This window comes from Struthio camelus, chromosome 17, assembly GCF_040807025.1.
Source record: "Struthio camelus isolate bStrCam1 chromosome 17, bStrCam1.hap1, whole genome shotgun sequence".
Classification (NCBI taxonomy): domain Eukaryota; kingdom Metazoa; phylum Chordata; class Aves; order Struthioniformes; family Struthionidae; genus Struthio; species Struthio camelus.
In genome coordinates this window covers 15036293-15324650 of record NC_090958.1, presented here as the reverse complement: position 1 = coordinate 15324650, position 288358 = coordinate 15036293, and the positions used below count along the sequence as shown (strand labels likewise).

Sequence of the window (288358 nt, the reverse complement as noted above, 5' to 3'; positions counted from 1 at the left end):
TTTCAGACCCCATACTCACCCACCTACCATACTTTTTTATAAACCTGAAGTTTAGGATATAAGAAATAAATAATTACAGAAATTAAAGTGCTACCAATAATCATTAACAACAGGAAAAGGCTGAGCCAAAGTGCATTCTGGCTTCAGCAAGCTTTACTCTTCCTATCCATCATAAGGAACTCCCTCTGAAAGGACAATATTGGAGAGCAGTCAAGAGATGAACTTTTTGGAATAGCTTTTATAAAGAAGAAATAAGAAGCACTACAAAACACAAAAGTCTCTGAATTGTCCAAAGAGGTATGTTTGCAGGTGGTTGAAACCACCACTGGTATTAACTGTAGTTCGCTCCTTCTCCCCTCAAAATAAATAAATCCCATGGGAGCTCAGACAAATATTTCAGATGGCAGGGAGCAGTGGTGACACCATTTTATATTGCCACTGGCAGCAGTGTAGCACAGCATCTCCATTTCCTGTTTTCTTCTGTAGGTTTTATCATTTTATTAAGGAAAATAATGATAATTAAGCTTCAAAGGTGATACAGGATATTCAGCCTACATCATTCTCTACTTCATTCTTTTCACCCTTGCTCCACTTCAAACAGTTGACAAGTTAAGCTGACTATCCTGAATTAACAGGAATTATATCTAAAATGAGGCCTTGTTTTCTCTATTTCTGAATTAACTTTTCTTCACTCCTCTCCTGCCAAAAGCTCCACTGTTCTCATCTGCAACACGAAAACGTAAAGGCTGCTTGTTTGCAACACACAAGCAGAGCCTGGATGGTGAGAGATGGAGCTGTTATTTTAAAATACCCAAACATGTGAGGGTTCAAATAAAATTAAAACGAGATCCAGCCACTCCTAGTTTTTTTTTTTTTCACTATACCTAATGAGATTTAGCAAAAACATAGCTGAAAGGAAAGCTGGGTAGAAACAGAGTGCAAGTAGCCCACACCAGCTTTACTAGTTTGCCACAATTTCTAATTGTGTGAGATAATATTTGATAAATGCAAAACATGTTTTGTGCACAAAAATAATGTGCTTTATATTTCATATTGCACTTTAGAACATCATTGCCTTCAGCACTGTCTTGCATGTTAGACACAGATCTGTTAATTAAATTGGATTATGACAATCTTCAGGTGAAGGACAGCGGTATAAAACTCCAACGTACTCTTTGGGGCAGGGGGATTCTGTCTTTGTGTTTGTTTGGATGCCTGGATACTATCATGCTAGAAATACAAAATGATTATAACATTTGCTTCATGCCCAGTTTAAAGCTCTTGTTTTGTATAGTCTATTACTAACTCAGGTTGGGGAAACCTGAGGTTGTTTCTGGGTGATCTGAATCAATTATTTTCTCGCTAGCTGAGCAATCTGAAAGAGCCAATGAGTACAGGCTATTCAACCTTTGGTTGTACACAGCAGGATGTCACATCTCAGAAGCCCAAGTCCACTGAGAGGGATTATAACAAAAACCACAATGATGCTTGCTTTTGTTAAACACTGTGCCTTTTGTTACGATTCCAAAATGCTTTACATTATTGATCCAGCATTCCTGACAGTAATCTATCAATAGGAAATTAAGTTGCATCTTTTCAGCTGAAAAGAAGGGTGACTAATTACCTGACATCTTCAGATATCTCTTATACTGAATTAATTCTTGCACTTAGATACCATGTTTTATTAATGTTGGGATCCAATCTACTATAAAGGTGGTATGTATTAAGAGAGAAAACATTTACCATTGATTGCAATATCAGCTCTGTGGTGCATCTTAGGTAACAGCAAAAGTAACCTAGTAAACAGTGCAGAGTTCCAACCAGTAAGCAGCGCTATGCCCTGTTGTAGCATTTACCTTATTATCTCAGTTCTCTTATTCAGAGAACAGATGGCAATGAAAACTGATTTCAAGTAGTTGTGTATAATCCCTGCTAAGTGGTTGTCAGAATGTACTGCAGTTGCTATGTACTGTAGATATACCAAATGGTAATTTTCTAAAGACTTTTAAAAGTGCCATTGTAAAACACTTTCACCTCTGCAGCAGTTTGAAATGAAGAACACTCCAGTGTGATCAGATAGGCCACTGCAAAATAAGAATGGAAGAGAGCCACTCACTGAGCACCGAGGTTTCACTATTTTCAGGACAGAAGTGGGATGTGGAAAGGATTGCTTATGTATTACAAAACAGCACCCTGTAAGATAGGGGTCACTGGGTGAGATACGCTTATCTTTGTTTCCAGCTGGCTTGAAAACTGTTCTCACCTACTTGGATCGTGGATCTATTTCACAGGCAAGTGTTAATATGTAATGCAACCATATCACTACCCCTAAACCCGCAGGATGCACAGTGGGTAAGAGTGTAACTTTAAAGCTACACAACAGGAAAGTAACAACAATCATTCTCATTCTTAGCACAATATCAGTGTGCTATTTAGACTTCTCTGAAGCACATACTCTGCTCTGGAAATGGGAATTACATTATCAAATGCAACTATGTTCAGGGGTCATGACTTCTGTCTGTGCTATCTTCTCTGCTGGAGAATGCATGTATATGTCACTGACCTCTAGAGACTGGAAGAAGAACCACCCAGAGGTGTGTGTTCTTACACCACCAGTAGAAATTCACATGACACTCCAGTGCCTTGACTCTGGAGCAAGATGGGGCGGCAAGGAGGAGGCACGGATAGCTCCACTTTTGTGGGTGATACTACAAGGGTTACATTATGAATGCACCTACCTGAGAGATATTCCACATTTAACTGACCTGCCTCTCACCCAGGCTTTAACAACATGTAGTGACACTACGAAAACACACCAACTGAGAAAGAATCAGCAGCTTGCTAGGTAAAATATTAGTAAATCATTTTATCGCTGAAAGAAACTTTTGCATTAATGAAGCAGCTTTGTATTACAGGCCTAATCTGGAAAACCTGGTTAATCCCTTGGCATCCTAATTCATGAATTTATAGTATGAATTCTCAAATGAGAAGTACAAGCACAGTACAAGTACCCTTGCTTGCAAGTTTTAATTCCTTCCTAAATGTATCAAAATCATGCATATGAATTCTGTCACAAATGAAAATACCATGTATGCAATATTTCTTAGGCAAATGGAACTGAAAGTAAATCTCTTACACATATTTTACGTATTTTCCCATTGAAGATCATAGTAAATATTAAATATGTCATGTTACCTGCAATTTAGTTAATATGATTCAAATTACTTAGCACTTTACATGTAGATTTTTTTGAAAAGGAATTTGGAAACATAGATAATCCTCACAATATGTCCACTAACGTTATTTAATTCTTGTAATGTTCTTACAAGGCAGTTTAAATCAACGCTTTTCTCTTTCAATAGAAATATCCTAGGAATGGCAAGCAAACCTGAGAATCATTGCAAAAAGTCATACAGTAAGGCCCACCACAGAGAGCCTACATTGTCTATAGCTCAAGAAATTCCCCAGTCATTCAATGTGTATAGCTCTAACTCCAGTAATCTTACCTATGAACATTTTTTGCTATTCTTGAATCTAGAATCCAGCTGTAGGATTCAACCCACCTTCAGCTGCAGCCATGGTGAACTCAAAATCAATGTAAAGCTTTTCAAAAGAACAATATTGACCTCCTAAATTCCCCCAGAAAAATGTACTTAGGCATACCCAAAAGGGTCTTCCTTTATTTTGAAAGTTAATCATTCTAAGGTTATACTATTTCACTGTTTTCTATGGTTTTTTTGCTTCTGCCATAAGGCAATGTTGTCATGTACCAATAAGACTATCACAGCTTGCAAATGCAATTTTTTTTCTTGTTAGACTGCTGATATAGATAATACTTCAAAAGTTTTCTCAGCCAGCACCAACAGAGAGCTGGCTCATTTAAACTATCTTTGAATTCGATCCAGTTTGGCTGCAAGGCTTGATTTCTCATAGCATTACACAGTGCAGTTAAAGATCAATTTTTGCCATGCAGTTCTATTTCCTTCCAGTTCTGTCTTGCATCTGTACATCAACATATCATTTGGATTACTATTAAATTCAGCCACAGCTGTATCACATACCAGTTGCATCTTCATACTTGCTGGGATCCTGTTGCATTTTCTGGTGTAAACTACGTAATGTTCTACTGCCAGCAATGGCATCCACAAGCTTTATACCAGACTTGTCTACGAGAAGACTGACCTAACCAGCCCATTTATAGTGTAAGACCTAATAAAGACTATACAGTGGAGTTCCCAGGAATAACTAAAAAGCTGGGAGTGCACAGAGCAAGGATGTAGGAGCTAATGCAGTACAGAACAAATTGAATGGAAATGCTTAGACTGGACACACACTGACAGTAATATTCCAAGGGAATTTGATTCCTCCTTGTCAAGTAAAGTTGCTGTCCAGTTTTTGATGTCACCAAACATTGGCAGTAGTTCTAATAGGATCACCATTGTGTTTTTCAGTCCTCCTTTATCACTTCCAATGACAAATGCCAGAAGTGTATAAACACTTGCTATGGCATACTTTCTTCTATTCATAGATGAAAGGAGTATACCAAATCTGGAAGTGAGGGTGCTTACCGGTTTTCTTTAAAACAGCAGTGAATATATTGCCAAAATTACCAAGGCAGATCTCCCAAGAGTCATTTGCAAATACTATACTTTGTTGCATGTGTTTACATGATCACTTTGTGGCTCCAAGTGAGATAAGTAATGAAAGGCAAGCTAGGTGCTCTGCTGATAACAGCTTTCATAACTTCTCTGATTCATTTTCAAGGAGACAAAGGTCTGGCTCACATTCTTCATAGTGCTTTGGAGAAGAGCCAGACAGAACTCCAAATTGTCCTGATAGTCCCATTGTTTTACCACTGTTTAGTTGACCAAATATGCTTTCTGTATTCCTCTGCTTCCTAAAACAGACGACCCTATGTCAAGTTATCTCATTTATGACAAAATCCAAGTAAAATTTGCACATCAATTAGCTTTTTGAGACAGTAAGTTTTGCAGTCCATGCTTTGTACAATGTATTGGATTTACCAGACATGAATCTCTTACAATGTCAATAGCAAAACCACAACAATTGCCCTGCTACATCACTTATTTTATTTCATTCCCCATCTGCTCTGCAGCATCTCGAATATCCCTCCCTAGCACTCCCCAAGTTCCTACATTTCAGTCTGCCTTTTCCTCAGAATTACTGCATCATTTATATACATAGTGACTTTGTGCTCTGGGCAGGCAAACGAATTACCGGCATATAAAGTCACTCTCTTTACTGCTAAACTCCTGCCTACAGTTCTTCCGGGTTTTCAAAAAGGTCCCTCCAGCTGGAGATGTACAGCTCTGCCTGCTGACTTTCTGGCCAGAATCATTACTTAGTAGCCTTATTTGGGCACATGCAAAAGTATCAAGAAGACAAGACATTTTGTCTTGGGGATGAAGCGGTTCTGGAAAAGGGCCTGTCAGCACTAACTCCACAGTGTCATCATTTCATAACCTCTCTGACTCTACCTAACAAGATATTACTACAGATGTCAATTCTGCATAACTTCTCAGGGCTACAAAACTGAATTTGAGCAACAGGCAGGTATCAAATTCACATTTCTCAATTCAGGTTAGCAGATTTATCTGCAAGGCTAACCCTCCACTCCCTAGGAAAAGGAAATGTGTATTGCGCTACAATGACTTGGTAGTCATCAAGAAAAGTTGAAGCAAGTTGAAGCAAATGTTCCACTGAAGTTAAACGGTCCTTTGGTATTCTATTCTGCCTCACCTACTGGGATTTGTGATCAGCTAAAAAATCCTACAGTAACAGTCTCTCTCCCTCCATTCACAAGTTATTTTAACATCATCTCAAGCTTCCTTCAAAATCATAACATATTTTGCATATTGTTTTCCCACAGGATCAGGAGACACAACTTAGCAAGTTGGTGCAATACACGAAACGTGGACTATAAGGACTAGGCAGTTTATGCTGCTGAATGTTATGATTTTAATTGAACTTTCTAGGAGGTAGATTACTCCACTTTTTAAAATTGGTTTCCTAAGACACTTTTGGTTTAAAAATAGTTTGGATATTATACTCACTTTAGTTGTCAGACTTTTAAATACATCATTTAGTTTCATTGTAATAATATCCTAATTGGTGCAAGCTCTTCTAATTGAATAACTTATCTTCCATATACTTTTGATACACTCTCTTGAAGTTAATGAGAGAACTTCCTGCACCCTACACTCCTCTTGGGGGATGATGGCAAGGCCAGTTGCTTTATTTATGTGACATTAATCAGAGGTAATTGGAAAGACTGTAGTAAAATAGTCTCTCCCAAATATCCAGTACCCCAGATCTGAGCACTAACCCTGCATGCAGAAAAATGCTGGATCAGGAAGCGGAGCTGTATCCCAAGTCCTTTCAGTAACTACTATGCTATTCTGGGATTTATCTCTTAGCTTAAAAAGTAGCTCAAACATGAAAAATCCATATACTGCCCACTTTAAATTGTGATGCCTCTAAGTTCCTATAAGGGAGGTAAATATCTTCAGAATGGTTAGTGGCTTTTAATGTCTTCTTATTCTAAGTATAGACAAGATTTCCTTTGCTGTAAAACAAGGGGCACAACAACTGATACAGTCCGTCTAACTGGGTATTTGAAAAATGTCTCTAATGCCATTAAGAACAGTACTCAGTCCTTCAGCAAACAAATATATGCATGGAAGGAAGGTAATAACATTTAAGGAAAGGGATTTTTTTATCATAATTTGTATTGCTGTACCGTGGCAATAAAAAGTCAAAGATCTACAGATTGAAATAAGTTAAATGCTGTGAAGCACACAAAAGATCCTTTCTGGAGAAAAAAGAGGGCTTAGAAAATACCTGAAGCTTCTGAAGAGCTTCATCTCTATGCAGGAAAGCAAAGGGAATTTATCAATGGTATCATAATAAGATGATATAGATGTTATATAAGAAGGGCCACTTCTGAATACCTGAGTCTGAAGATCTTGTCCTGGGAATGGAGCAAATAGCTTTCTAGGACAGACTTCAGTACCTTCTTTACCTACTTTAATACCTTCAGTGAGACCTGCTAACCCAGTATCTCCCAAGGAAGGCCCACAAACCTGCAGAGTCAGGCACTAAGCAGACTGAGGTGTCAAGATAGAACTGCAGCACTGGTCACTGAGACCCTCATCTTCCCCATTGTGTCCTTTATCCCTGCCCTCCCTTCCCCTCTACTTTCTTCTTCCTCTCCTTCCTTCACAACTTTGCCTATCAAGAAAGACTGGAACTCCTGACAGACACAATTGCTGTCCTGAATTTCTCTTGAGTAGGGCTATGATGGATGCAGCTATCAGTGTCTCTAAAATCCTGCCGTCTGCCATTGCCACCCTCTTTTCCAGGAGCTGCATTACCACACTCAGCTTAGGTGGCGGTTCCTCCTCCATCCCACACAGGCACTCCCTTTTTTTTTTAATAAGAAATATGTTTTCCTTTTTTTTTAAAGTCCCTGTGCCGGGTGACAGCTCTGGTAAGGAAAAAACTGACTAGCTTTAGAAGATTTTAAGAGAAAAATGCATGAGAATAATTTTCTTTCCAAAACTCTAATATACTAACAACAATCTGGCACAAAAATGTTTTAATATAAATTCAAACCATCAGCATATCAGTCATGTAATGCAATACAAAGGCTGTAAGGCAGATGAATGTGTAAAACAATCACTTAATTACAAAGTTGTAGCTGTAACAGTATTTTGCTACATTATAAAATGACACAACATGTAAATGGGAAAAGCAGCTCAATATATAGATAACTTATTCCATGCTGCTTTCCTTTGCAGCAAACCATACTATCTTCTTTTTGTTCAGGGAGCATGGCACTAATTCCAAATGCAACACATTTGCCTTTCTCAGAGTGCAAATGGGCTGTCTGACTGTGACAAGGTTTTTCCCCTCCTTTTCTCCTCGCCCCTCCCAGTCTCCATACATAATCCTATAACACAGTTTACATAACTTTCTTCAAACCAGCCTTCTCATTCCTTCTGTGGGTGTGAATCTATGCAGGGACTAATGTATCTACCATGGACTAGAAACCAAACTAACATGCTACTTATGCACATACTTTATCAGCATCTCTTCTGGGAGATTTCTTGCTTCTGAGCTATTGTGCAAATAGCCTTTGCTTCACAGCAATAGAGATCTCCTTTGTCAACACTAGCATTTTGTGTCTGGATTTGTTATGGATCCTGAAAATAATAATCATTCTTTCATGACATAGCTTTTCTCATCAACTCTCCTTTTACAAAGTATATTACTGGCATTTCCCCTTCCTCAGGTGGATGACATTATCACAGTCACCCATTAGCCCAGGTGGGGACAGAATACCTATTTTCTTAATGATGGTCTTGCACTCCAGTAAGCAGAGCACGCTGTTTTGAGCTCAGCCACCTCACTGCAAGCGGCAACTTCTGAACAGCAGTCATCTGTTAGATATTGTTAATCTATTAATTGTTATTAATTGATCATGCTCTTATCCACATCAGATAGTAACTTATGCCATAAAAAGTCCTGATTCACACGGTACAGTGGAAGCCAGACTAAAGTAATCAGAAAATGGCTCCTATATCTACGCCTTTTGATGACAATAAATAGGTCTCCTTGCCTCGTTGGTGTTTACCCTTTCAAATGCTGGAGTGCTTCCTCTGGGAAACAATGCTAACATGCCGCAGCCAATATCTACTTGCACCTTTTCCTTCATTTTCCAGCATGTACTGTGAAAACAGTGGTCCTGTTCACCACTCATGGTGTAATTTTCTTTCCTCCCATTTGCTTTTCTGTAACTTCAGCCTATTGTAAATCACACTAAAAGGACCTGCTTTCTAATGGGTTTTTTTATTGGCTAATATATTTTACTTCTCACTTCTTACCTTGGTGGAGATTTCTTCTTCTAGTAATTTACTACATGTGACATAGTCCTCTAGGCATTAGTCAAAAGGAACTAACATAGTTAAAGAGCAAAGTTACTCTTCACTCCTTGGGCTTAGGGTAAAAAAAAAAAAAAATCATCTGTGTGTTCCTGTTATGAAAATCTATCAGTGTCTCCTATTTTGCAAAGAGAAGACTTGCTCCTCTGCTTACTTGCCACAGAAACAGTTGACATGATGTATTACCTTATACAAGCCACTTAGGCATGCTGTGCCCATCTATCTATTTAAAATATGTAATAACTCTTATCTAATACAGAAGTGTTTAGTGAGACTTAATGTGCTGCTAGTATGTTTACTGCAAAGATTTCTAAGAACCAAATGGGCATAATATCGCTTTATATATGAAAAATGATTGAAGCCTCTGATGAAGTATCAATTTGTAAGTAAAAAGGGTTCCAGCTATGAAACCACATTTGGTATCACACTCTGAAGGACGTGCTACAATACTTGTATTTCTTGAGAATACTTCTGTAATTTTAGTACGTTTCTTTATTACAATAGTTTACCAGTAATAAGGATTTAAGCACTCCAAGCCTCTAAGAGAGTTGACTAATTTTCACAAGTTCTATCTATTGAGCAGCATTTGCCCACTGCTGAAAGTTTTCAGGCCAGTGGTTATTTTGCACTCTGCTGACTTCCAGAATTTCTTGTAGAACCGATGGTATTTCTGGTATCTTTGACACTGGCTACCTATTTCATTTAAGTATGAGTGAATTAGCTGGGCCAGTACAAACCTCCTGCAGACACTTCTACTTGGCTTAGCTTAAATTGATTCTTACTCAACTTAATCCTGAAATAAGTGCATCCGTACTTGTATGGGCATTGAATCAATTAAAAAAAAAAACACTTAGTTTAATCCACACAACTCTCATGTAGTTTTTTGTCACCTCATTGTTTGGACAGGATTGTAGATCCTCAAAGTTCACTAACATAGCACAAATAATACTCAGATGTGTCCCCAAAGGTCATCCGGAAAGTCTTCATCCTTTTACTTAATACAGTGAACCCACCTTTTCTGTATAGTACCCCAGGCAGAGACTGGGACCTTTAGGCACCATGAGCAAAAAAAATCACAATAAATTCCTAGTGATTTGACCAATGTAGGATCAAATCCCACTGCAGAACAAAGTAGCCTGTTTCCTAGTGCTCAGCCATGAGAGGAAAGAGGAGTAGTGGACTACACACATGCAGTATTGGATACTCTGATTTTTATTAGAGCAAACATTGGCATAACCTGAGACTAAACTAACAGATTATCATGTTCCCTGAGTAATTCACACCTTTTAAAACTGGAGTAAGAGTTTTTTCTTAAAGTGGGGAGAAAGATGGTCATCTTTGAAGGAAGGAATTTTGGGGCATGGTCCATGAATCAAGAAATAGCTCCATGACCCAAGTCTATGGAGGTGGTAAGGGGCATTCCCCTTGGGGCTCTTTCTTCTGCTTTCTTTCACATTCATACAATGGCAGTTGAATCATTTCTTGTCCTGCTGCTGAAAGTGTCAGCATGTTGGTGCATTTCTTTTACATTGGTATCAAACAGTCTTGGCTGCTTTCATAGACTAGACCTATACTTTACTAGCACAATCTATGACTATCTGTACAGAGGCAATTAGAACCACCACTCAAAATAAGCCTTAAGTGTTCCATAGCATTTGTCCTTTATTTTAAAAGGTCTTCCAGAAGTAAAATAGTGGTCAATATCGTTAGAGCAGGACAAAAGTAATTCCATTTGCTGCACAACTCCATCAAATCAATTTATTTTAGGCATTTCTGTGATGTGCCCCTCATGGAGTACATTCATACCCCAAGAAGGTTAAGACCGCACTTGCAATTCTAAATAAGCAAGATTTTAAATGGTAGGTCATGACAAGCTGACCATAGCCAGGAAAACTGAGGTAAGTCTTAACGTTGGTCATAACTCACTCTGTGATTAGGAGGTCTGGGGGTGGGAAAACATCACTATGTGAGTCAAGGGAAGTGTCAGCTGTGTTAACATCTTTGCTTTTTTGAGTGCCGTGCTTTTCATATGTTTGCCTATGATGAATAAATACAACACATGTTTTGAAACTGTCCCTCTCTCCCAAATACATGAAGCAAGATTTTAGGTAACTATCCAGACATGCTCTGAAACATCTGGAGTCTAAAGACTTCCAAATAGTCCCATAAGTAGCTGGCCCTTGCTACCGTAAAGTGAGGGTTGTGAAGAGAGAAAAAAAGACCCCAACAAAGCAAAAACGTCAACCAGCAAAAGAAGGTTTGTGACTAGAGGAGAGAGAGAGGCTTCTTAACTTTATGTTTGGCTGGTACTGCCTATTACGCATCTCAACACACTGTTGGCAATGTGAGTGGCAGCGTGCCCGTACGGCGCGTGGATCAGCAGGTGGCACACATACAGCTGGACATATCTGGCAAGCAGCATGTTTGAGTTTGTCTTTGCCAGCTAACCAGATTTTTTCAGCCAGTCTCGGAGTTATTCCACAAAAAGAAAGAATGACATATCTCGCTTCTTTCCCTCTGGCTTTTCGCCTTAATACTTCACCATGGAAGTATGGGAAATATATACCTAATGCCTGCCACAGCTGCCAAGAAGCCTTGGGGGTCTAGGAGAGAAGCGATAAGCCAGGAAACAGTAACCCAGCCTGTAGAATGAACATAGAATAGTTGATGAACACTGCTTCGTTTAGTGCAGCTTTTTAAAGGTTACATGGCAGACATTAAGAAAATATGATGGTAAACAAATCAGAAATGCTCCTTTGACCTGTAACACATCATGGACAACAAGCCTTTAACACACAAAAATATGCAATATTGGGAGCAGGATAGTCATGTAAGCTGTGTGATCCAAACAGCACACTATACCTCATGGTACTGACATTGTGTCTTGTTCCTGAGAGAAAAGAAAAGTGCCAATGGGGCTGGGATTTTAAACTCATTTAGTTATTCCAGTACAAAAGGTCAGGTCCTCCAGCTTCACTCTTATCAATTCTGAATTGCTCTAAAAGAAACCAGGTCAAAATCACCGCAGTTTCAGAGGCTAGACAAAGCCGAATCATTTAAATCTCCCTTCTTTGAAAGCATGAGCATAAACAGTACTGAAACATGCAAAGTTTCAGGGGGAGTGAGCAAATACCTACATATAGGGGAGGGAGAGTAAACTCAAGGAACCAGTTTGAGATCTGCTCTGTTAACACTTTTAATTTTACCAAGCCCTTTCCCTAATAAGACATGAAGATAGAATTTGATGACCTCCTGAGTAAATGAATTCCATAAATTGACCAGAATGTCAATGAATTCATGCTTTAAGCTTGCTGTACATAAACAGCTTTTTACAACAACAATCCATTTTCTTATAAGAGGAGACAAGCTTATAAAAAGGGAAGGGAGAAAATTTTATTTCAATTTAATACTTCCACCATGTAAAGGAAAATGTGATGTATCTTATTTAAATGTTGCCTTATATTTATCTCTTGTCTCAAAGGAGGTATCAAAGAACAGCCAGGTTTTGCTCCATGAGCAGTGAGAACGAGGTATGTCTGTAAATAAAGGAAAAAAATATCATCAACTAGAAAAAAATATATATCTATAGAGTAGGGGAATCTCCCTAAGGAGTCACTATAAAGGTGGAAGAGATAGGACATTAAACTACTGCCTTGCTTTAAGGAATGCAATTTCAATGTCCAGAATCCCAAATCCTGATCTGGGGCTCAGTTTTTAAACCCACTAGCTGACTCTTGTTTCCCTTGTTTTGCGGAAACAAGGTGAGATATATAGACTTCATGACCGTACCACAGACAACTGGTTTTACTGATGATCAGCTAGATTTACAAACCACTGCAGAACCTAATTATTCCTGTCTCTAATTCCGCTTTTGAACCAACAAATATGCCTGAATAGAAAACTCTCTTTTTTCACACTGCTCAGGGTTCAGGCAGTCTGTACTCTTGCGACACTTTCAAAGTGACAGACAACATGTGCAAAAGGTAAGGAACTGCCCTGACTACAGTATCTCACTTCAGTTGACAGTTCTACACTTTTGTGTCTCTAAGAGGAAACCGTTTAAAATCAAATGAATTATTACCAACATCCTTCATGACACACTTTGAATTGTGTATGCTTCAGTGGCACATTAGCAGAATAATGTGCTGCTTAGAAATCAGAAATCAGAATAAGCACTATGACCAAACACTGATATGCAGCAGAAATTAATGCCAATATTTATCTTTTGGTATTTCACTGGCAAGAGAAATATCACTCAAAGGCTTAGCAAATCTTATGAGTTTAGGGTAGTAATGAAAAAACGTGGAAATATCAGAGGATTACTTCAGATGTTTCCTCAAAGCTTTTTGAAATAGCTGAACTTCTGAATCTATAAAATCAGGTTGGACATCTTATGAGACACATCACAAGGAATACAATGGAAATGGGAAACTGTGGCTAAGACAAAAATACTGCCTCCTCCAGGATATGCTGACATTTTCATTAGCTCTTCTGACCTTGATCTCCAAAGTCAAGAATGGCAAATAGAAATAAAGGGAGAAAAACAAGCTAACCAAAAAAAGAGACTTTTATTACGTCCATGCAGGAATGTTATCAAAATGAAAGAAACCTGAGGGAACAAGAGCCTTGAGCTATGATATTCTTTTCAATATAGCTGATGAAAAGAGACTATGAAAGGTCAAATAATTCTAATTCTTCTCCCTGAAGTTAGTCATTCTTCCTGTTGTCAATGTCACCCAGCAGTCTACTTAGCCAGGGCAAAACTGGATCAATTCATGGCTACAGCAAGAATGAATGAATTAAAAGAAGGAAAAATGGATGCACTTGTGCATTTCCATTCCCATTTTCCATTTCCCTGAACTGCCAGCAGTCTGAAAGCCAAGCCTCATGCCCAGGTCAGATTTCACTGCTTCCATCGACAAAGCAAATGCTATGGAAATTCTGCATGCTGGAGGGAGTTCAGTTTGATGCTTCCTATGTCCAGTTCTTCACCGAGCAGTGGGTGATTGCTCTGAAATATACATTCCTGTTGCAAAACTGCTACATGCAGGCTGACATCCCTCCCTTCCTTTTTCCCCACCCTCCTGCATTTCCTAGAGCACTTGCCCAGATGGAGAATATGGTATAGGGCACATGACTAAGAAACACAGCATGGAATCCCTGCCCAATGAGAAACCAGTGGGACTCCTCACTTTACTTCAGTAAGGTGAGAATTTCACAGAATCACACAGAATCACAGAACGGTTGAGGTTGGAAGGGACCTCTGGAGATCACCTAGTCCAACCCCCCTGCTCAAACAGGGTCCTCTAGAGCATGTTGCCCAGGATCACATCCAGATGGGTTTTGAAAATCTCCAGGGAAGGAGACTCCACTACCTCTCTGGGCAACCTGCTCCAATGCTCTGTCACCCTCACAGTGAAGAAGTTTTTTCTCAGGTTTAGGTGGAACTTCCTGTGGTTCAGTTTCTGCCCATTGCCTCTTGTCCTGTTGCTGGGCACCACGGAGAAGAGACCGGCCTCATCCTCTTGACACTCCCCCTTCATTTCACCCAATGCATCAATCCTGCATATACAGGAGTTAATAAACATTTTAGGTGTAACTTGTAGGATTTTGTGATGACCTGGAACAGCTGTGTACAAAGGGTTAAAAATAAATGTTTAGCTAGGGAAGGGAGAGATGTATTTAAGTATTTTTAATGAGCTGTATGTCTCCTGAAGATAAAATTAGACTTAGAGCTTAACATTTCAATGTCATGGGCATGCTGCTGAATTTCCTTTTTATGGAACATAAAATCGCGGCTAGGCAATTGGAGTAAAAAAAACACAATCTTGCTTCCTTTCCATATTCATGATAATATTTGTCATAATAATTTAGTTTTGTTTCAGTAACAGGAATGTTGGTGTTTTTCCATTTCCCCAATGCATTTCCATTTTCACACTTCCCCATCTAACATCAAATATATTGAAAATGGTGCCAAAATATTCAGCAACATTGAAAGAGCAGAGAAGACAGATACAAAATTATAGTCACAGATTTCATCTCATTCCTTTTTCTAAGTTAATCAATATTTCATTTTCTAATTCTTATCTAGAGAACGAGCAATACCCTAATGAACACTCAGTCCCAAATATAAACATCTAACAAGCTGAATTTGAAAATCTGGTTTAGCGAATAGATAAAACTTGAAAATTAAACTATGGTTAGTACAAGCAGCAATCATCCCCACCAGAACAAAAGAAAAAAAAAAGAATTAGATTTTGTCACATGCTCCTACCATGAAATTGTCTGCAGACTGAAAGATTTAACAAGTAATTTCAGGCCACCTTGCCATTAAAAACATAGGGAGATGGCAACTCACGGTTACTGACTCCAGGTACAGATGTGGCAAAAACCACACTGATAATCATTAGTTTTTCCCTTCCCTGCTCCAAAACTCACATTCTCATCTCTGCTGCTATATAGCAAAGACCATAGTGACACTTGCTGGTGCAGCAAGGAGCCTGAATCGAAACACAAAAGGAAGCAGATCCAACTGCAGTTGGTTTTTTATTCACATTTTCCCTTGGCGATAAACACTCTGAGGATTCTGTTTCCTGGTTGGCAGATCAAGAGATGTACAACATGTAGAGGTAATTATTCTTCTCCTGATCTAACAGTGTAAGCATTCAAATAGCAGCCTTGGCTATAGCAGGAGTAGTGTGCCACTTTGCTAAACTTACTTGAGTCAGTCTTCCCTTTTTTCCTTTTATATAGACTTCTGAAGAAGAAAAGTATTCCAAGATTTACTCTCTTCCTTTGCCATTTACCTCTGTACCTGTCTCTTTAAATGCCAATGAGCTGAAATAACCTCTTCAGGTTATTACAGTGAAGAAGGCCTGGAAAAGTCTCTCTTATCCTATGACTGGCAAGTATGAGACATTTAAAATGAGTACTGGTCATGGCTCTGCCAGTTTGACAGAAGAGCAGTGCACTGCACTGGTTCTGCAGGAAGAGTCAAGTATATTCATCAGCATGCTATTGAGCCAGAACCTCAGGATGTGCTCCCAGCTGCGGGAGCCTGAGCAAATGCCTTGTATGCCTTGTTTCAGCAAGTTTTATTCTGCAAAGGACACTGGGAGACACAGCTCTGATTTTGTTTGAGTAGGTGGGAAATTTGTGGTGCATACCCATGTTCAAGGCTGCACTGCTTAGTGATAATGGGTGGACTTGAAGTCTCTTATAACCTCATCCCTCCAAACCACATCTAAAATGAGTTACCATGAAACCTGTGTTAAAGGGATGTTATAGCAAATGCTCATTTAGCTGATAAGAGTTTTGGGACCCTGAGGTGTTTATTTGATACTCACAATGGTGAGTATCTCTTGGTGATTTCACTTAAAGTCTGTAACAACAATAAAAAAGGCAAATAAACAGCACACGGGCCTTTTTGCCATTTGTTGATTATGATGACAGACAATTCTTCTTTTTCACAGACTTGGCTGGTTAGTTCATTTAATTTTCGTCCTGAATCAGGCAACATGGTCACTTTCACTTGGGATTGAATCCATTGTTTGACTAGAGGCAACTGGAAGCATATGACATTCCAAGTTGTTAGTATTTAGGCCTAAAAATCTTTAAAAAGGGAGTAGGTACAGCAAATACATGATAGGCAATCTTGAGTTTGCTCCTTGTTCTCATGGTAAAACAACATTAGAAAAATTCCCAGGTTTAGTCCTCAGCTGCTCTATAGGTTTCAAAGGAGAAAGTCTCCTATTCTCCTTTTTACATATGTGCCTTCCACTTTTTTTTACCTGTTCTAAGGAGCCAGGAGTACTATTCCTAACCCTACGATTTTGCATACATGACTGAGAGATGGAGAAAAGGCCTGCACCTCCTCCTCTACAGTGCATTGCAGCACTGGCTGTAGTGTATTATGTGATTCAACTGAATGAACAGATTCAGTTTGCTCCTTGTCCTTCTCTGCCATTCTTCTCCTGCTGTCCAAAAATTACATCCTCCTATCAAATGTCTCTGTTTCAGCCTTTATCTTGTCCATCTATCTAGATTGAAAGTATCTCAAGGTTTTACCCTGAAAAAGTTATGTCCTCTAAATATTGCCCAATTCTAATTGTTAACGCCAGTATTATGGATTGGTCCTAGTTTTTGGCTGGGTACACAGCTAATGTTTTGGTCTTTAATCACTCAATGCTTACCTTAGCACAAACAATTGAGATGTAGTGAACACAGCGTGGAACAATCTCTCCGGTAACTTTACTTTGTCCTCCTATAGCTAACCCACTGTTCAATATCCATCCCTGAAGTAATTAAAAAGCTGCTGCTCATTTATATGAGCTCATCCCTATCCTTTGAAAAGCTTCTATGGGCATTAAATAGGTTCCTTTTGGAGAAAGGATGGGCAGTTTCTTTGGCAGAAAAAGTTGTTTTTTCTGCTTAATGAAGTCAGCATGTGCATGACAAAAGATGGCAAGTTCCAGTCACTGATGAATGATTTGCACTAATTGATATGGCTGTCAGGTATGATCTCTTCGCCAGCCCTACAGTCACTGAACTCAGAGTTCACTGAGCTCCAAAGGAGTCTAGTACGCTAAACAACTCTCAGCTAGAACAAATGGACGAATGGGATGGATCCAGGCCATTGCAGCTGCAGCATGAACGCTCCCAAACAAAGCCAAGAGCCCCTCTGATCAGGAATGTTCCCATTGGAACCAGGAAAAGATTTAAAGCACAAGAAGATACCATATCAAAAGATCAGACACTGAAAAGAAATTACTAATTTGGAAGCAAGCTACAACCAGAAGTGCTGAAAAAGAAATAGAGAATTCCTGAATGGTATTCTTTTTAAAGATATTCAGAGGAAAAGGGCAAAAAAAGTGAAATGGCTAGAACATCTATCAATGAACTAAAAAAAGGGAAGATAAAGACAGTGGATGGCAAGAGTCAAAAATATCTTCATAGCTACTAGAACTAGGAGAGCAAAAATATTCCTCTTGGGCAGTAAGAGTCATTATCTACTTTTTAAAAGCCACTTGGACTGAGGGTGAATATGCTATTAAAAACAAACAAACAAACAAACAAACAAACAAACAAACAAACAAACTTTGTGACTTTATTAAAATATTTCAGTTGGGAAAACTCATGAATGCCCAAAAGTAAGACCAGGTGTTGGCCCTAAGGTGCTTCTGCGAGAGAAGCATAGCATGGGAGACTCAGCTAGCAGCATGCAAAGAAATAGTGAGAGAAAATGACACTGTGTGCAAAAAAAAGGCTTGGATATTGTCATTTTTTTTCAGGAAGAACACAGAAAAAGAAAGCCTGAGCTCCTTCAGGGTTTTTAGGAGGTTTATCAGGAACGCAACCCAAGCCCCAGTAGAGTTTCTCAATTTGTTGCCAATTTATTCAGAACAAGAACAGTAAATATGACGTAGGAAAATCATCAGCGTAGCAACCTTCCCTTCAACCACTGCAGTGTTTTGATCTCACTACTTAGAACAAAAGCTTAAGGAGAAGCATCATTTGTTGTGGTACATAGCCATCTTGGCTATTTTTTAAACAACCAAACCTGGTTAGGCACAAGAGGCTGATTATGTTTAGTCTTAACACACAGGTACTTTGGCCTGCAGTACTCAAGTCAGACAATCTCATACTGCATATTTTTGCCTTCTACAAGTTTCAAGAATCAGTCGTGTGCTAGAACTTGTATGTCCATCTAGCCCAGACATTCCCCTAGATATTGATCAAAACCCAGTTATATTTAACGACACACACCACCAACGCCAGTGGTTTGATGCTTAGTTGAACAGATTAAGCATCCTGAACACAACACTGACAGTTAGAAAGTCAGATCTAGCCGTGTCTTGTCTAGCCAGCTTATATGTACATCCTTCCATTCAATGAGGGCTAAAATTGTTTGGAGTTACTTGCTGATTATAGATTACCCAGTTTCAGAAAGCTTAATTTAAGATACATTGGGGCCACTGGAAAAAGTTGTCAAGTATTTATGGCTCACAGCACTGTGTTCAAGCTACAAAGTCAGGGATCTAATGGAGTTAGCTACATTGCTGCTGTTTCAGAGTGGTGTTGTACCTGGCAAGATCAAGAAATGGGCAGAAGGAACTCCAGTTTGTCAGGATGAGATCTTATGGACATACCTTGGAACTCTATTTATGGGTGGTTAGAGCTCCTAACCTCTCTTCCGAGGAGTTGCCTCTGGCTAGACACCACGCATGGGGAAACATGCCCAAAAATCACTTCTGCAAATGTGGCCACCCCGTACCTCAGTTTCTTCTCTGCAAGGTAAGAATTCATAGAAATACTAAAATGCTCTGTGAATAAGAGAGAAGGCAAAGTATTCCTTAATCATGCTGAGGCTTTCAACATGTCTCACCCTGCCATGGGGCTTATCTACCAGCTACTCTCTCTGAGAGCATGTTTCAAGATCTTCATGGCCAAGGCACATGCATAATCAAGTTGGCTGTATGGAGGCATGCTGCTCTGTTGTGCCAAGTGTCTCACAGCTGGTGTAGCCACTGGCACCAAGTAGTTAGCAGGCTAAGTCTCCATCCCATTTGTCATAATGCTTCCCCTCAATTTCATGGCCTTGTCTATTTAAACAATTTCATGGCCCTGTCTATCTACTGAATTCAGCAGCCTCATAAAAACGACATGACAATTCACACATACTCTGCTTAACAGAAAGCAAAGGCTCCTTCTTAGAGAGACCAAAAGCCCTTTCACATATGCACTTCCAGGTAAGAAAAAGTCAACATGGATCTTGCACCACATTTCATTTCCTATGATCCTGTGAGCTAGAACTCTCTTACTCTCTTAACTCTCTTGACTGGCAGCCCAGCTTGGTCCATGGGTAGTTTACTACTTCTTATTGCTATGTAGGCTGCTGCTGCAAACTCCAGCTTGTGTTTGTACTTTTTGTATTCCTCTCTTTAGGTATCCCACTATCTCTGGATAGATGCTAGTGCAGCACATACTGCAATGGCAGATTACACTAAAACAGACCATTTGATCTACAGTCTATTTTTCCCCCTCTTTTTCCTTTGAAATGAAAATCAATGAATATATTGCTGTCTCTCATTTTCTTCTCCTCTATGCAGTAGGATAATGCACTATCCTGGGTGTTTCAGGTTACTTACTGGCCCAGAGTGATAGCAGTCCCCTTGACCCTCACCTTCCAGTGACCCGTTGAACCATGGCTTATCCTTGAGCTTCCTTTCATGGAGAATATAAAAAAGAGTCTTTCTTTAATGTTTTATTTCCAGAATCAAATTAAGGCCTGAAGTACTTTCATCGTAGATCTCAGACGCATGTAATTGCACTGGAAGCACAGATCGTATTTTTTAACGGATTGTATGGTCTTGCAGTCTTCACGGATGCAAAGATCATCTTAATTATGTACTCACTGCACTCCTGTCATCCGCCTAGGGCTACTGTGAATCTGAAACCCTAAGAAGCATATACTGCTTTTTATACTAATGTAATTTCAGGACAAGGGCCTGCTAGCAGGTGTTACAAAACAGCTGTTTGAAGGTTCTACATGGATGCAGTAGCATCCAAACTCCCGTCCATTCATCCAAATAACTTTGGTACCTACCCTAACATGAAAGGGCAAAGGGAGGTATCCAGTGCTATAATCACTACCTACCTCTTCAGGTAAGAGAGATATCCCTTGACCTGCACCTGTTGTTAATGCTGTCCGTCTCTGAAGGAAGGGGCCCCTACACCCAAAGTAACTATGTGTGCAAGAGGGGCATAGCCATGAGGGAGCTTGTGTCATCATATGCCAAGGTTCCTGGACCTCATTTGCTTTTGTTAAGGGCAAGTGACCTATAGACACGCTTCTCAGTCCATAGCTTTCTCATAAGCGGCACCAGTACCAGCATCTGCCTCTGTCAGCCTTAAAACATGGCCATCACAGTTCACTCCTGCAGTCGCTGTAGGATCTGCTTGCTCCCCTACATTATGCTGTGGGGCTCTTGAGCTGTGACATTCTGATAGAGCAGTAGGGTTTGTAACAGGAGATGAAAAGTTTCTCTCTGAAACACAGAACCTGATCCTTCACCTTTTGAAATAAATGCTTAAAAACAAAGAAAAAGAGAAAGCAGCCTGATAACTTCTCAGAAGGAGACTGTCTCTCCCTTGATCCCCCTCTCTCTGCCAGAAATGAGATCTGTCACCATTGCCCTTGTCCAGGAGAATGCGATATTCAAGAAGGCTTCTCATGCCGTAAAAGGAAGAAATTTATGACAGCAAAAAACTAAGGGAAAAGCAGAATGCCTGTGTCAAGCAGCAGGCAGGTTAAGACTGAACCTCTTTCTCTCTATGTCTACAGTTATGTCTTTAGTCCCATCCATGGTCCCATCAGTAATACTGAAGGCAAAGGCCTTAGGACAGATCTGGTCCCTAGTACTTGCCGATTGGTAGTTCTCTGAAATACAGACTTCCAGTAAAACTACAAAAGTGATTTTTCCTTGCAAAACACTTATGAGAAAGACAAAGACTGATCTTGGTTTTACATATTAGGTAACTGAGAACAGTTGCATTCTCCATATAATGACAAATTGAGGTCACAGAGAGCAGGAACAGAGGTGAATTTGATGTCAATAGGTTAAATTATCTGCTCAAGGTCACATCGCAAGTCTGTGTCAGCCTTGGGATTAGAAGCCAGGAGCTTTTAAATTCTCTTTCTCATTCTCAAACTGCTAGGCTAGGGAATAAAGTTCCCTGTAGGGAGGAATATTTAAAAAAAAAAAAAAAAGGAGAAGCTTTGTTCACTCAGTACAGGCCCTAGAGTAAGGCTTTGACACATGTAGTATCACAAATGCTCCTCTATCCCTCATGTATCTTCCTCGACCTCCTCTGACTGACAGAAGCACTGACAACTTCTCAAGACCCGTCTGATCAAAACTGATGATTATAGCTTCTGGGGGTTGAGAGAAGGGGAATTAAGTGTAGCTCTACAACTCTAGATGTGAGAAATAACTCCAGCCCTTACACCTATGACGTGCTAGTGAGATGTCCCTGACAGCAGCTGGTGTTAGATCCACTGACAGCTTTACAAAGCCAGAAATAAAAAAAAAAAAAAGGTTCTTCTTTCCAATTATTAGATGAAATGTAGAAAATAGGCCACCAAATAATAAACTGCTCCAAACTCCCACATAACAGTAAGTGGGAGGAGGAAGGCTGTGACGCACTTCAGTCTAGGCCTTTATTATTACATTTAGCTGTCAACATTTCAGAGTAAACACTTCTAAGATTTTCCCCAGCCTTTGACTGCAGCATAATTTGCTATTACAATGCTCTCCTTCATGAAAGGAACATGCTAGCATATGATTTCCTCCCTTGTTTTCAAAAAGCTCTCCACAAGTTTCATGGACACAAGGAAAGAACACAATGTCATCTTCCACCCTCAGGATAATCTCTTATCCTGCCTTCTCTATGCCTTCCCACTACCCCTCGGGCTCATGTAAGGTATACTACTTTTAATCCACTTGACAAGCATTGGGGATTCAAAAGGCATAGCTTTAAGGCAGACGCTTTGCAATGAGATGGACACCCCAAATACAGTCGAAGCGAGAGAACAGACAACAGCGGGTCCCAGCTGAACCTAGCTTTACTCTGTACAACCTAGTAGCAACACAAATACCACAAATAAAGCAATGACTATCACTGAGTAATTTCTGAGTAATTTTTGAGGTACATAGAAATGTCACTTGCTGTAACAAACAATGAACACATGTAATGGAAAAAATACTTTAAAGCACCAATTTTTGAGTACTCAGCTATGTTTATAGCCAGACTCGGGATTTAAGACACCAAGATTTCTCACTACTATCAATCTGAAACTCCACCTTAACATGAATCTTTCAGAACAGGGACAGTTTTTTAGCTCTGTTTGAGCAGTGTTTACCCAACCACAGTGCAGGTATGGCCTTTTACTGGGCCTTCCAGATAGCAATGCAATATAATAAGTATTAATCATTTATTCTGTTTTCTCAAGCATCATATTCCCCAATGCTCAAGAGTGCTGTAGGTGCAAATGATAGATGTATGAAAGCATTAAAACATAAATGCAAATAAGATTTGAGATTAAATCAGCTAGGATAGATGGCAAAAGAAACCTACATGTTTCAGAACTAAGCTGCTCACTGACTGTGAATAGGAAGAGGTTTTATTCAGGCTAAAATACTAGATTATGTCCTACACACCTTTCTCTGCCTGATATTCAAACCACAACACCTCTCATTTCAGCATCTGATTATTATGGTGACTTTCTTGGTCATATTTACCCAGAACTAAAGAGAGATACTGCACTAGATCCTTTGCTGCTGAAATGAACTACATTCATTGATACCAGTATTCAGTGATGCATGTAGTTTGTCTATTTTCAAACAACAAGTTTAGTTCTGTCCTGTTGTAAATGAGTCGAGCGATTTCACTTACCTCGTATCAGCAGAGTTTAGCTTGCTGTTGGAAATCAGATTAGACGGATTCATGATTTATTTGGTATGTTAGTGCTCATGCTCCTACACAACAGCCATAATTTTTCCCTTCAAACACTTCCTCAGAAATGATTTGGCCCATGGGTATTCATTAAGTAAGCCAATGATAAAGTTAATACTATTATCAGCTTTTAACCAAGCAAACTCAGCCCAAATAAAATAGGGATTTACAATAGTATGATCACATTGGCTCCCACTTATTCTCGCATAAAAAGGCAGTAAAATACACAGACTGTGCTTGGAGTATGCCTACTCTCCTGGCCTCAGTTCTTTGGATTTCTTTTGATGACAAATTAGGAACAGCTGATTGACAAAAGTATTGTTCTTTTTATAGCAAAACTTAATTTTCTCCTTATTGTAACATTTGAGAGAAGAACACCTCAAATTTGCAAAAACAAGACTTCTTTGGTATCAAGCCAGAAAAGATTACATGATATTGTCATGGGAAATTAATTAAAGTATGAACTAGTAGGAGGAGATACTTTTAAAACATAAAATTCCAGTACAATAACCTCCTGAAAGGCAATTTTAGTCATATTTTTAACAAGCATACCTCATCATGTTTAATAATAGGAAATCACATCTCCAGAACAAAATATTGAGAAAAATTGTTTACAGTATATACTTCCAGATCTGAAAAACTTACTTTAATAGATTTTTAAGATGTCATTAAGCTTCTGCTAGCCTTTTAAAGACATAGCTTTAAAGTATTTTTTCTATTATTTGTGTTCATTATTTGTTACAACAGGTGACATTTCTATGTACCTAAAAATCACTACAGCATGTGCAATTTCAAACTCTGAGTCTCCATACAAGACAGTTTCCTTGAATGTAATTGCGATACAAGCAAACACAAAAGATTGGTTCTCAAATAAGGAAAAAAAACCCTGCATTTTGAAGTTAATTCAGAATTCAACTTAAAATTTCCTTTCATCTCTCTCTTATAATAAATAACTCCTTATGACCAAGTAGATGACAAGAATTAAATCAAATCTTCTCAGCTTCTTTTAAAAATCTATCTTCATTCTAAATACATTAGACTACTGGAGCCTTGGCCTGGCTTAACCAGAAAGAGAAAAAGCCTCATCTGCTGAGCAATCAGAGCTTTTAACTTCCTCTCTTTGGGAATTAGATAAAGCTGGATATATTTCTTTTGAGTTTCTTAAGATATCCCTTTGTAGCAGCTAAGAAAAAACAGAACTGTATACAGTGACATTCACTCCTATGCAAGGGCTACATATTTATGTCTCACAATAACTTTCAAGTTACAGTGAAAGAATGTCTCTATGCAGATATATAGACAGACATGAATTCTACCCACAGCCCAAGCTGACTGGACAAATCAGGCAAGGAATGTCCCTCCAATCCAATGTGACTTGAGGCACTAAACCCAAGCCCTTCTTGTTTAGTTATACATCCCTGAGTTGGTTACATTACGGGCAGACCTTTGGTGGGGAGGTATGGGCATGAAAAGGCATGCACTACCCTGTTACTGCATGGCACTTAGTGTCTCGTGGCCTCTTCGCTTCTTCAGCAAGACCGAAGGGCTGAGAAGAAGCCATGACATTGCCTACAAAAACACAGAAAAGAGAAAGGGGATAATCTGGGAGAGGAAGGTACAGACAGTAGTGTCAGCTGTGAAGGTTTTACACTGGAGGGATTGTCATTCTGCCTAAGCTCCTACACCCAGCCTCTCCCAGCCAGGAATGGCACTGCGCAAATGCCATTCTACAGCTTCCAGGCCAGAGCCGACATTACGGTCTGCGCCTCTTGATCATCAAAGAGATGATTTGGCTACAATAATCTCTTCTGAATCCACTTAGAAAATGTCACATACTTCAGGGAAGTGCTGGACTGTTTTGCTACTATGAAAAGCATTTTTAAAAATGCTCCATACAGTCTAAATAGGTGTTTAGAATAGATGTTTAAATGTTTATCCAAGTATTGGAACATAAGTATATTTATACTGGCAGTAGCTCCATACATTCATTCAAAAAAAAATCATTCTTTATTTACTACAGGCCAATAAGAAGAAGTGGATATATGGCCTAACTGAATAATTTTCGGAAAACAATTTTTTGACCTGCTGAACTGCATAACAGTTATCAATGATTAAAAAAATCCTAACTTGAAGGATACATGTCAAAAAATGAATTAACATTCAGAAAGCTACGTACATGCTGGAGGCATTCTTGTCTAACTAATTCTTGAGCATATTAGGTACCGTAGAACAAGAAATAAGACATAAATGTTCTGTGGAGGACAGCAAAATACTACGGAACAACATGCTGAATACACAGTATTGCCCAAGACTAGTAGGAGTAATGAAATACGCTCCCCAAAATAATTGCTCTAAGTTATTCAGCTAGCCTGAAGATGTGTCAAGTTTGGGATTTTTTTTTAAAAGAAAAGCCTATTTTCCTAAGAATATTTGTATCAGTGATTCAATCTTGTGAAGTAAAAAATATGTACAATTATAAGAAACCCACATGCCTTCTAAAAACTTAAATCAAAACTTATAGCTGCCCACCAAAAAGAGAACATTAAATATTCTGGCTTTTTTACTCACGGGAAAATTTTGGCACAGGAAAGTGAAATGAACTAAATTTCATATGATATGCAAGAAAGCCCCTCTGTTCAAAGACGTTTTTCTACAGTTTGCTTCTGCTCCAGTGAGCACTCAAAGTGAAATGATGATGGCAGGGAGAAGAGGAAATATTTATTTGATTTAAAGGATTTTTTTTCAGATGCCATCAAAAACATTAGTTTTCAGTTGATTAGTTCAGATTTCATCTGTAAATGTTGGGCAGAGATCTTAGGTCCCAAACTCAGACACCTTCAAGGAATCTGGCTTTACCTAGGACTGTGAAAACTTCATTTGACTCATTTCAAACACAAACTAGAAAACCTTTAACAATATCTTGAGTTAGCCATTCACAGATTGGGATTAATCTTTTTTTAAAATTTTGGTCTTTGTGGAGGTTGCCTGAATGTTTGGTTCATTTACAGAAAGCTACAAGCACGCTTGAGACAAGGATCCAATTCTGCCCTTGGACCCCTTGACCTCAAAAGAGGGTGGCAGCAGTGGGAGTAGTGACCACATTTGAATCCAAGGCCAGCTTTAGCTTTTTGGGTTGATACACAAAATATAGCTTTTCATCTACAGATTATAAACTTCAGCCTATTTTCATCATGAAGAATACTACTCCCTGCTGGATTCCACTTGCCCTCTACTCTTTTTCTGCTGGTCAAACTTCAATGAAGTCAAGGGAACCACTCCTACCCTTACCCTACTGTGTGCTTAGAATCAGCACCTAAATACTGTCTTCTAAGTCAAAGCATTATTAGGAAAGAGAAATAAACACAGCAAACATACGGTGAGATGCCACCATGCATGCCTACTCACCAACTGTCTCACCATCCAGTTGCATAGCTGCCTCTGGCATTCAGGCTTTCTCTTCAAAGACGCTGATAAACTTTCTGCTGTTGAAGGGAGCACAACCACCCTAGCATTCTGTTTTGCCACTTACATACAAAAATAGACACCCAGTGAGCAGCCTGCTCTCCCTTGCTCCTTTTCATTTCGATGCTTTATCACACTCCCATCACTGCCATCCCCTTTACAGCCTTTGATTCATTAAAATCAGTTTGACCTCCAACATGTATATAGCTGCTTTTAAGGTCTTTGGCCTTCTATCTTTTCTCACTGTCCCGAACGATTAGTTATGAGATGCTCTCATGCCGGGCTTTTTTTCTTTTCTTTCCACATCTAGCGCTTATGGAGATTTTATTAATTGCACCAATGCTTTTGGAATTGATTTTTCCATTCTTTTGAAGTTACATGAAGTGAAGTAACAAATCATTTTCCAAAGGCTCTTACAACAGAAGTCTCAGGTGACCAGAAAAAAGGAGCACTGAGTAATTATTACTCCACCACCTAATTCAACAGCAGGTACTGCAGCCATATTTACACCTGGACTAGCATTCAGGATTAGAAATAAGCAAGGGAGGAAGTATGCATTTAGCACAATATGGGGACGTAAGTACGAAAATGGCTTTTCCAAAATAAAGGACAGCAACTTCATTTCTGAATGTTGCTTTACAATGGAACAGGATGTTCTTTTTATACCCAGAGGAGAACCTCTGCCTTTACAAAGAAAAAGCTGATGACAATATATAGTGAGACACTGCAGAAGAACTTATACCCTTCAATGCAGGAACCAGCCTCAGTACAGTTGTGTAGTAATCAACAGGGTACTGCATTATGATGCATATGGTGAACAAATCTCTATCCTGAGTGAGGATAAAATGCCACTAGCTAGAGCTAGTAAGTCATGACTAGGAATGCAGCCCTCGCCTGGCTAAGAAATCTTCTGCAGTCCAGTCTTAATTAATGTGTGTTCAGTAATCATTTATTAGGGAGTTTGGATATTATACCAATTTTTACCATGCTTTCTACCAAATCCCTATGAAACTGGTCCCTTGAGTAATGTCTTATTATTCCTCAGACTCTGACTGCTTGGTTAAAATTTCTCTTTTGTCTGAAGAAAAGAGAACACCAAAAAAAAAAAAAAACCCTTTGGACACAAATTTCTGAGCAAGCAATGGTTATTGGCAGTTTATGGATCTGAGGGTTATCAAACACATTTTGAAAAAAAATCTGATATTAACCTTTAAAATGATGTAACTTTTCAGAAGACAGTCAGGCTGAAGAAAATAGCCCAGTATTTGCACTATGTAGTTAAACACCATTTAAATCTGAAGATTGACATTTTTAATATTTAGAAATGCCAGTGAGTTCTGGATTTTCTAGGTTGCTGTATTTTAATAACAGATATTAGGAGTACACTCCCATGACAAATTAATTTCTTCTCAGCTCCCATCCTCATGTTTGATAGCTAATGGTTGAGCTGGTCAATACTTTTAATCCAGCTTTTACTTCTGTAGCTGAGGACATTTTCTGAGATGGAATTCACTGCCCCACTGTAAGAGAGCAAATCAGTAAAAAATAGAGTGGAGCTGGGATGGATGAAGGAAGAGGCAGAGATCCACTGACTGTGAGATTCCTGCTAGCTAGTTAAATCACTGCACAGTCCTACAAGACTTCTTCATTCAGCAGGATAAAACTTCCACAGAAGAGCTCTGCAGTCTCTCCCTCACTACTATGTCTGAAAACTGCAACACTAGTGCTTAGCGCTGGGTCACTTCTGAACTGATTTTCAGGTCCAGAAGCTGTCACTGTGTCAAACTGTTACGTGGGAATAAGCTGTTTGTCCTTTCTGCTGGAGATGCTGTACCTTCTTGGAAAAGGAATCTCTGTAAAAGATGGGAAGATGCAGAGAGGGAACTGTATACTTAATAAAAGTTTTGAATGTGTCATTTGTGCTTACCAAAGAAAACTGCACAGAAAAAAATTGACTGCTTAATGGATTGTTCAAATGCTCATTAGCATCAAGCAGATTTATTTGAACAGCTAATTATCCCCATATTGTGCTTTCATCACTGGAATTGTTTATGTTAAACTGTCAAGCAGCCATTTTCAAATTCTATTCCTCGATGTATTGAACTTCCTTTAATGGTTAGAAAAACAAAAAAAGGATTTAAGGTTTTTTCTGCCTCAGCTTCATTTTAACCCCATTTGAAGTTTTTCACAAGACTTTGAGGCTTACAGGAATGGGTCACTTTCATTTCAGACATTATGAAGAGCTGAATATATAGGTCCTCCCATGAGAAATACAGTGCTATTCAAGTGTCTCTGTTCTCATTTAATTCAGTCATTATATTAGTTGGAAGGTACATGCATTTGTGCACAAAAGAGAGAAGATGTTACTTATAAGTGGCAACTTCTCTACTTCCAGAAGCTGATTTTGAAGCTGACAGTCATTCAGCATTCACTTTGGCTGTTACCATCAGTGTGATTAGCAAATGAGTCTATTTGCAGTTAGAAGTGATTAGAGCCCTATATAAAATAGATAGCAAATTGCTATGCCCAATCAAAACAAGCCAACCCATGCCTCTAGGCTACTCTTAATGCAGTTGTCTGTTGCTAGAGGAAGCAGTTTGACAATATATGTGTTCTCTCAATTTTCTCTGGCTGTCCGTCACCTTTATATCCTACCTACTGCTCATCTACAGTAGAAGTCAACTTTGCTAGCCAGTATAAATATGCATTTTCTTCAATGATGAGTGACTAATACAACAGATAATGTTCAATTTTTAAAGGTTAACTACATAAGTTCTTCAAAACTGGAACGAAATGCTTCTCTTTAGCTCTAATCCTATTCCCATCCTTTTACCTCCCTCTTCCTCTCTACAAACAGTAGAAATTCTTTAAAGGCGTCTCCCAAGAAGGAAGATTGGCAAATATTCCTACAGAGAACCACTACATAAGCTTTAATATTGCCTTGCAAGGTAAAAAACCCAAATAAAGTAGAAATTACCGAATTTGCCACTTTTTTAACTTCATCTATGTGCACTGCTATGGAATTTGTTAACACGGAGAGCAATGGCAAAATCTTCAGTCTTGGGTTTAGATTCACTTCAGTTTTGGACACCTGTCCTGGGGAATCTTAGCAGCTGTGTAACTGTCCAGCATCCAAGTAGTTACATTTACTCCAGTGCTTGCTATGGAAATAGATAGTTTACCTTGATGATAAAGGCAGAAATTTTATTTTAGAGCAGAAATCAGACCCCACTGAAGAAACATGCAAAGCTGCACTAGCATTTTATAAATGAGCACAAGGAGATGGTCATTTTATCATTCTGTATCCTGAGTAAGAAATCTTTACAGTTATGAGAGATGACAGTAGTTGCTGGCCCTACTACAATCAGTATTGGCACCAGCCACCAGACGGTGGTGTAACCACACACAAAGGCTGCCCTGTTGCATGCAGACCTTCCTTCAGTTGTGTTCAAAGGTCAATTAGAGAAAGTTGCTATCCAAAAGGGAAATAAATCAGGTTGTTTAACTCCATGGAGGAGACTAACCTGCTTTATTAACTGCTGTTTTTGAGACTGCACAGGAAACGCCTAAAAATGAAGTGAGGATGCAGTCAGTGTTTTGCATAATAATTCAAGTTAACAACATCAGCACACACCCAAAGCTTTACTGCTAATGGATGCACCAAGCAGACCTGACTGCTCTACATCAACAGCAAAATAAAGAACTACCTATCAACAGTAGGCTATCATTAGCAGTAATGTTATTCCGAAGTGTGGCATATCAGTCAGGCAAATGTAACTGCATCTGACATCTACCACAGTCCTGTTTTATTGGCTGAGATGATATGTTTCAAATTGGGGAACATTTGCTTAAGGCAGGTGATAAATCATCATCTTCAACCATACTTATTTCCCGATATCCTATGAGATGAGACAGTGGAAAGAAGTTATATAACACTACAGTTAGGTTAGTTTTCAGCATTTCTGAAGGTTGGTGGGTTTTTTTTTTTTTCTATGGTTGCTCATTTTGTGATTAAAAAAACCAAAGTTTCCAGAGAGAAGCTGAAATAAAAACTTATGCTATGGATATTCTTCTTCCTTTACCATAAATAAGAAGTTGGCTGAAGTGGCTCATTTATTAGAAGATAACAGTTCTTGTCAGGTGCACTGTTGCACTTCTGCCAGCATCTCCATCAGCTGACACATTAGCGCAATGAATGTAATAGAATTACAGTTGATTGCCAGGGTGTGGGAGGGAAAGCAAGAAACAAGGTAAAGTATGACTTTAGCAGATCCACCAAAAACTAGAAGAATCACCAACATGTGACAAGCAGAAAAGCATACTGTGAGAACCTTGGACATGGAGGAATTTGGCATTCAAAGGTAAGATCCGCTGATTGAAATGTAAAATTTCACACATCAAAAGAGGGATTAATATTCAAGCAATGGGACCAGACAGGATATCAGCACAGCATGTGTAGAAAATATAATGTAGTACTAGTGTGCATATCTTCTACATTTAAAAAGAAAATTGAGTGCTATCAAGAAGAATAAGCGTGTTTAAAATGAGCTGCACAGTAGAGTAGTAATATGAACACCTTCATGCATGACAAAACATAACAATTTGCCAGCACTCTGAAGGGCATCACTATGTATTTAGCTTGTACACTTGCTGATATAAAAATATTTATTTCTCAATGGATAGCAATTATGGTATTCTAACGATTTGCAATGAGACAGAAGCAAACCGGATCTTAAGTGCAGTCAGAAGTTGCTCATATGGTTTGCACGTTTAGTTTAAAAAGATGGTTAATACAATTTCTTCACAGTCCTAAAACAATAAAAGCATTCAGACTCTTTGCTCAACTAGTACACAGAAACCACTTTTACAGCTTTTGGAATTCACTTCTGTTTCTGGACAATTATCATGAATCATACAAAGTGGGCAGTATATTTCTTACTAAGCAGAAAGGGATCTTCCAGTAAGTTTCCTATGCAGACATGGATCTCATCTTCCCTTAAATTCACAGGAATCTGAAGTCAGGAATTTCATGTGGGCTCCTAGGCCATTGCTCCACTTAAGAAGTGTCTCGTCACTGATCAGTACAAAGCAGACTTTTATTGGTAGTATATTCAGCTTCCAAAAATGAATGCATCACAGCTGACCATAAGCATTTCTCCAAAAGCAAACTGCCATATCAGCAGGTCATCAAAAGTAGCAAGACCATTTACAATAGCACCATCTGGTGTCTCTCCTTAACTTTATAGTTATGGTAAATGTAGGAGATTAAAGAAGTTAGCACACAGAAATTAGCACAGTATGAAACAGTCACGTTCTGTCATTTCTGCTACTCTGTCCCAACTCTTCACAATGAATGAATGATGCCATTTACTTCTTCCCCTGTGATCTCACAGCTGTCCACATCTCAGGAACTTAGGTTTGCTTTCTTTTCAGAAGTAGGCTGATTTATATCCCTTTTCCTGCATTCAAACTTGGGCAGCACAAGAAAACCGAGGAAACTGCCTGTGCAAATCAGTCTTAATATACTAAGAGTGTTTTTGATCAGCCTGTACTGAGTACATCTGGAAAAGATGCTTGTCACCTGCTGTTATACCTGGCTCTTTCCCAGAGGTACACCTGCAGTCCTTGCACTCTCGGAATATAAAGATTCGTTTTTTTCAAAGGATGCACATCTGATATGCAGCAGGATTTAGTGGACCGGACATTAGACCAGGCTAAAGAAATCTTTCTTCTGCTCCCAGGCAGACCAATGACCTTGGAAAAGTGAGTTCAGTATTTTAGTTGTCTCCACTTGCTCTAATACTCTGCTTTACTAAGCATGTGTAGTACCCCACCTAACAGGGGACCAGCCTTTATAAATATGGACAACAATTTTACTCCTATCTAAATGAATGTCTCCTGTGACTGAACTCTTAGGGAACACTATTCCTGAAATTAATCTTGAATGCTGTAATTAGAATAATAGCAGTTACAGAATTCTCTAATGGCTACTTTGAAGAAACAATTTTTGTCTTTATTATGATAGCCCTCCAGATGAGATACTACAGATGACAAACTATTATTAAACAAATTATTATTCAGTCTGCGACTCACCCAGCCAATAGCTTGTTCATGTACTGATGAAGGCTAATATGCCAGCAGTTTAAAAGTGTTGCAATGCAATGGCCAACTTTTTTATACTTTTGAACAATACAGTATGGCAATAGTTTTTTGTTGTTGTTGTTCAGTATGTCAACGGTAATTCTGATTAGATCTTCCTAATATCTTATAACATATGATTAGCATTCAGAATTTTAGACCTTTGATTTCATTTTACCTCAGGAATTAGCATAAGAGGTCACATCTAAGGCAATGTCCATTACTTCACTGAGCAAAGAATTGAGTCAACTCAATTTGTGTCTCTTCATAGCTACACTTGTCAGTCAAGAAGAAATATGATTTTAGGATAAACAATGACAAGCCTATGCTAAAGTCTGAAAAAAATCATAAGGAAAATTAAACCATGACTATCCAGACAGAAAATATTTCAGTGCTCAAGAGTATGGGAAAGAACAAATAAAACAGTGGAAGAAAAGGTGGCCAAGAGAAACATCTGAAAAGTTGCTCTAGCAAACAAAGGGGTAAGACTGTAGTTAGGTCACTGCGTAGGTGTAGTGTGTAGTTAGGTCGCTAAGCTAAGCTAAATAGAGTGTAGCTTCCCTTTCTAGGAGAAGTGAGTTACAGGGAAATGATACTGCTCTTGAGGAATACATATTTTGATCTAACTTGCCTGTCACTTGATATATTTGAACACTGAAGACAAGAGATTCTCGCTCATAGTTTTCTCCCAGTTTGCTGCACTGAGTTCTGATGGTCACTGTGTCAGATCTCAGTAGATCTGCTGTATTATATTAGGCTAAAACTGTACATTGGGCTATTATTTTGCAGCAATCAGTGATAGAGCCATACCTTAATTCTCCACTGGCTAGTCAGGAAGCTCAGACGATCTGGAGTTTCTGAACATTACTTATTTTCTTGTAAAACACAAAATCCAAGTGAACATCAATCCTCTGCACACCCTGGCCCAAGTTGCCGTGAATCAAAATCTTCCCTCCCATAACGGGCAGTGAGACACGTGTCTTCCTCACACCATCTCTGGAACTCTAACTTACGAACTTGGGTGCCTTGCTCTGGATTTGCATGGTTTCCTCACAAGAACATCTCTGGGCCTGGAGAGGGAGAGGCTAGTACTGCCCTTGCAAGGCCTTCAAGTTGTTATAGGTACTGTGCTGCCCAATAAAAAAAATCTTCTGCATGAGGCATGGAACAAAGCCCTCATCATTTATGTTTAACAAATGCTCCACAGCATTTTGCTAGGGAAGATGTGAAAACCTTACCCTTTGTCCAATTTCGTTAACTTTTCTGTCTGACACTACAGTTTCACAAAGCGAAGACATTCTTCCCTCCTTGTCCTTGTTTAGTATTGATTGTCCCACCGAAAGCAGCGTAATTTGGGCTAGAGTAATTTCTATTTCTATAATCCTGGGGTTGTATCTACTTGTAAAATGTCTGGCAAGAAAAGGACTGCAGGAATTTAAGATTATTATCAGAAGTCTACCCGTAACAGCTCTTCTCAATTCTTCTCTTTAGGGATAACCATTTGAATAAGGGAGTAGTCACTGAAATTTTGAATTAGTTATGTGTATTATAACTTCACTGGATAATTCATTTTCCTCTACTGTGGAAAACACAAAGATGCTTTCTGAAAAGACAGTGCACCAACCTTTCTAATCAGATTCTTATACCCTGGTGAGTCTGCAGACAATTTTGCAATAGAATTGAGGCATGGGCTATGGAGCTAAAATGGAATAGGCAATTAAAAATGTTATCTCTACAGAAGCTTATAATAACAATATTAAAATATTCCATGTTACTGAAGAATCCACTTGGAAAAAAGATGCATCCTGTCAGAGTCACTGCTACTCAAGAAAGGCTTCCAGTGAGGGTGAGTGATCTATAGAAGGAAGGTCTTTTATCCAGGAAAATCGATGCTTCTATCATAGCATAATTCAGTAGATTCTACTGCAACTTAAAAATTTCACGCAATAATGACAAAATCACCCATGTTTGTTTTATTTGATTGCAAACTGGCTATATAATCAGAATTGTCATACTGGGGATTCTCTAAATAAGTTACGTACTGAGCAAAGCCTAAGAGCTGCATTTTGATGTCTCTCAATGCTCATTTGTTTCACTTGAGCCATGTGCTGTGTTGGCACTTCTCCATCCAAGTGCTAGTTTGTATCAAGAGACTGTACTGGATTCTCAGAGAACATGGAGAGAGCAGCTGCATATTTAATGGTAGAAGAAGGGTATTATACTGGCACTGTCATGGAGCTATCCCATTTCAGCAGTGTAAGACTCTAGTTTAGTATGCACTTCTGCCAGAGCTAAACTGAAAAGAACTTTGCTGATCCCCTGTACAGTACAATGGCAGCAATTTGTGGGGGATTTTTACGCACAGAGATCTTCAAAGTGCTCCAGTTCTCTGTAGTCTGATACAAAACACAATTCTCCACAGATATGCCTTTCTCTTGAAATAACCCCTTTCGTCTCTTTCTAGTTGAAGGTATTTGTGATATCAAATTAACAATGCTTCACTGAAACGGTCCACTGAACACCTGCACCTCTGCTATATTCACTGATCCTTCCACCAGCATCAGCGAATGTTTGGGAAGAAGCTCACAATAATCTTTTATCTTCACCTATGTCCTAGTTACTTTAAAAGATGCAGTGAAAGAGAGAGAAAAATCCGTATGAAAAATGCTAAGTATCTTGAACAAAATTAAGAGAGTGTGCCTAACAATGTATACACACACATCAATGCCGGGTTATCCCCAGTTCTTACTTTGGAGCACTATTTCCCATTGAAAAGGAGGTCTGCTTAGAAATTCACAGCACATTTTGGTCCTTTACCGTTAGGAAGCATCACGCTTATTGAATGTTGTCCCTTCCCAAGCTTATGTCCTTACACTGGTGGCAGGCCCAGGGTGCTTATTTTTCTAAGAGAAAATTTGGCCGCATGTCTTTCCGCAACAGGGTAACAGTTTCTGGGTACCCATTAGGACTACTTCAATATGTCCAACTAGGATTTAGTTACTGAAGGAGTTTTGCTTCAGCTGACTGCTAGAGTGGCTAATTAGAAAGACCCAAACCACACTTACTTAAAATCAAAATATATTTGACTATTAATTCAAAGAAACAAAGACTGCAGGCCCTAGCATTAAACAATACAAAAAATAATGGTATTCTTTTATATGGATGTTCCCTGTCTAAACTTCTCCACTCTATAATTTAAATAAATCCAGATTAGTCTCCCTCTCAGGAGGAGCAGACTATATTGCTTGCAGCACATTCTTTCTCTCTGTGAGTCTTCCCAGCCTGTCAGCTCTTTAATTGACATATTCTGGGAAACCTCTCTTAGCTCACCCAAAGCTCCCTCCCTTTTCTAGTTCTTTGAGGTTTTAGGCTCCTTTGATCCCACACTTAGCCTTGGGAAGAGTACCCATTCTAGCCTGGATGGAGCCAGCTCATTAGCTTTTCTTCAAGTGATGACCCAGCCATTATTATCTTAACTACTTTGAAGCCATGTATCTGAAGCCATTCTTATCGGTGTCATTGCTTTACATTTCCTGTTTTATCCTTTAACAACCTCTTCATAGCTTGCTTTGATTTAACTCTCTCCATGCAGGCAGAAAGCAATACAGAATTGAATAGGGAAACATTTATAACAGGGATGAACGAGCTCAACACACTAAACGCATTTCTGATTAGAAAAACATACTTGCTTTTTTCTAACACTGGTTTCATCTCCCCTTTGAAATGATGAAATCAGGTAGGTAACTGGGAGAGCTTACTGACTTGCATTAAATCTGACTAGGTGTGAGATTAGACAGATGCACGCATGTGAGCTAGAAAGGCAGAGCAAGGCCCTGTGTTCTCTTTCCTCTGCATACTTATGAGTACATTTATGGCCAAATTCTGTGGTCTTTCTCAAAACAAAGAAAGAGTCTCATAAAGACATCAGCATGTACTCTCAATTAATAAATTTCTTTTCCTTGAGTGTTTTCCTTGAATTCTAGTGAGTCTTTTCCTTGGATTCCGTTGAGGAGATTGTATTCAGTCCTTTCTCAGGCAACCTTCTCCAACCAGAGACTTGGGGAACAGTCTTGTACTCAAAAGGAACAAGCATAATGTTTGAAAAGATCTGAGCATCACCTAGCTTCGCTCCATTCCACTTAACGAAAACTCTAAAATTTCCAGTGAACCCATGGAAGATAATTTAAGACAATTCTGAAAATCCCATCCAAAATATCTAAGCAAATACAGCATTTTAAAATGTTATCTGTGGGTGTGAAGAAGGTATCAGTGTATCTATAAGAAGACCTGATATTTCATCACTGTTGTTCTAGATAATTTAATTACAATTTAATTAAATATAAGAGGACCTGATATTTCGTCACTGTTGTTCTAGATAATTTAATTACAAAAACAGCAATTATTTTCACAGATTCTGTCTATTTAAAATTAAAATTAAATATGAGCCAGATGGTTTGTAAATATTTCAAAGTGTAGTATACAATGATTTAAAAAACAACACACAAGTCATGAGTAGGCAACGCTCTATATCTAATGAAGTTTAAGACAGGATACTGTAATAGTTTTGCAATTAGGTGTTCTCTGTGGCAGCAGGTTCAACCAACAGTGCATTATAATGAAGAAGAACTTAGACAACTGACAGTGCAGCGGCAGTGGCAGCGCTAGGCTCCGAAATGTGCCAAGTTAGTGTGGGGTACAGTGCTTCATCTACAGACCTTTAAAGAAAGAGTAGCAAGCAGAAGACTTTCAATTATTTGGGAGGACACTACATGACTTTCTTAATCAATTAGAGCTTGCGAAAGCTCAGAGAAGACAATGAAAATATATATATTGATTATGGTGAGCAAAGAACACAAAGTGTTATAAAATAGGTAGAGCAATAGATCCTAAGTTAATAGGCCCGGAGAAGAGTATTCTTTCTGGACACTTCTACTGGTCTTGGAGCAGCTACTTCAACTCTCAGAATGATACTTTGCTTTATTTGTAAACAATTTTGCTATGTGGATTCCAGATTCACTGTTAGCATGCATATCATTACGCTCAATGGTAATGAATCAAGAGAAACAACTGAGGGGATGCTCTGAACAAGGCATTCTTCCGCAAACCACTGGGGGTTTTGAGACTGTAGCAGACACTTGCTGTGAAGTTTAACTCAACATATTGCTGAGACAATTTGATTAGGAAACATTCCTGGAGTGAACAAGAACAAAAGTATTCTAACTGGATTCAAATAGCTCCTTCTCCCTTCTTTCCTCTTCACTGAGTAATAGCTGTAGAGGAGCTATCTGAGTACCTCAGACTGATACAGGAAAGCAATGAAATGTCTGAAGAAGCTATATGTGCTATAAATTTTATGAACATAGACTGTGCTGACTGAAAATCTTTTTTTCTTTTCTGTTGGTGAAACAAATACTTTGATTTTTGGATGGTGACGATGGCTACACCTCTACTTTAGAATGGCAGCCTTTCCTACCAGCCTGGACTGTGCAAACACCCCATCAACATCCGAACTCCATGGCAGTACGAGACCTGGGCAAACACCACCTCTAGCTCCCACAGTTTGTGGGATGAAAACTTGAGCATGTGGGCCAGAAACAAGCCACTAGGTCCTTAACGGATCTCCTGATTTGGGGGATTGGACATGTGGTGCTGCTCACTGCAGAGCACATCTAGCCAACTGTCTAGAAAAAGTCTATTGATCACAGATGATAGGCCTCAAAATGGAAGAATCAGAATGAAACATCAAATCTAGCCATATGTTTCATAAGCATGCTTTGTATCTTAGCCTAAGATCTAAGAGTGTGAAAAACGGGGTTTTTCACTCCAGAAAAGATAAAGACAGAGCATCTAATACCAAAAGGGGAAACAGAGGTTTAGGCAGACCTATAAAAATGACATATGTAAACTGAAATCCCAAGTGCCATAACCCAAAAAGCCACAGTAACCTGGAAAAAGCAACCCCAACAAACATAAGATCAGAGTAACAGCTTAAATGTAGTTAACTAATAATACTTTCTAAATAGATTGCCCAAGAAAATCTGAAAATTAGTGATGAGCAAAGATGACTGAATATCTTTTTCATATACATATTTATTGTCTGAATAATAATAGCAATCTCAGTGCAGAATAGGTTTATCCCTTTTGTACTTTTCCCCTACACCTCAGGAGAATTTCAGCTGTGGGAGAATCAATGATTGACTCTTTGTGAATATTTACACTCATAAAAGACAAGTGATTTCTTAGCAAAGGGGCTAAATATAGAAAGAAAAATAATGGAAAAATCAAAATTTGCATTTAAACCTATATAGACAGATATTTCCCATTGTATTATGCATTGAGCTGTATGTCAAATATCTACATGATTACTGTCCTAAGGTGAAGCAGGATTCAGAATAGGCAACAATAATTTCAGATTCATTTGCAGTAAGTCCAAAGTAAACATTTAAAATATATGAACAGCATCAAAATAAGTTTTAAAATGTTCTTATAGAAAGTGTTTTTAAAAAGTTGCCTACATTACTATCTGTCAAGAGGCATCAGTTTCAAAGGGGCCAATAATTCACTTGTAAAACTTCTGGCTTAATATCTTTTTCTGAAGTTGTCTAAATGTAGAGGATTTGTGAGTTGTATACTTGGCAGTAAAAATTCAGCCAAAAAGTCAGTCAAAGACCCTTTGTTCACCCCTGGTTCCTCTCACTTTTCCCATTTCTCATTCCAGGGATTAGTACAGGAGTGGAAACCCTAATTTGCCACATATTACTACGATGGAGCTGGTGAATGGTTGCAACACACGAGCTAATAAGTGTACATAATACAAAGGAATGGCTACCTGTGTCAGCATGGGATGGGTTGAATCTTCAAAGTACAGCATTCTCTTTCTGGCTCCTACTTTTAGCTCTAGACAACCATGGCTTAATTCCTGCAGAAAAATAAACAGGGACAGAATTCCATCACTACTTGTGAAGGGGATTTCCCATCTAGAAAATAAGATGACAATTTTTAGTAATCTTTGCAATGCTTTTTGCGGTCATGTGCACTGCTGCTAGGAACAGGCAGAAAAGTTGCTCCCATTAGAAGCAATTATTAAATATTTTTTAAGTCAAGGTAATTTTGTTAATACCTTCAACAGCAGCAGGATCAGATCACTTCCTGGGAAATTTTATATACCATTTAATGTCTCTGCTATTATTGCACGTCAGGGCCCACTGACGTTTTATGGCTGCCACTGTGAGAAATAAATTATTCACTAATTATTATATGGGTGGGTGTGAATATGTTGTACCATAATGTTAAAACATTTAGCACATTACATGTAGTAAGGAGTGGAGCCTAGCATGAATTAATTAAACATGCTTCTTTTTGATGGATGTGTCCTTCCCTGTACATCAGGCTTGGACAGAGGGCAGAGTGAATGGCAAATTAGTGTCATCATCATGGTGGCTAATCATGAAGAAAATGGCTTTCTGATTTCACTAATTTACTTTTCACTCTGTCCCCAAATGACAGTATTAGTTTATCACACCATCTTACTTTTGACATGTTTTCTTCCCTCTATGGATTAAACACATTAGATAGGCAACAACTGTCTGAAACCTTTACAGTGGTTGAGTTCAGGATTCAAGATGCTCACTGGGGCTAGGTGATGAAGACAGAGTACCAATTTTCCACAGGGAATAACTCAAGCGGAATGTCTGTCTTACAGAGGTAGCTTCAAAAAAAGTAACATACCTTACTGTTTAAGGAAAGGGAAATCACCAGGATTTTAACGAGAGAACCGTGAAATATCTGCATCTTATTTAAGTAGAATGCCCTTAATTCACGTTGGGCCTCCATGTCTCTCTAGAGCAAGTTAACTACTGGCAAGCCTTCCCTTTTCTTCCTCAAAATAATTTTTTTTAATCTTGCTTGTCTTCCCTCCACACCTAACTGACATGTCTTCTCAGCAGGGCTTCCATCTAATGTAATACCTATGTGCTGAGGCTGTATCAGAAACCCATCAGGAATTAGCAAATCACAGAGCTAGACTTTCTTGTGGTATCTAGGTAAAATGCCTCAACTCACTGATTTCATTGGGCACTCAACTAACTTCTGCAGTGCTTTCTCCCTTTTGGGGACAAGTGTGAATTTTATTTAGAAGGACTAATTTCAATTGCCAGGGAAAATCTAAAGCAAAAATTTTATCAATGAAATGTAAATACATTCCAGGGGGCAGTCAGCTGGTATAAAATAGCATTGTTCCACAGATTTCCATGGTCCATGACTGGAAAGGAAGAGGGCTAGAATATGCAGGCACATGTGGTATGTCAGTTATTTCATTTAATATAGTAAAAGAATATATCCAATTATTGTGATGATGGTAGTACTGTAAGGCCCTACAAAAAAGGAATAGAACATTAGCCAGGCCACCATTTTTGAAGTGCAAACACATTTAAATAGTAGCTTCTGTTGAATTTGTACAGTTTTCTCTCCTCCTTGGTATAGCTGTTGTTCTCCCACATTCGATTAACTCCCTCCAACTGGATACCATATCATGCCATACTTAATGCATGATCTGTACCGAATGTTAGTTCTACCGCCAGCAAATAAATACTTACTTTATTTCTGGGAAAATATTGTTACAGTACTAGAAGCATACAAAGTCCCTAAGAAATGCACTTCATAAATTCGAATAAACAATTTAAACATAAGGACATACATACACCATATCCAAAACCCTAGTTTTAAATGACTAAAGGCTTTAGTGAGATGCCTATAGGAATGAAGTAATATTTGCAACTTATTTAAAACTATCTTCTCCAATGTTTCCTTCAATGTGTTAATGGCTCAGGCAATTTAATTTACATCAAAAAGTACAAAGTGGAAAGCAGCTCCCTTTGAACAAATGCAGTACTTTTTATGGATATATTATGGTATATTGCAAGTGCTTCAAATAAAGATGTATAAGGAACATACTAGTAAGAGCTGATTACGTTTTTTTACTAAATCCCAAACAATTGTGTTTAACTTGAAGGTTTTCATGTTCAAAGAGTTCTACTTTCATCTTTTAAAGCTCTAAAGAAGGCCGCAGTAGAAAAGGCTCAAGTAATGTACCTTTCCTTTTCTTTAACTTAAAGGACAGTGAGAATCATTGCAGACAGAACTTCTTCCTCTAAGTATTCCTTTCATCCTTCCCATCTCTATAGATAGAATGTGCATATTTCATCACGTTTTCTTCTTAAGCTCTTTCGCACCTACCAGAAGTCTGTTCTCCTTCAACATCTGGTCTAACTGAGAAATACTCACTATATCTAATTAATTTCCATAACAAAGAAACAAAATACTGATTTATGAAGTATTGATATCCAGGCATTTCACATTCAAGATTTTATTTCCAGTAATTTGCACATGAACTCATTCTGTAGAAAAGACACAGTTAATTACATCTGTCACCTACATAGGAAGTTTATTGACTATTTTAAATGAGGAAAAAGAGAACACTTGAGAGACTACTTATAATGTACCTCACAGGCTGCTGTACATCACTGCTCAACACTGATCGGCCAAGACAGCGCATCGGAAGTGATACTGATCCTTCCCATCAGTGAATTCTGATGTAAAGGTAAAGAACTTTTGGCTGAGGTTTTCAGCAACACATGAGGTATACCAATTGCTATTAAATTAATAAGAGCAGGAAGTCTCACTGCCTTGGACAGATCTGGATATCTCAGTGTTTGCACCTACAGGATGTAGATAAAATAGTGTCATGAATTGTTTCTTTTACTCTTTTACTGTTGCTATCACAGCAATTTTTACATCTTACTTATGACAAAACTCAGTCCTCAGAGTCCAATTCACTGCGAACACTGTGTTACACCTGGAACAGAACTACAAGATATTGCTGTTTGATTTAACTGAGAGTCCCCACTAATTGACACACAGGTGAACATTTTAAAAATGGCTTATTTACCTCTTCGCTAGCCTTTTTCTGTATAGAATAACATTAAGTTACAGTAAATACAAAATCAGACACTCAGCGATTCTCTAAAGAGTAACTAGTAGCTGCATTGTTGCCATGAACACCTGGCATATCATTTGTTAGTTTAAAAAGTTTGAAAAGTAGTAATAGAAGAGGATGTTGGAACAGAGGACAATTTTTTCAACTTGATCTGTTGCTTATAATTCCATTAAAGAAATTCTGAAACAATTTGGGCTCATACTTCTTGTTCATTCTTTTCTTGTATTAACATTTCCAAGTAGAACACTCAAGATAAACTAACTGAGAAAAGCTTAACATCTCATATCAGTGTCTGAAGATTTTAGAAGCTGGCCCTAGAAAATCTTACTGGTCTATTAATAAATATCAAGGACATTTTTTCACAGCTCTGTTAAATGCTAAATGCTCCCATTAGCTGCAAGTGCACTATTTTGCAGTCAGAAGCATGATAACCTTTTAGTTGTATGGAAACAATAATAAATCCATCCTCTTCTAATATGGTTTATCAGCTAGTGATGGTGCTTTAATAAATAACAATGAGCTCTTTATTCAACAGTACATAAAACATAACCAGAATTTTGTTTAATGACTCATAACAGTAATTTCTTATTTTGTCTTTTTTTTTAATAATTCCATGACCTACTGTCCCTGGTATCCATAAGACACTTAGGTGTAATCCTTAAAAAGTCAAATTTATCCTCATGTTTTTGAAGTACAAAGGATCAGAAGGCTCTTTTTTGATGGGTAAGATCTTTTTTTCAAGTTAGCATACAATTTTTTAAGCGTTTCCCTTCTTGTCTACACACGACGCTCCATATGAGGATAAGCCAAAGTCATTCTACTCTGCACATAAAAATTTACCAGTACTCACCATCTAGGGACAGCTCTAAAACAGGTGATCAGGAGGGAAGGGAATTTAAGTTTTTTCTTTCAGTGATTTGCCTGAGCTGTTAGATAGTGAGCTCTCAGAACGCCATGAACTAAATACATCCCGTGCTTAGAATAAGTGATGACAGTGGTATCTCTGACATTGGCCACGTCTTCGGCAATTACTAACTTTTTAAAAGTAATTTCTGCACCACAAAACTAGATGTCTTTTCTAGAGTGACTAGATGCATCAAGTGATACCAATACTAAAATATCCAAAAAGCATTTCTCTGCTCAAAGTCACCTTCAGAAAGGCTTCCTTCCAGAGGTAATACAAAGGTCAGCAACATTTTCTGGTCTGTGTCAAATTATTTGGAGTATCATTTACCAAGAGACTAATCCCAGGCCCATTTGGGACAATGCATAGACTTCTTTTGACTGTGATGTGCTTTGGGCAAATAATGCTGACCCATAAAGAGTGTCCACACCAGAAAAATCACACTCAGAAACTGATAATACAGGTATCAGGCTTGAAGAGTCAGAACTGAAGAACTGTATTTCCTTGTTTCACCTTGACGAGATTCCTCCACCTCTGAAAGAGCTGATGTGTTAATAAGAGCAGAGAGAAATACTTACTACTTCTGCTCAGCACACTCCTATACCAGCCTGAAGTGGAGGGCTCAACCTACCAGCTCTGCATACCAAGTACTGAACCTTGGAAAAAAGGGAACGGCAATGGCCCTAGACAAGCAAAGGGGAGTTTCTGTGTATTTGTTCTCCGCTAATCAATAACTGTATCTGTTGAAAAGCAGAGGAAGGATGATCATACTGTTTTGATCCACTTTCTTTGGGGATGAGAAAAGGAATCTAATCTGATCCTACTGCTGCTATTGCTAGTGGAAGATACAAGGCAAGAAAATTAGTGAAATGGGCATGTACACTGGTATTTTAGAAATCACTGTTCTTGTGTTATCTGATTGCTGAATTCTTCTGGCCTCTCTGCAGCTGTAATTCTGTATAAAGGCAGCTAAGCTGCAGTGTCATGAGCAAAGGTTTAACAAATAATAGCTCAGAATCTATTTATTTCCATCTGCTAACTTATACATCTTGCTATTCATATTTGCATAATGCAAAATATATTATAATTCAGATGCACAGCAACTTAGACATGCATTCACTCTCCTGAAGGGACAAATTTTCATGGTTTAGTTAAGGACCGGATCTACGGTTTTTGAAAGCCAATGAAAAGTCTTCCATCCATTAAGTAAACTCTGTCCCAGACCTTTCAAGGTTTTTTAGTCCTTATGAAACAAAATTCCACAATTCATTATTTGAAGACTTTTCTTCAGCATCCACTGCTTTTCTACAAGGCCTGAGCAAACAGTTTGTTGACCGGTATTGAAGAGGATAGCGTACAAGAAGCCATTTGTAGTCCAAAACTAATAAATAATCAAAACCTCACAAACCCCAAGAATGACACTACCTATTTTTAGAACTCCATCTCCTCCTGGCACATTACCTATAATATAGAATGCTCCTGAAACAACAGCCCACTCAAATCTCTTTTGCTTTTTCCCCACTAATCCATGACATAAGATGAGGTATAGAAATATGGACAGCCACTGTCACTAAGCTGCTCATCAGTCTAGCACCTGAGCATTAACAGTCAAATAGCTTATATATAGAAGCTCTGTTGCCTGGATAGATTTTTCCTATTTACTATTTAATCATCAAGGAAAGAGTAAATACAAACAAAGAAGGAAAAAATGTTATTTTATTAATGATTTTTTTAAAATTAAATCCAAGAAATTTGTTGTAAGAATTCAAAGTGTATTGCCGACCACTGCCTGCTGGGAGTTGATACCTTGTATTACAGTCATACATTTGTCCCCCAAAAAAGTGATACAAAACTGCCTCAGAGATAGAACAATTAAAAAAAAAAATCACCAAACTGCCCAAGTTCATACATTTTCAGCAGCTCTCCAACACTGTCAGTCTGGTACATGCACCATCTTCCACAGATGCTTTGTTCAATGATTTGGCGTAGCTGCAAATATCCATTCTCCCCCTTCAGTAACACAAAGTAGTTGAACACAGGAATGTATACAGGCCCTGCAGACTGACACATTTCAGCTGTGGCCTGAAGTAACTTGGCTCCAAGGAGGCAAACCAAGCTTGTGGTTGCAACCTTGCACTAAGAAACAGTATCAGGTTTCTCCCCAGTTCTATCCCACATACTGTGTGATCTTGTAGAAGGTACTTTACTGCCCTGTTTCTCCTCTCACTTTATACATTTTCTTAATTAGGCTGTCAACTCAACTAGCCCACTGCCAGCTAAAGTGGGACCTCAATCTTGATCAGGACCATTAATCATACCGCAACAAAATAAGAGATGTTGGTAATATTTAATGCTTTTTCTCTCACACCTACTCACACAGAATATATCCTAACCTATTAGTAATCTCATTTTATTAGATCCCAAACGAGTAGCATCTTTAAGAGTGTAAATGTATCACAGTGCTTAGATTTTAAATAATTTCTTCATGCAATAACGAAAATCTTTTTGTTCTTCTTCCCACTATCCAAAGACTTTAATGATTCAATTCATTTTTAATGAAGTCTGACACTTAACCAAAAAGATATTCAATACTGCAACTGAAGTTTCATTTTTATTTCATCTCATAGTAACAGAATATTATCACCAGGACTTTCAGACTGTTTGACATATTCTGTGTACAAGAGCTCTTTGGAGATAATGCAATGCATTTGTGCTTATTGACTTTTAGCTGACTATTGTGTTTTTCTGAATACACCTTTACACACTTTATCAGGATGCAGGATCCTGTCAGTATTTACTAATGTCATACATTTTTCTGTTACCAGCTGCATTTGGAAACTTTCTGAGTTTCTCTAATATAAATTCATAGCAATGACAGTACGACGACGCTAAAGCCATTAGAGCTAAACCTGTGGATGCAATTATACACAGTGAGTCAGGCAGTGGGGTGCCAAGTGCTTCAAAGTGATGCATCATAGGAGATAAAACTGCAAACTTAGATGCTAACAAAACAAAAAATCTAGAATGTGGGAGCGATCTGCAGCTGGAAAGGAAGATTTGGAAAAGAAATCTGAAAGAAAAATTTGTGGCTGTGCAGCAACAGAAAAAAAGGAAATTCTAAGGAAGAAAAAGGATCACAGGTTAATAATGTGCATTCTTTGAGGTGCAACTGGCTATTAGAAAGATACAAACTACTTAAGAATTCATTTATGTGTACCAAGGGCTAACTGGGAAGTATGAAGTCCAGACAGTTTGCCATATGTTCAGATTAAACTTTTCATCCAATGTCCTGACTCTTCCCACTTCCCTTCCCTTCTCTGCCAAAAAAAGGATGCCAACAGCCCCAGGGCTGTTTTCTTGGCCAGTCCCCAAAGAAGTGTAAGTAATGCCTACATCATACTCTTCTTTCTGCTTTTGGGTGATGGTCTGAACAGGAACTCCATTGGTCTGGAGTTTCCACCACTCCAGCTTATGGTCCAAACATTTGGCAAATCTGCTTACAACTTATGCATGCCCTTTTTGAGTTCTTCACCTTCTAACTTGCTAAGACCACTCTTTTACCCCAGAGATTATAGCAAGGGTTCAAACGTCCACAACATTTCTTTGTGGTTGAACAATGGTCCTTGAAACATTATCTGGTCGTAGCACGAGGATCGTAGCACGGAAAGGTTTGGGACCCAGTATTCCAAACAACATATGGAACCTCAGATTTGGACCATTTTAGCCTCTTTGCCTTTTTCCAGTTAACACATGAAATAATTTTTTGTAACTCCTCTGGTGGTCATAAGCCTTGCAAAATTCCATTCCTGGGAAACAAGGCAGAAGCTGTTTCACAAACAATCTATAACAAACCAGTTTGTATATTTGCAAAGCTTTGGTAAAAATATTTTGCTAGCATTACCAGCCCACTATTGACTTGTCACTGTGTTACTCCAATAACCCTACCTCTTTTGTATCCCTGTATACCAGCATAAAGTGGTGTAATATCACTATTCTGACTTTTGTAGCACACTACGCATGTTCTGTATGGGTGTAAAAGATTACACACATTAATAGAGAAGCTGGTCCTAGTTTGAATGCCCTCAGCCAGAAAATGTTATTTGTCCAACTTAGCAATGAATTTTAATATAATAAAACTGTATTTTGCTCATCATTTTACTAATGGTTGGTGTCTGAAACATGACAAAAACCAAATGCATATGGACAAATACAAACAAGCTTCCAGTTGCTTAAAACAACGATCTCAGCTGGCATGAGAAAATGCATGGAGCTTTATAAAACAACCTTCTTTCATCTGTAGCTGTACTACAGGGCCCTCTGCCGTGCAGTTCATGGTAATAACGGAATAATGTAGCAGGTCACTAAAATTATCCTCCTATTAGTTCTAGCAGTATAAGCTGCATAATTGACATGTTCGGTTTTCACTATTGTTTAAAAACCTTTTTAGGTGCAAGTGGCAGTGGGCACTATTTTCCACTCACTCCGGTTTCCTAACAAGGTCAGACAGATCGCCTAACCTCGTCAGGTGGCAAAGCCATCTGGCTTGATCTTGGTCTGATCTGATGTCTGTTTCATAAACTAAACTCCGCAGTCCCTTGAAAGAGAGACAATAGCCTTTTCAATGGTCTGAGCCCTTTCACCCTTTGTTTCTCTGTTTAAATAAAATATGCCTCTTTGGTCTTTTGGTGAGAATGCTTGACCTTGTAAACGTGACCATTCACAGTGCTCTGTAGTGTTGGAATGTGCTTTCATAATACTTGAAGACTTCTTTATATTATCTAAGGCAAATGTTTGTTTATGAAAGTTGAAGTAAAACATTCACATGATCAAAAGAGAAGTGAACAAGCACGTGGAACGCACAGTAAAAAGATCCTTCCTCAGAGGAAACTTCTCTTCTTTCAGTTACCTTTCTGAATCCAACCAGGATTGATAAAAGTACTCCTCCCACTTAATTCGGAAATTAGAAAAAGAACTGGAACTAAGAAAAAAATTGACAATTAACATCCTAATCTACTCCCTTAATGGTTATATTAGTTCATTATAATAGCCTAAGAAAGGATTCTTTTGACCTTTTCCTGGGCCTTAGGGGTATGGTTTCACAGTACAGCTGAGGAAATCTAACTATTTGCTGTCACTGAAAGGGACAGACCTGTTTCTTCTTCTCTGCTTCTGCCTCATCTGCATACTCACAGCCATGTCACCCTTGCACTGGCTCTGGTGCTTTTCTGCAGTATTCACTGAACTGGTTCAGCTTGTCAGCCAAGCAGGGAAGTATTTGCCTTGTCTTTACCACATTTTTTCTGCTGCTTATGTGAGCTGAATCATTATAGCAGGGGACCTCTGAACACCAGAGTAAGAGAAGCAGGAGGGACACGTAGCAAGGAAGAAAAGAGGCAGAGGAAAGCAGTGGAGGACAGGACAGAAATACGGTGGGAGACGAAGCCACGGGGTGTCAGACTTGCTGTTCTGCAGAACTTGAGGAGAGCACAGAGTGACTGCTGCAGCTGAAGGAGAAGCCAACCCTTCTGCTCACTTCCCTGGAACCAGCTCCCACCATTCACCAAGCCTGAGCTTCCAATCTGTGGTCACAGTAGCTGTAAGGCACATTCTGAGCAGGTGGCTGGGCCAGTTGCTGCACCTCCAGCAATCTTAATGGAGACGGCTGCCGCCTCCGTCTCTGTCCAGAGCCAGCCATGTTCAGCACCTACTGCGTGCTTCAGGATTTCACAGGCTTAGTACTGTACGCATTAATAACATTTGATGGAGACATACCAAAGGCACACTTTGACCAAGAATGTTTTGCCTTAGATAAAACAGTAATTTGATGGGTCTTAAATTCCAGAAAACTGTCAGGAACTTCCTCCCATGAACAAATGCCACTTGTTGCAGACTTAGAGTCTCTCCTTTATTCAAACAGCTTGTATGCAACCGTGGAACTTGTTTCCCTACTGAAACTTCACCATCTATTAGTATTTCCAGTGCGAATCCACGGTTTTTCTTTTCCACTTTAAAATATTGCTCTGGACATTCAATCAATGCACAGAAATTCTTCCCTCTTTTTATAGTCCTCCACCCTTTTTTCCACAGTTAGAGCCAATTAAAAGCCTGACCTAGAAGAAAGTACTTAACTACCATTGAGTCTGAATAGCTTCTCACTTCGCATTGCCATTAAGCTTCTTAGTAAGGCACGGTAGGTAAAATTAACCCCAGTCGGAATATCTTAAAAGGTATAGACACTTTTCAATATCATAAAATAAAGCAAATAAAATTTACTTTCTCTCACATGGGTATTTTATGGGATTGGCATTATTAACATTAAGCAGCTATCTAAATGGTCAAACCACATACCAATCACTTAAGTAGCGGATTTTTTCTTTTGTTTTCTGTTAACATCAAATACATTCAGTTTATTCACTGAAACACAGTTCTGATATTCCTAGCACTTCAGATTCAATCTGCATTAAATAAAACTCTTACATCATAACACAACTAAATTGTGGACTTCAAATAATGGCTGTGCAGTGTTTAGAAATGACTGTCCAATGCTGACAATTGCAAAGGCTGAGGAATGCAACTGGAAGAAGACTAAAGGCAATCATGAGTTCTTCCTACTGTTTCTTCACCTGAAATTTATAAGCCCCCACTGCAATAGTATCTGCAAGCTTCACAACAGAGTATCCACATTATCTTATCAGATAAGGAAAACCTATTACTTCCTACAACGTAGACAACTGTCACTCAGACAAACTAAAGTCCAGGTCAGGGAGAAGGATGAAGACTGCTGCCTTCCTAGGAGAAAGAGAAGAACATTCACACACGACAGAGAGAACCAAGTCTTGCACAAAAAAAATGGACATTTTACCTATTTACAGGTTACAAGTGTGCAATTGTTTTTGCTTCCTCTAGATGAAAGTGATTCTGTTTTGGACAAGAAAACACAGGTGATATTTGAAATCAGAGCACTGGCTGAGCGTTTGAAAGTACAACATATGCCTTCACAGCAGAAAACTGCAGAGAAGTTTCATCCAAGTCTTATGCTGCTGATTGCAAGCTTTTGGGCCTAAAGACCTTTTTAACATAGCTCTGCACCACACCTAGCACAAACAGGATATGTCAACCTCTAGGTGCCAATGCAGTATAATGATTTAATAACAAAAGATAATTATGTTTCTATTGCATTGACAATAATATCAAAGTATTCTAGCATGCTATCATGTGTAGTTTTGAATTAAGCCCCAGAATAAAATCAGGTAAGAGTAGCAAAAGCTCTCACAGGTTTAACCCTCTTAGAAGCAGCTGCAGCAAAGGGTTTGGATTAATGGAGTTGCTGACTACTGATTCAATTAAATGTTGTATTTGCAAATGAAATTAGCAATTAAAAGCCAGGGAATTATCTTTTCTTGGTTATTTTTAATTAAATGTTTGTTCAGTTATTATGAACCTACACGTCAGAATACCTCATTGACTCAGAGGTTCCTCCGATTTAGTGTCTTGCATTTGCTTCAAGTAAGGCACGAGGAACTGCTGTATATGCTCACAAGACAATTTGCCAACAAATATGAGTTCCTTACTTATTTTGGTTAAAAGTTAGCTAATATTCCGATGGGTGAGGTTTTATAAAATTTCTGAAATGTGGAGACTTGTGTAAATACTGCTATTGTAACTTTGAATGTTCTCTATATAAGTCTCCCATCTTTTTTTAATGCTATGTATTTCTTCCTCCAAAGATGCCTGTGGTACGGAGTTCCACAGACATTGCTTCTGTTCATAAGGGCAATTTTAAAACTGCTGCCTTGCAATTATATTCAGTATCTCTTTGGCCTTGCAACATGGAGAGATTAATGAAATCCCTGATTTACCTTTACATTATCTTTCATTATTTTTGCCTTTTGATCAGCTCTACTGCAAACAATATTTTAGCTGTACTTACTCTGTAGCTACTTTTGGTGACAACGTAGGCAAAATGTAAAGCTATCTCACTGAGCACCTTTAATTTAGCTCAGTACATGTTGCTTGTACACAGCTGTGGGAACGTAGGCAATTCCTACCTTGTGAAGAGTGGGGGAAAAAAACATTCCTGACATATGAACCATTATGTCAGTCTTAAGTCTAACAGAACTTTGAGAAAATAGAGAAATCAAGGAAGCTTTAAAAAGCTCACCAATGAGTCTTTATAATGCTTTTTGTATCAGCAGAGAAAAATGACTTCACACACAATCTGACTATTTCTGACACTAAATGTGTGAGCCAGTGGAATGACACTTCTAAGCCCAAAGTGCCAAATTTTTTTGTTACTATGGAAAAAAGTCCTGCTATTCTGATACTGCGATTTATCTAAGATATTCAAAGGTTAAACAGCTATGTCTGCTTGGCACACAGGCCTTATTAAATTATCAGTTGGAAGTCTTAGAACTTGCTGAATGATGCAGCCTAGAACATCAAAGATCAGCCACAGAGCTAGATGTTGGATCTATTTCTCTTTGGGCACCTTTAGGTGTCTTTTCTACTAACTCCTGTCAGCAAAGACAGTCAAAAAAGCAGTGAGAGCTGACAGAAGAGTTATGTGGGTGGCTTCTGCCTTGATCTGCTCAGTCTACATAAAACACATCACTTCAGGAAATGGAGTTGCTCTTTGTTACCACAAAGTCTGATGTATTTGCTACTAAGGAGGGAAGTGTAGGCAGGTTTACACACTCCCTTGTAAGTTCCTATTGATCTCAGGGGATGTTATGAAGCGTACATCCTATCTCTGTGGATGCCAGAGACTGCCCAACTGTAATCTTCAGACCACAAATATTTAATGGATACATAATAAATAGTTTGTGGCTCATCTGCAGAATCATGCTACCTTTCATTTTTAGTTAAAAGTCTCCTGATGGTGACAGCGATGATGGTTTCCGAAAGAAACGTTCAGGGCTGACTGTAGTCCATTGATCCAATGACCTGCTTCTCTAAAGCTTCTTGGGTTAAGTACTTCTCTTACTTTAACCTCCTACTCTCAATACCAATGATTTCTATGGGATTGGTGACACTTGTAAAGAACAAACTAGATTTGTTCTGTTTCTGCTCCGATGTTCTTTGAGACAAATTTACTGAGAGCTCAGCACGGACAATCATGACTGAAAAAAAAAACCCTGTTCCTTTCCTTCACATTAAAAGAAGTCCTTCTAAAGTAACTTGGCAATTTCAGTGTCACATAAATTATGAGACAGAATCAGAAAATAGTTTATATTGAAAGCGATCTCTGCAGGTTATCTAGTACCTCACCCTGAAACATGAGCGTCATACCAGGTGTTTTCAATGTTTCTGCATAGAACTGGAATGCCCTAGTGTAAGAACTTTGTAGCCTGTTCCATGGGTCCTACATGATTCACTGTCAATGTATAACAGAGCCTGAATAGAACAATGTATAACGAAGTGAGTTTTGAAAGCTTTTAGTTTTCTGGAGATAGTCCTAATAAATGGCTTAGTTCAATAAATGGTTATTTTTATGATATGATTTATGCACTTAAAGGAAGTTTTCTGTTTTAAAATAAAATCTACCCCAACACAGGCAGGAATCAGAATTCTTCTTATTAAAAAGACAGCTGTATCTAAAATGTCATTACAAATCTATTTGGTGTCACCTTGCTTCTTTTGATTGGGAAAAGGGGGAGATAGAGGTACTACATTAAAGTTCCTACTTCTGGCTAGATTATTATTAATTCTTAACAAGTAATATTTAATTGCAGCTTTACCAATTTACCACAGTTATTGGTCACAGTAATCAAAACAGTTCCTAAAGCAATTTGAAGTACTACACTCCTGTAAATCTGTATTTGTTTTGCTACGTTTTCTTTATAAATAATATGCATTAGGTTAGAACATTATCCTCATTAGCCTAAAGGACTGCTGAAAAGCAGTAGTTATATGAAAGATTGAATTTCAGCATTTCAGGTCCTATTATGCTAGGTAATTACATGAGAACCTCTGCTAATCGTACTGCATCAAAGACTGACAATGGCTAGGAAGAAATGGCATGTTCCATTCATTAAGCAAGGATAATATGCTTGTTATGACCAAATAATCCATCATGATCACAGAATGAGCCGAATACTGTTTATCCATGTGCCGCATTAATGAAACTTGGTGTTTTCATATTACTTTTGAGTACCAGATGCATTGGGAAAAAAAAACAAGCCTACCTTGTGCCCTGGTTTTTCCCTCTAGCATGATGCAGGCAGCCCTGACTGATGCACCAGGGGGCACTGCTCACACTGCAAAGGCACTCACCCGCATTCAGCTCTGCCAGTGCCCAGCTGGAAAACTCCCCTTTCATCCAAAACCTTAGAACAAAACTCACTCATTACTTTGAGCTTAAACTAGCCTTAATAGGCAAATAAGTTCTTTTAAAGAAATGATGAAAGATGTTTATCTTAACCCCTGCTCAGAGGCTGTCACTTCTGTTATCACTGTCAGAGAATACAGTATTAATATAACTATTCACATGTACAGTCACAACAGACCTGGTACATCTAATACAGCTTTAAAGTCTAATAATTGTTACCACGTGTTTAAAGTAACGGTTGAAATAAGGCTAAGTGTCAAGGGGTTCACCTGGATTAGCAATTTATCCTGGACACAGCCTTTGAGGTAGCTATCCTTTTTCAAAAATGCAACCTGCAACAGATGTGCTCGAGTGTTTCAAAGACTAAACTCCAAGTAAAACAAAACATGCTGCAGTAAAGTGGAAAAAACATCCTTCATATGAGTTATATCTGACAATGTTTATATCCTAAGTTAGTACATCTGTATTAAGAAAATCAATTCACATTGCAGAAAATACACTAAATAGGGAGCTGTTTCTGATATATCTATTTGAAGCTTCTCAAGATATCTTGATTTGTTGTATTTTATGTATATAAATGTAATGGAAGCAATAAGAGGGATCAGAAACACTTGTGGATGAGTTGTTCCAAATGCCACTCATATATGTGACTGCTACAAGATATACACATGAAAAACACTATATAAGACATAGGCATTACTGGTTACGGACTCCTATTGCAATAGAATTCAGAAATCATAATTAGTCCAGAACCCCACTGTTTTAGCGAGTGCTCAGCTTTATAAAAAAGAACAGTTCTTCCCAAGAGTTTGCAGTCTCAGGTTATAGTAAGCTATACTGCTTGGAAAAAACAAAGAAATAAGGAAAGAAACAGGTGTTACAGCTGAAAAAAATGCTGTCAGAGATTTCAGCAAGTGTTTGCAACATGAAAACAAATAATAAGTCATAGCTCTGTTCAAGTTCTGCTTACTTTTGCTTTTCACAAATGATCAAGTTATATTTGCATGATATGTTCCTGAAAGCTAATAGTTCCAAATGCTACCGGTAATTTGAGTATTTATTGGAAGTATGGAGATCATGAAAAATTGACCCTTCTGAGTTACCACAAGTTTGTCATCCAAAAATAAAGTCGCACAGAACCATTATTTACATATAAAACCAGTGGTATTTGCTTCCAGTATCGATACAGGATTTGTGGATGCTAAAAATATGGACAGGTTCAAAACAATTAGAAAAATTCAGAGGAATGAAATCCATCAAGTGTCGTGAAAGACAATGACACAATCGCTGGCTCAGGAAATCCTAGAGACTCAAATCTTTAGAGGTGAAGCTAGGTGAACCTTTGGTGTCACTCTGTACAGCTATTCTTACAATAAAGATTCTTAGGACTTTGAGAAAAAGATACAACTGCTCAAAAACTTTGATTATTGAACACTTTGGAAAAGCTTTTACATAAACACTGAGTAATTTTATTATACAAGTGCAGAAAATTAAACTCTGCCTCTAGCTAATAGCACAACTTTTCTAAAGCTTATGTCTTAGGTAAGGCTGTCTGCATGTAGTGCAAAGGAACAACTCTAAGAGATTACATCTCTTTTTCAAGGAGAAATGCTGATGCTGAAGTATAATACAATCACCTTAAATGGCAATATGCCCAACTGCAAATCAAAGCATGGAAGAAAGAAGAGGGATGATAACATATCCAGGTACAAGGATGGGATAAAACTGAATCCTGAACATTCTTCCACTCTATTCCTTAACATGGCCTCAGATCACTGGTAGAGTTTGGGGCTCACGCCCCTCCCTTGACCTGTTGGAACCTTGCACACGTGGAGCAACACAGAATGCACTTTCAGTATGGACACTTGCAGTGAACAGGCCCTGATCAAATTCCAAGGATTTAAAAAGAAAGGCTAAATTTAAATTAAATCAAAAGAGTTAGGAAAAGAACAATTACGAATAAATTACAGACAATATGTGAGCAGAAAGAGAGGCATACACTAAATAAGAAAACTATTTCACTTAGTCCTATTAATTTTAAAGAATGCTAGAATATATCCATCACCTTTTTCCTCTACATCCCCATGCACTTTACAGAGCTATTTGGTGTCGTTATCCCATTATACATATATGGACATTGAGGAATAGAGTAGGTGACTTGTTTAAGGTCACACTGAAAGGCAGAGTCATTTGTATGATATAGTGACAAGGACAGTAATACATGGCAAGTAAAAACAGAGAACAAGTTAAATGGGCCTTCGAGTAGTAGACATAGTCGCTGTTAAATGATGATATCCAAAAATAGTCCCATGTATCAAGGACGATATACATTTCTGGGGTATATTGCATAGTAGTAGTCAAAGACTACCTTTCATTATAGACTGATTAAAATCAAGATTACAGGCTGCAATGTCTATTATACTTGCTTATGTCATGAGCGTTAAATTGCTGGCAGCACCACAACCCCAATATCAGAATCCCAGAATCACAGAATAGTTGAGGTTGGAAGGGACCTCTGGAGATCACCTAGTCCAACCCCCCTGCTCAAACAGGGTCCTCTAGAGCACGTTGCCCAGGATCACATCCAGGCGGGTTTTGAATATGTCCAGCGAAGGAGACTCCACCACCTCTCTGGGCAGCCTGCGCCAGTGCTCTGTCACCCTCCCAGGAAAGAAGTTTTTCCTCATGTTCAGATGGAACTGTCTGTGTTTCAGTTTCTGCCCGTTGCCCCTTGTCCTCTCACTTGGCACCACGGAGAAGAGGCTGGCCCCATCCTCTCGACGGGGGCCCCCCTTCAGACACTCGTACACATTGATCAGATCGCCTCTCAGTCTCCTCTTCTGCAGGCTAAACAGGCCCAGCTCCCTCAGCCTTCCTTCAGAGGAGAGATGCTCCAGTCCCCGCATCATCTTTGTCGCCCTCTGCTGGACTCTCTCCAGGAGTGCCATGTCTCTCTTGCACTGGGGAGCCCAGAACTGGACACAGTACTCCAGGGGAGGCCTCCCCAGGGCTGAGGAGAGGCGCAGGATCACCTCCCTCCACCTGCTGGCAACACTCTGCCTAATGCAACCCAGGATACCACTGGCCTTCTTGGCCACAAGGGCACATTGCTGCCTCATGCTTCACTGCTTGTCCACCAGCACTCCCCGGTCCTTCTCTGCAGAGCTGCTTTCCAGCAGGTCAACCCCCAGCCTGTCCTGCTGCATGGGGTTCTTCCTCCCCAGGTGCAGGACCCTGCACTTGCCTTTGTTGAACTTCGTGAGGTTCCTCTCCGCCCAGCTCTCCAGCCTGTCCAGGTCCCTCTGAATGGCAGCACAGCCTTCTGGTGTGTCAGCCGCTCCCCCCAGTTCTGTATCCTCAGCAAACTTGCTGAGAGTGCACTCTATCCCTTCCTCCAGGTCACTGATGAATACATTGAACAAGACTGGACCCAGGACCTACCCCTGGGGGACACCGCTAGCTACAGGCCTCCAACTTGACTCTGCGCCACTAACCACAACCCTCGGAGCTCGGCCATCCAGCCAGTTCTCCATCCACCTACTGTCCACTCATCCAGCCCACACTTTCTGAGTTTCCCTATGAGGATGAGATGGGAGAGAGTGTCAAAAGCCTTGCTGAAGTCCAGGTAGACAACCTTGTCTGCCCTCTAAAGTCCTATCAGATTATTCCTTCTGACATACTTTTGCTTCCACTCCAATCTTTGGTCTGGTTGGTACGTTTTTTATTTTCTTTTGTTACAGAAAGTCTACGTTGCACAAAACTTGTCCATTTTTTCCCTTAAAATAAACACATTTTCACATTAAGAAAAATGTGTAAAATCTTGCACTTCAAGCATTTTCCATTTTATGGTGAATGATATACATCTCCATGCTCAATATAAGACAACACTATAGCTTTTTTCTTATCCAATAAAAGAATAGGAAATTGGATAGCTGTAAATGCCTATTGTAACATTCAATCACCTGTTTTAGATGCAGCTCCTCGAAGTATAAGACCATGTTTTCACCTAAGAAATGCTGGTGAGGTGTGTTTGCCATATAGAAATTCTCACCTCTCTAGAAGGTGCACCTTCTGCAGTAGGCACACCTGTAAAATACAAATTGTTCAAAAGAGAGCGGCCCAGTCTACATACAGGCTGGAGAGTTCCCCTACCAGTTGCTATCTGCACACAGCAGTATGTGCTTTGATTGATGGGGTTTTTTTGCTGCTTTAATTTTTCAGCTTTCGGTCAGTAAATTGGCACATGACCTCAAGATTGTTTTTCCCAAAATCTGAAGCGGAGGTTGTGACAGACCTTGAGGTAGGTTGCACTTCCAGCCCAAAGTATATTGCAGGCTCCTTTCAAAAATGTTAGGAGGCTGAGTGACCCTAAGAAGCCGAACTTAGCCCCCTGTCACCCTCTAGTTGTTTCTGATAACATTCCACATTTCCTTACATTTACTGCAAGAAATACACTGCATGTAAGACTGAAAATTTCAGTTGTGCTTGTTCTAAGTCACACATATAAGAGCCCGTAAAGACATCAAAATTTGAGATATAAACTCTTGAAAACCCCTCATATAAACCAAGTTATGTAACTGTATTAAAAGTTTCTGTTGATAAAATATTTATTACAAGTGAAAAAGAACAAAATTATGACAAAATCTATGTAAAATTAAGTTAAATACTATTCACCATTCCTTGCATTCGGAACAAACACCTTGATACAACCTTACTACGATGTGCTGAAGTCTAAGCTAAGGTTAATGGTAAAATTCACCGAAAAAAAAAAGTAACCATTTCTCCTCACACACATTAGTAACCCTTTGACAAGGCAAAGCCTAGACTCTTGAGATTAAACTTCAGCGATAACAGAACTGATCTCTTAGGACTAAACTAACAACCATTCATGTAATATAGCGTCTGCAAACTAACCTACTTGACTTCAATAGGATAATTTGAGGAGTAACGTAATAATCAACATGAATAAAATGCTAACTTTAAACAGATAAAATCACTCTGGATCAATAAAATATCATAAAAATCAAATTTTAGGATTAGATATAACTTAACATATATAGAACACCTTTGCTTACATATTTACAGGCAGAATTTGAACAGTATGAAAGTTTGGCCATGGCATTTTCCATATTTTTGCATCTTAATATCACATTTTCCTTTTTCAGGTTTCCTTTCCAGATTCCTTTTCGCTTGCCTTTGGATACACCCTTCCTCTATTTTTGTGTTTGCTATTAAATATACTATTGTTTTAAATTCTTCATAGCATCTCCTATTTTCATTATAAATGCATTAATGAATATATTAAGCTAGTTTCTTTGAATTTGAGTATGACTCGTGTATCTAACCCTGTTAGGTTCCTTTGAAAATGCCAGTCTAAACAACTCACCTTAGGCATAGCTTCTATTGAAAATTCTGGTACCTAAAAAATTGCATCCAGCTGCATCCACTGCAAGAAATCAAATTGCAAAGGCATAAAGATAGCTGATAGCAAAATCTATTCTGTTCAGATTATTATATCATGTTTATCACTGTGTTATCCAACTTCTGTTTCTTATCCATGAAAGTTTCTGCCAATGGATTCAACACATAATATCCCAAACCTTCTTCTGAGCATCTTATTTTATGCAAATAACATGCAATTTGGATTTGACAATAGGACATACCCTTCTTGTCAGTATTTCCAAACAATCTCTTGTTCCCGCTAATCTACATTAAATTGAAATTTTCTTCACTATTCAAAGAAAAGATGATAAATGTTCATAGTTTATGAATAACAATACAATGTTTTTTGGTCCCTTGGTAAGCAATACCATTTCTCCAATTGTACCTGCTTTAACTTACAAATCAGATGAATCTATACACACATTATCTACAAATCCAAGTGCAGACGGGGCATAAATGTTTGTTAGCTCCTGCACTCTACTGTTGGCTGCAGGATTTTTAAATGTAAGCTCATCTAACAAGTATCTGTAGTGTCTAGCAGAATTCATAATCACAGTAGAAGAGACAAATGCTGTTACACATTTTTGAATGAGTTTTTCACTGAGAAAAACAGTCTTATGAAGGAAAATTATCTTAGAATTGCATCCATATGGTATACTCTTTTTGCTTTTTCCAAATTTAAATTAGCTGCTATTGACAATAAAATCACGTAAACCATGACAATACAAAACATACTACAGACAAAATTATCTTCAGTTCCTCATCAGGACTCTATATTTTAAGGTAGTCTTTTCTGACCTGGCTTATTAGACTGGGAATAATGCCCCACATAAACAATAGGTTCTTTAGTATCAGTCAAAATAAGTTTTACTCATTTTACTTAGGAAGATACCTAATGAAAAGCACTGACTCCTGTTTCAGTGCCTGGCTGCAGATGGTTAGAATCTCACCGATTTAGTCAATTAGCCAGCAAAAAGGGCCGGGCTGTGAGTATTTGCCTGAAGGGTCAGGGCCTCACTTCTCAGGATAAAAGCAGCAGGCTGCAAGCGAAGTCACTACTTTCAGGCAATGTTTTGTTAGGGAGCAGTGGGCTTTACTCTGTGTTCAAGTGATTTTTTTTTTGTGCTCAGTACTGCTCACTGAGTAAAATACACCTTGCCTACTTTATGCCACAGCTCCAGCAAAAATTATTAGAAGTATGTTAAGTGTTGGGTTATGCATGTTTGCTCTTTTTGGCCAGAAGGAGGAGAATGAGATACCAGCCAAAGTTATCCAGGGCTCCCAAATGAGAGCATCAAATTAAATGAGTAGGAATAAAAAGATGGCCTGAGAATTATGTTTGGAAGAAGGAACTGCAGATTCCTACAGAAAGAAGGAAAAGAGATGAAAGGAGGAGGAAGCAATGACTGGGCTGGAAATGGGCAAAATCCAGGTGGGTCAATCCTACCAGCTTAGAGGCTGTAACGCCTTAAGCAACATGATTAAAACGTACTACGTGTTCCTCACCCCCTCTCCTGCGTGAGGCCTGTACGTGCAATGGAGTGTCCTGTTTTGTTGAGGCTCTCTTCTTTTTGTTTGTTATTTTAACTATACGTTGCTTTATACCAACCCTTGGGGAAAAGCAAGGCTGAAGAGCTGAGGTAGCGATGGTCGCGCTCGTTTCTGCGTGAGCTTTCTCTACGCCGCAAGGCCAGGCCCTTCACGCAAACGCCCCCTCCTCACCTCTGCGCCTCGCCCCAACCTGGCCAAACCGCACCGACTCTCCCCTCCCCCGCCATTAGGGCCCGGCAGCCGCCTTTCTCCTCCACCACCTCGGTGCCTTGACGGGGTTGGGGGGAGCCTCACCTCGTCGGCCTTATTCTTCCGGGGGGGGGAAGGGGGGGGGGCGCTCCGCACGAGGCGAATGAGTGAGACGAGGACCTGCTCTCCGCTTCGCCCCCGCGGCGGGCTCCTCACAGCCGGTGCCTGAGGGGCGGCTCCCCCTCAGGGCCACCCCCCCCCTCCCTCGCTGAGGGCGGCCGCTAGGTGGGGGCTGCTCCCCACTCCCCCCCCCCCCCCGCCGCGCTGCGAGCTCCAACGGCCGCCAGCGCGAGACCAACGGCCGCCGCGGGGCGGGGGGGGGGGGGAAGGACGCCGGGCGAGGGGCAGGGCCGGCCGCGGGTGCCTGTGCGGGTGTCCGTGTGGGTTTTCCCCCTGATTGGAGCACGTCCTAGTTCATCCCACAGGTTACCGCCTCCGCCGGGTGATGGGGTTTTGCTTCACTCCCCCCCCTCCCCAACCACCTCAGAGAAAAGTCTCTGCGCGCCTTTGCCGGCGGCCCCGAGATAAAGGCACGGGAAGCGCGGCCGCGCGAGCGGCGGCCGCGGGCAGACCCAGCCCCTGCGGCTCCCCCCGGCTCTGGGACCTTCCCCGCCCTCCGCTCGCCCGCTGGAAAAGTTTTAGCCCGGGGAGCGCGGTGGCGCTGGCGGCGCTCCTGTCAGCCCCGCGCCGCCGCCGGCCCGCCATGGGCGCTGCCCCCCCGGCCCGCTCCCGCTCCCGCCGGCGTTAGGGCAGGGCAGGCGGGGGGCGAGGTGAGGCGAAGGGGGCCCGGACCCGCGCGGGGCCGAGCCGGCATGGAGAGGAGCCCGCCTCGGCGCTGAGCGGGCTGCCGCCCCGCGCGGAGGTGCGCGCGTGAGGCTCGGCCATGGCGCGGGCGGCGTCGACGGAGCCTCCCGGAGCGGCGCCCGGGACGTGCGGCCGTGGGCTCGGCATGGCGGGGGCTGGCCGCGGCGGCGGGCCCCGCTGCCCGGCTGTCAGCCTGCTCCTCGGAGCCCTGCTCTGCAGAGGTAAGCGGCAGGCACTTGTCGCCGGCGGCGCCGCGCGGGGGGGAGCCTCCCCGGGCCCTGCTGGGGCCGAAAGTAAGAGGCACCAGTTGATCCACGGACTGCCCCGGCTGCTTTGCAGCCACCCAGGCACTGACTGAAGCTCCTTCCTAAGCGAGCTTCATGTTTTCCACCGTAGCAGCATGTGAACGAAATTACTTCTTCTTCCTCCTTTCCCCTTTGTCCCTTTTTCTTTAAGTCCTCTTTCTGTTACTGCCGTTTTAAAATCCCGAAATCCCCCCCCCCCCCCAATTTTTCCTCTCATGTGCGTTAAGAAACCTTGCAAGTTTGCTTTTGAGTGATACGAGAAAACAGGGAAAGTTTCCTTTCCTTTTGCCTGAAGATGTATTTGCAAATAATATTGTTAGTTATTGCATTGTAATACTGGGATCTTCTCTATGGGAGAGAGTGTCCCGGTTTGGAACAGAGTTTGTGGAGGGGTGAGAAAATTATAAGATGCACTAGTAATACAGCAGCAGCGTTAAGGTTGTGGAATAACCTGCTTTAGCTGATGTTGGAGTTGTGCAATAATAGCTTTAGAGAACGGGCAGAAAGCCTGTTACCCGCACTGGGCACGCTGCTTGTGATCTTGCTGCGGTGAGGAAAAGGTTTGTGTCAGCAGAGAGGTCGCTTGAGTGGTCCGATGGTCTTTCCATCGCTGAGCTTCTGGGATCACGGAGCACCTCTGGCAAAGGCAAATCTTCTCTGAAGTGATGCAGGAATGGGAATTGTGGCGTGTGCATGATCCAAACAGGGTTTATTTGCACAGAATTGTAGGTGACTGTCATGTCTCCACACTTCCCAGTTCTTGCTCAGACCATGGTAATTGTGGATGTAATTTTATAAAAACAGCCACCCCCTTCCTCTTCTGGGGGAGGGAAACTTCTAAGCCCTTTGTAATTCTGTTGTTGTCATCCCTAACAACAGAAAATCGTTTTGCTTTTTATCCTGTTGCTGTTATTGGTGCTGCTTGACTGAAATAAGAAGATTACTAATAAAAGACTCTTCACTGTTTAGTTTGTTTCAGTCCAGTCCTGCCAACCTCTTTTGCAGGGTAGTTGATTGTAGAGGCAGCCATGAGATACACAGAAGTACCTCAAGAGTGAAGCAAAGGCCAAATCAGTGGCAATTCGTAAAGGGACTTTTCCCAGATTGGTAGGGAAAACAAAGTGCCTGGCAGAAAAGTGCATGGCTTGCTCAATGCCAGTCATTTTAATATAGTACATTAAAATTAATGGACATCCCAGTGACTCAACATGCTGTAAAAGTGCTGATGTGAGGAATCTAAAATATGGGATTCTGTTTTGATTGCTGCAGTCTGGAGGTGAGAATTATATTAGCCTCCTGCTCACCTTCAGAGACTGCAGGAGATTCAGACTTGTAAAGCGGATCTTGTCTGTCTTCTAGAGCAGGGCATCTCTCCCACCACACTGCTTTGACAGCCACAAATCTTCTAAAATAAGCATTTGTGTTAGAATTAATAGAGTGAGGCACCAGGATGTGGACTTTTTCTATGTGAAAACTCTTTTATAAGAGAGAGACCTGTAGGTTACACTTCTTAAAGGTGGGAGAAAGTGCTACAGCGAGAGGTTATAAACAACCAGACCTCGTTAAGCCATTTCTCTCTGCTGGAACCTGGGTTAGTGTTGACTAAACCATGCTGTAAAAAAAAAAAGTCAGTAGCGGTACCAGAGCTAGCCACCACCAGCAGCAGCTGCCGCGAGGTTCTGGGCCATGTTCTTTGAAAATAAAAGAGGAAAAAATATTAGTTTCCCGCAGAGAAGTAAAGCAAAGCTTCTGAGCAAGGAATTTGCCTCTCAGCATTGCTGTGCACAGTATGATTTAGAAAAGAGCCAGTTAATTAAACTTATTTAATAAGGTGTTTGTGTGGTTTCCTTGTGAGGCCTTAACAAGTGTTTCATTGGCTCTCCCCTTGTGTATTTGCACTCTTTTTGTTGGCATGTTAGGATAGTGATTGTTCTTGAGAGCTAAAGTTCAGCTAAATGAAAGCTACTTTCTAGTTCACAAGCAAAAGGTTTGTAAATGTGCTGAGAAACTTACTGCTATAGACAAGTTGTCATTTATTATTTAAAGAGCTATATTTACTTCTCTGAACTCATTAACATCTCTTATCAGGCCTGAATTTTTAAGAAAACTCTCCCGAAATGTTGCCTTAGGCTTCAGTGGGGCATTATACTGCAGTTGTTTTCTGGCTAATAACGTTAATTCATTCAATCTTAAGGAAGAAGCTTGGTATTTAATTTAAGCCATGCCTCTAGTCAGACCAAGTTGTTTGTTATTTGTTTATTTTTTTAAAAAGAATGCATAAGTGCTTCCGCATCTAGGTACGTGCACGTGCTTTACATACTAATTATTGGATGGCTGTGTTCTAGGTGGAGTGTGTGTGGGTAAAATCGTATTTACGTAAGTAAATCCCAAGTGTATATATATATATTCCTTTCAGGAAATGACCTCTCTCAGCAAAGTGCTAATGCATGTGCTTAAACCTCTTTATAGGCAACAGGAGGTATTCATGAGCTTGAAGTTAGGTACCTGCCCAATTGTTTTCCTGAATCAGAGCATCAAGTGTGCAGATTTATTGTACTATATAACATGTAGATAACTGGGAATTCTAAGTTTCAGATTTGCTGTGAGCTAGAACAAGAATTGTAGAAGCTGGAAATATAGAACGTAGTGAGTAAGTCCTAAAAATGAGTTCAAGGATGCACAACCAGTTATCTACATATTATATAGTAAAATAAATCTGCGCACTTGATGCTCTGATGCTCTTGAACATGAACAGCAGTCAAGTGTGCATGGAATTACCTGAATTTTGGGCACTCATAATAGTGTTTGTGCAAAATGCATATGTAGTTGTGCATCCAGAGGCTGGCATAGCAGCTGCTTTGGTTCTGTGCCCATTTATACCACAATTGTGTGATATAAGTCCTCGTTTTAGTTAGTGGTATGAGAACTGACGGAGGATCTTTATTTTAATATCATTTCATTCCAGTTTTAGACTTGTCAAGCAGTAGAATTTTTATAACTTATTTTGGAGGTTCAATAGCATGGTATACCTCAACATTATGAAAAATATCCTGCTTTTCCTATTTCTTAATTTCATCCCATTAGTGTTAGCTAAGAACACAGCAGGGACTTGCTTTTTGTTAAATTATAACAGCATAGAGTTTTATGAGTGGATAATGTCTTCTGCATATAACTTTCAAAATGGAATAGTCTATTAATATACTATTAATATTCTAATTTATCTTGTTTTCATATTTTGTAGTAGATCTTACAGTTTGTTGGACACCATACTTACCTAGTGAAGTACATAGCAGTTGCTGTGTTGTAAATAGCTGTTAAAAATACTTCTAATTGCACATCTGTGTGATAGAAAAGTGATTACAAGTATGGCATGTTTTGTAATATATAATACGTGGCTGGCTCTTGAATTGTGTAACTAAGTATTCATATGAAATAAGGTAATAAATAGCACACCATTAAGCTTTCTTAAATTGCTTAATATTAGTAAGTATTGGCAAAATATATTTGTTGAGATTAAACGATAGGGATTTTCTTGAGATTTGGGATTTAGTTTTGTTTTTTTTTTTTTCCTTGTATCAACTGAAGAAGCAGTAGGTCAGCACCACTGAAAATTGAACTTGTAATGAATAGCTAGAAACTCTCTGAGTAATGGTAAATTTCCTGGAATTGTTGGCATCCAAACTTTCTAATGGTAAGAGTTTTCAAGGAAGTGCCCCATTGCAGGGAAAGGAGCAGTTCATGTTTGAGCTGTTCTTAACTGCAGTTAGGGTCATGTTGCACTTCAAGGCAGTTAGTCTAGAGATGACAAATGGATTAAGGAAAGTTTGAAATCTTCGGTGTATGATCATGCAACTGAAGAAGAGTCATATGTGTTGCACTGTGGTGTAGTTTTCAAGTCTGTGGTAAACCCTTTGAGGGTATTTGCTCATATGCTGCATGCCAATTAGTGCTGCCACACTAAGTCTTTGGCAGTGGTTCACATCTAACAGGCAACACAGATGTGTCATAGCTATTGAGTGAAGCAAAAAACATGATAAAAGATGTGAAAGCAAAATGGCCACAAGTTGAGAGAACGTGGAAGAAGGGTGTAAAGACAGTAATTGAAAATTATCTGCTATGGATACTAGGAAGCTAAACTGAGGATGGAAGACAGAGAAGAGAAACAAATATGGTGGGTGACTTATGAAAATACGATTCATTCCTCAGTTTGAAGGAGACATACTCGGTAGATTTGGCGCCAAAAAGGAATGCGGATTTACTGAAAGGGAAGCTGCATAGCAGGAATCAGATCTTGGCCTCTAGTGCCAGGGATCCCGCTGACTTGCTGTCTTGAGTTGTGGTCAGTCATTTTGCTCTTGCTCCTGGTCCGTCTTATCCACTGACATTGTGGTTTCATTGGTGGAAGACTTGATTCTTGCTTTGTCCAGTGGGACCTTTTTATTTTTTTCAATCATCAAAACACTACTGTGATACAAATGCAGGTAATGTTCTAGGATGCCATAAGGTGTTAACTTAAGGCGTTTCACTGAAATGATACCTCCTTCCTAGTGATATGCAGTAACTTATTGGCCAGCCAACTTGCCTTGTCTGGTTCAAACTCTGTTGTCCTGTCTTGCTCTTGCAGGCCTGTCTCCTTTATATTTTATTCAGTCTTTCTACAGACTCAGTACCCTAGAAAAAACAGTTTCGCAGTGTTCAGCTCTTCAAACAGTTGTACTGTTTTGTGTTCTGTGGACTGGCTCAGGCTCTAGTGACAGATGTGACCCTTTTGAAACAGGGACGGACAAATGGTGCATTGAAAGTTCATAGCTTCTGCAGTCTCGTCACTTAAAGGTATCTGGTAAAAGCCTGCGGATGCTCTAGCTTTGGAAATAATTTTACTCCAGTAGCGCCTGTGTCCGTTTTAGTTAGTAAATGGAAATACTCTCTCTTTATCTATTTGTGCACATATTTTTGGGTCAATGCACAGCCTCAGGGCATCATTTTTCTTTTCTACTGTATCAAGTGGAATGACCCAGAGAGTCTACTCTTCTATTTTCTTTGCTATTCTAAAGCATATTAATCTGTTGAGCTTGAATTCCATAAACAAAGTGTCATCCCCATCACTAAAATTACAGGCGTCTTTGCACTACTGGTCAATTAGCTGAACTTTTCTTTAGGGAAGTACGTTTTGAGTAAGTGGTTCTTTGCCACTACACTTCAGAAATGTGCTAATGTCTCGCTATTGCATCACTGACATCTTGGGTCAGTAACTTTGTGCTTGGAGACAGTGTTTTCTGGCATTTCTTCTTTTGCTTGAATAACACAGATCACGCTAATCGCAGCTCCGCTGTCATTATCAAAAGTACTGTGCAGTTTCAGCAGCCTGACAAATGTAAACAGCTAGACAAGCCTCCTTAAGTGGACGCTGCTTTTATTATATACTGCAGTAAGAATTTAATCTGGTTTTAGCATCCGCTAGTGTTACAAGTGTCATGTGTAAGGTCAAGCACCCTTTTTGTTAATTGTTCCTTCTAGTATAACGTTTTCCACTTTTACAACAGTTATAAAAGATCCAATTTTGTACAAGAATAGTGTGAAATTTGTAGTATTTTTGTAGTATTTTTGTCATAAGTTCAGAAACTAAGAGAGAGTGGAGCCCTATCCATTAGTTTCTGTTGTGACCAGAATTTGTGCGTTCAGGTTTTTTTTGTCGTACGTGTTGCTCTTCAGGGATCCCCAGACTTGCAGCAGTGGGAGACTGAGAATTAAGCGAGTTGGCCTTTTCAATAATTTGAGGCAAACACTTAAATCAGAGAACAGCGGTTAGGAATCTGACACTTATATGAAAACCTTGACGTTAAATAAATAAGAAGGTAAAGGGGTATGAGAGTTTGCTCAGTTATGAAAACAGACTTTTACAAAAATGTTTATACATTTGGATGGAACAAATCCTTAATGGTCTCTTGAGCACATATAAAAGCCATTTTTACTGTGCATTAAGAGGAAGTCTTAAGTAAATAAAAGGTATGCAGAAATCCCATGATATTGGTGTAACAGAGGGGTTGGTCAGCTTAGTTTTTGCTCTTTGTTAACTGTTACATGGAATCATAGAGTTCAGAGGCTGAGAAATAGCTACCAGTACCTCTAATGTTATATTACTTACACAATCGCTCTATTTTTCTGCTTGATAAAATTTTCCAACTGATTAGTGTTTCTTTTGGAAATATTTCTTAAATTGATATAATTTACAAAATAGAATGGGAAAAAAGGCTAAACAATTTACTTTGTTTTTTATTTGTGCTTTCATCTAAATGAATTTTACGTTATTTTTCATTCAGGTAACTATATTTCACTTCAAATTATCATTTTGACTTCCACTAAATGTATCCAAATGTGGATTGGTAATAGCATGTATACTGTGTAGAACATATTGTTAGTATTTTCTAGTATGTTGTTTCAATTTTACAAAATGAATCATCTCTGTATTATTACTATGGAAAGGTTTGTCATTCCAAAGAACCTTTGAAAAGAATTTTGATTTTACATAACAATTTAATTTCATCCTCTGACTTAGAATGAAGGTAAACTTAAACTTTAGCGTTTCTATCCTGCTGAAATTCCATTTTATAGCCAGTTATATTGCCTGAGGGTGCAATTCCTCGCCAGTTTAAGCCAATGTAAATCAGTGCTGTCAGGTTTCTGGTTCCTGCCCTCTCCTAAGCTGAGCAACTTGATTTACCCATCCTCCTTTTGTACCAGCAATGGTATGTCTCTGATTCCTCTATAAGCTGCTTCAGGGAGATAAAACACGTTTTTAAAAAAATATTGGCTTGTAGGAGGGTAAGTTTATGTCAGCTTGGGATCAACTGACTGCTTGTACAAGCAAAAGAGGATGGGCCCAAGTAGGGGAGGGACAGCTTAAACAATTATGGCACTGCAGTCTAACACTTAGGGCGGTGTGGCTTTAATTTGTTTATGTGGAACATAGTAAGAAGAGATTGTTTTGGGAGTTGCTTGCGTTATATATACAGTGCAGGATATTAAACACTGAGAGGTTAGAGAACATGAGAGGCACTTGGAGGCACTATACAGCTTTGATTTCTGTACTAGGTGTTCTCTTTTTTTCTTGTTGATCCTTTTTTTTTTTTTTTTTTTAACAAATAAGTGATGCTTGCGTTAAAATATCTCCGTACTCCCATGCAGATAGAATATAATTTTTAATGCTTAAGTTAGAGTTGTTTTCCTGAAATAAAACTAAAAATATTAAAACTTTCATGCACTGTTATTACAAACAGGACTAGTAGCACTGCTTGTTATAAGTGTCATTAAAAGACTTTGGTTTTAGTTTCTTAAGTTTTCCAAGCATTAACTGTTTCAGCTAAAATACTCTGTGCCAAGCATCTGCTTCTGATTGAATATTTTTCTTTTTTCAAAACTTCAGTCAAGAGTTCAATGGTTTACAAGAACAAAGCTAGCTGGGGACGGGGGGAGGAGAGAGAAAAAGTGCCAGTACTTACTTACTGGGCTGTTACAGCATGTTTATTTTGTGCACTCATCTTCAGTGTTTCCTCAGATGGTGTTGTATTTGTGCTGGTGGAGAGGGTAATTATGCCTTATCAGTCTTCAATCTTTTAAACCTAATTCATTTTTGCAAGACCTGAATTTTTTTTTTCTTTTTAATTTCATATCTCTGTAGAAAGAGCCAGAATGTTTGTTTGCACTCTGTAGAATCAAATGACTTATCACTCTGCTGGCATGAAATAAGGAGAAGCAAATACAATAAATAACTACTGTGGAGAAGGCAATACAGTATTGACTTCCCAGTACCTGTTAATTTTCACTGATCAAAACATCAAGGAAAACAGACTGAATAGGGTTGCCTGTTAGTGAGGCTGAACTGTTGCTTGTAAACTCTGGGAGTGTTCCTGTTTTGCACTGGATTTATTTAAAAACTCCCCCAAAAGCAAATTGTATTACACTTTAGTCAGACTTCCTAGTGAGTTTAGGTTGTCACTCCTCAAATGTTTCTGCATTTTCAATGATTAGATCAATTTAGGATTTCCTCTGTATCTGCTCTGCTCTTCTAGTTGGTACTCTATTTAGTACTTGATGTTGCTTTTCACAGCTCCTGATGTGCAACAGCAGACTTGTTAGATGGAGAAGGTGCTTTTCTTTTTCTGCAGCTGTAATACAAGATTCGAACTTGAGTCATACAGCAGCTATGAGCGTCTCCATGGACAGCATGACTAGAAAGGGCTCCAAATTTTGTGGAGGTAGCATCTGTGGCATAAAATGCTTGCTTAATGAATTTCCATGTGAGATACTTTGTACAAGTTGTGGAATTAATAGTCAAAGAGAGCTGTAAATGCCCAATGTAAGTATAAAGCCTGTGCCTCTTGTAAAAGCTGATATGATGCTACCTGAGTTGCTCTTTATTCTTGACTGGTCCCTCGTGAATCTGTCTTGGTATGTCTTTGAGTCTCACTGCTTCAGGTGACAAAGCATACTGTTTAAAAAAAAAGTTTCAATTAGCAAAGTGACTCTAATAGCTACGTGTTCTCCATCTTAGCTTTTAAAGGTGTTCGCAAAGGGCTGTCTTTTATGCGAAGACACTTTTGAACTGATGCTGCTTTTAACGCCTTTTTGCTTCTCCAGTTCATCCCACTGACAACTTCAGAAGGAAATGTATTAATAGATTTCAGAAATAGGGAACTCTCTTCCCACAATGATGCCCTCTTGTCATTCCATCTCAGAGGGAAAGGGATTTTTTACAAGGAAGAACAAGATACAATGAGCAGGATCCCTTGGTTCCTTTATTAATTTCCCCTCCAATTGAGGTGCAAACGTGAATGCTTTGGTAACCTCTCTCTGATTTAATTTGGTCTTCTGTAAAATGGGTGCGACTATAGCACTTGCTTATGTTTTGTTATCGTAATGTGGGTAGGAAAAATATTTTCTTCTTTGGGGTGAAATTGCACATTCTTTTTACAGTAACATCTGCAGCTGATTAATGTGAGTTACTACTGTTTCAGTTTTACCCAGGGAAAAAAAAAACACCTTGATCTGAGATCAGTGTCACATAATGGCACTCAGCAGTTCACTGGAGCTGCTCGTTAGCTTATGGAATCAGTCCAAAAACGATGACTAAATATATCATGCTTTGGAACATGAGTGAGATGGTAGAAGGAATTTTTCTAGTTTTGTATGGCAGTGTGGAACCAGTCTCTTCTCCTTGGAGCATCACAGGAAGTCTGTGGTTGAAAGGAGAGTGCTGCTCTCGAAAGACAAATGAAAACACCTACAGTGCAGTGTCCATCTGGAAGGTCTTATTTATTACGTTTAAGCAGTTACTCGGAGAACTGTAGATTCAGGGCACTGCTTTGGTACTTTCCTGGGTCAAATTTGGATGTCACTATATTTCAGACTTGAAGCTTCACAGGTCCTCAAAGCTTTAGGCTTCCATTGAAATTTTCTCTTGGTTTTGAAAACTCCTTTAAAATCAAATTAGCTGTAGTAACGAAACTGTGGCACTGTAGTTGGAAGTATCAGATGACATTTAAACATGATCATGTAGCGCTAAAATGTCAGAACTGATTTGAAGTAAAATATCATGTCTTTAGGCAATATCGCTCAGGAGGGTCACAATATGCAAGTATCCTCTTTGAAGAATAACTTTGCATTGATTTTTCTTTTAGTTCTGTTTGGGAAGGGGAAAAAATTGCTTTTGTAAGTAGTAGTGATCTATAAAGTTGGGGTTAACTCTACAGTTCTGATGGCATAGAAAATTTTGGATCCTGACCTAGACCCTGAAATGTCTCTCTTAACTTTGTTTGTTGGCTGAATCAAACTAACCGTGCTCCATATGCACTTAAACTTTGGGAATGTTCTGACCTTTTTTTGTACCGTGTGGCTCTTGTACCTGCTCTCTTCATTTGTCATTTAATAAGAGTGTGTCAGATTGAATCCCTGGGGTCACCAGTGCTTATTAGTTTTTCTTGGCTTTTGTAATTCATTATTGTGTGACTGTGGACTCTTCTGGGGAAAAAAATTAGATTTTAGTGTTAGACCTTGTGCGTAAATTAACTGCCAAGATGCTAGCGTAAACTAGTCAAGTTCTAGCTCTTTTATAATGAATGATATGTTTCATGGGTGAAATCCTGACTCTACTTAATAAGAGTTTTGCCATTCATCACAGTTTCAGCCCACATATGTATTGGTCTGTATATCTACCAATTCATGGCTGCTTGCTGAAGTGTCCTCACTCTACCTCGTTTTGCTACGCAGTTTGTCTCCCTATTAAAGGGAACATATTGAATGAAGAGAACGTTCTTAGTGCTATTCACAGGCAGAGTTTTGTATGAATTCTTCTTTTACGGCATTTACGTAGCCACTTACTGGAAAAGGGGACCTAGTTAAGGTGCCAGATATAATTTGGCACTGCTAATTATACTGTCAGAGTTGAAGTGATGTTTGGAAGTCAGTGTCCCCCTCCCATTAGTCTGCATTTATAAGTGGTAGGTGCAATTTGAAAAAAAAAACTATTTCAGTATACTTAAGAGAAAATGTTTAAAACACTGCATTTAAGTTTGTATGTTCAAATAACTTAAAATAGATTTAATCTAGATTATATGACTGTTGCAAGCAAAGGAGTTGAAATATGTTTATGTTTGCTTATTACCTTGGGGTGGAAACAAACAAACAAAAAAAAAAGTAACCAGTGGTTTGAGTTATACCACCCTGTGTTTTGCAATAGCCCTGCACAGGGTTTTAGGTGGCACAGAAGGAAGCTCAGATACTTTGGTGGAAGTTTTGTCAGCACAGCCGTTGCTCATTTTATTTATGGTTTCATTGAATAATATTTAGTTCATGTAGTGCCTTCTGTTTTCATCTAACCTTTGCTGCTCCTGGATGTTAGCCTTATTTTCTACCTTTTATAGCTGAGGAACATGAAAAAGGAGTGAAAGAAAGGACAATATTTTTCACTAGTAGTCTGTAGAATTTGGATGCTTTAGCTCTTCGATAGTTGTGGTTAGGGGTTGAAATTTGCTTAACTTTGGAGGGTCAACTGTGTTGCTCCCATTGCAGTCATTGGTGATTTGATCAACAGTCCGTGGTGTTCAGGAGTATGATTAATCTGACCAAATGCAGATGTGTGCTTCAGAGTGAGGTGACTTACTCTCTGGATTTCATTTAAGAGTGTTGGCTGCGTCGTTGCTCCCACCGTCGTGAGCGAAAACTCACAGAATGGCTGAGGTTGGAAGGGACCTCTGGAGATCATCTGGTCCGACCCCCCTACTCATGCAGGGTCCTCTAGAGCACATTGCCCAGGATCGCGTCCAGGCGGGTTTTGAATATCTCCAGTGGAGGAGACTCCACAACCTCTCTGGGCAACCTGTTCCAGTGCTCAATCACCTACACGTGAACATTTACGTTATAGCATGATAAATGAAGGCAAGATTAATTCAACCTATGTAAACTATTTTCAAAGAGCAGATGTGCCTGTAACCTCTGTTAAGTGGTCAGCACTTTCTGGAAAATCATCCAATTAGGCCAGATTCATACTCAAGCTTAAGTGTCTAAATTAAGATCCTATTTACGCTGTTCCTTTAGTCATTAGAGAGAGAGAAACGCTTCCAGAGGGTGATTCAGACCCCAAAAGTGCCTTTATTCCTCCATCAGTTTTATAGAAGAATTTGGACAAATAAGATCCAAACTTAGATGCCTCAGTTATGTAAGATGAATCTGGGCCTATATGACGACATTTGGGCACACAACAAAAACTCCCCAAAATTGGAGAAGTAATGAAAAATATGAATGTTTGATCTTGTGTGACCTGTCAGTCAGCACAGAATATAATTCATTCTACTTAGCCTGAATGTCTTAAACAAGTGAAAATATGAGAAATTGCATGCTCTTGGTGATGTTCCGACTTGTCATGTGGACAAAACAATGATACGCATTTCACATGTCATTATTTTATATTGCTGATTTTATTATTTGATAAGAATTCTTTAATGTTTTTTACAAAATGTAGGTAAAATGAAGGCTCCCTTTCATGTCTTTTCCAATGATTACTTTAAATCCTTGTAACCCTACTGGAAATTAAAAGTCTTCTTTCAGCAGCGTTCCTCTTTTAGGAGAGGACTCTGAAGGAACATTGAACTGTTTTAGATTTACAGGAGACAGGAGATAAATGTGAGGGGGATGTGAATCCACGAGTACCGTGACATGAGGCAGTGTTTATATTTAATGTTTTCAAAGGGGTGCGCCTGTTGTCAGCAAAGCATCAGAAAGCATCTCCTAGTTTAGTCTCCTTGATCAATTGATTAAGGAACAAACAGTTTACCCTTTGGCTGATTTCTGAAGAGGATCAGAAATTAAAGATGGCTGAAAAGAAGAGATATGTAAACTTGTATTGCTAACCCACTCATATCATAAAGTTCAGAAGGTGATTTAAATTCACGTGCTGTCAGATTTGCCTCATGCTACTGAGAGGTTGGTAGAGTTGAAGCAAAACCAGTTATCCAGTAGACAAATGAGATGAAAAGGGGGGAAATCCAGACATACAGAGATTATTAAAACAGCTCAAATGGAACAGATATTTTAATGGTATACATAAATCTTTGGTTCGGAGTGGCATACATATTTTTAAAGCTCCTCTTAATTTCATTTACTTTTGCCTTAAATATGTTACTAGACATGCACAGGACAGGATAGAAAAATGAGACAAAAACCTTTAGAAATGTTTCTTTGCATTACACTTTAGGGGACATGTCTGGGAAGCTCACTTCTCTATTGTCTGTTTTCTGACTGCTTTAGAGAACCAAATCCACAAAAGCGTACAATCAGATGCACGATCCAACTTTCCGCCTACTTGGAAAGAGAGCTGTGGATTCCCAGCCTGTGATCTGTGTTAATTTCTGATCTTTGAAGAAATATCCTTGAGTTTATATTGAGATTTAGATTCTGTACTAATGTGGCATAAATGTAAATAGCGCTCTACATAGATTGGAAGAGAATGGTTTAAGGTTTGACTATGAATTTGTCTTGCCACATTTCAGATTTTACTTCCTCTTAACTGAAAATGAAATCAAACAGTGTGAACTTTAAGGAAACTGTTTTGAAGAAACAGAAAATGTAGACACATGGAATACTCCGAATATGAAGATCCAGTGAAGAAAGATTTCTTCACTGGAAAAACTAACTCTAGTGGGTTTACTAAGCAACACTTCAAAGCAGTTTAAGGAGATTAAAGGTCTGTGGTCTAATTCATTGCATATGTGATGTTTCCTAATAGCACACAGTGTTATATCAAAAAAGAAGTCAGGGAAGTGCAGTAAAATGGGGGTTTTTTTTGTCTCAATAGTTTATAAAAATGATTATAGTCACAAGTTTTCATCTGACTTGTTGTAGGTATCTGTATATCAGAAAATCACATCCAGGTTACAATTGTTCAGCACTTCTCATTATAATACCACCCCACCCCCACCGCTCCCCCCTCCCCCCCCCAAAAAAAAAGTGACTTTATCAAGCTGTAACAGCTCTAGCTGAAGTTTTCCATGCTGCATATTTTCTGACTGATTTGGGAAAGTTCATTGAAGTGGTTCAGTTGTTTCCAAGAACAAAGCCAGCTAGAAATCCAGAGTTCTAGCCAGCTAGAAGTGTTTCAGTAAGCAACGCTAGTTGGGTTAAATCCTGTGATTTTTTTTCACTGTTAGAGGAAAAGATAGGTGATATTTTCCCTGATCTCTTTCTGAAGTGGTGACAATATATGAGTGCCAGTGTTCGTTTTTAATAAGTAAGATTCATGACTGGAGATAACAGGAACATGTTTCCAGGAGTTTTATTCCAGCATTAAAAAAAGCAGGGCTAAAAATACTTTTAAATTTGTTTTTATGCCATATAGGTTTTGGGCTAATTCCATAAAAAAATCCATTCAAAGTTGCCAGAGTTCTAAGTCTGAAAGTTGCGTTTAGTCTGTTCTAAATGTGAACTTGAGAGAGTGGCAGTTAAATTAGCTGAAAACCTTGTCTTTGTGGTGGGTGCTGCATCTCAGATGCAGGAAGCTTTGTACAGATTTTGCTGGGTATGTTGCTCTTAACTTTCATAAGTTGCTGTGGGCCCAGGTTCCAGGGCAAAAGCTGTGGAGCCACAGAGGCTGTCCCACTTGTTCTGAAAATGCCTCCTTCTATTCCATTTCATGCAGAAAAGGAGGACGCAATCTCATGGGATGACAAGGATTAAGGAACAGGTGGTTATCTGCAGGACTGCTGTCTCATTTTGTTCACAGGATGGATAGGTTCCTGGGAATAAATCTTGTTTTTTATACTGAAGGAGGTTATTGTCTGTGGATTTGCACTTCATTTGTAACAGAGGTTGGAAGGTGCATAGATGTTACGGATTCCAGTACGAGTTTAACGTCTGAATCTGTACAGAGAGGAACTTGGCATTTTTGAGTATAAACAGCCTCTGTGGCTGTCACTGTTTCTCATACTCAATGTTGGTGACAGCATCCTAGAACACATTTTTAATAGCACCTCAAAGATCACATGATTGTCCTCATGAGCCAAGTGCAAAGTACAGAAGGAAGACAGAGGATGTCTGGTTTCGAGCATCTGATGTTATCTCGCAAACTTCCCTTGGCAACTGGTACTCTATTTTCTGAATCTTTATTTACCGTAGCCAGACAAACTGGATAAGTTTACAGGTTAACCTGCATGTCATGGAAGATATAGAGACTGTAGAAAGAGAAAGGTGATTAAAGCAGTTTAGTAAGATCTGGAAAACTAGATTCTGTTCTTGCTCCTGACACACATTTAATGTTATGCTTGAAAAGTGCATATTTTTGTTAAGCGTTCAGTTTTTGCATAGCTGTCTCTAAAGATAGCAAGAGATTCGCTGTGAACTTGCGCAAATACTGTATTCTTTAGAAGATCAAGCCAAAGGTTTCCTAAATTAGGCATCTGTATTAACAGATGCTTCTGAGAGTACAGTTGCTATTTTTGCTGTACTGCAGGTTATCCTCTTACAGTAAAAAATTCTGCTCTAGAAAAGCATTGTGAAAGTGAAAGTATTAATGTTTTGAAGTGCTCTGTATAGTACTGTGGCAAGCAGCATAAAAAGCTTATCAGAATATTAATAATTCAGTGCAACACATATATTGTGTCTTGAATTAGTACATGGGGTCATACATAACAATAAAGAAGTGGTGAGCAGCTGTCTATTCCATTAGCATTAAGGCAGAAGTTCTTTGGAAGAAATAATATGTCATTTAAAGGCTACTTCTTAATGCATATGTATGTGGGGATGAATTAAGTTTAAGTGTGGATTTCCTTATTACTTTTTTAGTGCTTGACTTGGCAAACTTCACATTCTTTTTTGTGAGGGAACCTTCTGGCTCGCTGTAGGCTGTTCCTGCTGCTTTTAATATCCTTTGAGATTGATTCATGGAGTGCCAACATCTTGAGCTGTGGAAGGAGAGTGAGAAGCGTGAAGAAAGTCCCTGGATACATGGGAATGGATTTGAACTCAGATTCTTTCAGTGCTGCTTTGTGCCGAAAAAAAACATCTTGTGGTTCAAAGACCCTTTCTTTACCTGACTGGGGGAAATCCAGTAATTCAGTCACTTCCATTTTGTTTAGAAACTGACAGTGTCAGTTAGCAAAGAATGTAAAAGAGAGAGCATTTGGATATGGTTTATTAGAAGGATATCTTAGGGAACGTAAAGAGGTTTGTCAGGTAACTTTTGGACTTACCTGTATGTAATAACGACTTTGAGAAGATTTCTGTGGGCAGGTGAACTTAAGAATGCTTTTGTATTATTGTCATTCAGGAGGTGAACATCCTGGTGTTGGATAGGCCAGGGTATGTTTACTTTTCGTCACAGGAGAGTGAACTTGTGAGGAAAGAGAAGAAAATGCAAGTTCAGTGGAACTATTTTAGACTACTTGGTGCATCTGCAGGGGAAGGAGGTGGACCCGCCACACAAACGGATCAGAGGAGTGCATATTTTGGAAATCTACCAATTGCAGAGGTAATGGAAAGAAGGGCCTATGACTGCGCTTGGCTTCATTTCATTAGCTCTTTGAACAGAGTGCAGGAAAAAAGAAAATCAACCATTTGTTTCCCTATAAACTAGTTAAAGGTGGCCCTGTTTCTGGCTTGCTGCATGTGCTTCTCTGAGGTGTTTCAGAAGTATCTGATTTAGGAACACTTTCATAAGATGATTTTAGTAGCTTTCAGCTGAGATAAAGCAGCAGAAACTGTATACAAATAAATGATAGACTTTTATGTGTCACTTAACTGACCTGTGGGAAGGGATAATAATGGCTCCTTAGGGGTGTATGCTGAGAAGTTAGGATCTAATTCCATTCATCCCATGGCAGCAGAGTTATCAAGCCTCAAGTTGTAGCTTTGCTCTTGCCGAGATCAGTGAACTTGGTATTGGACTTGATCTGGAAGCATTCTTGTCTCTCCATTGATTGTAGGGAGAGCTAAAGGAGACAGACTTCAGACACTAAGGGATTCCACAGTATTTTACTGCTATCAGGGAATGTGGGCTCAACACATTGCAAAAGAGTCTCAACACCTTTATGGTCAAGAATGATGCTGACCCATGGGATTGATGAGGAAGTGGTCAAAACTATAAGACCTACTCCTAATTTCTAATCCGATGTATTTTCTTTTTTTAGCTCTGCATTTAAACTTTTATTCTTCTCTTCAGGCTCCTACAATAAAAAGCAGTCAGAGTTCTTTTAAGAGCTGGCTTGGTAAATGCTCTGGCAAATTAAGCTATTAAGAGTGGAGCAGAGAGAATCTATTTACAGATTTTAAATGTGGTGGTTAATGTTTTGAAAATGGCCTCATCTGCTGTTTATGTTATTATAAAAAGAAATTCCTGGGGTATCTTTCCAAAGAAGAAGGGGGGAAGGGAAGACGGAGATACCAATGGTCTATGAAAAACAAAGCAAAACTAACCCCAAATCCAGCAAAGAGATTGGATGCACCATTTTAGATTATAAAACCCTGACTGAGATCCAGAATTTTAATACAGGCAGTGAACCCAGCTCTGCTTTACTCAAGTCTGGAGGATGCTCTGCAAAGCACATGGGACCCTGTCTGCTGCGTGCATTCAACAGCTCTGTATATCACCGGAAGAGTATCGGGCAGCTTAATTTGCTGCTATTCCTACTCAGACAGGCTGCCCACATCCAAATTTTAAGCAGATCTGCAAACGTGCTGTGCTTTCTGTTGGTCCCTAGACCTGTCCTCAAGAACTGTGTAGACACAGTCAGTGAGCCTGCTTTTGGATATGGAGGTAAGTCCCCTGATTCCTGCCATAGGTTGGTTTCTGGCCAGGTGGTCCTTGTCAGGACAAGATTTATTTGCTCTTATTTTATACTTTGCTTGTTTTTTTTTTTTAATGTGACCATTCCGTTGGCTAAATTCCCATAGTAAATTTTTTTTATATACCTAATTCATTCTCAAAGAAACAAGCCAATCCATTTAGGATACCACGTTAAAAACTGTAGCTCCTGGTGTTCTTGTGGTGTGTGACATCAGTAGAATGCTACAAGTAAAGTACATTCTTAATTACAGCTTTGTATTGAATCAGGGATCTATTATACATAGAATAATTGAAAACCTGCTGAGATCATGTCTGGTAACGTCTAATTGTATCCCATGATTTTTTTCCTAAACTATAAATAAAAACCAGTATTTCATTTAGCATACTTTTAATTAATTGACAAGACAAATGTAATTAGAGCTGAGGCAATGGACCAGCTATCTTAAAATAATCTCTTGGAAATTAATCACCTTTTGGGAAACAATTAACAGTTTCCAGCGTAGCAGCTGTTCTGCTGCATTTCTGGAGAAACCTTGAGCAGGCATTGTTGGAGAAAGGACTTAGGAGAAAGAGATTTGAATGTTCAGAGGTATTCAGAGTGCTCTTTTAACCCAAGGAAACTTGATATCCTTGCAGCTTCAGGCATCAGAGACCTAAGAATAGTACAGGAATAGAACTGAGAACTGACTTTTGTCTTGAGTATTGAGAAGGACAGGGCATGACTGTATTGTGCCAAGAGTAGAAGAGGTTGCTGGTGGCCATAAGGGGCTAAGCTGTTCTTTCCTAGCTTTCATCGACTCCAGTGGTATTATCTGCTGCTTTCTGATAGCAGAAGACTTTCACCTCAGCATTAGCGAATACAGGTTGTGACTTGGACTTCTTGAACTTTCTGCCCTTGTTTTGCTGAAGTCCTACCTACCTACGTGGGTATGGCAGAATCTTTATGGAAGCAGTCTTTGACATCCACCATCCAAAGAGCACTACTGCAGGGAGCATGGGAACACATTATTTCCTCTTCCTTTCTGAAAGTGTTAGCCCATTGCTGTTCTTAATATCAAGACCAAGTAGCTGGCTGAATTAGGGAGGACCTGGTAGTGAGAACGGTGATCAAACAGTGGGCTAACACATTGGTCATCGAATCTTTTGTTCAACAAAATCTTGCATGTGATCATGGGCAGAACTGTGGATTTTAAGGAAGATACCTGAGAAGGAATTCAGTGCTGGGCCTCTGAGGAGCTTAGGAAATGCTACTGAAGTGTTCTCAGTGACAATTTCATAGGCTGACATCTAACAGAAGGTTTTAGTCCATCCCTCTTTCTTACTCTTTGTAAAAGCTCGGAAAGTTGTTTTTGGAAATGATTATGATATTTTTCTGTCGGTATTTTTCCATAAAGTCAGTCTTTCATTTCAGTCAACCTGCAACGCAGCTTTAATTCCATGGTGAAGAATAATTTCATTCTGATTGCTGTTTGCGGAAGGATTTATTTATTTCGGGATGTGCAGTTATCGTATTTGCTGTATGTTGCCTGAATTAGAGGATCTGACTTTTTTCCTATTGATATCTTCAGAATTAGTGTGCATGTATTTGGATCTGTCTGTACATAAATTTGCATATAGTTGGTTTATAAATGGAGAGCATATGCAAAGATAAAAATGCTGTATGAGAGCAGGTTTGAGATCTCACTGTACTTGGACACAAGTAGAAAAATGCTGGGTACATCAACTGAAAACTGGCTGGCAGCCATAGCATACAGAATGGAAGGAATGTTTGCCTAAAAGACTAGATTGTGTCAGGCGTGACTAAGCAGGAATTTTAGCTGAAGTGTGTTAGCAAATTGAATGCTTAGAGGAAAATAGGAACGTTCATGGTCTTTTCTTTGTTCACTTGAGACTGGACTTGATATTTAATACACAAATCAATGTTAAAAAAGTTCTGCTGAGTATGTTTCTGGATTTTTAGGAATGCTGGTACAGGTGACTGCTGAATATTTTGCTATGGCTATGGTGAAATTCCTTTTGGAATACGCATGCTTTTTAATGGTCTTATTAATGGAGTTTTTGGAATGTCTGTATATGGCAGGTCCTCTGTTCCCTTTTGAATCTGTAGGGATATGGGGATCACCACATTTGGCAGGTTCATGGAGTAAGTTACCCAACTGGTCAGAGAGCCTAGAGTTTAGAGTGTTACAGTGGTTTCCCCCTCTTAGTGTGGGCCCTTTCATGTGTTTTAGACAGACCAAGATGGTATTTTTTCTTTTCTCTTCCTTCAAATTCTTCTTGTTTCTTGGGAAACGTGGATTTTTTTTATTTGTCTTAACCTCAAAAATGTTTTCTCCCAGGTATAAGTCTTTAGCAGTTAAACTGCGCTCATGTTGAACAGGTGAGAACCCCTATTGCAGAAATGTTTCTGAAAAGCTATTTCTTAATTAGTAAAGATAATAGGATACCTTTCTGAAATATGACCTTATCCACTTGATCTCTTATTCACGTTTTCTTTTATTGACTTTTTAAATTTTATTGTTCTTTTAATGTTCTTTGTTCATTACTTTTCTCATACTTATTGGGTATGTATACAAATTGGCAAACAAATCACAATATTAATGTTTCTATAATCTGGCTAGGCTTAACATGTAAAACACTACTGCTCCGGCAAGCTTCCGAGAACCTCTGGAATGTAGAAAACACTGAGGGCTGCAGGAGGGCTCACAGACAAACTAAGCAGCAATTCTTCTACTGCTTTATTTTACCTATTTCTGGGAATATGGGAAAAGAGAATTTAGTAGTGAAGCAGGCATGAAATAGTGTGGTTAAGCTATTAGAGCTAGAGACCTTTACCTGTCATGGCTAGTGAATTTAGCCTAGCCTACAGTGAACAATTTCCGTTGTGTCACAAGAAAGAACTGGGACAGAGCTGAACAACTTGAATCTGTGCGAGGAATAGCGTTGGAACAGAATAGCAGGAGTCAGTTGGTGGGAAATGATGCTAAGAACATTATGGAGAGCCTACCTGTGGGACTCCCTTCTCCAGCAAAAGCTTATCTTGTTTTCTGAAGTCAGGAAATGTATTGTATTGTAATTGCTGATTATTCACAAAGCATGCATTACAAACCCAGGCAACTCAGCATTAAGGTTGAATTTATATCCAGGGTGCTTGCACAGAACTCATGTTGTAATAAGCGTGTGGGAACAGAAGAAGAGGACATAGCAGGCCAGTAGCCAAATCGGTGAATTTGACAATTGGTGAATTAAATTTTTCCTGACAAGTGATTTCTCGAGGATTCCTGACTCCTGAAGACTGTAGGAGTGGGTGCATGGAATGAACCGATAGTAATGGGAAACAGTCTTTCTCCTCATCTCCCTCTGGTTTTGCTGAAGCCTCCCATTTTTCAGTCATAATAGTAAATGAAGTGCGAATGTGACAGTAGCCAGGTGTCAGCACATGGCAGAGGGTTTTAATTCTGCTTTCAGAAACTAGATAAGTGATGTGCTAATACAAGCTAACGTAAGCACAACCTCCCTTCTCAGTTGGACAGCTTGAGAGTGAAGATCACGATGTTGCCATGCTGTAGCATTTAGTATTAGAGAGCTTGTTAAAGCTCTAACTATTACAGCTCTCTCAGTGTAATACTGAGACAATATTTTACAATCTGCTTGATTATATGCAATGATGGAGTAACTAGATAGCTATAATTGTCTCTGTGAAGCTTTTTGCCTCTTGATTGTGGATGTTTTTCCCCTGTTGTGCTCATACTCTGACACTGCTCAGGATTCATACGTGCTGTTCTCTTCCACCCACCCCTCCCAGTTCAACATCAGAAGCTGTACTTCTGAGTAATCAACAGGTTATGCATTTAGCTGCTTCCTTTCTGAGTTTCTCTAATTTCTTCAGGTGCCTTGCAGCCACAAAGTATGCTGTAGCTTGTACCCAGTACAAGCTTATAATGCTGTAGTACATGCTTTCTGATGATTAGTGAAGAGTGAGTGTATAGACATCTTCTGGTTTCAGTGAAGAAATTCAAACCAGAACACCTCTGCATTCTGCACAGAAATGGACTGAAATTGGTGTTTTAATGTTAAAGTACTGCTTTTCAGCTTTGTTTCTCATTTTCTGCAGACTTTAACCTCTTGTACTGTTCAACCAAACTTTCTGCTTGAATGTTTTTTTTTGAAGTGTAATCCTCTGTAGTGTAGGAAACGATTTTTCTTTTGTGACTTTTTTAGGTGTGGGATTACTGTGAGTCATTTTAGAGAGATCAGTGCTGAAAAGAAGTGACTGTGTTTCACTCTGTGAGATCTTCTGTTTATGGAAGATGGAGATTTGTGTACTACGATATGCCAATTACAGATGAGCCTGAGATAGTCCACTGACACATCTTTGGCATTGAGAGATGTTAGAATCTGAGGCTGGATTTGCACAGGATAGTGCTCTTTTGAATGGATCCAAAAACTGGATCTAAAAGGCCTGACTATTGCTGTGTTGGATGGGTGCACAGAAGAACATGCTGCACTTTAGACTGAGTTAGAGTTTATATAATACAGGACAAAGCTGTGACAGTACACTCGGAAGCGGTCTTCATGAGTCCTTTGCCAGGCTGCTGTTTGCCAGCTGCATTTAGTCCTCTGGTTCCCCTGATCAATGAATAGATTTCCCTCAGATCCTCTTTTATTTTTTTGGTTTCCTCTCCAGCTTTTTTTCTGTGGAAGATGAAATCCATCACAGGGACTTAGATTTATTAACTGCTGCCTGAGTTGCTTTCCGTGATGTCAGGGGAGGAGAGAAACTGATTGTATCCTTAGAACGGGCTTAACAAAAAGGCTTTGGATAATTCCTTAGATTTTTAAGATGTTGGATTGGCTTAAATGATTAGTGTGAAAGCCTCAGAGAAGACTTAAATATTTAAGGCTCCCTTACTTGTACCCATGCATATCTCTGAATTTTCACACTTGAATGAAAAAGTAATTCTGTGTGTATGTGTCTCTCCCTCCCCCCTTCCCTCCTCTCCCTTATTCAGATCACACAAAGTTGGTATTCTCCCCTCTAGTGCTTGGTGAGCCTCTAGGGAATGTTGCCAGGTACATGGGAAGGGGGAAGGCGATGTGTGGAAGGGGGAGGAGTGATTCCCCACGGGCATGTGACACATCCTTCCCTGTTCCTCACCAGCGCTCCTATAGATACCCCTGACTTTGTCACAGTAACAGCTCCCCTCGGCTTTAACAGCTCAGAATTTGGGGATAAATGCTTTATTCTTTGCTACTCCATTCCATCTTGTTCCCCCGCCCCCATTGTTCATCCCCCCCATCCTCATCTTCCCTCTTCCAGCCCCATGCCTCTCCTCTTCTGATAGAATCTCTTCTCTCCTCTTCCATCTCCCTGTATAGGCTGCCGTGTAAAACTCTTCATTTGTTGCTGGGGGTACCTGCAGTCAAGGTGGTAACCTTGTACACAGAGAGCGTTGGCATCAACTGCTGCGCATCTAACGATACCCAGTGTAATGCTGCTGCTAAAAGCAGGAAGGCCTCTCTTCAGAACGGGCCACAGTGTGCTAATAAGCATCTGAAAGTAGATGCCAAACAATCCCCAAGGTGAATGGCTGGCCAACTATCCTAACGAAACAGGATGATAAACACTGAGATTTTTAGCTCCTATGCACGCCCACATGGAGGCTGGCAATCTGCAGAGATTACAAGGCTGCGAGAGCTGGGCCTGTTTAGCCTGCAGAAGAGAAGACTGAGAGGCGATCTGATCAATGTGTACGAGTGTCTGAAGGGGGGCCCCCGTCGAGAGGATGGGGCCAGCCTCTTCTCCGTGGTGCCAAGTGAGAGGACAAGAGGCAACGGGCAGAAACTGAAACACAGACAGTTCCATCTGAACATGAGGAAAAACTTCTTTCCTGGGAGGGTGACAGAGCACTGGCGCAGGCTGCCCAGAGAGGTAGTGGAGTCTCCTTCGCTGGAGATATTCAAAACCCGCCTGGATGTGATCCTGGGCAACGTGCTCTAGAGGACCCTGTTTGAGCAGGGGGGTTGGACTAGGTGATCTCCAGAGGTCCCTTCCAACCTCAACCATTCTGTGATTAGCATGGAGGAAGGAGATGAAGACCAGAGAAACAAGCAGGGGAGTCTGATCTCTTGTTGCTGAGATACGTACTGTTAGTTGAAGATTAAAATTTGCATGACAAATTGCTCACAGAAATTTAGATGTAGATGCGTAACTTTTTGCTTGTATGTGACACATAATAACAACCATGCAGGGAATGGACGTTATCTTTGCCTACTACTGTTTCCTAAATCAGACTTCTGTTCAGTTGTGTCCAAACGCTTGATCATCTGCTAGTTCCTTTTACTTCTTTACTAGACCTACTCAGCTTATGGGACATAAGCTGTGAGAAGAGCTGGTGTTTTGGGAAGGTTGGTTGTTTGCAAGGGGTCAGAAAATACAGCATTGATGATGAGTGGTGACGATCTCCATTTGGTTGGGCTAGTTTGCATTACCACTGTACCTGGTATAATGGTATCACTATCCTCAGTAAAAGATGGTGCTTCAGCTCTGTCTCTTTAAAATGACTGCTGGATGATCCCATTTGCCATCTGTAACAACAGAGTAACTGGGAACTATTCAGTCAAAGTGAAAAGCTCGCTCAGCCTGGGATTTACTTTTTGCAGTCCCAGGTGTAATGTATTAGTTAGTGAAGTCTGAATTCAGTGTGGCAAGGACTGTCTTGGTCTGCTCCATTCCCTTGGAGCATTTCATTAGTGAGTGCTTTTCACAGTTACATGTGTAGCTGAGCTATGAGTTTCGTCTGTGCTAAGTGGATTCTAGTTATTCCCCCCTGACCTTCAGCTCCTCTCTCAGAAGTTTATGCATCAAGGAACATACTTTGATGCTGTTCTAAGGGAAGTCTGTATCTCTTGGTTTTCAATACCTTTACTATATGAAGGTATTAGTCAGGATATCCAGGCAGCTTGACAGCATGACTGGACTGGCTAACACAATTGGCATATCCTGTATGCCCCAGACAAGGTAGCAGTCATTGTCAGTGAAGACTTTTAAAACTAGTCAGTGGATGTATTTTGCTTTCTCACTGGCTGTTCCATATGGTGACTCAGAGGGGTGAGGAGGCTGGATGAATTGCTTGAGCTAATTGTATTAGATAGCCAAATAGATCTTAGAGCTGCTTGCATTTTGCCTGTCTTTAGCCCTTTCAGACAGATGTTTCCATGCTATTTGAGTCAAGGCTTTGTACCCTGCTGAGCTTAAAACTGTGATCTGGAGAGATGCTGAGCATCCACCTTTCAGTGAAGGTGCAAAGCCCAGAAAGCCCTTAAAAGAACACCACTCTAATTGTTCAGAATAGCTCTTTGTTAAGGATACTCAGTAATTAGTGTGTAGAGATGCTCTTAGTAAGGACTGATGTTCAGATAGGCGCATCTGTTGGTTTGATGTACGGCGTGATATGGCCAGATAAATGAAGCAGGATGTTGTCCAGGAGGATTCTCTCAAATATCACTTGCAAGAAAATTGTTCTAATAACTGCTCTTCTGAGCCAGGATATAAGCCAAACATCTAGTCTGCAGTGGGTTTTGTTACGATCTCTATCCACCTACAGCCAGCTAACAACAACACTACTGCACAGTAGATAAGGGAGTATGTTGGTTGTTGAAGATACTGAGGGAGGGAGTCTACTTCCAAAAAACTTTAGAGGACTTTATTATAATAAGCTTTGAAAGATGGGGCATTTGCTGTAATGATTCAATACATCTGCCAAATCTGTAGTTTAAAGGTGGGCTTTTTTCATTGAAATGGATTGACAGTTTGGAAGAAATCAAATTAAATTTTTTTATCCCTTCCTTCCCCCCCCCCCCCCCCAAGTAAAAGCATTTTCCCTAACTTTGCAGAAGGTGAGTCTAATTGCTTTCAGTTGTTCCTTTATGGAATTCATTTGTGTTGCCTTGCAGTAACTGGGGAAGTAACTGACTCTTTCATTATACTTTTGTTAGCAGGGATTGACATATAAGGTCTCTCTTGAGCTTTTATGAAATGGAATCATATCATTCAGAAGAAGGAGGGATGGGGAAGAAACTTCAAAATTATACTCATTGTTAATCTTCTTGCGAATTAAATATTTGCTGCTGCTTATTAAAATCGCTTGGAAAATCTCACCAAGCCTAGCAAATGGTAGAGCTTGCACAGTTGATGAGTCTGTAGAGCTTCAGAGCTGCTGCTGAAAAGTAGCGAGCCCTCTGAGGAGGGTCTGTCCTTGGGACATCTGGATGCAGAGATGGTCAGGATGTTGCTTAGGGCTGTGGATGAAAAGCTAGTGGAGGAAGATGTACGATAGTCTACCTGTTCACCATCTGGTACTTGAAAAAATTAATACCTAAACTGACAATTGAGTGAGCATGCTTTAGTGTAGCATTGGAGTGGGTGAAGTTGCTATAGGTGTCGTTATTCCCTTCCTTTTGTAAGAGGGTAAGACTTCATTTTCCTTTTGCTATATCAAAGGATGTATTATGTTAGGGATACCAGTATGTTAATTTAGCTGTTCATCTTGGCAATTTTTTTTATTCTGGAAATATATACTCCAGCGGTGTTTCTGACTCTTCCCATTGCTTCTTTCCATTACCTTGTGCTTGCAAAAACTCTTCCTGCTTATTTGTTTGTTTTGCTTTTCTGTGTGTGTGTGCGCATGTGTGAGCTGCTTCTATGTCTGACTTGTATTTGGCATGCTCAAATTGTATGATAACTTCTGGTTTTATGTTGAAAGGTGGCAGGGATGTTACTTCAGGTTTGTTTAATGATGCGCTGGTGTTTAGCCAATAGCGATGAGGAGTGAGAAGGTTGTTTTTAAACTTGGTGACAGATTTCCAGGGGAGTGAGGGCTATAAAGCCATTCATTTGGTCGTCCTCAGGGGAGAGTCAGCCATCCAGCCAGCTGAGTCAGCTATAGCAATAAGGCAGGAGAAAATCTCCAGCTAGCTAGCACATTTAGAAAATGTGCTAGCTGCTTCTGGGGATTAATTAAGTTAATCAGATTAGTTTAGCGAGTGTCAAGAAGAGAACTGACCAAGTGGCTGCTAGATCAAGCAGCCCGTGTAAAAGAGAAACAATTACTCCGTGGCAAGAGATATAAGTATTTTTTCATGAATAAGGTATTTCAAGTTATAAATATTTAGCAACAAATTTATTTATTCCAGCACTGTTACACTTCCATATTAACACCTGCATTTGGATCAATGAGAAAGGGTTGAGATTTATATATTGTTTTGAGTTTACTTCTTCTCAGCTCCTTGCGTGTTGCTTCCTTTCGTATTTTCTGTGCTGTTACCCATCTCTCACCAATACCCCTTTCTCCCTTCCAATTATTCTTTAAAGACTCAATGAAGAAATGTCCTGAAATGCTACAAGAAATGTCTTGACACAGTGGACTTTCACTGTGAATCATGGAAACACCCTATTGTATCCCTTATCTTTTTATCCTGCTTTTGTCAGTGAGGATTTGGGCCAGCTCACGTTGCAGTCAGTGGGGAGCAGGAGATGGGTAGGAATTTGCAAAATAAGGAGAGCAGCACTTAGAAATGGGCTCATGAGTTCAGCGGAAACTGAATCGCAAAAACTGGATTCCCAGCATCATCAAAAATAGGATTTTTCAGTAGGAAATGGAGAATCAGAAATGTAAACTATTGAGCTACTGCACCATTTATTTGTGTCTTCTGTAAAATCCTACATGCAAGTAAAATGCCGTGAAAGTTTAGCTGGTGGAAAAATTATGATAGTCTTGTAATTTAAACCAGTTGAGAATCTGGTGTTCAATATATATTTGTGTGTATATATCTATATATCTATAAAACAAAAAGGATACAGCTATGCAGCTATCTTTATGCTCTTCATCACTTGAACCCATTTTCAATACAAGCTCTTCAAATGCATCACAGCATGCTAAATCAGATTGCAGTGTTCTTCATTACACTGGATAGCATCTTTTACCATGAGTGTTTCAGTCAAATAATAAAGAATAATGTACTAGTAAGTATTAATAAAATCCTCACAAACTATTTCTAAGAAAGATCCCTTCCCCCCCCCCCCCAAGACATTTGGTGGCTTTACTTGCAAATATGTATTTATTTTGAGGCATTTTCATTACTTTTGTAGGAGACTAATTGCATGAGCTCACATATTCTGTAGTTTGAGGAATTAGCCATTAAATGGCAATGGCCTAAGATCTTCTGTAATTGATTACGTATAACTGTCTTAATTGCAGCAGTAATTCAGTGTAACAGTCCTTGCTTATAAGGTGAAAAAGTAATTTATCCTGCTAATAAAACATCAGCGTATACTTCCTAAGAGAAAATACTAAACGCTTTCTTGTTACTCTGCATTTTTGTATCTTAATTCTGATCAAACTTCTGCGGTGATATTTAAAAAAAAAAAAAAAAAAGTTCAATCACATCTTTTCGTGAAGATGCCTGAAATCCTTTGCTGTGAAAAAGCAAGACAAAGAACTGCCAAACAGAAGCTGTATTCTGTGACTGTAAATAGGTTCTGCACCATAATTAGTGATTTTCTAGGGTTGGACTGGAGGCCCTGTATTTTCATGGGAAAATCTGTTTGATGTGTACCATCCCTAATTTCTGCAGTACTGAATAACCAGGCTCTAATTCTGTTGTAATGAACCATGTGTTAATGCTACAGCCTTCTGTCCAGCCAGAAGCCAAAACACCATGTCTGACTTTGTAATGAATCTTGCAGTCATCTTGTTGACTCCGTGGGTAGGCTTTTGTTCAAAATCTGCCCTTGAATATTGGTAGTTTTCATTGAAACTTCAGTGCTTCCTAGATTTGTGCTAAGGTTTACTCAGTTTGCTGACTTTCCTGGAGAGCATGGATATTTAACTCTTTAGGGTATTTTTTTTTTCCTGTCTGATTCATTGTTAGGTTTTTTGAAAAACATTTTAAAACAATGGAACCAACTAGAGTTGTTTATATTTTAGTTTATTTTTTTTATGAATGATTTGAGAGTTTTGTTTAAAGATGATGTGAATTAAACATAGAACTAGCACAGAGGTGAGGGGTTTGTTGTGCATCTGTAAGTGGAAAGTTTATTTGTAGTTGCCCGTTTCTCAATACGTCATTTAATAAAGGCTGGTTTCCTCTCATTTGTTTTTATATTCTGGCCAGTAATTTTTTATATGCATTTTTTTCCTCAGGTGAACTTACTTTCCGCTACCAAGTTGTGAGACTCTTTTGTACGCAAAATAATGACGTGGATATTGACTTTTTTGTTCAGGTTCTGCTTTTAGTAAGGTTGAGCTTTAAGTTTTAAAACTCGTCATGTTCTGTTTGCCAATTTATTTGATAAAGGTATGGGTACAGTCAGACCCAAGAAGATATTGATTGGGTTCAGAGACAGTTCAGTATTGAGAATGAGTTGTTCAAATCCTAATCACACGTGCAGAGCCTAAGCAGAGGGAATGCCGCCTCCCCTGCATGAAATGCCTCTGTGAGAGCATTTTTGCACTGCTGATGTACCTTCCTGGGTCCAACAGCGGCCAGAGCAATGCTCTTCAAACGCATGGCTTCGATAGCAGATCTCCATACAGTATCTTGATGGAGTGGTGTCTGTAGTGTTGTCCCATTGAGATATGACTGTCCTTGTGGCTGAGAGAGACCTTCCATGTACTTGTTTCCAAAGTTTTGGGGATTTACCTTACAGGTTAATAGCTAATGTGGAGATTGTATTGCTTGCACAGAAGCAGTGTTGGTGGCTCCCACAGAATGTAAAAGGCTTAGATAAAGAACATGTGAGTCTCAGCTTTCGTCCATTGTAAATATTGGTCTATGAGGTAGGTTTCTTTCCAGCTTGGTTGATTTGCAGACATGTGTACAGCACCATTGGTTTGCATATAGAGAGCCTAACATGATTCAGCTGAGCGCTTGTATTCTTTGCACAGCTTCTCCCTATTAGCATAGTTGTTACTCCTGAGAGTATGTGTTCATTCATTGCATCTCAGTGTGGCAGTCAAAGAATTAATTACTCTGAGAAGGGACAGGGCTCTTCTAAAGAGTTTCACAACTTCAGCTTTTAATGGATCTCTCTCCCCTGCTGAGGCTGCACCACAGCTTGTCAAAGCATTCGCGGTGGCTCCACGGGTCAGTGGCTCCCAATGGAGAGACAGTGTTAGAGAAACCGTGACACTGGTTCCTAAGGCTGATTTACTTGGAGTTGCGGGGGGGAGGGAACAGGGAAGAAGGGAACTTGTAAGCCCTTGGGTCATTGTTGTTTGCAGGAAGCAGGTTTTGAAATTCTCATTTAAAAAAAATACTTTTTATTTTTATTTGCTTTTTTAAAGCACATGTGACTTGTACATTCAAGCACTAACCTCATTGGTTATTTCCTACCTGGGCTGCCTGCAATGCTGCTAGACATTTGTTTCATTATCTAATGTCACTTATTGATTTTCATTAAAAACATGTCAGCATTGATTTTTTCTAAAGCACCCTCGGAAATGCATTCTGACCCTTTTTTATGTTGAAACCACTTTAGTGTCTCCCACTGAATTAGTCTAAAGCAGGATTAATTTCTGACTAAGAAATGCTGATTAAATATTTTGATGTATGAGTGGTTAAGACTGCTGTAAGAACAAAGCATGCCACAGGGAAATGAACTCAGACAAGAGAAATGCTGAAAGGGGGGATGCTATAAAACAGGCACTTTGTCCATTCATGCATTGCTATTTAAAGTTAGTGATGTAAATCAGCTGAGGATCTGGTCCCATACATTACCTTCAGTTAGCACACTGGACTATATCAACAAGATGCTGATTTGAGAAATAAAATGTTATTTTTAAACGTATTTAAATCTGAATATAGCCACACATTGTTTCTTCTCTTTTCTAGGAAGATATGAGCTTTCAAGGAGCCTGGTATATTTGTTCCTTGAGTTTTAAAATGCTGATGATCAGCGCTTAACTTGATCAGCTGTTTTACTTATTTGGCATCTCTCTTGCTTTCTTCATTATGCTTATTTTTTGAAAAATATAAAGCTCATGACTCTCCCCTCCTGGGGGTTAGCATGATAGACAGTTGTACCATAGTGTCTGTTGCGGTAGTTCTTGACCTCTTGATCGGAGATACGTATACCCCAAGGGAAAATCTTTGAGTGCCTCTCCATGTGCACCCCAGTGGACAGCTCTTTGAAAGCTCTCTGCATTGCGATCATGTGTGCTGCTTCTTCCTTTCTCTCTTCTCTGTGTGCACTGCATTCTTTTCTCCTGTTGCCTCCTCTCTTTGTAGTGTATGTTCTTATATTGTTTCTGCCTTTTCTTTTCCTCCCTTAACTGGCTTATACGAAAGCTGAACCTTGTGATCAGTGACTCATTCTGCTGAGCGCTGCCAAGTAATTCATCGACATAAATCAATGCATAGGTGTTTGTAATACTGCATTTCACTACCTTGCTTGTTGGCTTTTTATCACGCTCAAGATTTGCCCAAATCTGAGTGGCAGCTGTTTCCTTTCTTCTGTCAGACGCTCCCAAGAGTCCATCTTGTGCAGCGAGGACCAGCTGGAGTATATATTACTACCCCCGATAACTAGAATTTCTAATCAGTAGATTAGGAATACTAGTCCAGGCATGCATCCATTGTAACCTAGGTTCCATTCTATTCATTGCGCTGTTACCTTTAGTTAATGCTTTCTGTCCTGCAGCACACATTTGGGATAGACCTCTTTACAAATACTCACTTTCTCAAACCCTTGAAATCCAGCCTTTGTTTAAGTGGGCTCAGCAGTTGGAAACAGTGTTGCTCAAACTGCACTCACGTCCTCCACCTCTGGCGGGTGGGCAGATCTCTAAAGGCAACTACACTGCTGCAACTCGGTTGCATAATCTAATAGCTTCTACAAAAGCACCAACTTCTTGCCTCTTCATGGTACAGCCTTCATGTAAACTTAACTATTGTTGCACAGAAGTTGGGACAGGGGTATAGTCTAGTGATCCATCAAGTACGGTGTCCAAACTCTGGAGGTGGCCTTTTTCAAACGGCTCAGAGGAATGCGAAAGAAACCCCCTAACGTGCCTGGCCAATTGTGCAATCCCATATGATGGGGCTGGAGGGAGGGACTGGATTTCGTCCCGACCCCCACCTGTCAGTCAGCTTAGCCCTGGAGGATAAGCTGATCTTTTGAAGTCGAGGCTTAAAATTGTTGGGACTGGAGGGCGTTTCTAATAGGTTACTGGGTTCGCAAGGAAAAGCGATGGTACTGTGTATAGTATCAGCTTTGCTTTGATCAGACATTGTGATGTTGCGCGCACACAAGAGTTTAATAGCTACTACTTAATGTTTGTCTATGTTGTCTGTATTACTAAATGAGAACCAGAGGGTGTTTGTAATACAGGTCTCTCCTTGAGAAAACAGATCGGAGAGCTTTTTCCTGAGGTGGTGACTAATGAAGCAGTTCTCTGTTTACTGATAAAACAATGAAGGAGAAATGCATGAGCTCATATTTTCCCTCTGTATGTGTGTAAAATACTAGGAGGATGCCTCAGTTTGGAGCTTTCAGTGCTAGTAAAATACAGATAATGCAGGCAGAAACCAGCACAAACCCACTAGGAGCAAAGCACTGGAAATAAAACTGCTAAAGGGGAAACACCTTCACCCCTCACAAACAACCACACCATAAATTTTCTCCCTCTTTTGGTTTTATTAGTGCTGTTGTAAAAAGCCCATGCCTGCTTTAAAAACCTGAAACTTTCTTTTACAATGACCAGAGCTGAGCTTTGAGACATTGCCACAATTGATTGTCTGTGGAAGAACCCTTGCTGGGAAGGCTGTGATTTATATCAGCCTGCCTGTCATAGGGTGAAAGGAATGCCCAGTTTTTCATTTTGATCAAAAGTTAGGTTTGAAAACCACCCACTGCTGTAAACTCAGTTGGAGTGGAGAGATGAGATGGAGCACATTGCATGCTTTGTTGCTGAGATAGTGTTTTAAGGCTGTTTGAATCTGTTTCCCATTGCTAAGGGCAGGGAGGAAAGATGTGGATTTAAAGATGGGAAAATTAAACTGAGAAGTCTTTGCGCTGCACCTCTTCCAGTGCAATAGAAGATGGGATGAGGGCATTTCAAGAACATATACTCACTTCAGTAAAGATTCTAGAAAAGGAGGAAAAAAATCAACCAAACAAAAAAACCCATCCTCTGGTGTAATCCTTTCAGAGCCAGAGCAGATGAACCTGCAGAGAAAGTGGGAGTGGAACTTTCCAGGGGGACTACTGAAGATGAATACCTAGCTCCTGTTGAAAGCTGGTGGACCTGTCCTTGTGGCTGAAACTGAAAAACCCCGTCTTGTTCTGTAATTGGACTTATTTTTTTCATCAGATTTCTCCCCTCCTCCCCCCTTAATTTTTGTCTTCTATTAGGCAGCTTTCACATGAACTTTCCTTTCTGAAAGGAAGGATGCTAATACAGTTCTAGGACCGGGATATTATTTCCATTTAGAAATGGGCAGTAATTTCTGTGGGATTTTTTTCCTCCTCTTGACTGTGTTGGTAACAACACGTAGGACTTCCCCTGGTTTTGTTTCATCACAAACTTCCAACTCAAGCCAGCTTTGTTAAGGTATAAAAGCATCTGATCTGAGTTTGTGGCTTTGAATTAAAATGATGTTCAATTTGTGATCTTTCTTAAATTAGTTCTCATTTTACCTGAGTTGCATGACTCGGAATATAATTTTTACATCACTAATACTACTTGTGTGTGAATTTCCCTAATACGAGTATAACAAAAATCAGAATCTGAGATTCTAATTTCAGAGTTTGTGAGCAGCCCTTCCTAAGACTGTATAAAATTAAAAAAGTACGAAGTGCCTCTAGACTTGTATGTTAAAGGATGCAAGAAATTCTCTGCTCTAGAACTTGGCTGTAGTCTCATGATCTTCGTTCAGCTAGTCCTTATGATGCCAGTGGGCAACTTTCATGAGTAAGGCCTCACCGTTAGGAGTAAGAGAAGCTTTATATCTTACACACCTCTCCTGCTATTACATTTGTAAGTGTAAAATGTGAAGATGTAGATTAAATTTCCCCACTCTGCCACAAGCTGTCTGTGTGACTGTGGGCAAATCACTTCATATCTCCGTCTGTGTTTACCTGATACAAGAAGGGATAATATAGTCTCATACAGGCACTTTGAAGCTAAGCACATTCAAGATTAAGATACTATGGTGACAGTGGCAAGAAAAATATCCAGTGTAATTTGAACAGTATATTTGATCAGTCCTTCAGGTCAGAACAGATTTAAAGGCCATCTGTGATGTGACTCCATTGACTTCTGGAAAGCAGAATCAAGCTTGATTCATGTATTTGTGTGGTCTGACCCCTCTGCATTCTTTGGTCAAATTATGTTAGGAAGGGAGAGTAACACAGAGGTTCACCGTGATTTTTGTGTGTATATCTTTAAATAAAACAAAACTTTCTCAATAGCCGAATACAAGACTTAGATTTTGCAATTTTTTATCACAATTTTGGGGTCAAATACGTCCAAAAAAATTACTTCTCACAGGTGTTTGTGTACTTGATATAAGGCAGTTATTGTGGGTATTATAAAGTATTAAAGTTGTAAGCTTTAATATGTTTTTTTTACATAATATATTCTAGTATGCATTAATGACAAAGTAAGCTGCCATACTAGAAATTTAGTTATTTAATGGATACATTTTAAAAACATTATTGTTCCATCTTTTTTTCTTTGTACATTGTACCTCTATTGTTTTTTATATTTCCAGACATATGGAAAGGGGTTTTCCTACAGTCGCATACTTCTGATCTCAGCTGGGAATGACCTAAGGGACTGACTGATTACAGTACCTAATATTCTGCTCTGTAAAGCTGGCTTACAAAAAAAAATCCAAGGTCTATCTCATCAGGACATTAAAGGATGAGTTTTTGAAAATTTATGCTACTTCTAACTCCTAGCTGGGATGTGTTTACCGCAGTAAGCGTTGTTAGAAATGGCAAACATCAGGTAACATTTTACTATTGATCTGGAAATGCTTCTCGGACTTCTCTTACAGCTCATGTTCCCGAAATCTCCATCCTGCATTTCCCCTCATAAGGTCCAGCTCTCTTTCCTCCCCCCCCCCCCCCCCCCACCCTGGTACTAACCTAGTGTTTGCTCTGTTTAACATATGGCTTGCTACTGGCTTGAGTACTAAATGCCAATTCTTTTTCTGAGAGTTTTTCATCAGAGAGATAATTTTTAGGAAAACACTGGATTCTTCTCTATTTCTTTGCTGTACCTGTCCCTACAGGTACAGGGTATCAAAACAGGGTTGAGTTCCGACAGGGTATGCACATTATATATCGGAAACTATATCACCAGTAAAGATTTTAGAGTTTGAATGTATAGCCTCTTAGTTTTGAAGGTCATTCAGACAGCGTTACAAGGCATCTGTCTGTGAGAATTCTCTTGTTAGTAAGAGCTAAGATCTGGATTTCAGCGGATCCTTAGGTATGGGTTGTCATGCTTTCCTGAGTAGGAATGCTGCTCAGAACTGGGACCCAGACCCTGCACAGTGCCCCTTGGTATGCCATCAAACAGATCTTTCCTATTTGGTAAAATAAATTATCAAATGAAAAATACAACTTAGGCTTATTATAACACTCCCTATTAAATAAAGGAAGTTGAAAAGTTAGTATTTCTTTGTTTTATTAGGTATTTGTATTTAATTAATGCATTTCTGTCACTTAGATAATGAAAAACAGATCACCTTACTGTATACTCTTATTGTTTCATTTATGAGCTTTTGAGAAGAGATGCGAAGCTAAATTTGTTCATGGCAAAAACTGAAAAGAGACAAAAGGAGAAAAAAGACATCACTTACATTTTGAACTGATGTAATATTACGCACTTGAGGCTGGATCCTCAGTTAATGTTAATATATCTACTGTCTGGCATACATATCTGATTCCTTAGTACTATGTTAAAACATTGATTAAAAATATAGCAGCATAACTCAGTAGTTAGGAGTAAGTAGAAAAGGAAGAACTTCTGATCTTACTGTGCTATGTTCAGTTGAATTGTTGGGGTATATTACAGTCTCTTGAACCAATCCAGTTTAGGTCTGAAAGTTTAGGGACCTCAGTATCTCATAGGAATGCTTACACCACTGACGACTGATGCAGGGATATCTGAAAATAGCTGGAAGGATAGGTCTGATCTCTCTTGTGAGACTGGTATTTACTTAGTCTAAGTTTGTATCCATGAAATTCCCTCCCACGCCTCAGTTTTGTTATTGCATTTGTTGCATGCCTTTTACAGACTACAAAAGGAGTGCTTCTGGAAGCTTTCTTCAAAAGGCAGAATGAAGAGATTAGGGGCAGGGGGGAAGACAGCACACATTCTTTTCACTCCCCTTTTGTACAAATAATTTACAGATTAAGGAGTTTGATCCATTAAGATGGGGCTGAAGGCTGAAATGTGTGGCCCCCATGTGGGTTTCATATAGAGAGCTGAAACCAAGAATGCTTCATTTCAATAAGCCACTGCACGGCTTCCTTCTGTGTTCTCAGGGAGATGATGGTGATGAAGAAGAAAGAAGATGACTTTGCAGTTGATTAATCATCAGGAAACAGTAATTGCTAGTGGTGTGTTTTGGATCATTATTTAAGGACTTTCAGACAGAAGTAAACTGGAGAACTATAACAGTAGCTTTGTCTAATTATTTTCCTGTGCTCAGCCCTGCTTCATGTATTGAGCAAACCATTTCTCTTCTTCCAGTTTATAGCCAATGATTTCTGGGGCACAGCTTCAAAACATCCTGCAGAGTTTATTCTAGAAGCTCACTTGATGAGAGCATATTCACCTCTTCAAAAGAGGCTATTTATTATGAAATTAATTCAGACTCCAAAATCATAGCTCAGACTTTATAGCATACTTTAAAAATGTATATATCTACTTGAAAAATATTTTGAGATAGATCTTTACCATGTGTAAATTGGCACAGCCTTTACATAACGGAAAGAAACTCAGCTGATTTACACCCACTCATGTCTGGACCTTTTTGATTTTTCTTTTCTCCTCAGTGTGTATAATACACTGAGAAAGAAGACAACCCTCTTTAATCTGTGGAGAATTTAGACACTAATCAAGCGCTAAAGAGGCACCATGCCGAGGCTGAGAGCTAAAATCCTAAGGATGAAATCGAGTAATTGCTTTATCTCTTTCTTTTCAGACATCTAGAGAGATGCTTAAAGGCAAAACTAAAAGTAAATGAATGAATTTAGCCAAGTGGATTTAGCTGTGGATGGATGTATTAACTTTCCGCTGAAAGTAGCAGCAAATAGGTGGCATTTAGTGCCGCTCACAGAGGCTAACACGAGACAACATGGGCTTTCATGGATCAGTGTGGTTCTCTCTAATTTGGTATATCCTGTCAGTGCATCAAAGACTGCCTGCCCCAAATCAATGGAAAGCATGGTTGATTTAAAAATTCCAATTTTTGGTTAAAAGTAGCTCATAATGGAGAAACTCCTATACCTGTTATTTATAGTTAACTACCTTCATTTCTATAATTTCTCTGAAACTCATATATATACGCTCAAGTGCTGAACAATCTTAGCAGTAGAGGAAATCTTTTTAAGTGATTTGTATAAAACTCACTGCTATCAGAAAGGAGCAAACCTAAAAAATCTGGGGAAGGGAGTGTTGGGAAGAGACGGACACAGTTTTCTAAAATGAGCTATTGAGCATGCATAACACCATAACACCATCTGGGATATGGTTATTGGTATTGGTGGGATTTCTTTTTTTCCTGCTTCTTCATCTAGATGGTTTTATGCTTCTGATCTAGGTCAGGAATAAAAAAATGCAAATTTCTTACCAAAGGCTGAGTAGCAAAGCTGTTTCCAAGAAAAGGTTCAGGTTTGGATTTTAGGTCTGGACAAAAAATTTACAATATTTTTGGAGTTCATTTAGCATAAACCAGTAAATTAAAAATAATACTGCCAAATCAAGTAAGGATAGAACAAGAAGAGTTAAAAATGTCCCTGTTGTACTTCAGATTTCTTATTTATAATGAGCAACCTTGTTGCACGTCAATTGCTTGTTCAATGTGTGGAAAACTCATTGACATCAATTAGATTGCCAACTGCAGAATTAGGGAATCAATGCTGCAGACTGAATTTTCCTCTAACCCCAGGGATCAGATTTTCAAAAGAGCTCAGCCCTCAAGAAATATGGAAAGGAATGGCCAGATTTCTAGAGCCCCGTATATTGAGTTTCAGAACTACAGCCTCTGGGTGCTGGACTCCAACCGCAGTTATGCAAGTTAATGCTTGAAAGATTGTGCCCTGGATGTGCTATAACCTTAATTTTGATTCCTGGGAAGGGGAATTAGCTCATAAAGGCATACCAACTGTTCATCCTCACTTTAATTAGCCACGGATGTGATCCTATTTAGCATAGGAACCATACTAAAATGGCACTCACAGATTTCCCTTTAGGAATGAACTGCTCTTAGTAGGTTTCGTAAACAATCATCTGAATTAAGGAGTTGTCACAGAAGCAGACTTTAGTGTTTTAATGTAATATCAAAGGCACTATTGCACAGTGGACAGAAATAATGGAACCTGCCTCCCTCCAGAAAGAGAAGGCGAGTTTGACCATGATGGAGTGACCTCCTGAGTGGCTAGAGGTTCGCCTTTCTTCTGGAAATTAGAGGTCATTTGTGAGGTAGCCAAACCTTTCCTAGCATCTACCGACACTATGTGCATGCTTCCAGGGTATGTACATCAGTTCTGTTTAGTGGTGGCTGTTTCTGTAACGGAACTGGTTTCTGAACAATCAAGAAACGTGATAGAACAGCAATAAATTGAAAGGAATGAATTATCATGGTGAAAATGGAAAAAATACATACATTTTCTTTTCCGTATCCACTTTTTAAATGCATGAAGTAAGGTGTGGTTACACATATACATATTCTGACTTGACTCGTAGAACTGAATATTATAAACAATTGCTATTTTTTGTTTTATTGTGGGTGATTGTAGTCTAGGCAGAGAAAAATCTACATGAAAAACAGTTTGTGCTCACTAACTGTTTTTGGATACTGAGACTGCATTCAGCTTCTCCCCTCATGTTGCTACCTTTGTAAGGGAGAAATATTACTGTACCTCCTAAAAGACAGCCCTTTGCCAGAAGTATAGATGAGAAGTAAATTTTGGCTAATTGTTCAGCTTGAGTATATAAGGAATTACGATATTTTGGGTTTCTTGTTTAGATATATTAACTCGGTCACAATGCAAAATATAAATGGTGTGTTCAAGGCATTTGCAGTTCACGCATGGTTTTAGCTCTGAATCCTGTAATCAGGGAAATGAAACAGTACCATTTGACCTGTGCCTGCTCAATGTGGTGTGAATTATAAATATTCACAGTTCATACCTGCTGGCAGTGAAACAATTATTCACTGCAGAAATGTATACATCCTTTCTAATTATTACTAAATATGCAATTCTTTGAAAATGTAACTAATAGTAATACTCAGATAAGACAATACACACTTTAATTAGCTATTTGCTCACTTTTCAGTTATTGAACACACACCTGCTTCTCTGATTTTCCAGTCAATTCAGTAAAAATACTTTCTTTGACTCTGGACATATCAGAGTCCAAATTGCAATGAGCTTTTTATCTTTGTTGCAAATAAATGAATTTTAGTAGGAGCTGGCAACGCCATCTAGAGTTGAGACTGCCTGACACTTCCTATTATTGGGCTTTTTTTCCTGTTGTTTGTGTATATCTAGTGTAAATAAAATTGAAAATTTCAGTACCAGATGTTTGTCTTTGGCTGAATTTTACCTTTTGAAAAGGGAAAGATATTCAGTTTTTATGAGGAAGAAATTAGAGAAAAATTTTTTTTCTGATAATCTTTTTTTAATATCTTAAATGTCATTGAGATTCTCTAAAGCCTTCATGCTTTGAAGAAAGGACCAAAAATGTGGGGTTATTTTCATAACATTTTATGCCATGAATATAGGTCCTGTGAGAATGCTAGGTAGTCATAGAATTTAGCATTACATATGCACAACAGAGGGAGATTAAGATTGCACATAGACTGAGCTCTTGCACTTCCTAATCAATGAATTTCTTAACTATCTGTCTTAGCATTCTTTAGGCATAGTTTTTATATGCAATTCTGAATATATCCCCAGTATTGTGTTCTACAGCATGTGTGCAGCTATATCAAGAGCTATATTTTCATTTTTATGGGGGTAGTACCTGTAACAAACAACATTTTGTTATATTTATTCAGCTGCTCTGCAGTCCTTAATGGATTCTAATACTTTCTTTTAATCTCCTAGAAAAGATCTAGAGGTTCCTAATCAACATTAGGAATGATTAAAAAAAACAAAAAACTAAAGAAACAAACCTTAAAAAAAAAACTTTGTGGACACCTAAACGTGAGTGCATTGTCTGCCTGACTTCCTACTAGAAAGCTCTAGAGAGACTGGTTTTCCTACGTAAATCTGGTGTAATGCAAGTACCGAAGAGAAGCAAATCAAACTAATCATGTGATATACTCTTTTCCTTTTAATCATTAAATCATCTTTGAGTTCAAAGATGATTCTTTCTCCCCCCAGGATGTTTCTTGAGATCTCCTAAGCATGTCTTACTGAAGCGAGAGGCCATCACGTTTTCTGGGGTCACTCAAATAAAAATTTCAAGGCAAATACTTTCCCATAAAAAATGATTAATGATGGGAGGGAACTATCAGCACAGGCAGTGAACGTACTAGGACAGTCTGCACCTCCCACTGCACTTCAGAGACTTTGGTTCATTTCCAATAACGCTGAAGTCTTAACCACTGCAATTACCATTGAACCTTCAGAATCCTAGCAACTAGCAAAGGAATAGGGAAAGCAGTTATCTGGGTAACTAGGGAATTTAACACCAGAACAGCCGTCTGTTTCACTGCCACGTTAACGTGTGATGATTACATACCCAGAAGACAGAATCTAGCTAAGCTTCTGTTGGAGGCAAGAACGCAGAGCAGCAATGATCCCAGATGTCTTTGGAGGAAGAAGTGGGGAATTCTGTAAATAGTTGGAATAGATTTTAGCCTTAAAATTGGGATATGAATTTCCCTGCAGTTCAGGGCTGTCTGATGGTTTTTTGCTTATCCATGTAAAATAGATCAAATTCCTGTGTTTGATATGAGTATGTGTGAACGTAATTGTCCTTGGCATAACAGAAGAACTGCTCAAAATGATTTTTTTCATCCTCATGTGTGAAGTCTTGTACAATTGCAGTTTCGGTCCTTCGGTCCTGTGGTTCAGTGGATTCTGGATTTGATTCTGCCGTGAGTTGGGCAGGTTGCTTCATCTGTTCCTCAGTTTCACTGTCTGTAAAACTATGAAAATGATATTGACTTCCACTGTGAAGGGCAGTGATGCTGATGCATAACAGGTGTTTTCATCAAGTCTGCATTTCACAAGTATAGCTGATGTATCTAATAGTAAAAAGTAAATAACTGGAATTAAAACAGAATGATTAACAGTTTTTGAGATAAAGGAAATGCTTGTCTTGCAATTATCCTATTCTTTGCAGATGCAGACATACCAATGCATTTACTCCAAGAGTGCCTGTTTGTAGAGGTTGGAGACATATCACATAAACAATGAAAAACCCACAAAAATAAAACCCTATGTATTACTGTTGCTGTTCTAGTATGGATCTGGATTTACTGGAGTCCTACGTAGTATTTAACTTCAGTGAGAGTCTAGTGGTTAAATCTTTGATAGTGTTTTTTTTTAGTATGTAGTGGTAAGGTTCTACTTTCATTTGCATTTCAGATGCCTAAGTGTTCAGCATTAAGTTAAAATAAAAAAATATTTAAAGCATATTTCTCAAAACTTCTTTGGCAGACATACTATAACAGAAATAAAGAAACATGATCCATTAGAAGGGATGTCTTATACAACCTCACAGGCATACTGAAGAAGAGACTTGCTGTAAGATCATTCTCATTGCTCATGGGGCTGGTTTTCATTTTTCTGCAAAGCAATTGTCTTTTAAAGAAAAGTCTTTCTCCTTCTTGAACTCTGTTCCTTAGCCCTTGATTGCCACGTATGGTGAATTTTGACGCACCCAGTACTCCCTCTCATATCTGTAGTTACAGAAACCTAGACAGATCTAAACCGACACTGGGAACATGCTGGTTTAATCTTGGTTTTGATCAACTGTTGGTTTCCCCCCTTTCCGTCCCTATCCCCACCCCCCCCCAAAGCGTTTCAGGATGCTTTCACAGTAGATGTGAGGGAAGTCTGGGAGATGGATATAAGAATTCATATGTAAAATGTGGGATTTGAGATGGCTTAGAAAGAAAGATTAATTGGGTGAAATGTTTAGATCTGAGTATTTCCTGCTGAGGATGCATTTTCAATTGGAAAGGCAAGATGAGCTGTTAATGTTACATAGCAGTATGTATCTGAAAGGACTGAAAAAGTAATAGTGCTATGTATTTTTGTGGTCTTTTTCCTCCAGCATACTTTAAAATATGAATTGAGACATGGTTAGGATTGGGTATTGTCCCAGGTTAGCCAGAAATCTGTAATTTGTTGCGTGTCGGTGATGTTAAGAGCTTGAGCTTTGTGTGAAGAATGTAAACTCCAAACTGCACGTAGTTACCACTTAAATGAGATTGAAAAGAATCAGTATCTAGTATCTTAATGAATCTAGAGATGTAGCAATAAAATCCAGGTGTGCTGATTCACAGTTTATTGCTCTGACCATTAGACCACAGTTTCTTTAAAGGACTGTTTTGTTTGGCGGCATTTCTAATGAGAGCTTCAGAAGTTAAAAAGGCAAAGGGACGTTTATCTTTAGTTCTGGAGGTTTTTTTGTTGTGAGATTTGTCACGGTTCAGTAGACGCTCTTGGAGTTGGTGATAGTATTTCGGAGTTGGGGCTGGAAGGAAATGAACAGAAAATGTAGAACAGGAGATTCAACAGGACAAAGTGATTCATGCTGTCATTTGCCAGTTAAAGGAATTAAGATCTGCTCAGGAAGCTACCTTCTTGAGTATATCATGAAATGGATTCTGACAGTAAACGCTGCTAATATTCTGTCAGAGCCTTATTTATGCTGTTGTGTTAGTAACTTTAAAAACACTATCAGAAAACCATTTATTTACATTAATAATGCCACTGATTTCATAAATCTGTTGCACTTATGGCTTGGAGCTGCTTAAGGAGACAATGGTAATTCAAGTGTGTAAACTGAAAGAATATCAGGAGAGCCATTTTGTTAAAGGGGGATAAATCTAAAACTGCTAGATCTTAGGAAATGTTCTTCTAAGCCCACAACAGATTCAGTTGTTGGTTTATGTGATAACTAAGAGCTGGTCCTGTAATTGCAGCTGTTGAACAGAGATGTTTGCCAGAGAATATTAAATAGGTCTGTTCCTGACTTTTCAAGCATGTGCATCGTTTGAGACAGCATTCACAGAAACCAACTTCTTTTGCTGTGTGGCCCGCTGAAGCGGCAACCTTGGTGTTGCAGGAAGCTTGCTGATTGAGTTGGTCAAAGAGCTGCTCCGCTGACTGACAGCTGGGGGAGGATGGATTCTGGGCTGCCAAACCGGCCACCCGTTTGCCACTTCAGTGTCAGAACTGGATGAGCAATGGGAGGGTCTGCGACCCATGAGGTGATAGTATAGCCGTGAGGCAGCACCTCTTCTGCCATATTTGGCTTTGGTGTTAGGGCGGATTTAGTATTGCAATTCCGCAGCTAATTTGGCAAAAAGCAGTCTATAACTTTCAAGCTGAAAATGCCATATACACTAATGACAAATGGTATTAGTGCCTCTGAAACATTTAAATGTAAGATAAGGCTGGTGTGGGATTTTGAAATGCTGAGCAGTAAACATTTTGCGTAACTTTTCTTCTGTTTAATATTGAATCTCAGCAGACTTGTATGCATATTTCATCAAGTGTGAATCTTTGTTCAGCCTTTGGTGAGTGGATTTTTTCATTAATTTGAAAGCACTTAGAGGAGGGGGAAAACAATGTTTTCCTTAACTGGATAACCTAAAGTAAAATCGCTAAATCCATATGTATGCATCAGGCTGATTTGTTTCTTAATGGGACTAATTTTGCTGAGACTTGAGGGAGCTCAGCATCTCTGAAATCAGGTTACAAATGCAGGTGTTTAAGACAAGGTAAAGAGGCTGGTCCCATTCCATAAAAGTAGGTGCCTGCCATGGGGCATGTCAGTTGTGTTTGTACGATGGTCAGGGGGAAACTGTTACAATAATGCTAAAATCCACATTATTTTTTAATGAGAAAAAGGTACAGCTCTATTTTGGGAATGATTTTAATTCATTTTACCTAGATTTTTCACAGGTCATTCCTAAGCACCGAGGAAGTTAAGAGGAGTAATTTCATTGATTTAACTGGATTAGTATCATGCCCCTCTTATTCTTAATAGGATTCAGACTTCCTGTACCTCCTATTTAAAAAAAAAAAAACAAAAACAAAAAACCACTCGACTCTGTAGTGAGACTAGCATCAAGTATCTAGTGGGAAGCAAAGAGTATCTACCTCTTCTCCCTCCTGTATTCATGCTGACGTTTTTCATGTGGAACAAAATGAATAAAAGATTCATGAAAGTATATATTTAGATGTATATTTTGTCTCATTGTAATATTTGAGTTGACTATAATGTATTAAGGCAACTTAATATGGTATTGTTCTATAATACTGATAATACCACTTTCCATTACATACTCTTGATTCTTTCAAAGATCCCAAACCATTTTATGAGCACTAGTTAAGGCTCCAGGCATTTCTTTATGCAAAAGGACTCTCATGCTTATTTTGCTGCCTCTATCTATATAAATGAATTGCCTAAGGTAACTCAGCAGCTCTGGGAGAACTGTGAACGTTATGTGATGTCTGCATTTTGGGATTACCTTAAAATTGCTATTTGTAGCTAACAAAACCTTCATCTGAGTTCAGTTTACCCTCTTACTGTAATTACAGTGAAGAGTTGTGTGATTTTTTTTTTTCTTGACTAGTTGATTTGAAGCATTTTACTTTTCTAATAATCATTGCTTCCTTTCAGCTTTTGATCACTGCAGGTTTCTAAACTATTGTTTTAGAAAAGGTTGCACATTGTAAGTACGAAAAATTTAATTTCAGCTCTTTCTGCATTTGGAAGATCTTGGTCCTATAAGAGTATTTTGTATTATTTCTTCTCTAGTTACCAGCAAGAAAACTTTTAGAGGAACAAAGCTGACAAAAACCTCTTGGAACAGCAGGTAATTTGGCAGCTACTAAGTTCCTCGTGCCCACTGTAGTGCTGTGGGAGGCTGAAACAGCAAGACAAGAGCCTGTGTGGAATATGTTTCCTCTTTATCTGTTCTGCTGTGGATTAAATGAGAACATATTTTTTTTTGCTCTGAGCATTTGTGTGTAAATTCAGTCTGAATAGGAGGCAAGTTAGGAAATGAGTTCAGCTCTGAAAAATAGTACTAAGCACAGCTAATTTTAAAACAGGAATATAAATTGCTGCCTTTTGAGCAGCCAAAGAAACGTAGGGGCTTGTGTAGGCTCTCAGATTTTGCCAATTTTCCTGTTGTTTAGCTCTTAGGCTAGTTTTCTTGCAAGTTTGTTTCAAAGCAGGTGTGAGCTATATGCATTAAGTGAATGTGTGCACATCTTCATCTAAGATGCGTATGGGTACAGAATGCTATGTGTAACAACATCAGTTTAATCCAGGTTACCCCACTAATATCCCTCCTTATGACGTGAAGAGACTTTTCTGCCCTTTTTTGCTCCCTGAGTTCCCCTACCTTTGCGTTCTCCAGCGTGGGCACTGCTTGCACTCACATGTTGTGCAGCCTGGCTGCCACGCAGCTATCAGCTTGATTCAAGTTTCAGTTCCTGCCCGGCTGGATTGGATTTGAACCAGTAGTCTGGAGGAGAGATTCTCTTTTCTTTTGCCAGATCTCCTGAGCATAAGGATGACTGGTGAGGGGCAGGGGGAACTAGAAGACAAATTTAAAGACGACTAATCCTGTAAAGGGCGGGGGAAGAAGGCAGGAGACTTGTAACAAATACTAGTGTATCATTGAGAATAGCTCTTACTGTGCAAGAGTATCATCTTCCATGCTTGATGAGATGAGTTCCCAGTGTGGTGTGTACGTTGCTAGTGGTTTGCAGGCCACTTCAAAGTAAGGCTTTGAACCTAGATCTCTAAATTCATGTGAATGTGTAGATCTAAAATATACACCAGTCTCTTGAAAGTGGCTGCAAAGTGTTTCCCACACTTTGCTGCAGAGGTGGGTCTATACAGAGGGACTGGTTTCAAGAAACACAGATTGCTTTGCTTTAGACTTTATGACATTAGATAAGTTACTTACTCTGTCTGCATAATGGTTCCCTCATTGTAAAATGAGTAGAATAGCACATCTGTCTCACACAAGGTCTTTTAGGGATAGATATATTACAGATTATAAACCTGTAAGATACTGTGGCAACGTGTGCTTGATTTTCACGGATGGCCGTGGACTACCATAGCCTTTCACAGTGTTTCTCCCAAGTCAGGACTAAGGTGCAGAGGCTGAGCACACGTGAGTAACTGCACAGTGCCTCCCACTGTAGCTGGTTCTAATTAGTCATTTTTATGAGCTCCAGAGTCAGACAAAAATGAGGAGCCCTCCCCTTGTGTAGTTTCCTGTTTGCTGGGTGCATGTAAAAGAGATCTGGCCATGATGTATGTTAATAATGAGCTGATAATGTAAGCCAGCTGAGAGATGTGGAGTTAGTCTGGTATGCTGCCAAGCAGGAGGTGAAAGTTCAGGAACTGACTCATGTTGCCAAGACCTGGTCCTGCGGAGAAGGTCTGCCCATTAATAGATTGAGTTTCTCATTAGGGCTACACAGCATATGCTTACAGCTTTTGGGTTTCAAGCTGAAACCCAATACCGGTAAAAGCCTGCCGAACAGAGTGGCAGATTTACTGGTAAATAAAGGATTAAAGGAACACTTGGCAGGGTTGTTGGACTGCAAACCTGACTGGCCTTTGAAGATCCTCCCTTTAAGTTTACACCAAGAGACTTTTCCCCCTCCTTACTAAAGAGTCCATCAGGCAGTTTTACCTTACTTGCTCTATTACTTGCTCTCCTAAGAGTTGGATCCATCAAGGATATAAGACGCTTACATTTGCCTTTGAAACCCAAATGCATCCTATTGCCTCTAAAGCAAAACAACCGAAATAGGCTGTTAGCGCAGAGGAGCCTAGTGCTGCCCTCCCCCTTGCTCCCTGCAGGCCTTGTCTTTCCATGGAGAACAAGCACTATGGATTAGTTTTCACGATGAGTGGCTCAGTATTCACAGCATTTTGAAAACTCCTCTCGTTCTCTCTCTTCTATTTTCAATGAGTATCTTCAGCAAGCGAGCAGGATTGCCTGCTCGGGTTACAGCATGTTGCATTTATTGCAACTAGCCATGAATGGAGTTCATACGTGGCTAAACAGCTTTAGCTAACTTAAATTCAGGCAAGTTTAAATAGCCTTATAAAGGAAAAAATATATACTGCAGCAGTCCAAAAGCCCTACAGCTTACAAGAGCGTTAATACAATACTCTGGGACTTCAGGGTAGGGTTGGCTTTATGTTTGTTTGTTGGACGGAAAAGTGATTCTCGTTACAAGTTTGGATTTTGAACTTGCATGACAAGAGTTAATGACTCTTGTACCACTCTGCTTTAGTTGGCTAGCTTCACCTGGAGAAACATGGAGTCAAAAGGAACTGCAAGATAAGCATTGTAAATTGGTCATGTTTGAATTATGCATGGCAAGGATCTTAGTAGTTACCTTTTTCCCTTAAATTAAGGGAAAAAATTAATCTGACCTAATTTTTTTGGTTAACTAATGAATGTGGAGACTGAAGTGAATTTTATTTTACCCCTCTTCCTCCTTGAAGGTTTTCTTTGTTTCTGCTTGCCCAGAAGCCACAGGCATCTTTACTCATTGGTGACATAGTATTGTCTTGATCCCATTAGCCATGATAGACCGCGTTCTTTTCTGAAGCAAGTCATCTGGCTTCAGTAAAGTTACAGCAGGGAGAAGGTATTTAGCCCCTTCCTTGCTGAGACAGCATGGCATGGTCAGCCAGTCTGAGAGTTAGGTCAAGACTTGGATTTACAGTTTATCATATAGACGTGAACTCCTATTTAGTGTGCACAAATGTATATTGCCTGTATGGTTGTTGCATGCATAAGTATGTATTTCACTATAATGGTAAGTACAATTTTTGTTATGTAAAGTTATAATATAAGTATACCCATAAGTAACTGAGAATTGGCAAAAAGTGTTTTTCAACTTGCTGCCTCCAAAAGAGCTTAGATCAGGAAGTACAGGCCAAGCCGTGGTTGTGGAGCCCACTAAGAACTTGAACTTGCAGGTTGAATTTTACCTGTGAACCCTTGGTTCTTACACTCGGTGATTAAAAATCCTAAGGCAGAGAGAAGCATTTCTGAGAGAATGGTCTGGGAGTGAGCATTTGGGGTCCTGTATAGATTAATGTGAGAAACAGTATCTGGGTAGACAGAAGCACGTGGCAGGTCGGTTTGTGTGTTACAGACCTCCTTCCGCTTCCATCAGCGCTGGGATTCGCTCCCGAAGAACAGCAGTGACAGCGCTGCTCATGGCTCAGGGGCTAGCCTTGGGGGAATGAAAGCTGTGCTCAAAGCCAGGGCCTTACGGGCTCTTGGACTTTGAGTAAGTCTTGGTCTTGCAGCATTTCACTGGCAATGGAGCCCTTAACAGTTCCAATGAAATCAGATGCCTTTACTTGACCATAACCCCTGCTTCGGCGGCAAGTTCTTTCGTCCCCAAAGCTGATCTTATCGCCTGCTGCACATTGCAAACCAGCAGTGTGTTTGTGCAGCCGACTCAAGAAGAATGGACTGTGTTCATTTTATTGAGACATCTTTGGCCAGCAGTGTCAGCTTCTGTGGCCCTTAGAGGGCAGATTAAAAATACTCCTAATGTTTAATAGGATAATTCCTGAGGTAATCTTATGTAAACATATTCAGTGAGCACTTATTAATTTCCCTCAGGAGCCAGGTTGAATGAAGATGATTTCTGAAGAAATGAAAAAATTAATTTATCTTTAAGGGCTGCGGAATGTCAGAGGAATTTTTTCTTTAGCCGTGTGAATTAAACAGGGATCTGTGGCAGGTACATGGGGGAGGAGGAAGATTTGAAAGTTATATTAGGAAAGGGCAAAAACTCATCTTGCAAATTGTATAGCAAGGCTCCATTTCATTGATTTGCAGAGAGATCTCACTGGTTCTTGAGCCACTGCACTTTAGAAGCATGACACATTCAGCCTCTTAGCACAAGAGTCATTTGCTCTGGCCAATTTTTTATCACTCAACATATAACAAACTCACATCCATCACAGTCATTTGTCTTTGCCAGTGACTTTAAGGACACTTGAGGAGCAACGGTAAGGTAGAATTCTTAGAAATTGATTTTATTTTCTGCCAGCCCCAGGACGTTCAGACCTGCTGTACTTTCAGGATCACGCAGGACAATTTTTCCTTGGCTCATTCCTTTAAGGCTCACCAGACTCTTGTTCTACTTCATACGTTGCATCCAGGTTCTTCTAAGATATCTTAGCTTGGACATGTCTCATTCTTCTTGACCTCCAAGTTTATTCCTTGAGTATAGACTTTGTTTTGGAAGGAAACACTTGGTCTCATTAATTCCTATATCCTAACTCCAAAATTGGAATTGCCAGATGTCCACTCGCAAACACTTTCTTCAGGTATTGCACAGATGGTGTGTTGTAGTTTGACCCTTTCTGGACAGATGTTGGAAAGAGAACTGAAGAAAATAAAACAGACTTTAAAGAGGGATTTCTAAATCATTCTCTCTACTTTGAACAATAAAAACAGAACTACAAACACCTGTGCACAATTCTTTTTCTTCATTTCCTCACTGTATTTTAGCATTCCATGAGTCTTGTTTGTGTCTTTCTGGAGGATATCTTCTCCTGGAACTCATTTTGATGCTTGTAGTTTAAACTTTCCCATATCCAGTCCTAACAGTACAGAAACCATAGTCCTTTATTCCCCCTTTCAGTTCTTTACCTGCTCATTTCCCCTTTGCAGTTAAGCTGGAGAGAATGCTTTACAGAATGGTTGAAGTTCAGCTGCTGTGGGGATTGGTGCTTAGGGTCCCTCCTCTGTCCTGCCTCTGCCTCAGCAGGACCGGTGCTCACCGAACTAGCCACCCAGCGGCTGCCGTGGAGAGCTGAAATGCTGCCCCAGAGCTTTTGGAAGCTGGGTGAGGACACTTGAGAGAAACAAGAATTTGGGATCTGGGGAGGGGCTGTTCATCCTGGCAGCTACTGCCCTCTGCTCTGTTAGTGACAGCAGCTAGCTTTCTGTATGGGGATGTGAACAGAAACAGGATGGGGCTGTTCTGGCACTGTTTGCTCGCAGGTGTGTTCCCAGTCTCCTCTGGACAAAAGGCAGCAAGTTGGATAGACGCATCCGCTGGACTGAATCCAGCCTGTGGGCTACTGGTTGGACCTGGATTTCAACAACAACATTGTTCTTCAAGGTTGAATTGTACACAGTTTTTGGTAGGTATTTAGTTATCAGACAGCTGAGAAACACACAACTAGACTCAAGCTCCCATTCTGCTGCTGTAAGATACAGAAAACAGCCATTTAATTTTCTGTTAAAAGTACATTGAGTTCATAATATCAACTAGAAGTGATATGCAAAGAGGTCCAAAGGGCTATTGTATCCTCCTGCCTGTGATGCCACTAGCACAATTTCTTCAGCTTGCCTCTGAATGTAGAGGGGCCTCCCTATGTCTGCATTGGTAGACAAAGATAGATAAGAATGTCCTAGCCTGGCACAGTTTTGGGAGGAGGTTGTCCTGAAACCATTTTCTCTGCAGGCACTGAGGTCTTGTACAAAGTAGAAACAAACTGGTGCTGTTTGCAGAAATACCAGTAGTGTTGCTAGCACCTTAAACTGTGTTGTACAAAGATACTGTGAGTTTGGATGCCACAGAGTAGTTGTATTTACTATGGAGGCAAGGTTTTGGGGGATGCTTTCAGAAGAGCGTTGCAAACCAGGCTGTGCTCAGGGCTATTTCTAGTGTCCCCTTTCCAGCCTGCTCGTGTTTTTCTTGGGCAGTAGTGCAGCTTTCAGCAGTGATTCCTCCCCGTCCCCTTCCTGCCTTGTTCTCCTCTTTGGAGCTTCTTAAAATGGAAAAAGAAGGAAGAATTGCCACTGCAACAAGGTCACTTTTTAGGTGGTATCACCTTAGAGGTGCTATGACTCCAATAGCACAGCTGTTTTAACCATGCCTTTTAAATGATCCCTGTAAAGGACTGTTGTTTAACCAGAGCGACTTCCACATGGTTTCTGTGCTGCTGTTGTGTGAGCTTGCTGTGCACTCTGTGGCAAAGATTACTTGAAGGTTAAAGGTGACACCGAGTTCCTTTCCCTAAAGGGCAAGGCTACCCCCTAGGTCCCCCCCACCACCACTGTAGCCAGGATTATTGGATATTCTGATGCCTTTCGAGACATGCGGTTACATGCAAGTGTTAAAAAGGCTCATGCTTTGTCTCTTACTGTCCCAAATTCGTTCATGCAGGAGGAGGAGAAAGTGAAGAGGGATAACTATGTCTGTCTTCACTGTCAAATGCAATTTTCCTACAAATATTAAACTTTTATTTGAAAAAGCAATTAGAAAAAGATTTACAAGGGTTGGGTTCTTGGTTAGTGTAGAACACAATAGTTCTTTTGACTTTAGTGGAACCACGTTGATTTATACCAGTAGAGAAACTTTTCCATGGGTGTTTGAAGCTAATCTAAATCAGTACTTCAGTGCTCTTGCTCTTCGCGAATTACACACTTGCACTAAATTTGCACTGGTGTAGATGTCAGGAAGCAGAGGTTTAGGCACTTAGTTACCATTCCTTAAAGTCTGGAGACTACAATTTAATCTTAGAAGCATTTGCTACCTGGTCTTGCCAAGTCTTATATATTCACCCTAAGACTCGCACATCATATTACCTTCTTAGACTGTCTTGTGCTGATGCTTTCACCTGATATATGCCATGTAGTGCCACTGTCTCTCTCCTGCTCCTTGTGCTGAGTGCAGCTAGTTGGCTTTATCTGTGATCTGCTGAATGGGTATCTCCCATGCTCCCCAGAACGCAAACTAGCGCTATTGCCATGTTGCATGTCACCGCTCTGAGGTAGTCATCGACATCTTTTCCATGTGACCCTGTGTGTAGATCTCAAGCACTGAAATGTAAATTGAGAGTTCTGCTACCAAGCTTGATTTTTGCAGATTCTGGGCCTAAATTAAAGCAAACAAAACAAAGTATTGTGAAACAAGTACTGGGTAGGATGATGGGAACTGTTTTTTTGCTAATAACATTTTTCTTCTTCTGAAAAGAAAAACTCCCTTGAGACCATAGGATGGGAAGCTGAAAGGTTTATTGGAGGCAGTTGTTTAAAACTGCTACTAATCTAAGTCACATATCCTTTCTGTCAGTAATCAGTGCTCTTGTGTAAACGTTTTCATTATGATGACAGGTCTAAGGAAAGTGCTATTAAAGAAATGAAACTGCTATCCAGGAGGGGTTTTGCCCTGCTGCGTGTATCTAAGCCTGACTGATGCATAGTCTAGTGGAGCATGAAAAACTCTCAAGCATGTAAACAAAACCCCAGAGAATCCATGTGGAAATTGAAACATTATTGGGCCTAAAGATAACTCAGATCTCCATTAAGACATATGGTGCTTGTATTAAGGAACTGGTCTCCTAATACTAAAACCATATTTCAGCATTTCCAGTGGCGAGAGGATTCGGGTCTGTTGTAAGTACAGGATGTAGAAAATGTTTCTTTCCCAGTTACGACATCCAAATCTGCGACTCTCTTCACAGATTAGGAGCTGCTGTTGCTAAAGAGCGTTCCCATTGGCTTGCATAGGCTTACTGGCTGTTGCAGTAGCGAGTATGAATTGTCTAGCCTCTTAAAAAATCCTACGGCTTTTACCGTAAGTTTGTTATCAGTCTGTGTATAAAAAAGGTTCAGAAATGGAAGGGTTGGGTTTGTGGATAAAGACATCAAATGAGTCTAAAGATGTTTGACTTCTGTGCTTAGCTTTCTAGAAACTCTCCTGGAAAGCTCATTTAGTCACTCTGTGTCTCAGTTCCTTTTCTAGTTTTTGGGACAAATTCTTCTATGTGGTGCGTGGTTAGATTGCTAATGTAGGATGATAGGTCTGGAAAGGGCTTATTCCACGTCAGAAGCCAGGACCCTGAGAATACAGGCTCCAGAATGTAGGATGCCAGTCATGAACATGTCCAAAGGCATACTAAAAGTAGATTATTACCCCCAAGAAAAGACTGGTCCGGGTCTGAAGGTGAGAAATCCTTTCTTTATCTTCAGCCTAGAGTTATTCACTGCCAGTTTATATCTAGCTCTTTGAGGAGTATCCCTTATATTTGTGCGATACAGATAACGGAAGTTGAATCTCGGAGTGAGTCTCTTGGCGTTAACATAATACAAAATCCTATTGTTTCTGTCTCTGGGTTTGTTTTTAATTAGCTTCTGAAAATGTTCCTATTTACAGTAATTATTATTTTCCTCTTTTCTTACTGAATGATGGAGGGGAAAACACTGCAATTCATGTGTTGAATTATGCTTCCTCCTTCTAAACCAGGGTAGCTGAAAGCTCCATCCTGCCTGGATCAGAGCACTACTCACGCTGAGCTTTGTATTCGCAGTTCTTGTTGATGTTTGTGACAGTGGAGAGTGCTGAGCAACTTGCACCATTCCAGCTCTAAGATCCTAATCTCCTTTTAAACAAGGAGCCTGTGTAAAGCAATTTAGCGTCTAAACAGAGGAGTGAATGCCTATCAGCATCTAACAAAGACTCAAACAGCAGAGAAAAGCACAGTGCTATTAAAAATGAGAGAAAGAGAGGACAAGGAATTGACGTATTGCCAACGCCAGAACTGCTTGTTCCATGTTTGTAATCTGCATGCATGTCCTCATTTTTACAACACTTCAATAATTAAAAAATAGTTTTTACTGTGATACGATCATGTAATTAGCATTCTAGTCAAGGTTTTAAAATGTCATTGAGCATTTTGTGTGTAATCTTCTTGGTCGCTAAATTTGAGATGTCTTCTGTCCTGACTTTCACATAAATGTACTTCCCTGAAATACCAGATGTCTTCAGCAGAGCGCCTCTAGTGGGAAATCGGCAATCCAGATCTCTCAGAAGTTACTGGTTAAGTTAGAAAATCCTGACTCTATAGCCTAATTGTTCCCCACTTTCTGGCTTCCATTGGGTCACTTTTGCCTGCTTTTTTAAAAACGATTCATTCAGCGCTTTACTCGGTCTCTTGTCTGATGGTATCGATGTGTTTTAATCACAAGCCAGCCAAACTTAGTGATAGCTTTTCTGAGTTCGTAGTTGAAGAAACTGGGTTGCAGAGGTTGCCTATGGCTACCATAAATCTTTGGCAGAGCTAGGAATAAAGTCTAGTGTTCTAAATCCTTCCCCCTTCCCCCCCCCCCCCCCCATTAGCTATCAGACGAAATCAGCTTAAGTGTTATTTGCTTTGGACTTCTAGTGCTGACACAATGAATGAATGCAGAAGCCATGGAGTGTACCACAATGAGGCAAGCAGCATTGAACGAAAGGCCATCATATGACATTTTGCCTGCTGTATGTTGCGCTTAGGACACTGACATTTGCAGTTACTTGCAAGGGGAAGAAAGCCTAGGTACGTGAATGATGCCTGTATAGAAGTTTTCCAAACCTTATCTCTTAACAAAAGCTTTCATTAGCAGAAATTTGAGTTCCAGATATTTATCTTTGATTCTAAACAGTAAAACAGCTTAAATATGTCAGATGGCCTCAGCAGCACAGACGTTCTGTAATGTCAGCACTGGGAGTGGGAGCGATTTCTGAAACCTTCACTGACCTTTGCATATACATTGTTTTACAGAGTTTTAAGGTCATCAACCAGTTCTGAGAAAACAGTTTATAGATTTCAGTCCTGAATGTCAGACACACTCTTTGACTAATACAAGTATCAATTATATGAATTGGGGATGATAGAGAAGACAGGTTTGCAATAAAAGGATATTTCAGAATTTCTGCAGTGAGAGGGTCAGATATATAGAACTATGACCATCAAAAATTGGAGCTTGTAGGCTGTCATTAAAAGGTGGGAAATACAGAAAACTACGTGTTAGAAATGTAGATTTTCATTTTGTGTTTCCAAATTAGACTTTAAGGACGCTCTTTCCTGTTTGTGGAAAGGTTATACATCACAAAACAGCTACTTGTGATTTATACACATGTGCCTGTAGAGTCAGCAATTTTGAGGAAAATGTAGCAACCTGAGAGATGTTGGATAATGCTTTACACTTCATATGTCTAATTCTGATTTCTAATAGACAAATACTGAAACAGGGAATTCAAAAATTTTACTTTAAATTAATGACATTGCTGTAGATAGTCTGCATATCTTTCCAAACATCCAAATCATCAGTTTGTCTTGTTAAGTTCTTGGCCTCTCTGGCTTCCTTCCTGGCAATGAGTTCCATCATCTAATCGCACGCTTTTTGAAACCTTTGCTTGTATCGACTTTGAATTCCCATCATTTAGTTTCAGTAAACGTGCCCTTGTTTTTGTGTTTTAAAGAAGCGCAGAAGTTCCTGGTGTACCTTTGTTCGTTCATTATTTTATGTATTTTTGTCATACTCCATGACAGTTCTGAAATGACTATGTTCTGCCTCTGCTGGAGAAGACTGGAGGAAATGTTCCTACCTGTACTAAATCCATGAATGTCTATTGAGACTTAATGAAGATTTTGGCAGCAATAAGATACAGGACATTATTTCAGTTAAGGATATGCTTTAAGTGTGTAAGAGAATTATTTAGTAGAGTATTACTGCAATTTTCATTTAACGAAATACTGAGTGAAGTAAGTTAATCTGTTTGTCCCATTTAAAATACTAAATTTGTTCAAAATAACTGATAATATTTTCCCCTGCCAATCTTTGTCTGATGTAGCATAACTGAACTCTGTGTGAACTGGACTAAATAAGGTTCAGTCTACATGTAGGCTTAAAACGTAATGTCTGGTTGGTTACCAAGGGTATCCCTATGTGTGAATAGGGAATATGCCATTCCAGGTCAGTCGAGCAAACACTGCTATTTTATTCTTATCATTGAATTTCAGGTCTCAGTTAAATGAAATCTGGATTCTAAAAAGAGCCGATAAAATAATTTTGTTAGCCATCGTTTATTTGATGACAAAATTGCATTCTTCCTGTGCTCGCAGAATATATGAGAATAGACTGCAGTTTCCCTCAAAAACGTTCACTATATGTATTTCTTTGACAGATTTGTTTCCACAGATTAGTTTTAACTTCATGAACTGGTCTCAAGCATTCATTACAAGCATTTGACACTTGACATTAGCTATGTGCAGTTAGTCAAAGAGTCCCTCTGTTCTCTCACTGGATGAGAAGGTACATTCGATGGGCAAGCATGAGAAATTGAAAACGTGGCTTCTGCAATTATTCTGTCGTGCAAGTTTTCTAACTGATTTTTCTTGAATGATTGTAGATCCATCTGATTTTAAGCCAGAAGGGAATATTAGGTTCTCTTTATGCTCATACTGAAATAATAACTTGTGGTTAACAAAAACCTGTCCTTCGGAAAGGAATCCAGTCTTGATGTGAAGAAACGGAGAACCCATTGCTCCCTTTGGTAGTTTGTTCCATTGTTTAATCAACCTCAGCGTTGAAAGTGTATTCCATATTTTTAATTTGAATTTGTCTAGTTTTAAGTTCCAACTAACCTTTCTAATAATAGGAACATTCAATTTTCTATATGTTAAGAAAAGGGAATGTGGAAGGGCTGAAAGTACAGCTAAGGTCATTCTGAAATCTATATGATTATTCACTAGCATTTCTTTCTTGAAGTATTAGCTGAGCTCTGGTTCTAAGAAAAATACTTGCTACAAGATTTCACATGCTCTAAAGCCACTAAATGTGGTGCCGATGTAGAAAATTAATGGAAAATGAGCAAGAAAACAACTGTTGACATTTTGTGGCAAGGGAAACATCTGTATTGATTTAAATGTATTTTTCCTACTTTTATTCTTTCCCTGCTCTCTCTGTATTCCCTGAACTGGGAAATGTGATTTGCCATGCAGCAGCAGGACAGGGTTGGAAAGGTGGAAGTTAGAAGAGCAGAAGAAAGTTCAAAGGTTGGGGACTTCTGTGAGAGGAAGGTTGGTATAATGTGCTTATAGCACATGCAGCATGTCTAGGGTACGGGTAGCATGGGAATGGGAGTCTACCTGAAGCATCAGGAGGAGGACAGTGTTTACAGGATTTGGGTGGAGGGGTGTATATAAACAATATTAGTTGCTCTTGGAAACCTATCAGCCTGGAATTTGGGCAAAAAAGTTTCAGTATGATACAGCATGCAGGTTGCAGCTACATTAGGAAGGGAGGAACAAGGCAGTGGGTAAAGCTGTTACGAAAAGGAGATCCTGCCTAAAAAGTTGCAGGATTCTTGGTGGAAGCTTCAGCCGTACTGATGTGTTAGGGTACGTGCTTAGGGAAACAGAACACAGAGAGATGGAAATTTGTGTACTGCTTTTCACATGTTTTGTTTCCTGGAAGGAGTAATTGTACATGTGCCTTTGTGAGGGCCATACAAGGTTCAGGGAAAGCTCCTCGCATTACTTCTCCTTTGCGTAGGCAGATGTCTTTTGCTTCTCACTGGCTTTCTCTGGCTAGGAGCCTTTTGGCTGGGGGGATAGGCACATGGTTTTCTTGAAGGCTCAGTGGCTCATCAAGCATCAGTCAGCGAATATACGTGGCCACTGGCCAGTAATCTCCCACCCACGATCTAAACTCTTAATTCCCAGTCCAAAAGAAAGTTCTTTCAAACCAACCTCATAAAAGGATAGCTTAAAAAATATTAGGCTTTTATGATTGTTCCAGTGAATCCTGCACTCAGGGCTCCAGCTCTGTTAAATCTCCCCAAAGAAAATTCCTGTCACATTGGAATCCAGGAAAGAATAATAGAGATCAGAGTTCACCGTTTCATATCCAGCTCCAAAAATGAACTTGCTAGGTTACAGGAATTTGAGCTGGACTGTCACACTGGAGCCAGTGATGTGCTTAACAGATGCCTGTTTAGGTTCAGATGAAGTGCCGCAAAAACATGCGATGCCAGAAGAAGGATTACAAGAAGTAATTACTTGTAAGCCTTAACTTTTGTTCTTGGCTAATAGTAACTTTGTTTTCTGCCCCTCAGTCTTTTGTTGGACAAGTTGGGCTCCTATTTGAGAAGTAAGAAGGGCAAAGCACTTATTGCGTATTTGTGAGTCAAGCCTGTTGTCATGAGGGTTAGTCTGCAGTAGAGAAATGATGTTTCAGTATTTCCTTTGTGACCTTCATCTTTATTCTAGATTTCCGTTTTAGCTTGAAGAAACCCTCATGAAATGTGAGCTCTACTTACGTGAACCCAGTTGCAAGGTTGATAAGCACTGTCTAAGGATCTTAGAAGAAGCATCCAGGGTTTGCTCAGGATATATTTGCACCCTTTGGGTAAACTGTTTAGAGAGATTCACTTCCCTGGTGTGAATGAGTTATATTAGTATAAATGTGCTTATAGCACTACTGTCACAGGAGCAGGGTTCTCTCTTACTGATATAGTTGTGCCTGCAACAGAGGCTGAACTGACAGCAAAATATTGTTCCCCCAGGTGACACGGTCATAGGGATGCAACACTTAAATTTAGGCCTTGCTTTAACATAAACCTCTAGAAATGTTTCAGTGATTTGGTCAGAAGAAAGTTTAAAACAGAGAAAACCATCCCGGAACACCTGAACACCACTGATAGGAGTGTTTTATTGTTTCTTCTCTAGCAGGCAATCTTTTTATTTTTTAGCTAGCCAGAGTAACCTTATGCTTAATGCTTATTTAAAATAATAAATTATTATTTGAAATGCAGGAAAGCCTTGGTATCTTATTAAATAGATTCTCTGATAAATTAAAGAAACTCTGTAAGCAGAGCTGATTATCAAGCATACTAAAAAGTCCTCTGGAGATACTGGTAATTAATTATACCAGGATGTGAAGGTTATTGGATAGAGATGAAGAGTATAAAACTAATCCCTTAAATGATGGCCTGAAGATGCTGCTACACGTGGGTTGGGTTTCTAAAATAGTGGACATTTTAAAATACCAGTTTTATCAGTAAAAGACTTGAAACATGTAAATAGATTGTCTAAGATGCAGCTACCAGTATAGAGTTATAGCATTGCATTACATACGGTACAACAGCAAGCAGAAATCTTTAGATTACAATAAAAAAGTGAAGCTTTTTCTTTTTGCTTTCAGTCTGACCAAATAGATTTCACTGTTTGCATTTGGTTTGTTTAAGTGGAATTTGCATAGCCATTTTTCTTAATAATGGGTCAAGTTCTACTTACGTCCTCCATGTGATTGATTCAGAATTAATGGCGCGCCTGTGAAAATGAGACCACTGTCTGTCTGAGCATAATGAGTTTACAGCAAAAGTCCTGAGAATTAGAGAAAAACAGCTGTTAAAATTTAGGCATAGATCCTGATCAACAGCCCTTTCAAATCATAGCAGTTCACTTGTCTCTGTGGCATGCCTCGTGTATTTCTACTTCTTACCCGCCTGCTGAGGGCAGCGATGTTCCCTCCGTAGTAATGGCTAAGATGCTGGTTCTAGAGTATCCCTAATCATGGACACACTTCAGTGAGGTGTACGTCTGTGCTTAAGTCAATTAATGCTTTCATTCAAGGAAGTGCTTATATGCTTTCCTGAATTAGAGCCTGTTGCCCTATAACATTACAAAACTCTTGTCCTCTTGTTGGCAAGAGAACACTTAATAAAGAAGTTCTAATGCTTCATCAAGTTAAATTCAGTACGCAGACTGGTTGTTAAGATTGGTAGGAAATGAGCTGTTTCTGAAAGAATGGTGGTATCTGTCATGTAAATGTAAATGACTGTGCCCTTTGCAAAGGGATTCAGGATGTTGACCAAATCTCAGCAGACTCATCCATCGCAGGTGAATGAATGTAGAGAGAAAAGTGAGACTAAATTGCTACTGCTTCAGTCACAACTAAGTTCCTGTTGTGCTCCTGGACCAGAAGGAATATGTAGGCTTTGCAGTTTTCTTGGAAGGTCCATCATGTTTCAGTGCATCTTGTTTGTATTCCTTATTTCAGTATTATATCGCTTTAGGATGTAACCTTAAAAGACTGATACTTTGATTCAGCTATGGGAAAATCTGTGCAGTAGGTGTCATCTGTAGCTTCCTTTCCAACAGAGTTAAAATGTGTGCCAAACCAAAAAGGTTTGGAGACTTATGGGATAGTATCAGTATGTTAAACTGATGTTGTATTTTAAACATGACTCTGACAGAAAGGGTCTTGTACTGGTAATTCACGACATGTTGGAATTTTCATTGGGAGGCCTGTTGCCTTTTTCTTTTTACTCTTTTTGCTTTCTAATGTGTTGTTTGCTTGTTCTTTGTCCAGTAATGGCAGTTCACTCGTTTATGAGACAACTAATTCTACCATCCAGTGCTGGTGCATAAATTAAATATGAATGAACATCAAATTTACGCTGGCCATCCTTTGTGAGTTCTGTTTTTCTCCCTCTCCACCTTTATTCCTTTCTTTTTTTTCTTCTTTGCCTAACTCCTGCCTTCCAAGCTATTCACTTTTGCAAGGCTGAGTAATGTAGAGCACCAGCAATATACTTACTCTACAGAATTATGGTCAAGCTGTCTATCTGTCAGCAATAGCAATTTGGTGTAATGACAGATATTGATTATTTATTACTTGAAAACATTTAGTTAAATTTGCCTTGATAATTAACATGCTAGCAGCCACACAGGCTAGAAAGACAGTGAATCTATTATTTGAAAAAATCCTCAAGCCACAGACCTTTGTGAGGAAGTTAATAGAAGCACTGCATTTTTGCGGGGTTCTTTAGTGGTAGACGTTCCGCAGACGTTCAGCAGAACCCACGCTTAACATATTGTCCTTGTTATTGCCTTTCTTTTTTAGAGGTGCGCGTATACAGAACCTTAATTGCTGATTCTGATGGGATTCCCCAAGGGCATTGGAACCGACACACGTCTGAGGCAAAGTCTGTTTTTAAATATGAAAGACAGCCTAGGTGCATCATCATTTGCTTGTCTTCTGTACCTATGGTTAATCTCTTCAGTATGAGTTAGGAAGAGGAGTTGTATTATGTAATCTACGCGCTGCATTTATAGACTGTCTTAAGTTTTGCATGCCATAATCAGATAATAAATTTTCCCTTTCAACATCCTGTTTGTCCCTGTTATATCTATTATTAATCTTTGTAGCAGGCAAACTGCGTTTTGGTCAAAAGGAATTTGATATTCAGCTGAAACTTAAAACTAGCCAATATATACTAATTTTGTGAGTGTGTGTTATATGTAAGCACCTGTTGAAGTATTTCTAGCCTGTGATGTGCATCTGTGTTTAAATAACTTAGAAAGCTGAGTTACTGTCACTGTTAGACTGTAAAAAGGTGTAGACCCTAGTGTCAGGGATAGTAAGATGAGAGCCAAGTTTCTTGTTGGAGAAAGAGTGAAGTGGGATGCGTGTCAGCTCTTAGAAGAGCAACTTTTGTCTTTGGCTGTGGAACAGAAACTAACTTTGATCTCCTGGCCAGCGTTCCTGCTGTGGCAGTGATTAGCAGCCGCTCAAGGGCTGGGGCTCAGCAGACCTTACCAATGCACTGAATACGTAGTGTGCTCTAGCTGAACAGAAAGATTGAAAAGGCAGGAGGGAAGTTTCTAGGTGGGTGGAAATCTTATAAGGGAGTGGTATGGCCAGGAAAAGAGTGGGGAAAGTGAGCACGCTGGTGGCTTAAAAGACTCCCTTTGTATTTATGGAATTGCTTTTGGAAGGCTTTCTTTGGAGCTGCTGATTTGTGGCCAGTCCCTAGCAGAGAATCGATGTGTGCAAACTTGCATGGTTGTCTGAAGTTTTGTTAGGGAGGTGAGACATTGAACAGAAGTGAAAAGTAACCCATCTATTTCTCATCCAGGTGACAGGCAAATAAAGTATTCAAATATCTGTCGAGACAACTGTCAGTTCTGCCCGGTGGTATGAACCTTCCTCTTCCCACTCCCTCCAGGGAAACAAAAACAAACAAACAGAAGAATGGTAACCCCAAACTTACACGGGGAAAGATTGTTGCATTCGGTTCAAGAGTGTGCGAAGTATAGGACTTTGAGTCTGGCATGGATGTTATCTGTAGCATTGGGCAAAAAAGGCTGAAGTGCTCTGCTTCAGTTTTACTGTCTGTATGTTGGAGGAAATGAGAGCCACTTGCATGAGCACAGTGAGTGTGACTTAGTGCATGTGCAACACTAAATATGAATAACTGATCGTGCTACAGACAACCCTTTGTACATATCAGCTATGTGTCTATATGTGCATATTTGTGACATGCTCTCATAGATAAATGCAAGGTAGCACCAATGTCTGTACCAGTTTTTCTTTCAAGTATGAAACATAAAAGAACATCATTAGCTAGAGTTAGGTATTTAACTACACTATAAATATATTTGCATTAAATTGTGCTGGTCCCTAACTCATCAGGTAGCATCATTAAAGTTACAGTAAATGTTCTTTTGAAAGTATAAGCAGTTCTGATCTAATCTACATAACCTTTTCTTTTATTAGTGACAGAGAGTCGAGGGGTCTTGGACAACATTCAGAGATTTTCTTCGTTACCAACATACCTACCTGTGAGCTATCGGATCTTCAGCGCTGAGACGTCCTTCTTTCTCAGAGAAGCCAACCAGGACTTTATGCGGAATTCCAGTTTACAGTCCAGGGTGGAATCATTCTTCCCTTACAAAGCCAAGAGGCCACCTATATTGAATGCCAGTTATGGACCTTTTTCTGTTGAACAAGTCGTGCCCCAGGATCTAATGTTAGCTTCCAACTTTTTTGGACCTACCAACAAGTTTACTTATAACTGGAAACTTAGGGCCCACATAATGAGTGACAAGATTTACCCAAGCAAGCCCAAAGTCCAGATCCTGTTCTACATTGTGGGCAGGGACTGGGATGACTATAGCACCACAGAGCAGCTGCCCTGCCTGCGAGTGTTTGCCTTTCGAGAGACACGGGAAGTCAGAGGCAGCTGCAGGCTGAAAGGGGACCTGGGGTTGTGCGTGGCAGAGCTGGAACTCCTGCCGAGCTGGTTTAACCCCCCAACGATTGTCACAGGCCGTAAGAAGGCACCGGATCAGTCTGAAGGGAGCCCTGTGGAGCTTTACTACACTGTCCAGCCAGGAGATGAGAAGGGTGAGTGTACTGCTGAGGATTTAAGGAAGGGCAATTCTATCCGGCCAGGAAAAGATGGCATGGATGAAACCATGTCCCACTTGCAGAGGATTGGATCTGTCAGCCTCTATCGAGGCCAGGAGACTTCTCAGCTTATGGAGTTGCGACTGGATAGTAATATTGTCATCTGGTTGCCCTCAAAGCCTGTCAAACAAGGAGAGGTTGTGAACGTTTATGTGACAATCGCCAACAACTCTACGGTGGATCAGTTCATACTCAGGTATGGTAGGTTGTTTTTTTGCCTGTTCGAAATGTGGTAGCACGCGTGTTGGGGGCAGGGGATGGATCTCAACCAGCTTGGAGTTTTTCCACGCTGAAGGATGATCCTAGGCATTGAAGTCCATTTTTTTCCCCACATCTTGGACACTGTGTAAAGGGCTGAAAGCCTCCATCTCTAAGAGGCTTTTAACGTATACGCCATTTAACACATGGTGATGTTCTGCAACAACATACAAAACTCGACAATCCACTGCGTTAGTGGGGCCGTTTCTGTGGTACAACTGACAGTAAAGCACCAGAATAGTTCTTTGCTTTATAGACCTTTTAAAAACAGCTTTTTACTACACAGGCACAGAGTTTAAACATAGCAAAAGTTAAATTAACCTGCTTTTCTCTTAAGTGCTCTGACAGTGCTTTGCCTCTCCTACACACAGTGGTTTTGTTTTGAGACCCCTTTGAGTGGGTTAACTATCGTCTACTTGTGTTTAAGTAGCATTTGTCTTTTGGCAACACGTATACCCTTTAAAATAAGGTCTAATGTGTTTGATATCGCTGTTGATTGTAAGAGACTGTTAGAAGTAAGTGCCGTTATTTTGGATAGGAGTGCCAAACGGGAACCTGGGAACAAGGACTGTCTTGCTGGGTCAGCTCAGTTTCCTTTCATTTTCTACTTCAGCAGTTTCCCTACCAATCAGATGAAAATCCTTTGAGGATGACAAAGACTGGAAAACTTGTTAATCACTGAAATATTGGAGATTTTTTTTTTTTTTTGGTTGCCAGGCTTTAAATTCAAGGAAAATTTCCGCGGTGATAAGCAACAATTGCTCTTTAAAGCCCCAGGGAACCAGAGTTTCCCAAAAGTTTCTGCACATGAAAGTATTTATTTCTAAGGCTCGTATGAATTAGATTAATACAGAGTTGACAACTGCCGAGGAGAATAGCCTTTAGAGCAGGAAGTGTCGCTTGGCAGATAAAAGGCTTTTATTTAAAAAAAAGGGAGATTTTAGTCATCCCAGAGCCATTCTGATGTTTGCAGCTTTGGTTAAGTTGGTGAGATAATCTGCCAGACACCTGTTTACTGAGTGAAATCTCCGATCGAGAAGAGTCTTTTCTGACTGTGTTGCTTATCTTTTATTGAAAATCCCTTTTCGCAAAATAGTGGAGACAATACTTTTCCACATAACAAGCGTAGCTGTGGTGAAAGAAGAAATTTGAAGGCAATGAACTGGGGTGTTTGCTGGGTGGATGGGAGAGAGGATCGCCCTTGGAAGATCTGTGTGTCACTGTCTTTTATCTTCCTGAAGAGTGAGTTGGAGACAAACAATCTTGTTGAAATCTGATGATGTATGTCTTTGCTCAGAAATGAATCTGACTGCCTAGGCAAGGCTTTCGTTTGCATGCTGAGAGGTGCAGTAGACAGAAATGGTAACGTGTGACTTACTGTTACAGACAAACAGGATTGGCTTTGGTTTTCAACAGGTGATTCTGATTTATTTGAAGTGAATAATCTGATATTTGTTGGTTTATTGACTATTCCGTGTTATCATAAATGCAGAGCTTAGGCAGTGTTCCCTTATTGATGTGCTCTTTTGCCAAAAACTGGCAAAAATTAAAAACTTTTAAGTCAGACGCAAGAGCAAGAGGCTGAAGAGACCAAGATTGGAAAGAAGATGGCTTTTACCTGCTTCCAGCTGGGAGGGGGAGAAGGTAGTGATTGTCTTGAGATATAGTATAAGGCTGACTCGCTCTCTAGAAATCAGCACTGTTCACTGTGCTTACTCCTCTCTCTCCCTTCTCTCTCTACCACCAAAGAGAAGAAAAACAGTGGGAGATACTCCAAAGCAATCATCAGCTTTGAAAATTTTGTCTTGCAAGCGTGTTGGTCTCTTATTTCTACTAAAGATAGAAACCAGCAGTTTTCTGTGCAGTTGTTCAGGTGGATGCTTTGGTCTGGTGAGGTACAGGAGGGTAAGCCCATATGAGAGGGATGGGAACGGTAGCCATCTACCTAACACCGCAGTAGGAAGTGACAGCTTATACCCATTGGTGAAACTAATGTGGCACTGTCCCCTGAGGCAGGAACCTTGTGGCCAACTCTGTCACCTGCTGAGATTTCTTTTGTGTTTTTACTGGATGAGAGCTGGTGAAAGGCAAAGTCAAGCTCGGCTTTCTGTTCTGCAGTAGAAATCTGTTGTCTTCAGTGAAACCTTCTTGGTGTAAATGAGTACAGAGTTTGACTGAGGAATCTATAAAGTGCCTATACAGAAAAAAAGCCAAGCAAAAACAGCAGCCAAAAGTGGCCAATGCATATGCTGTGTCTGCCTAGGGGCTGCTTTAACCTTCTCTGTGGCCATTTGCCTGGTTATATAGAGGGCTGCGTGCTCTAATATTCATGAGTTCCTGACAGAGCAACCCCTACCTCCTATGACATGCTTCACATTTAATCATCCTAAAGAAAAACACACCACACATTATCCTCAGGCATGGTGGGTTTGTTTATTTTCTGCTTCTTGTATATTATTCATTGAGGTTTTGCAACATCCAGTGCTGAAGAAAACAGCATGTGATCATTGCTTTGGCAGGGGGAGGGGGGCGTAATAGCTACAAATCTTCTCTGGTGAAAGAAAAGCAGACTGGTCTAAATGACCTCATATCCACAAATCTTTGGAATTGAAACTGTGTTCTTAAATTGTATCTTCATTCAGAATCCCATTACTGTATCCATAAATTTATCAGTCCAAGAACACTAGTAAAGTCAAAGAGAATGACTAATATGACAGGAAGTAAGGCAAATTACGCGTGGTAGTGCATTAACGCAGTAGGAACCCCATCTGAACGTACAGAAAGTTCTCCCTCTGTTGCATCAGGGCTGTTTTGAAGTGGTTCAAAAAATACTGGTAGGTTGTAGGATATAGGTTCTGTTGACGGCCCTGTCCTTGGCCTGCCATGTGATCTTTGGTAAGTCCTTATGGTTGTTTTTCTCTACATCAAGTGGAAAGTTTGATGGTATGCCTTTATTCTCAGGAGTATGAAAAATGAAAAGAAAAGTACTGCATTCCTACCATAGGGAGGAACTTCAGGACCCCCAAAAGAGAGATGAATTGCACCTACTGGTGACTGCTCAGTCAGGAAAATTCCTTTTACCTCTAGCAGTTGAGTACGTTATGAACAAAAGAAACATAACATCATTATAACTTCTCTTTAGATAGTAAGATCCAACAAGAAACTAATAATATTTAAAACGTAGGTCACTTAGGTCTTCTGTGTTCTTCCCAGAGCTGTTGTAAATTAACACCTCTGACTTCAGCAGAACTACAGTGACGACGGATTGTCACTTCACCAATTTTTGTATGTACAGATTTTTCTGTCTGAGTCATCATTTGGGTATACTTAAGGATTAGATAGAAAAATCCTTAAGTGCAAGACCCTGTTCTTGAATGCTCCTTTGAACTTCCCTGACACACATCATGCTACAGAAAAGGGGGAAAATCATAACCATACTGAAAACGAGCTACTCCTGAGTTTTAACTTTTAAAAAATAACATGTATCTGTATGTGTATGTTGTGCTTGAGCTATTTAAAGGTAACTAAGAAGCTGGCTATTCAATTCCCATTTGTAGTTCTGAGGAGTTTGTCAGCTAAACGCATTAGGCAGCTTTGAAAAGGTTGGCTTGTGTGCATAGCTGGTTTTGTTCTGTAGTTCTAAATACTTTTCCACCTTCTACGTTATTAAAGGATCCTTCCATCTGTTTTTCATGGTGTGATATACCACATTTGATCTGGCAGAGTGCCATACAGCACAGGGCCAAAGCAAAAGATGTGGGAGTGTTAAGTATTTTGTGTTACTCTGCTGGGCAGCAGCTAATCTCTAATTTACAGTAGAATGTGCTGAACCACTAGATAACCCTCTTTACAGTAGGTGTTGAGCAGGATAAGTAAAGGGAAAGGGGATGAAGTTATCTGTCCTGCTTAGAGAAAAGGGGTGAAAAACACTGATTCTTTTTATCTACTTGAAATTATTAATTACAGATTTTGCAGTACAACTTTCATTGTTGTCAAGGGTCAGAACAACCCTTGCCCCTGAAGGGCTGTAGTTTGTAAACGGTATTACTGAATTAACTTTGTCCAGCGAACAAATCAACCCAAGATAATAGATAATTAGTAGTGATAATCTACAGACTGGAAGAAGGATAAAGGATAAATGCAGTGAGGAAAGCTATTAAACAAATCAGCTGAGGCAGCTTTATATGTCAGTTCCTGATGACTATTGATGGCAGTGCTGTATTAGGTAGTATGGAGAACAGCTGAAAACCTAGAGGAGGATGCACACAGAGTAGCACTAAAGAACAGCTGTAGTTAGGAAAAGTAATGAATCATAACATCAGTGTATGGTTTGCTTGTGAATCTCAAGGATTCAAAGACTAGACTGTGGCATGGCCACAAACAGCTTTTCTGGAGAAACCAGTCATGGAAAGAGGTGATGTCCAGCACTAACTTTGCCTGTTTTGCATGGAAGACCTATTGGAGCCTCCCTAGGGAGCAAACTGCTCAGAGGAGTGGTCTGTGCTCAGCCTGCCCTGAGCTGCTCTTCCTGTTGTGTGTAAAAGAAACAAAAATAGTATTTACAAGCAATTATTCTTGAATCTTAGATACTGACATCTTAATCTTACAGTATTATGAAATAGTCTGTAATAGCCTGAGATTTACCTGTGCTAATTGTTAGAGTATCATTTTTTTAATGCTGCAGTGTACTACTAGCATCACTGTCTGTGAATGCAAAGGACATTGTAATGACTAACTGAAGCTGGAGCTTAACCAGAATGTATGAGACCAAAACCAGAGCTGAGTTCACTCTGTGTTTTGTGTTTAACACATAATTTGGGACAAATTTTCCCAGGTACCTATTTTCCGCAGTAAATGGAATGTTGATTTCCAGCTGTGAAATCTTTGAAGAGTGTGGGGTTATTTTACTGCTTCACGTTTTAAATCTAATGCAGCCCAGAGTGAAATGAAGAAGGGCAGGAGGATTTGGTGGGATGCTCATCTGGGCATGTGTGTGTCTTCAGATGTGAATCACAACAAAACGTTTTTCTTTTCCTATGCAGCTTTGCAGTACTTTAAATATTTAAAAGTGATTTCACTATTGTTAGGAAACATCTAAGCACAAAAGCAATTCATTCCACATCTGAAGAGAAAGGAGTCTGAAGCCCTAGAAGTTGCTTCTGTTGTCGCATTATTCCATGTTCCATTTTCAGTTGAAAAGAAGATGTGATCTTCAGAAGTCCAGAGCTACAGCTTTAGCTATTGCACAAAGACAGTCTCTGAATGCTAGATTTCCTTTTGCTCTCCCTTAAACCTTTTCTGTAGACATGGATTCTGTATTCTGAGGTACAGATAAAACTATTTTCACTGGCTAATTCTAATTCTAATACTGTGGAAAGAAAAAGTGTGTATCTCAGGCAATCTGGGTAGCAAACTGTCATTTATTCTCATTTAAGATATAATCTCTCCGTTCATGTTTCCTTCTTGAATAAACAAGATGTAAACTTGCTGCTTAAGGTTTTCCAGAGTATTCTATTCACATTTTTCTTTTTATCTTTTTTTCAGTAAAGTCAATTATTATGCAGTCAAAACTGAAAAAGTTAATTCATTGTTCAGTTGAGATGGTCGCTTAAGGTAGCAGTCTCGTGTACAAACCTATGATAAAGGTTCAGAGGAACTGGAGAAACTCCTCCTTGATCTTTCAGACCATCAAAGGGAATTTCCCAGTGATTTTATGGTATTGGATAGGCCCATAAAATCAGGTGCTAGGCTAGAGCTGGTTTGCAGAAGCATTCTGAACTATGGATTCAGAACTGCTTGGGTCACGATGAAGGATTTATATGCTTAATTTCCTGATGCTCAGCCTTGTGAAACTTTCATCCTTATTGAATTTTTGGATATCCCTTCTATAAAGTGAATAGTAGCACTACAGGTAAACAGTGGAACAGGTTAATAAAAGAAAGATGGCCTCAGCTCCCCTGTAGGCTGTATATTACATAATACAAGTGACAGCGAGTCATACAGGACTTGTTACACTTTGAATATTACTGTTTTTGCATGTGACAAAGTGTGGTAGCACTTTGCAAGTGTTTTGGTAATATTCCTCCAAGATAAATGCCTGCTTAAAAATTAATAGCGATCATGTGCTATCTTCTTTTATATTCTGTTTCAGTAAGTAAATTAGCAGGACTTCAACAGACCATGTCCCCATTAAGTCATTTACTGTAGGACATGACAGACTCAGTCATGGTATATGTGGTATGTATCTCCTCATATAGTTTTAAAAAGCATTTGTGACATCAAAAATGTATTTGCAAAGAGGAGAACGTGTTAATGTCATATTGAGAGAATAGTATCACACTCCAGTTAGTTTAATTTCATCAGCCTTTAGCAGGCACTTCTCATGGGCATTAGGGTGTCATATCCAGAGACAGCTGGGTCCTCCAAACAAGTGACTCAGTCTCAAAAATGATAAATTGGTGAGGATGCTCTTTAAACAGAGCTTGAGAAAAGGCGCTTCTCACCAGGACAAATGAAGAGGGGAAGAGCTCGCTTGAGTCTGTGGTAGCAGTCAGCCAGGTTTAGTAAAGTTTAGAAAGGAGCTGATTAGTAATTTAAAATTGAAGCTACCTAGAGGAGAGAAAACGGGCACCTTTCCCTTGGCCCTCTTTTAAAGCCTTTAAAAAAGGCTAAACTATGAGAGCTTGAGAGAGCTAAACTATTCCATTGATAGCTTCTATGCGAGGTACCCTTTAGCATTGAGAGTAAACTCTGGATTTGTTGTTAGAAGACTGAGCGTCTCTTCTGCGCTTTGAAAGCGACTTACTGGCTGGCGATGACTGGATCACTGGAGTGCAGCTCTGCAGCCAGTGAACCAAGGTTGGCCTTGGATCCCAGGATGTTGAGGAGCTGAGCTCCAGTGGTGCTGGAGTCCATGGAAATCAGACCCTGAGTACTTGGCATTGAGAATCAAATGTCGTAGGCTCCCTTTTGGTAGTGTTACCCTTGACACCTTGGTTAGCTGTCTGTAAAGCGGAGTTCCTATCATGCAGAAGCCTTGTAAGGCTTAACTAATCAGTGGTGTCACACTGGTAGGAATGTTCTTCATACAGTGAAAGCAAGCATTTACAGAGTGCACATTTCATTTAAATCTATGGGTTCTTTGAACCAAATCCAGGGCCATAGCTGCTTGATAGGGACTTGTGGGTGGTTCCCTGTCACATAACCAGGAACGCTGACAAAGACGTGAAATCCATTTTGTGGAGCGCAGACAAACCTGAAGTACTAAATCACTCCACAATGAAACACATTCGAATTTTTACACTTCAGGCATGTAAGTTTGAAAACTTTTCCCAGTCTGCTGATTGGAAAAGTATAAGAAATTTAATGGGGGCCGTTGCAGGGGGGAGACCATAAATAGCAGAGAACAAAACTATTGCATCAGCGGTCAGCCAGAGAATTGCTATAGATGCTGCATCAAGCGCTGGAGCTGAAGTTTTGGGTTAACTTTTGGCAAATTTGGGTGCATATCAGAGTTTTAAACATGTTATATTGAGGCCTCTGGATAAAATCACCTCCTGTAAGTAGTTTCCCTTTCCATCCCCTCTAGTTTCAGCAAACTGGTGAAGTCATTTCTGGCTGCTTTTCCAAACACGCTGCAGCGCTTGTTGTTTAAATGCACGCTGGCGCCCCTGGCTTTTTTTTCCTTCTGTTCAGAGACGTGGCTCTGAGGTACGATATGCCTTCTGCTAGCTTCTGCTCTGTCCGACCTTTCCAAAAGCCTGTGCTTGTGCAAAGCTACTTAAAGATGAGATAAGGCACCTCTGCTTAATTGCTGTTTAGACTATTAGCCACTTGTGTGACTCAAGTTACAACAGTTAATTAAATCCTTGGTTACTTGCCTAATTAGAAACAATGGTGGCTCCTTAAGAGATCATACCATATAAACCCCAGTCCTCCCCAACTAACAGTGGGGAGGGAAATCTCATACTACTGGGAGTGGGTTTTAGTTTAACAAAGATGATGTTTTCTGGCTGTCTGGAACAGGCTGTGTTCTGATACATTAGAGATGCTCCTGGGAGCCCTCTGCGCGATTGCCTGACAGGCTGGGGGGTTTCAAGGCTGCCGTAGGCAGCAAAGTGTGCGAGCCTGGCGGTCCAAATGTAAACGAGTATCCCTGAGAAAAACTGTATCCAGAGGCTTTAAAACTTGGTGCATCTGTTAAGCTGTAAAAGCAACAGTGACTTGCCAGAACGCTACTGGCAGGGACATCAGTAAGTCATAGCTCAAGGTTTTGAGAGAATTTTTCTCGGGGGATTGAAGCAGGACAGCTAGGTAGGTACCTGGCCCAGCAGAACTCTGAAATCTGGTGGATTCTTCACTATTGTTTTATTAGTGCTTGTGGAGCTCATTATTTCTGACAGAAAGCATCAGATTGATTGCAGTTTCTGTTTTGGCAGGCTGTCCCTCCTCACTAGTGACAGCACGTACACAATGAACTTAAATTGTTTGTGTGTTCTTATGGCACTTTACAGTTGAAACCCTCACAAAAGACATGGGGACAATGGGAACTACTGATCTAGTCTTAGGAGCTTGTTTTTGCAGGCTACTGAATGTTCCTATGAGATACCGAGTGTTTGACTCCAGTTTTGCTGCTCTTTCCTTTGGGGGTACTCTGTACTGCCTTGAAACTCCATCCTGCTCTGCATGTGCTGCCTCTTCAGAGAGGCATGTTATGGTGTGTGTGATATTCCCTCTGAAGAAAAGTTGCATTTCTGTAGACCTTTCAGTGCACGGACAGGCCAATTAATCTATAGTTTAAATCAGACTGGGTTAAAAAGAAATTCACTCTGTTTGCTTCTCTGGTTCCAGGTGTGTTATAAAATGTCTCTATTAACAAAGCTGCCAGGGGGTTAATTTGCACTAGCAGTCTACTCATCTTCAGCAAATGCCTTTTTGGATTTTCAAATAGCTGCTTAGATCAGCAAGACTAGAGAAAATATTTGAGGAATAAGACGTATCTTGGAGAGGAAAAAAAAGCGGGGTGGAGAAGAGAAGAGGGAGAGAGAGCATTTCATGCCATAGCCCTCTCTGTTATCAGCTGTCAGACTGCTTTAAACAATTTGCTTTTCCTTGTGAGCTCTGGTTCTAAGATGCAAGCCTTGGTTTCTAAAGTTCTATGAGACTGAGTCTTTTATGCAAAAGAGACAGACTCATTAGAGGGAGTATGTATTTAAAGTGGTACTTAAATACCGAAGTCTGGAGCTGGGTTCCTCAAACCCCCTTTGATGAGTCCTTGAACAGAACACACGGTTTTTGCATCATGAATCACAACTGAGTTTCACAGGTAAGAGTGCTTGACGTACTAGACCATAAAGTCATACTAAGTGTGGTTATGACTCTGCCCCATGAGTGCTGGGGAAGACTGCTGAGCCCTAAAGAAGAGCATTAAGACACAAATCCATCTTCAGTGTTTTGCTGACCAGCCTAGGGGGTTCCTTTTGTGGTATATTGGGAATTTGTGGATTATATTTTGAGGAAACTGAATTTTCATGTACATTGCATGGCTGCTCACTGAGGACTCTAAGCTTTGCTATAGCTTTTAAAATTTAGGTGCTGTGATGTTAATTATTGCAGTCACTGAGTCACTTGCTGTGTCTTGGCCTCAGCAGGCTGTAGAAATTCCACCAGTAGCAACAAAAATATTTTTCTGCTTGAGGTTTTGTCTAGCTTAGAAAAAAGACTTAATTGCATAGAAAACCCTCCCTATAGAAGGAAAATACCAACCCACAGTAGGATTCTGTCACTTAGGAACGTACCTAAATTTAGTCCTGTCAAAGCTAATGAGAATAGTCACAAGCTTCAGGCTGCTTTTTGTCCCTATGGGTTCTGTGATGTTCACAAGAAGTCACATTAGCACCAACTTCTGCTTTTCTCTGCCCTAGCAGCCTCATTCCAGTTTTGCAGTAGAAGGGAACGGCCAAATGCTTTTCTGTGTAGGTACTTAGTTGATGTTGGTTGTCTGATGTTGATGACAGTGATGGTGGACAATGCACGCTTGCATATTTTATAATACTGTTTTCTGAGACGGTAGATTAAAAAAAAGGATGGTGTCAGAGTCTTAGTTCGTTTGACTGCTCAGTACATTGTGAAAAGGATGGAGCTGGACTGAACAGAGAGAGGCTCAGGACAAGTACGAGAGGAGAAGGCTGGCAGCACTGCATGAGTCAGCTACAGTTTCAGGAGGGTCACACAGCCTTGCAGGTAACACCAGCAACACTCAAATAAGTGACTTGGATCCTTGACACTAGCCTTTCGTTTTGTGACAGTTGCTGCTGTGCTCATGATGACATGTGAATGTGGTGTTTCCAGACCTAATGAGCTCAACTTCACAGCAGAGTCTCTGAAGGGAAGTCACAGAAACCTTGTGGCTTATGTCCGTTAGGGCCCGAGCTAGGTGACATTGAGCTTTGAAGCAATCCCCCAGTGACTTTTGTGAAGTGTTAGTATCTTCAGTCAAGCTGTACAGAGCCCTAGCAAGGATATTGCAAACAGCAATCTAGCCTGGGCAGAAATCATGAAGTGGATGTGTAATCTAAGACTCTTGGGGACCGCTTAAAAGCGTTTCTCTTGTTATCGGTCTGAAACAACAGTCTTGTAATTAACCCTGGGCAGAAATAGTGACATGGTTAAGCAAAGATTTTATCTACTGGCTATAAGCAGTAACAGCTGGTTAATTTTGATATTAGTTTTCTGAAAGAACTTTAAAGAAATCCTGAAGAGTTGTTCAGAAATTAGATATGCCTCATCTCTCCATGTTACCAAAGTTACAATTGTCGTCTGTGGTTTGCTTTCTTTAATTTTCATAGCATCTCAGGTGATGGGTACTTTGTCCATTGCTATGGTAACAACTGTTTATATTTTGTACTTGAAGTAAACATTGACATAAAACCCACTGTAATATATTCTTTTTATTCATCGTTAACAGGACTGCACAGTGGTCCTAATTGGTGCCATAGCTGTGCAACTATGTCTCGAGTGTAGTGGATAGAGAGCAGTAAACTGAAAGTCTAGAGACTAGTATAAAACTAGTTTTGCCTTTCAACTCGTGCATAATTTTATGTCAGCTACTTCAACTCTTATTTTCTCTCCTACCTATGCTTAATTAGGTTTCAAATACTTCAGAGTGGGAACAGTCTCTGACTGTGTGTTGAGTGTTTGAAGGAAATGGGATCTAACAGCAGATGAAGTATGCTAACTTTGTCTTTGCTCTTAAACAATTCCATTTTGAAGTTGAATTGATCCCGTGAACTTCTGGGAGCTGTTCAGAATCCCTCCTATCTTCCTCCTGAATGTTAATGATGGGAGTAGCAGTTCTTTTCCTGTGTCAGTATTTCTGTTTCGTTGCCTTAAAAAACAAACACGTCGTGGTAAGGTACGTGAAGCTCTGGAGGCCGCAGTCCCTTCCATGAAGAAGAGGCAGGCTCTCCTACCCGGTTCCCTTCAGTTAGGAGTGCCAGTCCTTGAAAGCTGAGTGGACTGATGCAAATGCAGAGCCAAGTGTTACGTTCCTCCCTCACAGCAAGGGAGGTGATTTGCTTTGAGTCCTAAAGTGGAGCAGCCTACATGCCACCCCCATGCAGGGAGAGCTGCTAGGACTGGTTCTTCCATGAGGGAAAAACCCGATTGGAAAAATCCTTTCTGCAAGGTTGGTAAGGCTCTCCCTGTCCCCCATCATGATTATCTGACAAATAGCAATTCTCTCTTTGTTTCGGAGAATCTAATTTTTAGCGACAAGAGGAGGCTTGCATGCTCTGTATTATATTCTATATGCTTTTGGAGTAATTCAGATGGAACCTTATTAAACATCTTTATAGATCTCTTAGGTTCATCTCTATTAAGCGTTACAGGGTTTTCCCATGAGGGAAAGTGTCTGCACCACCTTGCACTAAAATTGAGCACAGTTTAGTCTCACAGACCATTATACTGAGAATGATTGCATTTAAAATGCTATGCCCGCGTATAAGTGCTTGTTGGGACCGAAGCTGTAAGCCCAGTTCTGCAGAAAGAATGTTCATGCACCTAACTGCACCTAACATGCACTGTGGCCAAAGCTGAATGTGTGCAGTTCTTAAGATTAAAAAAAAAAAAAAATTAATCCCTCAGGTGGGAATGTGCTATGTACTCTAAGGAATATTATTGAAAGGAATCTAATTGCTTACTTGCTTGATATAAATCAGCAAATACTTTTGTAGCTATTTTAAAGTAAGAGAATGACAAAGCTAGGTTTTAAATATTATCAGTTATCCTAGTTTACAGCTAGTATGCCTTCCTCCCATGTTACAGAATCACAGAATGGTTTAGGTTGGAAGGGGACTAAAGCTAACAACAGAAGATTTCACTTTTGGGGTCCCTTGCTTAACAACATACAGTGGGGATATTAGGTAAAAGTGCTCGATAGAAAGAGGCACAACAGCGCTCTCGTTCTCACAGTGCTAAAGGAGAGTGAGTCATGACTAGATCTCCGCTGGATATAAGAGTGATCCCTGGGAACGGGAAATGGTCAAGAACTTCTTGTTCTAGGAAGCTCTTGATTGTTCAGAAAGGCAATGATTATCCTGTTGTGTTGCATAATTAATCTGCCTCCACGTATCCTTCTGCTGCTCATTTCTATTATCTTTTTATTTAAATCCTAGCTATTCAAGGAGGAAATTTAACAGATATATGGCAAGAGCAAGTGAACATCCCTGCGTCCTTATCTACTAAAAGTGCCTCAATGGATAGGGATATTTATTTTGATAATCCTTTAAATGGTGCTTGAGGGGACTCCCTTCAGTTAGTTAGGTTGGTTCCAGAGTTTGTCTTGTCACCAAACGCTGTCGATTCAGAGTCAGAAATAGGAAAGAAGAGTGAAAAAAAATGCAAGAGGGTTGTAGTAAGTGAGTCTTAATAAATATGAGAAAATGAAACTGTCATATTCAAAATCAGTTACCCCTTTGAAATATATACATATGTGTGTATATCAGCTTTTGTTATGTGAATAACTGTTTTATTTTTCTTCTCCGCTTTATTTTTCTGGAACAGAGAAATAAAAGATAAGGAACACAAATTGAGTTTAACTCAGTCCGGGCATATTCTTAAGATTTGGGGGGAAAAAATGGTAAACTACTTCTTGTCTTTTGTCTGCTCTGTTTTAGAGCTTCATCATTCAGAGCAGGAAAGATTGTCTTGTGGGAATTTGTTCCAAATAGGTAGTTTGGAGAAAATTGGAACTGGGGCTGATGTTGGTAGCAAATTCTAAAATCCAGCTATTTATGCTTGCTGTGTCTTTCCAAGGATGTTGTTTTCTAAAGGAAAACGCCCTTAGAGTATTTCTTGTAAGATTCCAGGTGAATTTTCCTGACCTCTGATAGGTAAAGCTGATTGTGCTAAATATCCAAATTAGGGTTGTTTTCTGATCTAAACATCTTAGCACCTGTGATTAAAAGCAACTGGACAATGTCTGAGTCTGGAAATCCTTATGTCATCAGGGAATGACTTATGTGGACAGTTCTACCAGAATTTGGGAGCAAGTTCTGTGAGCCTAGACTACTCATATGAGGAAGAGCTATGCATGATCATACTTCTCTGAGGGAAAGGAAACTTGGATTGCTATGTTCTCATGCTGTTCTGAAAAACACTTCAGAAACAGGAGATCCAAAACAGAGATGGCCATATAATGTAGAGTAGAGATGTCCAGCTCAAGTGAGCGAATAGGTCATTAAAGACCTGGGCTGAATTGAACATTGTCCACACGTCTGCATTACCATAAAACTTTCTGTATTTAAACTTTTGATTTTTTTTCACTGATTTTTTTTCCGCTACAGTATCCACAGTTTCCTGCTTGTCACAGTCTGTCCACAACACTCCATTAGTCACTAATTGGGCAAGAGACAGCTCATCTTTTCTCCATCTGATCTGCAAGTATCTGCATGTAGAAAGCTGTCTCTGCTGCTGCACCAGCAGAGAGCCTGCACTGCTGCCTTTTGATGGGTCACAAACTTAGAAAACAGCGTCACTGACCACCAGCTGCACATGCATGAGATAGAGTTATCACAAGTTCCTGAACAATGTTTAGTGGGACCCCTACCCTGCTGTGAAATATATTTAGAACAGATTTTCTCAGAGGCACAAGTGTGATGTCATTGTAGAAGTGTAACACTCAGATATGGGCATATTGAGTAGAGATTGGGAAACCGCAGCTGTATAATGCGTAACTTTTAGAGAGATACACATATATATATATATATTTGCATATATATATATAATATGTATATATAGATATGCTGTAGAGGGACAGGGTGATGCTTTCCAGCTTGTTGTAAGTTGAACGTTAATTCTTGTGTTTAACTTTTGCTATGTTTCTTGTGCAGATCTAGATGAGATCATTTCATTTAAGCTTTATATTCTGATATGTGTAAATTTATAGAAGTGAATTAAGTGTTGGATGGGCTGGGACTTGAGATTTATTTTTCATGTATATCTGCCTGTTTGGCTAAGCCTTTCTCTTTTTTTTTTTTTTTCTTTTCCGTTTAAGCAACCTATTCAGCTTGTGGCTTAATCAGCACATTCCACTCCTTACAGTCTCACTAGAGAGAGAAATATGGCGAGGGGAACTATAGTTTCTCTGGTCTGATTAAACACAATGCAAAACTTGCATTTGATCTGATGCATCTTGGATTCTGTTATGCTGGAGTAATAATATCTTTCCAGCATGTGATGAGAGAGAGAATGTTATCAGCATTCCAGTGTTTGTATGGTAAATTTCCAAATGGTTAGGCTTCAAAATAATAATGGTGAAAATTATTCTGACTTTTCTAAAATAGCCTTATAGACAAGTGCTTTTTTCATCATTTTTTGGTATGGAAGCAAGTGTGTATTACATGCTTATCACATATGTATAAGTATACTCCCTTGGTGCAAGTGGTAGTGCATAAGAGTTCAGGCAGTACGTGATGGAGTAGGATAGTCCTGGATGCCATCCCCAGTGCCACTAGATCAGGCTGCAGTCATTTGTCATCAGTTGGTCCTTCCATTTCTCATGTATCCATCAGCACACTGGGACTGTAACACTGAAACAGCTCACAAGAGATCTGCAAGTACCCAAAGGGCTAGGGAGAAAAATGTGCACGAGGAGTCACAGAATCACAGAATCACAGAATCGTTTAGGTTGGAAGGGACCTCTGGAGATCATCTAGTCCAACCTCCCTGCTCAAGCAGGGTCACCTAGAGCATATTGCCCAGGTTCACATCCAGACGGGTTTTGAATATCTCCAGCGAAGGAGACTCCACCACCCCTCTGGGCAACCTGTTCCAATGCTCTGTCACCCTCACAGTGAAGAAGTTTTTTCTCAGGTTTAGGTGGAACTTCCTGTGGTTCAGTTTCTGCCCATTGCCTCTTGTCCTGTTGCTGGGCACCACGGAGAAGAGGCTGGCCTCATCCTCTTGACACTCCCCCTTCAGATACTTGTACACGTTGATGAGATCCCCTCTCAATCTTCTCTTCTCCAGGCTGAACAGGCCCAGCTCTTGCAGTCTTTCTTCATAGGAGAGATGCTCCAGCCCTCTAATCATCTTGGTAGCCCTCCGCTGGACTCTCTCCAGGAGTGCCATGTCTCTCTTGTACTGGGGAGCCCAGAACTGGACACAGTACTCCAGGTGAGGCCTCACCAGGGCTGAATAGAGGGGCAGGATCACCTCCCTCGACCTGCTGGCAACACTCTGCCTAATGCACCCCAGGCTCCCATGGGCCACCTTGGCCACAAGGGCACACTGCTGGCTCATGTTTAACTTGTTGTCCACCAGCACTCCCAGGTCCTTCTCGGCAGAGCTACTTTCCAACAGGTCAGTCCCCAGCCTGTACTGGTGCATGGGATTATTCCTGCCTAGGTGCAGGACCTTGCACTTGCCTTTGTTGAACTTCATGAGGTTCCTCTCCGCCCACCTCTCCAGCCTGTCCAGGTCCCTCTGAATGGCAGCACAGTCTTCTGGTGTGTCAGCCACTCCCCCCAGTTTAGTATCATCAGCAAACTTGCTGAGGGTGCACTCTGTCCCTTCCTCCAGGTCATTGATGAATATATTGAACAAGACTGGGCCCAGGACTGACCCCTGGGGGACACCACTAGCCACAGGCCTCCAACTTGACTCTGCGCCATTCACCACAACCCTCTGAGCTCGGCCATCCAGCCAGTTCTCAAGCCACCTCACCGTCCACTCATCTAGCCCACACTTCCTGAGCTTACCTAGGAGGATGTGATGGGAGACAGTGTCAAAAGCCTTGCTGAAGTCCAGAAAGACAACATCCACTGCTCTGCCCTCATCTACCCAGCCAGTCATTCTGTCATAGAAGGCTATCAGATTGGTCAAGCATGATTTCCCTTTGGTGAATCCATGCTGACTACTCCTGATCACCTTCTTGTCCTCCAGATGCTTAGTGATGACCTCCAGGAGGAGCTGTTCCATCACCTTTCCTGGGATGGAGGTGAGGCTGACAGGCCTGTAGTTTCCTGGCTCCTCCTTCTTGCCCTTTTTGAAGACTGGCGTGACATTGGCTTTCTTCCAGTCCTCAGGCACCTCTCCTGATCTCCAGGACCTTTCAAAGATGATGGAGAGAGGCCTAGCGATAACATCCGCCAGCTCCCTCAGCACTCGGGGGTGCATCCCATCGGGGCCCATGGATTTGTGGATGTCAAGTTTGGACAAAAGATCTCTAACCCGATCCTCCTCAACCAAGGGAGAGTCTTCCTTTCTCCAGCCTTCCTCTCTTGTCTCCAAGGTCTGGAATTCCTCAGGACTGGCCTTAGCAGTGAAGACAGAAGCAAAGAAGGCATTCAATAACTCTGCCTTCTCTGTATCCTTTGTCACCAGGGCACCCGCCCCTTTCAGCAGCGGGCCCACGTTTTCCCTAGTCTTCCTTTTGCTATTGATGTATTTGAAGAAGGCCTTCTTGTTGTCCTTGACATCCCTTGCCAGATTTAATTCCAACTGGGCCTTAGCCTTCCTTGTCACATCCCTGCACGCTCTGACAACGTCCCTGTATTCCTCCCAAGTGGCCTGTCCCCTTTTCCACATTCTGTACACTTCCTTCTTCTGCTGGAGTTTGGCCAGGAGTTCCTTGCTCATCCAGGCAGGTCTCCTGCCCGCTTTGCTGAACTTCTTCCTCAGAGGGATGCACCGATCTTGAGCCTGGAGGAAGTGACGCTTGAATATTAACCAGCTCTCTTGGACCCCTCTTCCTTCTAGGGCCCTACCCCAGGAGATTCCCCTAAGTAGGTCCCTGAAGAGGCCAAAGTCAGCTCTCCTGAAGTCCAGCGTTGCAATCCTACTCATTGCCCTGCTCCCTCCTCGCAGGATCCTGAACTCCACCATCTCATGGTCACTGCAGCCAAGGCTGTCCCCAACCTTCACATCTCCAACTAGACCTTCTTTGTTCGTTAGTACAAGGTCTAGCATTGCACCTCTCCTTGTTGGCGTCTCCACCACCTGGGTCAAGAAATTATCATCAATGCTCTGCAGGAACCTCTTTGACTGTTTGTGCCTAGCTGTGCTGTCTTCCCAGCAGATGTCAGGGTGGTTGAAGTCTCCCATGAGAACCAGGGCCTGTGATCGTGAGGCTTCTTCCAGCTGTCTGTAGAAGGCCTCATCGATGACTTCCTCCTGATCAGGTGGCCTGTAGTAAACCCCCACAACAGTGTCACCCATGTTACCCTGCCCTTTAATCCTTACCCATAGGCTCTCAACTTGCTCTTCATCCACCCCGAGGCAGAGCTCCATACATTCTAGCTGCTCCCTCACATAAAGAGCAACTCCACCACCTCGCCTTCCTGGCCTGTCTTTCCTAAAAAGCACATAGCCATCCATGACAGCATCCCAGTCATGTGAACTATCCCACCATGTCTCTGTCACTGCAATGAGATCATGGCCCTGCGACCGCACACAGATCTCTAACTCTTCCTGCTTATTCCCCATGCTGCGTGCATTGGTATACAGGCATTTGAGAGAGCCAGTCAAGCACACAGGCTTCCCAGAAGAGGTGCAAGAGGATCCTCCATAGCCATGTTGCATGCTGTCTCCCCTGGTTGTATGCACCCGCTGGAGGCATCCTGACTTGAACGGTGTTTTACTGACTCCCCTGCCACTATACCACTCCCCTTCCCCCATCTTGCCTAGTTTAAAGCCCTCCTTACCAGGCTGGCCAATCTGTTGGCAAAGACGCGCGTGCCCCGCTTGGTAAGGTGGATCCCGTCTCTCCCCATCAGCTGTTGATCTTCAAACAGGGTCCCATGGTCATAGAAACCAAAGCCCTGTTGCCAACACCAGCGGCGCAGCCAGCTGTTAACTTGGAAAATTCGTCTACTCCTCCTCCTGTCCTTTCCCCTCACAGGCAAGATTGAGGAGAAAACGACCTGGGCTCCCAGACCCTTCACCACCATTCCCAGAGCTCTGAAGTCCCGTTTGATGGTTTCCAGTTTGCCTTTCGTGTCATTAGCACCCACATGGAAGATCAGCAGAGGGTAGTAGTCTGATGCATGGACAAGCCTTGGCAGTCTTTCCACGACATCTCTTATTCGAGCCCCTGGCAGGCAGCAAACCTCTCTGGACAAGTCATTCTTTCTCTCCTGTTGCTGCGCTAGTGTTAGTTGCAAATCCAATCCTTGACCCACTTTAATACAAGGACCACTTGAGGCCACCAGAGACAGCTGCTAGCATGCCTCCATAGAAAGCATGTTTATAACTGTCCTGTCTGTGCAGGGTGCAGAGCTGGAGGTCTGCACTCAGCACTTTTCAAACCACTCTGCAGCACTGCCTGGGCAGCGCCCGGCTTAGCCAAAGGGCTCCAGAAGCTGCTTCGGGTTGTGCCTCTCCACCACCGTTGCCACTATGAGCAGCAGCTGCAACCAGCAGCTTCTCAATGTTTGCGCTCTGGGATGTAAATACGTGACCCATTACTGGAATTGTGAGATCTGGATCAGTTAGTGATTATTGCCTGATATTATTATTTTATCATACTAAGAAGTCGCCTTTGGTGTAGAGGGAATTTATTTCCCCTTGAGCACCGTCACAGCAATATTTGTTTTGTAGCTTTTTTTTTTTCGGTTACATGCTTTAGCATAGAAAATCTAACGCATCCTCTTTTGTAGAGCCAAGTGGACTGTTGTTTTCTTGTTTGATTTGGCTATTCTTGCTTAATCTGGAACTCGACCAAAACCATGAATATTCATGACACTGTTAAACAAGATTTTTACTGAAAACAAATAAATCTGAAGTCTTTCATTTGTCATTCTGAACTCAGCTAGTGAAAGCCCCATGAACAGGCACGTTTATCACTGAGCTTTTCTTGGTTTTTTTTCTGTTTTTGTTTTCTTACTGCCTAAAAATTTATTAGGGCCAAAGAATTCGTGCATAACTGGCCAGTAAGCCTAATTTTAAGATTTTATTATTATTCTCAGATAGTATCTTAAATAATACTTAAACAAGTGTTGAGCTCAAGTAAGTATGCAAGCAGAGGATGGATCTAACGGAGTTAACAAAAGCTAGTCTTTGCTCTCCCCAGGGCCAGAGTTCAAATATGAAACCCTCTATCTGCCAGACGTCTACACTGTCCTGCGTGCAGAGGGCATCATCTTTCCTTGCAAGAAAGAATGCTCTTTCTTAAGATTGCCCAGTATGAATAGGTGGGAAAGCAAATATCCAGCTGTCCAATCTGCGTCTTGATTGTACCAGTGGTTCCTACTGCTATGTGTGATCCTGAATAAGGAGTCAGCGCAGACAGTAGGGAAGAGGGCTCTGCTTTCTTCCTTAGAGAGGGAAGAAGTTGCAAACAGTGGGCCCTGTGTGCACATTCCTCAATCTGAGAGCTGATCATTTAGTCTCTGTGCAAAGGTTGCATGAGGGAGAAATTTATGGTGTGTTCTGTATTCATATGTATAGGTCAATGACAATCTGGCCTCATACATGTAGAAAGAAAGAGGGGAAGTGAGAAGAAACTAGGAGAGCAATAAAAGACAAGTAAACTTCCTTTGCAGCCTCTGGCATGTAGGAGAAATGCAATAAGCTTAGCTTTTAGATGACATGTGTAACTGATTTTAAATATCCATATTCATTTATTTTGAAAGGTAAAGCTCTCCTGAGAGTTACTTGTTTCATCCTGCAATGCAGACTAACTAGTATTTTTTCCTTCCATGTGCTTTATCTGGGAGAACTGGGAAAATGTCTGGGGATATGTTTGTACAATACCAGGCACAATGGGACTTTGATCCTGACTAGGACCTTTTTTGCCCTATTACAACACTTTTTTCTATTAATAAAAACAATGCTATGTTTTCATGGTGGATTTAAATTTCAGAATTTACTGATTGCCCTCACTGGAAAATCCATTTTTCTGAGGTTCATTGAAATACCTGTTATAATAGAAAGAGCTTCATCCAGAAATATTTTTCGTATGATACGTTCACTTTACAAACCATGAAATTCCCAGGTGTGAGCTCTCTACACTGACCAAACTGTATATAGAGAAAAACCCTGCTTTCATTAAGCATAATCAACTTGGTTCTTAGAGCACTTGCTAAATGTGATTTTTACTGTGTTAGTCCTGTTGCAATTGGTGGTATGTTCAGACTGTAGCTATTAGCAGGAATTTGTTCAAGCTAACGGCCCCATGGTATGACCCTTTTTGGCCCCAGGGTTTTTTGGGGCAGTGTGGCAGTACCATAAAATTCAGTTACTCAGGCATGTAAATGCTGTGTAAAGGTTGAAGTTAATGGTGTGGATTTAAATTGATCCAAAATCTGATCCTGTGACAACTTAAATCAACGTCAAAGCTTCCATTGACTTCTGCGAGGACGTAATCAGGTCAAAAATTGAGTACTTGTGCTAAAGACTAGTAGCCTGTAACATCCCACTCCTACTCCTGATTATCCCAGTCTCCTCTTTTAGTAATTAGTCATACTGTTATAAACAAATAATTAAAACAAGAGATGTCTAGAAAGAGAAATAAGTCCTGAAGCAGCAGACTCGCTACTCTTTAAAGAGTTATTTGTACTAGTGAGGGCGGAAGTACAAAGAGCGAGGCCGAACAGAAGTGAAACAGCTTTCCTGGAGAAAGTCCAGTTGGTGAAAGCACCACCACAGCTTGTTTGTTAAATGTACGTTGCTGGAGGTCAGTAAATATATTAACAGAAAAAAAAATGGCATAAACGATCATGGACTTAGAGTACATTGGGGTGAGTCTTTCTGTTCATATGGTGGGTGGACCATATAGAGAAGTGTAAATTTGTTGTTGCCCGCAAGCAAAGAGTTAAAGTTCTTTTACTCACTATTGTAATTTCTACTTCTGGATTCAAAGGTACTGTGTCCTGTTGGCCAGTTCACTGTGTGGTGCCTTTGCACCCTGTTACCCAAAATGTTAATATAAGCAGGAGTATTTCTAAAATAACAAGAAAGTTGTTAACCCAGAAGTTTTGTATAAGCTTAAGTGAGCTTAATTCTTTCAGATACCTTAAAAAAAAAAAAATCTTCATCCTAGCTAAAGGAGGATAGCTAGAGCTAATTCCCACACAGGAAGAGCTTGGGAACAGAAGAACAGATGCATCAACTACTGTGCAAGAAGAGGGAACATAAAAGTGCTGGGTGTCATAGATGACTCAGAAGTGAATCCTGTTTCACCCTCTGTATATAGAGTTATGTCCCATACAGATTTTTTGAAATTGTCATGATGGAAGTGCAACAGCTAAAGTTTGCGTGCAAAGCAATAGAAAGGGTTTGGAGCAACCTGCCTGAAGAAAGGGTGGAAGGAGCAGAGAGGACTTTAGATTCCTAGCTTCAGAAACTGAGCAGGCCTGTGTGACACAAATGTGGGAAAGTATTGGTATAACACCAAAGCATTTGCTCTTTAAGAGGGAAAAAATATGTACCGCAATCAAAGAGGGACCAGGATTCAAAGGGAAACATATGTGCAAAATATATGGGTCAGGAAGAGTTGTTTGCTTTTGACTGTTTATAACATTACCCATGGAGACTAGTAAATAAAGCTGCCCCATATTTTTGGCAAAAGGGATTTTATCCGAAATCTGAAACACTTATATACACATACTTAGGTAAATATGGTATTTATTAGTTCCAGCACCGTGACTTTCAACTCCTGCCTTTAGTAGTTAGTTTTTTATTCTCTCCTATTGACTGTATTTTAAACATAAAAAGGATTATTAATAAAAAATGTTTTTATTATTGCTTTTATAGAAAGTAAGAGTAGGACAATGTGATTAAAAGAAATAATTCTCTTCAGTGTTTGTGCCATGTTGCAAAGGTCTGCAGGACAAGGGGCCCTGGTGACAGGCTATACTGTAAACACTTTCTGTAGAGTTCAGGGGGCTGGAAACCATCTGAGGTTTGTAGTTATTGAAAGCCATTATTAAAATTGGTTGGCTATTACAAAAAACATTTGGGTAGTAGTAACTGAGGAATCCTCTCTGGCTGTGCTTTTCACAGATGGCCATTAGCAAAATTGAAATGCCAGGGTGGGGCAGGATAAAGTCAAATCAGGCCTTATTCATGAAACCATTCTGGCCTCTAGTACTTTCCTCGAACTGGAATAAGGTTCATTTTTCCAAATAGTGAGGCTGAACACCCACCACTCTCTTTGATACAGTTCACTTTTGTTTATTTTTAAATAAACAGATGGCCCAGTTGTCTGTGAGGCAAAAAGCTCTTACTGATGTCAGTGGGAGCTGCACCACCTTCAATATGGAGGGGTCAGGATCAATGGAAGAATGGCTGAAAGCTGGCCAGGCTTATATTCCCCTCTTCATAAGCATATGATAGTTGGAAAAGCAAACAATCCGCTGAGACTTATTTAAAATTAAGTGCATTTAAAGCACTGATAGTGAGTGTCATCGAGGGATTATAGTCAGCAGAATTAATGCAAACCTTGCAAAGCCTTGGTGCAAAATGATGGGCATGCCCATGGCTACAATAATAGCCTTTAACCTGCAGCAGATGGTTGCAGTCTCCTGCTCTACTGTATATTTTTTAGCTCGGTGCTTAATGAAAAATATAAATATTTGTATACAAGTATGTACATATAAATTTATTTAGAAGCAACAGAAGCAGCCTTTCCCTGTAAGCATGACAGGCTGATGAACTCTCCGCCCGTTCTGAGACTCCACTTCTGGGTCCCCTTGTCAACATGCTGTGTAGGGCCTGGGACTAGATCCGGGATCCTATGGCTTGTGCAAAGAGTGGGACTTATGGGTCAAAGTATTTGCCTTCCCTTCCATGCAGGTGCTGCTCTTGCCTTTATATGTATGTTACAATACTTTTAATGGCTGAAACAAGATAGTAGTGACAAATAGAGGGAAAATTGCCAAGGTTGTTCTGGCATAGTTTCCTGTCTTTCTCTGGCCCAAAAAAAGAGAGGGAGAGAAAGAACAGAGGCTTTGGCTATTTGCCAGTTTGCTTAGTGATTTGCAGACAGCAGACATATCTGTCTGTGAAGATGGATGGCTGCAAGCACTTATTAGTATGTAGTGCCAGTGATACATCTCAAGACAGCCGTCTGTCTGTCTTGTGTGAGAACATTGCTTCCCCACCTTTAGTAATGAAGTGACTGAATCTTGCTCTTCTGACTTTTGACAGTGCCTTGTTGTAAGCCGATGTTAAATGACTCTTAATCAAGCTAGCCAAGGTATGCATCTGCGGTGGGGCCCTCTGTGAACTGTATGTCCAAAAACCTCATTTTGTCTGTTATTTTTACGGGGCTATACCCATGATTTTAGAGGACTGATAGGGAGTAAATGTGCACAGATTGTGTTTAACCCGCACTGGAATCAAAATCCCTACCACTGCTGGGCTGTTTTACTGAGAGAGAGGCATATATATTACTTAAATATTTTCTTACAGCTCATGCTGAACTGGAACTGAAAGAACCAGTAGTGTGCAGCAGAGGCAATGTTTGTATGTGGACTTCATGTAAAATAGGGTTTGATCTTCTGTACTGAACTCAAGGAGTGCTGGGCTTTGGATTCACAGATAATGAAATCTCTTGAGTTTTCAGGATCCAGAATGGCAGGACTATCAGGTTTGTCTGAATCTGAGAAATCAGCTTTCCTCTCGAGAGTGAATTTACTTGTAGGGTTCCTTGGAGCTTGAGTCTTATTCTCATTCATTTCATTCATTTTAGTTCAGATACATACTCCTCTATATCGTTAGCTAACAATAACAGTTTTATTTTGTCAGGAGTCAATACTTGTTTTCAGCCTTTCAGCTCTAGACAGATGTGAGAAAATTCACTCTGGCTCACGTAAAGATATGAAGAGGTTCTGAGCTCTGTTGTTCCTGCCTCTAGGAACAACAGTAAACAGCGACGGAGAACTGCAAGGAGCCTTTTCTAATGAGACTTTTCTCCAGACATATCTAGATTTTGCTTAGGAAATATGATTTCCCATAGTAATATGAAGTATGCTTACAGCCCGATCTTGTTCTGACTGCATTATACAGTAAACCTGAAGAATGGACTCTCTTCAAGAATGACCTGGGATAACAATAGCATCTTCTCACAGAGATGGATGAAAGGGTTTTCACAGACCTTGCCAACAATGTTCCTGGCTCACAGCGTTTCTATTTATCCTTCTTTTCTAAAAGCATTGAATTCACTTTCAAGTTTTGAAAGCATTAAAAAAAAAACCAACATTGCAGATCCAATTTGATGGTACAACTGAAAGATCTGGTAGGCATTGCAGATGCATCCTGTGTTTGAGTTGTTCTTGAGTATTAAGCATCAAGATGCCTAATTATTAGATCCTGGCAGTGTCCCCATTTGTCTAGTAAAGCAATCCTATTATAATTAATGTGGTAAGGCTTCTCTGTGTAGGAAAATATTTATGAGATCTTCAGAGACCACAAAATGAGCCATAATAAAAGAGTTCTGCCAACTTTGGCTATGCAAATGAGGGACTTATGGTTGGTGTGGCTGATGCTGGCAAAATCCTGTGAAGCCTCATATGTCTTCTTACTGCCATCCATCACGCTTCCACATAGTGGCAGAAGCTGTTACTTCACCTTAAAATAAACTTGGTGTGTGTTCTGCTTTCAGGTAAAAAGACTGCAGCTTCAAGCAAAGAAATCTAAGTAGTAAGAAATAGTAACACTGAGCTTTGTTAGCATCTCTGCCTGTCTTGTCTCTAGCTTGTTCTTAGAGTGTCTGTCACCATACTATGTAAGCACTTAATACAAACAACGTTGAATTTCACGTTATGTTAATATTTCCTTTGAAGTCTTGGGGCCAAACTGGCTTTTAGATCTGCTGTAAATAATCCTAGGATTAAATCACCATAAAAGAGAACAGAATTTGGCCTAGTATATCCAGATAAAATATATCATACTGGAAATGCCAGTTAAAATTTTAATTTCTAATTTTGATTACTTTGATACTTTACTTCTAAAAATCTTTTTTCCGAAGCAATAATATTTCAAAGTTCTTTTTAGCACGCAAAATAGCTAGCTAAAAGCTGCTCAAAATTACAAATGCTTGTGATTGTTTATTTTTTAAAAAGTGTTTACCTCACTGGAAGGGCATTGGCATTGGGGAGCGTGAAATGATGAGCGATGTAAACAGAAACATCCTTCACTGTCAGAGGAACTTTACGGCAGAAGTGTGTTCAGTTACTGCAGGTTCCTTCTCATTAAGTGGTGTCACTTAATTACAGCTCCAGGTGAAACAATGATTTGCAATAACCATGTCAATTTAATTAATATGATACAAATATAAGCCTTTTCTTGCTCTTTGCATAGTGCATAAGCATGACCTCTTTAAGTGTATTTACTTTTATTGACATTTTAATTGGCTGCCCATGCACAAGTTCTCTATGCAGTGATTTCCATAGTAACAAAAGACAAATAATCCTGTCCCTCAGACTAAGAACCACATGAAATTACATGGCTGGCCACTTCCCACATCTCTTCACAAGGGTAAAAGCATCCTTAAAAACCTGTAGTGCAAAGAGTAGAATAAGGGAGAAGATCGTTTAGTGCTACCCTACGCTTGGCTTAGGTATTTCAACATGATATGCAAGGTAAGATATTGGGTCAGAGGTAATGAGGTCCCTGATCACTCATCTGGGAGAAACTGCAACGGAGAGATGCTGCTGCTCTCAGAGTATTGTTTAAGTACTTTTATTTATTTTTTTAAATCAGATGTTTTTGAAGGCAGCCTAGCACTATAACACCTCTTCCCTTGTTTCTAACTTTTTTCCACATTGCAGTTTGCAAGTAGTTTTGCAAACGCTCTTTGTAGAGTGTAGGCTCATGGACAATTTCACCTCGAATTTGCATCTCCTTCTGCCAAATGGAATAAAAAAGCTTGCAAAATTAAGGAATGTGTAGTTTTATTTTCCATCTTTTATTTCCCCTGTTCTTACGCCTGAACAGTGCAGGTCAGTTCCGTTTTTCATTCCCCGAAGAAGGGTTGCTGGGCTTCTGCTGCCTGAGGAAACCCTAATCTCCCTCTTGCTAAAACCAGTTTTTATTAAATCACGATGAAAACACATCTGTTCCCCAAGAAGCAGAATACAGTATTTTACTTGAAAAACTCAAGTACAAGTTATTTTGCTTAACTAACTTTGGATTAGTTTTTCAGAAGTCTGTCTTTTTAGGACACCTGAAGAGAGGCTTTAAGGTATCCAACATGGAATGGGTGTCAGTTTCTCAAAATTGGATCATATATATTACATCCTTTTCTGCATTTTTAGCTTTCTGAATACCTTTAAAACTCTGGGTGAGTCTTACTATGATTTTGGAAGTCTGTCTTTTAAGTCCGCTGTAGGGCACATCATGCCCCTTTTCAGTTTCTCAGATTAGGTATCACAGGTGACTAGTCACTGCTAAAAACTGTGGTCTTTTATTAAACTATAACAAAATAGTTGCCAAGTCTATCTTGCAAAATCATTGCACAAACATGTGAGCTCAGAAATGAAACCTGCTTCTTTACTCTGATGATAGGCAGAGAAATAACTTGTAGCTCTCTTTTTCACTCATTGCAGAAATTACTTTGCTTCTGTGAGCAAATGGAATTTTGCACCATGCCTTGAACGGCCAGCACTACTCATCTGTCTACAACTAATGTTCCAATGCTCAGTTAAGTCATTTGAAAAGCCCCTATTTTCCTTCAAGTCGGAAAATGCCCTGCAATGGTGTTGCAAAAACCAGCAATACAAAAGCAGGCAGAAATTCACAGAAAAGATGACAGACTTACTTGTAAGAGACCAACCTGCAGATTACCACCGGTTCTAATAAGTATAGGTCAGCGAAGGAAACTGAGCTAAATTTCGCCAACGTTCACCTTGTAACTGTTAGCCTATGATCAGTCATGCCATTAAAATACAAACAAATATAATTCACTTCTGAAAGCCTCGTAATCCCATCTGCACGGGGCACAATTACTAGGAATAAAGCAATGTTGCTTTTTAGAAGGACTGAACTGGATTATGTGTTTCCTTTCATGAGTCCAGTCTGAAAGCTTGTTTCTATGTGCAATACTTAACCGGGTTGAAACTGCCATCAGAACCTCAACTTATGACAACATAGCGGCAACTGTAGTGTTTGGCATGTGAATTTGGTATTTTCAGGTTGAAAAAAAATCCTGGCTGGGAGTTGATGTGTCTAAAGTTGAGTTTTGTTTTATATGGCACAGATAAAGAATGAAAATTTGATTAGTTCATACACCATCAACATAAAGAATATGAAATATGAATGTTCTATTAACAGCTTTGAAATAAGCAAATAACCGTGTCTGCTTGCTTGCAAGCAAAGCGTTTCCCAGTCGCAGGAAACTATTCGGTTTGTAACAAAGCGTGATACATAATGCAAGATTCAAGTATTTATCATTCTGCAGTAGCATTCCTAGGACAGTTCATGGTCTACCATAAAAGTAAAAATTGGAGGTTGGCATTATAAATGAGAAAATTTAGAAGTTGTCTGAACTCACTCTGCCTTGTGATGCTCATGAATGTAAGGGAGTACGGTTGGTCCGTATGAGTAGCTTGATGAGAATTCTACCGTGTGTGATGGACAGACAGTATGCATCAGGAGAGAGAGCTTTCTTCCCAAGTGTCCAAAAAAGCCCTATTCTTATGATAGAGGTCGGTTTTCAGGTGAGATGCAACCAAGAGCCTCAAAAGCTGTGGCCATGAGAAACTTTCTTGCCCCTTTTGAGATGTGGTATATTGATCTCATATTGTCTTACAAAAAATAACTCTATCGGATCTTCTGTTTTCTTGAAATTCTTTCCGTAGCTGCAATTCTATAAACAGTTCTTGTGCCCTTGCATCTTGTACTGTTTTTCTGAAATGTTATATAGCTCCCTCTTTCCAATTATAGGAAAAGCATCATCTTTATGGTGTTATAGCTCAGGGTTATTAGGAGTTGAGCTTGGTTGAATTCTTGGCAAAAAGATGTATTCCGTAAAGAGCACAACTTTGCAGCAACTGAAGAAATTAGTAGAGCAAATTTTATTTTAGAAAGAGCAGAACAACTTGAAAATGAAACAGAGCCTTTCGGTTTATGAAAAAAAAATGTTCACTTCATCCATTTTTCCTTCTTCTTGGTAACAAGCCCCAAAACCATTCTATGTGGAGAGTAATCATTTTACCATTTTTTAGTGGTTTGGTATGACCAGCAAACTCCAGTTATTCACAAAGCTCTATTTTTGAGCTTTTATTTGTTAATATCCTTAAATGCTGTGAGTTCTTGCAATTTAAAATATCATACTGGAGCAACCACTGTCTTTGCAGTTGTATTCCTGCTGTTCTCAGACCATAATAGTCTTACCTGCTGTTTTTTTCAAGTCACTTCCTATTATCAGAAAACAGTTTCGGAGTGTAATGGAAACCAGCCTCGAATAAGGAAGACAAGATTAACAAGATATTGAATAGAGTAAATGGAATCTGCTCCAATTCTCGTTTATAATGGAATATGTAGCAGTACGTAGGTCAAATAATGGCATAGGTAAGTTGCTTTTAAAGATGGATCATTTCTGTATTTATTTTTCATTCTGTTTTGGTGGTGTTTCTTTCAGGCTAGCTGAACCCTACACTATGTTCAATATACAGACTGTCAAATGCTCTATATTATGCATGGTGGTTTAGTAATGCGCAGTATAGATTAAGCTGAACACATAAGAAGCTCGTTTCATTTAGGTTCCCCAACAAAATTTTAAAACGTTATTTGGGAAAAAAACTGAGCCTTCCTTTGCCCTTCCTCTTACGCTTACTTGCAACAAAAGAGAACTTTGTGCTGCAACAATTTATGAATGCAATGCACGCATTGAAGTCCAGTGTTTGTGCTCTGTTTGCAGAGGTATTTATGTATTTTGATGGCCTGCATAAACAACTGTAGATTGTTCTCGCTCTCATATCTTTGTGACGGCATAACACAGTCCTTCGCCTGCTTTTTTCCCCCTTGCTCTCTGATGCACACTTTGTTCAGCAGGGAGGTAACTATACCTACACTGTCTTTCCTCATGCATCCCTTGATAACCAGAAGGCCTGGTGGCACTGCAGGCCAGAAGTTGCTTTTGGGTTCAGTTACATTTCGGACCTTGATGGTTAGTTCATGGCTTTTCCGAATATAATATGACTTACTGCAAACCATGCTATTAATCTTTCAGTTATTCAGGTAATGAAGCTAGGGATATAAGGAAGGTAGAAAAGTACAGTTATTTTGAAGTTTTTTATATATATATATATATATATTTATATAGTTATATTTAGGTTTTCTTCTGAGGTGGCCACTGCCTTGCAATATTGTCATGGCTGAACTAGCAGACAACTTATGTACCAGACCCTTTTGAGTTCTGTGATGCTGAATAATTTTTTCTGTGAAAAGGCATGGTATTATTACAGTATAGCAGTACCCCTTAGTGTTCTGATGTGTGTTAGCCTCTAACAGTGCAGAATGGCTGAGGGCCAGATTAACTGCTGAGATCCTGAGCACCGTTACTGGAATGTAAGAACGTCGGTGATGTGAGTGAGGGCTCTTACTGCCGAGTCAGTAGAGCAAATAATCTGGCCCTTACTGGCTTACTGCGTGTTGCGGAGTGTTAGAAGCAGTAGCAGAACCAGGACTATGCTTTGAGCCTGTTCTTTTGGCTCGGTCTTTGGCTGTTATAAATCAGTACAGTTCCACTGACTTCATTGATATTTCCTAGCAAAGATCTTTCCCTAGCCTTACAGTTTTGTCTTTGGAAAGAAAATTCTACATAGATAATGAAAAAGTGGATCGCTGAGCAAAGAGTCAGAGTTAGAGAGCTTTCCAGATATTTTCTATGGATAATATTTCAGCACAGTGTCAAAAGTATAATAGCTTTTATATACTCTTTTAAACAATTATAATGCGGAGAGAAAGGAGCATTCTTCAGAGATAGTTTGTTATATTAAAAATACTTAGCTGCCTTCACACACATTTTATTATGTGAGATTACAGTGAAATCCAAGGTAATATTTTGATCTTTTCATGGTAATTAGAGCCCTCTACAAGGGTGCTCACTGAGGTAGAAAAAATTCTGACATTTCAAGAGGAGAAATTACACAGCAGTGTCTTTGTGATGGCCCATGTAATCCCTTATTTTTATTTCGAATACCTGAGTTATGGCTGTGTCCTCCTTTAGAGTGCTGGTTTGTCAAAATCCAGTAGGTGATAGTTGTACAAACTGGAGAATAGTGGTAAATCTTTGATGTGCTCCTCTTCTGTCAAGCAGTAATCCACATTGTCGAGTTTCCTTGGTTTAAGTGGGCTTTGGAGCTTTTCATGTTATTTACTGTTTGCGGAGTTACGGCTGTTCTCAGGACAGAGAGAAAAGTCAGGCATGGCTCTGGGTCTGCCTCACAGTCAATGGAAGTGTTTCTGTTCCACGTAATGCCAGCCTAACTCTGTAATGTAGCCAGGTCAAAATTTCCTTCCTGAGCACCAGATTACTGAAGGACAGATTCTGTTTTCTCTCTGTATGCTGTGGTGTTACAGACTTTAAAGGGCTTTCGGTGAAGTTTTTGTGAAAGGGACATATTACCAATGAATACAGATAAGTATAGCAGAATCTGGATTAAATTAAGAAATTGATCTGAATAGGAAAATGTTTACCAAAACTCTGAATTTTAGACCAGATGTTGATATAGCTCTTAAACTTAAGGCCAAATCTCAAAGTTCCAGTGTGTCGCAAGGCTGGGAGAGACTGAGGAAGCGAGTTGGACCAAAAATTGAGGTGGAAAAAAACAGCATGTTAGTGCTGGATGGGGACAGAGACATGGAGAGCAGTATCTTCTTTCATCACAGATGTGCGTGTTTTGGAGAGAAGTAAATAGCATTACTTTTGAAATTTCCTCCTTTAATTTCCAAGTTCTTTGCAATCAAGTGGATTTGTATTATCATCAGCATTTTAGAGAAGACGACTGAAGAACAGCGAGGTTAAGAGACCTCATCCGATGTCACACAAGAAGTTGGTGTCAGATCCAGAAATAGCTTCCCATCCGTTGCACTATGCTGTGACATAATGCTGCTATATAGAGAGGAGCTTACTTTGCATCTGTGCTACATTATGCAGCTGCAGAGAGCATTCAGTGTTGGGGACTGTAACGGCACAGATAATCTAAACATAGAAGCGATGGAAAAAGTCAAGTGATAAAACCTGCGTCTTTGTAACCTCCCCTAGCAAAACAGCAAATCAAAATATGTATCATAGGTGGCACAAAATCTCCTAAAAAAGCAGTCGAGCAGTATCTGCAAAAAGAGAAAGGTGCATTAAGTAGACCGTCAGGAGATGCAGCATGTACGTTCTGTTCAAACATCCTCTTTCTAGTGACAAAGGGTCCCTAAAATTAATGAATGTTAATACATTATGATTAGGCCAGTGTAGAAATGCTAAGTAAGACTTTGCTTCAAAACCTTCTGCAGGCATTAAAGATTAAGATGTTTGACAGAGAAATGCGTAAGCTAGTAAACAAAATCCTGCCTCCAGCGAAGCTAGGCTTCTTTAGACCCAATGGCAAGTTGCAGTCACAAGGAACATCAAGGTTACTCTGCCACTGTTGGAGATTGATGACCTTATGTCCAAAAGTTAGTGTGTTAGAAGCCAGCAAGAGTAGGCTGTTAATTCTCGAGGACTAGACACTACAGATCTCTCAGTGTGCATGTGTTGCATAATGTATTATGGTTGTGTTGAGAGAATATTTTTAGATTCCTGTTTATCTTACTGATGAGCGGTCATTTCCTTTAATTAAAGATCAAATAAACCATCTTTGCCACATCCTCTCAACCTACCTAAAGTCTTGTAGTAGTTTTCTGTCTCTTTTTTTTCCTACAAAATTACCTTTGTTCTAAAGGATTCTGGTGAGCAGTAAAATAGGGTGACAGCTCTAGAATGCCACGAGGTAGGTTGTTCATTTGCAGATTACTCCCTTTTCTCAAAGCAGGTGATTTATTTTTCCTTTTTTATTAACCACAAACATATGGGAAGTCTGAACCCTTCTACTTGCCCCCCCCAACACAATCACACACTTCTAATGAAGTGCAAGGTGTAGCTGCTGAAGAATTGATGTCCGCTCTTTTAACATGCAAGTGTACACAATACAACCTATCATGAAAAAAGCAGCATTTGTATATGAATCATGTTAAGGATAGCATCACGCAGATTGATATGCAAGATAAATGACACTTAAGTGTGAACAGAGTCTGAATGCTGTGTTACATTGGCACACGCTAATGTAAAATCTCTGTAAAAATTCCATTTGAGTCTTTTAGACTAAATGCCTTTTTGCTTTTATATGCACACAGATTTTTCACATAGATTTTCTTCATGTTAACGGCAAGGCAAATTTCTGCTGTATTGCATACTGGCCGTGCTTGAGCCAGTAATACCATCCTGTAATCATATTACCAAACTGGCACAAATGAGAAACAAAAATGTAACGCAAGCTTTTGGAAGAGAGTCACGAGATGAAGATAAAGCACTTCCTGGCTCCCTAATGGTTTTGTTTCTTTTCAAAGGGAAAAAAAATATGCTTTTATCAGCTTTAAAGGCCAGCTAGTAAAATACAAAGGTTAAGCATTTTTACTTTACTTTTGGATCCAGTATCAGAAATTCCCATTCAGGGGCTGGATAGAGCAGCATAAGCAGTCAGTTCTGCTTGTTTATGGTTCTTCGCACTGGCACATAAGTCAAGGGATCAAATCACACGAATGGTCTGAACCAATAAGGAATTCTGCTGTGCTGCCTGTTCTCATGCTGCTGTTATCTGACTGTGTATATTTTTATGCAGACAGGGCAAACATAATTTTGTTTTTCTTATTCTTCCAGTTTCGTTATACTTTATTGTCCTTTTTTTGTGATTCATTTTCTGTTCTCTCTTGGTATGTTAAAGGGGAAGGCTCAGACAGCTGGAAGAAATAAGGGCTTCTTTTTCTTCTTCTTTTTTTTTTTTTTTAATGACTCATTTGTAGTCCAAGTTGAGTCGCATAAGGGTAAGTTTTCCACCATTTCTTCATCTATCTGTTAACTCTTCTCTGATGGGACATCTCCTTTTAAAGCCAGAAGTTCACTGTAAATTGTAGAACCATTCGTGAACACCTGGGTAACCTGGTGGGTCTGCTGATTTCCACATCATATTCCTGCCACTGGGACCTGTTCAAAATACACAAACAAAATTTATTAGATTAAACCAGGAAATTTGAACAGAGGTTTCTTAGTGCTTGTATTGAGAAACAGGTAGCCATAGTAGTCGTTGGAGCTCTTATTTTCTTGTCTTGCCGCAGACTTCTCTGTTACGATGAACAAATCTCTCGAGTCCCTTTGTTCTTCACATCTGTAAACATGGCAGTAAAAAACTATTTCATGAGGCTACTGCGGGACTGAATGTACTGACAATTGTGGTGGTAAGGGCCATATAAAGTAGCTGTCATGGCTAATTTGTTGTTACTACTTTGGAGTTTGGCCAAAGATTCTAGAAGGCTCTTCCTGGATTTGACACCTGCGAGAACTATGACGTTAAAGCAAACTTTTAACTGAATGTATGTTGGCCTTATTGCTGCCTCTTATGTTTTAATGACACTTTGGCCGTTCTATTTGCTAAACCATTTTCCACTAAACTTGCTATTGGTTCCTTAACTCTTAATGTATAGTGCAAATCCATAACTTGTAAGGAAACTTATAGTAAAGGAGCAGTGTATTTTAGAAGGGACTTTTCTGCTTTTTTTCAGACAACTTGACATTTGAGCCAGTGATTTCCAACAGGCTTTGCAAACATAAGCAAACTGGCATTCTTGCAGATCAGTGTTGTGCTGGATGGCTTATCTTGCTGTGGGAATGATGCCCAGGTTCCTGTGACTGTCTTCCCATTCTTTGTGAGGGTCTGTGTGTCGATTCCTGGTTACGTCTGCGAGATCTGAGGTTGTATCCAACCAGGGCTGCATCTAAGGTAACCAACCCGTGCTCAGTGAAATGGTTAGTTCTTGCTCTTTTGCTGCAAGGAAGATTGCAGCCATTTTATGCTTAACAGATGTCTGTGCTTATGGACCAGTATAAAAAAAGAGGATTGAGAAGCAGACAAGAACGAGAGGACGATTGGGAGTAAACCATTCATCTAATCTATCCTATTTCAATACCTTTTGAAAATTCTGCTTATTGCTGTTGTTAACTGTAGCTATAGCAGTTTTTGTGATACTTAGGAAGTATCCTGTTTTTGTAAAATTAATTTTTTGTCATTGTTCTAGTATGCCAGACGTCAGCAAGTATTGAAATTGCTGTATTGTATAAGAGCTATAGCGATAGTCAGGACTCGAATATGCAGGCGGTGAGCAAGAGCAGAAAAGTCAATCATGGCTGCAGTGCTGAAAGAGCACTCACTTCCTATACAGCACCTGGAGCAGCTCTGGAATGGCACTTCAGCCTTGGAGACCTAGTACTCCTCACAGCCGTAACAATTTAGAATTAAAGCAGGGCTAAAGAGTGTTAGAAACTGTCTTTTGGCTGGTGTTGCATATTTTGATTCTTAACTAAGGTTATTTAGACTCCTCTGAGAAAATCATTAAAAATATCTGTATCACTTCCTTAGTATCTTTTGTTACATGAAAAATATTTATGGAGATATCATTACTTGTACTTTAGTAGAGCTTTGGGGTCCTAGCCAGGCTTTATATACTGAAAGAAAGTCTCTGTCCTGAAGAACCTGCTATAATTTATACCCCATCTTGACACCAGAGAATAATTTATAGATGGATTTGAGAAAAAAAAAAAAAAGTAAGAAACTTAAAAACGTGAGTGCTTCTGAAAATTAAGGGTAGTGTTGTGTTCCTACGTTTGGGATAGGGCAGTTGAAAGTTTCCCTGTTAGTCTTGCTTCATCTGCTTTTGCTTTGTGCTTCATAGAAAGAGTCTTTAGTTAAAAAACAAATTTTTTTTCTGAAATTCCAAAGATTTCTGCCTCAGCCTCTACTGTTTTCACGGAGATAATTCTATATCAATGAGGTTAACTGAAACTGCACTTGTGCAAATTCAGATTGTCCACTATGTTCCCGGAGGGCTCTTTTAAGGATGGGCTTTGAATCTCTCTGGCTATCCTAAAGCAAATACTTTAAATAAAATAAAACCATATTCTAAAAACTCAGAGCAGCTCACTACGTTGGTTTCTGTTCTTTGCTTCCAGCATTTAGCTGTTCAAGTTAAGAGAGTGGGGGAGGGAAGGAAGAGTCACCCTTTAGTCACCTTTAATTGAACAGCTGAATAGATAGAAAATGCAGGAGTATTCGAATCTCACAAAGAATGCGTGGTTCTGAATCTTTAGGTTTCCTCACTAGCTCTGCTTGGCAATTTTGCAGACTTTTGAAGCAGAAGGTTCTCCTACCATGGCAGTAATATAAGCAGTATTTCACTTCTGCATTTATTCTACTTATCTTCATTTGATTCCCGTGGAAGCATTCAGAGTATGACGTATTATTGCCCGCTTAAGGCAGTGCAGAACAAAGGCTTAGACCTCCCCCAAAATCATAAGATTGGCTTGAAAATCCTGAGGATGGTTTTTTAAACAATGTGTATTTGGGTTAGTATTTGTCTTTGGAGCGTATTACATGAGCTAGCACTGTCTGCCCAGCTATGAAGGTTAGGAATGTATTTTAGAAATTATAGCTGAGATTCTGGTATATTCATACAGAAATTCGAGTGCGTTGCGGGAGACACCACATAGTACAAGACACTGATCACTGTGACTCAGCAATACCATGTTAAGTCTCCTAATATTTCAGAAAATGACAAAATCTCCTCCTAAATTATTGTCAAAGCAATGATCACAGCCCTGAGCAGCAGCTACTACAACTGCAAATACGACACCATTGAGAATCACTCATGCTCTTTTATAATAATTTTTTTTCAAGAAAGTTACCTACTCTCCTAAGGAGATGATGGGTATTGAAAAGGTATGGAAAGATGGGTATTGATGGGTATGGAAAAGGGTATTCCCCACTTTTCTCCTTTTTCTAGCTCTTTGTATCAGCTTTTTCTTTTTACCTCCTCCCCATAATAATTTATCCCATGCGTCAGGATCAAACAGTCTGAGTCGTCACCGTACAATGCTCATTTTTTTGTTCAGATAGGAGAATGCCTGTTCAGCCATTACTGTGCCGCAGAATGTGCCTTTCAGTTGGCCTCTCCATCTGCTGTCCTGAATTGCCAGACAAATGCAGGTTTTAGTAGCCTGCAATCAATCATTCTTCACAGATACCCCAAATATGCCCATTTTTCTTCCAGTGTTCTCTTAGCTTAACTAAGATGTTATGTAGAAGTCATGTAATGTCTTCTTGTGTAGTTCATTGGTAGGTTTATTTAGAGAAGAGAGTTGTAAAAAATAGGGCTTACGTTAGAAGCAGCTGGTGATTTTGGTTTCCTTAAGAAGATGCTGCAGAGGAGCTCCCGATACCAATATTGGTGTGGTAACAAAAAGTCGGGGTTGCTGATGCCTGAAGCAGCAAGAGTTCTGCCGTGAACATCTCCGAGGGTCTGAGGTTGGGAGGCTGGAACCAAGGGCAGAAACGGCCTGAGGAACGTGACCCTTCCTGTCGTATTGTTTTGAGTCTTTTGTTTGATGCTGCCGAAGTATTTTACAGAAGTGAGCATTGATATATTTATTAATAGCTTACAAAGAGAAAATGAATCACAGAGAAACGTATAAGAGAAGGATATCTGAAATCAGATAATGAGTTGGCCTGGATTGGACCAGCTAAAACCTGCTTTGAGAACGTCTATATGTTGAGTGACATCTGGCACTTTAACAAGAAAGTCTGTTGTTTCCCTAGAAAATACTATTAGGAGGATGGGATCCTTCTGTTTATTATTAAAAGACACTGTCTTGAGAATTCCGGCCCACTGAGGTTATGATGTTTACCTGTAAACAGCTCATAGGTCAAAGTCCTTCATCACTAACCTTAAAAAAATAGGTGCGCAAAGATCTATTTCTGTTGTTAAGAGACCAAACTCTCTTTGTGGATGTAATGTTACTGTTTAGTCAGTAGAATGCAGAGTGATTAACAGGATATTTTTAAGGACTTATTTAAGGATTTTGTGCAGGCCTTCCTCAAAAAAGTTCTAACCAGGATTTATTTTGAAGAAAGGCAAAAAAAACCCCTATGTTTTCAGATGTGCAGCCACCAGCTGTTTTCTAATTTCATATATACCTTGTTAAGGCATTGAACTATCAGCAAGGGAAGAAAGGCTCAGTATAGAAGCTGCACGGATTTCTTACAGTTCTGAAGCGTGAACTGATAACAAAACAAGTCAGCACTGAGACTACTGATTATGCTATAATACTCTGTTGATATGAAAGTTAAAAGATGAATCCCAAACCACTGAATTGTTGGTTATCTCAGATGTCTCCAGTGGATCTTGTGCCTTGCAAAATTCCCATGTTGCTCCAGAGAGAGAATCAATTGGATGTCCATTGACTCCAGTGAGTTTTAATGAACGCTTTTATGTTTGGGCAAAGTGGGCGCAAAATATACTGTAACTGGAAGAATAGCATTTTATATTGACTTAGGCATTTTCAGAAAGGTAGGAATGATGTTTTCTTCTGTAGTGCAAAGTAGTGTTTCAGGATTCTGGGTTTTAAGTATCAGAACAATACAGCAGAAGATAGGGGAAAATCCTCTTCCCACTGCCTTCTCATTTTGAATTTCAGACACTTTACCCCCACCTTTATAGCAGCGGTAAATCATATTTACAACATGTAACATTTCAAGGTTAGATGGCAAAGTGTTGAGTCAAAAAAAAATTGCCTTCCCAGGGATACTCAAATATTTCAGTTCATATTTAGAAGACAGTGCTGATGTGCAACTGGTTGATTTTATTTCAGAAATGGACAACAGAACGATTCATCTAGACGGAGTCAAACAGCTGATTTCCACCTTAGTGCTCACTTTTCAAACATAGTCTATGATCAGATATCTTGTATGCTTGTCAAGGCATTTATTTATATATATATACAGCACTGCTTCTGGAGCTTTTCAAGTTTTTCAGACCAGTATGGCACAGTATTTTAGGTATGTGCCAGCAAGCTAGGTGTCCTCATCAGGATTCATTCATATATAGCATCATCGAGTTTTTCTTTTTCCTCTACGTTGCTGTGTCTTTATGCTTACTGTAGGAAAGAAAGCAAGAGATCAGAGGAGATGAGGAAATAAAATGATTTCTGAGAGTACTGAAAATCAGTTTCCTGTGCTGACAGGAACCTCTTGATGGGCAGTAGCAAGCCGTGAGTCAGAGTGCTCCTGGGCGTGATGGGCACTAACATGCTGGGCTGCATGAACAGGAATTAGCCAGTAGATCGAGGAAGTGGTTATTCCCCTTTCCTCAGCATTTATTAGGCTGCAAATGGACACTGCATTCAATTTTGCCCTGACCCCTGGCCCCAGCACGAGAGAAAATACTGGTAACTTTGAACAAGTGCAGTGGAGGACTGCTGAGCTGGTGGGGCTAAAGCAGATGGCCTGTAAGCCATGGGCTAAAGCAGATGGCCTGTAAGCCATGGGCAGATGGCCTGGAGAAGAGGAGGCTTGCAGGGGACCTAATAGCAGTCTTCCACTACTTAAGAGGAGGTGAGCAAGAAGACAGAAACAGGCCCTTTGCTGAGGTGTGAGGCAAGGGAACAAGAAACAGGATAGGAGGGGAGAAAATGTCATTGTGAGGGTAAGCAAGCATTGAAACAGGGATCCAGAGAGATTGTGGAATTTCTGTCCTTAGAGGGTTTCCAGACCTGACTGGAAAAAGCCCTGATCACCCTGGTCTGAATTCAGTGTTGACCCTGCTTTGAGCAGGGGACTGGAGTAGAGGTCTCACAAGGTCCCTTAACCTGAGTGAATCTAGGATGCTATGGAAAGAATACTAATCAGAAAGGATAATCTGGAGAAGGTTGAAGGGGAATGGGAGTATAGACATACAAAATCAATAAGAGGGCGTAAAGCTAAGCATAATAAAGTACAGGTCACTTAAGTATCATCTATCTTAATGTATCATCTTTTTCTTTCCCCAATTAGTGTAAAAAGTAGATCAGCAAGTTCAGTCCTACCAGGAATTAACAGTGACTTTTGCAAATAATTCTGACCCCTTCTTGCCTTTCGACGGTGGTGAAATAGCCGTTGGCTACCACATTTCCATCCTTTATATTTTTCTCATTACTTCTTGTCAATAGAATTTTAAGATACCTATAAAGATTTAATGATCTCAGTGTCTTTTCTCTAGCTTTGTATGTTTCTAATTTTAAGCAGTTCGGTGTTAAAGCCAACATTTCCTGCACACAAAAGCCTCACTTTGCAACAAGAGATGGCAAGCTTTGGTCTCCCTGCAAAGCCCTCTGGAAGACTGATCCTTAGATATCCAGGACTGAATCCTTCCCAGAGAAATTCTGATTCCCGGGCTACTGGTAAAGTGAAGGCAGTGAATCTCAGATTCTTCGGCAGGTGTAAGCGCATCCTTGGCAAAGGGTTGAGCTGCATAGCAATGACCTCATTGTTTTCTTGTGCTAATGGAAGGACTAAGGCTTCCTCAGTTTCCCTGGTAAATCTGCATCATTTGTGTATTCAGATTGCCTGTTCCCCGAGCTGCCAGTGACACCTACACGTAACACTCCCTGTAGATCATTCCTGCTCTTTGCTTGATAGGCAGCAAAGGATGCTGTCGAGGGCTCGCCACCAAAACATGGGCAAAACTTGACACCCAATTTGTAGCCCACCAGCTATTTTGCACAGATTAGCTCTCTTGCTTCACCATCATTTGTTACTTGGCCAAAAAGTGTAATTGTAGTATATGCTCTTGACCTGAGCTTGATTTAGGCTATTATAATTTGCAGACTTGCTCCATTTCTTTGAATCATTGGTGACAGAGTCTAGTGATTGTAATTACCTTCTTGACTTTAACGTTTTCCAATAGTAATTTCAGAAAATTCAAAGGAGGCATAAGCAAGCAAATGTGACTGCATTATTGCAAATAAACATGCTGTAAAAGACCCGTTGTACTTTTTATATCTACAGTATTGATGTTTCCTCCCAGTGAGGGATGCTATACCCTACAATATTTACTTACTCTTTTCAAATATAAATATAGTTGTTGTGTCAGTTTCGGCTAATAGTTATATAGTCCCATTTTGAAGCAAGGCGTTTATCGGATAAAGGTATAGACAACCTGGGCTGATTTTTTTGTTGTGATTAAAACAAAAATGAGAGTAAGTGATGCATTGTTAACAGCAGACAGAGGAAAAACTCTGATCTAACTGAGTAGACTTAGAGGGTATTCAGAAATGAGATTAATACTTTCAAGGGGAAAATAGTATTTTTAAATTTGAATCTCCTGAAGCTAGGAAATATTTTATATATAAACTATAAAAGGCCCGTGAAACTCCTTTTCGGATGATAATACTGTTTCCAAGAGCGTAGTAGAATTTAGAACAGACTCTCTGTCTTTGCAAACGATGATGATACTTTTCAGCTTTGGGAGACAACATTATAGTGACTTTCAATTAAAAATTAAATGTATTCATTTAAGCCTTTTCAGAAATGTTGTTCAGAGGCAGGACACCTGTAAGATATTTGAAGTTATGTTCATGTGTGTTCTACTTGGAGGGTACACCAATGCATAAGAAGGTTAAACAGCCTCATTGCTCAGTGAGTAAATAGCAAAGGAAAGACCAGAGCATATCATTCCTATTCCACAAGTCTGACCACCAAATGTATAGCTTTCCTGACCTCCTTGATCAAAGATAAACATTCCTGAACTGTAAGTATGCCAAGCTATGTTTTCACTGCAGGACTTGGACCCAGTTTATATGGGTGTCACAGCTTCCTTGCATAAAGCTCTGAAAATGTCGTACTTTCAGCCAGCCAAACAGCAGTGTCGGTCTGGGGCCTGTAATCTTACTTTTTACTCTGTAACTATTGCATTTTAAGGGAGTGAAGGCTACTTTTCTGTTTAAAAATGCTTTTTGCAGAAATAAAAATCATAATGTCTTTTTAGCAAGAAAGATTTCTCTCTAAATTTACGTTAGCAGGTCAGTAACCAGTACAAGCTCATCAGTATCCTATTTTCCTGCAAACCTGTCCTGAACAACGCTCTAAATTATCCCATCTTACAAGTGGTGTCCCTTTTTTATCGGTCGGAAAACCTTTACAAGCCTCATAAGAGTCCTTGAAGCAGTTACCTTTGAACAATTACATTGGATTGTTATAAATTTTCCATATTGTTTTTATTGCCTCTCTGAAGTGATCTGGGATTTTATGTCCCTACTTTTTCATGGGGTCTGGTTCTCCTGACAGATGTGCACTTACATCTCCCAGGAACTCTGATGCAAGGCAGGCATATGTCTGGTTTGGAGACCAGACCTCCTCGTGTTCATATTGCGTTTGTTCTTTTTTCTCGTTAGGCAGTCTGTGAGGTTAGAGGGGAGAGCTGGGATGGCCATGTCCCATTCCTAGCTGTCCCTCTCCTTCACAGTATAATCACTTCCTTTCCTGATATCCCGTCTGCAGTGAGTTACAAAGTAGTGAGAATAGTTTGTACCTGCGTTTTGGCTTCTAAAAGAATATCTCCTAACACTTAACAAATCTTAAATAATGACAGGAAGGGGGAAGCTGATCCTGCGGTCAGGGGATTAGGTGTACATCTCATCTCCCCGAGTCAGGGTGGAAGTGGGCTATTTTTATCGGTTTCAATATACCTGTCCCTTTCTTTACTATTCTGCAAACATTGAGATGTTGAGCAGGCTCCTATTGACTTTTCATACTTCCTAGATAAGCAGTTACTCTGCAGGTTTTACATCATGTATACAATAAGACAGATGTGTTTCTATCAAACTTACTGAGCATATGCTGCCCAGTTAACTTGTGCGCACGTAGCAAATCCAAGGCATTCTGGAGTTTTAAATGCTGGGAGGTACAGACATAGGCAACGGGAGCTCGGCTCCCTTGCAAGCTTGTCGGAGTTAAGCAGTTCATCTCTCTGGAAATGACACAGTACTCCCTTTCTTTCACTCTTGTCACCTTGACATATGGATAGAAATTTCTCCTCCTACCAGTTTGTGTAGTGTTTTGATTATAACTGGCACCTCTGGACATCTAATGCTACAGGAGGAGGAAAAAAAAAACAACGCTATATGAGGCCTGGCACCTATGTTGTGATGGAGCTGATGCACTGAAAAAGTCCGGCAATTGTACAAGACAGCCTGTGGCAGAGCTTGGATTGAAACACAGGTCTCATGAGACCCAGTTCTGTGATTCAATCCTACTGTTATCTCTCTCCTAAGTGTTTCTAATATTACTGTAGTGGCAACAAATATAATTAGCTAATGCTTGTACATTGTGTTCAGATCCTTAAATAAAAGTCAGTCTACCTGCATGCATAAAGTGCCAAGAAATATTACAGTTAGTAAACTTCTTGTGCAGCAGGGTATCTGAGATTAGCATGGCTGGTGATATTGGGGTGATTTTCATTTCTTTTCATTTCACGGTCTTTGCTTATGAAAAGGAGGGAATAGCTGCTAATTAATGTGGGCTTTTCATTTTTCTGTGCCTAATACCTTTGTTTATGTGGTCTGGGTCATGAAGGCAGTCAGGAACTGCTTCTAAGTTAAGTGTTTAAAAAGTAATATGTAGTAAAACCAGCACTATACAGGTTTGGCTTTGAGGACCAACTTAAAAACAGCAGACTGAAAAATCCCTTATAATGATAAAAAGGAAGGAAAAAATCTATCATTCAGTTTTCACTTCTGTGAATCTGTGTTCAAATCCTGTCTCGGCACAAAAGCAAACGATAGTGTGGTGCTCAACACTGCAGAGCTCAGGCATTGAGCTGTCTGCTCCAGAGGTTTGAGGCTGTCAAGAAGCTTGTATGCTCATTTGTAATGCTCACTCACGTTAATACTAAAATTCATTAAGAAACTACATGGAAAGTGCAAAGCTTCTGTGCTAGTTAAATTCCCTAATCCTATTTTGAAAATTTAAATGGTGGATAGGCTTTAGGCTGATATTCTGCACAGGAGGAAATTTCACTCTACGTGAGTGAAAGGTTCACCAGAAAAAGGCCAGACTGATCTTAGTGCAGTCCTGCAATCATTAAACTCATCCCATCCTGACATCGGGAGGGAATGGTTGCATAATTTTGAAAGGCTTTTTTGGAAATGTCAGATCATCCAACTTTATTCACAAATTATTTGACTTTGACAAGCTAAAAAAAATTGGTCTCCATCTTAAAAAACTTGCTGCAGGTATCATGAAGGACTGACAGTTTCATAAATTGAATAACTTTGAGAGTAAGAGAGAAAAAGCCCATGTCAGTATCAACTCTTACCAACAAATTAGATATTTCTGACTGATAGAGCTGTTGGAAAGCTCAGCTTTCAGTATTTGTATCTGGAACTGGACAGCTGGATTGGGAAATGCCTCTTACCTGGAAATCTTTATCTGTTTATGTGGCTGTAGGGTATGATGAATGGAAGGAAACTTTGCTTTATCAATAGTACCTCATCCAGGTTATTTCATATCTGAAGTGGAGTGATTTTGCTTTATCTCTGTCATATATTTGCTCTCTTGACCTATCTTTGCAGACTCCAATAAATAGTAGCTATTTCCTGCTGTAAGTGGACACACGCTCCCAACTCAAACGTACAGACCAGTCACTGATAACATTAGATTTCAGGGTGTGCAAGGCAGCACGTGAAAGGAAATCAGATCGTATGCGTTCTGTTCCTTTATTTTCCATTCAGTCAGTGTACGACCTTGGGTAAGTCGTTCAACCTTTTTGAGCTGCCTGCCCTGTACAAAACAGTGCTAGCCTAACTTGGGTCATAAACAGAAATGCTTTTCCTGCCTGCAAGCGCTACACCTTTGATAGTGATCCATAAATAATAGGAATATGGACCATATTTGAAGTAGATTCCTAGGAATGAGAAGTCAGCATCAGCGCCAAGGCTCACGCGTGCTCCATTGCTTCTCCTTTTTATTTATATGCTTTGGATTTATCAAGCACCTACAGGTAAGACAGAGAGAAACGCTGAAATGCACAAATGCCTCTTAACATACCCTTCGTTTCTCTGCTTGCATTGCTGCTTCCTGCTGAATAGAAAAAAATGAGGTGTCTATGGACATTTTATATGTGCTCTATGCTCTTGATTTTCCTTTGTTTGGTCTCATTTATACAATCGCAAAGCATTTTATGAGAATATGTCGTTCTTGCACCAGGATAATGGACATTCTATTGCTCTCTCTCTCTCTCTAGACATTGTTGGAAACATGAAGTGTAAAATCAGATTCATTACCTAAATTCTCAGAAGGGAACAGGACATTAATCGCTACTTGGCCTGTTAAATCTTGTTGTTCATTGTCTCCTCCATTTAATTAATTATATTTCTGCTGCACATTCAGAAAAACTGCATCAGTGTCCCTTCACACAGTGATACTTACACATGGAATCTGGAGGTTATGCAAAACATATTTGTTCTGCCAGAACATTTACAGATGAGATTTTTTTTTCCTTTTTAGTTCACAAGACATGTTTGCTGATGCCAGCTATCCAACAGCAACAGTAGCCAAGTATACGGTATAAACACAAGCTTCTGATGCTTAGTGCTATACAGGAATCATCACATAGTTTCCCTCTGATGCAGAGAGTGAAACGAGGGCAAAAAAATCACTCTGTATTTTATTAAGGCCCGGAGTTTTGAAACTTTGAGGAGTGAAACCTCCGTTTCAGCTTTTCTTGTTCATTAATTGCTTAATATGTTAAAGGTTATGCATCAGATAAATATTCTTTCCTGGTGTTAGATAATATGTGGGCTATATGGATGCTAGATGGGACTCCTCTTTACTATCATAAATATGACAGTATAGCATGTCTGGTGTGTTCCTTCATGCAACCTTTCATTTTCTGGGGGCTGAACCATTCTGAAAACCTATCCCGCTGCTTACCTTGGAGCAGCAGATTTTTGTGACTCTAGCTGTGGCTGTCTGTGCTGAACACTAGTTTTGTCTGTACTGCTCAGTGCGTTTTTATGTAGGCAGTTCAGATCATCTATCAACGCAGCACTGTACCCAGGAACAGCTCACTCTCCTGAGCAGGGGGGCAAATTTGCACAGATATACTGGAATATCATCTGATGTTACTAAAGTACTGCTCTGGCCTATGATGCCATGTCTTTGAGTCACACTGTGGCACAGCTTTGTGCTCGGGGCTAACCTGTGTACTGCTAGCACAGTTGGTGCACTGGGAACACACCATGAGAAATCTGGTGAATCTCTATTCAGCACATGCAAAGGATGCTCAAGGCTTTTTCTCGTGGTGCTATTCAGTTTATGGTTCCTATCCCATATCATTAAACCAAAACACAAATTGTTAACTCGTTGACTTTGAAGAAACAACTCCACTAAGTTTGTTTTCGTGTGGTGACTTTCTGTTTCCTAAGGAAAACCAAAGCTGGAAAGATCACCACTTGAATTCTCCTTAATTTTTATGGAGGGGAGGAAAAAAAGTGAGAAAAAGCAGAGCACAATGTGTAACTGAGGAGCTAAAACAAAAGATGCTGATATGTTCTGCGGTTCCGAGTGGTTTGATGCTGCATTAGACAGTTTGTGGCAAAACATTGCTGTTCTCCAGTGCCTCAAAGACTCCCAGTTCCCTCCCAGCTTAGGTTTTCAGCTAGTGACTGCAGATGTGAAACAAGGCAACCAGAAAGCACATTCCTCAGGAACCGGGGACACTGGGAACTCAAAATCAAAACAGACTCAATCGAAGTTAAGCTGTTTGCTTGGGAACTTCTTAACCAGGCAGACTTACTGTATAGATGTTTTCAAGAGGAAAAGCTGAGTGCTCGTGACCTTCTTGCTAGAATCAATGTTTTCCAGGTTGTTCTGTTTCAGACTTAGCTAGATTTTGGGAAGAGAGAGGAAGGACACGAATTTTTACTGAGCATAAGACGACAGTGTTGCTTGTCCAAGACCCAGCATCAAAGACTTTCAAAAGTAAAGGTAATCTCAAGGCCTGAGGCTCTTCTGTAGTCCTTGCACTTGCAATGCTTATCACTCGTCTGCCTTAAAGCTCTTCGCTAATACGGACTGAAAGGCTGCAACTCGTCTCTGAGGTCAGGAGGTGACACTCTGCCTATAGAAATATGGCGAAATTAAGGCAGAGAAGTGCCTAAAGCAAACTGGCTCACTGAGAGCTCTATCTTTGACCTTAGAGATAGAGATTCAAAGGCCTAGGCGGTACTAGGGGGAAGCTTTACATTGTTACTTGCTCTCTAAAATGTGTGTGCCTAGGTTGGTGCCCACTTGCCTGTTAGTGCAACAGTAGCAGCCGGGGCACTACTAGCCAGGGCCAGGGGGTCTGGCACCCCCCCTCAGTTATTTAACTTGACTGGAGACAAGCTCGCTTGCATCTGTAGAATTGTCTCTCTCTGCGACCACCATGGCTTCTTCAAACCCAGTGGCCAACTTTCACTGCCTCCTCAGCGAGCTGCTGTCTTGGTGATCATTCTTAAAGCAGCATCCCCTGCAACGGGGGGATAGCAGGAGGATCGCAACTTCAAGTTACAAAATGAAGTTTCTAGCCCTCACAGAGGAAAGCCATGGAAATTTCCCAGAGAAATTAAACCCGATAGCACAGGCTCAAAAGCAAACAAAGCACCTAGAAGGAAATGAACCCAAATCCCGTGAGTTTTGGGATCCCTGTTCTTTGCGTTTTGAACGGTTGAGATGAGCAACATCACAAAAAAAGACTTTTGAATTTTTGGGTGTCTCTGTTTTAAGCCACCTACTGTGAAACGTTTTACAGCAACATGTGCACTCATGCCATGGTTTTGATTTTACTAGAAAAACAGCAATACCACAACAAAATCTCTTGCCCAAGGCATATTCCATATATTACTTCTCATTGCTTTGTTTTTCAGGCCTGCAAGAGACAAATGCACTTGTTCCATTAATACAGCCTGTGACTTAAAGTGCAGTTCTACCCTGGAAAAAAATAGGAATGTGAGGTTCTAAGTTCATTTTCCGACAATAGGTTCTGCATTAAATTTGTTCAGATTACAAATGAAAAGGTAGTGTTATTTTTCAACCTATGTGCCTGTAGGCCTTAGCCCTGTGAAAGCCAGCCTTTCCATTCTCATGTGGAAATCACAATAAAGCAGACACAGATCAGCTCGTATGCTTGGTTCAACCACTGCAAGGTGACTACTTATTTTTGTAAAATTTATATTATTTACTGCTGCTACTAAGCCTCATTTAACATGCATATAGAGGGAAATAAAAATTCTAATAATTGAAATATGCTATGAACATTCAGCCAGGGGAATAAAAATATTATTTTCCTACTTTTTTCTCTCTTGAAACTCTGTTAGAGTTTTAATACATATGTTTAAACACCAAAATATTTTTCCTTTATACCCCTCTCCTGTACAGCAGTGATTTCATAACCTCTCCCTTTTCAACTCTGCCTTATCACTGGAAAATAAATCTCCCTGCTACTATTCACATGATGGATTTATTGCCTTTGTGAGTCTAGCATTACCCTTGGTATTACTGCAGCTCAGCTAGCAGTCCTTGTTTTTATCAGAAGCTTTAGACGAATGTCATTAGCCAATAGAGGATCCAGCGTGCACTGTGGAAAATGCATTCATCCTGGGGCCTTAAGCTTTGTGAATAGTAGAGGTATAAATAAAAAATAAAAAATAGGTCATTGGTCTTCCAAATGCCATGCTTCCAAGCAGAGACTGGGAAATTCCAGCCAGAAGAGCTACACAAAAGGGCAAAAATAAGCATCCGTTTTCAAAGAAATTCCAAAGCGCTAAAGAATTTTCAGAGGTTAACGTGGAAAGTCACTGTTTTTCGGGAGAAGGAGGAGCAGAAGGGGATGGTGGGGGGGGTGTTTTTTTTTTCTGAATCACTTGCAGCAAAATCTTTTTCAGAAACACCGCTATAATGGGATTAAGAAGGCAAAGATTCTTAAAAATTAATAAAATTGGATTCAGAGAGCAGGTTGATAGTGAAAGACTTGACTGAATGCCAACTAAGAGGATTCTTCAGTAGTTCTGTTTCCACTGTGAAGAAGCCGAGCCTGCGGTCCTAATGCTGGCAGCAGTCATCTGAGTCAGTGCAAAGTTAGGTGGTACCGGGACTGCCTTACGGGCCTGTACCATCTAGTATTTCGAATATGCACAAATTCGCTTCCAGGCCAGAACAGAAGGTGCAAAACTTTATAAGAATGAAGAAACCTTGCAAGAGCGAACAGGTCGCCTAGAGGAGGAAGGACCTGCTGCTGATCTTCAGTAATCTTTCCCTATGGACCTTGTCTCTCAGTAGGGGTGGTTAGCTTGTGTCTGGCATAGATGACCCAGAAATTTGCTTATATCTGTCACGGATATGTCTCAGATATGTGCATTTCTGTTTTATGCAGAGTAGATGTTTGTCATCGGGTCCACAGCTCCCATATTAGATGTACAAGCATTCCCCCCGTATCTCAGATCTATCTACTTAGCCCCAGGGAGGGAGTCCAAAACTTACAAACCTGACTTAGGTGCTTAATCAAGGGTTAGTTTTGAGAGATTTCTTCAAAAACTTTCCACTATCACTTTTCTGTAACAATAGTTAAGTATTTGAGACAGTTTCTGGTTCACTTTGTTTTGCTACTTGTTAAATGCTGAAATGAGGGCCTTAAAATGTAATAAATAAAGTGAAAATGGCCTACCAGTGTATGAAATGAAAGGAAGTCATGAACAAAAGCATGTTGTGGACTAGCATACTGCTGTGGACGGTTCAATATTATAACAGCAATATTGGTTTATTGCAAGGCTGGGACACGTTCTGGATATTCAATGCAAACTGGCTTTATTAACTGTTTGATTACTTAGAATTGTGCTGGCAAATTTGCTCCATACAATGCAAGTATACTGTTAGTATTTATTCATCCTAGTGATTGTCCATGCTGATAATTAATACTCCTTTTCCTTTACAATGGTAGAAACAGCAAGGCTAAAGCACAAACCTCAAGGATTATGATAAATTTTCAATTCTGTGTGCAAATAGGCAATAGCTGGGCCTTACGTGGTTTGATCCATTACATGAACGTGGTGCTGAGACTAACAAAATCAGGGCTCTTCCAGCAGTTTACCACGTGACTTCATCCTTTCCTTTTCCCTTTAACAAATCATTTCAAGATATAAACGCTGTAATAATGTATTAGTACAACAGCATAATAGGCTTCTGTCTACTCTCATGAGGCTGCTATTTCTGTTACTAATAATAATGATGTGATCCAAGCTGTATTCTCACTTGGCCTTATCAGCTCTGTGTTTGCTGGAAGTATGTTGACACTGACATGTTTGCATTTACATTAAACTCAGCATTGTGAGCACTGAAGCAGAGCGTGGAGTCATGCAAGGTGGGTGCCTGTGAGCTAGCTTGGGTTTGCAAGTAATATTATTGCATTCATGTGATGCTCTTTCTGAACTAGTAGACATAGCTGAGAGCTAATAAGCCTTGTCCCACAAACACAGGTACCCTGTTTCTAGGTTCCAGCTGGAAGTTCACAGGGACATGTGGACTGCAGCAGGGGAGTAGAAAAGCTAATGACAGCTTGAGAGAACATACTAAAAATTTAGAAAAGCTTAGGTAGTAAAGGCCTGATTTGGTGATCATCCACAGCAAGGTAGGATGAGAACTGGCTCTGGTGATCTGAGTTGAGTTACGGCTGCATGAAAGCGATGTCACTGAGAGAAGACAGTATCTGATGCCCAGTCTTGTGCCCTTTAAAGTCAGTAACAGTAGCATAGTCAGGCCTAACGGACAGATGCTTGAGAAAATGAGGTCTCACTTGACTGAAATACACGTGTGGAATTTTGTAGAAAGATGAGGGACTTGGTAATTTGTCTCTCACCTGGAATGCTGCAAGTGTGAAAGTGTGTCTGCTTCTCGCAAAAAATAAACGTATAATCACATGATCGGCTGACGAAATCAAAGTGAAATTGCTAGCAGCCTTCTTACTGCCCTAGCTGTGTTTTTATAGCATTAACATTCTAGCTTTGTCACCTCTGATCAGGGAAAGATAAATCCTTCCTTTTGTACGGAGCAGAAACACTTTCCCTCAGTACATAGAATAATGGTCTCTTCTGTATATTATTCATGTTCCTCTCTTTGTGCTTGTCATTTCTCTATATCCTTGGTTGTTGTGTACCCCATAACTCTTAGTGTTTTTATCTAAGCCTTTCAAATGAGGAAGTGAATGGCTTAGGGAACTGGAAGAGGTTTGGCAGGGCATTAAATTGACAGGCTTGTATAATGTGCCGGTCTGGTAACATCACCCTCTGTGGCTGCTGAAAAACCTCCTCAGGTCTCTAATAGATAGAGACCAGGACTGAAACATCCCTCACACTGTCAGGCTTGTTACTATGGCATGAAGAGGCCTATAGACTGTTTTTTCTCAATGATTTCTAGAAGTACTCTGCAAAATAGCATAGAAATGGAGTGGAGGAACGCTGCAAGTCTGTACTACTTTCCTTTGGTCTTTGGCCCAATAAAGAACGTGTAAGCTATTATACCTGAAATATTCAACTCTTTGTGGCAGCTGATTAGCTGCCTCTTTGCCAGATGACGGTTGAAACTAGAGTGAATGAAACAACGAAAAGGGGGGGGGAAATTCAGGGTGCCAAAGACTATAAACGGAGATTGCTTAAGAGTTAGAGAACTTAGAGGGCATGAAGAGAGGTTTTACCCAGTGTTTCATTTTGAATGTTGTTAGGCTGATACAGATGGTGTTGGGTACTAGCTGCTTCAGCATTTTCAGAAAGCAAATCCTTTTGTTGCTGCTGAAGCCTGTGCAGCCCTAAATCAGGTGCTTGTGTGTTCTGCCCTGTCATATGCTATTTAGATCTAGTGCTTTTCTGCTGCATCAAGCTGAAACAAAATGATTTTCATCCCTGTAGTTAGTAGCTGGCTGCAGTTGGATGAATTGAAATGACTTTTGGGGAGAGTCATGGAGAGGATAAAAAGACTCCCCAAGAGATAAGAGGGGAATGTGATTTATGCTGGTTTGTAATCCTTACAAAGAGAAGGAATAAACACAATGAGAGTCATAAATATCTTGATCCATTTTATCCTTTTTTTTTTTTTTTAAGTGCATCATGACCTTAATATCTGCATCCAGGAACAAGCTGTTGCCCCTGGCTTTCACCAACAGCTGGTTTTCTTTTGATACATCCCAGAATCTTCCTGCTGATTCCTGCAATATGTCAAAGGAGCTCAGCAGTTTGTTGACCTCTCAAGACTTCACTCTTTTCACTGTGGCTTTAGGGGTCCACAGTTGTCCTTAAGTGCAGATGCACCATCAGAAAAAATAGGTCCTTAAAAGGTCCTACTGAAACAGCTGATGATAGCACAAGGGAATTATTGCCCTTGGGTATGTCTAACAATGGTTAATGAGATAATATTGATGACATAAATGGGCTTAGCAAATCAAAGGTATAAAATCTGATCCTGTAACTGTGCAGTGGTAAGCAAAAGGTTTGTGGTTTCTAATGCACAGACGTCTGCCTGCTCAGTCCTGAGGCAACAGTCTCCCTATAAAATCTTTTCAACCCTTTAAAAAGGGCAAACAATACCTGGTTTAAAAAAAAGATCAAGTCATGCTTTTATTTTGATTGTAGTCCTTATTCCCTTTCTTGCTGTTGAATTTTTACAGGAAAAGCCCTGTCTTTGATAGTCTGTAATTAATATTAAAGATGGCTTTGATAGCCCTCTTTGGGCAGAGAGGGCGGCCCTGGCTGAGATGCTGTGCAGCTGCCTTTCTTTTATAATTAGATATTGGAACCTGTTGTAAGACAAACAAAAGCAAACACATACAAAAGGGGAGAGGAAAGCAGCTTCCAGGTGAGTTGTTACCCAAGCTCTTAGTACCTAATCCTTTGGTGCAGCAGTCCTGCGGCTGGACAGACTCATTGCTATTACAGTTAATAGTTATTCCTGGTTTTCTATAACAGGAATTGGACCTCACTTATCTAATGTGTAGACTTGAAGGGGGCTCCTTTTGTTGGGATAACTTAGTTGAGGCTATTTAGATCCAACCAAGGCAAATCAGCTTGTTAATGGAAAGAATTTGTCCCAAAGAGGAGCAGGTTCAGGAAAGACAGCGACATAATCATGAGGTGCAGAGAGCTTCTCCGCTAAAGAATTGTGTAGGAGTTGAGAGGTTATTCACTTAACTTAGTAAATACTTTTGGACATCACAACTTCCCAGCCTCAAGATGACCCCTCCTTGCCTGTGTTTATATCATCTGGAAGCCTCAATGAATGGTCCCCAAGTCCACGCTTATTGGAAATGATTACATCATTTTTGACATTACATATCCTTTGGAGAACAAAATAAAGTAAAATAAACACCTCTGCACTGTGATGTGACCCAGCTGCAAACTGAATTCAAAAAAATAAGAAGCTGAAGGTCTAGGGCTGGATTCAGAGTGCACTCTCAGAGCCGATAAAGAAAAGCAGGGATGGACAGGTTGGAAGTTCAGCTGTAATTCAGCAGTGACTGAGCTGGTCAGCCAAATCCATAAATGAAAGAGGAGGCTGAAAATAAATGAGAAGTGAATGAAAAAGGAGTGTTAAAAGAGGAGATGCAGATATGCAAAACCAATTGAAAACAACTACAGAGGGAGTGACGTGAAGAGGAGAAGACTGGAGAGAAAGAAGAAGTCTTTGCATATAAAATGATGGACATGTGTGTATACAGACATACTTATACAAGGCAAAGCCTGCCAGATTTTTAAGCATTCCTCTATGATCAGAAAATTATGTGGCTGTCTCTCCACTCAGTCACTTTTTGGAAAGAGAGAAATAGAGTTTTAAATTACAAAAGAAACTGCAAGAGGATGAGTAGCTTTCTACAGTACTTCAGCTCCCTGAGCCACATCCCATCCGTAATTTATTAGCACTGCTTTCTCGCTTTGGAGGGAATGGGGAGTTTCCATCACACGCCCTGCCTGCTGAGCATGCCTGCTGGTGCTGGCAGGCCAGGTGGTGGCCCAGGGAAGCCCACGTGCACTTTACGTAGCTGATCCAAGGCCCTGGAGGTGAGCTGGAACAGTTGTGTCAGCTTCAGATCTGTACCTAAGTACACAAACTACCAGCAAGTGCCTCAAGGCACAAGGCTCTGTTCTATTACTGGGTAAACTTAAAGCATGAGAGAGGCCAATTCGGAGGCTGTAGTATAGATCACTGGCAGCTTTTACTAGATTGAGACTGAACTCAAACATAAAAGCTAGCAGTTCTGTGCGCTGTATCCTCCTAGACTATCCTTGCAGCTTGTCTAGCACCCTCCTCGCATGCAGATTACAACAGGTTTGCTTATTCTGAAACAAAATCAAGAATAACAGCAGTGTTAATGTGCCTTAAAGTGACTATATACCAGTGTGAGCAAAGCAAGAACTATTACCAAACATTGGAGTGATGGTACAGGGCATGTAAGGGAAACCTGTTGCCATGATTCTTGTTTTAATTTACACTTATCTTTCCCAGCAGCCTTCCCACTGTGTTGACTGCGGTCTTGATGCCTGTCTGTGACAAAAGCTTGCCCTTGGCTGGTTGGTGCTGCAAAGAGAGGGGAAAGGAGAGGAGGCAGGACCTAACGCATCCCCTGCGGAGTCAGCAAACTCCCAGCTGCCTGGGATGCGCCAAGGCATCTAGGGAGTGATCTTCTCCAGGATAACAGTGAAATGCTCCACCTTTGCATCAATTTAAGCTAGACTAATTAGAGCGTAAAAAAGGCAATGTTGTGTATTGGGACCACCTGATAATCTGCCTTTTCCTTTCATCATTTGTACAGATTTGGAAGTACAAAACATTTGAAACAATTATTTGACTGAATGGCAGCCTCTTTCTTGATGTTTCAAGGACACCTGCCCTTTCCTCCTCCTAGAAGTTGATCTCAGCAATGTTGTATTTCTTTAAGGGATAAGAAAACACAACCCTCCTGGCTGCATGGCAGATAGCAAAATTGCATCCATAACAGCTGCTGAAAGTGGGGGGGATGCAGATGGGATTAAAAACACAAAGGGACTGCAGGAGAAGATTATTTCAAAAAGTCACTTGGGGTCTAAGTAATAATCCTAATAAATACTGCAAACAGTAAGTATTTTTTTCAGCAATGCTAGGGCTCTGCTAGCTGGGAAAATGTCACAAATATTCAGCTTAGAGATCTTTTTGTAATAGTAGAAACGGCACATAGTAGTGAATATAATTTCAATGCATTTATTTATCTGAAAAGTCTCTTCAGTCCTATAAAGTAGTTACATGGAGGTGATGAGCTTGTATTTAGCATATGCAGCTGACTGCACTCTGGATTCACCCTGCTACCTTCTTGTTTGCCAACGCCCATGTCTGTCTGTCTCTCTGCAAGCATGTTTGGTGTGAGACAGCTGCTTATTCCAACTCGCTTTTCAACAGAGCAGAAGGCGTAGTGTCCAGTGTTCACTCATACAAGGAACAATTACGCATTTCCAAATGAATATTCACCTTTAATTACTGAACCTGTAGCAAAGACTTTTCACGGACTTCAGCTAGACGTGACTATGCGTCAACTTCTTTGCATTCCTTGCAGTGGCCATGAGCTAGATCTTTGACATGTGTACCTGTTGGTTGTTTTGAGTTTTGGATTATAAAAGTCTTTCCATTCATTCAGGCTTTAAAGAAATGGAAAGGGTGAATAAATCACAAGAAAATTGCAAACTTGGGTTGCCCCCTCCTCACTTAAGAGTGCCAATTGCATGCTTACCGTGAGGAGTACGATGATTTTAAAGCACTGCTGAAAACACCTCCCAGGCACTGGAAGACTTTTGTCCTCTCACTGAGATCTTCCTTTGCCTTTCTTGGGAACCCAGGATTGCCCAGTCCAAGAGCAACAGGTGAAAGGCAATGAAAAAGGGTTGTGCCACCGAGCTGACCAATCTGTGCTCCTAAATGGTATTTGCCATCTGCTTACTCATACTTTTAAGGTAAGCTCTGAGGAGAGGGGGATCTTTCTCTTCCGTGCTTGGACAGTGCTTGTCACAACGAGGTCTGGATCTCCCTGAGGGGAAGGGATTTTTGTGTTTTGAGATGCCAACCTCAGGCATTAAGGATTACAAAAAGAAGCAGCTGCATGGGGTTCTTTTTATTGAAAATGCTAATTTTTCTGCTTTGTTATCCCTCTTCCACCTTTCTTAATAGCTCTGGGGGTCTCAGACCCGCTTAACTCTGGGAGCTGTGGCTTGAATAAACCCACTGAACCCTGCAATACTTAGTTGTGGGAGTTGATGACAACTGCTTTGTCCAAAGCCAATTCTTAAAGCTTTGGACTGGAGATGTATGCTGAACAGCGGTGTCTTGTGCAAGATTTTGCTTTCTTCTAACTCAGTCCATCTTTTTCTCTGTGTCCTATCTTGTTACTATTCTGAAGATTTGAGCTCCATGTCAGTGGTTTTGCTACCTAAATACTCCCATAAATGCAGTTATCCAGGGCAGAAGCCAAGTAGGACTGTAACCATTGCAGGAGCTCCCTTGCTTTTTGGGCTCCTATGAGCTCTCTCAAGTTTCAATACTCTGCCTTTTTCAGAAAGGGATTTGAGAACCTTTCAGTGATACCTGGGCTGAAATGTGGTGGTTTCTCTGAAAGCCAGATGAGCTGAAGAGTCCAAGTGAAATGCAATAGCAGCCCCATGACAGCTTCTGTGAACATCAGGAGTTTAGCGTTTATCTTTGCTGGAGGCAGGACAGTAACAGGCCGTAAATTCAGACTGTGTTTCCTCTCGGTTAGGAAGACAAATGCAGATTCTCTGTATTGTGTAACTCCTTCCTGCTTATATATGGTTTTATTTTGGTCTTTTTTTCGCTATCTTTCCTATAATCCTTTAACAAGTGCTGGGGAAAAGTAGTTTTACCATGAGATATATTAGAAACTTAATTGACTAGTTCAGCCACTTAAGTAGTGATATTCAAGTTTAACGGAAACCATCTCTTTTTCTTTTCTTTTAAAATGAATAATGGGATATTGAGGCCTGGAAGTGCTAACAAAGAGTTAACCATAGAAATGGGGCATCCCAAAGTGTTGGAAAAAATAAAAATACAGCTGAGAGCATCCACCTTGTGCCTTGCAGCTGAGCTCTTCAAAGCTTCTTAAGTGAAGCACCTATTCCCATGGAATTAAAGAACAGCTAATTTTCCTAGCGTCTCAGGGGATCTCAGTAATGTAAGAAACACTATAAAAGAACAGCCCTTGAGCAATTTTAAGGCCCAGGATTCCTCACTGGCAGTGGAAGGAATTTATATAATTTTGATGAACAGTGAAGTCACCAAAATATGTAATTTTGGGGCAGCTGAATTTAGTCCAATTCAGCTGACAGGGGAAGTTTCAGAAATACTGAAATCTGTCTCAGCAGCTCGCAAAATTAAACCTATATTCAAAAAAAGCTCAAGCATTCTGTTTTAGAGATTCTTAAGTATTTGATTGCAGCATTTTCAGACTAAAATATTTCAAATTTTTGTTTTGACAAAGCATTTTTTTCAAAGTTGTTTCAAGAGGACCAACATTTTAAGAAGTGAAAGGAAAAGGAGAAGGAGCCAAAAATGAGGGATAAATATCTAGGCATTAACTGTTTTGATATTTTCAAGGATATTTACCCTTTTCTTCAAAAACCATTTCCTGACGGCCTTTTCTTGATGCTCCATGAGAAATAAAATGCCTGGAAAAGAAAGGGTGCTCTGAGGATCAAGATTTTCCCTTTTAATAATGATCAGCCAGTGCCTTAAATCTGGAAATCAAAGAAACCGAAAAGCACCTATCGATGGCACTTCACATTTGCCAACTTAATAGGAACCAAATCTGAAATGCCATTAGCAGCAGCTTGTTAGTACCTGAAATCCCCAGTTGAGATGGGGCCCTCTTTACTGATTACCTGTACATATGACTGATAAATGAAAACCTCCATAGCAAAGAGGAGGCCATGTGAAGCACAAGTAGAGATCTGTTTGTTGCTGCAGGACCAAAGCGAACAGGTTTCCTGTGGCTTGTGCAAAGTCATGAAGGAAGTCTGGGACTGATATCTGATGGGGGCATATTCCCAATGCCGTAGCCTCTTAATCACACTTATTCTGTCCATCTACTTTGCAAATTAAATGAGCATATTTGGAAGGTCAGCGCTGCTGACCGGGTCATTTTCTTCTGCTGTGTTCTGCTTTGGGGTTCTCTGTTAAAACCAGCAATGAGGCATTTAATGACTGTTGTTTTGCAAGGCAGATGTCTGTCCTGCTTGTTCAGATCTGTAGTGAGATCTAACAACTCATTTCACACAGAAAAATGAAAGGAGAAAGATTTGCTTAATAAAACAAATCTTGCTTAATTGCTGTGGTTAGTCTCCTGCCTGGGTTTTATGAGTTCCTGCAGCTGGCTTTAATCTCCTGATTTACTCTGCGAACAAAGAAGGGAAGGAGCGGACTTAAATCATGGCAGGAAGAAGTTGAAATCTTTTTGGCAGAACTTGGGAAGGTTAGAGACTTACTGTAAAGTGCAGCCCAGAAGCAAGCCACCAGGAGAGGCTCTCTGGGTTTTGGGAGATGCAGTAAAATCATTTCTTACAATGTGACCTTCAGAATCAGTAATGTCAAGTGCTTCTGCTGGTCTGGGCAGTCAGGAAGGGTTAGCAGATAGTTGCAAGAAAGATCGAGGCACCGGAGAAGACTGACCAAAAGGGGTCAGTATTTGTTAAGTTGAAGCATCAACTTGACAAATGTAAATAGACAGGGATTTGCATGAGGAAATGCAGATGACTTAGCAGCAGCATCCTCTCCCTCCCCCATCATGGTGTGTATGGCATGCCTACGCTCAGCTCATGTGACCCAGGGACTACCCTTACAGATGAACTGATCCCCACACTTAGACTGGACTGGCATTTAATATTTATATTTAGATACTTCCTAAAGAAAAGTCTTCCAGCACAGCAGCTTGGATGCCAGATGTGAATTGAAAAGACTGTCTGTGCAAAGCAGTGGTCACTACCCTAAAAGCAGCCGGTGCTCTGCTCAGAGTACAGCTGAGAATAGGATGCTGTTTAGGCGGAGTACAAAAGATGCAGAGCTAAGGATAACCCTCTGGAAAGAAACAGTCTAACAGGAACCAGAAGGTTTAGCATCTAGGAAACTTTTCCAGATATTATGGAGCCCACTGATTATCAAAATTTAGTTTTGATTTAGCTTTTTATTCTCTAGTGCAGCCTTGTCTTTCAGTTTGGATGCAGCATGAGAGTACCATTAACACAGCCTAACAGCTCACTGCTGCTGAGGGCATAGTCTTGCTGAGCCCACGGCCCCTCACGTTGCGCTTCTCCTCTTCCCTGGCACTGGCATTGCTGCTCATCTCATCTCGCAGTGAGTCAGGCCAGGGAGCAAAACCATCAGCAGATAAACACTTGCGGCTCAGCTGGCTACTGCCGGCAGCAGGGCCTTAGTGCTAGCCTAGGGGAGATGGGGGTCTGCCTAGCCAGGGGCTTCAGATAGGAAGGATCAGCTTCCAGCTGTGCCAGCCTACCTGAAGCTTCAGCCTTAGGTTTCTTATCTGTACCACAGCAGCCCCAGCAACACAGACCCGCTTGGATCTGGGCTTTGGCGATGACTTTCTCCAGAGCTAGAGGTGATGCTCTCTAGGATTAGCACACGGTCAGCAAAACTGTACAGCATGTGAAGACATTTGCTAAGTACTCAGCCATCTGCCCTCTCTATATCATGCTGCTGGAGGTGGTAGAACCCTTTCATGACCATGAGCAGTTATGCAAGATTTAAATTTAAATAGGAAGCTATAATGTGAGCCTCAGAGACTCCTGAAATCATAAATCATTTCTTCAGCTCTGGCAGTTGCTGATTCAGTTGCCTTTCAGTTAACCACCTTTATAGGTGATGGTTGTCACTATCAGCTGTATAGTATTGTTTTTAAACAATACTGAAATTTCTTGTAATTTGAGGACAGCAAAATGGAGCAGCTGGATTTTCATCTGCAGTTGATCAGAATGATTTAATTAGAATTAGCATTTCTAAGTTCTACACGTTAGGAAGATAAGGTGCTAAATAAAAATCTTCATACACTATTGCTTGGAAATTGTAAATTTACACAAATGTATTTATTGTGAAACTTTCAAAACAAGTAAATGTTTTTACTTAGTTATGTAGCTATATTTAGGTGAGCTGCTGGAGACTTTTTTCTGTAATGCCTTTAAGATGCTACTTGTTATACATGCCAGCAAAATTTTTAAATCTGCCCTCTGAGAGAATTAAAGAGAGAAAGAGAAGTTACCCAGTTATTTTGAGACAAAGTTGAGCAGAGATTTCCTGTCCTGTGAATTAATAACCTTAGAGGTTTGAGGGAAAAGGTCCCTCCCCGTTCTGGCTGCCATGTGTTTGTAAAGCTTCAACCCCCCGCTCTGTCCTCTTGGCAGTGTGGGTGTGGAGCTGACCTCTCTGCTATCCTGTTCCGCTCTTAATGCCAGCGTTTCTTTCATCTTTCCATTGCAAGGTCTGCTTTTGTCAAAAGATCAAAAACTGTGCTTAACTTTCAGCACATGGACAATCAAATTCAAATAAATTAGCTGCCCTTGAAGTTTTGTGCATGTGTAGCGGGTTGCTTAGCAGGGTCTGCGTTCAGATCTAGAAAAAGGACAGGGCCCGTTTTTTATTGCTGGTCAGCAGACTTGGGGGCTTGGTTTAGGTAATACTACTGCCATGGAGAGCACATAGTCAAAGTGACAGAGGAAATTTGGTGATACTCGCAGAAAATGCAGCAATTGTCTGGAATTACGTCAGAGAGGAGGATTTGGACTCCCCTTTGGTGGAAGTCCCCACTGACAGCTAACAGCTGTGCTGATGGGTGCTTACAGATTGTAGAGCAGTGTGGAAAAGACTCTTTGTGAGGATGCCCATCCACTTGGAGCCTCTTGAACAATTTCTAACACTCTGCAGAGCAGCACATTGGTAAACACAAAAGAGAATACTGGCTTTTGCTAATACAAAATAGAGCAGGGGGTGCCCAAAGAGGTGGAAAAGAATAGTGAAATAAAGTTTGAAAAATACAAAGCAGAGTTGAATTAGCTAAGTTTAGAGAGTGAGTTTCAGTGCTCCTGAGAACGTCCTGGGTGTGTGTATCGTTCCTCTCTCCTGGGGAAAGCAAGCAGCTGCGGATGGGGGATCGTTTATGGCTCACCATGCAAGATGGCTCCATGGCATCCAGAGTTCCTAAAACTGGAGCTAAAGAAATTTGGCCAGTGCAGTTGCCTCCTCTGAGTAAGCAGTCATGGCAAAGGGGAGAATTTGCCAGTTGGAGTCAAGAACCATGTGCTAAGGAAACCTAGAGTGTTTCAGCTGATTATCATCTCCATTTATTGTCACCATATCTTCCTCCCTAAAGTAAATATGATCAATATATATGTACTGCATAGGTTAGGTGGGTAAATACAGGAGACTGTTCAAGCAATTTGACCTCCAGGTCTTTGGTCTCAAGGTTTATTGAGGAACTGTAACTTACACATTTTTATATACAAAGCTGGCACTATTGATTTAAAAAATTAATAGTTAATCACAGGCATATAACAAGGTCAACGAATCTTTGGAAAGGAATTAAATAGACTTTTTCTTGCTAGCATTCAAACACTAGGTAAATAAAAAATCAAGTGAAAACATTCATATCACATTTGGGTACAGATTATATTTAAAAATGCATGGGGCTCAATACTGTCCGACTTAATTCTGATTCATCCATTGACCTTATTATATAAAACTCAATGCCCTTTTTAGAGGGAGAGTGCAAATTGCGCTTCTGCATATTTATTTAGGAAGTTCAGTCTTCTGGGTGTTCAGACCCTAATTCCAGTGTTAAGTGCAATCACAACATTGATTTTTCTCACTAAACATAACCTACTTTACCCTGGGATGGATTTTTTTTTAATAGGCATTATATAATGGCATATGTGAAAACCACTCAACTTAATGCCTTGTATTGTAGTTAATTAACAAAATGGTATCATAACTGTGGTCTTTCATCCTCTGGTAGTGGATTTTACCGCTAACCTTGGCCATAGAAAATGTCCGTCCTAATTAACGGGGGCCCAGGTATTGCCTATGTCAGTCTACATTGTGGAGAGAGTAATTTGCAGCTGGAAGTTGTAATTCTGTTCAAAATCCAGCCACGAGGTATCGGTTTCTGATGGGCGTTATGCTATTTCAAAACCCATCTCAAGGAAGAGCTGAACAAAGTGTCTGAATGATCAATCTTTACTTGTCTCCAGTTGCTAAATAATAACAGTACAACAAATGTTTCCTAAAATACATACCACCAAATACAAGCTTATGGCATTATACAAATTTCAAGATCAGTGGTAGTGTTTTCATATTAATGAAATGTATTTACATTGTTCATTTATTTAAACTATTAGTGTACTGGAAAAGTTAATGGGGCTTAGTGCTTTAATGAACCTTCAGTAATGGATTAGATTCTCTCTTTACTTTTTCTGATTTCACTTCTGAGTAATTGGTCTGAAGGCATTAGAGGTACATCGGGTTTGGAGTAGTTTTACTAGAGCAAGACTGTAACTGGTGAAGCTCCATGATGTTCTGTGTTTCAAGTTGAGAGAATTTAGTGCTTTGCTTCTACACTGAGAAAAATGTTTGTTTTCCTCTTGAATGCCTTAAATTCGTCTTGGTGTTAAAAAACTGCAGCAAGAAGAGGAGCAAGCCCTCTCAACTTATTCACGACTACATTTTTTAAGTGTTTTAATGTTTAAAGATGCATAGAAGCTGTATTTTCAAAGGAACTTAGGTGCCAAATCCTTACAGATTTCAAGAAGAAAGCAACATCTCAGTAGATGTCATTTTTCTCCTCAATAACTAAAATTTTGGGTTGCATAAGTGTTTTAGAAAATTATAATTTTTCATCATGCTTTGCTATGGTGAAGCCAGTCTCTGCAGGGCCGTAAGAACCATTCTCTGATACATACCCCAGTGTCTTCTCCCTCTGATGCTGAGGCCAAGCTGATCTCAGAGCCATGTAGTTCCACCCGGCACCCTTCTCCCCGCAGACAGATCACCCTGTACAAGTCCCATGGGCAGGCAGAATTTTGTTCCTCAGTGTCCTTTGAAGAGGAAGGCTGCGTAAGTATCTCTGCATTTCTCACGCCTGATGCCTTGTAATAGATCTTAAGATCTGCAGTTAAACATTCTGCCTCCAAACAGCGTCTTTGCTGGTAGTTCTTCATACAAATGCTCCTTAATTAAGCAAATGTTCTTTAATTAAGCCTCCATACAGTCGTTGCTGATGTTATTAGCATCGTTGGATAAATACAATTAACTTTTCCATGATAGATAACAACTAACAGTGACAGAAATTTGCATCCTGTAAGAACATCACTAAGTTACAAACTCTTGTTTTAGCCAATAGCCATATGCTCTGCAGGCCAGAAATTTCAAATAGAGGTTTCCTTGGGAAGCTGTCACAAAGAGGGAATTGCCAAGTAAAGAGCAATGAAATGAACCAGTCCACTGATAGCTAAAAGGACACTATAAGGGGTATAAATAGATTATTTTTTAAAATCCCGGTAAAGTATCCCTCTGTGCAGTGGTCAAGCGCAAGGCTGTCTTGATGCAGGTGAAAAGAACTTTACTGAGTCTTCTAAACTAGGACAAATTTTTCTTTGAGAGAAATTATTACCAGAAGAGAGAAAAGAAGCTTGAGTGCAGATTTTCCTACATAGTTAGTCTTTATCATAACCCCAGCCTGCTGTTGTCAGAACATATAAAGACACCCAGTTAGTTGATTCTCTCCAAAAAAAGTAACAGTTTGCCTTAGGTCTGAAATCATGCTATCAGTCCTTTTATTTGCTAGTGGATTAAAAACATGTCTAACACTTAGCTTAGTGCTGATGCATTGAGTTTGCTTTGCCAGAGCTACATTACAAAGATTACAGACCCAAATTACTCTCTTACAAACTTTTTACAATTGCTGTTTCCAACAGGGCAAAGGTGAAGAAAGGTGTAAACATTCTCGGTGCAAAGACAAGTGACCCCCAGCAATGGGATGTGAAACAAGAGGTGGGGAATGGTGGAAAGCATTCGACCACGACAGTTATTTGTCAGAGGACAGCACCAAGTTCAAGGAACAGGTATGAAACCTCATCTTCTCGGCACATTAAACTCATTTATATCCATGATACCATTCATTGGTTGAAAGACTTAGGGCTCGTATTAACCACTACTCATAGCTATTAAACCTCCAGCCTGGAAATCTGGAGACACTGATGTTAACTACAGTACCATCTGCTGATCTACAACAGGGTATCTCACTTTCCAGGTAATAAAATTCATCAGCTGAAATTTCGAAATGAGCAGAATAGGCATAGATTTGGGAGGGGCATAAATATGAATCTCTCTAATTTTAAAGGTTTTTGCTGAATATAGTAATAGTTGATAGTTTTGACCTTGTTTCTCTGAAGATATCACTGCCTCCGTGGTTGGTTCATCAAGCCACCAATGAATTCTTCCACAGTGAGCCGTTGCAACTTTTAAGCATGGTACAGGGTGATTATTCAAAGCTTTCAGTATTTATTGTCTTGTATGTATTATAAAAGAATCCCCTTCTGCAACAAGCTGCTTCTTCCAGCACTTGAGATGCATTTGCTAGGCCGTGCATGACATAAATCCTCCTGCTCTGCTGCAGAAGTCAACTTTCTGGGCTTTGGAAGAGATCTCTCTTCTGGCCAATTTGGCTATTCCCTAAGTATCTTATGCACAGGGGAAGTTTGCATTTGCTGCTGGTAACTGTCACCACCAGAGCAGTGGTGTGATCAGGCCTGCTTTCCCATTTGATATGGTTTTACTGAGGGTTGGTCAAGCAATTGTTCAGTAAGTCTGGTTGTCTCTCGGGACAGATAATGAAGGCATATAATGTTGATTTTAGTGGAAATCATTTGGCTCTCCCTGGGTGTCATCTTAATGAATTCTCACAACACTCCTGTGCATTAGTCCATGCAGAGCATTTTCATTGTATAGATCTGTGCAAGACTAGCTCTGCACTTGGTTATTGGCCTCAGACCAGGGTTCATTGAAGAATATCAACAAATCTTCAGTGGATGCTAGGCTGGTTAGTGCTTTCCCATGTATATGGTTTGGTACTGTCTTCAGGCACAGGGAACCTGAGCAGGTTTTAACGTTTGTATTGTGTGCCCAGTCAGTGTGTGAAGGAAATGTTAGACTTTCGTGAATATTGACTTCTCTTGTCAAGAGCAGCTAACTGATTCAATGCTTTTACACTTGATATCGTTGCCCTTAGTGAGATTTTCAGTGGAGAGGTTGCCAGGAGAGGGATGGGGGCCATAAAGGGAAAAGAAAACGAAACCACTTGTGCCTACCAGAAGTTAGAAAGGAAAAACATGGCTTTAGAACTGGCATGTAATTCTGAGTGTATTTGCTGCAGCAGAATGAGAATAGGTTATCAAAAACTGAATGAAATATTTGGTATCCAATTTGCATAAAGTCTAATTAAGCTATAAAAATATTTTTTGCACTGATTATGCAAATAAAAGTCAATGTTTTAATTAACATCTCTTTCATTTGTGTATGTGAATAGTTCCTGTCTTTCGAAAGCATGAGAAGCCGAGGTTTGAATGAAATGTTAACATACAAGAAAGAACTGGAGAGAGAGAAACCTTGATTCCCACCACCTCATCAACATATGTCACCTAATGCATTGGAGTAGAGATTTTACAGTACGAGTTTGCATAAGGATTTCGTCTTTAAATAGTTAGGAGTGACAGCTAGGCATGTGTTTGCACTGAGATCCCAGTAAGAAAAGCATATGATGCAGTGGGCATTACAGTCGTTTTTGAATGTCACTTGGAACTCTCTGTGCAGAGCACAAATATTCTGTTAAGCTAATTTGATCTGGCCAAGAATTGCAAGCTCATAACGGGATCATTCTGAGCTGCCACCAGCTTTTTCAGATTAGTTTAGCGATGCAGTTTATCTGGGCAATGTGCACTGTTCCATAGCAAGGTCAGAATAGATGTTCTGAGCTCCAGCATCAACATGGGTTGATCTTCTGCAGTGAACTCAGTGAATGCATAAGTATGTTGGTTCATTTAAGCAGAGAGGTGTTTTCCACTATCCTTGCAAAAGAGTTTTTCTGAAAAGTAAGTAAATAAAGATGTTTAGTTCTTGATTGCTTTATGAACATTGACACACCTTGTCACAAAGATGATAATAGCTAGTTGCACAATATATATTGTTTTTCGTTATGTGACCAGCTAATTCCAGCACAACTCAGAGAGTGAGCTAGCAGGAAAGGAGAATGAAAGATCTTCTACAGCTGTGGCTTCTTTCTCCTGCATTGCAACCAACAGGAGTAGTTTGCTCTCCTCTTGGATTGTCACATATCCACAGCTGGTTGCACAGCAAGTCAGAATATTACTTAAATTCTTGATAGATTCTCCGTGCATGGGAGTGCTGCCTCCTACAAACCATTCAGTGCTAGCCAGAGAAAACTGCATCTCAAAGTTTATTCTGATCATAATGCAGAGGGGTGAGCCACGGAGTTTGCTGAGGCCACAGGTAGGAAATTCTGTACTTTCTCCACCTGTTCTCCTTTACTTGGGAATCTCCCTGACACGCCATGGTTATCTGTTGCAATTTTTCCCCATCAAATCCTTGGAAACAAAACCCCAGGCTCAGCAGAACTACTCATTTTCACTGCCATATTGCTTTGCTTTTCTTACATCCTTCTACCATTATTAATGTATTGATATAATTAAATTGTAAGCACTTTGAGGCAAGTACTTTATATGCAGATGCAACATCACTTAGCAACTAATATACCTTTCACATTGTATAAATAATAAAAAACAAAGGACATATCTTAGCTGTATAACATCACAAATTGTTTACCATTAGATTTTGAAAATTTAAGTGGGTCATGCTTTTCTACTTAAATAAGTAGTATTTGTTCTCTTTAAATTTGTGCTACTAAATGCAAGAGCCATAGCATCTTAACTTTGATTTATTCAGATGGATTTTACCACTAAAGCAAGTAACTGAGAACAGCTTGAAATCTGCAACGCCTGTATGCCTGATAATGCAGCTTGTGCTGCAATTCAAATCGCTAGTGATGAAGATAGCAACAGTGTGTTGATTAGTGAGAAGGAGGCCTAGGTTACTGCTTGGGCAGTTGTTTTCCTGTGTTGCTTCTCATTTCTGGAGGACAGCTGGTAGGTTTGGAGTGTGCCCTCAGGACAGATGAAAATATTTTTTTGGATCCTATTATAACCATTGCCGTATCTCAGTGTTGCTTCAGTGAAAAGGCTCTCGTGTTTGCTGTGTAGTTTATTCTGTATTGCCACTACAGCACATAAGAGTTGTTCCAAGATAGAGCCAGGGCTATTTTTAATCGAAGTAAATTTCATAGTCTTTTTTTTTACAGCTTGCCTCCATCAGCTGGTGTGCTGTCAACTGTGGGGATGAGAATGATGGCTTGAGGGTAGGAACAGGCAAGGTTCAGGGAACTGTTTAAGCTGGCTTCTCTGCCAAAGCCAGAAGATTGCGTAACTGTGGTGTCAAGCACTGTGAAGAAGCTACCAGTGCTAATCTAGGCCTAGCTCCTCTCCCTATTCCCGTAAGCCTGGAAGTAAGCTGGAACATGCCACCTTCAGTCTGTTCATGGGCTTATGTTTTGGCCCATGGTTGTTGTACTGTGTTTGTGGAGAACTGGAGTCACCCAGTGCTTTGGATATCTGTCAGCACAGCGGCATCTGTCTCCCTGGCCGGATGGAGAAACTGAGTGTGGGAGAAAGGAGAAGCATGTTAGAAAACCTGACATAATGGAAAACTGCTGTGATGCAGCACTTTATCCTCTTGGCCTTGAACCTTTGGAGAGGCCAATGGGCTCCCAGCTCTCTAGTCATCTGTCTGATGAAGAGCCAGGCTCAGGAAGAGCGCTTCCAGATGTGATATTTGTGTTTCAGGCTGTGTCGCAATCGCTTATCCCCTCTGCCACACACGTGCACGCTTTTTTTTTTTTTTTCTTTTTTTTTTTTTGCTATTTAACACCGTCTGTGTATCAGTGTATTTAGATGCAAAGAGCTGATGATGTTACCAGGTTGTATTTCATATCGCAGGGCCTGGAGGACCCCAGGAAAGCCATGGGGATTCTGTGCGGCTCCTTCCTCTGCCTGGCAGCACCGTATGGGGCCAGGTGATTTCTGTGAAGTGACATTCTCTTGTGATATTTAAAAAATAAGAGTAAAACATTTATGAACAACATATCTCAAACTTGTAAAGCAGTAAGCCATGCACTGTGTGTATCTGGCTTTACCTGAAGACAAGTCAGCCCGTGCCCAATTTAAGGACATACAGACGGATATTTACAGATTATAAGCAGGATGGACAATACTAAATTTTTTAGAATATATATCATCTTCACCTGGCACAGTTTGGAGTGTGCATGGTTTGCAAAGCTCAGCAAACTGGTGGTAGTGCCCACTCACCTCCAAACCTTGCAATCTCAGCAGGCAGCACCACAGTTTTTGCGCGGATTCAGACGTTTAGTGCTCACGGGTCAAGATTTTCATTAGTTGTTCATCTTTCTGACTAATAGTTGAGACAGGATCCAGCCACTGCTGTACTATTAGACGCTTGGGAAATTATATAGCTTTTCAGAAGGTTGCATCTGTGTCTGCAGAAACTGGTTTGTACAAACTGGAGAGCTACTTTAGGAGGAAGACGAAGACATCAGCGATGGATTTCTTTTATTGTTGAACCCCAAGAGAGGAAGAATTTCCATTCATTTGTAAGTCATGTATGAATAAATGTCAGGACCTGCTGATTATTTTATTGTAAGCATCATGCAAATTTTGGTGCAAATTAGGTGCAATCTTTTAGGCTGCTGGCAAATTACCAGTGCAACCCTCGGAGTTTCCAAGGCCATCATTGCAGTGATGTGCATCTGTCTGCTTAAAATGTACGCACAGGAACGTATGCATGTAGTTTTCAATAACAATATTTAAATAGTAATTTAGCTAAGTCCTTAACTACTGCTTTAAACATCCTTTCCCTCCGCCCTTTCTCATCTGATTTATCATATAATTTATATCTGCCTGCTCTCTTTGCATTTTCAGATTTCTCTTTATTTTAGAACGCCTGCTTCAGGTCAGATTGGGCACAGTTGTCTCCGATGAACATGGGGGCTGCCAAAGACGCACTGGACATCTGCACATAGGGTGGAGAATTAGCCAGCTGTGCCTTGTAACAGTATCTTTTCTAGGGCACAGAAGACTAAGGTTAGAAGGTTGCTTACCAAAGGAGTCTTTGATATGGCTCCTCTTTTGCGGCTTTGAATGTCAGGAGTGTTTATGAAGGCAGTGGGCTGGGGAGGGAAGAAGGATGAAAAACATCTTTTGTATCTCTGTAACAGAGTAAGCTGTTTGCGGGAAAGAGGCGTATGTGTAGTTACCGTTGCCCACTCCGTATGTCCGCTGCAGTGTCTAAGCAGGCGTCTGCACAAAACTGCTTGAGAGGAAATATTTTTCTTACGTCTTGCTGCTTTGGTACTTGTGGGGAGCAGAGAACTTGCTGAACCTTGTGACTCCTGAGTAGTTTCAACTTAATGGCCAGCTCTCAGCTGCATTAAGGAAAAGCGAATTCCCTGGGAGTCCTCCTGAACAAGGACTCTCCTTGAGGCTGAAGGACTCTTTCTTTTCAGTACTTTCAGTAGTGCAAGTTCAAAAAGATCAATTTTGAGATAATTACAACAATAGTCATGACAACAACATATCTCAGCCTACTTTTCGTAAAGCACCTACAACTGTGAGGCTGTGATCCATAACTCAAGTTTCTTGGCCCTACCATGATCCAAATGAATAATAAAGCACTGTCTTCAGCCAATAGTTTCACTAGGAGTTTGTGTGTAACTTGTCATCAGCATGGACACCTGCTTCTTAGGAGATGAAGGCTAGGTCAGAAAACAAACAGGATTTGCACGAGTGCTATGGAAGATCCTAGATGGAAAGTATTTTCTTTCCTATCAGGTCCGTTGCAACATTTACTCTTCTCTTTGAAATTCAAAATGAGACATTAAAGTCTAGGATGTGACCTTTTGAAAGCCTGTTGTTAAGCACCATTGAAATGAATTTTCATCTTTGATTTCAAGAGAAACAGATTTAGATTCAGTCCTGACCATTCTAAAATACAACACTAGTTCTATAGATAACTGAGCATGGTGTTAGCCAAGGAGTAAGGCGGTCCCATGGGCTTTCTCTTCAAGAAAAGAGATTAATTAATAGGGATGAGATAGCAAGGTGCATAAAATATGATCCATCCATGATCTCTACAGAAGTTCCAGCCCAATTTCAATAAATTAATTTTCTTTTTTTGCCTACTGTGGAATTCCTGGGTCTGTTGGGAGGCAGAAGGGCTGAAGTACCAAGAGAAAGGTCATTCTTCACATATTTCTTGCCCAAATGAAGGCATCAGATTTGTTTGCTCAGCAAATCTGTATAGTTTGGAAAAGCTTTTTCACATGCTTGTCAAAACCAAATGCTGGAGGTTCAGCCAATGCATGCAATAAGCTAGCCTTGCTGAGAAAGCTGTCTCGCTTGCTGCCAGTGCCTTCCCTGCATTCCGGTCAGGTTGGATATATTGTTTTATATCATTATTATGTAAATAGAGCAGAGCCCCACACACATTAAATTGAATCAGATGTGCGATCATGGAATAATGGGACAGCTTTATATCTGTTCCAAATTGATAGATGGATTCAATAATAACTGTAATTCTTGATGTCCAGGATGAGATTATTTTTTGATTTCTGACAAAATAATCATTTCTCAGAGAGGAACTAGAAAACATACTGTCTACTTCTCAGCCTTGTACGCTTTTGACTTACGTTTGAGTATGTGTTTTTGCAAAGGAAAGCGCAGGAGGAGAGGCTGGCTGGTCCCTGGCATGGCCTGCCGAAAGCTGCTGTGCTCTTGTCTCTTGCACATAGCAATCCTCATTACTTTCCACTTCAATAAGCTATAATTTGTAACTAGGTTATCTGTGCAGATCTCTCTCTGCTGCAGCACATTCGTGGGCTGACACTTCTGTTAATTTTTTCCCTTTGCATCTTAAATCATGAGTTCTAATTTTGGGTAAGGTCAGCTCTTACTTATTTGTGGTAGTTGACATGGCTAGGAGGTTTTAGCAGCTATTGCAGTGCAGCCTTGCTTGTCATTTGGAAGCTGTGGAAGATGAGAAGCAAAAGATGCAGAATGGGGTGGAGGGGAACTTGTGCATGTGTCTTTTTTCTCACATTGTCTTTGAAGCAGAAACATCTGCTGAAACCCGCAAACAGCTGAGTTAGCAAGAGCACATCACGCTGCCAAGCAACTCTGCTTTCCTCTGTAACTTTCACAGCAGAGCAAATAAATCAGTCAGGCAATAAAGAGCAAAGAATATTTAGGAAAAAGAGCTAAAAGCCAAACCTTTCTAGAATATAGTGAATAAGTTTTCTGTTAGTATTCATCAAAGCAAATTGAGATATGTTTCTTTCATGCATAAGCACACTATACCACTGCTTCTTGAGGAATTTCATAGTAACAAAACTCCTCTAAACTCCTCTGATTTTGGGTTTTATTGCAGGTATAGTATGCAACAGTCCTAAGCATACAAGTCCCATGCTCGTTTTTCTTCTCCATAAAGTTGGTGGGCATCTTGTTTCTCACAATACTTAAGTATTGGATGGGAGAGACCTCTAGAAAATGTACTATAGTCTCATAGAAGTGAATTAGATGGTTTTAAAAATTTGTTCCATCCCATGCCTCGGTCAGCAGCTAACCACGTGAAGGTAGTAAAGTACCACCATTTGCCTGAGACCTTTGCACTTCCTTGGACAAACAGAATATGTTAGATAGGTGAACCGTGTCTTTCTGCACCACCTTACTGATACCGCATTTACCTTTCCGCTCAAAGATACTTCAGTTTCATGAGTTACTTCATCTTTAAAGTACAGATACAATTTCTTCTTTGTTTCTTTCTATTGTTGTTATATAATAATGGTGACTGCTGTATGAGATAGGCAGAAAATTATTGTGTATTCACTAAATGTTTGTTACAAGACTTACAAATTAGGCAAAATCAGTAAGAAAACTAGCAGATCATGCTAACTTCTGACGCAGAGGATTTTACTACGCGTTGCCTGTGCTGTGGTTTTGCAGCTCGCCATTCGTGGCAGGGCTGTCCCTCTGGTCCCCACTCCTGGCTGCGGTTGTGGTTCAGACGGTAAGTGGTACTCCCAGTTGCCTGTGTATGTAATTAAGGTCAGTTTTGTACCTGCAGCTAGGGATGGGTAAACACCACTCATGTTCCCAGCTCAGAGACCTCGTTGTCTGTCCTTTGTCATTGTACCTCTGGCAAGGTGTAAATAATAACAAAACAGAACTTTGATGTTTTTATACACTGCATTTTTTTCTCTCTTTTTAAAAATCCAGAATGAGTTTAAATGCATTTTATTAACTTCTGTCATTACACCCATCACATACCTTCCAGTTGGAGGTAGTTCTAATGAACAAATAATTTCGTAAGCACATTAAAATTATCACCTGAAATCAGTTGCCTGATTGATTCAGAGTTTATAGAAGAAGCTTAGTCTTCACAAACACTTGGCAGACCTAACCGTTGTCTCGTTAACACCAGTTTTACATTGATTTAGCTCTACTGAGTTGAATTAAATTAATCTACTGCTTCTTACTTGTGCAATTGAACACAGGATCAGGCACAATCAAAAGATATTTGTTTGGAAACTCATTTCTAGTATCCAGTTTTGTGACTACAAGTATAATGGTTGAATACCAAACCAGTGTGAGAACCCAAGCTGGAACAGTTTGGAGACCTAACTGTTGTTATCAGTGTATCAGTGCATGCATGTTTGCTTCTTTGAAATGCTCATGTGTTGCAGGTTGTCTTTCTTACTGTCTTCCATTGAAATGTTGGTGGGGTCTTGGAATGGCCCATAGTGCAAGACTCCATCATTTAGGTGAATGCTTTTCCTCATATTGTCGCCATGCTTAGGATATCAACAACATTGCATCAACACTCACAAAACCTGATTCTCCTTCAGGTATCTTCTTAGAAATGTTTTTACAATGACTAGGCTTCTGATGAGTACAGCTCTCTTCCTATGCAGCTCTCTGGTGTTTTTTTCAATATTTCCATGGATTCTTGTCTGTGTGTCTATCCACCTGCTGTCTCTGTTCTTCTGCTGTGCTGGTAAGCTTGCTGAAGCAGACAGGGTGTTCATTATTTGTACAAGATGCAGCACGGCAGGGTCCTAGCCTGTGACGAGGCTCCTACTCTTAATAAATAGTCACCTCCTTTATTTGCCTATAGTTCTGGGTCCCTGCTTGGTGTGAAGCATATTTGAAACTTTTGCAAGCTGATAATAGGGAGAAAGTTGCTTTGTTATATAACTGTACTAATCAACCAGGTTAGCAGTGCTTCAGAATGAATGAAGCAAAATCATTATTGTTCTGCAAAGCGCTTTACAGCATATGAGCGCTGTTAGCAAACAGAACAGTTGGTGTAATTCAAGCTGCAGATAACACAAATTAGCAAAACTAAGGACTTCTCATATTCTATTATGATGGATTCCATTTAATTCTCCCTGCATGTTTTATGTAGTAGGCAGAGATAGTACATGCTCTTATATGCTTAGAGAGTAAGAACCTTTGTCTGTTACAGCCAGTGCAACTCCTATAGTCCAAAAAATAGCTTGTGTCATGTGAGATAACTGCAGTTCCCCAGACATAAATGTCTTATGCAAGAAAGAGTGGTTACTCTGTTGGTTTCTATAAGTCATCATTTGCCTACTAGTCAAACAGCAGGGTTATGTCTGGTATTTCACATTATAGGTACGAAGGAAGATATTGTTTTTCTTCACTATCACTTCACGGTGATCATCGGCAAAAGCTGCCTTTTTAAAAGGCAACCTTTCTTTTCTGAGCTATGTAACCACAGTCCCTTAAGTGTAAGTCAGTGCAGAATTTGTCTTGCTGTGTCAAGTGCTTGTACGAATCACCTGGTATGAGCTGGTTTCTGTTACGGAAATTGGTGAATGTGAGGGGAGATAGGAAGTGTTTGGAGGATACTATATATTTCCTGGCAATTGGGCAAGGAAGAAGCGGGCTGCTCTTTTGAAAGGTCCTGCCTAATAAGACCCCTGGGGTTCTATTGTTTTCAGTACGCAATATTGTATAATTCAGCTTGGTAAGCATGTTCTTTTGTAACACTTTCAAAATTAACATGAAAAATGAAATTGAAGTAGCTACACAAAATTTGCCAATGTGTTTTGACCGCACTTTTTCTTAAGCAAAGAAACACAATATTTTTTCCTGGAAAAATCCACAGTATGTCCTTATAACTTTGAAGGGTCAGAATTAGGAGCGTCAATAGCTGCTATACGTGGCCGTAGGTCCACTGAAATAACGTGTTCCAGTTAGGGCTTTGTCCCGCTGTCTTTCACAAAGAGCTCAGGCAACTTGCATTATGACTTTACCAACATACCAGTAGTTTGACTAGGAAACAAGTTTATTAAAGCAAACCGAGATGGTTGTTACTCAGGGTTTTTGGATAGATCAATGCCCAGCTCCTGATTGCTTTTCAGGAATTTCAGTTCCAGTTAAATTTCCAAGGAAGATGTCTTGGTTTCAGTGAAGTAAATGACAAAATTTGCAATCCAGATTTCATCCCAACTTCAAAGTAATTTTTTAATGTTCTCTCCTTCCTTCTCTCTGCTATGTAGCTCAGTAAACTAGATAATCTCTTTCCTGTTCGAAGCTGTGAACAGCAGCTTGCCCACTTCCATTACATGTGTGTAACTGCATACATGATTTTAATTATTGCAAAAGGAGTTTTAAGTAGCACCCCATTGATTTTTGGCTTCCATGCTGCAAATTAATGGACTGAGCATGCACTCTTTGTAATCACACTACTAGAAATTCAATAATGACACTGCCAGAGTATTTGAATGACCTTAACCACTGAATTCATTCCAATTTCAGCTTCTTTTAATGAGACTGGCATGTTTAGCAATGCCATTGGATGGCTTAAAAGGACACTACTCTGTCAGCCAAAGCATTACTGATAGCCAACTAACAAGCATTTCGATGTTTATGTCTCTTCTTTTACCCAAAACAATTTACAGCTTCTGTGTGACAATGTTCATTGGAATGCACTAGACAAAAGAAATTTATAATGTATATAATCTGCACGAAATATTCCATTATAACTACTAGATTTCAACCAAATCAGAACTCAGTCAGTACCACTGAGAATCCCCAGGGAACATAACCTCTCTGGTTAATTTAGCAACTGCTCAGCTAGGTTTAGAGGCTTTAATTGCATTTGATTATCATTTCTTATGGCATTTTTGTCATCCCTGAAAAAGTGGGATGGGAAGGTGAGGTTTGGAGATGCTGTTTCTCAAAGTTCAGAAATTTAATGAGACAGAAGGAATATTTAAAGACAGATATTGTTCGTTGCTGCATATCTGTTTGGCTATCTATGCTTGCATGGTTCTGTAGTTTGGTTATATCTGTATGAGCTCCTCACAATGAGCTATTCAACTCCTACGCATTACAGATGAATAATATTTAAATACATAGGAAATAAGAGCAGTTCTCAATGATGCTCTTATTTGGAATAGTTAACCTAGAAATGTGATGATAAGTGTAGGGGACTTGATCACTAAGAATTGGCTAGAAATGCAGCCTTTGCTAACATTACTCCAAGAAACATTCAAAAAGGTGATTGTTGCCATATTCTGTTAATCAAAACTATGATTTTGACAGGCAGCCTCTCCTGCTCTTTTCAGTATTCCTGGGGCTGATAAGATTGCTGAGGTGAGAGGAAGCATGTAGTCACCAAATATCATATGATGGCCACATCCTTCAGTGATGCAAATCAGTAGAGAACTGTTGTGGATCTGAAGCACTGCATGGATGTATAATAAAATCTGAGAAGTTACCCAGAGTCACAGAGCCAACTTCTGTTTAGAGCAGAGGGAAAGACAGGTACTATTTTCCTAAGCATTGAGTAGCTAGGGTTATAGCCCTGAGGTTCAAGAGCTATTGGCTGCTGATAGTGGTCACAGACTTGCTGCTGTAGGACCACAGCCTCATCTGGGCTTTATGAAGGGGCCAAGGGGAGGTCTGAGCTGATGGCGTCTCCCCCTCCCCAATAGCAAAGCGCTCTTATTGCTGATGTCCGAAGCAGAACTGGGCTCCCGTGGACACCTTCCTGTCTCCACCTTTTTATTGGGTAAGTGCTCTTTTCTTATAGGAGTTCAGCAGCCTAAATTCTCATGTGGGGAAACATCTATATGAGAGAGGAAAAGATGAGAGATTGTGAGGGATTAAGGACAAGGAATATACAGCTCTGAAACACTCACTATGGAGCTTGCAGGAAACTGGCTTGCACTCTGCCCACATTACTTGCTTCTCACTGCAAAATATGCATTAAACACTAAGAGCACACAGCTTGGGACCTTTATATCTCAAGGCTTTTGCACAGTTCAGAAGCCTAAGATGCTCTGCAGATCGGCACTGAACTGTGTGTTGAAGTCACCAGACCTCGTGTACCTCATCTCAGCAGCAGGGATTTGAAGAAGAAAAGGATTCAGAGGGGCTAATTGGCTGGGTCACCAAGTGCTCAGGCTTGGTGGGACTGCAAGGAGAAGGGCTCCATAAGTTCGAGTAGGATAGAAACAAGGAGTGCTTGTCCAGGCCAAACCTCTCACGAGCCTTTCAAAGCTTTTTGTCTCATTAAAATCACAGTATTTCAGCTTCTCTCCTCCTTATCTCTGTATTGCTCTTTCTCAGATCTTAATGCTTCTGACTCCAATGGACAAAACCTTTAAGTTACTGTCACACTGTGAGTAGATTGATGACAATAATCCTCTGTAGGAAAAAAGAGTTTCAGCGCATGGAACTTCATAGTTCTATGTGAGCCATTTCTGGTGTTGGCTTTCTTCCGTGCATTCCTATCCACTCAGCCATGGAAACAGGCTCAGAGAGTTTCCATGTTACTGTAAGTCAGCAATAATATTTTGACATTTGCGCAAGGGAATGTATATATCCAAACCAAATCTATTTCCATTGAACTTGAAATAAACCATGATGACATCTGAAAACTAATTTTTGCAAATCCTGAACTTGCCTTCTTTTCCAGAGCTTCTTTAAAGGGCACAAAGTTAACCTTCAATGTCTTTTAGGACTGGCTTCCTTCTAGTCTCCTCTGTAAACCAGTTTCCACTTTCATTTGTCAGTCTTTCTTTTTACTGTGTCTTTGACTTACAGATATGGTAGAAAACACCTCCCTATCTTCCCCCTCTTCTAAGATATATACTGTACATAATGGTCATCTTTCATCTACTTGACATTCTGGGTTAAAAATACCAAATGCGCTCAACTCAGTCTTCCCTTCAGTTTCTGGGGAGAACATTGATTTGATTAATTACTCATTTGTAGCATGAATGCACTGAAGTTACTAGGGTGACCTCTAGATTATCTAATGGCTGATAAATGGGAGCTCTCTGTCACAAGCTGGGCTGTGGTCTGTGCCAGTCTCCAAATCTGTAGTGTCCGAAGGGGGAAACGGTTAATACCTTGTTGTATCCCTAAAATTCACTTTCAACTCAGTGCATTTTCTCCTGAGCGCTGTGTTTTGGGATAGCATCCAAAAAGTTTCTTAATTCCTAGTGTTTTAGCCTCTCCTGTCAGAGTCATGTTTTGTGACACCAAATAGCCATGACCAAAAAGCTGTCCCTGCCCTGGGAGAGCCATACTGTAGAAGAGCTGGGTTATACATCACAGGGGATCCAGGATGGACCCTCAGCAATACCCAGCTATTAGTGACTCCCCCAGGCTTGTCTAACAAAGCCTTCCTTCATTCAGCTTAAATTTTTGTTAAATACTCCCCAAGCCCTGGGGACTTTGTTCTTATCTGGGGTGGTTGTAGTCTCTGCTACTTCATTACTAACACCATGGCAAGTAAGAGAAGTCTGTGCTGCTAATTCCAGGTGTATACATTTTTCAGCTTTCTCCCCCTCACTAAGCCTTACGATTATTGCATAAAAATGCCATTTACAAGAAGAAATTCATAGTGTTGCAGAGCTGGCTGATTTGCTGGTGACCTGCCTGTGAGGGACTGCGTGGCTGAAGTATTCACTTGTCCTTTGAACATGAAAAGACAGACTTGGTACAAAGCAAACATTTAAAAAGCACAAAGTTTCAGATCCTTATTGGTAATGGAAATGGAAAGTGCTATTTTCAAAAGTGCCATTTGACATTTAGGAGATTAGCTGGTATTGACTTCCAGCGTGAGTTGGACTCCTGAGTATCTGAGTCACTTTTGGAAACCTGAGTTGGCCATCTGTTTCACTTAGACTTTGCAGTGCCAAGCGAAGCAAAGCATAAATACTTTGATGACTATAGCTTGTAATACCTAGACTTTAAAGAGCAGCTATTTCAGCCATTTGACACCTATAGGGATTTTCAGAAGCACTGGGGCTTCTAATTCCCAATGCCTGAGAGAAGGCAGATGCATTTGAAAGCAACTGTAGTCAGGCATGCTTGTGCTTTTGAAAACCCCAGGGTTACTCCATCATTTTTGAAGGTGGAAAAAAGGTGTTTCTAGAAAATTTGCCTGTCTTCTCCACCAGAGATCTGACAATAGACCCTGAAAACAAAGACTATTTATTTAGAAGGGGTAGAAAACTGAGATGGAAAATTGTAGCATATGTAATAGTTTTCTCCTATTGCAAATTGGTCTATAAATTGTGAGAAAGAGGCAGGGAGGACACAGTAAGGAGACTGAGAACATGAGACATTTGAGGTAGTGGGGGGAGCTGTTTCTGTTAACTGCTCCAACTGAACACAGGCAGGAGAGACAGATATAGCTGGAGTCCAGCATGGGGAGAGCGTGCCAGTTATTTAGCAGGGCTCTGGCAGTGGAAGGGTAGGAAGATTTGGGAAGAACTTGGCATTGAGAAAAGAGAACTATGTTTTGAGCTTGATGACAGAGAAGGCGGAAGACTATTGAGATTAAAGAGTAGAAGAGATATAAGAATAAGTGGGTTGAAAGTTTAATTTAGGGCAGTTGGTAACAACATCCATGTTTTAACTGAAGTTCGGCAGTTCCTCACTACCACGTTATGAAACTGAGCCAAATAAATAGCAGAAGCAGCTCGTCCATCACTGCTTTAATTTTATACCTAGTCTAAGGAAAAAGCACTCGGTGCAGTTTGAACAGCCACCTCCAGGCCATGAACTGCCAAGGGAGGCTTACCCTGAGAGCTCTCAGGGCCCTGGCCCACCTTCATACCATTGGGATACCCATTTTTATTTAGTCTCCAGAACTTTTCAGGATTATGTCACCTCCCTTCCTTTTCAATTTGATGGGGAATTTGATGCTGTTGAAAAGTGGCTGGTTTGAGCTTTGAAGACAGTAGAGAGTTTGTTGATCACAGAGCATAAGGATCAGCACTTATTATTGCCCTCCTCCCTTGACCAGAAGGACAGTAAAATCTAGGAGTAGTCTGTGTTATTTTGTTTTAAATATTGAGCACTGCATTGTTTTCATACTCGTAATGCTTGATGGAAGCAGTTCTGTTGTTACGCCACTGCAGTTTTTGATGACAAAAATATTCAGTTGGCAAATTTCAGCCAGTGCTAGCTCTGTCTTACTCCTGGATCCAGGTAACATCAAGTACAAGTTCCCAAAGGCTGTTCCAGTAGCATGCCAGCAAGCCAGACAGAATGATAGCCTCAGCCTCATTTTGCATACAGTTTGTACCAATGTTTCCTGACAGATATTTTCCACACCCGTCATCTTGACCCATACACAAACTCTCCGATAGGCATACATCAGGAGAGAATTTTAAATCCATATGGATATGGCTATGGATAGATATCTTTTAGAAGGCTTGATGGCATCACTGTTTCTCAACAAACATTTCCCGCTTTAAGATTTTAAAATCTTTTTAGCTACAAGTTTTTGTTTAAAGGAGGTACTGAAATTTTTTTTTCCTTTTTTTTTAACTGCATGTTGATTATTGTTAAGGAATTTAGAACAATGGAGACTGTTCAAGTTTATTCCTGTAGCTGGGTCAGGAATATATAAAAGCCTTTGATTTGTGATTTCTTTGTTTTAATATGAGTTAAACATTGGTTGCGCTTTCTGGACAGGATGGAGCCGGGTTGGCTAATAAGCTAGTAGATGGCAAATCGTTTACAAAAGATTTGATTCTAACTATTTAAGCTCACTGATTTCCTTTAAAGCAATGTCGGAATACTCAAAGCCTCACTTACATAGTAAGCAGAGTTCTGCAAAGCCTTCAGTACTCAGTTTAACCATGCACTTGTGGTCTATGTCCTCATTTCTCCAATGGCCTTCTCTATGACCTGGGTCAAATCACTTCATCTTTCTGTTCCCTAGCTTGCACATCATAAAATAGGATAATGGTTACACTACTCCTGAGAGCTGTGCATAAAAAGCTCTGTCCAAAAGCAACAAGAGGAAGGTGTTAGTATTGCTGCTGTTGCTATTGTTATGTATTTATTTAAGCATCATGTTCTTAGGGTCTAACATATCACATGAGCAGACCTACTGAAGGCAGCAGGACTGTTTACACATTGGAAGTGCTTTGTTGGACAACGGCCAAAATGCAGTGATGAGCCTAAAACTAGTAAATATTCCCCAAGGCATTTAGCAGCAGGAACTATGGTTCAGAGCCATATGAGGAGTGTGGATTAATGTATAAATAATTATCATCAGGATTTAAAGTCATTCAAGAGGCATAGTCTACTTTGCATGTAAACAAAATGTAGGTCTTGGGGGAGTCTGTGTCTCAGATAAATCTGCTCATGTGTAAATCCTCTTTTTTAGGTTTAATATTTTGTAATCGTTGTAATTTAAATTCAGCTGCAGTGCGCAGGATTTGCACATCTTACCACCATTAAGGAAGTCAATAGAAGCTGTGCATCCCACTCGCTGTAGCTGCCCTTCAATAATTAACTCCTTCAGATCTCCTAAGTCTGGAGTCAGGCACAGCAGCAGCCCTTGAGACAGCTGTTTGGAGCATTCAGCCTGGGAAACATGCATGTGGGGGACAGTTAATTGTCATTTTGTATTTGCCTACTTATTGCTGTCTTCCTCTCTTCCCTGAGATATGAAGCTGCTGACTTTGTTGTGCAGCGTAAGCAAGCAAGCCTGCAATTATCAGAATGTCAGCTGTCCCCCACTGACTTCGGTGCTAGGCAATCCGACTACTGGGCAGCATGTTCCCTGAACCCTTGGGTTTCATCCTGATGTTTATTTGGCATCCGTCCCACCGTGCACGTTACGTGGCATTAACCAGCTGTTTATGTTCTCCTAGCTAACCAAATTCTTCAAACGCAATTGATCACTGATGCAAACTGATACTGGGAGATGAATCCTCAGACAATAAAGCTTTCCACCAGAAAGTACCCCATTCTGCTATTATCCCTTTTTGCTGTTCCTTCCAATGTTTTCATTTTATATCAAGAAAGTTGTGATTCTTCTGCAGTAAACAACTTTCCAGAAATGACAAATGTTTCTTTGCCCATTCAAAAGAGGGGCAGATGTTCCAGAGAGTAAGAGGGAGGGAGGAAAATACCAAAGCTTTCGCCCACCAGCCACGTTTGAACTTTTTTCCTGTAGTTAAAAGGGTAGAATTGAAACCCCCAGGAGAGTGTTGAATGTTACTTCACCTTAATCATCCCTGCTAAGTATTGCAAGAAAGGGATCTGTAGTATCCCTGTTATACGCAGAACATTTTATTAATTCAGTGAGACAGTTGGGGTAGGTGCTTTTTTTCTTCCTGGAGGAAATAGTAAAATTTGACAGGTAATTTTGCAAATGAAGACAGTAAACATCTGTTGAAGATGATAATGTCTGAGTGGTTTTGTTGTTTCTATGAAAACTTAGTTACACTCAGTTTAGATTAATTTTTCATTGTCTTCTGTTAAGTGAGAATTGCTTACACGACTGCTTCAAATGGATCCTTGGTTGCTTTCCTCCTTTTGCCAAAACCATAAAAGACGAAAAAATCAAACGCATAAAAACATTTACGAGCAGTGATACAATAAATTCATGCTATAGTGCATTTTACTTTGATAAATTAAAGTTTTGCTCTGCAGCAGTTTGTGTTCATGTGTGTGTGGGAGGAGCATATACATTGGCCATTTAAATGCAATACAGTGCTAAACAGCAGTAAAAGCAATTCTGGCTGCTGTTGGGAGCTTTATGAAAGTCCCCAAAAGTCTGAGTAGTACTATGGGAGAAATGAAATGAAATGGATTCATGGAAAAGGAAGTGCAAGCATAGTCTTGCAGCAAAACCACCAGATGGGGATCTAGAAGATGGAGCTCACCCACAGGCTTCCTGTGGTACCTCTGCAAGTGCTGCTTGGCTGCGTGGAAGGAAAGGGCAGTCCTTGAGGCTCGGGCACTGAAACGACAGCCAGGTCCAGTTTCTGACTGCTGCAGATAGTCAGCATGATCTGGCACAAGTCACTCTGTTTTCTCTGTGCTGCATTGCTCCATTTATAAGTGGGACTAATAAATTTCCTTTCATTCTTTTTTTGTTTTGTGTTGTCTCTGTGGCCCACAAGGTCTCCCAGTATGTGAAACCATCCTTTAGCAGGTAATACACAACACTTAGCAAAATGGCGTGCCCGTATTCAGTGGGATACTGTAAAAGGAAAGAAAGCATAATAGTTGCAAAGAGTGTAAGCCGTAATTCAGTCCTGCTTTGAAGTGCTTTAGAGGCATTTACAGCTTCTGTTGACTCTCTGCATATGGCTGATTTCACCCAAGATGGATATTTCTTTGACTCTGAGAAAGGGGTCAGGATCTATTGTTTGCGAGTTCACAGAAGGATCAAGTAAGTGTGAACGAAGGGCGTTTGTTTTGTTTGTCCATTCATACACTTAATAGCACTTGAGTCCTGTTTTGACCTTTTACAGAATTTTGTTTTGGCATAAATGTCAGGAAATGCAACTGGGGATGAGAATCTCAAAAAATATATTGGCAGAGTTTAAGCTGTAGCTTGGACTTGGTATAGAACAGATATTTAGGCAGCCTTAATGATTTTTGAAATATTTCTCATCACCCACTCCTTCATGAATACTTTTGAAAGTGCTTCTAAATACTCATCATTTTCCCTTTGCAAGGTTTCACACCATGAAAAGCACTGTTAAGAACGGAATAACTGCCTCTTTAACAAATTGATATTTCAAAGTTTGCTGCAGAGTCATTTTTTTATAGCTTCTTCACCCCCAAAAGTTCAACTCGGATGTCTCAATACATTTTTAAGGAGCTCCTACTTTTCTTCTATTGAACCAATTCTCTAACAGGCTTAATAGAAGGACAGGCAAGACAAATGACTGCTGTGAGATCATACAGTTAGTCCATGACCCCAGAAAGGGCTCTGACAGACTCTTTAACACTAGACCACGTGGTATTTTCATGAGCCAACAGCACAGAGCTAGCTGAGATTCCTGCCATTTAACCCAGAATCAGTTGCTAGAGCTTTGAAGTAGAGAAAGGGGCAGCGAGTGAGCAAGGAGAATTTATCTGTAAATAGAAAATTTGATCTGAATCCCCTTCAGCAATGTTCCTCTGCATGGAATGGGCCCAGCTGATATGTTTAAGTGTCATAGAGGGTTGACAGTAGGTGCTGGCTAGGTAAAGATAATGTAAATCTAATACAAAGGTTAAGAACGAGTTTGGGGAAGGAAAGTAGATGTAATTTAAGCTTGACCAACTCTGCCTGCCCAACATGTTTGTGTCTCTGTTACCTCCTACTATACACACACACGCACACATACACGACATTTCATTCGCAAGTTCAATTTTCTCAGTTTTCTGGCTTGTCACTGGTATTTTTGTGCTTGCCAGTAAAGTACATCACTAATTCCAGAAACCTTTTTTTTTGTCTGCTGGCATAGGAATAGCCAGTGGAAGTAGTAGATGTTAATTTACTATGGCCAGCTAAGATGTTCTCTGTTTTTCTCTTCCCTTTCTCCGTCCATTTCACCAAGGCATTCTCATTCCATGAACCAGATCATGAGCAAGAGGAATCGAATCTAAGTGCACTGATGCTGGGAAATAATGTCAGTGTACACTACCTGACATCTACTGAGGATGAAGAGATGATCTCCAGTAGGCCTGAGCATCTCTTCCTTCACTAGACACAATTTTGTCTTCATTTTTGAATATTTGGAGCTCCAAATTCCTGTAATTCCCTTTTTGTGTATTCATAATGCTCCATCTGCTTTGGGAAACCCTTTAAATTGCTCATAAATGCCAAATCTCTTTATAGAAGTAACTGGATAGCACAGTCATCCTATCTGCAGAAATAAAAACTAATTTGCTTGTGAAATGTAATTCTTGAAAGAGTTGTCAGTGCTGCTGAGAATCCTTAATATCATATTTGTCCATTTTCAGAAATCATTTAGGTTGAATGGCCTGTAGATATAAGCATGTGCAGAGTGTGTAACAGACTCAGAAGACCCGGCCACCCAGAGTATGTCAGCCTCATTCTTCCTGGTACAAACTGTATATTCTGCAGTCAGCAGTAGTAAGACATTTGCAGCAACTTATAACCTGTATTTGACAGTTCTCTATGCACCATATTGGCTTAACACTGCTTCCTCCATGAGGTAGCAGAGTTGAACACCTCTAGAAATTACTCTTAATGTCACGTTACTCTGAAGAGATTTTGTCTCTGCGTTAGCCAGAATTTAAAGTATCTGCAATTGAAAGGATTTATTCAATAGCTCTAGCCTGAATTCCACTGATCCTGCAACACTTGCTACTTTTCTGTTGTGATATCGAGGCATCATATTGATCAGGGTATTCTGGGTGACCTGAATGATTCAGGCAGCTCCAACTATTTTCTTGGTTTGTGATCAAAAAAGTTTGGACATGGAAGTTTTTACTTTCCATGGCCAGGCATGGTACCAGTTAGTGTATGCATTCCTGGAACCTATTTTGTTGAAATGATCCCTGCAGAAGGAAAGGGTTACTGTTTGATTGTCCTTTCCTTCACAGCCTTATGTTGAATACTCTGCCGAATGACTCTAATAAAGCATATGTCTTATCACAGATGAAAATTATGACAAAGGTACAGAGCAGAGGCGAGTCAGCCAGTGAGCCCTATTCATTGAATTAGAGGGAGGAGACAGACAATGAAAGGAAAACCCATCTCCTACACATAGTGCAGCCGGGTCACCTCAGGGAGCAGAGCATTACCCTTGGTGGAATATTCAACGCCAGCCTGGAAATGGCTCTCTGCTGGTGGGAAAGGTCATCTCTTGGTTTGCCTTGGGCATCAAAAAATCCTTAAAACATGCCTGGCTTCTCTAACCAGATGCAGATGCTGGAGGGAGGGCGTGGGGGTACAAGAGAGATGACGATGAAGCAGTGACCCTATGCCCATCAAAATCAGAAGGAGACTGCCAATTGACTTGAGTGAAAGTAAGGTCAGGAGCAAAGTGTCTCATGTAACATATTTCATTGTTGTCATCCTACTGGTTTTTCAGACACACGAGAATGGTTAGCAGTGTTCCCTCAGCTCCGAGAGTTTTGAGAGATGTTGACACAAATTTTAAAAGATGGATCATTTCCTGCATACTACAGTTGCTGTACTTAAAAGAAAAGTGCTGCTTGCTGAGGGGAATAATGTTGTGTCCGTAATTCACTTATTTTATATTCTTCTTCTGAAGGGAATGCATCTGACAGATCTCTACCCCAGGAAAATCAAACTACATTAAATATCTGTAGCTAGGAAGAGGCTGAAAGATGCAAACTCCTTTTATATTCGTGCTCTTAATTTCAAAGACCACCCAGTCAGTGCTTGGCTGTCTTCCTTCCCCCTCCTAAAGCTTTTTTTCAGTGTTGCTCCTGCAAGCCCGTATTGTCAAGTCAAAATCCACGCCAGTGCTCTTGGATTTTCTCTGCATGTAGTACAACTGCATTTTCCCACTGGCAGTTCGAATTAGAGTACAGCACAGCTTGTGCTGACAGAAGTCTAATGGTTGTCTTTAAGAATCATCTCTTATCTGGCATTTGCACAGCTATGGAGTCAATATTCTGCCCCTGTTCTCATTGAGGAGCAATTAACAAGTGTAACAAGGTTTCTTTAAGATATAGGCAGAGGTGTAAATATAATTGAATTGCCTCAGCTTGGCAGCATGCACCGGATGAGCCGGCACAGCTCACCCGAGGCGCACTGCCTTGGGAGCCTGCAGTAACGGGCTTGCTCTCGCTCCGGAGGCCAGGCCCTCCAGCTTGAGGCTAAGGAAGCAGTGGTTAACAACGCTGGTAATTTTTAAAGTGTCTGCTAGCATTGAGCTTTGACTTCCTGCAAAAGTATTTGAGGCAGAGTTACCGAGGGCCAAATCAGGCCCAGAGATGCGGCCTGACAGACAAATCGATAGGTTTTGAGAGCTAGCGATTTTGTTAAAAGACCACTAGCAAGTAGTTACTACAGTCCCAAATTAAATCATGCTTAAAGAATGAAGGAAACCTTTATGTATGAAATTCACCTCAGTACTGACCACCTGCACTGTGTAAAGCTCATGGTGGGATGTGGTCAGTTCTCTGAAAATAGGCTTCATCCTTCAAAAGTGGCAAAAAATTTGAGCACGTGGCATCGTCAGCCCTGCAAGTGTTGTCACGCTGAATCTCTGCCCGCAAATACCTTCCAGAAGAAGAGGGCTGGAAATCTGGTAACATACCCTCTTCTGACTTCCCTGTATGATCCAGTCTCTCCTTTTTTCCTGCTCTTCTCTCACTTAAAGAGAAGGTAACCGAATTTTAGTTTTGAAATGAAACTAACTGGCCCTGCTTGATCTGCCTGGTTCTACTGAGGCAGTGGCAGTTCACCTCGCTCGTGATTTGAAAGCGAGTGGGCACACGTTGTCCTCATCTGCAACCTGCCTCTTTTGAGTCAGGTCTCTGGTACGTGGGCTTGGGCAAATCCACACAGCAGTGAATTTCACCCCACGTGACTGCAAATAAGTTAATTAATTTCTATTCCTTCTTCCCTTGTGTCCCAAATAGCTCTATTTCATCTGTAGCTGCTATCAGTCTGCTGATAACGGATCGTGATTTCGTATGAAGTGGTGGTGCCCCAACTGCCTTATCTGGAACTGAACTGTTCCTGCTTCTTTGTGCTCTTTCTCATCTCGCATGGGCTTTGCCTACATTTAACTCTGCATGTGTACTAAGTGTGCAGATGAGTTTGGGCCATTGGCTTTGTATTGCTTGAGAGCCTTGGAAAAGTGGACTTCCATCAGTCAAATTCCGCCTGTCTGATCAAAGTGCAGTGTAGAAAGTGACTAATATTGCTTCAGACTTGAATAACAAAGGGAAAGCTTGCTTTTTCAAAAGATTTTTCCTCCTTCTTGACAGTGTCCCCTTAATGTCATTTGTGTAATTACATAGAAACCTATTTCACCTCTTGCAGAATGGCATAGCAAAAGGGGTATAAAAAGGCAGTAAGATTTGCTTGGAAAAAAAGTCACGGTAGAGTCTCTTTGCTCTGGGCTGTGAGACAAATATGTAGCTATTTGATGCACAGAGAAATTTTGTGCTACGCCCTTGTTTATTGCTTTATTTAATAAAAAGCTCACTGTTGTTTAAAGAGTATTCTGACACCCTGCCGCATGTGGCTCCCTCTGGCCCTCCTACACTCTTCCTAAGGGTCGAGTTCAGATGAAAATTTTTTTCCTAGTGATGGAAAGTCACCTCCATAAATCATGGCATCGCTCAAAAGCCTCATCGAAATTCATTGTAGTAAGGAAGTATTTTCTTACTTTGAATCAGGGCCTGATTTGACAAATTTGAAGCTGAGACCTACTAACAAATTGGACTTTAGCTGTTTTCTACTTGAGGTTCTGTAGGGACAATGCAGACACGAACAGAACCAGAGATGTCAGAGTCATCACTTGAAAGTTGTTCTTGGAGTTTATCTGTAAGCGTTTTGTCAGTCGAGTAGGCACTCGCTTCTCTCACAAGCCATTTAACATTAGGATTGTGTCTCCTTCATTTGTCTTCTTGAAATATTGAGGACACGTTGCTCTTCATGTGCCTGACAGGCAGACAGAAACGTCTGCACTGTGCCTGAAAACTGATGTCTGTGATCAGCTCTTAGAAGAAACATTTTAGCTGCAAATACAAATATTCAGTTGTTGTCCAATGACGTCTTTAAAAAGTAGCTGGCAGCTCCTAGAAACTTTGAGGAACATTTAGTTTAGAGGCAGTTCTGCTACTATAGCAGATACATCCTGTATTTCTGTCCTTTTTCTTTCTATTAAGTAGTAGTGTCAGATGGGACTGCCAAGAAACAAAGATCCAGGACTTTTCTTCTCCATGCAAAAACGCTGACTAAACCTGAAGTCTCCACCCTGCTGTTGACAGTGGTGGTGTTCCCACAACAATCAACTGCAATGTCAGTAATGAGAATGACTTTTCCACTTTTACTTTTTTTAACTTCATTCTAAGACCAAAATGCTGCTTGCCCCACAATTCACTTTCTTTGCTCCAAACAGAAATATTTTTTGTGGAGAAAAAATGCAACTTGCTTGAGGAAAGGAGAACATTAAAAAAAAATGAAAAACTTTTTGATAGAAATGATGATGGTTGTAGCTGTAGCACTATATCAAAATGTTCCTGTCGGGGAGAATTCACTGGTAAATACATATTGTACTTTCCATACAGCAGACATAAGGAGAAGGAAAAATATAACTATCCAAAAGTGAAAGGGTGAACTTTCTAGGGAGATGCAGAAATATGCAGAAATCTAAACATAGATAGTTGGTGTAATCTCAAATCTTTATCAGCCCTGACAGTATCCTTTTAAATGACTCTTTAAAAATGTTAATTGCACATCATAGGCACTTCAGCAATGACGTTTCTGCCATTGAATGTCATGGGGACATTTTTCATTTTATTGTCCTCGAGCAAGACAAGTGAACGAGTAGAGTTCGCCACCAAATAACTGTATTGTGAAATCTAATGGATTTACTTCTGATATTTATGTTGGTCCAGCTTTTAATAAGCTTCTTTTTAAGTTTACAGTGAGAGAGCTGTGGGTGGTGTTAGGAAGGCTGTATTGTGAAGCTTTGCTTTATGAAGTGTAAAATGAAGATTTGTCCATCAAATTTCGAGAGCTACAGATGCTGAAAGCCCTAGGGTCCATGATTTTTGTAAATTTAAATAGGAGCTGGCTTCTAACAATAGACCAAGGAAGTTGGGTCATGTCATTGTCTAACTTCCACAGGATCTTTACTGCCATCAGCTCTCCTTATCATACATTTATTTTTCAAACATGCAGAAAGAAGGGAAAGGGAAAAAGAAGGGGAAGAAGGAGGAAGGGGAAGTAGAATGAAACTCTCAGTCATGCAGCTGAGGATGAGGGGCTGTTATCCCGAGCTTATCCTAAGGAGGAATTAAGAACTTGTTTCTATCCCAGCACTCTGGTTTAAGGAAACCCAGGCAGCTGCATAAGGATTCCCTTCCTGAAGGTCAGGTCACACAGGAACAGCTCTGCCACTAGTTAAGAGTTAGGCATTTAAACACCTTTATTTAAAAACTGGAATTTTGAATGATGGCAGAAAATTACAAAGATAAAATTACAAAATACTCCATTAAAATGATTTTACTAAATTTTACTTTTAGGGTAAGATAGAATTTTTCGCTGTGAACTCAAAATGGAGATTCTTTGTCTAAGATGGCTCCTGTGGCTTCCTCTCCTTCTTTACTCCTTCAGAGGAAGGAAAAAGGAAGAGAGAAAAAGCTAAAACTTTTTTTTTGCTCTCTATTGCCTCCATCTTACTTTAGGAAACGTTGTTCCTTATGACGGAGTATCTGGATGCTGCCTGGTATTTCAGAGGCACTGTCTTCCCTTTTTCCCCAGGCTCAGGGGAGCTCTCTGATTAACATGTCAGTGTGTACCTCATTCTGCCCTTTTGTGGCTTTGGGATGATTTCTTTCTTTCATATCTTTCTGAAGACAGATTTGGTAAACTGCATGTACATTGAGAGGTATTAAATGCATATTCCTTCTAGATTTATGCACTTTTTTTCTATGACCATCATGTAAGGGCCAGCCTGATGCCAAAATGGTGAATTGAGGATGGGAAGCCTCATGTGAGCAATGCTTTCAGAGCTCTCCTGGCCCTGCTGTCCTCCACACTCTTCCATGCACAGCCTTAGTTTTACAGTGCTTGTCACAGTTTTGTACTATAAACTCACAATGCACTGCAGCAAAGCTATGCCATGAGATGGTAAAATGTTCCTTTGCAAGTCTGACCTTGCGAGATCATACTAATCTAATAAGTGCAGGAGTTTACAGAGATTGCAAGAGAACAAAGCACTGCTACTCATCATTGTGGTGACAACCTTTGGACAGATGTATTCAGGGTGGACCAGTCCTTTTCTATTATTCAGGGCAGTGCCCTAAAGTATAAGTATACCTGCAAAGAGTCACTAGAGGAGAATTAGGCCACTATGCCTGACGCTACTCCCCTACCAATTTTCATCTATGTCATTTCTCACATTTAAGTGAAGTTCCACTTGATTTACACCAGTAGAGCTGAGTTCAGTTTTTATCCTACTATCACTGCTCAAATTATCTTTCCTTTGGACTAGTTTGATGTTCCTAGTTAACCCCAATCGTATTTTACTGTAGCATGGTAAAGAATGCATGAGTAGCATACAACATAGAAGAGAATTTACAATGAAAGAGTAGGAAATAGATTTAAATAGTATGTCATACTGTAGAAATACCAATAAGGAGAATGATATGGTCCGAGTCATGGCCTGAGATTGGAGAAAATGAAAATATTCCTGCTGCAGACTCCACTTTGGTGAAGCTTGCAAAAATATATTAATTCTCTGGAAATAAAAGTTCTCCACCTTTCCTAGGATGACATTTTCTAAGTCTGGATTGTACAGAGTATTATTCAGTTCCCTACAGCTTCTAGTCTGAGGGACTCCACACAAACTGAGTTTGCGCTGTGATGAAATTGCAGCTGTTGAGCTTATTTCTCAAAGGACACAGCTCATTTCAAGATCTTTTACTCTCTATTCAGGCAGCTTCACAGACACCTAGAAAAGCTCTTCAGCTAAATTGGAGGTCCCTTCAGAGAGCTGCTACCGAGCAGTTGTAATGTCGGTGCTTCTGATCTTAAAAAAAAAAAAACCTTTACTTTCTTTATGCACTTGAATTAGAGGAGCTGTACTCATGCTCCAGTGCAATGCAGAAGAGGACACAACATTGTCACCCACAGGCTTTACTTTTCAGCGCCCCATGAACTGTTCATGAGCAAAAAGTTTGAAAAATTTAGTTTTCCTTTAGGTTATTTTCTCCTTAATATTCAACACTCATATGTTGTTTTCCTTTAGTATGCCATTAGGTGTGTGCTTTATTTACATCAGTGGCTTCTATGAAATGCAAATGTTTTATCAACTTTCCATGCTTGGTGAACGTTTACCTTTCTAAGTGTTTTTCCAAGAGCAAAGTGCAGGTAGCCAGTTGGAAAGGAATGGGGGATCTTTATGCCCAAATATTTTTCGAGCTTCAAGCATAGTCCAACAGCAGATATGCTAGCAGAACAGTACAAAAAACCCAACAGTAAAAGCCGTATGAACTGGAATTTGAAGACACCTCACTTGTAAGTTAGATGTGCATATCACATGTCTGATTTACATATGCAGTTGCATGTAAATAAATGTGATTTATGTAGCCACCTGATTCATAATGCAGTTCTGTGTTCAGTTCATTGAAAAACAAAGTCTAATGCCTTTTATTGCTTAAATCGACTTGAGCAATACCTGGAGAGATGTCATGTAAGCAGTTGGCACTTAAACTGCATCTCTTTCTTCATCAGTGTGTCATTTGAGGGAGGAATTAGACCAGAAGTGTCTGGGTGCAGTCTAGTATTAGTAACTGGTTATTAAAGAAACCAATTCTTAATAGCCACAACAACTGGCACGTCTTCACTGGAAAGAGTAGCCTATTTGGGATTAGTCCAGTAACCAGATCTTTCTACAGCTCTGTGCTGTTTTTTGATCATATTTTCAGAAGCTGATAGCTAATTTTAGGTACCTTGATTTTTCAGTACCCTTCCAGGACATACCAGTTTGGCACCTGAGATTGCAAGCAGGAGAAACTGGTGATCTGTCTCTGGTCATGCGGCACAGTAACATCCGCAAGTAGGACTTGGCATGAATGACAGATACAAGCAGGACTGAAAGAGAAGGCAGAGTCCATCCTCCTCACAAATGGAATTAGAACATGGTGCACCTTATTCTGTATCAATTCCAGCTGCACTGCTCCTTAAAAATGGAATAAAGCACACACATGCAAGACATTTGTAATCAGCAAAAACCTTTAAACAATCTGCTTTTTCAAAGGTGTTCTCCCATCTTTGAACATGTTTCACCAGCTGGTCCCTAACTACTAAACTAAGCAATTGAAAGGGAATGGCAAAACATGCTTTTGCATGCTTAATCTGATCTCGTCTTGCTGCTTTTAGCGGGGTGAAACAGCTATATAATCTATGCTGATTGGAATGGTTCCGACTTCCTTTTTCCGTTGACATTTTCAAATTAAAATTTTTTTTGAAAGCACTGGGTTTGGAGTGAATGTCTCTGACAATTTCTGCTCAGGGTCTCCTTTCCAGTGATGTCACTTGGAAGATTGTCAGTTCTTAAACATTTGCTATCTCCAAAAGAGGAAAATACTGCTTACTTACAGTGGCTCTGGAGAAACTCCAGCAGTGAATGAATACTGAGTAGTAAATGCCCTTCTCAGAGGAAGGAAGAGGTGATGAATCACTGAGAAAGCTTATTTCTTGAGAAATCTGCCAGTGCGTTTTGTTCTCTGAAATTATACAAAGACATTAGCAGACTAATATCTTGTGCAAACTGTATGGAAAACAACATAGAAGTGGGAGATGATGATAGCTCACTATTGGGATGCGCATGTAGCCTTTTTATAATGGCACTAGTCTCAGGGTGAGAGTCGCACACTTTTTTTCTTTGAGAAAAGGGAAAATCAGTCTCATCTACCTTGTGGCTGGATGTGATGTAGTATCGGGGAAGACTAATGAGCCTGCTATCTTGACTGCAGCATTTATTGGTGATTAGTGACTCTAAGAAAATGCTGTGCATAGAATGAAGGAATGGGTGGGTTGTTATGAACCCCAGTCAGGTCTGCCTCCGTTAGGGAACCTCTCATTCAGCTTTCTGTTTGTCCAGGTGAGTAACGTTCCTCTTGTTCTCTACTCTGATAAACAACATGACTTTTGCTGTTCGTTCTAGGAGAGCAGTTAACGTCGTTAACTGAGATTAGCATCAATGGGCAAGGCCCAAGAGAAAGTCAGATGAATACCACATACACTTAATTATTGTTCAAGATGAGATAGAAAATTATCATTCTCATTGTTTGAATGGGAAACAAAGGCATAGAAAGACAACATCCCAGGCTGTAGCTATCTTATGCCACCCGGACAGTGCGTACATATCTAGCCATCTAAGAATTTCCCTGGAGCGTGGGAGCTCTCAGCGTAACACAGTGATCAGGTCATGCAAGTGGCCTTCTGCCTCTTTCCGGCGTGGCATATGGTTGAACCCAGCTGAGATCATAGCCCTGAGGACCAGAGTTTTAAAGGAGTATTCAGGTGCCTAAAGGGGTCAACATATGCCAGGTGTTTTTAAAGCTCCATGATGCCTGTTTCCTATTGATTTTATTCTAGCTGTAAGGATCTGTATCTTAGTGCCTTGCCTGAGGTCATTCAGTGGAAGATCTGGGAAGTGAAATGAGATTTCCTATCCCCATTCAATATCTTAATCAAAAAGCTGTGTTCTATGTCACAGTTTATGACAAGAAAGCTAAGAAACCTTGTTAACTAATGCAGCTCTTTATCTAGGCTGTATGAAGAAATCGAGTACGCGATAATATTGTCTGTTTAAGGATATCCACATATATTAAGTCATGCTGCTCAAGAGTTTGCTGAGTTACACTTCAGATATTTTCCTTTAAAGACCTTCATAATACTTTTAATGTGGTAGTCTTCTGTAAAATTATGTCCTCCTTATATGTTAATTGCCAAAATGGCTCATCCTTTTCTTTCTCCTCTGCTGGATTTTATGGTTTAAAAATGAAAGCTAGGCTAATATTGCAGAGTAAGGAATTTAAACTGCGTTTTGTCTCCAGTAGTTGCCATTCTTTAATTACTACGTGCTTTCCATAGTTTTGCATAGGCATTACCTTTCTTACAGCTCTTATTAAGTACCTGCTGAAAGAAATTGATATTTATCGTTTGTACTTCATTTGCTGATCAAGCCTTTCAAAAGGGAAATGGATGGCTCAAGGGAATGGTGGTGGATATTATAGCATTTAGCTCGTAGGTGACTGACTGAAAGTAGCCTGGGTTGCTAATTACCCACCTTTTGTTAGTGTTGGGTGCTAACAATGAAAGCGAATTAATATGTCTTACTTAGTACAGAGCTGCCCGCATAATTTCATCATCTTTAAAGTCATCATCAGCCATTTTCCAGATCTGACTCTAGTCTTTGTGTTTTGTTAATTTTGGTTAAATTGCTGTGCTTCATCTTGATACTAAGGTGAGTCCATTGCAGGTAGTCCAACTATAAAATGTGGTTAGGAAAAGGTGCAGGAGGAGCAAGAAATTGAAAATAGCAGTAATAGAGGAGGAGAATCTGGTACCCCATCATGGCCTGATATAAGAAGGGAAGAGGAATTGGGGTGTACGCTTTAGTGGGCTAAGGTACAGATCATTCTGGGATCCAGTTTGACCACTGGCCTTTGATGAGAGTTTATCTTAGTACATAGTAGCAACATACTTCATCACGTTGATTTCAGTGAAGAGTAAGATGCTGTGCAATGTTAAGTGAGGGAAAATGGAGGTTTGTACTCCTTGCAATTTGTATGTCATTTAGTAAGTGCTGATCTTGCATTAAGATGTCACTGTCAAACTGGATAGCATTAAGGAGGAAAAGGGTTGCTAAATTTTCAGCAGATCAGAGTATTCTTGGTTCTCTAGGGACTTTTAGTAAAAATGTGTTGGAGTAAAGGCTGGCTTAAAATATTTTTAATCTAGTTTTTTTTTTAATTTCTCTTTTGAGGGCCACTGTAATAAATCGAAATTATTGATTTAGCCTGTAGCAGTTCTAAGATTCAGTCATTTAAGAGTCGAAACTCCTCTATTACTCAGAGCAATAATCCAAGACTTTGAAATCTCTCATCGGAGACTCCTGGTCCACGCTTGTAGACAGGCATTCAACAAACACTTCTGTTTGTTTATGGATCTTACATCAGCTGAGGTTTCTTCCCTGGTTTTCGTAGTAATTACCCACCTTCTCTCACTGCACTCTTAAAGCCTGTGCAGTGCTGGTCCTGGGGTGCCTATGCCTGGGCTCAGCTGAGCCCTGGCCGTGCCTGGCCCGTGCAAGCCTCTTCAGCACTGAACCACTAAGCATCGCTCTACCTGCTATTAGACCAATGCAGATAAACTGAATCTGTGTGGCATTCCAGCCTCTGTGGTGTTACCGCATTATGAATGCAACCCTGGGCCTGGGTCAGGTATGCATGATACCATGTTTTAAAATCCCTGTGTTAAAGAGGGGATTAAATCCTGCTTTTGATACAGCCGATCTTAGGAATCCATGCAAAAACAGTCTCCTACTGAGGGGAAGTATATCTCAAGGTGCTGGAGGTTTGAATGATGAATAAATAGTTCCTAAGGAACGGCTAATATCATGCTCAAAAAAGATTCTAAAATGAAGAATCCTGGTTAAATAAGCACTAGCTGATACAAAAAGTGTGTATTTTGTCCATAGAGTTGGCAAGAGCTGGAAAGTTCCATGGCACAGTCTCTCCCTACGTCACCTCTGTTTTGCCTTTTATGCATTTTTAATTATCTTTCCATTAGCAGAGAATTTCTGTTCCACCTTCTTTCTGAAACCATGCTCCTCAGGAGCCTGCGCGCAGCCCCACAGCAGTCCCTCCTGGTTCTCTGCAGGCAGTAATTACCGCTGGCGGATGCCAGTTGTAGACTCCTGACCCCATCACTAACTTACTGGAGCAGCTGCTGTCAGGAGTGCGCAGCACCTAATCATTGCCCATCTGCTCTGGCAAGGGAGTAAGCGGGTGTTCAGCACCCCTCCCTTACACCGGGGTGCCCAGACCCGGAGCCAGAGTAGGCTGCTTAGCAGATCAAAGGGGGCCCTTACTCCCTTGTGCGAGCACGTGGTCCAGTCTAGCCTGGAATGATTAACATATTTATAAATCAGAATAAATCCACAGAGTGAACTGGCTCAGGGGAACTCTCAATTCAATCAAATTAGACTCATGCATTCACCTCAGAGCAATTCCTTAGAAGCCCTGCCTTCATGCAGCCTCATTTGTAATCACTACGTGCTGTGTACTTTAGAAAAGTTTTATAATTACTTGCTGTTCCGGCTATTGAGCAGTTCTAAATGTTAGATATTAAGGAATTGCTGTTTCAGTCAGTGAACAAGCTCTGAGCATTAAATGTGCTTCATGAGAAGTTTTTTTCTCAGCCATTACACATCTCGGAAGGCATATTTTTTTTCAAGTGGATGCTTTCCCAGCTGTTGATCATCTCTCTGTTTCTTCTATACGAAGAGAGAAGGAGGAAACTGATGGTATGTGGCACTGTATAAAGGTTTTATTGCTGTGAGAGTGAGATGGGTGCATTACCCACAAATAGAGGTGTTGAAATAATTATGCAGGTCATCCTAAAGTGCCAATGAAACCTTTATCTTGTACCACACATATTTTGGGCACTGTATGTCATATATTTTACAAAAGAAGCATTTTAGCAATGTTTTAGAGAATTTTAGAATTCTATTGGAACCGTTTTTAATATCCCTCCATCAGTAGAGCCTGCTACCTTGGGAAGAAGGAGCCCATCTGTTTCATGGATCAGGAAGATATTTGGCTGAAATAGTCTAGGGGCTCAGTGAGAACTGGAAATCTAAATTAAGTAGGTGTTTTTGAAGCAGTGTTGTAAAGGGCAATAGTAGTGGTTTCTTCCACAGAATAGCTCAGCAGTTATCAAAAATATGCCTCATATATGATAATATTGAAATTTAAGATTCACACACTGAAGATCATTAAGACTCGAATCACATGTTGTAGTTCCCATTTCCAGCCAGTGATACTAGAATCATGGTCCAGTGATTAGCAAGAGATGCACAAAAGCACAGGTCAGTTCCTTGCCCAGGTCCTTCCAGTGACCTTGTGCATGTCACATAGCCTCTCTCCCATTTCTTGTGTGCAGACTGAGATAGCTGTGTTTCTGGTGGAATGGGAAAGACATTTGGGAGTGTGTGGCCCTCAGACCCCACTACAGCAGATGGTGTATAAATAGAGCATGGACAGTCAAGTCCCTCACTAGTCCTAGAGGAACTCGAGGTAGCAGATGTAACTGTCACTGGTGCAAGAGTGATTCTTATAGTTCTACGTTGGGGAGAAAGGAAGACAATTTTTGTCACACTTGTTTATGGTAGAGTTTAATGCTTCTTAGAGATTTAGACTGTTGCTTGTGGTTCTAGTGAAGATACAACTGCACAGAGTGCAACTGGGGCAATTACCATCCAGGGCAGTTTGCATTATAGTCGTGCACTTTGCCCCATGGTACTGCAGATGTGAGTGCACATGACAGATAAAAAGAAATTGCTATTCTCTTTGATTGCATTAATTAAAATTATTATGCATCATAACCTTAAAGTACAAATCCAAAAGATGTACTGGAGTTCTCTAATTGTTAGGATGGAGTAAGAGTAGGATCTCTTGACTTACGAAGTACAGAATATTAGATGTGAGATATGGAATAGAAATATTGAGACAGTATCTTAAAGACATGTCTACACAGAAAGCTTACTAGTCCCTGCCTGCGATAGGATCACTGAAGCACTTTCCAAACGTGTCTGCATGTGTGTATGCCTGAGCCAAGGTTCATGCTGCATACGTACAGCATCTGCCCGTGCTGCAGGTGATTTGGGGAATCATGCAGAAGAGATCTGGTCCCCTCATATTGCCTATTTTCATTGTAGGACATCATTACAAGGGCATATGGATACTTAAAGATGGCCAGCTACAGCAGGTGTGGGCTGTCCACACTGCAGTTTAGCATGCCACCAAATATTCTGTAAAAATGGGATGTTCAAAGATTTTCTTCTGGGTATTTCAGCTGGATATCCCAAAACCAGGCCCAAGGGTGTGCCTGCAGGTTCACAATATGGGCAGTTGAACAGAACTCCAGGCTGCTCTTAGAAATTGTCTGAAAAAACAGGGAAAATTGGGTGTGCTCTATCAAGAGCTGGGAGCCAGCAGCCAATGATCAGCCATCATGCAAGGCTGCATCAGGAGGCAGGAGGCTGCCTGGAAAGGAGCTGTTTCCACCTACCACTTCCCCCCTAGAGCTCTCTGATCATACCAGTGGAGTTGCTGGGCTTTTGGTGTTGTAAAGCTACACAAGCTACACATTTCACATCTGCTCAGAGGTTATTTAGAGAAGTGCTCTGACTTCCTGCTCAAGGGAAGCTTTCCTGACATACATTCTCTCTTGTAACAGCTTTGATGTGTGCAAAAATTTATTCTCTGTTTAACATAACTGAAAGCACTGGATAGTCAACCACATGTAAAAACTTTTCCTCCGTCAGTTACTAAGCATCAGACCTAGAAATGGTGAAAATAGTGGCTTTTCAGGTGTCATTACTCTAAGGCGTAATAGTGTCGTTACCAGCTAAATGAACACTGTAGCTCAGGTGATTCAGGTGTCTTTGCATATAATCATGCTTTCAAATAAATTACAAAGTTCAATCCAGTATGTAGTCATTTGGGGATGTCCCAGAAATGTGTAAACTACAGTTACCAGAGTTACCTTGTATTTACAAGCTATAAGGTTTATTTATTAGGAATTCTTCAAATGGGAATAGGCTGATTCTGAGTTATGAATTGCTGAATGTGTCTATCAATCACGTAACTACACAAAATCATTCTTTAAATGCATGGAAGAACGTAGATAGACCACTATCGCACAAGGTCTCTCTTTTGACACTGTAGGAAAACAGCAAGGAAAGAAATTTAAAGCATTAGGCAGTATTAAGACTTTTCAGAGTAAGCCATCCAAATGGAAACCCATGATCCAAAATAATAATTATCAGGGGAATGCATTTACTTTTAAAGTAATCATGCAAGATAAAGCAGGAAATATGTCTTAAGTATTAAAAATAGTGGTTTCTGTTCAAGAGGTAAAAAGAAAGTATAGCAATTGAGAATGTAAGTATTGGTACATGATCAAATCTTAATGGATTTTCTCAGAAATGGACCTTTGTGTGTTGTATATTAAAAAAAAAAGGATAATTGAAGCTGTTGTTTGGTGAATGTATTCAAAGCTGGATGAGGGTTACTGATGCTAGGCAGATGCCTGTCTTTCTCTTCATTTTAAAATTATTACAGAATATGGTTAGTTTGAAGTAATACACTGTGAAATATCAAGACTTTCTACACTCTGGAAAGACATTTGGAAAATAGCAGAAAAGTTAATGTATACTTTCTGAGTCAAATAATTTGTCATGTATGTCTTATTTTTTAAGTAAACCAGCAGATGGTCCAGCAAATTCTTTTCATACATTTTTTGTTTCTGATAAAGTGGAAGAAATTTAAGGTGAAGGAGGAGAATTTCCACCTGTCCTAATTGTTGTTTAAATTATCTTAGCCATCCTGACTTCATAGTATATTTTACTTTTTTTCTTTCTATTTGGTTTCAGTTGCATGGGTTTTTAATTTCCAGAGGGTACCTCTAAGTCTTGACTAATCTCATCATTTTGGCACTTAAGCGTGTTAAATTTTTGAAAGGCTTCTGTGCTGCATATATGAACTTAAGTTACATTGAGTTTCATTGCTAAGGATTTATACAACTCTGATGTTGGATTTATACAATTAATCTTACTGTCTTTTCGCTGCACTAATTCTGGGCTCTTTCTGTCTTTATGAGCTGCACGAGACATAACTCTGGCCAATCAGGGTCAAACCCATCTAGTAAGATTGAATCGTACTTGCAAAATAATTTAAAAAATTGAGTAACTAAGTAAATACACTTTGCTTTCATCAGACATATTATCCTGGATTTTATCCCTTCACATTGTGTTCATAGTTAGAGCAGCTGACCCATTTTTCCAGATTGTCTGCTCTGAAGAGAAGTTGTAGATTGGAAAAGGCCTTGTTTAATAACTGCATGTAAATAGCTGCATTTTTAGTAGCTAATATGATTCTCTTCATTTGCCTTCTTCAGTGAAAGTAATAGCTCTTCCCTTTCCTTGTTTTCCTCTTTGCAGAAGTAACAGTTTATTCAATGAGGTCGTGCAGATGAACTTTGAAATAGCCAGTTTCAGCAGCCTTTCTGGAACGCAGCCCATCACCTGGCAGGTGGAGTACCCTCGGAAGGGGACAACAGACATAACCTTGTCTGAAATCTTCATCTGCCAGAAGGATCTTGTTGGAATTGTTCCACTGGCAATGGTAAGAAACTATTTCAGCATGTTGCTTCATCCTATCTTTATGCAGCCTGAGAAAACATATACCAGCAGCTTTGCAAAGGAGTGTTCTCTGCCCTGCCTCCCTTTTTATAGCTCTATAGGACTTCTTGCTAAAGTCACACTCACATTTAATGGCCTGTACATGTCGCACAATATCAATTCTTACTAATTTACCACCGAAGAAAAGGATGCTGCCACTTTAAAAAACTCTCTCTCAGACTTTAAATCCTGAATTTCTCACGCACAGTTCCCTCCGGGCTACCAGCTGGTAACAGACAGCCAAGTAGACTTACCTTCCCGTTTCTAATTTTTTCCATTACATTAATGCTACAGGGCTTGAACTTGCAAGATGCAGAGTAACTCTGGGGAGCCTTGAGCGCCTTCTGCTGAAGTTAAAGTTGCTTGGTTCATAACAGACTGAGGCTAATACTAATTTGCTGGCTGTTTCCCTAATGGTGTAAGAACCTGTAGTTTCAGGGAAGAAACAAAAAATGTCTTGCAAGGGAGGAAAAAAGCCATTGGCCTCTCCAGGAAAACATTGAACAAGATTCTGTTTAGGAGAAGTTCTGTTTGGCTGTCACGTCATTTCTAATGACTTTTTTACTCTTTCATTAAGCGATCTACATCCACACACATATTCACAGTGAAAGCAGCCTCAGTAGTATGTTTAAGAAAAGCAGGTGCTGAGCAAGACTGAAGAACTTTATATAGCCTTCCATGATACATGCAAGCATCTTACTGATTGAAGAAGTAGAAGTATCATGGAAGTATCTTACTTACCTTACTTACCTTACTTCTGTACACATCCACATCCATGTGGAAGGATGCTTTGGGTTAAAATCTACTTGCTCTGCTCAGTGCTGTATCACCAGTTGTTGTCCGCCTACCTCCCAGTAAAACTGTAGCCTGTCTTTACACAGCTCAAAAATGAGATCTGTGGAAGCAATGTCTTCCTCTGGTCCAATGGAGTCCAATGGCGTCTGGTCCAAGATGGAGTTATTTCTGCAAAGCAAGAAAGTACCGGTAGGAGCAATGTAACCTAGCACTTAGGGACCCCTCCTGCAAGTGAACAAACTCGGATTAAATTTTTACTCCAAATCAAGCAAACAAGAAATTCCACTGTAGTCTCCTACATCTCAGGTGCACTCGTTTTCGGTGGGCACTTTATTTTCTATGGGATTTAGGTATATGCTGAGAAGAACCCCTTCCACACTCACAGGTGAGGTAGGCAGTGAGCACTTATTTTGGAAATCCTGCCAAACCTCAGAAAGGGAAGAAGCACAGAACTGCCAGCTACCCACGAAAGGAACAAGCGGCAATTAGTAGAGGAGCTATGACTGCCACTGTTATTCAATACTAGAGTTCAGATTTTGGAAGAAGAGTTAGACATCTCCATCCCACTTGTCAATCTTGCCTTTCCTGTTCATAGTCTTGGTGGTGAAATTCTGGCAGTCTTTTCTTTGAGCAGCGTTCTGTGGTTTGCAACAGATAATGAGTATTATTTCCTGGAAAACCTAGTCTTCAATATATTCTTCCACTTTGATGCATGAAACTGCTGCTCATATCAACTGAAGTCATGCCCAGCAATTTCCTGATCCAAAGTCTTTTTAAGTCAGCAGAACACCCGTGCTGCATTCCAGGTCTGATAGGGAAATATTGTCCTCATATCTTGTCGAGTTGAACAGGGAAATATGTATTTGAGCTGCTGTCCTGTAAAGACTTAAGAACATGCTTAAGGAGGTCTCTTCTGGTCAGATTTTATTTCGAGTTAGACATGTTGAGTAGGTTCCAGTACCAAATGATACACGTCTGTCCACTGACAGACTTAACATCCCCTTCCTGTTCATTTTTGAAATAATTCATCAGCTTCTATTCCTAGAAGAAGCTTCCTCTATACCTGAGGTAATCAAGATTTTTTTAGTATCTCATAACAGGGTCTAAAGCCTTTGCACCTGCATACAAGCTTGATGTACAAACGTGTGTCATCTGTTCTAGATGAAAATTTGTCCTCTTGTGATGGTTTCTCTAAGGTCTAACTTAATGAATTCGGGGAGGAATAAATCATATATGGTGAAATCCTTTATTCCCAACAGATGTGCCATTAGGCACTGTGATTTTTGCAAAGGACTCAAAGAAGGAAATCATTAAATCTTTCTCTTTGCAAAGCTTTCTTGTGTTTATTTATCTCTTTACTGTACCTTATGATAACACTTGGCCAGAGCCAAAATGTACTGGGATAACAGAATCCAGTTGGATGGGATACCAATGCAAAACTGGCTTTACTAGCAAGATATTAATAGATAAGGGGTGTTCTCACAGTTTTCCGTTAGCTAACACCGCAGATTCAGACAGGATGCTTTCTTCATTTAGGCATCAATCTCTACCCGAGCTGATTACCTGGCGGTGCTCCTGTTCAGAAACAAGAGTCACACTGGAAAAAGAAAGGGTGATACTGTGTCAACGGGGAAGTCAGATTGCACTTGTGGTCTCAACCACACTCTGTAAAGCAACAGCCCATTATTCTGTGCAGAAATTAGATCTTAGATCTCAGGGTTTATCAGCAAGTGTGTTTCTTAAATCCTCTCAAGGGTGAAGTAGATTATAGTGATTTAAACATGAAGGGTTCCTATGTAACAAAACTATTACATTAAAAGTAAAATGTATCATTCAGAGTTTTTAAAGGTGGCCAAAAAAGGAAAAGAAAGAGCTGCTCAGTGGGAGTGTACTACATTAGGATTTGGGTGTCCCAAGGTCTGATCGAGTCTCTGCCGTTGGTCTGATGGGGATCCTAGTCAGTCCTTTGGGGAGGAAAGCAGCAAATCTTTCCTCCTTTTAAGTATAACATAAAGGTTGCTTCCGACTTGTGGAGTAAAGCGTCTCATGTGAGCCATTCCAAATGCTAAAACTTACAAAGCAGGAAAGATCATGTGCCCTTTTTTGCCCTCAGCCTGATTACCTTAGAAAAAAGAGGTAAAATGAAAAAGTGGGCCTCCAAAGGATTAGTGCAATCATTGCTACAGTATTTTGAAATGGAAGAGATTAAAGAATTGACATTATCGGTGAGAACTGAACCTAGAATTTAAAAAGAGCCATATAGGACTTGGATCAGTGGAGCAAATGGTAGGGGGTACAGCTACTGAAAAATCAGTAGAAATTTATCATACATTCAACAGAGAGCATTTTTGTAGACGCCAGATCCTGTGTGCCTGACTGCAAAGCTAAATAGTGTAGACAAGGAAGAAACAGCAACGCTCTGATGGTGCCACAATGAGCACTGCAACAAACTACAGCGAACAAGAGAAACATCAAAACTACTTGGCTGAGAGTAAATGTAATACCTTTTTGTCCCATTTTACCTTTAAAAAAGTAGCAAAAAATTAGATGTAAATGTGAAGTAGATGTATATTTCTTCCTGAGCTTGGAAGTTAATCAGTCTAAGTAATTTTGGAGGACATTTTACCCCTGAAGATATTTAGAGAGAAAAATGAGACCAAATGTTTGAAAAATTTAATTCTAATTGGCTCTGGTGCTTTCTGACTCTCATATACCAAGAATGTTAGTTAAGTAAGTACAGTGGGGAGTGATGCTTCAAAGAGTATAGATCTCCATTAGACATACACAGTAGCCTTCTCACTACCAAAATCTTGAATATGACAGTTGTTGCAACCATCTATTCCATATATCTTTCATACAGGCTATATGAGGTTCTGTGTGCATCACTCATAGTAGGAGATTACTTTTATATATTATTTTTCCATCATTGAATAGCAATAATTAACTGTGGCAAGACTTGTAAAGGGGTCATTTCATTTGGTAGACCAAGTGACACAGATGGAGAAAGACAGATGCTATTTCAGGCACACAGTCCCTCCTTCAGATCTCTTGCCTCACTTATTTACTTAGCCCACAACAGCTGTGAAAAACTACAGCTAGAGAAATTTGAGGCTTTTAAAATACATAAAGAGAGTAAAATAAGAAAACAAACAGATTTCTTAAGGTAAGACAGAAAATACATCCCACAGTTTACTGACCGGAAAAATCTGCCCCAAAGATTCAATCCTCTAGTAGAGAGAATATGCCGTCTGATCTGTGTCCTATTCAAGCGTTTCTGATTTCATGTTACTTGTTCGAGGATCAATTAGAAGAGTGCTTTCATAGAAGCTTAATTAATTATCTGCTAAGCTGCTTTTGAAAACCTCTTCAATTAATCACAAGTAACCTCAGAACTTGCCAATTAAGGTGTGCAGGATTGCTTAGCTTCCGTCCCACATTTTCCTCCAATTTCTGTCTTGTCGTGAGCAAATGCAGCCAACTGTATTGATTTTGCCACTTGACTAGATTAAACAACAAAACCAAACTTGTTCACTTTGTAGCATGCACACACACACAAATCTCATTTAGTTAAGAAGTCTATGTGTTTGTGTTCAGCTCCAGAGCAAGTGCTAGGAAATGTAGGAGGAGACTTCTTTTATGCTTTAAATGAATAATACACAGTTTTAATATCATTAAATTTTGCTTTGGGATTGAACAAGGTAGAAGACCTATGTGTAAGTTCATTGTTTTGAACAGTGATGCCAGTAAGGCATCATCAATAGTAAAGTAGAACTCTTTCCTGGGAGGTGACTTGGTGAATCAGTGGTTTAATACTTATGTAAGACCATCTGGGTCCCTCTGTATGAAACTGAAGAAGGAGTCCTTCAGCAACAAGACAAACTTCCTGTGAGTTAGTCCACCTCTAACTGTGACTTGCATGAAATACAGGTATTCAAAGTGATGAAGCATAAAGCAGATGTCAGTAGCACACAGTTCTAGTGTGGATTTGGTCCAAAAGACTTTGTCACCATGGGAAGCCAGGCAACTTACCCGTGCATATTTTGTCTTTAAAATGACACTAATACTAAACTTACAGTGGGTCTTTGAGGCTTCTTTCATGAGGCTCTGTAACCCCTTGATAACTGCTTACAAGCAAATTGAAGTTGGAACAGTTCTCAGCCATGAAAAGTTGTTGCTGCTGTTCAGACTTCATGTGCCCAGAACCTTGTCTTTTCCTCATCTGCATCAGTGGGTCTAATACAAAGCATCTACTCTCCCTGCACACCCTGCCTTGCTACTGATCCAAACTGCATCTTTGCTCTGCTTAAGAGCATCCTGTGAACCGCTGATTAATCCAAGTTTAGAATTTTTAGGTAGAGTAGCCTGGCAAACCCAGACATAATGTGAGCTGAGATTCTCTTCTGCTTATCATTGCTCAGTACAGTTCCACACATAACTTTTTGCTCGTGGTAAGTTGTTTCATTAGAAAGTGTTTGGTTTGCATATACCTTTCTTTACATTCGGGACTGAACACATTCAGAGTTCTTCTGTAAAAGGAATTAGAAATCTAAGATGTGCAGCTGTGACTCTTAGCCTAAGCCAAAAACGCTTTTTACCATTTTTATGTATGCTCGTTGACCTTTCCTTTAAAACACAGATTGTCAAAAATTTAGCTACTAAAGCAGGTTGTTTTATATAGAGATATATGTATTCCATTCTCTAAGGGACAGATTTTTTTAAGGCATTTCATTGCAATGAAAGGAAACTAAGACACTGTACACCATTTTAAAATATGGACCTAAATAAATAGAGTTCTCATCCCTGTACAGTCATTTCACACCGTGAAGCTACATCTATTTCAAGGTCACGGCAGTGCAGAATTCACACTGCCATTAGTCCTTGGGTCTTGAACAATGCAGGATGCAACAGACACTATTAGGAGTTGCACAGCTCAGGAGCTTTCCAAAAGATACAATCTGAAGCTATATAAATACATCCATTTTCTAATTTACTTAACACAGACAAACCAACAGATAATCTACATTTTAAACTTCTCAGCTGATATGTATTTTTTCAGATAGTGAAATGATGAATTTCATCAAATAAATACTGTGAGGTGAAGGAAATCTGATATAAAAATTATCCTATTACTGTTGGTAACTGGAGCAAGTTTAAACTGAGTGTGAAGCCCTAAATAATACCATGAAGTCATGAGGTTTTCCAGATTAATTACAGGACTCTGTGTTCTTGGTGAAAGACCAGACTTAAAATCTTCTGATGTTGACTGGTAGCAGAGAATCAGTAACCCAGATCACATATATATCCCTACAATTTCCATTATCTCAGGTTACAATTGTTTAAATGAGGATAGCATTTCTTCCTTTATATTTACAGCGAGTACAATTTTACTAAAGTTTGTGTCATTGCTCTGTATTTATACCAGTTGAACTTAGGTGCCTCCATACCTGCTTATAAATGGACCATGTCATATAGTGCATTGAGCAGTGTTCCAATTCAAGACACTGCCCACTAGCAACTCATAGTGGTTAATCATATCTGTAAAAAGTAAGCTCTTTTGTTGTCCACCCGTCAGGAAAGAAAAGCAAAGAAAAGGATGCTCTGTTTTCCATTGATCCTAAATTGGTCAGAAGGTGCAGACAACGAAAAGAATTAAAAATTGTTCAATTTGACAGTGCCTTTTTAATTCCTAGTCATCATTCCTACAGCCACTGCACTTTTGCCACGAGCTTCTGTTTTCCTTCTTGTTACTACAATCACATTCAATCCTACCTTTTGCAGGAAATGAGACTGGATCAATAAGACTAGCTCAGCTGGCTGGAATTAATTTTTCCATTGAATCGTCTTGTATGTCATTTTCTCTGCAGCACAATAGTATATATAATTTCCTCTGCCAGCACCCCTCGTTTCTGACAATGCTGTTGAATGGATTACTTTGGGATTTTTCAAGTGCCAAGAAGAGATGAGGTCAGCAAGCTTCCGGATTTTTTAAGTATTCTGTAAAGGATCTCTGCCGTATAGAGCACTTTTGATTTTCTTTGCCAGTTTTCCTGATGGTACTTGAGAGACACCAATGTGAGACTTTATATCTATGCTTCTCTGCCTTGACAGAGAGAAGTCTTGCGAACCACATAAAAAAATGGCCAGAACAGCCAGAATGTACAGAGAGACACATCCAGTGACTTAATTATTTTACTTTTGGTGTTATGGTAGTACCTAAATGCTCCCCTCAAAGAGGAGCGTCTCACAACACTAAGTGCTCTACAGACAAACGATAGACAAGTCGAAATCCTCTCCAGAAAATGCACAGTACACCAGTCAAGCTGATGAAACTTAGGGGGTTTTTCAAGGGCGGATGAAACTGAGCTCCAGGAAGAGCAGAGAGGAGGGACAGGGTAGCTGGCACTGAAACACAGGAAGCAGGATCATGCATTCGTGCTAACATGGTGGGAAGGAGGGATTGGAGATGCCCCGGAAAATCTGTGCTTGATGCTGATCGCTTGTGTGCTTTAGAAGTCTGCTGTCGTGGTCTCTATCTTCTGAGAGCGTGACACAGTGCAGCACTTGGTGGCGCTGGCTGGGCTCTTCCATGCTGCTTCTCAGCAGTGCGAGTCAGCCTGCGTCGAGGCCATGTTCTGCTGCAGATAACTTTGGTGTCGGCTCATGGCACTACATGGCCTGATGTGCAAAGCCCAGAGATTCTTTCATTCTTAGGCTTTATTGGACAGGATTTCAGGCCTACTTTAAATACTGGCTCAGGTTTATGATACCCTTCCCGTCGAAAAAGGATATCTTAAGTAACATTTTAAATGTTAAATGACATGACTAAATGATTAAAATAAACCTGACTGTTCAACATAACCACAAAGGCAGTTTCACAGCTGCCACATGCCTGTGAGCAGAGGCCATGCAGAGGCATAGTAATGAAGCAGCAGAAAGTGAGCTTTGGACCCAGACAATAATGCTTGAGAAGGCCTTATCAGAGGTGAACATTTTGGTGCTGTTGCTGCTGAGGTCTGTATTCACCATACATGCCCCCCGCTGCCGCCTGCACCACCAGATCAGGTGGAGGAGGAGGGCAGCGAAGCACTTCTCAGCCGGAACAGGCTGATAATTTTGCACAAGTTTGCAGCTGGAACAGAACTGGAATTGAAAAGCAAAGATGTTACTGACTTGTAATAATGCAGTTGTGGGTTCGATATTCCGACCTTGGGGCCGTCGTTGGGAGGCAAATGTTATGCCAGAATCAGGAGTCTCTAGGCAGGTATTTTTGCCTAATGACGTGGGGAGATGAGCAAGTTGCTGCATCCCCTTAGATTCAGCAGTGCAGAGCTGGGCTCCAGCTGTGTCTGCCTTGGCGAGGAAGAGGGAGGGCAGGCTGCTTCCCCTGCAGCACCGCACTGCTACAGCCCGGGCTGGAAAGGGAGATGCAGGGACAGCAAATGCGAATAGCCTGCACGCGTTTATTCGTGAGATGCTGGCGGCACTGGAAGGGGAATTGAACTCAGCAGTCTCAACTGCTAGCTAATGCCTTCTCCCTGGAGGTTAATATACTGATTTTTGTCTAAACTAGGATTATTTCATTAGCTTTCTCTAACAATTGATTGTCTTAACTGATAAATGCGAGTCCAGACACTCCCCGAACACTCTTTGAGCCTACAGATATTTGTGGTTTACCCTAGAGAGGAAACAATCTGCACCATCTCATGCTTCGCTTGAAATAGGTGCAGACACAGTATAGCCGGAAACCCGGCAGGCACTGAGCCAGCCTGAGCGCTAAGGACGTCACCTGTGACCCACGCTGAAGAACTGGAGCAATTGCTCTTAATTGGCAACTTTGTAATGATGGTTTTGATCTGTAAAGAAAGTTTTAATGTTTTGGAGGAATACTTCACTGTTCACCATCAGGGAAAATGCATAGCAGAATTATGAAATTGTTTAGCTGGGCTCTAATTCATGAGGCCCCGAGGTGCAGGGCAGTGAGACTACTTACACAACAAGGAGACACTTTACCATGATGGAAGTTAATGAGTGAGCATGGGGACAAAATTCACCAGGACTTTTATAAGCCTCAGTGTTATAATGAGCTACTCCAAGGGTTAAAAAACCCAACAACTTTTCACCTTAGGTTTGTTATTAGATGCATGTTTGCCTTACCCTGTTTACAAATTATTATCTAGCCAGACTCTGAGCTCAGGAGATGTTTGTCAAGCCAGGCACCAGGCATCTGTACTTTGAACTCTGGTTCTGCTTGGGGGGATAAAATAGTAAAACCAAGTCCAGGGGTGAGTGCTGTCCTGGGGGAAGGGTAGTAGCGTGGGGAGCAGCAGCGGCCATAGGATTTAATTTATTCACAGTCCTCATCTCAAAAGGGTACCAAGACAGCACCAAAGTTCAGGTTACTCTTAAAATCTACTCTGCTAAGCTAGGGGAGCTATACATAAAGGTCTTTCTCCAAACCCCGAGGTGTCCAGATTGGTGCACGTATGCTAGACAGCTGTGAATGAACAGACCAAAACTTCTTATGCAGCAGCAGTGGCCCCACTGCCCTGGTGCATGCTGCAGCCCTGCTTAGACTGTAGGGCCTGGCAGTGTAAATTGGCACAGACAGCAGACCTGTCCAGACTTCTTTTTTCTTCCAGAACAAGTCACGCCTAATATTTAAAGCACCAGCACCATAGCATGAGTATCACAAGCCCGCATGCTAATGAGCAAGGGAATTTCAGCAAACAGATGGAAACAAAAGTAACACTGACATTAATTTTAATCACTTCCTAGTCATCTGATTTGTTCCCTGCTTTTTTTTTCCTATCAGAACTGATTGTCTTTCCACAAGATTTGTTACCTCACAGAACAATAATAAAGGCTGTAATGATGTAATTTATTACTGCAATTTGCTTTTGGAAATCCTCGGTTAGTGAAAATGGCAACAGTGTAGTTTTATTAATTGCAGTAGTTGAATATTGAATATTGACTGTCACTGTCAAGATTACTGACTGTGCTGTCCTGTGCTTTCCAAGGCCCTGTAGAACTGGAGCTGGGCCTCTTTTTCAGGGTTGTGGAATGAGGGTTTTGATTAAACTAAATAAGTGTAAAAAAGTATTAGTTCAAGTTCATTGGGGAGTTTGAGAAAAAGAGAGAAACATTAGTCTGTAAATCCAGTATTAAAAAACACACCAGTGCGTTACTGCACCATGTAAATGTTGTTCATGCTAGCATTTGCCCATTTATCCAACCCCCCTCCCCCCCCCAAATCCTTCTGACAGCCTGAACCTTCGGGTTCTCTCTATGGTTTTCCTCTCCGTATGGCATCCCAAAGAGAATGACTTATCTGTTGTATTTATTTTTTTCTCTTAGTGTGAAAAATTTTTACCTAGGCATAAAACTTTTATCATAATTTATGTAAGCCAGATTTTACCAGGATGAAGATGGGGAAAGAGTGTGTGGACAAAACCACTGTGTGTGATGTAAGGTGAGTTCTCTTCCTTTTGTGTTCAGCAACAGTGCACAAGTGAGTGAAATCCAAAAGGTTTGCTATAACCTCTTAGTGATCTTGAATTCTCATTCTGGAGAGCAAACAGAAGGCAGAAGGCCTCCTGCTGTATGTATTATGTCAGCAGCAGAAACCAAAGTGATCAGTCTGAGACCTGGATGTACTCTGGAATCATTTGGTATAGGGTGTTGCGCGTCTGCCTGCCAATATCAAGAAGTTTTGTATGGGTTTGAAGCTTAGATTGATCCAGCAGAAAACACTATGTTTTAGATTCTGGATTTGGGACAAAACATCGATTGCAGGCATTGAAAAGCAGCGACTAAGGTGCACTCGCCAGCTGGCCCCAAGCACCCTGCAGCATATGTTTTAAGAATGCCTGGAAGCTTCAGGAGTGAGTTCGGTGTGGTAATAAATAAGCTATCGGAGACTCAGTAATTCCTCCTCACTGCTCTTACCTCGTGCAAATTATAGACTATTCATTAAGCACAGGGAGACTCTGATATGCAAAAAGAGGAATTGTCTGTTGGACCAGGACCCACATATCTGGAGTTAGTTTCTGCCTCTTGGATCTTGGGCAACTCACATTCACACTTGTTTACTCATCTTTAAAATGGGCACAGTGGTTAATATTTCCGGTACTACAAAGTAGGTATTTGATTTAAAGATTCATTCTGTAATGCTGATTCTTTAAAAATGAAATCTCCCTGCTTAAAAACAAAGTGCAATCTCCCCCACTCCGTCCTGGTTATGTTGTTCTAGTCATGAAGAGGTAAAAGTGTAAGTGAGGCAAGGTTTATAGAGCGAGGTAATATCTTCTATTAGGCCAACCTATAGAGTGAGGAAAAACAGAAAAGCTTTCAAGCACACAAACCCTTCTTCAAGCTGCTTTCAGTGCTGTAAGTTGCTGTAAGACACTCAGATAAAGATAATAATGGTCACTGTGGTTGCTTCAGGTTATACTAACAAATAAAATACTGCTTTAAGTAAATGGATTTGATCCCTTTGTCCTTCATATCACTAACTCGCACAATAGTCATAGCAATGTATTTCAAGGATGCTTCTCCAGCTGGAACTGTGAGTCCCCTCACCAGGGTGACATTGCAAAGCAGCACCTGAGGTTAAAGGACATTTTTGCTCGAGTAAGGAGTAAAGAATTGAATCTCTGTGCTTTCTATATTTACTTTGTTTCCTTTTACATATATACCATTTTTAATTCCTATATATAGTAAGATACCCACGTGTTAGACATGTGTGTAGTCAATAATTTAATTTTCTTGTGTGTCACTCTCTCTCATCTTTTTAACTGTACTAAGTCTCTGATGTCTGGACAGTGTCTGCTCTCATTAATGTGGTAATCTTGTTTCTGCCCTCTGTGTGCTTTGCTATGAAGTCAGTGAAATCAATAAACTATTTGAAAAGGAAAAAGAATCAAGGAGCAAGGATAGCAAATAATAATAAGAATGATTTTTTTCTGCATTTCTATTAGTAATTTTTCATAGCAGTTCCCTAAGAAACTCTATTGTGTGCCTTTGTTATAGCTTGTGCTTATCAAAAATTAAAGCTGTACAGCCAAAATGAGGAAAGAGCAAGTAGAAATTTTCTCTTGCTGATTTTGAAATAGACTATATTAAATCAAAAGATTTTAGCAGAAGCTGTCTGATTCACTTCCACTGTGTTTTAAATAGAGTTCTAAAATCCACAAACTTGAGCCAAGTGTTCATGCACACTCCACGGCCAAAAAATTGAAGAACTTAAGAAACTTGCTGAAGATGAATACTCCCTATTAGAGGGAGAAAGTAACTCATTAATAATCCATGACATGTTAATCTACACAAATAAAACAAGTTCACAACCCTCCACAGTGGCCATAAAAATCCTCTGTGCATCACGCAATACCCTCGTTACTTAAAAAAAGAAATTGTCCTTGGGACTTAATCCTTAAAGTCCATAAAGCACTTGCAATCCCTTCACCCCAGCTATAGAGTGCATCCAACCCCACAGTGTCACCAGGACCGTGCCGTTCCCCTGCCGTTCCCCTGAAGCGAGCAGGCTAGATGAGACTTTACCTCCTGTATTCAAACTGAACAGTTTATTCATCATCAGCGTGGCTTGTGTGAGCACTACATAAAGCATGGCTTATTTCACTGGGATCTGGGGGCTCTGACTGTAATCCCAGGAGCTGGTTACAGTAGGTACCACATTTTCACTTACTATAAAAGAATTTCTACTTCCGCTCTTGACAGAGGAAGTCCTATAGTCCCTGTATAGATAGGAAGCTGAAGCACAAAGAAGGCAGGTTGGAAACTTGCCCAAGTTATTTCAAAGGGAAGACAGGAGGAGGTGATCCAGGTGCCTAAACATAGGTATCTAATACCATTATAGATGCCCTAAAGTCTGAGCCATTCGTCTAGCACTGGCAGGTATCACACAGGACCTGCAGGAGGCTTGTGCCCTTCTGGAAGAGCATCTGGAGGCCAGGCGTGATGTCTAAGAGTATCTAAATGGCACTCTATTCTTAGGCACTTAAATCTTTCCCCAGAGCTGCAGATTGGGAATTGGAGCTGTTGTGAAGCACCTCCCTGAAAAGGCCATCTTTATTGTCTGAAAATATATGGATTTCTTCAATGTACAATTTTATTCTATCAAAATATACTTCCTGGACAGCTTTTCCTGCTGCTGCTGCTGAACAGGACAGCGCTCTGAACTGAAACAAATAGAAAGTGCACATAGCTATTCATAAATATCAGGCCCTCAGCTGAAGGCCACTTTAAGCTATTCTTGACTCCCATCATTCAGAAACCACATTAAGGTTTGAGTCTCTGCTGTCCAGCATGACTTTGTGCTACTGTTGTGTTCTACATCTCTACTAGCTCCATCCAATGTCCGAGATGGTGCTGGTTTCATATCAACTACAGTGAACATATCAAGTGAGAAACTCACAACAAAAATATCGTTGTAATCAGATCATCACTAATTGGTGGAAAAACCCTGATATCTTGCAAATCTTATCAGCATATAACCAGTTGCATCAATCAGTTTTGTCTGAGGAATAAAGACCCCAGTCCTTGAGGCTGCCGTCAGCAGGGCTTTGTAGAAGTGCAGGGTCCGACCAAAGGACAGCATGTTAGGGCAGAGCCTTTAGGGATTGCCTCATACTACTGGACAAAACAAAACTTGGCTTTGTTGAAGCCACCAGCAAAATCCCTGTTGGTTTCAGGGGAGTCAGGACTTGAACCATGACCCTTGCAAAATATTTGCGATGTGAAATACACGCGGTAGAAATGTATTCTGTATAAAATGAAAAGTACTGCCTCAATCTGTCTATAGTCAAGTATGTGGCTTCTGTTAACACAGAATGCCTCATAATCTTTTTTGCATTGTAGTTATGTGTGGATACAGATTACTCGTATATGTATGTGTAGTGCATAACTGTCTGTGCATCCATGCATGTGTAGCTAATATGCTTGTATATTTTCAATCTGCAACTATCTATTGATCACAGCTATTATAGCAATATTATTATAGATATATAGCCAACTGTATAACAGTGCCTCAGATTTAATTGGTGTGAACATGGGAAGAGTTTCAAATTGCTAATAAAAATTGCCTTTTTATTACCAGCTATTTTCCCATGCTGGTCACACAGACTGGAGACATCACCAGAGCTGTGCTGGTTCTAGTTCATGGCAGAGCAGGCCCAATTTTAAATGGAGGTCCTTTTCCAAATAACCTCCTCTGGACTCCTGAAAAAGGAGAACAAATGACTAACACATCTTGGGCCTAATGCCCTTAAATTGACAAATTTCACTTATTAGTCTTTTTGCAACAGGAAGAGAACTGTAAGCCATGAAATGATTTCAGTAAGAAGACATTATATAGCCCCATCCATGGCCGCTTAAGCATCCACGAACCATTTTGTTATAAGATCACCAGGTGGCTATTGCCTTTCTCTCCTATTCAGTCTGTACCACCGTTCCTGTTCCCATCTGTGATATACTTAATAGGACTGTTCAGCAACGGAGAAAAACATGAGAGGTGTTCATCATAGCTGAAGGCTTTCCCAGACAATTATTCCTTAGATATTTGAGTAAATGAAAAGCTGTTTTTATGATTAAAAAGGACAAAACATGTTGCAGGTTCTGAGGCCGTTTTATTGGCACAGTTTTTGGAATCAGCAACAAATATTTATCATTCCCTAGGAATGCTGTAAATAGCTACTACAGTCACCGAACTCATGTTCTTGGTGTATTTCTGCTCGATTTTCCTAGCATGTGGCTGCACTTCTAACAGTGCCTGTTAGAAAAATATTATGAGAATGTATTATAGATGTATGCATGTATCTACTGTACATGGAAGATATGTAATTTATGCACTGTGCAAATGTAAGCCTGAATTTTCAGGAGAACTTAACATAGTTGATTGCCTCATATCTAAGTGTATTTGTAAGTATCCATAAATATACTTATATCCATAAGGAACAATGCTGTGAAGCAACAAGAGCTAAGATTCTCACATAGGTGGGTCTCAAAACAGGGAATCTTATAACCTGTCAGTTCATGGTTTTCATATGTATGCATTTTTCTATACTCAAAATAACCAACAACAGTTCTGGAGTCAGAGTATCTCAGGTTATCACATTTCAGTGCAAAACTAGAAATTTTTCTCTCTAGAAAGTATGGTTTCCTATGTAAACACGCTCATTTCTAAGTCCATTTAGCAAAATATTAAAAGTGAGGCATTAACTTTGTCGAAGAAGAAGAGCAGGTAGTTGCCTGTGTTACACATTTGCATCTTTTAGAAAATAGACTTTTTGGTTCATTTATGTCTAAGTGTAGAAAAACAAAATGTGGGTTTTTGCTTCCCATCTTCTCCAGTCGTTCTTATGTCCTTTTTCTACATTATAAGTATTTCGTTTGAAGGCATTTTCAGTTGCAGACTCTTCCTCCATGCAGCGGGCAATATCCATCTTTCTGTGAAAATATCCGGTGGTCACTGGATCCTCACATAGCCATTGGAGGCAGCAGGAAATAGAGAAAGCTTTAGCATAATACTTGTATTTTCAGGGAGCTCTACCTAACTGAATTTAGTGTCACAGCTTCTGTGAAGCAGAATGGCCCCCAGCCAGCGGCTCAGTCACTGTTGATACACGTTGATTATGATAGACACTTTAAAAAGACAAACTGTGCACGTGTACAGCTTTCCTTTTTGTGTAAAGGAAGACACAATCAAGCATGCAAATATACTGTGGATTCCATTTCATGTCCCTATTAATTTGCATTTCCCATCACCTAAGGCTTAGATTCTCTAATGAGATCATCTTGTCAGATTAATTTAGGGTGGCAGGGAAGGTCTGAAGTTATTTCCTGTGGACCTGATTCATTTCAAAAAATGTTTAACGCAAGTGCAGTACAAAGTCACATGAGCTGAGTATGTTACTTTCTGCCTGATGCAAGGACTGTGGTAGTTCTTACAGCAGAAGTGCAAGGAAGGCATTTCGGAGGCGGTGCGCTTGCTTGTCCAGAGTCAGGGGGAGTCTGTCTGATATCTCTTTCCTTGCAGAAAGGATGATGGCTGTTGCTGCTGGAGGGAACACCTCTCCAGTATATTTGGTAATTAGGCAGTTCTGTCCCCCTCAATTTGAGCCTCTGGGTCTTCTAAACTCCTCCAAGGATGCAAGTTCTTGAAAGGTCAGTAATCTAATTGAATCCATAATCTCTATGGGGAAAAGACGATACATTTTTCAGTTGCACCTTGCTTTGTGCTAAATTAAGACAGATTTTAAGATAAAACAAAACAAAAGCTTTGCATAGTAAAAAAAAACTAAAAGGGCCATAAGGGATCAAATCAAGACCCGTCAAGCTCAAGTGGTATTTGAGGAGTCCCTATTTTATGAACAACAGTAATTTGATATTTTTTGGTTGGATATGACATTGAGACTACTATTTCCCAAAATATTGTTGGAAAATGCAAAGAAAACTAGAACAGCTAAAGATCATGTTGAGCATTTTTTCAGCAAGCAAACCAAAACTGAACTGTGTCAAACTCTGCTGGAATGCTTTTTCTCATTCCTATATCTATTTAGCAAACAAGAAGAATCAGTTATTCACCAAGCTGGGCTGAGAATCAGTTGCTGAAATTTGCTCCTTGGTATAGAATCTCTTACTATAGTCAGAGCCCAACATATTGAGGCCCAGCTTTCATGTGGAGCCAGAACAGGGTTGCTCTTATACAAATAGTAAATACTAGTAGCATCAGTATTGAGGCAGTGGAGCTTTACAGGAAGAAATTTTGATGAAAGTCCTTGGACCCTTGTCCCACAAGGGAGAGGAAATAAGGTTCCTTTATTCATCTCAGTGCCTATGGTAAAATATAACAGCTCCAAAATCAAGTTTTGAATTGGCATTGTGAACTGTATATGATTATCTTAGTGAGTATGACAAATGCAGTGAAGTAAATATTTACTCCCAAAACAAATCAAAATTTGATTGTCCACTGATCGCCAGTGGAAGAAGTGGCATATAATGCCTTGTTCGGAGGCATTAGCCTTTCTAGACCTAGTGGCTAGTAAGATTTCTTCACTCATGAAACAAAAAGTTTCCTGCTGTCTTTGCTGGAGAGTTTGTTCTTACTCTAAAACAAGCTATATCTGCTGCGTGTTTCTCTGCTAACCAGAATATCGTTTGTAGACTTTGCACCTGGGAACAGTTTATGCGGATAAGATTTTTACTCAAAATTACAAGAAATAAAAAAGTCAGATCCCGTTGTCATAATAAGTTGATAGACCCAGGGCTGTATATGTGACCCTAAGTCAATGTGGCCTTCACACAGATACACAGATTTTAGCAGTGGCTTTATAACGTTTTTCTATCTGTGTAATTATATCGCTAACTGTAACCTGAACACAGCAATTAAAAGGATGGGTAATTTTGTTCAGTTGCTTCAGTTTCTTTTTACTTTTTTAAGGAGATGCTTACTTTTGAGTGATGATACAGTTGCATTTAGCAATACCATCTTCATCTGGTACATCAAAGTAATCATAGGCTTTGTTCCCTTTTGCAAGTTCAGATGCTATCAGGGTAGATGCACTGTAAAGAAAGCATGGACTAGGTATCCAAGGATATCTTTCTGCATCCATATCTTTTAATATATTCTATGTTCCCCTTTCCTGCCTGCAGAGTCTAATTTATCAGGACTCAAAAATTCTACCAATAGGACATTTGAAAACGGTACAATCAGGCAAAAAGATGGAACGGTATGTTACAATTGTGGGGGGCCAGTAATTAAGATTTATCTCAATACGGAGACTGTAAACAGACAAGATGATTGATTAAGAAAGCAGTGCAGCTGCAGAACACTGAGTTCCCATCTTGAAAAGACACTCAGATCTTTGTCATAAATTACATGGTTCACAAAAACTACTGGAAAGATTGTGCTGAACGCAGGAGTTCCCCATCCCAGCTGAGTGCTGTAACCACAGGCGCCTCTTTGCTTTCCTTCCTTCTGGCCCCAGGAATCTGCCAGTGTTTCCTTGTAGTGGGCCAGTCTCGAGAGGAATGGGTGAATGCGCTTTACCGACGTACTGACGATGGCCAAGGCCACTCTTCTAGGAGATGAGAAACATGGGTCTGAATCCCTTTCTGTGTTCCTGTTTCCGCTCTTCCTCCATTTACCTTCTTCTTTAAGACCCCTAGAGACCCACAGACGTCACATTCATCAAGCTCATCAAACAACATATTGCATATGCAGGGGACAGAGCAATGTGAATGTCCTCCTTTGGGTCTTCCCCTGGCTGGGATTTCATCGGTGTTTGTCTTGTGGATTCTTTGTTCTTCAGGGCAGGTATTGTCCTTAATTTTTGTGCCATGTACAGTGCTGGCCACTTAACAAAGATTTAATAAAGGGAAGATATCTTACAGGGCTGTCGTGTGTCAAAAAGAATTAGCATCCAGAAGAAACTTTGAGACCCTTTGTTCTGCTATCCTGATCAGAAACAGACTGCAGGAATGGCATCTTTTATTGAATAAGTCTGTTTCTTATGTGAATTTTGAATGGCCTGATTTTTCCACCAGTATTAAGTTGCTCATTACTTTCCGTTTTCCTTGGCACTGAGTGTCTAAGAATCATGGACTAAGCTGGGTTCCATCTGGGTCTGCGTTTGAATACTGAAGGATGGTATTAAGTGAGCAGATTGCCTTTTTGGTTTTAACGATGAACAGCATTGCCCCATTTCATTTGCAATGTGATGTTGCTAATGAAGTAAAAGCCCTCATTTTTATAAACTGACAAATGAAGCAGAGCAGGATTTACATGTGGTGGGCATGTAGCACCGGACTCAAGTGAAGGGAAAGAGCCAACCAAAATCCCACCAACAAAAGCTACCCTCCCCCACTCTCTGCAATGGGGTGAATTTGCCTCGGGGAGGCCGTCGGTTACAAGGCAAAATCTTTGGTCCTTGGAAGCCTTCCTGTTATTCTGAAGTGTGTGCTGAGAATTTAAAAACTGAACATCAGCTCCTTTCCCTTCTCATACACCATGTCTGTGAATGTGGAGTGTCAAAGAACCCAGTTGGCTGAAAGCTCAATATGTAATTTATTTTTAATCATGGGATTATGTGGATAAACAGAATCTGCTGCCTAACAATGTCAGTTTGTTAATCAACTGTAATCTTAGTAGTATTAATAACCCAAATCTGCAACCATCATGTCAGCCAGCCTCACCAATCAACATAACAATTGTCTGCAGTGCAGTGTCTGCACGTCACTTTAACTGGGGTGTGCTGAAAACTCATGATGCATACCTCAGTGTTCAGTGGTAGAATATTTATGGCATTTGCAACTGGCGTATGTAGCATTTATTTTATATCTCCCACGTCTCCATCTTCTTCCCTTGTAACTGTGTTGCCAAGGTGTCGCTGTTCATCAGGGGTGATGGGTTGGACAGCGGTTGGAAGCGCGTCCTGGCTCCTGGAGCTCTCCTACGTCACCATTGTTCCCACCAATTCAAGTGCTGTCACCAACATGCAAGGGCTTGCTGCTTCTCTCCTTTTTCTGTGAGGCAAATAAATTTCTGGGTTTTAGGTAGACAGTATCTTACTGCCTCTTTCCCACAAACTCTTTCAAGAAACTTTCCTTGTAAATTGAAACATAGCTGGCTTTTCTGTGTCACTCCTTCGGATCTACAACACAGGTTTGTTACTCATGAGGTAGTGCATTTGTGTGAGTGCATTTGCGCTAAGCTATGATTAACATCGTTCTATGCGATTCCACTTGCAGAATTTGCAGGCTGTAAACAGGACCATTCTCATGACCTCAGGCTCCCATGGATTTCTCTTGATAACACCATCTAATCGGATTTAGAGTTTAATTAAACAGCTGTCACTTTGCTTCCTCATTCTGCTGCAATTTAATGTTGAATTAGTTCCTAAATTAGTCATAGATGAATGCTTGCCTTCTTACAATTGAGGGGTTGGGTGAACATAAGGTTTGCTCTTCAGCTAAATTCTAGAAACTAAGGCTTATATTCTGTATTCTTGCTTTTTGCACAGAACTCCCACTGACATCAGTGGAAGTTCCCTGGCTGAAACAGTGATGGAAGAAATTGTGATATTCTTGCAGAGTTAACCATAATGTTACCTAAAACTTCAAGGAATACGTAACTGACCAAAAGTGAGTCCATGCATCTTCTCAGCTCTGGCTACAACACATCAGCTTTATGGATGTCGTTTTCCATCTTTAAGAAAGAACTGTTTTTTTTGAATACCAACTCTGCTGAATTTTCTGTGATGTAGCACAATGAGTGCAGCTGTGGAAAAAAATACTTATACCAACATTATTCGTGGTGGACTTTATCCAGATTAACTCTGAAGTAACCCAGACCAGAGTATGACCAAAAGTTTTGGTACTTTCAGTCACAACGTCAGGCTTAGTTTACAGTCCAAATTTCACCTGCTTCTAAGCAGCAAAGCTTGTGATTTTTCTGTCATAGTGGTGATGCTTGCATTAGATTCTGTACAGTGATCTCACTGAACTCAGCTCTCAGTGTGATGTAATGCTAGTGTCAAAGCCTGACTGTGATCTCATCGTTTTTTCTTTGCCGTGCCAATTAATTCTTTTCCTTTTATATAAATGTGATATGAAGATTTGTAACTGTCATAACTTGGTATTGGCACACGCAGAGGAAATCCAAATGACTAGACACAATTTAACCAGTTCTCTCGCCTGTGGGATTCTTGATCAAATGTTTTTTTCAAATCAAGAATGCGGATAAATGAATGTGAGTATCTCCTTTGTCCTGACTGGTTGCTCTTAAGTCGCAAATAAGCAAGTGCTCAGCTATAAAGAGGTTGGGAAGACATCAAGACCTCCCACTTTCTTTATGTATCTGGAGAAGATGGGTAGATGATAGCAGTTGCTCATACTGTGGAGGTTTCATACCACGTTTGCTGCATAAGGTGCCAGCCCAGAAGTTTTTCTGCATCTCTATTAGGTAACATGTTGTGACCTGTTGGCTTCTTCATTTTTGAGGTCACTGAAACATGCTGAAGGTTAGTGCTGAGGAGGGGTAGTTCTGTGCCCTGGATGACAAGTCTGATGGTTCAGGTCCTTTGTAAAAGAGTGGATTTTCCATCAAGCAGAAGTACTGATTTGAGCTGGACAAGTGTCCAAGAAATTATCTGAGCCAGGAAAGGATAGGTGTTTTGTTAGTGGATAATGAAAATGCTGTGTCGGGTGAAGACATTTGCTGTTTTCTGTTTAGGAGAACTAGCTTGAATTTAAAAAGTTTCAGTCAATTTTTAAAGTCATTTTTTAATGCACACAGCTATATCGTTTGTGTCTGACCGTCTCCTTCAGTGAGAGCCTTAAGTCTAGCCATTAGAGTCTTCCTATAACCAGTATAGGAACAAGAAAGAAAATGCTCCTCAATGCTACTATTTATTAATTAAATATGTACAAACAGTAATGGTTTCCTCCATGTGCTATATTCATTAAGCAATGCCCTGGCAACAGGAAAGACTGATACTAGTCAGGAGTTTGTTGGTGGTTCTTCATGTCGGTGTCAGACCTCGTTGTGTTTCTGTCATTGTACTGCAAAGACAGCATGGACCTCCGAAAGAAATTCAAGGCTCACATCTCCCTTCCAGACCAGTGGGAATTACATAGATAGCTCCCCATTTTGACTTTGGAAATGACAGCCCTTACAGAAACTTCTTTCCAGCTTGGATATTGATGCCTACTTATACTTCATCCTCCTTCTGTTTTCTCAATTTGCTTTAAACTGCTTTTCCCGTTTTTAAATTTAGTGGGAACAAGCCCAAACATTGCTATCAGATGCTTTCAGTCTTTTGCCACACAAAATTGATGTTAAAACTTTAGTTGCTGCCTGCACAACTAGACAGTAGATGAACTCTTGGGGGATTTTAAAAATTAAGGAAAGTGGAAATGGCCAAGTTACTGTGATTTTGAAAAGCGCCTACATTTTAAATAAGTTCTTAGCGTCTGAAAAGGTTTCTTAGTAATCTTGTTTGTATACTCCCAAATCACCTTGCACACCGGATAGTATATTGCATTTAAAGATAGAACATGAACATCACCACCTATACCAGCTATCATATTTCCTGCAGTGGTCTGATGTCAGAATAATTGTTTTCCTTATATCACTTGATGTATTCTTAAAGATTCAACTGCAATTTCTGTTTATCAATGGGTAATCTAGGGTGCTAAAAGCAATGGTCGAATGTACGGGAAACGCAGGTCCTGGGTGTTGAATCAGAGCCCTCTTGTGTTTGATGCTCACTCAGAGCACTCAGTATTGCGCAGCAGGCATACAAAAGAGTTCTACTTAAGCTCCTTTTATATTTATGAAGTTCCAGTTCAGCTTTTGAGGCGTCTTGGACCATGGATCCTTTCATATATTATTTACAGTTTTCTGCCTAACAGCTTGTGTATGGGCGCAGACAGTGGGCTGATTCTCTGTCACATTGAGGCCTTGGATTCTATTGCAGGAAACGTAGAGGAGGCAGAAGTTGCACCATACGGCCGTTCAGTAGATAGGGATATAGGATGCACTTTTTTCTATTTTAGTCCTAACCAGAGACAAAAGAAGTAAGACTGAATTTCTTGGTCTTGCCTGTTTAAATATCATAGTTGAATAGCGCTGACCATTTACAGGCCAAGTAAGGGAAGTGGTAGATTTGAAAATTGCCTTTGCCATAGTGTGTAATATATTAATAGCTTATACTTTAGTTTTTCTTAATCTGTGTAATACTCAGTTGTAACTGAGTTCAGTGGAAGTGAAATATGAACGTTTCCTTCTCTGCTCAGAAGTATAGCAAGGTACCTAATGATTGCTTCCTAATGCTGAGGACCTCTAATGATTGTAATGGTACCAGCTATGAACTCATTAGATAATGTGTCCAATATATTTCCATTTCCTCTGTGCATATCATGAATCTGAAATTCCTGAAGTTGCGATTGTAAAACTATATGTAAAACTTCAGTAGCCCTTATCATGACAAACTATGCCTTCTACAGTTTTTTTGTGCAGATACAGACCTGAAGTAATTAATCAGAGTAAATCCATTCAAATGCACAGTGCTTCCTTTAATGAAACCATTAGTAAAGGGCAGAAGATTGAGGATTCTAATTGCTGATAATGTGCCAGTAGTCAAATTTGCTGTGTCTTCTCTCCAGAAAGGTTTTGGGGAATTTCAATAGGATATTAACCTTTGTAATCATAGTTTTATATCAAACCCACTTAGAATTCAGATTCCCCAATAATGACCTATTGGAAAGAGAGAAACAGAAGTGACAGGTTATTACTTAACAACGGGTACATCAGTTCTGTGTTGTAGTAGTGCACAAAGCAGGAGTATCAGGCACAGTTGCTTGTCCAGCTTTTCCATTTTAAAGGTGTAGATCATTTTCATTTGTCCAGTGAAGGAGGATCATACTATTTGGCATGAGTGAAGCAAATAGGATCGTTTAGGATACAAGATATGTACTGTGTTATCATCTGTTTTGGAAAATTTCAGAATCATAAAATATAGGAGGGAAGGGAACCACAAGAGGTGCTCTGCTCCCTTTCTTCTGCTGCCTGACTTAAAGAACCTGTGTTATTTCTGCAAGATGTATATAGTGTACTTTAAAAATCTCTTAAGATAAACTGCATGTTTTGTTCTATCCCAGACAAGCTGTTCCAGCCCTTCTCTATCGTTATTTTTATAATAAGGATTGTCTTAATGTCAAACTTCAATCTTTCTCATTGCAGTTTAAGCCTGCTCCTCCAGGCCCCGACCATGAATATGGAAGACAGTTTAGTCTTCCTCCTTTTCAGAAGACTTCTATGTATCTGGAGACAGTGATCATCTTTCCACTTAATCTCTCCTAGGCTAAACAATCCCAATTCCTTCAGTCATTCCTCACAGATCATATTTTCGAGGCCTCAGATTATTCTCATTGCTCTTTTCTCTTCAGTTGATTCATGTCTTCCCTAAAGTGTAGTGCTCAAAACTGGACATAGTCCTTTAGCTGAGGCCTTGCTAGTGCTGAGCAGAGAAGGAGTACCTCACGTATCTTACAGGTGATACTCTGTTTATACATCTAACTTCAGGAGCATCCTTTGTTTTGATTTGTTTTTAAACCACAGCAGCATGAAATTGCTAACTTAGGCTCAGTCTGTGATCGACTAAAAACCCTGAATGCTTTTCTGAGAGCAGCTTCTCTTGTTAGATCTTCTCCTTCCTGAATTTAAAGAATTAGTTCTTGCTACAATAATGCAGCACCTTGCATTTAACCTTAATTGTATCCTGTTTTTCAAACCATATCTCCAATACTGGATTCACAGGGCTGGGCAGTCTTAGGAGCATGAGATTTCTCATGCAGGTCTGAGTGCTTCATGGTCTTCTCACGGGCATCCCACCTACCTGCCATCCTGTTTGTGTTATTATCTGACTATACATTGGGGCCACTGGTTATTCCACATTGCTGGCAGGAGCAAAGCCAAACTGGAGGAAGGTCTGGTGACTTGTAGGCAGGTTGTTTCAAGGTACACCCAGATGATGAATTTGCTCTGCTGCTCCTGGCACTTAAGTTTCACTTCACTGCATAAACACATCTCTTCGTTTTCATCTTCTCTTGGAAGTGGTTTGGGTTTTGTTTGTTTGTTTTGTGTGTATACGATTTTCTTATGCATCTGAAACATCATAAATTACCGTTGAATGCACACATGGATAAATCTCCAAGCCATACAGTATGTTTTATATCTGAAACGCATTTCTGTTTATGGGATTTCTCTTCCTCTGAACCTATCCCCTTAAATTAGATTTCTCTATCACTAATTCATTTCAGTAGCTAAAGACAAACTGGATCAGAGTAGAATCATTTCAAAGCAGAGCTGAGATAGCCTGTCATTTCCAGAAACCCTCTTTCTGCTCCTGCACCCTGGAGTCCTTAGTTTGCACTGTTTAACACTCTGAGTCACAAAAAATAAGTCAAGGCGTTAAGGGATTGAGGCAAAGATTTGTTTCCAAGGACATACAGCGCTTCCAATAGGCAAATAGGCAGTGAAAAATGTGCTGAACCTGCCTATTGGCGAGCCTGTCTGGGTTGTTCAGTGTTTGTTGCTGTGGTAATCTGCAGACAGAAGAGTGGTTGTGTTTATTATTGAATTCATAGTCACGATCGACTCCTTTGTGCCTGTTTCTGGCACAGTACAAGCAAATAAATACTTTGGGAAAAAATTTTCAAGTTTGGTTCACGAAAGTTAAATGCCAAAAGCCGCATATTTCCCTACAATACTCTGCTGTTAAAAAATGCCAGGCACCTGGCAGAACCTGTATGGGATGGGGGGTGTCCACCTTTGAAAAATAAGGAGTTCCTAAGAATGGCCTTAGACACTTTAAAAAATTTATAAATAAATTTGGCTGCGATTTACTATGTTGGGTAACAATATTTACATAAATGCTGTAGGAGTTACTTAGGGTTCTTAGTTTCCCAGAACAGTCAACATCCCTTTTCTTAACAGTTTTTTTAAAGTTTGTTGGGGTTTCTTACGAGAGCTGTTGGAAAACCTGAGAAATAACAAGCTGCAAGATGAAAAGAAAATCTGACCCAGAGATCAAACTCACTAAACTTGAATCGAAGACAATGTCTATTGAATCAGTGCCCCATTTTGCTACTGCTGACATCAGTAGTTGCAGTCTTCTCAACTTTGGTGCTAAGGATTTTGCTGAATATTTTATTCACTTTATAGAGCTGAAAGTTGAAAAGTTAGAGAAAACCTTGAAGTAGTTCCTGCACGGGAATCTTGGGAATACAGCAATGATGAAATAATTCCAGTTGTTAGAAGAGCTAGCTTAGCTGATGGTGCATTGAAAGGCTTTTGTATGCCATGACCCAAGTTCAAACTCCAGATTTCCTCTCATTTCTCTAAAGCTAGTAGTATCACTAACTCTTTCTGGATTCCTTACATTTCTTCATTGAACATATCAAAGGAAATTAAATCATCTTGAAACAGTTCCAAATACAAAGTTCACAGAGAGGCCCCATCTTTGCAATGGCCTTCGATTCAAAAAGTGATATTTTTTCTTCCGGACTTTTGCATCCTATCCCAAATGTTGCCAATCAGATCCAGTTTAGTAGAACTCATGTTTTGGAAGGTAAATGTTGGGAAAAGCAGCACATACTTAAAAAGTAGAGGTGACCTGCGATGTGTTCCTGCCTGGACTGAACTAAGCAGCCCTCATTTTGCTCTCTGTTTAACACTGTACGATGCAGCCGATGGTGGTTATTTAGCCAACATGTAGATGGGAGTTTACTACGTTTTACCAAGTTGAGCCTCACTGCAGGTGAGGTTAGATCATGAGCTGCTGAGAAATAACATGTTTCTCTTGAGTGTCAGCACAATTGAAGAGCTGGGACTTGTATTTTGGAAATCTCTTTGGCAGTCCCTTAACAGTGCTGTGCTTTGCTTTGTTTGCAGGACACGGAAATCCTGAACACGGCAATTCTCACTGGAAAGACTGTTGCCGTGCCCATCAAAGTGGTCTCCATTGAGGAGAACAGTGCTGTGACAGACATCTCTGAATCAGTTGAGTGCAAATCCCCTGATGAAGATGTCATCAAGGTGAGTTCATGCCGTGTGTTGGCTTCTGAAATGTCACGCCTTGCTTTACGCAAAAGGGTAATATAGTCCGTGATTCACTAGTGAAATTTAGTCCTGCAAATTGATCATTCTTTGGTTTCAGTAGCGAAAGGAGGAGGCTTTTAAAGACAAAGAGAGAGTTAAGTGCATCAGCACAGTCACCACACTGAGTTTCAGTAGAGTTTTGGTGTTTAATTTTTATTTATGTCCTTGCTTTAAAAGATCTTGATAATGTCATCTCAGGTCCTCTGTGTGCAGTTAATCATTCACTCCAAAAGCAGCTCTGCTGCGCTAGATAGTACTGCCTCTCCAGATGTTTCTCATCACCTTTCCAGCTGTGATTATCACCTCTGCAGCTGAATCAGTGGGACAGACCGTATGAGCCTTCCCCAGCAACTGCAGTGCAAAGTCATCCTGCTCGACTTCACATTCTGCTGAGGGCTGTTCTGAATTAACAAGTTGATTCTGCACAGAAGTGTCTGGAAAGCACTCACATGACCTGATCCACCAATTTAACACTAGCAGCTTAATGTCATGCAGTAACAAACACCAGTGCAGTGGTATCGTCTTAAGGCAACACAGCTATATCTGCTGTGAATATGTAGTCCCAGCCCCGAAGGGAATTCACAGTTGTGCAGTGAATCAGTACAAAGACAGTGCTCCGTGGGAAGCCCACTGCAGCTTTCCAGATGGGGCTTTCCCAGTGCATAGTCTTTGAGCAAGGGTGATTTTATCCTTGGTCCACAAGCATTTTGGAACAGGGGTTTTCTTATATTATGTGAGTGTACAGTGCATAGTGCCTTGGGCTTTGTGGTTATATTCTTTACTTGTTTTTAGTAGGCTGTCAGCTCTTCTGGGTGTATGGTGTACAAATAGCACTGCCACCGTGTTATGTATTGCAGGGAGCTCAGTTTGGTGGTTCACGGAAAGCAATAAAATCTGTGTAAACTTGCAGCATCTAGCAACTTGCTGCACTATGTACAATTTATGCACAAGCGTTTGTTATACCAGCAGCCAAGCAGGTGGGAAAAATAGTCATTCTTTGAACCAGTGAAGCCATTACAGAGAGGCAGAGATGGTTTTCTCCAGCTAGTGGACCTTCCAAAGACAAACACATCTCTCCAGTCTGCTGGAACTTGAGGAGCTCCCCTTTATCGGATGCTTCACAGAGTTTTTTCCAAAAAAGTCCTGTTAACCTTTTTTGCTATAAGGTACTCACCTAAATACAAATCAAAATAATAGCTAGAATTTGATTTGGGGTTCATCTTGATTGTAGCCTCATTGGAATCCACACTGAAAGTGTTCCTGAGGAATTAAAAATACAAGATAGCATTTACCAATTTAAAAAAACCTAAATTCAGGAAGGACTACTGTAATCACCGAGACAAGCCTTCTTCCTTAAACAGCTTACAGTTTTACCAAATAATTCCAGCCCCACGGGGATTTGTTCTTCCTGACTGTGAAAATGACCACTGAACTTCCAAGTCTTCCATTCAGAGAAGGACTCGTGCCAGGAGAACAAAATAAATCTGATGGATATTTGCTATACATCACCGCATGATGCATAGAAGATGACAGCACAGTGATTTCCCAAATAAAACTTCCTCCGCCAAAAAAGTCTTCTGGGTTTCATAGTTTTGAAGTATATTGATCAAGCAGAAAAGAAATTCCCAAATCTCACAAAAAAGCGAGTGTTCTTCTCGCAGTAATTGCAGTACATCTTGAACTCTTGCAGCTCTCCAGCTATTTGTTTGGAAGGACTGTTTCCTTGAAGTGCTATGTCCTTTGATTAGCACTTGGGACCCTGCTGTACTCTTCTCTGATTTTCTGCAGAAATAATTTATCTCCACTAAAAGGGTTTTTCTTAAAATGGAGTCTCTTTGTGCTAGCTGAACATTTTTAAGTGGCTTCTAGAAGCTTCCCTAGGTAGCCACTCTGAAGTTAAAGTGAAACAAGTAACTGGGGCTAACACACAATGTTTTTTGGAATCGACTGGAGAAATTTTTCAGGTGCAATTTCTTTCTCTTCAGAAATGTTTTGAAATTACTCAGATGAAGAGAGAGACTATCTTCTGTACATTTAGAAATATGTGCAGAATCCTAAGAGGAATGCGTCTGTGACACGTGAGTGCCAACTGCTGTAAATCATAGCATTAGTTAAAAAATAGAGAATTCGATGAAATACTTTGAACACAAATTTTTTATCATCTCATCAAAAAGGAAAAAGGGCTTTTTTCACGTAGAATGTTCCGGTTCCCAGGAAAGTTCTTAACATAGGGAAATTAAGTCTGGGGTTCAAGTCAAATTGAAATGTTCATCTTGATGCTGATTTTAAAAAGCACTCAAAGTTTCAAATCTAAGCACAAAGGCATTTTATTCTTAATTTGTTTTGGAAGTCTCAATCAAAATCTATGTTAAATTCATTGGATATATTATCTTCTTCTCTAAAATGTTGTTTTAGATGCTTTGTTGGGAATAACATTAGTGTTAAAAAAAGCCTAGTTATAAATTATACCTGTTGGTAGAAGATCATGGTATCTTCAACAAGGAATGTGTCCATGTGCCCAAGCATCCCTGTCATAGCGCCATCCGTATGTATTTACCAGCATGAAAGCTGGTTAATGAATTTAAACCACAAACTAAGAAAAATAAAGAGATAATTGATGAGAGCTGTTTAATACTTAGACATTTCACCTTCTAGAGGTTCACACAGATATTTTTGTTCAATTTCAGGTTTGTGGAATTTCTGATAACTTTAGATTCAGGCAATCGTACAGAATTACACTGGGAGTTGGAGCTGTTTGGTGCCTATTAGGACTTAGTCTGTAATATTTAGCCATCAAATAAATAAGTGTCCATTTGAGTGGTTCATGTAAAGAGCCCAGAAGTAATGTTTCTGCCCTTCCATTTGAATGGCCACCAGGTAAAAGCCTATTTGTATTAATTTTTGCAGTACCTTCAGTTTGGCTGCAATTATACAGTTCTCAGTGACAGAGCCTAGTGGACATCTAAACATAAGATCCATCTGCAAGTAACAGGTAGTAGTTTCCCCGGGAATAATAAGCATGGTCTCTAGGCAGCTCAGCGCATAGTCTGTGTCCTGGCTTAGTCCGCTGACTACAATTCCTTTCACTTTTTTAATAACTCTTAGTTTCAGCTCCTAAAAGCATTCTACTCCTTTACTTCCAGATTTACAGTTGATTTCATGAACTTTAAAAGTCTTTGAATGCTCTAGACCTTCACACAATGATCCAACCTTTTAGAAGTGGACAAAAAAGTGTATTATGGCAGTAAAAAACAAGTAACAGCCAAATTCAACTGTGCTAAGCTGGAATTTACCAATAGGATCTATATATCTGGATCCATTAATAGTAATTGTAGTTCCTTACCTAGACACCTTCTCATTTCCTGGAAATTCAACTGGATTGTAGCTGCTTTGGTGCAGTTTGCTCAAGCGCACACGTGGCTCCAGGTTCCTTGGCCATCAGGCTGCTAAAACAACTGTAGTTTCATGCTGTGGAGAGGAGCGGAGTTTCAGAGACTGGTAAAGCCTTAGGATATTTCCAGATTGCAAAGTCTTGGTGTTGCTTGGTGATGCTTAAAAAGTTGTAGATAGTTTTTCCATGGAAGTAATCGGAGTTCAAAAATCTTCTGTCTATGTGTATTTCAGAAGCTACTATAAGTATTTGGGGTTTGGATTTTGTCATTCTAGCTTTTATGCCATTGCTACATGAAGGGATGCCATATACATGGTATTTATTCTCATATTTGTTTATATTATTTATAATTGGTAAATTTAAAAAATGGGAAATAATCTCAATGTAGTTATCCTGTAGTTATCAGTTATCCTGAATCACGTTCTGAAGACCTTATTTACTAGTTTCTTTCCATTTTTAAATGGCATTAATAACATGGAGATGTTTTCAGATCAAAACATGGGTTCAAATAATACTATTCCATACATGTAGCTGCTATGGTCATCACTAAGAACAGAAACAGAGATGTTGCCTTAAAGATGACCCTCAGTAGTTGTTAATGAACGTAGGCTCTTGTTTTCTGGGGGATCGGTGAGCAGAGGGAGACATAAACACAGGTAAAGGCCACTGGAAAAATTTTTGGAATTTCTGATTTGAGCTCAAATCCAGAACAGTGTCACGGCACTGTCCCTCTCTTATCACCGTACATTGAAACAACATCCCAGATCAAAGCAACACTGAACTGCTTGTGGCTGAAAATCTGATAAGGGATTTTTATGGTTCAGCTCTAGCTTAATAGTGACAAGTACTGGAAATACTGTTGGTGTCAAAGCTTTCAGAACAATAGTGATGGGAATTATAGGCACCTGTCAAGGTTACAGTTCTTGTCTGAAGGCCTAATCCAGTAGTTATTTACACACATGAATAACTTTACTGTGAATACTGCTGACTTCAGTGAACCTACTCATATGAAATAATTCTATTGGATTCGTAAGTGTTTCAGAGATTTTGCCATTTGTGATGAAAACAGTTTATAAAATGAAATGAATTTTCACTAAATAGACAACAAACTTATGTTGAAAAGTCAGCTGTTAATTTGTGAATCTGTTCAGATTAAAGGCCAGTCTGGATGCTATATAGCACATGATGCAGGAAAGTCTCAGTTTGCCAGTAAAGAAGATGACAGAGATCAATGAACAGGTGTATACTAATTTTAATAGCTTATTTTCAAAATGTTATATCTGGAGCTATATCACAAGACCCTATTTTTCATTTTAATGAAAAACAGCCATCAGCTGTTATTTAGAAGACACCTGGCGACTGTCTTAATATTCCCAATCTTAAACAATTAGCTACACTTCAACCTCTTTGGTTTTTTATATAACTGCAAGGAAATTTCAGTGCTCTGCCTTGCTTTCAAGTATTTGCAAAACTTATATATATTTTAAAACTAGAAATGCTGTTTTCCCTTTGATATGCAGAGGAAGCTCTAGTTAGCAGCATCCATAGGCATTTTTATTAAAAGCTGAGTTATGCATTTTTCTGCCAGTAGGTTGAATGCAGTTCCAGGCTGAGTGGCTGAGCTGCAGGCAGCTAATAAAGAATCGATCTCTTAAGCCTCAGTCCTGCACTCATTAAAGCCATCAGCAAAGCTCCCCTGAAGTTTTAATGGTATCAGAACAGTTCCTCAGGCTCCTTAAGGTCTCGTCGTAGTACCATGGTTATTCCAAAGCAAAGATTCTTAACAAAAGTAAGAGTATGTGTTTACAGATGGCCTTTCATCATATTGTTTAGGCAACAACTAGAAAGTTTATGACTCTGACTTGAATCAGTCACGTACATTGAGGCAGCAAGATCACTTGCTCTCTGAAATACAGAGCCTGGATGCCGAGACCTTCTGCCAGTCTGATTCAAAAGCAGACTTCTGCCACCGGAGCTCAGGGAAAATGTCCTGCCTGTCACTTGTGTTAGCCTTACCTAGGAAAGCCTAGTTATACACACGGAAGCAAGGCTGATACAGTTAGTTCCCACACTCTGCACATGTATTGACCTGAATGGGGACCCCCTTCTCCATAAAGCTCATGGACTGGCTGGGGATAATGTCCTGCTGCAGCACCAGCTTCTGCTGCTCAGGCTACTCCAGTCCCCATGCTCACTGCATGGGCTCGGCTGCTCCTGGATCTCTTTGAACTTTCCAGACCTGCAGCCAAGAGAGAGCGAAGCCGGGACCCAGGGTATGGTGAGATGGGGACATGCAAATGATGACTGCAAGGGGAAGCAGAGTTTCGGAAGATTTCAGCCCATTAGAAACCCTGGCGCATTATGAGCACGTTACAGTTTTCCCTCAGACCTTCCGACTCCTGCTGCGTGTGGCAGGGCAAGCATCCAAACTGGCGTTGCATTTCTGCATCTTAGCAGACACATATTTTCTGTGTATGGGGCTTTATTACAAAGCCTTCAAGCCTCAGAGGATTTAAGGCTTCACATTATGTTTTTAGTGCAGGTTATAGGAGAAAATAAAAACAGAGGACTGACTAGAAAGGACTGGTTGTTCCTACCAGCAATTTTGATCCAGGAAGAACTCTAACTTCCAATAAAAAGCTTGTACAGTGAATATAACACGATTTATGGCTCATTTTTTACTTAGGTCAAATAAAACTCTATTTGGAGTTTGTTAGCTAGGTGGCAACTGTTATAGAGATGAACATGCTAAATAACAAGGAAGTAGATAAACTGCTTAAAACAGGTCTCATTCCTAACTCAGTCCTGTAAAGCAAAGGGAGAATTGGAAGGTTACACTAGACAGGGTTTCCAGGAGTCTAATATGGTCTAATAATAGACCAGCCGTACTCTGTGCAGTCACTTTAATGTAGTATTTGCTCATCTCTCTTTTATGCTTTTACAGGAGTCCTACAGGACTCAGTGAAAGCGTGAAGGGGTCGATCTAAGCAACAGCAGCTGGTGCCAGTCCTCCTCCACAGTAATATGCAGGCAGCAGCTCATGCAGGGTGGATCCCTCTTTCAGGTACTTCATCCCAGAGCACAGTCTAAATTGTACCAGCGCTCTCATATTAAGAAAAAAAAAAATTATCTAACTTTCTGGCAGGAGTGTAGAAAAGTTGGGCTGTTGCTCATGACGGATCTGTGCGTTCCTTCGCAGGTGTGCAAACCGTCTGCTCGCTCCAGGAGCAGGAGCAGCGTGCTGGGTCAGTGTGACGCTGCCTGAGAGCTAATGCAGCCCCGCTGCCTTGGGGCCTGGTGCCCAGGTGTCCGCCCAGGGCTGTGGGGACGCACGGGACAAGCACAGGCTCCCTGTGCTGTGCTGCGCTCTGCAGCGCACACCTTCCCAGAGGGTCTACCCCAAACGACTTCCCTGCAGTCTGAGTGCAGTAGCTGATGAACTATAAATACGCTTCCGACTCACCGCATCCTCATATAGCCCTGGAAGCCCTCAAAAGCAGAAGCCTTGTCTCTTCCCAAGTCCAAACCCAGCACCTTGTTTATCTGATAGTTCCTCTTTTCTAATACTTTGTATTCCTGTGATCTGTGTGAAAATGAGAAGTTTTAAAAACACAACAGAACAGTCAGAGCATGGAAATTCCACTGTTTTACTGGTCTGAAGCCCTGTTACTTTTTTGGCTTTTCTTCCAATAAATCTAATATGGTATGTTATATTCTGAACAGAATTGCAAATAGAAAGTCCATCCCCCATACTTTTCATAGTCCTGTGATTTACTGGAATCAATGTACATCAGCAGAGCAGAACAACTTCAGAAAAGCTTTAGAAAAATGAAGTTTTACTGCACACTTCTGTCAGGTGCAAATATGACATACAGGCCAGCAATGTGTGGAAGTTCTCTCATGAATGTATAGCACTGCTCCCCAGCAGCTGGCCTCTGTGGAAATAGAAACTCAAAATTGACATGGGCTGAGATACTTAAATTCAGCAATGAAAGGTGTAAATACCTTGCCATCACATAATATGCCAAAATTTCAAGGGCAGCTTAAGAAACATTTAAGCCGTGTCCTTGCAGACTTCTTTGGCTGTCATCTAGTACCTTCGCTCAGCTCGCCAGCTGTGTTAGTAATGTCAGTATGGAAAACCAGTACATCACCAAAGCAGTGTGGCAATAACGATGCCTGAAGTCCCACAGAAAGTGCTTCAAAATCAACTTCAGAGCTTCAAGATCAAGACCAAGCAAGGAAATGGGAGAAATAACATTAGACTTGTGACAGCTGTAGACTTGATGGGAGCATTAGCAGCAGTTTCCTCCAAACTTTTTGAGAGCAATACGAAGTCGGAAGAAACAACAGTACCCTTTTTTCCTTTTCTCCTAGTAGCTAAAATTCACACTTTGGGAATTTCTGTATTGCAGATATATATTAAGTTAGAAAACAGCAAGGAATGTGATGTTTACAAGTCAGCAACTACTGTCCAAAGTGTGTAGTTTAAAGAAATTAAAAGTCACTGCATTCATCCTGTGATCCTACTTTGCCACGTAAGCTATTTGGACAGATGCTGTGTATATGGCCTGGCATATCCCTACTGAGTAAGAGCCAAACTCTCTGCTCTTCCCTATTTTAAGAAATTACTTGACTCAAGAGTGCACAAAACAAGACAGATTTGGTTTTACGTGATAATGCTAGCTGCAGAGAGCTCCTGTGGCTCAGCGGAGCTGCGGTTCAGCTTCAGAAGATGGTCATTTGGGAGCAAATAGATGCCCTCCGGTCTCAGCTGGCATTTTGTGCCCCTTTTATTCTCTCAGTTCTGTCGCAGTGAATGATATTCAGTTAGTTAAATGTACTGCTTCTGCTCTGCAAAGCTGCCAGCAAAATCTTTGTAATGAGATTAGATAATGTACAGCCTTTTCCCTAAGAAATGCTCTCTAGCTTTGGGGGCTCTCTAGTTAGTTTTGCTAATCTGGCTGCTAATACTAAAAATGCAGACCCTTCTAAACAGAGCAATTCCAGATTGCTTCCTAAACTGCTACGGCTCTGATTTTACAGAGCTCTCCTCTTCTTCAGCCCTCAGGGCTTGATCCCTGTGTTATTTAGTGCAAGTTGCTAGGAATTTTGCCTGAGGACTGATTGCAAGGGGTTGAGGCCATATTTGGCACGTGGCAGCTGTTTACAAGCACAAAGCAACATTAAAACTCAAGCCTTTTTATCCATCAAAAATTGCAGAAAGTTAATTCTAAGAATGGCAGAATGTAAGAGGCTTAATTCAGTTATTAACGTGTAATACCTGCCCTGCTCCCATATCACTGTTTCCAGAATTGGAGTAATTATTCCACGCAACTATTTCCAGAAACAAGTTGGTATTTTTCTTTGTGTGGGTCTTAAGTAAAGACAACTTTAAGCATTATTCTTGACTATAACATGAAAAATCAAGTCTTTCACTTATTAAGATGACAGTCATCAGTGTTAAGCCTTCGTTATTGTATTTACCTTTAATGCTCTGCCTGTGCAAGAAGCTTTTGGCTCACTTTCCGAGACGCGGCGTGCAGCCCAGCTGAAGTTGGTGGGAATGGAAGGTGGCTCCGGCAAGTTAAGTCACACTAGCAATTAGCAGCTCTGTAATGGATGCTTCCTTTTGCAAGGCTGCTCTAACGGTGTCACAAAGTCTGTAAATATCGTTTCGGAGATCATGGAACAGCTCAAGTCTGTAGCTTTAGCTCTTACCAGACTTAAGCGGTTTAACATGAAAAAATAAATAGCGTAGGCCTTGAGACAGCTTCCATTTTCCAGTTGTAGCTTATTGATTATTCAGGATTATGCAGCCAGGCATTCAAATCCTTCTTAGGAAGCAGTTGCCATCACCTAGCATGCATGTAGCATAGGACTTCCTTTATGTACAAAATCATAGTATTGAATTGGAACCAAGGCTAGAGAGCTAGGGGCTAGTCTCTCTCAAAACTTCTGGAATTTAGTAGATAATAATATCCTTTCTACAGATGATATTTTTGAAAGAATGTTATGAAGGTCTATAGGAAGGACATGAATATTACAAAATTTTAAAAGAACGTCCAAAAATACATTGTTGTGGAAAGGTTACCGCTGTCTAGTATACTCTATATGATATTATGTAAAGTAGCGGTATATTCAACAGAAGTCATTCTGGTGCCCTATATTTCATGATGGAACAAATGACTGTTCACAAAGCTTAACCTTCATGTGCTTCAATTGCCCTTCTGCTATGTCAGAGTGATGATACTGAGCTAAAATACTACGAGAGTCGTATATTTGAAAAGTGCTGAACATCACTGTTCTTTACTAATTAACCTGTAACATTTTTCACTGAAGTTGATATTCCTGTAAAAGCTACTGGAAAAAGGTTTTTGTTCATAGAAGTGCTTTCATAAATACTTAAGCATTTATGTAACATTTGAATATTTGAGCAACACTTATATTCACATAGCCGAAATGGGTAAATAGGTTTACAGACCAAAGTATAAGATTCTGAACCTTTTCCAGCCAGATAGGAAACTTTATCAGAAAACCACTGCTCAAGAACTGCAAAACTTGTTATCTTAAATAAAGGATTAATTTGTTTAAGAACACTCTACGATCCTTTTTGTTGTGTCAAAATTACAGTGTGAAGAGAATGTGAGCCTAAGTCTTAGAGGAAAGATTGAAAGCCGTATATCACAAAACTGACCTTTCCGGACCTCAAGAAGAGAGCTCATCAGGGTTAAACTTATTCAGAAGTAGGGACTCCATCTGTGCTGCGTCTTGCTAAGAGACGCGGATTATTCTAAATTGCAGCAGTGGTCTCTTCACTACATGAGGCCATCGCACAAAGTGTAAATATGTTCTTCCAACAATAAAAACAGATTGTAGTAGAGACAGAAATAGGAGAAGAATCTCTGCGATGTATGGCTTCTTTACAGGAATGCAAACTTCTTTTCATCTATCATGTTAAAACTATTAGTCAAAAGGAGAAGAGTCAACGTCAGGAATACTAGACATGAAGGACCCTAGGGGCTCTATCACGCGGACCTACTGATATGTCTTTCTCCTGGCATGCGATATTCCTGCTGTTGCAGTCCAGACATTTTTCTGTGGATTATTCTAAGCTGACAGCTTGGTGCTATCTCCAAATGGAGTGTGGAACATCAAAGAGTTTTCCACAAACCAAGTGCTGAACCCAGAGTTAGATCTGAATTAGGAAATTACTGTCTTCATGCCAAGTTTGATGAAGAGGGGAGATAATATAGAAAATAAGGTAGAGCAGTCTCACTTTTGAAGGAGTGATCTAGAAATCACAACTCTTGAGTTATATTCTCAATTCCACCTCTGACCTTAGGACAAGTAATTTTGGCCTAATGTAATAAAAGTGGTCACTAATTGAGTGTTCCTCTACTTTACACATGTATCCAAACAAGGTACTCATCACCCACAGGCCCAGCTCATGCCAGTCACGTTTAAAATTTATCTCTAAGAATACAAGTTAATTTTAATCATTTATGTCTCCCTGCCTGCATTTACTGAGCAATAGCCAGCTAAGATCCTACTGGTGTACTTAGCAAATTCCTTTCCTACCATAATTATCTTCCTTTGATTTCTCCATCACGGTGTTGGGTTTTTTCACTTTAAAGTGATGGAAGCCAGGCAGTCTGGGAAGCAGGTGACAAAAACTAGAGTCTAAAATATTTATCTCATGAGTATTGAAGTATGTATGCCTTTATTTGCAGGAGGTTTTTCCAGGTCTACTAGGCTAATGAATACAAGCAGGACATCTACCATTACCATATCTCTTCATTTCTGTCCTGTTTTAAAGTTCCGAGACCTTTTAAACCTCAGGGTGTTTAATTAAGGCCAAGCCACACAAACTTGTTTCTAGAAAAGGGGTTGATAACTCACAAATATGCAGTATTCGTAAGCTCATTGGCATAATAAAAGCTTCCCTTTTTGTTGTCCTTTATGACTGTCCTTCAGAGGCCTGTTGGTAGAGACTGGTATCAGTCTCCAGAGGTGAAAAACTACTAAGGGATTAAACAAGCTTAGACTAGACTCACAGAGTCTGTAACACTCATTAATTTTTAGGTCTTCTAGTCGTCATTCATTCCACTACTGGCCACTACATATATGAAACAGAGCAGACGGTGTTTTGAGTTCACCACCTTTTGAAAGACGGTCTTAACTTATATTTGACATGGAATTTGTCTTGTAAAGCATCTGCCTCCACCTGTCTGTAATTGAATGAAGATTTCTCAGGAATCTGCAGTGGAGTTGAACTCAACCAAACAGGGTTACCCTATTCCTCCCTGTTACGGAAGTGTCAGCAGTCCCTTTTATGGCTGCAGAGTCCAAGGCAGTGTGTTGTCCCATTCTTCATGGTGACTTCAGGCAGCTTGTGCTGTGATAGGCTTCTCTCTTCTTGCATTTCTGCAGTGCAGAGCTCACTGTAGGAACACGAACTTAATCTGCAAAGTAGCAAGTAAAGGAAGAGACAGAGGTTTTGCAGTTGTCCAGGAACCTCGCTAGGAATCTCCTTAATATTCACTGTAACTAATTTGTTCATTACCAGGTGGAAAGCTGCATTCACTCCCCATATCACAAAGTCATCTAGTGCCATAGGTTGTGATTTAGGAATGACTCTTTTTTTTGATTTCCAGACAGTAGTTTGCTCTGTCAGCTCAATAAAATGTGATTTGTGGCAGAGAGAAACTATCCAAGTCATTTGGAAAGGCAATGGCCTTTGTTACAAAGGGGCACAAAAATATAATGGCAGAAAAGAGAAAGAAAAAGAAGAAACCTCTTGGGAATTGTGCTTAGCCCTGTCTTTTGCCGTCTGTTTTATTTTAGTTCTAATCTAGAGAGAAGTTAGAAAAATAAAAAAAAGGGAAAAGTAGCTGAATGCAGCTTAATAATGAAAGAAATTGCTGAAAGCATCAGAAAGCTCTTTAAAATGCAAAACTTCTTGCCGATCTGCTATGCAGAGTGGAAAAAAAAATCACATAAAGGAGGTGGCTAAGCAGGCTCTCTCTTCATCATCTCGCACCTCTTCAGATGCCAAAGATAAAAAGCAGTTTCAGAGCAGAACTATTTTCATGGTAAAAGCATAAATACTACAGGAGGGGAGAGACGTATCACTGTTCACACAAAATCTCCAGCCTTCCAGCCTCTATCAGAAACTTCCTTAACGTATTGTGGGCAAGACTCTGAGATGAGAGGTGGTCGTTGAATTGTTCAGCAACCTTCCCATGGGTGTTTTAAAACACTGGTGAAAAACAAAAAGATACTGTCATCGATCAAAAATATTTAGACAAATACACTGTTTTAATTTAAAGGATTTTCAGTTCTAATTTGCTCCCATTTAATTTATTACTCTTTTTAATCTCCCTACCGTTCTTCCTCCATGTTTTCGGTTCTCTCTACCAGACTTGTGTTCCCACCTTTTTTAACCCCATATAAGAACAGAACAAAATAGTGTTACATCTGCTTTGAAAACCTCCAAAAACAAGATGACTGTGATGTGATTTCCATCTGAGTTGATCTGAGCTCAGAGGGTCTGTTACTATGTGATGCAGTCATGTAATCCTCTCTCTTTTTTTTTTTTTTTGTGAGGGGGTCTGCTTAGCAAATCAGACCTTACACATGCCTTCTGATGCTGTAAATTGTAGCAGAATTAGTAGATGGAAATTTGTTCGCTGAGACTGAGAAATCTTTTTTATTTATATTTTTAAGTGATACGACATGAGACAAAAACAAGGGAAGTGATCCCACTTGCTGTTATTGCGCTTAGCCTTCTACAACTAAGCTTACCTGAGATGCAGTGATTACAAGAAGCTGCAGACTATGGAATAGCTTTAATTGAATATTTTAGAGAAGGAGTATCCTAATCCTGTGCATATGGAGAGCACATTCACATTGTGAAATGGATGCTGAGTTATTGCTCCCTTCTCCCTTTTTGCCCCTGTGTAGCACTAGCTGGGAAGTCTGTAGCCTTTCTTTGTCAAAAGCAATCAATGTTACTTCAAGAAGAATAGCTACCTGAAAGTACAACAGCTAAAATGCATACAGTAATGCAATCCAATATAAGCTTTGGTCCTACTGTACTCTCCATGTGCTGCCTCTTTATCAGAAATAAAGGAACAGAAGAAAGAGCATGTGTAAGGACATTAACAATGCTTGTACTTGGTGAAAAGAGTAATGTTTTCCTCATTGCAAGTCCTAAAGACCTGCCACTGTGGTTGATGCATGTCCGGTAATAAATATTAACCTGTAGCAATTTTAAGGGCTGCCTGGTAGCTCCAGCAGCCACTTCCTTAGGATGCTGGATATATTTGTTTAGCCATTTGTTTGTTGCATATCCATGATGGCATATAGCAGCTTTATAAATAAAGTTGGAGATTGGATCTCAGCCCAGAACCATTTAGGAATTGCAGTTTTGCTATTATTATTGTTGTTGTATTTTTTCCCTGACAGTCGCATTTGTTCTATTACTGACAATGTTGGGCTTTAGATAATACTAAATCATACACCTAGGCCAAACCTGGTCAATCTGAATCTGAATATGTTACCAGAATTCTTTTTCTGTTTCAGTATGTGGATGAATAAGAAACTCAGACAATTAACTGCCTCAGAAAGGTTCATTCATTTGCCTTTGGGAGCAACTGCAGAAATGAACAGGATGGAGCCGGTGTCAGAATGGGAATGTTTGCTGCTCCAAGCAGAGTTAGATTAGATCATACTGACAAGTCTCCCAAAAGCTTCTGCACAAAGGAAGATCGGCTAAGAAGAGAAGAGCCGTATCTGAAGCTGCTTTTCAGATGTCCCAGAGACAGGGCCTTCTCCCCCAGGCACACCAACTTGCTTCCTGTTTTGCTCTAGAAGATGGTCTGCACTCCAGGTTCAGTGCCGCTCTCTGACTCTCATTAGCCAAGGCTCCCTGAGCTAAGTGATACTCACACCGGGTGGGGGGAAAGGGATAGAGTTGAAATGACTTTCCCGAGATCACAGAGGAGGACAGAGATTAGAGTACCTGCGAGCCAGGACTTGTACCCAGCCCTGCACTGAGGGCGATGTGCCACAGGTAACATTTACTCATGGTATATTGTTTAGGTGTGAATTTCTTTATGCATCTATGAATTCAGTATCTGGAGAGAAAAGTCATCCACGGGACATTCCTATTTCCATCAAACAGCAGCTAAGCAGCAGGCTTGCATTATATACCAGCAGTGAAAATAAGAGGACTGAATGCCCCCAAATACGTCCTGATAGCTGTACACAGCTCTAGGCAGAAATAACTCCTAGACCAGGAAGTCAACGCTAGCCCCTGACTAGTTAACTCTTGCTTGCATGTGCTGTTTGAGTTGTTTTCATGAGAAGCACTTCCATGATGCTGTCCTCTCCCATGGTGAAGCCGATGCAATGGCACTGCAGCCCACCTAGGACAGGCTTCTGAATCATTGTATTATATTATCTATTGTATTGTGCATCTCTGCTGCATAGGACTTTTGTATGAGACAAGTAGTCATTCTGAAACAGCCTAATGTGACCTAAGCCCTTTTCAGTATTACCATTCGAGTAGCACATGTAAAAAGAGGGCATGCCATTCGTATTTATAAAATGAGGAGATTTCCACCACCTTCACGCTGTTTAACTTGCCTTAGATGGTGTGAGGCAGAAGCCTAAACAAGCAGGTGGGTCTGATATTGTAGCATGTAATACTGTTTTCAGTGAACACAACCCCATTGCAGCATAAGCCTCTTCAGGGAACGTGTCATAGAAGTGTTTGTGCAGTGTTCTCAGAAGTTTCCTCTTGCAATCTCACCATCACATATTCTACCAGAATGCAAGCAGTGCCTAGTCCTGACGGAGGATACAAATAGGGTGTGGATATCTGACGGGGAACAGTTTAGCTCCTGTATCTGTGGTCACAGAGGGCACCCATCTGTTTGATTAGCCTGGGGACACGAGCATTCATTTCCAGCTGCTAAACCTCACTGGAATAAAATGGTATTGGAAAGGGGGAGTGGGGTTTAAAGGGAGCAGATGATAGTATAAATAGATATTCAGGTGGGAGACGTTGCCACTGCTAATGATACTTGTTACGGATGATGAAATAGGATTCTGAAGGGATAGGAGCAGAACTAGGAATCGAAGAGATCTGCTGGGTTTACTGTTAATTTCTGCAGACATACCAACTCATTTAGTAAAGTAACAGCTCCCATTGCTAGCCACTTAATGTATGATTAATGTGCCACAGGATTTCCCCAGACATTTATGACACCTTTAGGAATAGATATGACAATGACTTTATCACATGGAGTCACTTCATGCTATCTGCATCCCTCTTAATGATTTATATATTCGGGAGTGATTTTATCACTAGTACTCAGTAAGGTAATAAATGAGAAAACTCAATGGTCTGTAAATTATAACATTGATTAAAGCAGTGATTGCTGATATAACTCTTACATGACTATGCTAATGCTTGCTTATATTTCAGGACAGTATTTACATGTTAATGATAAACCTACTGCAGTGTTTAGAAATACTTTACAGCTTTAATCAAAATGTAAACATTTATAAACAGAAAACATTTATTGCGGTTACTCTTCAATGGATGAAATCCACTCCAGAGCCAGCTTTGTCTTTAGACTAAAAGCACTGTCCCTGCCATGGAGGTCAAAATTCATCAGGACAGAGCTTTGGTTTGCTGTGTACCTGCAATGAGACCTGTCTTGATCTGTTGGGCTCCTCTTGACCAAGCTGTGAAGGAGCCTTGCTCATTATCAATTCCAGAGAGCTGTGCTCCGCTAGTGGCTCATTGCATAACAAACAGAAAATCAACCCCTGCTTTCAGAAATAGTATCCAGTCTTCAGGCATCTCCAACATAATTATGCCTCCTGAGCTTATGAGGGACTTCTGTGCTCAGCTGCTCGTGTTGTAAAAGGCCATCATTAACATGCATAAAGAGAAAGGAGTCTTTTCGGTTTGTGTTTGTTTCTGAGGTGCCAGGGTTCCACTTTGAGCCTGTTTTGTCACAGCAATTACCTTCTCCTCTTTCTCTCTCTCTCTCCTTCCTCCCCCTCCCCTAGGTTTCTGACAGATGTGACTATGTTTTTGTCAATGGCAAAGAAATGAAAGGCAAGGTGAACGCACTCGTGAACTTCACGTATCAGTATCTGAGTGCTCCCCTGCAAATCACAGTCTGGGTTCCACGCCTGCCTCTTCAGATCGACATTTCGGACACTGAACTGAGCCAAATAAAAGGCTGGAGAGTCCCCATTGTTTCCAACAAAAGGTGAGTTTGAGTCGCTCAGTTTCTTGAGTGTTTTTGTGAAATGAATAGACTTGATTTTAACCCTCAGCAAGAACAGCTACGGCACCTGCACCCGAAATGCAGGGTCCTTCCCTGAGGAACAGCAATACTGGAGTCCGCAGCTTTGCCCAGGACATCTGCAAACATAATAAAGCTTTTGAACTCCGTGAAAGTTTTGGTCCTTTGAGTGTGTGTGTTGTGTGCAACAGAGTACAGTGTGACGCTGTGGTAAGGTTCACTTATTTCAATTGGCCCAAATTAATAAGTGCTGTTCAGACATACCAGCTTAGGTGAAGAAGCAGTATAGTCCATTCATATGATTCTTCATCAGACTAATTAGCCATGAATCAGCAATGGTACCAACATAGCAGAAGGGAGGGCTGTTACTTACGGGGGCACTTTCCATTAGCTAATTTCCTAGTTAGCTAGGGCTAGTTAATGTCAGTTTTCACTGATGTTCTTGAAAACATTTCTTTGTGCTTCATTTTTTAATGAAAAAAGACCCACCAGAGACAGTGACGATGAGGATGAAGATGAACGGAAAGGACGAGGATGCACTCTCCAGTACCAGCATGCCATGGTGCGCGTCCTGACACAGTTTGTAGCTGAGGATTCTAGCCCTTGGGGTCAGCTGAACTACCTCCTTGGCTCAGACTGGCAGTTTGACATTACAGACCTCGTAATAGATTTTATGAAAGTGGAGGAACCTCATATTGCCAAGCTGCAGGATGGCAGGATTTTGATCGGACGGGAAGTAGGAATGACAACAATGCAGGTACTGTGATCTCGACTAGATTCTGCCATTTCCATACAGTGGTCTGCTATCTTGAAATAGGATGATTTCCCATAACATTCCTGAGGCCTTCTGCAATGCCACACAAGGACGTTGGCCTAAGCTAGAGGCATGCAGCATGGCCAGAAACTGAAAGCCATAGAGCTTTCAGAGACATTTAGGAGAGGCAGCAGTTCAGATTCAGTGAGAAGTCAGAGCCTTGGCCCCATGCGGATGCAGGTTGCCACCAGCCAGCTGATGGGCACCATTTTGACCCTCAGACAAAGAGATCTTTAGATAATGCTGAGTTTCTTTTAACTAATTTAAATAGTAATTCAGGAAACAAAAATATAACCTGGCTAATAACCCTGAAAGGCTAATAGCGGAATTTGCCAACACCGTATCCCAGTTCCCCCTCTAACTGAATCCTCTCTTAAGCCAATGCACGAAGAGTGAATAAAGCTTGTCCAGGGTGGGATAAAAGGGGGAGAAAAGGGGATGTGCATGGACTAGCAATCCTCAGTTTCCTAAAGATAGCCATATGGCCATCAGTCTCATTAAAAGGAATAAATCCTAATACCTTGATTTTTCATCAGAAGCACCAAAGGCAGAGGAATGAGTATTTCCAAGCAAAGACGTGAAGGACAAATCCTGAATGGTGCTAACCTCCCTTTGAAATGTTTGAGAGAGAAGCCTGATGAGCTCATCCATACTGGGACCCCAAGTAGCAGGGGAAAAAAGTTTTAAATCAACACTTTTAATGAAGTTTGGTGCAAATAACAGCTGATACAGGATGCCTCTCAGTACTGGGTGCAATGTTCTCAGTCGTAACTTCTCTACTGAACCCTTTTCCGCACCCTCTGCATGAAACCAGGCGGCCTTCTCAGTGTGTTCTGTCACTTCATTTCTGTGCCTAAAACTTTGAAGATAAGAGGGGATAATGACCTAAGAAAGTGATCAGCCTTCTCCTAAATGCATACTCTTGGGTTTCTCCAAAGGTTTTGTCCCCCCTGTCCGACTCCATCCTGGCAGAGAAGACAGTGACTGTGCTGGATGACAAAGTGACCATAACAGACCTTGGAGTCCAACTGGTGGCTGGGCTTTCACTCTTTCTTCAGCCAAGCACAGCAAGTAATCGGGCTATTGTGGCTACAACCATTGCCCAAGAGCTGCTTCATACTCCTAAGCAGGTAGTGTGCATTCCAGTTTTTACTGTTGCTGCCTTTTGGGATGGGTCAGTGTTTTATCAATGTGGTATACTGATGGTGTTTCAGTGGCAAGTTTACAAGCTAAGCACCAAGGTATAGCCTTAGTACATGTCTGTGGCAATCGCTGCCCTCTAGAGGCACTCTGGAATTGTCCTCTCAGTTCTTCCCTCGAAATATGGACTTAATCCTAAGTAAAAATTCTGACTACACTTCAGTTTGTATTATTTACATTTTTAGTACACTTTCTTTAAATAATGCAACATCTGTGGCTGTCCCGTGCCTTTATTATTGCAACACAGGCAGTCTGTGGACAGTGATCCCTGTTTGCTATATGAGCGTGCCCTTGTTTTCCATGCCAGCGAGCACAGAGCTGCATGTATCACAACAATTTAGTATTTTGGAGGGCTATAAAATAGAGGCAGAAGAAAGCCAAATGCATTTGTTTTTCCTCCTGGAGTCACAGCAGACTGCCAAGCGCCTTTCTTCTTTTATTTTCTAGCTGGAATTTTGGGGGGGTTCATCTTTCAGTTCATTAGGGTATCACTCTGCTGATCCTGCTTAAGTCAAGCCAGCAAATTTCCATCGCCATAAAGGGAGTCTTTCAAGAAGTGTATTTCAGGTCACAACCCACAAGGAAAAGAGGACTGGAGAATGACACCAGATCAAGGCAAATGGTTGCTGTGGAACAGATTAAAAACAAGGGTCAGTAGCAATGGAACAAGCGGTATGCTCATTCTTCTTTCAGTCAGTTGTTTTGACAAGTGGGGCTGGGGACCATGCAATTAATGCCTTCCACAGCTACTGCTTTCACAAAAACTCTATTTCACGTCGCGTAAGTAGGGAGAGAACTCAAGTCAAGTTTTATGGCCCATTTTCATGATTATTGCTACCTAATTTTCTGGAACATAAAAATAATTTAGATGATTGTTTTATAACTTAGTGACAGAAAAATGCCCAAACTAGAAGGACATGCTGCCCATCTGTTCAGTTTAATTCATCCTGTAAACGTAAGAATCTTTATGTAATTAACCCATTTATACCCTTCTCCAGGGCTTAGAAACCACTCCTGACATATTGTCTTCAGACAAAGACTGTAAAAGCAAAAGCTAAAGCATGCCTAACCTAGCTCTGCTATGTAGGGCAGAGTGCACTCTTTGTCCTCCAGCATCTTTGGAAGTATCATAGCTCTGACTGCAGATAAAAGAGATTGTAAGTCTGGAAAGGCTGCACAAGTATTTAATCAACTAATCAGATTTATAGATATTCTGTCCTAAGTATACAAAGACATTTATCAAAAGCAGGTAGTGACATATTAGTACATGGCATTCCAGTAGTGCATAACATGTCATGTCATGTCATATTGTATTACGGCGCGGTGATATGATATGATATGACATGTCATTATACATCACTACAATTGGCAAGCTATGAAATAATAGAAAAGAGTAAAAAAAAACCCTATAAATACAGTTTCATAATTTAGTTTAGTTTAGTTTAAATATTGTTTATAAAAATTTAAAATCATAAAATAGGTTTTATTTTGAAATGATCTTTCCTAGCATCTTTGTTATGGAATGATGTTCATGAGATATTTTGTTGAAACTGATGTTCTTTTGCAAAACAATTTCAGTTTCCTCAGAATGGCACTTTCTGACACAAAAGTGATGGGCATACCAGGCTCCCATTCTGAGGCATACCTTCTGATTCTGGTACTGCTGGATAGTGCGGTGATGTTGCTACTGTCCTCAGCCTACAAATAGCACTACTGCCTTGTGCCCTCTGAAGACACCGACTGTAAAACAGGAGGCGAGAGGCAGTCAAACACCTTTTCCTCAATAAGAGAAGTTTAAAATCTGTTGTTTCTTCTCCAGCCTTCAAGTGGAAAAAATCAGGATCTGGATTCCATTAGAAGGCATTGGAAAAAACTTTTCTAAACGAGGACCTGAAAAGCCCAAGGAAACCTAGTTGCTTAGTAGCAATCCCAGATTAGTCAGTTTTTTCCACTCAAGGCATCTTCTGTCTCGTTCTCCAGCAAACTTAGAGCTACTTGTTCTTGCAGAAACCCACTTCCGTCTCTCCCTTTCAGCCCCTCCACTCTGGAACCCTTCTTCCCATCACCTACGTCTGTATCCCACCCACCTCCCCTTCCCTGGAAGAAAGAGAAGTGGCCCCCTGCAGAACGCTTCGCTGGGAATGTTGCTTCTGACGTTGAGGAGTTGGTGATGATCAGCTCCTCCTTAAGCATTATGAGATTTGCTTCTTGGTGGTCCTGGTCTCACGCTGGGTCACTGGGGACACAGTCCCCCAGCTATGAGGCCCTTCCATGGCAGCTTCATGCCAGAGGCCTGTGCTAATTCCATGCGCTGTGGAATTCACGTCCCACTTGATTATAAACCACTTTTTGTTCTCAGGCCTAAACTTTACTCAGCCTTGTACAGGGAACACTCCTCACCCAAGATAGGGCTGTTGAAAAGAGACCTTAGGGACTTTGCATTTGCATCACTAAAATACAGGACAGGAATGTCAACTACAAAATGTGTTGAAGGGAACAATCCTAACATAGGAATGGCCTATAGCGTCACATACAGCTTTTCCTTTTGTTTGGAATATAAATGCAGGATATAACACTTCAGCCACTTCTCCTTGGAGCGTTTAATGCAAATGCAGGAATGCTTGTGGCTCAAATTTATAAGAAGTGACTAGCGATTTGGAGCATACCAGCTGAGATCCCTACTGGAGCTGGAATTTCAGAAGGGAAGTGCTGAGTATTTTCTGAAAATCAAGCCCTTTTGAAATAGGGGGCTCTTTTTCTCAGGGACAGCCCAGAACTAAGCATATACTTGTCAGTATATGAATGTTGCAAGGACTTCATTATTGAAGTGTGTTTTTTCCTGTCAAACAGATTTGTAAAAAGACCAAATCACTCATGCAAACCTTACCGATGCAGCTGAAAAGCAAATAAAATAACAGTTAAGATAGCTGAAGGTTTTATTTTTCTCAGAAATGATTGTATATGTCTCAACATTATTGTAAGAAAAAATAGTCAGTGTGTTCTTATTCAAATATTTTCATTGGCTCCACTTTAACATCTTCAATAGTCAAGCCTCAGCATAGATTAGCAAATGTCCTTGGGTAATTGGTACTCTGGCAGGCACAGTATTGTCCCTTGCAAATTAAACACAATGGAAGGCATAAAGCATTATACAGATTGTACTATTACACATCCTTCAATATCATGTGAATGAACTTAGTATTTTAGCAGTGACTTTTCTTTCAATGAACATAATAGCTAGATTATTTTCTTGATTATAATGACTGCATCATTTCTATATAAGTAGCATGAAGCAGCCAAAGCACAAGTCCTTAAAAGTTGGCAGTTTCCCCAAATACTTAGCAAACCAAAGAGGATAAGTCAGATTTTTTAATCTTGGATGCCTAAAGTTAGGTATCTCTGTCTGTAGTTAGGTGACAAATTACCTGAGGTGACCCTGAGGGATGCTGAGCCCATGTCTTTTTTTTTGAAATCAGTGGAGAGTTCATTGACGCTGAAGAGTGGATCATTGATTTAGGTGCCTACAAATAAATGCAGGTTGACCAACTTTTAACTTTTAAATATCAAAGTTGAAATATCCTGGCCAAAGTTACTTCTGAAAATTTGGAAACTAGAGCTGTGAACAGTCTATTTTTCGTGGCCGTCTGCTCAGGTAGAAAAGCTGTTCCATTTGGCTTGCAGACGACTGTTGAATCAACACTGCCATCTTTAAGGCTTCTCCAAAATCATAAATAAAAAGAAAACCTGAGTGTGTTGTGATCAGAGTGAGCTTCAAGGACTCTCACATTTCAGCTGGCTGTGCAGGGGAAGCTCACAGCTGTATCAGAGCTTTTTCATCACTGTAGGGTATCGCCTGTAGTCTAAGAAACTGAAATGGGAGATTGAATAAAGTAAAGAAAAAGAAAGCCTTTAATAAATAGGTGTTTGCATTAGTATATCTCTGAGTGCTACTGGAAAACTACAGACATTTTCTTAGGTAAGAAGAGCAGTGTTAGTGCTTTCTAAAGGCCAAATTCTTCTCCTTCACATATGTAACTCCCGTTGACACCAGTGACAAGACCCAGTCCTGCGAGGTCCTCCATTACCTCCGGGAGTGTCCTCCGAGCTGTCAGCTCTCACTCTGATAGGAGGTGTGGGTGCCCAGCACCACTTGAGCCAGGGAGACCAGCTGGGCTTACACATCCTTGCCTTTTGGATTGACATGGTGCTGTTCTGCTTTAACTTATGTCCTTCCTGCAGACCAGTTCTGGGAGTTCACTGACATCTCGGAGTTAAGTAATAGATGTTAAGGGTTTTTTTATGGTATGGATTCATTATCCCATTCTGGCAATATAAGTTACATTTAAATTGTATTTATATCTCCTTCACACTGATAGAGCAATGTAATGGCACACAAGTATGACAAAGGAATTAAGCAGCTTGGGAGAGGAAGAAAGGGCGTATTGTTAGATAAGAATCTGAATTCTCCCCTTGCAAATACAAGCAAATTCCCACTGGAAAGGAATGTCACATTAGCAGATTGGACAAAAAGGAGAGAAAGAAATGCACAGTAGGGGAATGCATGGTTTGAATTAAGATCTGAGTCTTGGCTGCCTTTCATTTCCACACCATAATGATCAAGCCCAATTTTTACTACATAAGCCACGGGCTTCAAAATAAATGCACATGAAATACTTTGATATTTCATGTGATAAAATTGCTAGGGAAATCCATTTCAGCATTCAAGTCCCCAGATAAAACAATCAGACCTGTTCTAATAGAAGCTACTGAAAACAGTGTTCCCTGGCCTTTGTTTGCGGAAGGGATGCATGTGTTTTTTGCAGAGCCATCCAGCCATCCTTTGCTTGCCTTTGGTGTCCTGATCACTCCAAGACTATTGCAGCTGACCCCAACAATTGAAGGCTTAGTCGCAAATAATTTTATTTGTGCTTTTAGTGAATGAAGTCCATTAAAAGACTGTTACTTGTGGGCATGGAATAAAATCAAATATACTGATCAGTCTTCTCATCCATCTTTCTGAGCGGCAGAATTCTCTAAAATGCAGCCAGCCCTACACTTTTTACTCCCTCTAATTTTTGCTTGGAGAATGCAAGCTGTCATGCCCTGATATCTAATTGACCCCAGCTTTTTCGAGCAAGTAGTGCAGGATATTTTGTAATCACAGTCTCCCATAGTGAAAGGTTTCTAGCAACTCTGACTGTGATGCCACAGATGAGCTCAGTGGAACACGGTAAGATAAGCAGACTTTCAAATGCTATGTAAGGCTTTAAAGGGGAAAATAATCATCGTTATGTCTCCCAGATTTTCACAGGCAACTTGTGCAAGTCACAGCGCAGTGGGACTCACTAGCTCTCAGTGTGATGTAGTTACTGCCAAGCTTCCAAACTAGCCCCGCTTTCTGCGTTCCAGTCGCCTTTTGGAGCGTGAGGATAGTTGTTTTAACTAAGTAGATCACGCACAGGCAGCAAATGGGTGTCTGCACTTGACATCTGCCGCAAGGTTCAAGGTTTACCAGCTTAGGCAATGAAGAGCTCCTTAGGTACTGTTGCCTTCTGTTAGTGACATGTTACCGATGTCTCCTGATACTTCCTCCTTTACGTTTTACCCACCTAAACATAGCAAGTGGATAACAAGGGAGATAAAGCTACTAACAGCAAGCAAAATGCCAGTTGGCTGTTTATCAGGATGGTTTATCAAGTGGCGTCTTTGGGTTGATGAGCAGTGATATGATTCAAGCCATAAAAAGGTGGTGGAACTGCAGTTGGTCAAGAAAAACTGCCAGACTTGCTGATCTGGTATGTAGTTATACCTGGTAGGGGGGAGGAGAATGGCAAAAGGCACACGGGAAAATGTAAACAAAATGTAAGTAGATAAAGAAAGTGCTTTATGTACTTCTGGAAAGCATGGTGTTTGGTAATCAGCAGTGGTTCTAGGAAGTAATTTCTTCATCTCTTCTGAACTGAACTGTGCTGTCATTAAAGTGATCTAATATACAGAATCTGACTCACTTCACATCGTCACCGTCACCGTAACAATCATCCCGTCCTCTAAGAGATGCGACAGTAATGTGTAGTTGTGGTTAGTTTGTTTATATAGAGTGCAGCTGAGTATGCATTTTTGTGTGCATAGGTGAAAGAGAGAGGAAAAGTTGAGGAAAGAAAGACTGGAGAGCCAGATAATCCCTCAAGCTATTTGTTTATGCTTAATAATTAATGAGCACAGGCATTTGTCACCTATGTGTTGGGGGCATTAGACACGGGGCAGCAGCTTTGCAGGTAAGAAGGTTCCCATCCATCTTCATCTGCTGATAGTAATTGGAGGACCTTGTCAGAGATTCAGAGGGGATTTATTGATGCGGCACATAGAATTTGCAGAAACAGCTCTTTGAAGGACATGGCACTAAATCATTTCTTTTTTCTTTCTTTTTTTCTTTTTGGACTTTCAGAATTTGTAATCATTTAGGAATTCACTTCCTTCCCCTGCCTTAATCTTGCCTTTAACTATGTGAATGAGGGGAGTTGATCTTTTGCGAAATAGAATATTTGGGCTGATGCAATGCATTTTGGCAGGATTTGAGATTCTCTCCCCTTTCTCTCTCTTTTTTAATGTTTTAATTAATATCGTCCATAGTCTAAGCATGACAGCTTTGTGTTGTGCTGTGAAGAAATTCGTTCTTCCTATAAAAATAGGATTTCTTGGGAATAAAAAAAACAAGCAATGGCTTGGCTATTGCACCCCTCTGTTTTATATAGTGAATCACATGAGTGCTCACAAACCTCAGCTGACTGCCATTTCATTCTTCTCTATCTCTGCTTCATAAAACCAGGAATAGAGATTGGCGGAGGAATAATGTACAAAATAAAAGTAGTTTTAAGTTGTTTACAGCTTTGTCAAATTCTAGCCTTTTGGGTTGAAATTTTCCATGCTGGGTATCTCTTAACCTGAAAGGTGTGTGAGGGCTAGTAAAGCAGAAAGGAGTCAAAGTAGGAAAACCAAACAGGGATATGGACATCTTGAAGGGAACAGGAAAGAAGAATGTTTGCCTTCTAGTGCGTATTCCTCTCTGTATAGACAGAGACCCCAGATCCCTGAGACTTGCCGTTCTGCCGCCAGTAAAACGTACTGGCACAATGAGGGCCTTAACCAGATCTGGGCTGTGCAGCACTAGGTGTGCCGTGTTTGGCTATGAAGGACTGCATCAAAGACTTTGGAATGTAATTCTTTAAAGACATGGAACAATGGAGTGAGGTGAGACCTTCCCATTATGGAAGAAGTCCATGGTAGAGCTAGGAAGAGATGCAGGCCTCCTCATTGCCAGCCTCGACCCTATGAAATTTTCCACTCATTTTCTCATTCTGCTCTCCAAAAGAGAGTGCCGCTGGTAGACAGCGTCAAGCCTGTCGTGATATGTGCTTGAAATGATGTACCTCTCCAATGGCACATGAGGCTGTCCTCCTTCTGCTTTAGGGATAAGGAAGACATCAGGCTGTCAGATTCCCCGAGGAGATGCATCTTTTTCTCTCCGCACAAATCCATAGAAAAAATATCTTTTACTTTCCCACGGCTGGGTTTGCTCCGCTATAGACTTCCATGATGTAAATTGAAGCTGTGCCCTGCAGTTCTGTGTTTCAGACTGTTGAGCCTTTTCAGGGTTGTTTCTCTAATGAAAGATCAGCAGTTTTAATTTCCTTATGCATGTCAGCCTTCCCAGCTTTTGAGTTACCCTGGCTCCATTTAAGCTGCTTGAAGTGCATTTGAATCTCCAAGTACTTTGCCTTCTTTCCTATTGTGCCACAACTTATTTCCCCTCTTTCAGTCCCTCAGGATCTTGCTGATAGCACTTTGGAAATCAAATATTCAGTATATTCCAACCTTCTGCACAGCTAAATGCCCCTTGCTGTTTTCATTGAAAAGCTTTAAATTTAACTAGAAGGGTAGCAATCCCCTTTGTTTATAACCATAGCATAACAAATTGTAACCAATTGAAAACTGTATTACGTTGTAAATTTGTATTATGACTGGACGTTAACAGGGTGGCAATGGTGATTTTCAGCCCGGTTGTTCTGACATACCCAAGTGTAAAGTTATTAAGGCTATCTGCAGTTTAAATCTAGTGAAGAAAAGAAATTCGTTTGCGTGTGAAGCTGCGTTCTGGCAACCTGCCTGCATGTATGTTGGCTAAACAGGCAAGATATGGAGCAAATGAAAAAATAAAGAAATCTCCTGCAAAGAAAGCTACTGAGACATGGAGAAGTAAATATCTATATCATCTGGATGTGATTCAAATGGTAAAGAGCTGACTTCCAGCTTCGTATTTGCTTCTAATGATGACTTCTGACAGTGCTACCTGCAGAGAACAAAGACAGTCTAATTAAATCCAGGCTATTTGTGTGTCACAGAGATCACACCAGAATCTCCGTCTTCCTCTCCTTGACATAGAAAGGCAGTGGACTTTTTAATTATCTCAAGGATAAAGTGTGTTTCGCTTAAAACAAACCCTTCTGCAAAATGGCAATTGTTCTGTGAATCTTTTTCTTTCAGGTTACTCTTTTGCTCCAACCATTTCTATGATACTATGATAGCTCCTTATTCCTGCTGAGATAGTTACGTTCTGTGTAATCTGACAGCTCGCGGTGACACCTCTGTGTGGGGAACAGGAGGAAGATAAGTGTACTGCCAGGTGCCTCTACTAGTAATTTTTCTGTTTGCCTCTTTCAGGTTTTGTATGACAGGAGTGGCTTTCTTTATAAATCATGTAAATTGTAGCTTGTTAATGCTGATATTATGGACATCTCATATCAAGGAATTTATATTTTCTTTTGCAAAACATTTACGTGAAGGATAGCGGTGGACTGTTAGTGACAAATGTGACCAATTTTCTGCCCCATCAGTTGAAGCGTGGCATGCTTTAAATGTAGTGCAGAGCCATTGTCTCCCATGTCCTCTTGCTGCCTTTCAGAGCTGAGAGGCTGATGAGCTACAATGGGTTGAACTGTTTTATTTAAGACCCTGTCTTTAACCATGTCCCTCTCCTTTCAGGAAGCTGTGGTAAGCACCTGGATTCAGTTCAGTGACAGCTCTGCTACTCCCCTGGACATTTATGACTCCAAGGACTTCTCCCTTTCCGCTGTATCATTAGATGAATCTGTTATCTCCACCCATCAGAGTGCTGCCTTAAAATGGCCAGTTGTGACAGCAGAAGGTGAAGGTCAGGGCACATTAATCAAGGTAGACATGATGATTTCTGAAGCCTGCCAAAAGTCCAAGAGGAAAAGTGTCCTGGCTGTGGGGAATGGCAACATCAAAGTCAAGTTTGGCCAAAATGATGCCGACTCCGACACAGGTGGAGATTATGATGCTGATGAGATTGAAAACCACGCTAGCGACCGGCGGCACAAGGTGTTAGATCAGGAACGGTATGGTCAGGATGGACGATACTATGGTAGCTCTTCAGCAGAGCGAGAGGAAAGTGCCATCAGGAAAGTCAGTACCACAGCAAAATCTGTATTAAAAAATAAAGTAATTAAAAACAATAGGCTGGATGGCAACAAACTCTCAGATGATAACCAGCTGCAGAACATTCCCATAGACTTCACTAACTTCCCTGCTCAAGTTGACCTCCCAAAAAGCAATGCAGGCATGGAGGAAAATGACCTGGTACAGACACCTAGGGGCCTTAGTGATTTGGAGATTGGGATGTATGCTCTGCTAGGGGTCTTCTGCCTGGCAATTCTTGTCTTCCTAATAAACTGCGCAACATTTGCACTGAAATATCGTCACAAGCAGGTTCTGGTGGAAGGACAGGCCACTATGACCCATTCTCATGACTGGGTCTGGCTAGGAAACGAAGCAGAACTGCTGGAGAACACAGCAGACGCGTCACCTCAGCAGGATGAGCACACAACTATTATCGACCGAGGGACAGGCTGCGAGGAGAGCAACCAGCTCCTCAATGGCAGTGCTCAGAAGAACGCTCAAAGCCAGATTCATAGGTGTGGTGACTCAGGGGGCAAACTCGGAAAGGAACAGAAATCTGAACCTTTACATTCCCCGACATCTAAGCGGAAGCGGGTAAAATTCACAACATTCACTACCATCCCACCTGACGATGGTTGTCCTACTGTCAACTCGATCCTAAGTAGCAATGATGATGATATTAAGTGGGTGTGCCAGGGGGACTCCAAAGAGATACGAAACTACATGGAGAAGTTCAAAGACAAAGTGTAGCTCCTCGCTGGTTTTATGGGTTTAACCACACCTTGATGCCTTCAGTTCTACGGTATATATTGGGACAGAAGAGGGGGAGGGGAAGGAATCCACAGGAGAAATGGTGAGGCAGTTTTTATAATCAGGGAAAGAAATTTGCCAAACTGTCCGTGATTTTTTTTTGTTTTGTTTTTTTGCTTTGTTTTGTTTTTCCAGTGGATATCCTACCATTCGTGGATTTAGGGAGTGGAATATAAATAGCAGAAAGGAATAAGAAATTGGAATGACCAGTATGATGAACTGGGCAAGGTGAGGTTGTGAAAATTTATTTTGTGGGTCATAGTAATCGTAACGCTAGTGATGTTTCGAAGTACCAAAAATATTTGTTAAAAAAAAAAAGAACGTAAGAGAGCCTGAAAAGAATAAACAGGAGACAAAGAATAACTTGTTTATATTTCTAATAAAACATCAGGATTATGGACACATGGCCCATACGAAGACTTCTGAGATCGTTACTCGAGCCGTTTCTTTCTGTTCCTTTATTTGAAGTTAAGACATGTCCTTGGCATTGAGTGTGTGTGAAGGAGGAAGGAATTACCTGGTATTTTTACTGTTAGTTTTCTATTTGTTTTGCAAGGTGATTCTGAATCATTTTCCATTTTGTATTTTTCTTTTAAATATCCTTAAAAAACAGGAAAATTTGCAATTCAGTAAGTTCACAGTGGACCAAGAATATTTTGTTTCCAAGTTAGCTATAAATAATCTCCTGTCATTTAAAGAACTCAAGAGGATAAATATGGACTGATAATTTCAATGTGGTGTCTCTTCTGAAAGTAGAAGCCTCAGTTGTTTCACACTAGCTAGAAATATGTTCTGTTTGGAAGAAGTGTTAATTTTACTTTCAGGTTTGGATTGTTTGTTTAGGTATTTGTTTTAAATTTCCACAACCAAAGTTCCCATGTTTCACCAGGGGAAGAAGGTGCTGTTTTATGTTAGCATTTAGAAGTAACAACAGATGGGAATGCCCCACTGGTACATTTTAAATGTACCTGGAACTGAGACCATCACAGGCCAAATACGTACAGCCTGCATTTTATTTTTTGCCAAGTCTATGAAATTATGATTTCGCTCTGTAATCTTTTGTTTATTCTAATGTCACCAGCTCTAATCAAGCTCTGAAAGCTAGAAGAAGAATGGACAGAAAGACATTGATTGTCCCCAAACATTTATGTCCTTGTACTGGAAGAGCTGGCTTCTGGACAGACTGTTTGAAGGGAGGGAAATGTTACTGAGGCAATATCAAGAAATACCTGGAGCTATTTTATAGATTTTTTTTTTGCCATTGGACCAGCTCAGACTGAAAATTCTAGGTTAGATTGTAAAGCTGTTGTTTTGAGTAACAAAATACAATATGAGTAACAAATCTGAAGCAAATACAAAACAGAGTAGTAGATTCTTTGTGTAAATTGGCAGAACATCGACTGGGTGCCAGTTAACACTAATGGAGGATGCAGATCAAAGTCTATGCAATGAGGAAACCACTGTCATCCAAAATCTTTTGTAACTGAAAGGAGGTTGTTATAGCCAGCCTTTTGGCAAGCAGTATTATGTCTTGACTGTTAGCTGGAAGCACTTGCATTGTTTGTCAGTTCCTGTCTTTAGACCTGTGTATTCCTTTTTTTTTTTTTTTTATTACTAAACTTCAGTAGTTTGGGTTTTTTTTACTTGGACAAGATCAATCCTGCCACCCAGTAACATAGATGGACGTTTTAACAAGATATGCCTAGTATGCATTGTAGACTGAAAGAATGTAATATTTATTTATACGTTACACAAATTGTAATTAAAATGCTTTACATGGCTTGACAAATTAACCTCTCTTTTCTGAGGGGAGGGGGCTGTTTCTGTTATTTCTGTGTTGAAGTACTGCATCTACTGCCAAACAGCTGAAAAAGAAATTTAAGCTGCTTTCTGAAGAGAGAAGAATAGAGATGTATAGAAGTTTTTCACTGCTCTGACCCTTCCTTTGTGAACCATTTCCCCTTCCCACCCAACATGTGGTGATGATGATGGATGGCAGGAGAAGACAGCAGGCAGGCACAGTTCATGGCATTGTCACTATTAATCATGCTCATCTTCATGCCTACCATCAGTATGAACAACTGCAGGAATCTTGCTTCTGATATGTAACTTTCTTGCAGCCCAGTCATAATTAATTATGTTGCTTCTCTGATTGATAGAGTAGGTTTAGATGGAAGCAAGTTGCACTGAATCACAACTGACATGTACAAAGCACCCTGTATCCCAAAAGACCCTCAGCTTCTTTACAGGCTAAGCACAGTGATGCATCAGCCACACCTCAGGGATCAGTATATCTTCCTGTGAAAATGCAGGTGTCTCTGAGGTGAAAAAGACATTTACAACGTGGAGCTGCAAAATACAGCAGGAGAGGAGCAAGAAAGCATGGAACAAAAAAAATGCACCGTGGTAGCACAGACCTACCCAGAGTATAACTGTATAAAATGCATATTTAAGAAGGCTGAAAATGTTCCAAACAGCCCCTGTGGATTATAGCACATATGAAGGATGGCACCTCCAGAAAACCAGTTCTCCCTTGCACTTTCTGGGATGCCGGTACAATACTGGATTAAGAGGAAAGGAGTGATTGCTAAATCAGTATTTCTAGTCCAGGAACCCTGACTTTGCTTTCAGCTGCTGAATTTTTGCAGGATCAGAAGAGAAAATGGTATCTCCATCTAACATAACAGTTGGTTACTGAGAGAAGAACTTCTGAGTAGAATTCATCTTGCTCTATATATTTTTGTAATGGCATGTGCATGGTTTTTTTTGACCTTGCTGTCTCACCATATTGGCTAGGAAAAATATTTCACAGCGAAGAGAAACATTAATTCACCTCCACTCAAAAATCTCAAATGTTTTTTCAGGAAAGAGAAACATGTTTTCATGGAAATGAGGATGGGAAAAAATTGAAGTTTCCTAGGAGAAACTATTTTGCAATCCCTTTTCACAAACTGTGATGTAAATTTTTCTTGAAAGACACATTGCTATATTAGTGCGACTCAGGTTGGATTCAGCTTCCCCAGAGAGGAGCAGAGGTCTTCTGTTATCAGTAGGAAAGTTATAATTTATTCATTGTACTACAGTGAAATAATCACAATCGTTTCCTTTTTTTGTTTATTGATTGTATGTATAGTTCTCTTGTTTGGTGTAGATTCAGACTTAGGCAGCATGTTTGAGATAACTGCCCTTTGGAAAAAAGTATTTGTTATATACAGTGATGATCGTTGTGGCATTGGCCAATGTGCAAATGAGACCTCCTTTAAGAGCAAAAATGTGTTGGCTATTCGCTATATATGAGTTCTTAATGACATTATTTTGTCATGGTATTTGAGTTAGAAAAAGTTGTCTCTGTAGAGTGCCTCCCAAGCAGGTGCTTTTGGAGCATCGCACACATGCAGGGCTCCTTTGCCTGCAGCCTGTAATCCAGGGCTGGACCTGTGCCATTCACCCGTACATACAGCGTTTTACACACACTGCAGATTACCGTGGACATCTGTTACACTTCTGACTTTTTATCTTGTCTGTGCCGTAATAATCACTTCCCAAACAGTGACAGTCACATACAACTGCCAGCACAAGCACATGCCATGGCCAAAAGGAGAGGCATAAACAGCAGTTTTTAAGTGCTGCAGGATTCATGGGGCAGCCAGTGCAGCCACTTCCCCAAAGCAAATTGCAATGGAAACATAACATCCCTGAAGTGCTTGAAATGTTCTTCTCTGTTGCTTTTTCAGTAACACGTCTGTTATTGATGTCTTTTAGTTGCCAGATTAGTAACTGATGGATTTCAGCTAACCTCCACATTGGCTGCAAGGTATAAAAAGACACCTAACATACTGTCTATCTTAATACGGCATTGCCCTACAGTGAACAGGAAGAACCACTGCTCCAGGCTCTGCAGCAGATATGCAATAGTAATTGAAATGTGGAAAATGGGTTCAGAAAGGGCATGAAGTGCTTAACCGTAGGTCTGTACTAGGCAAGGCCTGCAGTGGGTGGCGGGGGGAAGAGCTTGGGAAGCCTCTCCAGTCCCAAGATCCTGCATCAACTATTTTGCTAGTCACAACTACAGTATTTCTGTCTAGATCCACACATGCTGTAAATCTGTGCGTCTCCATTGAAGCCATCTGGTAGAGCCAGGTTAATTGAGAGCAGCCGGGAATCTGGACCTTTGATTTAATATGTATGAGAAGTCCTTGACTGTTTAGGAAAAGAGTTATTTTAAAACTGTCTTGCCACATGGTAGAACTGAATTTGCGTGCTTCTCTGGCTGAGGGGTTGGTTTGCTCCTGCCAGAGAAGAGAGAAGGCTGTGGGAGAACTGCAGAGAGCTGGGCTCTGCTGCCCGGAGCAGGGCAGGAGGGATGGGGCGATGACTGCCTGCCTCTTCTAGCACAGGCTGGTCTCTTCAGCAGCAGAAATTGTTTTATGTATTTTGGTATTTCCTTTAGTAACAGGTGCCAGCCTGGCTGTTAGGGCACTGGTTCGAACAAAGTAAGCAAGGCGACTGTCTCTTCTAGCAGTCTGCTGCCGAGGTACCTGCTGCCTCTACCCTTACCTCAATTTGGGCCTGACTGAGCAGCAGAGGAGCTCACAAAGGGTTTGGGGTGATTATGGCTGCTTCTCCCCATGCATGCAACTTTAACAGAAAAAGCACTTTTTGTGTCCGGGCAGAGGTGAGCTTGAAAAGAGGGAGAGGGTAATTTGTAGGGATTGTGCAGCGTGGGCAGAGCAAAGCTTGCCCTGCTGTTGCTGCTTTGTAGCAGGGGCCAGGTCTGCCTGCACAGAAGCATTTCCTGAAGCCAAAAAAAAGCTTTCCTTTTCTCAAGAGCGGCCCCTAAACTTCTCAAATTTATAACCTAATCCTGCAAGTTCCCTGGCTGGGGAGGGGGCCTGAAAGCTGCTTCTCTAAGGGAGCGCAACGTGGCCTGATGCTTTCCCAGGTAAACGCGTGTGAAAGATTCCCAGCGCAGAGCAGGAGGGAAATTCAGAGCACTCCTCGCTTGTCTGCATAGACCTACTGAACACAAGGGAACAGTTTGCAGGGTATCTATACAAAGGCCATTAAACTTTTCCAAAATAAGGCTTCAGTTTTTTCTGAGGGAAGGAAAGGAGGCAGAGTGGGTTTGTTTCTTTCCTTGGAGACTTAGCACTGTGATTGTCTGTGCTGCTCCTAGGTTTGAAGCCCAGAAGAAGCCGCTAGGCTCACGTGATCTGGCTGATTCCTGTAACATACGTCTGAAATGGAGCACGTCTTCAAAACAGCATGGTCTCTGTGAGGAAAAGAAGTCTTATTTCAAGAAACAAGGGAGAGAATTAAAAAAAAAAAATTGCAGCCCTGCCATCACATTTAATTTTTCTGAAGCTGCAGGACATGGCACTTTAGAAACAGAGGCAAATGCTGAAGTTTTTCAATTTATCTTGTGCTGACCAAAAATTCTGTCAAAGCCCAGCATAAACGATCTTCTCAGGAGGAAGGAAACTACCAGGCTGTGAAATATCATTTATTTGAGAAATTCACATTGGGTCAAATGTCAGGATTTACATTTCTGAAGCTTCGCCGCGCTGCAGTTACAAAGGCACCGGGACGGGGCTCCGAGCGGCGCCCCTGGCAGCAGGCCACGCTCGCCTGAGTGGGGGATCGCGGAGCGCCAGGGTGCACAGCTGCAAAGATAACATGCCACAAGGTATGCTTCCCTGTCAAGGAGCCAGGATGGAAATTCATTAATAATAATTTGCACTTAGAAGAGTGCCTTTCATCTCAAAAGCGCAATGACTTACAATTGTTGCTCTTTCAGCAAGGGCAGAGCCACGAGGAGGCCGAAGGGGGCCTGTGCTCCCAGAGGAGAGGCCGTGCTCTGGGGCAGGGGGAAGCTTTCCCCTTGCCAAGGCCAAGGAGCTCAGCTGTGCCAGGTCAAGGTCTGGGCCTGCCTGCCCACCCAAGGGGAGGTAATTAGTGAACCCACCTGATGAAGGCAGTAACAAGGAGTGCAGCCTGTTGGGGGAGAGGACAGTAGGTGGGTTATTGTGTTTGCCAGGGGAGGGGTTTGTGACCGTCTCTGAAGATGGGGCTGGGTGAGAGTCTGCACAAGAAGGAGAGTGGTGGCTGCTGGCACTGCTGAAGGGGAGAGAAGAGGAAGGGGTGCTTGGGAGTTGCTGGGAGGCCAGCTGTCTGTCAACACAGAAAGGACCTTGGTTTCCAAGTGAGTCCTGCTTTATTAGGGTTTTTTATTATGGAGCTGTTTGGAGGGAGGGAGAAGTCTTACTGCCTGCTTAGGTGCCTCAAGGCTGGGAATCAGCAGGAGAAAAGTGTGTGGGTTCCTCATGCATCATCCTGGGCAAGGAAGTGGCTCCTGCTAAGGGCATGAAACAGAGCCTGCATTGTGCCCAAGCAGATCAGGGCCTGGAGGGCTGTGTATTCACACAGGAACCAGCAAGCCCCAGAAGTCTGTGCTTTTAGGGTGAGACAGAAAGCTAAGATTGCCTCTGCACTGCCAATGCAGTAGCCCAAATTGTTGGTGACTCCTGGCCTAAGTAGGCTAGGTTTGTACTGCCTGGGGCTCAACCTTGCTAGGGCAGGCTGCTGTCCCCAGCGCTCCAGCTGTGGATCTCCCCAGCTGTGTGTGACACTCTTGTGGCCTGAAAACAATTATTTTTGTGCTTTTCCTTGTTTCAAAGAGCTTGAAATAACGTAAGGACTCCAGAGGTGGTCAGAGTGGGGTTTCCATAGTATGAAGCTGGACACATGTGTTGTGCTGGGGTGTGATGCGGGGTG

The 288358-nt window shown here is 40.3% G+C and overlaps 1 protein-coding gene across 1 annotated transcript; it reads left to right on the top strand.

Annotated features, from left to right (window-relative positions):
• The first annotated feature begins 62168 nt into the window (after nt 1–62168).
• On the top strand, nt 62169–286875 carry TMEM132C (transmembrane protein 132C). Its single transcript, XM_068911183.1, has 9 exons — nt 62169–62569; nt 124827–125715; nt 189364–189510; nt 225852–226035; nt 252355–252498; nt 269042–269247; nt 269767–270040; nt 271036–271227; nt 280337–286875. Exons 1-9 carry the CDS (start codon nt 62428–62430, stop codon nt 281522–281524), a joined length of 3366 nt encoding a protein of 1121 aa, XP_068767284.1. The 5' UTR covers nt 62169–62427; the 3' UTR covers nt 281525–286875.
• Nucleotides 286876–288358: the final 1483 nt, after the last annotated feature.

What these genes read in the sequence shown, in the direction of transcription:
- TMEM132C (XM_068911183.1), top strand. Translation starts at nt 62,428, where the DNA reads ATGGCGCGGGCGGCGTCGACGGAGCCTCCCGGAGCGGCGCCCGGGACG. An exon ending in GCACCAAGTTCAAGGAACAG is followed by an intron (nt 189,511 to 225,851) that starts GTATGAAACCTC and finishes TCCTCTTTGCAG; the next exon opens with AAGTAACAGTTTATTCAATG. An exon ending in GAATTGTTCCACTGGCAATG is followed by an intron (nt 226,036 to 252,354) that starts GTAAGAAACTAT and finishes CTTTGTTTGCAG; the next exon opens with GACACGGAAATCCTGAACAC.